At 45.3% G+C, this 288,358-nt stretch overlaps 1 protein-coding gene across 1 annotated transcript; it reads right to left on the bottom strand.

Annotated features, from left to right (window-relative positions):
• Nucleotides 1-72,913: 72,913 nt before the first annotated feature.
• Nucleotides 72,914-179,236, bottom strand: BAG3 (BAG cochaperone 3). Its single transcript, XM_086922938.1, has 4 exons — nt 178,583-179,236; nt 118,190-118,540; nt 85,645-86,022; nt 72,914-75,514 (listed from the first exon to the last, which is right to left on the bottom strand). Exons 1-4 carry the CDS (start codon nt 178,751-178,753, stop codon nt 74,804-74,806), a joined length of 1,611 nt encoding a protein of 536 aa, XP_086779064.1. The 5' UTR covers nt 178,754-179,236; the 3' UTR covers nt 72,914-74,803.
• Nucleotides 179,237-288,358: the final 109,122 nt, after the last annotated feature.

The following is a 288,358-nucleotide window of genomic DNA, read 5'->3' as shown; positions in this document are numbered from 1 at the left end:
ATCCCCCTGGCCGATGACAGCGGGCATGGTTGACGCAGAGGCCGATGTTCTCTGTTCCTGCTTTCCTGCCTCATCCCCCTGGCTCCAGAGGCCTATATTTAGACCATTCTCTGTGTTCTGACCCAGGCCTGGCCTGCTCCGACCGTCTCACATTTCAGAGTCAGCGAACAGGCTGTCCGCAGTTACACGTGGTCTCAGCTGGTATGCCTGGCAGGTGGGCACAGTGGGGCGCAGAGCTCCCAGGGAGAGTGGAGTGGGCCGGTGGGGAGACTGGAAACACTTCCCACACGCCCGTGCCTCTGCAAGGTAAAGAGGGCCGGGTCAGAGTCAACGCTACAAGATTGAAACAGCCAGGCGTGAATCAAAGTACGAAATGTAGGATGAGTTTATGTTTGTGTGCGTGTGTGGGGCGCTACCCGCACTGATGACAACTCCCTAAAAGAATGATACTAGTAGCTGGGTTCTCTCCTTGATAATTTATAGGGAATTGTTGTACAATATGTCGAAATCTTACAGCACAATGCATTTTGCTGTTTTCTTCATGTCAAACTTGTAGTAGAAGTAGTTCGAAAATGTGTGACAAATGACACCCATTCAGTCAATCAATTTGAGCTCAAAACGATAGAAATTAAAGTTAATTTATAAGGGGTACGGGGATGGAAAACGTCCATCTGGAATTCACAGGAAACGTTAGTGTCAAATTGTGTGCTTTAAGCACATTATACTGATAAAAACAGACTAGCAAACTTTCAGACTTTTCACACGACCCCACACCCACAAAAATGTGTAGGAAATATGAGTGGCAAATAGTGCAACGTGGAAGCTGCGGGTTTGTTCTAACCAGAAATTCTGGTGAAACAACTAGGTTAGACAACTAAGGTTATTTCAACTAGATTTAATCGAAATCATCATCCAAAACTGAATGGGTATAGAAGGCTCAGGCACAGACATTCTCCTCATAGTTACAGGCTGTCAGATGGCTCAGGGTTGTTGAGAGATTACCATCCCTACACTACAGGCCCACGTTTATCGGGTCTGCTGCGCACAGGAGGCTGGAGGGTTAATCCGGCCGAGGCCCTAGTGCCCAAGCCAGTAGCACACAGAGGTGTATTGTCAAAAGAACATGGTAGAGGGGCCACCACAACAAAAGGGATAGTGTCTCCAGCCGGAAGAGTAGGCGGGGAGTACCACAGAGCTCACCAATGGAGTCCTGCCAAAGCAATTAGCCCGCCTCCCTTGAATTGACCAACAGGGTCCAGCCAGGGGCCAATTAGGTATCCCCCTACATAGGTGAGCCACAGTTTCACAGCAACAGGGGACAGAGGTTTCATTTAGTTGTGTTAAGGTGTTGTGCCTGTAAGACACAATGTTGTTTCCACTCCACACTGATCCGTGCTGTTGTGTGGTGGGTATTATCTTACCAGGGTCCGCCTGCTGTGTATAGGGTTGTTAGTATTTTACCTATGCTCCTCTGATGTATGCTTCTTGAGTTGGTCACCATGGGCAAGTCCTGCCCTCCGCCGGACTCTAAAACATGTCCATAATGTCTAGGAAATCTGGAGCGGGAGGGGGGCAGGTGGGACATGTCTCTTAACAGAAAAAACGTAATAAATTGTCCTCATTGAGGTCAAGCACAAAATGAAATATTTTTTAATTGTAATCCAACTAATGTGGTGTACCGGATTTGATGTCCTTGTGGTTTTCTTTATGTAGGAGAGACGAAACAAAAGATAAAGGCTAGGATTAACCACGAGGGAAGTAAGACTACATGCAAGTGACGGCAGCACCCGCTATCCCTCACTCTTTGCCAATCGTTCTGACCATGGCATTCTTTTGAGGATCATTGAACGTGCTGAAAACCCCCAGGGCGACAGTCTGCAGTTCAGCCTCAATAAAACTGAATGTAAACGGATAATGTGATGTAACAGCATCGATGATAGCCAAAACATACTTCAGGAATGGAATAATGTTTTTTTTTTATAATCCTCCTTTTGTTATTTCTTACAGTGGCCTTCTTGACACACCCACAGCACCAGTAAGTGCTTTTAAACATATTATCAGATTGCTTTATGCCTAAGCGCCGTAATACATGTGACAATGAGCTTATTGCAATTATTTTTCCTTGTTGATTGTAATAATCCGTTTATCATGCTAACATGTTCACTAAAACTAGTTATTCATAATGAAAATGTTATACTATATATTTTGGAGAATTAGCTTACTCTATTGAACACACTAATTTAATTCCCTCAAGGTCCTTGGGCATGAGGGACGGTGTCCCATACCTGAGATGGTCTATCCATGATTTCCAGATGGTCTCAAATTTACCCGTTTCATCCAGAAGATCAATGCACTAGCGATTCAGTGAACCTCAATCACCCTAAACGACTCTACCAACCACAACATGTAGGTTGGGTGACATTTTACCAATGGGTAACTATTGACTGGTTAACCGATTGAAAATTATGCTGCTTTCCAAAACCCCCTTCATGTTCGTTGGCCTGAGTCCCAGAACGAAATCTGTGAAATCAGCTGGTAATGGGTAGTGCATAGTCATGTAGCTCAGAATTTCCTTTCAATATGTTTTTTATCCCTGTGCATTCCTACTACATATAATGTGCGGTCCCCTCTGGCCACTTTCTTACATACACATCAGATCAAACATATCAGGTCTGCCCTTTACGACCCAGAATGCTATGGCCAGGTGGAGTGTTCAAAAGTTACTTGAAACAAAACTACCATTTGATCATGATTGGGGATGTTCTATTCCTTTTAGTGGTACGAGTCAGACTATGGGCATATAGGATTACCCCAATTTCAGTCACAGATGTTTCACCATTTGTTTTGCTCAGGGGATGACATCCATCTACATACATTAATCCATGGTGGCTTAAAATTAAATTGAGGAATAATAACAGGGTCACTTCAAAGCCTAATTTCGACAACATGAGGTCCAAATAAAGAGAAAACAAACAAATGCTAAAAAAAAGGTATGATACTTTGCATAAGGTTATCTTGCCTGATGTCTCAGTGGGAGAATATGTCAGAATAAGATTGCCAAGGCGAGCAGAAAACTGAAAAAGTCAGTTCATCAAATAGACGAAGGTAGTGAAGATCAACAAAAATAGTGTCATTAGACAAGATGGGAAAGGTTGGAGTTTTAAAGAGTGACTAAAAGTATGTCTGATCATTGAGGGATGATACTACAACAGGTGTATGGTCGGCAGGACATTGATTGACTCAATCACGACAGTCAATGTGCATTTGATGTAATGAGTGATGTGACGGAGCATCTGAATGATAGCCCAAGTCCGGAGGAATTTATGAGTAAAAAGGCTGAGACAGGAGTTGAAGGACATGACGATAATAAAGTGTGCAACAAATCCATTGCTCACCGCATTTAAAGTATGCATAGAATGAGACTGCCTTATAGAAAAGCCTTATATGTTATATTCATGCTTGATTTCTAAGTTGCAAGGTAAACGTTTAATTTGTATTCCATTCCGTGTGTATCCCCTATTGGCCTCCCTAATGGTTGTGTCCACCTCGTGCCCATTATAGAATGTTGGGGGCTAGAGGATCCTAGTTTTGCGCGTTGGTGCTCAATTGAGCGCTGACCTCTGTTACCTGTAGATTACAGTATTTTGGCTCTTACCTCGACTTCGTCTCATTGATCTGCAACAGCAACCTTACGTTTGGCAGCACTGCCCTATCTATTTAATGGAAGGCAACAGGAGAGGGAGGTTTGGGGAAGTAAAAAGGGACTTGGAACTCCAGAAGATCCGTGTTTCTTAGTTGTTTAAACAACACTTGAAGGTGTCTTGGTGATGGTTGGAGAGGCAGGAAGAGGGAAAAGGGGACAGTTATAAATGACTAGTAGGACTCAGATCAGGCAGAGGTGTCTATTTCCAAGGAATTGGATTTGGCCACGGATCGGGACACTCAAAAGTAGCCAGAACAACCAGGGTACAGGAGCACTAGAAAAGCTATGTAGCAGGCACTGAGAAAAGAAAGACGCTAGGGACCGATTCACAGAACTAATCTGAGACAAAATCTTAAACTTACTACTTTTGGTATTCACAGAAGGCATTTAGTAGTAGTAAAGTTAGGATTTTGTCTTCAGTTAGGATTTTGTCTTAAGACCAAAACTTAAGACAAACTTAAGTTTAACTTAAGTTTAATTTAAAACAAAATCCTAGCTTAAAACAAAATCCTAATCTAATCTTTCTAGATGCCATACCTATACACATTAGGCAGCAAAGAGCTGATCAAGCAAATTGTTTATTGCCTTTTTCAAATGTATGTTTGGGAAAGTGTAGACAAGTTTCTTGGTTAGTTTGTCAGCCTTACTTTGCACTCTTGCAAGCTAGAGCAGTTACGTCTTCTAAGTAAAAATTGCCCCTAGGGCACATTTTCACGAACCGCACATGGACGTACTCTCTCAAAATGTAGTAAGTTGTTGGTATCAGTGAGTTTGTTATGTACCATATTCTTTATTATTTTCTCTTTTGCTTTAATAGATGGATATGGAAATGAGACTTTCTGATTGGTCATTGTCATTTCAAATAATGGTAAGGATTCTTCAAACATTGACGGAAAGAGTTAACTGAGCCTTTCCTGCCTTGCCAGATGACACAAATGTCATCAATGTACTGTCATCAGATGCATACGTTTTTGTGGTACTTGCTTATAAGAACTCCCTGCATTCCTCCTGGGTGCATATCCGTTCTATTGCACTTTTGGATTTCAACCACATATGATCCTCATTGCATCACTCCAGCTAAGGTTGCTTCAGTTGCTTATGTATTGTAAAATACTAAACACATAAGACTATATACATAGACATTTACTGGCTGCCAAGACAGCTACCAAGAAAAAGCAGACGGTCGTAACCAGACTCTCTATCTGTATCAAGTCGGAGATCAGGGGCGAAGCCTCATGGGGGTGTTTGGGGTGTTACACTCTCCTAATAAATGCATTATTTAAGAGATATTTGGGTTTCAGGAGCTTTCAGTCAGACATGCTATGGTGTCCTTCATCTGGGACTTTTAAATTCTCAGACAAAAATACACACAAAAGCACATCTCATCTCTGTTTTGAAGGTCTTAAAACATGGGGATAATTATCGCTATTGCTTGGTTAGAGACAAAAATTTACCGCAGCGATGCGGCGATTTTTACCGCAAATAAACCTTGGTATTACCAAGGTTTAAAGCAAATGCGGTAAAAATCGCCGCAAAGCATGAATATCGCTGAAAAGTCAGCGATATTCATGCATTAGCGAGCTAATGCTCTTAGCCATGTTATCCACCTCCCATTGGATAACATGGCTAAGAACTGCTCAGGGCAGGTGTTAGCTTTTGGAGATATTCCCGCTTAGCGCGAATATCTCCAAAAGTTGGTAATAGGAGATAGCGATGTTAGCGACTGTTTTCAGATGCTAACATCTTGGCACGCCCACTTTGCATCTCATTAGTGATAAATATCACTGACATGCAAAGTGGGGCCCAAGATGGTCGCTATCTCCTACTAGCTGTTGCTAACTGGTGTTAGCGGCAGCTAGTTAATAGGAGATAATTTTATCTCCGCTTTCTTGGCTTTTAAAGCCAAAAAAGCGGAGATAAACCCCCTTGATAATATGCCCCATGGTTATTTTACAAAATACTGTGTTTTGAGTGGCCCTCACAATCTGCACTGTTTTCCCTTTTTACTGGTCCTTAAGTCTCTTCATGCGCTGCTTCTCATATAATGATTAATATGATAAGCCAACATGATTGTCGGAAAATCAGAAGCTCACCCCGCCCCTCCCAGTATCACTGACCAAGCTAGGCCCCTGTCGAAGATAGAGTGTGAATGCCATTACATTTCTACCACTTCCAGACACTGATTCAAAATTCACTCTCAAATTTGTTAGCCATTTCAGGTTCTAGATTTGGTAGAAGTAGTGAAAAATTCACCAAATGGTTAAAGTATTAAAGATTAAATGGGAATCATTGCTGATAACCCACCCAGAGCTTAATTTGAGCTGGCGGTAGCGAGTGGGGCCAATTGTCACTTATTTTTTGGGGACTGACACTTATTTTTCTTCAACAGAATTTGATCCAAAGAAAGTGAGACAAAAACACAAAAGGGGAAAGAACCAGAAAAGGGCCTAAAAGGAGATGCGGCGAGCGCATGGTAAGTGGTTTTATTAATTTTTTAATTATGTTTTACCTACCTCGCCGTCTCTCGACTTATCCACCCCACCCAACACTATCACTGCCCCACCCCACCACTCTTACCTGTGCTGGCCGCCACTGTCGGCCTGCAACCTTCATCCTGATGTTATGAGGTAGACAAGTAGCATGTGCTGTGCCACTCTTTCGCTCCTCTCCCCCTTTTCCCCTTGTAGCTGGATGCTTGATCTTCGAATCCTTGTATTGATTGACAGAGAGGGAGAAGCAGGATCCTCATCAGAAATACAGTCTATCTTAAAAAGATTGCCACCATTCTTTTGATTTACCTTGGTGTGTCTCTGATTTTAAGCTATTTCTCTTGTGAGTACTGCTGCCACTTGCTGTCATATTTCACATTTTACAATATAAGCTGTGGTTTAATGGGTTTTCTTCAACAATCCACAGATTGTCAGTATCTATGCTTCATGTTTCAGTGTGTATTTCATCTCAAGTCTGCACATTTTCTGCGTGGCAGTTTTCATTAATTATACTTTTGTCATTTTTCCAACTTTTTTTTCTTCATTGTTTTTTTTAAAATTTCAAATTGTCTTTTATTGTTTTCTCAAACATATAACATAAAAATATAACCATCAGCTCATAGTCGTACAAGGTTGCAGCCACATTGGCTATGTTATCGGTGGTACAGTTTCATAGTACATACGTATGGCTTCCCCCTTATCCACGGTCCAATTTAAGAAGAAAGGAAAGGAAATGAAAGGGGAGGGATTCAGGTAGGAAGGAAACAGAGATAGCACACAGAAGGTTACATTGTTCACGTCGGAGTCTTGCGTCCTTTGGGAATGTGATGTAGAGCCATTTGTTAGTTTTGGTAGTGTCTGTTCAGGGCGGGTCATATGGGTCTAAGAGCTCGTCCAAAGTCGCCCACATTCCCTTTGTTGGCTTGTCTCTATGGGGAGTTTCGGAGGGCGGTGTTGTCAGCGCCTCGCAGGTACATCACCCAGTTAAGCCAGCCCTTGAAAGTTGCCTTGGATGTGTCTTTCCAGTTGGTGAGCACTATTTTGACTGCCGCTGTTAGTAGGAGATCCAGCAGGTCTCTGTCTTGCTGTGAGTGGATCTCGGCTGTCATGAATGCAGTGGCGAGAGTAGCAAAGTCCGCTTTTAGTGTGCATCCTAGTGTTTTATTTATAAAGGTGAATATTTTCTCCCAAAATGTTTTCTCTTTGGGACAGTGGTAGATGAGGTGTGCTAAGTCCCCCGTGTCCTTGCCACAATTCCAGCACTGGTCATTTTCCCTCAGCCCCAGAGTCGCCAGGCACGCTGTGGTCCAGTATATTTTGTGTAGGAACCAGAATTTAGTCTGCGCTAAGGCTGGGGATATTTTGTTTTGCATGGGGGATGCCCAGAGGAGGTGGCGTTCCTTTTCGCTGAGTATGGTTAAAGAATTATATTGGCCTGGGTTACTGCTGGGTAAATGACTCCATAGCCCTGATTAGGAGTGGGTGGACTTTTCCACCACTACCATACTCACTATTTGCATTAGGGTCTGTAAGTACCAAAACCTGCATCTTATTCTCCAAAATCGCCAAAAAGGTGGAATGTATTGCATCTGAATACATTCCAAACCCTGTTGACTTTAATTTTACCATGTTCAGTAAATAGCACCTTCCCTCTTGAGCACTCGTAAACAGGGCCCAAATCCTTATGTGAGTAACCAATGGCATGCTCCTGACCCTTTATTAATACGTCTTTTTATTTAACTTGTTTATAGCATAAGCTCCCTTTCTCACCCCTACTGATATTACGTGTTTCTTCTCGCTACCTTCTTGTCCTGATGGTAACCCATAAATCAAGTCTTTAACATCATGTCATATGCCGATGAAACGCAGCTTATTATTTCCCTGTCTCAGGATGAGGGAGCTTCCGCAGCTCAATTGCGCTCTTGCCTGCTTGATCTAGCGGAGTAGATGGACCAGAGGTGTCTAAAGCTAAATACAGAAAAAACTGGGGTTCTTTTAGTAAGGAAACAACTGTGTATCTGGTCCTCTGCTTGGTGGCCGGATGTACTTGGGCCAGTAGTGATTTCCAAGCCGAAAGTAAAGAATCTCGGCATCTGGTTTGATGCCAATCTATCATTTGACAGCGAGATCTCCTGCCTGGTGGGAAAGTGTTGTGGAATTTGGAAAATTCTCAGTAAAATCTTGGGCTTTTTCCCAGAGGTGACCATGCAATCAGTAGTCCAGGCACTGGTCTTTTCCAGGCAGGACGACTAAAATGTGTTATATCCAGGAGCCTCACAGGGTAGATTGGCAAAACTCCAGAGAGTGCAGAATGCGGCAGCACAGTTGGTGTTTAATATCCCCATGGAGTTGTCCATTGGGTCAGCCCTTGTCATATTACACTGGCTTCCTGTGAGGAAGAGAGTGTCCGTTAAAGCGATGGATCTCTGCTTACTTGATGTTGTAAGGGATTGATGCAAATCCAAAGCTCAGACCCGACTGCACTAGAGAGCCGGCCAGCCACAGGACCCACTCAGGACCCACTGATAAAGTACCTTGGATGGAACAAAGAGTTGTCTATCTTTTCCATGCAGTCGGGTCACTGCATCGTTGTCGAGCTTCGCTGAAGTCTAGGCGATGCATTGTCATCGAGCTGCACAGAGCATCGTTGTCAAGCCGTGCAGGCTATGAAACCACTGTTCTCAGGCAGTTGACGAAGAGAGATGTGGTGGAATTTCTCATGCAGTCAGTGCAATGCATTGATTTTTGATGAAAGCAGCTACAGAACTCACTTCGGAGGCGCAGAACTTGGAAGGTGCACCTCAGACAAGGTAGGACTCATAGAAGGCGGAGTCCAGCAGCACCAGCAGATTTGTATCCCTGAGGCTTCGGAAGAACAGGAGGCAAGCCAGCAAGCCCTTAAAGATTACTTGGAGGGAAGGCAGAGTCCAGCTCTCCTTCCAGCAGGGTTAGGGAGAAATAGGCAGTATGCAGCAGGGCAACAACCAGAAAATCAGTCCTTCTAGAAAAGCAGTCCAGTTGAGTCCTTTAAGCAGCTCAGCATTCCTTCGGACACAGGTTCATTTCAAGTTTTAGAAGTGCCTTATTTGAGGGGGGTCAGATACCCAGTACTTATAACCAAAAGTGCCTTTGGTGTAGGGGGCTACTTCGAATCTCTCTAAAGTGAACAAGGAACCCTTTCAGACCAGTCATGTCTGCCAGGCTCATCCTGGTGGCTAAATCAGTGCTTTATGTGAGGACAGGACATAGCCTACTCAGATGTAAGTGTTAGCCACCTCTCCTCCCTCCAGCCCAGGACAGTCAATTAGAATGCAGATGAGTGCACAGAATGCAGATCAGCCTCACCTTCCTGTGTTTGTGGCTGTCTAGAAGGAGCACACAAAGTGTAGCTGTTACTCAGATGTGTATTGGAGACAGGTTGTCAGGCACAAAGAGCATTAAGTACAGAGAAATTTTCCACTTTCCAAAAGTGGCATTTCTGAAACAGTAATGTTAAATCCAACTTCACCAGTAAGGAGGATTTATCATTACCATTTCCAACATATCAAACATGCAGAAGCCAATCCTCTCTGATTATGAACTACAGACTAAAAGTTTAGTAAGGAATTCCCAATGCTGGCCAATGAGAGGGGGTAGGCCTCACATGAGTGAAAAATAAAATAGGCTGTTTGTCACTAGCAGGACACAAAACATAAAGGTACATGTTCTACCTTTAACCTACATAGCACCCTGCCCTGAGGGTTACGTGGAGCCTACCTTAGGGGTGACTTATATGTAACAAAAGGGGAGTTTAAGGCTTGGCAAGTAGTTTTAAATGCCAAGTCGAAGTGGTAGTAAACTGCACACACAAGCTCTGCAGTAGCAGGCCTGAGACAAGTTTGAAAGCTACTTCTGTGGGTGGAACAATAAGGGCTGCAGCCCATTAGTAGTATTTGAAGTTCAGGCCCGGGGTATATGTTATACCACTTTACAAGGGACATTCCAGTACAACAAATATGCCAGTCATGTATACATCAATGTCACCATGTTTAGGGGAGCAGCACATGCACTTTAGCACTGGTTAGCTGTGAGTCCTACGGCCAACAAAAAGAATCAGCAAAAATGAGAGGCAAAAGACAAAAAGGTGCAGGAAAGAGCATCCTAAGAATGACAGGTCTAACAGATGTCATAACCCCCAGCTCAACTGGGAGGGACATTGGGTCTCCTTCAATCTCCTGCACTGAACACTTTTTTTCAGTAACCCTCTGAAAGAAACATCCAGTATTTGTTTTGTTTTTGCCTTATAAAAACAATGCCTGTGCTAGCAGATATGGCCAAGGATGACAAACTTGCTATACCAACCTCTTTATAAGATTTTTCAGATGTGTTCAGGAAGAAATGAGCTGATTTGTTCCCTCCACATCAGGAGTATGTGTGCAGGATTGATCTGGTCCTTGGAGCACCAATTCCACAGGGAAGAATTTACTCAATCACTGTGAAAGAAGACAAAATCTTGCGGCAATATCCGTAGGAGAATCTGGAGAAGGCATTCATCCAACATTTCATGCCATCATCTGAAGCGCCCATCTTTTTTGTGACAAAAGCTAATGGTGAATACAGACTTTGTGTAGATTATAGGCACATGTATGCAATCATTATTCAAAAGTGATACCTTTGCTCCCTCATTTCCATTCTTTTGAAATCAAATCAAGAAGGTCAAGATATTTACAAAATTACAACTCTGAGAAACATACTACCTAGTGTTAACAGTGAGGGGAATAGGTGAAAGATTATATTAAGTACCTGTTACGACCATGGGGGGTGGAGCTAGCCATGCTTGGAAATGGCTGCGCCCTAGGTGAGCTCTCCCGACCACGCCACGATTCTTTCATTTATCCTGGCATCTAACGGCGACTTTGCACTGGAGACGGAGGGGCTGAGCGGCTGACTTTATCAGCTGGCGGTCCGTGCGCTCGGAATTAATCCACGGTGCCTCAGATTGTAGCGGACTGAGGCTGGAGTCCCAAACCGGGCGGAGTCTGGGAGCTGGTGGCCGCCTGCCTGATGGCGTCCTTGGTACGCAAGCCCAGGGCGTTGTTGCACGGCGCAGGCCTATGAGTGCGCCTGGCGCTGTACCCGGCTTGAGAAGTGCACAAGACATTGCGCTGCGGTGTCCGAGGGTCGCAGATGGTGGACTGCTGCCTCGCACAATCGCTATGACCCCAGGACACTCTATTGGGTGCTGATGCCGTGCTGGAATTAGACTGCAGCCTGGGGGCGAGGTCCGTGAGGTGACGACACAAAGACACCCGGTAGAGGCGGCTGGTGGGTCAGAGCACCCCACATCTCCCAGTGGCACTCTACCTATATTAACCATCGAGCAGGAAGGGTGATGGTCCGGACAGGCTGATAACCACCTGGGGCAGCATACTCATGACGCAGAGACATTGGCAGGGAATGCGGGGTGACTGCCTATAACAGTGCGGTGGGAGCACCAGGAAGTGGGGACAGGGTGTGCTGAATGAGAGGTCCCAGCTGGAACAATTGTCCTTAATAGCATAGCCCCCACACGAGGAGTGGTGACAAATGGGGGTGCATAACGCTGATGCTGCATGATCACAAGGTATGCTGGTTCTGCTTCATGCCCATACTGCTGGCGCTCTTTGGGACAAATAATCACAAGGCACTATATGAGTGACTCTGCGCCCTTCTCCAGTGTGCAGGACAGTCCATGCCCCAGTCATTGTTCTCTATGAGGGCTTGTGGTGGAACATTGTGGAGAGGCCATTGCTGGTGAGCACCTGATTGACATTTACAACGCTATGTTCACCTCTGGTATTTTTCCATCAATCTGGAAAAAAACAGTAATTAAACCTCTAATTAAAAAAAACACTTTAGATCCGTCCATTGTCACGAGCTATAGGCCAATAGCATGTCTTCCATTTCCACCAAAAATTATAGAAAAAATCATGAATAGCCAGATCTCTGAATTCATAGATAATAACAACTATCTCGATGACACACAGTTTGGATTCAGAAAGGGTCATGGCACGGAGACTGCTCTAATAAAAGCTTCTGATGAAATCATAATGATCTTGGACGGAGGAGGTGCAGTGGTGCTCATAATGCTCCACCTTTCCGCAGCATTCGACACGATCCATCATACCATCCTGATCGACCGTGTCAAAGATACCGGAATCTCTATGAGCGCCATCTCCCTTCTCTCTTCCTTTCTAGCCAATCGGGAACAATCTGTGGCCATGGGCGGATACTCATCCTGCTCCTTCTCTCTTCCCTGTGGTGTCCCCCAGGGATCCTCGCTAAGTCCAACACTTTTTAACATCTATGTGGCGGACTTAGCAAGGATCATTAAAGCCCATCGCCTAGCAGTTACATCTTACGCTGACGATACTCAGCTTGTCCTGGCTATCAACAACAATGGTCGTAATAACAAAATGAGAGAGAGGGTCAAGGGCACTCTCGGTCCCCCTGGTCAGTATTGTTAAACAACTAAAGAGTGTCGTAAAGAATATGTTTAGTGCGCACTAGACTTAGAGAAAAAGGAAAAAACACCCAGAATGAGCCACAATGGACATCAGAGGGGATTTTTCAGGAAGCCCTCACTCACCACGCTGGGTGGTGACATGCTTCATCATCGGGCCCACCAGGAGAAGCCGAATGCCTCCCTGGTGTGCTACAATGCCAGTTTACTGCGGAGCTGGTTCTTCGTGGCAAGAGTGTCAAAAAGAAATGTGAATTAAAAATGTCAGTGAATGTACCATACAAAAACTTTATTCAATGGTCAGTTTGGCATAGATAAAATATGTGTGGGAAAACTACCAGTTTATGACTTGGTTGTTTCCACTTAAAGTGGGGTCAACATGTTTCTGCCCATATATGTGTCATTTACTGGGCTTTCGTCAGGACCGTCAGTTTGTGTACCTCGGTGGTATGGGCACGCTGAGGCCCACCCTTAGCAGAGGACGTGAAAGTTAAAAGCAGGTGTAGAAAATAAGTGCAAAAAACAAACCATAAGTGATGGGATACCTTCAAGTTAGAGGTATCTGTATAGCCTGAAAGGCAAAAGGACATACAGACACAAAAGACAAACAACACATAGTTAGTGCAATCTATCTCAAGGGTTTTCTGCAGACAGAGAACTCTGTGTGGAAGTGCTAGGAATTAAAAAACAGGTGATTACTGTGCCATAAATGCTATTTTAGTGTTGGGAAACGCTGTTCTCAAGGTAGTGCAGCGTATAGACATGCACTATGTCATAAGAAATGGCCGTTGGACAGATCGGCTCATAATACATCACTCGTGCCGTAGCGATCAAGGCGCCCAAATGGAGGGCAAATGGTGATGTCAGGGATCGTCAGGAGAAATTATTACTGACGAATACTTTGTGTAATTCTCACTTGTGATTTACAAGATCCACACCCCATGGGTCTCGGGAGGGGGTGGGGGCGACAATGGCACACCCTGTATGGAAACATTAAAAATGGCGAGATCGGAGTTAGGCTCAAAGGGTAGGGGAGGTTCACAGATTACTTATCTGGTTCATGGTGAAAGTAGTCTGAGGATCTTACGCCCGCAACGCCTGTCACCCATGCAGCACCTAGCGTCTCCTGCTACCGAACCCCGTGGATGTGGGGCCGGGAGCTGAGAACGCTGAAGAACGGAGCTGACGGGGGCGTGGTCGGCAGGGGCCGGTGACGGTAGCCAATCGGAGTCAAGCCCGAGAACGAGGCTTGAAGGTGTCAGCCAATCAGACCCGGGCCTCAGAAAGAGGCTGAAGTTCGAAGCAGGTGGCTGATTTGGCCCAATTGATGAGCGTGTCCAAAGCGAGGCTTGGAACACAGCTCCATGGGAACCTCTTCGTGGGAATATACTGGGATAGTATTGTCCCGGAGGAGTAAAATGCTGTAAAAGCAAAGTGGATGGAAACGAATCTTTGTAAATTATAAATTCAAAATGTCAATTGTGAATTAATGAAACAGAGTTTTGTTAGGAGCAGAAAGGATCGTGTAACAGAACAGAGGTGCTTATTTATGTGCCATAGACACAGCTGTAGGATAATCTTTTCAGACGCATTAGCGTTTGAGTACTGAACTCCAAGGAATTTGATCATTGAGGCCATTAATATGGGACCCCAACCTATATACCCAACGTTGCTCCTTCTCAAAAAGGATGTTGGTCGTGTTTCTTTCGGTTGTGATCTGTTCTATTATGGTCCATTGTAAATCGTTTGGAGTGTGGTTATGTTGAAGAAAATGTTCGCTCATCTTTGTTGTGATTTTCCGGCATCTGATGTTGCTGCGATGTTCGCAGATTCGTTGTTTAACCTTGCGGGTAGTCATTCCCACATATCTTTTGCTGCATGGAGACGTGATCAGGTAGACCACATTGGTCGAGTTACAGCTTTTGTTTCTCTGGGGAAAGACTTGTGGGAAGGGTAAACTTGTTAACTGTTACGGGGTCATGCCTTTGCCATGTTTGGGATGGTGGAGTGGATGGGAGGGAGGCTTGGGGTTGGGTTTTTTGTTACACTGCCAGTCATATACATACTAGGACGTCACATATATGCACACCATCGACTCGCGTATTCCCAAGGAAAACACACAAGCGCTGATCATGTTCAAAGCTCGCATTTCTAGCACCAAAAGAAACCAATGGTAATGTCAAGTGCGTGTTTGAAGGCTAAAAACACACACTTACAACCTTTAACGTGGAATGCAAGGGGCCTTAACAATCCCAAAAAGATTAGGCAAGTTTTGCAGACATCACATTGACATTGCGCTTCTTCAGAAAACGTACTTACTCAAGCACAAGTCAGATAAACTAGGCAACAGATGGGCAGAATTAGCATTCTCTGCTACATATTCCTCCTATGCTCGGGGGGTCACTACAATTATACGCAAGGGCACAGGCTTTCTTTTACATCAAACATTTCTTGATCCTCAGGGCAGATATGTCATCGTCACAGGCATCTTAAGAGGTACAAAAATAGGCATTATTAATGTATATGGCCCGAATAATGACGATCCTGACTTCGTCACTCACATCTGGACGCAGATACGTGCACTACCAGACATGAAATTGATATGGGGGGGACATAAATGTAGCGCTGGATGATACACTAGACAGAATCCAGAACACTACAGAACGACACACGCATGCAGCCTCCATTATTCTTAATGTCATGTCGGAACTTCACATGCTTGATGTATGGCGTATGCGCAACCCAACCTCTCAGGAGAGCACACACTCCTCAACTGCAAATAACAGCTGGTCGAGACTGGTATCACACACCTCCCCAAGACACTCTCTGACCATAATCCAGTCCTTCTGGGGTTAATGATTCCGACACACATACCCCCACCATTTCTGTGGTGATTTAATGCTGCTGCGCTACTAGACCCCATCTATAAAGACACAATACAAACGGCAATAGAAGATTACTTTGTTAACAGTGCCAAATCGGTTGACAGTGCAGGCACCTTATGGGAAGCTTTTAAAGCCCCGCTTAGGGGTGTTTGCATAAGCACGAATGCGGGTATCTGGAAAGATATCAGAACTCAACTGAAGACATGAGAGGATCGCATACGGTGCCTAGAAGCAAAATATGACATGTCCCACAGTGCACTTACCCGTAGTGAACTGCGGGAAGAGCTGAACAGATATAATGCGCTAGCAGATGATGAAATAAAATACATCTCTCGACATCACGTAGCGCGCAGACTCGGTGAGGGGGGTAGCCGGGTAGAGCACTGGCTCAAAAGGTACGCATAGAACATAAACAGCACACGGTGACTCAGATAGAGGACAAAAGTGGGCAACTCCATTATGACACCCCGGGTTTACTTAAGGCTTTGGTAGAAACATACAGTGCGTTCTATAGGTCGCAGCATACAGCACATGAGACTGAAATTTTAGAATACATAAAAGATATAGCCTTGGTGTGGCTCTCTGACAAACACCGCAAATATCTTGCTCAACCTGTATCAGAGAAAGAGGTGCTAACAGCAATAAAATCGTTGCCTAATGGCAAATCGCCTGGTCCTGACGGATACACTGCAGAATTTTATAAAGCATATCCAGATTTCCTTATCCCACCATTGTTGGAGATGTACGATGAAACCTATAATAAAAAAATCCTTCCCCCAACGCTCTGCGAAGCCCTTATAGTGGCTCTCTTGAAGCCAGACAAGAGACCAGACAAGGCAGAATCTTTTATTTTATTTTTTATTTTTTGAAAACCTTTATTTGTGTAGATGGTTGCATACAAATATGGGCCTACAACCCAGAGGCCGGCCACAAAACAAACTGGAAAGCACCAATATCAATAAGAAGTACGGAGTGGTTACGCAATACTACACAATGCTGCGAGTCCATAATGCTAACTGAGTGTAACCCCCCGGCACAGGATCACAGAAGGTTAATTTTATGTTAAAGAATAAAGGATCGGTTGTACAATAAGACTCCTGGTGCACATGGTGGGGAACAGAACCAACAACATTATAATAGGGAACCCATAGATCTGTCATCAGAATAGTCCAAAGAGTTCAAGCCATAGATGCCATTGCAATTCTTCTTCGGCCAGTGTCCACCCGCAACCTCATGTGCCCAAAGACAAGCAGAACATCACTCTCATGACAATCAAATTATCAATGAGACGGATAAAGTTGCAATCATTATACAGCCTGTTGGACAGGCCACATGAAGGGCCGCTCCCCCCTCGGCCCGACCAGGCCCGAGCCCGGACACACAAGGGCCACACACCACCACTGCCCGTCTTCCGTCCCCTCCGGGACCCCGGCCCCTGAACATATCGACCTCGTGGGCCCGACCCACTACTGGCCCGCGCGCCCAGCCTGGGCGCCATCTTGGACACTCCGCCACGAGGCCGCCTGGCCCCCGGCCGACCTCAACCCTGGGCCTAGCCAGGCCTCAGACATCCCGGCACCACCATCCACCCAGGAGGTGAGCGGGCTACTTGGCAAGTCAATGGGAGAAAGAGGCGTCGATGGTTCTCCCCCGCCAAGTGCCGCTCGCCCATCGCCTCCCCGGGCGCTGGCTCCACCCCCCTGCTGGGTGTCTGGACTCCCTCATCCCGGACCACCCGACCTCCAAGTGCGAGGGTCCGGACATCAAAGGGCACCAGCCCTATAACTGGGGCAGCTCCAGAGCAGGAAGGCAGTTGTATCCTGGAGTCGAGAGACGCAGAGAAGAACTCATCCTTGACGGACTACTGGCGCTGCCGTAGCTCTGCCTTGCGCATCATCGTCCTGCCTGCTGGCGCTGCCGCAACCTTCGTAACCTTCGGAAACCCTCATCGTCGTCGGGACCTGCTGGCGTGGCCGCGGACCGTTTGTAACTACCATCTTCATCGGGACCTGCTGGCTCCGCCGCGGACCGTCGCTTCCTTCGTCCATCTCGGGACCTGCTGGCTCCGCCGCGGCCCGATCATCTAGAACGCCGAGCTCGAGGATTGAGAGCTATTTCCATCTTTTGATAACAAGACTGTCCCGCTACCCTTCTCCCAAACCAGAGACCAGAATCGAGGGGACCCCTGAGTCCAGACCTCCTTGTACCATTCATCGTACCTAAAGAATTGCCTATAAAGTATCGTTGAACTTTGCCCTTGTGTGGTGTCCGTCTGTGGGGGGGAAGTTACTTGTCTGTACGATCGTCGGAGACGGCTCTCCCCGGAGACCTCTCCCCTTATCCTCGGCCGACCCTCCCGGTCCGTCTAACATTGGTGGCCAGCGGCGCGATCCGAATCACCGCATAATCGTACAGAGAGTAGCTCACCCCACGACCAAATCACGATGTCAAACAAAGAAAGCGGATCCACCGAGAAATTTCAGATGGAGAAATTGGACGAGTACAGCCATCGTGAATTAAAACAATTCTGCATCGAACTAGGTAGCGCTACCACCGGTCTAAGTACCAAAGACGATTTCAAGCATGCCCTAGAGTCTTGGGCAGAAACCGGGGCTGCCGGAACCCCCGATCAAAACATCGCAGCAATAGAAAAAAACACCACGGCCCCTGAGGAGCGAAGAACGGGTCTCTCGCAAGACGAGATCCAGGAACGAGAAAAAACCCGACTACACGAGCTGGAAATGGCCCGGCTCAAAATGGATGTTGAACTTAAGTTGGCCGAACAAAAAATAAACTTAGAGCACCTGCGTCTCCGAGAAGAAAGAGAGGAAAAACAGAGACAAAGGGAGCTCGAGGAGAAGAAATTGGCATATGAACACGAGCGAAAATTAGCTGAGATCGACCTACGCAAGCAGAATAAAGAAGGAGGGGTGCCCGAGCAACCCCACACCCCAGGGGCAACAGAGAAAAAGGTACACATCCCCAAGGATGTCGTTCGAGAATACTTCCGAGAGGACGACATCCAGCAATGGTTTAAGGCCTACGAAATCGCTATGACCGCCCACCGGATCGATAGAAGCGACTGGGGAGCCGGTCTATGGGGGAGATTCCTCAATGAGGGCCGCAACGCCCTGCTACAGCTCCCGGACCACCAGATGACCTCCTATGACCATATGAAAGCTGCACTCCTCACCCGCTATGGCCTCACACCCGAGATGTACCGTCAGAGGTTCCGAGACTGCACCCGCATCCCGGGTACAACTTGGGTGGACTATGTAAACTATTTTAGCCGAGCCTTCGAGGGCTGGATCAAAGGAAGCAAGGTCACAACTTACGAACAACTCTTCAATCTCATGGTATGGGAGCATCTATCGAACAATTGCTTCATTGAGCTCCGCCAGCACCTCCTCGACAGCAAATTGACCGATCCCCGGCAGCTCGCAGCCGAAGCTAACCGGTGGGAAATCACCAGAGTGGGCCGGAATGGGTCCTATGAACAGAGCCGGAACAACAACGGTCAGCACCGTCCCCGAGGAGGAGGAGGAGGCCAAGGACGCGGAAGAGACAACGCTCCGGTCGCCCCCGCTACCAGCACCACCCCCCCGGCCAACCGGGGCAGCACCCCGGCGCGACCGGGATATCGAGCCAATGTTACGTGCCATCGATGCCAACGAGTCGGCCACTATGCAAACGACCCAAACTGCCCCCAGTATCAGAGCCCAAGACCCCGCCAAGTAGCCGCTGCTGCTCTGGGGGAGGAACAGATCTCAGAGGAACAAGAAGAATATGAGCAAGAGCATCAAGAATGGGAGCCAGCCGCCATGGCTCTAGCCTGCTTAGGGGGGAAAGACATGGTCCCGCGGGTCCCCCTACCCGCTAACACCCAGAAGTACAGCCAATGGGTGAGCATCAATGGACGCCGGGCCGAAGCCCTCCGTGACACCGGGGCCAGTGTGACAGCCGTCCGCTGTCACCTGGTGGCCCCAGAACAGTTCCTACCAAACATTCTCTGCCCTGTCCGTTCAGCCGATAACTCAGAGAGTCTGTGTCGGATGGCCTGCGTCCCTTTCGAATGGGGAGGGGTCTCCGGCATGTTGAAAGTAACGGTCCGAGACGATGCCCCCGTAGACTGCCTCCTGGGGAATGACCTTGAAAGCTCTCCGTGGGCAGCCGTAGAACGACGAGAACACCTGGGGATGTTAGGCATCCCGGACTGGGCATGCGTCACCACCCGGTCCATGGCCGCCCGTGCCAAACCCCGACCCGAGGAACCCAATTGGCCGGCGCCTCCGCCTCCGGTCGCCCCAGCCGAAACCACCGACCGTGACGTCCCCCCAGAACCAGCTCAACCTCCAGACCTCGCTAACCTCGACCAGTGGCCTCAAGAGGGGGGGCCCACGCAAGAACAGTTTCGCCAAGAACAGAAGACCTGTCCCTCCCTCGAGGGACTCCGCCAACAAGCCCTCGCCCAAAGCGCAGGGGATACCTCCGGAACACATTGGATCTACTGGGACAATGATCTGCTATACAGTGAACAAAGAATCGCGGAGTTGGGGGCCAGCCGAGTGCTAGTGGTGCCCCTCCGTTTTAGAGACTTTCTGCTAAACCTGGCCCACGATGTCCCCCTGGCTGGACACCTGGGTCAAGATAAAACCTACAGCCGCCTGGTGACCCACTTCTTCTGGCCCAAAATGAGGGACGATGTACACCAGCATTGCCGATCTTGCCCCACGTGCCAAGCCAGTGGAAAGAGCGGCCGCAAACTAAAAGCCCCCCTGCAACCTTTTCCCGTGGTCACCACCCCGTTCGAGAGGGTCGGGATAGACATTGTGGGGCCCCTGGACCCGCGTACAAAACAAGGCCATCGGTTCATCCTGGTGCTAGTGGACCACGCCACCCGCTACCCCGAGGCTGTTCCCCTGCGGACTGTGACAGCCCCGGTAGTCGGCCGGGCTCTGATGGGAATCTTCTCCCGTGTGGGCTTCCCCCGAGAAGTCGTCAGCGACAGAGGCACGAACTTTATTTCCAAATATATGAAGTCCCTCTGGCAACAGTGTGGGGTTACCTACCGATTCACGACCCCCTATCACCCTCAAGGAAACGGACTCGTTGAGCGGTTCAACCGCATGCTCAAAGGGATGATTGGGGGGTTGGAAGAGCCCCTCCGTCGCCAGTGGGATGTGCTGCTGCCGTGCCTCCTCTTCGCATATCGGGAGGTCCCCCAGAAGTCCCTCGGCTTCAGCCCGTTTGAACTGCTGTATGGACATCCAGTACGGGGGCCGCTCAGCCTAGTCAAGGAAGGCTGGGAGATGCCCCCTCTAAAGAACCCCCCAGATGTCTTCCGATACCTCCTAACCCTCCGCAACCAGACCCGGCGGTTCCGAGAGCTGGCAAAAGCCAACCTAGAGGCCAGTCAAGAGGACATGAAAAAGTGGTATGACCGGAATGCCTCCTCCATCGAATTTGAACCTGGGCAACAGGTATGGGTGATGTCCCCCACCGAACCCTGCGCCCTGCAAGACAAATGGACGGGGCCCTTCAAAGTAGTCGAGCGCAAGGGCCCTGCCACCTATCTCATCGACATGGAATCTGCCCGGAACCCCCTCCGGGTCCTCCACGCTAATAGACTGAAACCCCACTTTGTGCGTTCAGAACTCAGCCTCCTGATGGCCACAGACAATGGGGCCGAAGAAGACTCCGAGCCCCTCCCTGACCTCCTACGGACTCGGGAGAAAGACGGCTCCGTGGATGGGGTCCGACTCTCGGAGGCCCTCACCCGGGAACAACGCCAGGAGTGTCGAGACCTTCTGTTGCAGTTCGCCAGCCTGTTTTCCCTCACCCAGGTGTCACTTCCTGGTGTGTGCACGACGTGGACACGGGGGACAACCCCCCTATCCGCCACCGGGCCTACAGCGTGCCAGATCGGGTACGGGCCTGCATCCAGGAAGAAGTAACCAAAATGCTCACGCTCGGGGTCATCGAGCCCTCAGACAGCCCCTGGGCCAGCCCTGTAGTACTGGTCCCCAAAGCAGCCGCTCCCGGCACCACACCAGAACTCCGGTTCTGCGTCGACTACCGGGGCTTGAATGCGGTCACCCGAACAGACGCACATCCCATCCCCCGGGCAGACGAACTAATCGACCGCATGGGAGCTGCCCGCTACCTCAGTATTTTCGACCTGACGGCGGGCTACTGGCAGATAGGCCTCACACCCCGGGCCCAAGAACGTTCTGCCTTTTCCACCCCTGATGGCCATTACCATTTCAAGGTCATGCCCTTTGGCATGAAGAATGCTCCAGCAACATTTCAGCGGCTCGTCAACCAGGTCCTGGCAGGGCTCGAAGGATTCAGCGCCGCCTACCTAGACGACATCGCTGTATACAGCCACCATTGGCCCGAGCACCTCCACCACCTCCGAGCGGTGCTACAGGCCCTCCAGCGGGCTGGCCTCACGATTAAGGCCAGCAAATGCCAAATTGGTCAGGGGTCCGTAACCTACCTCGGACACCAGGTGGGAAGCGGTCTGGTGGCCCCTCTGCAGCTCAAGATTGCCGCCATCCAGTCCTGGCAGCCCCCCATCACCCAGACCGAGGTACGCGCCTTCCTGGGCCTCACGGGCTATTACCGAAGGTTCGTGAAAGACTATGGTACCATAGTGGGGCCCCTCACAGAACTCACGTCCAAAAATCAACCCAAGAAAGTCAACTGGACCCCGGATTGTCAAACAGCCTTCGAACAATTGAAGGCCGCCATGTGCTCCGCCCCTGTGCTCCAGGCCCCCGACTACAGCCGGGAGTTTGTCGTCCAGACGGATGCCTCCGACCATGGCATTGGGGCAGTCCTGTCTCAAGTGAACACCGAAGGCCTTGATCAGCCAGTGGCCTTCATCAGCAGGCGACTCCTACCCCGAGAACAACGCTGGAGCACCATAGAGAGGGAGGCCTTCGCTGTGGTATGGGCCCTCAAAAAGCTCCGGCCCTACCTCTTTGGCACACACTTCCGGGTGCAGACCGACCATCGACCCCTGCAGTGGCTGATGCAGATGCGGGGGGAAAACCCGAAACTACTACGTTGGTCCATCTCCCTACAAGGGATGGACTTCACTGTTGAGCACCGGCCTGGGCCAGATCACGCCAACGCGGATGGCCTGTCCCGGTTTTTCCGCCTCGACGAGGAGAGTCCCCAAGAGGATGGGTGACTCTCCCCGCCTTCAGCTGGGGGGGACGCATGTTGGACAGGCCACATGAAGGGCCGCTCCCCCCTCGGCCCGACCAGGCCCGAGCCCGGACACACAAGGGCCACACACCACCACTGCCCGTCTTCCGTCCCCTCCGGGACCCCGGCCCCTGAACATATCGACCTCGTGGGCCCGACCCACTACTGGCCCGCGCGCCCAGCCTGGGCGCCATCTTGGACACTCCGCCACGAGGCCGCCTGGCCCCCGGCCGACCTCAACCCTGGGCCTAGCCAGGCCTCAGACATCCCGGCACCACCATCCACCCAGGAGGTGAGCGGGCTACTTGGCAAGTCAATGGGAGAAAGAGGCGTCGATGGTTCTCCCCCGCCAAGTGCCGCTCGCCCATCGCCTCCCCGGGCGCTGGCTCCACCCCCCTGCTGGGTGTCTGGACTCCCTCATCCCGGACCTCCCGACCTCCAAGTGCGAGGGTCCGGACATCAAAGGGCACCAGCCCTATAACTGGGGCAGCTCCAGAGCAGGAAGGCAGTTGTATCCTGGAGTCGAGAGACGCAGAGAAGAACTCATCCTTGACGGACTACTGGCGCTGCCGTAGCTCTGCCTTGCGCATCATCGTCCTGCCTGCTGGTGCTGCCGCAACCTTCGTAACCTTCGGAAACCCTCATCGTCGTCGGGACCTGCTGGCGTGGCCGCGGACCGTTTGTAACTACCATCTTCATCGGGACCTGCTGGCTCCGCCGCGGACCGTCGCTTCCTTCGTCCATCTCGGGACCTGCTGGCTCCGCCGCGGCCCGATCATCTAGAACGCCGAGCTCGAGGATTGAGAGCTATTTCCATCTTTTGATAACAAGACTGTCCCGCTACCCTTCTCCCAAACCAGAGACCAGAATCGAGGGGACCCCTGAGTCCAGACCTCCTTGTACCATTCATCGTACCTAAAGAATTGCCTATAAAGTATCGTTGAACTTTGCCCTTGTGTGGTGTCCGTCTGTGGGGGGGAAGTTACTTGTCTGTACGATCGTCGGAGACGGCTCTCCCCGGAGACCTCTCCCCTTATCCTCGGCCGACCCTCCCGGTCCGTCTAACACAGCCCAACCCGGAGAGTAAAAGAAAACGAAAAAACTAGAAAAAAGGAAAAGGGGACTCCACGGTACTGTACCCGCCCCACGGCAATAATGGCGATCAACAATCCAGACAGTAAACATTCTTAGGGGCGGGGCGGCTAAGTCAGGATAAGCAGAACCTGAAAGTACCATATTACATAGGAATACCCAATCCTCCCCCCCCAGGCACTCACCCCGCTGTAATCATGCACAGTCATGGAGACCCAAGAAAAGGACACAAAAGAGCCATAGAAACGAGTAACTATCTAATAGACCCCAACCCACCCGCCCCACCCTGCACCCCTGCAGAAGGCTATGGCCTACCCCTCCCAGCAGCGTGCCTGTCGCCCTAAACATGAACCCGAAATATAGAAAGAGATAGCGTAGGGAAAAAGAAAGAAAACAGATAAAAAGGGAAAAAGGAAAGCCAGGGGGGAGGATACCATGTAACAAGGCGCACGGCCCCCACCCCCCGCCCATACAAACAATTAATACAGCCCAAAACGAAACTGGCATGTTTTCAGGTAGCCATACATATTAAGGATTCGACAAATTATCACAATTTGGGGCAGTCCATAACTCCGTACACCGAGCAGCAGTCCTCCGGATTAAGGACCGGGCTCACCTGAGGTTCCGTGACAATTGTAAGTGGTGTTTTCGACTCGCCCGAATATGGTCGAGTCTGGTATCTGTGAACCGCAAATAACGAGTTTAGTGGGTGTACGCGTTTTCGCTGTGCTAGCCTAAACCATTCGTCTGTTTCATGAGTTTCTTTATCTGAACCCACGGGTTCCATTTTAGATACGGCATCCATTTTGTTTCTTGCCCTCAAGTAGCCAGCGAACGGACACTGTCCGCTTCGTGACCCTGGGATTCCCAAACTCTTGCGGAAGACACGTGTTCCTTTGAGGGTGTCTTTATGATGAGGGGGATGACACTGTAAGGCAGATGGCCCGGCTCGAGGCTCATCTTGCCGTGCCGGTCTATTGTCTCAGTTGTGCATTCATTAGGCACGTCTCCTTTGAACCCTGCAATCGTGTTCCTGATACCACCCCCTTTACACTCTTTTCAATCTGTTCGCTATCCTTGTCTTCCTCTGCACCTGTTTCTGACTCTTCCTTGATTCGTTTACAGTCGAACGGAATGCACTAATGGTGGGAAGATGTACTTTTACAGTTGGGAACCGGCAATGCTACTGTAATTATGTTCCGGGCCCTGAATACATGAAAGCGACCCCCTGTGAAATTTACTGTGGGAACCGGGTTGTAACCTTTTGTTTGCCATGTTATCTTATGACGGAAAACTGTATAAAAGAAGCGATCCACAGATACAATGCGAAGCAGTCTCCTTGAACATACATGCTATGTACTTCTTGTGACTTCTGTGTTCCCTGCAGTAAATAAACCTCGAATCTTTGACGCCGAAGGAAGTGTCCCGTGTCTCTGTCATTTGTACGCCGGAACAGATAACCCACGAAGGTTTCAGGTGTTATCCCTGGCACCGCTGGGTCTTAGAAAAACCCAGTCCTTCAGTTGGCGCCCAACGTGGGGCTGCATCAGCGGTACCGGTCCAAAGCCCGACGATCGTGAGGAACTTAGTGTGAAATCTCAGAGGGAAGGTGCACCCCGCTTCATCGATCCTGTTGTCGAAACAAGTGGCCCGAAGACTTTTCCCGCGAAGATCCCCGCCTCCTGACGGCTGCGACGGACTGCTGCCCTGACTGTAGACCTGTTTTGGCGCCTGGCGTAGACCTTGGTACAGCGAGACGATTGACGGGCCTTCCTGGTGACGCCATTGTTCTTTGAGTTAAGTATTTGTGGGTCGCTCCCAAGAATCCTTAGTTGTTGTGGGTGCTTAGTTGTTGCATGGTTCCATTGCATTTGTGGTTCTTTGTATTTTGCTCTTAGTTGTTCTATTTGACGTCTGCAGTCGCCAAAAACCGAGGGTTTTTGCACTTTTGCGGGGACATTGTAATCCAATAACCCTTGACGTTTGTGAAACTCGGTTAGTGTACACGATGCCTGGCCGTAGTACTTTGTTCAGTTGTTTTAGAGGTTGTGGTGCGGATTCCCGATTGGAGGACTCATGTCCGATACCTCCAGTTGGAACTCCAATTTATGAATTATATAGTCGCCATGGTGTGGGTCCTATCACATTCAATGATTGCTGGGTTCGTTACACTAAAGATGACGGTGTCCTTAGTTGGCCACCTCATGGTAGTTTTGAGACCCCGATTTTAGATAATCTTGAAGCCAAATTGTTTCAAAAGAAAGCAAGGCCGGCCATGTTTGATTCCTTTCGGTTATGGCGCAAAGAAGCCAAGCAAAAAGAAATCAAACAGCTTAAACGTAATAAGAGAGAGGGTATCGTTACAACGATGAGAAATGCAGAACAGTTTCAGCGAGACAAAGAAGAGAAGGAGAAGGAAGTCTTTGATAGATTACAACGTATGACTGTGGATAAATGTTATCCCGCTTTGCCAACAGGTACTGATAAGAAGGGAGAGGAAGCAGTAGAGGACCCTTTGTTGTCCTATCTACTGAAGTCGCCACCTCCATATGCACAGGATACCACAGTTCCCGTGGTTCCCCCTGTTCCTCAACCTGCTGTTGCGGTAGCTGTTAATCAGCTTGTCGCTGGTCCGGCCATTGCGAATCCTCTTGTTCCTATTCCTCTACCTGCTCCTGTCCCTACTGCTCCCCCGTCTATACCTTCTCAAGCTATTGTTCCCGCTACTTCCACTCTTGTGGCTACTCCTGCTGCTCCTGCTTCCTCTGTTTTTGGTCCTCCTGTTGTTGCCCCTTTACTTCTCTCTTCTTCCCCGTCTGTTCGGCGACGTATCCCTAATATTGTTGCTAACTTTTACTCTCCTCTTGGACCAATTCTTGGGTCTGCTGATTCTGATGCTCCCCAAAGACGGAGTCAGCTTCCTGGTGGTAGGGAACGTGATACGCTATTTAAAATGGCGAAAAATTGGATTAGGTATCCCCTTAAGAATCCTCCACGCATAGTTGTTGATACCTTCTCCCAATTTAATGAGCCAACACAGAGATTCGTGTTTGAAGAGATGTGCAAACTCTTACGTGACGAGATATCAGTTGATGCGGCAGATGATGTACTGGCCGCTGTAACTGAACTTCAGCTTCAGTTTTCGAGTGGTATGATTGTGGGTAGCAATGTTCGACGTGCTATCAAGCATCTACTATCTTTTCGTCCCACTATAATGCCCCGTGCATTGTTTAAAGACGAACATGAGGAATGGATGTCGACGCCTGGTCAGTATCCCATGCGAGAAGTTCCACCAGTGTGGATGTCAGGTAATCCTGCTGCTAATCCTGCTATTCTGCCGCACTTCCAGAGAGTATGGATACACCTTCCATGGAAACGATCGGAAGGTTTGCAGGTTAAGCAAACTTTGCCTGACCCTCGCAAAAATCCTGCAGGGTATTATAAAGAATTGTCGCAGCTAGTGGGTGCTACGATAATGAATCTTGCCGACAATTACATGTTGTTCGGCAATGTCGTACCACAACCGGTTTGGGCGAAAATTCGTCAAGAAAACCATGCAGCCGAGTTAGGCGGTGATTGGGCTGCTCTTGTGGCGGCTGATGGACTACAAGTTGGAGAGGCTAAGCCTGAACAGCTCATTACTGATCTTCCCCAGAGAATAATTACATTGATGAAGACACTTATGCCAGCAATGAAAGTTAACTGGGACAAATTGTCTGCTTGTAAGCAGAAAAAGGACGAGAGTGTCTCCGATTTCTTTACGAGATTTTAGGAGGCATTCATCGATCATAGTGGTCAGGATATGGGTACTGAGGGAGGTCAGAGATTGTTTGTGGATAAATTTGTGTCGAATTTGTTGCCCGAACTTAGCAACAAATTAAAAAATTCAGAAAGTGCATGGGCTGTTTCCACCTCTGCTCAGATATTGGCCACGGCTCAATATTATGAAAATAGAGAGAAGGAGGAAAATGATTGTGCGGATAAAAAGACGAAAGAGCTCAAAACGAAAGTTTAGTTACAACAAGCGTATCCTCCGCGCTCAAATCAAAACGATTCTCAACAGCGGAATAGATCGCAATCGCAGCCCGCTAGGTCGCAGTCGCGGAATGACTCTCCTTCGCAGAGATCTATGTTTGGGTACAATCAGTGTGCCTATTGTAGAGGTGAGGGTCATTTGAAATTTGATTGTCCGGTTTTGCGCGATCGAAATAATGGCAATTCATCTAGAGGAGGTCGTAGTGGTCCTCAGCAGGCTTCACGAGGTAGAGGTCGTGGTGTTACTCAGAATCAAAATGAGCGTTCTAATAATTCCTCTGATTCCAATAACTGTTTTGATCAGCGTGGTTCATCATCAGGTAGATCCGCACAGTACAAAGTGGACGATTATTACGTCGATCAGGGTGCTGACGACGGTAATTACTAGGACAGCCTTAGACAAGGAGAGGGAGTAGTATCAGTTCCGGTTGATCAGAGAGGGCCTTACGTCGCAGTTGCCACCTCGGGCGTAGTTGAGCCTTTTCTGTTGGACACTGGTGCAGCGAAAAGTTCCATCATGCATTCGAAACTCCCTGGCGCACCTTTGTCTGGCTTAACAAATGTCTCTGTTGGATTCTCCGGTGCCCCTGTTAGCAATCCGGTTTCTCGCCCTTTGCCCCTTACAATTGGGCCTCGTGAGCTGAAAGCTCCTTTGATTTTGACTACTGGATGTGGTGAAAATCTTTTGGGCCTGGATTTGCTGAAACGTTTGTATGCGACTTTGTATTGTTCTCCTGCGGGAGTAAAGCTTACATTGGGTGAGAGAGTAATCTCTCCTATGTACTTGTCCATTGATAAGCTCCCACCGGAATTGAGTTCTCTTCCTGCATCTTTGTGGGCAACGGGTCCCAATGACGTGGGCCTGCTTGACATCTCCCCTTATGTTGTCCAATTGAAATCAAATGTGCGATTACCACGTATTCCCCAGTATCGTATCTCCCTTGATGGTGAGCGAGCGTTGTTGGCGATCATCTATGACTTGATCGAGAAAGATGTTATCGAAGAGACTCGGGGAAACGTGTGTAATAGCCCTGTGCTACCCATTCTGAAACGCACTGATCCATCTAAGCCTCCTGTTTATCGATTTGTCATTGATTTACGGGAGGTGAACAAAATTGTAGTTCCTCAGTTCCCTGTGGTGCCTGACATTACGGCTTTACTGACTCTGATTCCAGCATCTGCTTCCTGGTTCTCAGTGATCGACCTGAAGAATGCTTTCTTTAGCATTCCGATTGCTGAGGAAAGCAGGGACCTGTTCGGTTTCTCGTTAGGTGGCCGCAGCTTTAGGTTTAAACGCGCTCCTCAGGGCTATTGTGAGAGTCCATTGATATACAGCCAAGCCCTGAAGAGTCAACTTGATGCGTTTGTGTTACCGACTGGTGCAGCCTTGATCCAATATGTCGATGACTTATTGGTGGCTGCGGATACACGAGACATTTGCAAAACTGCTACGGTGTCTTTGTTGCAACATCTCTGTGACTTACATCACAAGGTGTCACCTTCTAAACTGCAATATTGTTGCCAAGAAGTAACCTATCTAGGTCACTTATTGTCAAAGGAGGGAAGAAGGTTGACCCCAGAGAGAATTGCAGAGATCGCTCGGATGACTGTGCCAACAACTCAGAGAGATGTGCGTGCCTTTTTAGGTATCACGTCATACTGCAGGCAATGGATTCCAAATTTTTCATTGCTAGCGAAACCATTGGTAGCTCTTACGTGCAAGGATGTTCCAACTCCTTTGCCATGGACGGAAGAATGTCAGAAAAGTTTTTCTGAACTGCGTGATGCGTTGTGTTTGGCCCCTGTGTTAGGTACTCCTGACTACAGTAAGCCGTTTACACTATACGTTCACGAGAGGGAAGGTTGTGCGTTGAGTGTTTTGACGCAGCAATTTGGCGGTAAGCAGCGTCCATGCGCATATTTTTCCTCGACCTTGGACCCAGTAGCTAGAGCATTGCCGAGTTGTTTAAGAGCGACAGCGGCAGCTGCGGTGTCAATCCGACAATCTGCGGGATTGGTCATGGATAATATGCTTACGGTGATGGTTCCGCATGCAGTTGACACTCTCTTGAATCGTACGAAAACCCAACACTTGACGAGCGCAAGGTTGTCTGGTTATGAGTTGACGCTTTTGGCAAGTCACATTCAAATAAAGCGCTGCAATGTCCTAAACCCGGCGACTTTGTTGCCAACCAATATGGAATCAGACGAGGTATCACCACACGATTGTTATTTGCGAACTGAGGAAGAAACGAAGGGTCGTGTTGACTTAAAAAACACTCCATTGGAAGAACCGAATGGTACTTTGTATGTGGATGGTTCGTGTTTTAAGTTGCCGAATGGTGATGTGACGACTGCGTATGCTGTGGTAACGTTGAGTACGGTTGTGGAAACTGCGAGATTGAATCAGAATTCTGCCCAGGCGGCGGAATTAATTGCATTGACGAGAGCGTGTGTTTAGTCGAAAGGGAAGCGGGTGAATGTGTTTACCGACAGCCAGTATGCTTTTGGCGTCGCTCATAGCTTTGGACGATTGTGGCGAGAGAGAGGTTTTATGACATCGCATGGTACAAAGATCCAGCATGGACAGCTTGTGAATGATCTTTTAGACGCACTTACATTGCCCAAGCAGGTGGCGATTATTAAATGTAGTGCGCACCGTAAGGTGACGGATGATGTTGGTCGTGGCAATGCGTTTGCTGATGAGATTGCTAAGGAGACTGCGAGAAATCTTACAACTAGAATGTATGTGACGAGTTCGGTAAGGTGGCCTGCAGAAACTGGTATGTGTGAGGATACTGTCGAAAGTGTGAAAGCGATTCAGAATGAGGCCACCGAAACTGAAAAGACCAAGTGGAAGGAGAGCACAGGAAAATTGGATGCGAATGGATGTTGGATTGATTTGTCGGAGAATCAAAGATGGATGTTGCCGGATGCATATGTGCTAGCTGTTGTGACCATGGCACACGGTTTGTCACATATTAGCGCGAAAGGTATTTGCAAGTTGTTGTCCCCCGTATGGAAGAATGATGGTATCGCTAAGTGTGCTGAGAGATTGGTTAAGAATTGCATGATATGTATGATGTACAATCCTGGAAAGGGCACTCCTACACCCCCTGGCCACTTTGCTCCTCCTACATGTCCCTTTGAGATAATTCAGTTGGACTTCATCCATATGGAGCGATGTAATAAGCTGAAATATGTTTTAGTTGTGGTTTGTGCATTCTCCCGATGGATCGAAGCTTACCCTCTCAAAGACAATACTGCCTTGTCCACAGCGAAAGTCCTACTGAAGGAATACTTTCCTCGGTATGGAATGCCACGGATTGTATGGTCTGATAACGGAAGTGAGTTTGTGGGAAGTGTGATGAAGAGTGTGTGTAAGGGCCTTGGAATTACACAAAAATTCCACAGCGCCAATCATCCTCAGTCAGCAGGTTTGGTTGAGGGGTACAACGGTACTCTAAAACTAAAACTCGCAAAGATTCAGGCTACGACTGGTCTCTCGTGGCCTGACGCTTTGCCCCTGGCTCTTCTGTAAACTAGGGCGACTGTACACTCTCGAGTAGGGCTTAGCCCATATGAGATTGTGTTCGGCCGTCCTGCAAATATTTGGGGGGTTCCTAGACCCAGTGCATTCACAAATCTTGAACATCCAATGCTAATTGATTACCTTCATGATCTGACTGCTAAACTGAGGTTAATTCATCAACAGGTCTTTGAAGCACTGCCGGCGCAGACGGAGGGTCCAGGCCACCAGCTCCAACCCGGAGACTGGGTGGTTACCAGGAATTTTGGCCGAAAGCGAAACCTCGAGCCGAGGTTTATTGGACCCTTCCAAATGCTCCTTGCCACGAGAACTGCTGTTCGTTTGGAGGGCCGCAAGCATTGGGTACACGCCACCCACACCAAAAAGGTACCGATACCTTTACCAGCGGACTCGTGGGTGAGGACTGGCATCGCCGCATCTGAAACGGAAGCTTTGCCGAACTTTGTGCCGTTCAGTGACGCTCAGCCTGTGGGAGATACTTCAGCGCAGCCAGATAACACCGTTGAACCTTTGTCATTGGAGAATTCAAGATCTGAACTATCATCTGACCGACAGGACTCTGCTCCACAATCCGATCAATTGTTTGAAGAGCAGACTCGTCCCGGAAGAACTAGATATTTTCTTCGATCCAATACCAGAGACAAATAAATGATTTTTTTCCTTTTTGAAATCCACGTTAACCCCATTATCATCTTGAACATTTTGAATAATCGTGGTTTCTGTTTGTATTCTTTTCCACACATGTGTGTTTTTTTTCCACAGCTAGGAGATTTTGTATATATTGTTTAATTAAAAGAACCTTACATCCGGGTGGACCGTAGGGCCGTGCGGGTACTTCCTTCTGTTTAGTAGGTCCTGACACTAGGTCGGAGGCCGTCAATTCCTAGGAACTCCTGGGGATTGACCATTGCTACACAGAACGAAGTGCATCAAGAACGTTGCGGATGGTTTTAGAGGATGGCATTCTCAAAGTTGTCGGAAGTGGAGAAGACTCAAGCGCAAAGATCCGAACTGCATAGGGTTGTACGTACCAAATGCTTTATGTTTCAGGTGTTCCTACTGTTTCTAACTGTTTCCTCATTACTGGTGGGTGGAGTGTATTATGCGATACAATCACTATTGCCTTCTGCTTCACCTACCCCTTCCTCTGAACCAAAACCTGCTTCCACTGTTTCTCCTCATTCTTTTCACATCTTACCCCAACACGAGCAGGTCAGACGTGCGGAATTCATGAACAATTCCTTCGTTCAGCTCCTTCATCAGCATCAGTTGGTGATGAACACTACCAACTGTTGGGTGTGTGGGTTAATGCCACATACCACCGATAGGGGAATTCCGTATTTGGTTCTTCCTTACAGTTCCCAGGGTTCAGCTCGAGCATTCCAAACAATGTTTCGCAGCGCACTAGATTCCTACCCCCATCGAGAGCCACGCACTGCATATCATGGTCCTGGCCCGTACCACAAGCCTTTGGCAAGAGCGATTGCCGATTTAGATAGGGATATCTTCGACGCAACGCTTATCCCAGAGGAAGAGGTGCGAGCATACAGAGATCTGAGTGAGGCTGAGTACAGCATGTCAGTGGGTGATCGGCAGCTTAAAAGCTCGTCTCCGATCTGGATCGTACCCCATCTCGGTAATTTCTGTCTGAAAGGCCTTGGCCGAAGCCCGCGAGCTCAGCTCGGGAGGAGTGCCTGTACCGAAACGTATGTTTTACCGATGCTCTCTTCCCCTGTTCTTCTGACTGCCGCATATACATGGTTGCCTCGTGACTTCTCAGGCACATGTTATATTGCGAATTTGTTGCCGCCGACCTTTACTGTTGGGTCGGTTTATCACAAGACTAGAGTTGTGAGAGGTGTGATTAGCGAAGAGGACACTGCCGGTCAAGAAGCAGGAGACTTCTTTAAGGGTTTCTTGCCGTTTTGGGGGCCTATGATCAATAGTAGGAACCTGAGACAGTTGACTCGAGTGGTGGAATCGACCGCTAATATCACTGCAAGCGCCCTTGGCAACATTACAGCTGAGTTTCAGGCTGACAGGCTTATGACGTTACAAAATCGTATGGTTTTAGACGTTGTCCTTGCAGATAGAGGTGGAGTATGTAAGGTGATCCATTCGAGTTGTTGCATTTTCATTCCTGACAACGCTCCAACTGTCTATCAAGCCATCTCGAAGTTGCATAAGATCTCCGAGTCCATACACGTGGACGTAGGGGATTGGACGCTACTAGGGTGGTTTTGGGGCCTGATGTCGACGTGGGGTTGGAAGATTCTGATGATCATTGGGGTTGTTGTAGCATTCCTGTTCACATGTTATCTTTGTGTGCAGTGTGGTCCCACCTTATGTGGCCTCAGTGCTACAACGTGTATAAGACGGCCACCTGTTAGCAAGGAAGCATTGATGGATAGAACGATGTTGCAGCAACATCTGGATGGCCTGATGAATATTGAGATCGATTCCGATTACGACTAGTGCTTGCCTACATGAGGGCAAAAGGGGCGTCTGAGGTTCCGTGACAATTGTAAGTGGTGTTTTCGACTCGCCCGAATATGGTCGAGTCTGGTATCTGTGAACCGCAAATAACGAGTTTAGTGGGTGTACGTGTTTTCGCTGTGCTAGCCTAAACCATTTGTCTGTTTCGTGGGTTTAGGGTTCCATTTTAGATACGGCATCCATTTTGTTTCTTGCCCTCAAGTAGCCAGCGAACGGACACTGTCCGCTTCGTGACCCTGGGATTCCCAAACTCTTGCGGAAGACACGTGTTCCTTTGAGGGTGTCTTTATGATGAGGGGGATGACACTGTAAGGCAGATGGCCCCGCTCGAGGCTCATCTTGCCGTGCCAGTCTATTGTCTCAGTTGTGCATTCATTAGGCACGTCTCCTTTGAACCCTGCAATCGTGTTCCTGATACCACCCCCTTTACACTCTTTTCAATCTGTTCGCTATCCTTGTCTTCCTCTGCACCTGTTTCTGACTCTTCATTGATTCGTTTACAGTCGAACGGAATGCACTAATGGTGGGAAGATGTACTTTTACAGTTGGGAACCGGCAATGCTACTGTAATTATGTTCCGGGCCCTGAATACATGAAAGCCACCCCCTATGAAATTTACTGTGGGAACCGGGTTGTAACCTTTTGTTTGCCATGTTATCTTATGACGGAAAACTGTATAAAAGGAGCGATCCACAGATACAATGCAAAGCAGTCTCCTTGAACATACATGCTATGTACTTCTTGTGACTTCTGTGTTCCCTGCAGTAAATAAACCTCGAATCTTTGACGCCGAAGGAAATGTCCCGTGTCTCTGTCATTTGTACGCCGGAACAGGTAACCCACGAAGGTTTCAGGTGTTATCCCTGGCACCGCTGGGTCTTAGAAAAACCCAGTCCTTCACACCCCAGTCCTTTCTTAGCTATCGCCACGATGTATGTCGAAGTAGCGGGCATAAAACAAAGCGGAGAGAAAAGGCCGTGGAGCAGCCGCTGAGCGGCCAATGGAAGCAATCCATGGGATCTCCTCCGCCGACGGTAATGCAAAAGCTGTTTATGGCAGTCATGTACATCAGTGTCAATGGTCACCAGCAAATCTTCCCGCATGCGAACCAGGACATTGTTACCCCCACCAAAATGTGGGAAACAAACAGCAACCACCTCGGGCCCATCCGCATCTCTGAGGGACGGCCCAGGAGCAATGGCGGTCACCACATTGTCTTGCACATAAGAATCCCGAACAAGGTCACTTGCCAAATCTTCAGCGCTCGTAGGACTTCGCCAATCGTGAGTTCACGCTCCCCAGTGCAGGCCCCATCACAGTACAGAGGCACAGCATCGACATCCCGGGGCGTTCCACAGCATACGGCATCAGCCGCCATTTTGCGAGTACAGCGCCGTCTTTTCGGAACCAACTCCTGGGGCGGGCTCACAAGCAGGGCCCCCGCGGGATCCCCCTCAAGCATCCAAACTGCAACCTCGATGCAGGAATGAGGGCCACCAAAAGATGGGGACCCGCCGGCGCCACCGCTCCGCTGGAGCCACTTTCCGCCACCGAGCGATGAAGTTCGGAATGGCCGGGCAAGGCAACAAGGGGGGGAGCCACCAACACGGTGTCCCCCACACACAACTTGCCGCACCTCACCTCTGGACCACCGGACGGTAGTCCCAGGCGCGTTCAGTTGCCTCCGGCTTTTTCGCACAACGGCCTCTTCCGGCCGGCCTCCATCCTCCACCCGAGGCCGCCACCGACACCGTCTCGCCGGCTACTCGCTGAAGGCAAGGCCCCGGTCTCCACCCCCCCGGAGGCCGCACTTCCTGGGAGGACGCCGCTGCGGACCCACTGAACGCCGGAGCCACCAGGACGGGTGGTAAGTATCAGCAGACCTTCATCTATGAAATGTTATCGTTTTTGGGCAGGATGGGCGGCAGGATAAATGAGTTTGGGCAGGGAGGCCGGCGGAGCCGAGCTACCGTGCGGCCATCACGCTGTCGAGCTTGGCTCCTCCCCAAGACAGAATCTTATAGACCTTTATCGCTGATAAACACTGACACCAAGATATTTGCCACAATACTGGCTACAAGACTGCAGCCGCTCATGCCCACAATGATTCTGCCTGACAAATCCGGCTTCATTCCGGCTCGATCGACAGCGCACAACCTACGCACCATTTTTGCTCTGCTACATCAGCTAAATCCAGAGTTGCAGGCTGTGGCGGTGCTGCTCGATGCTGCGAAAGCCTTCAACTCTGTTGAATGGCCTTATCTGTTTGCAATACTACAATTGATGGGCTTACCACCCATGGTAAATTGGATTGGCCTATTATATAACAAACCCACTGCCCGTATCAAGGTTAATAGGCACATATCGAACACAATTGTTATACAGCGTGGTACCAGACAGGGCTGCCCGCTGTCCAATACTATTTGCCATCGCTCTGGAGCCGCTGGCCTGTAAAATCCGGCAGAACTACGCACACGCAGCACTGGTGTGCAGCCTGAGACCTATCATCATATCAATGTATGCGGATGATATGGTTCTATACCTCCGAGACCCGGAAGAGACACTCTATCCACTGCTGCCAGAGTATATAAAGTATGAGCGCATCTCGGGACTACACATCAACTGGAGCAAATCGGCTGTCATACCACTAACAGCACACACTAAAGCACCACATATGGAATTTCCACTTGTCTGGCATGAAGAGACAGTTAAATACCTCGGTATTTGGGTGCATCAAGATGCGGAATTAGTACTGAGATGTAATTATCAAACCACAATAGACCGCATAGAAATGCAAATATCCAGATGGATTACATTGCCTTTGTCACTAGCTGATAGAGTATAACTAATCAAGATGGTGCTGTTGCCTAAACTGCTATATCTTTTTATTGATATACCAATAAAACCACCAGCTCCAATTTTTAAACGGATATGCTCGAATTTCATCAGGTTGATATGGGCTGGGAAACAGGACCGTATAAGCCTCCAAACCATGTCACTTCCATATGACTCGGGAGGTTTCACAGTCCCGGATATTCGCTTATATTATTTATGCGCCCAGGCACAATATGCATACTATTGGTACCACCCAGTGAGATATCTGCCACATTTAGCAGTGGAAGATGGTGTTGCAGCTCCCATACCGTTGTTAAGTGTACTTACACATACTCTAAATCACTTAACGCCACGAGAAATAAACACGATACGGACGACATCAGAAGCCTGGCATAGCATTAGTCAGAAGGTGGGCAAAACCCTGATGTATGCCCCAAATCTGCCACTGTATCATCATCCCGCGCTGTCCGTCACGCAAGAAGTAAATAACATAAGGATCCTAGAACAAATAGAACACAAAAATGGGGGATCTATATCCAGAGGCACCTTTATCACATTAGACGATCTGTCTTACATCAGCAACCAAACATTGCTAATTAGATTTATCTATCGCAGACTACGGGCGGCAATTAAAGAACTATACCCCACTTTCCCAACAGAGCCCCCAATGCTACAGCCATTGCAGACGTTAATAAAAACTCCTACTCATACTAATATAATCTCGAGACTTTACAAACTGGTTCAAGCTGAAATTGGGACACATACACATAAGGCCCATGACAATTGGAACAAACTTTTAGACACCCCCCTGACAGATGACGACTGGGAGTCATGTTGTGCACTTATTACTCTCCTTACACCTACTGGCAACCTCCGCATCATTCATTACAAGTATATCCACCAAGCCAATCACACTCCAGCCAAATTACATAAATATAGTCTACGGGACACTGCGCGCTGTAGGAGATGCGGTGCTGCCCAGGCAGACTTTGCACATCTAGCGTGGAACTATGCCAAGATAAAACAATATTGGGAAAAAGTGACACACCATTTGGGTATATTGATCTCGTGTACATTGGTCTGCACACCACAATTATGTTTGTTTGGATTGCATATACCTCTGAAATCGATAAAAAAGAAATTAATTGCCATACTGTTGCTCTTGGCAAAACGCAGGGTGGCGATGCACTGGGGCAGCAAGCAAACACCCATCCTGACAAACTGGATACGAGACGCTGAATACTACAGAGACAACTTTTTGTTATATGCTGAGAAACTGCCGAATGCATCTAAACCATGTAAATGTAAATGTACATGTATTTATATAGCGCAAATCACTGACCGAGGTCGGTATCTAAGCGCTTGCTTAGGGAACCCGTCCTGGTATTCCCCTGTGAGATAACCCCGGCAGGGTATCCACAAGGTGAAAGCCAGGCATCCTGCCGCGAGGGGCCGTTGTGGAGATTAAGCAAGCTATTGCCCAGAGACGCAGAGTGTGAACCCGTCAGTCGAGAAGGCACCGGAGCGAGAATTATCGAGTCCGTGGAATTTTTTAGCCCAAGACCCGCCGAGGCGGGGAATTGAACCCTGGTCCAGGGCCGATCTCAGCTTCTGGTTCTGCCGCCTCTAACACCTGAGCCACACTTCTCCACCATCAGATATTTGGGGACCACTTACAGCATACCTGCAAGACCACCCTGACTTACTCCAAGACAGCCGTTGACTTAACTCTTGCTTTTACATATGATATTACAGTGATGTAGAATGCTCAATTGTGTGTTATTGGGAAATGTGATTGGAAGAATGTTGTGTTGCATTGTCCCTGCTGGGACTGTCCTTGAAATGAAGAGTGTTGTGTAAGTCTTTCAGAAAACTCTATAAAAAAAAAAACAATTTTTAAAAGTACCTGTTACGACCACTTTGAATGCGTTGTTTTGCCACCTTCCAACACTTCTTAAACGACCTCCTTTGAGATTTATGAGATGTGTCCATGTGATGTATCTTGATGACATTTTAATTTACTCCAGCACCATTGAAAAATACCTACGGCCAGTATGAGAAGATCTCATAAGGCTTAGAAAGCACTCTCTATATGCTAAAGTGGAGCAATATCTATTTGAGTACCCAGAATACCCTTTTTAGGGTTTGAGATTTATGGAAAAGACATTAGCATACATCCGGCAAAAATAAAAGCAGTGCTGGAATGGCCGTCCCCATCGTCTGTGGAGGAGGTGAAAAGGTTCATAGAATACACCAATTTCTACAAACAGTTCATTCAAAGCTTGTCTGACTTCCTACTGCCCATTGTACAGCTAAGAGTCTGTCTTCTGGTGAAGTGAGCAAGAACAAGTCCTTCAAAACTTCAAGGTCCACTTCCCTTCTGCCAGAGACATCCCAATGACCTGCTTCATTTCGATGTGTATTCTTCTGCAATTGGAGCTGAATTATCCCAAAAGGATTTCAAGACCAATGAACTGCACCAGTAACTTACTTATGAACCTTGACCAGCACTGTAAATAACTATTTCATTTATGACAAAGAGCTTTTTTTCAGTCAAGGAAGCCTTGTGCATTCGCACCATCACTTAAAGTTATGGCGCAGACTGACCATAAAAGCGTCATCTAGCTAACATCTATGAAATGTGCAAATGTAAAATGTGCTAGATGGACATTATTCTTTTCCAAATGTAACTACAGGATAACATGCTGATCGTGTAATTGGCATGGGAATGCAGATGCCCTTTCTTGATGACTCAGCAGACTCAGAAGTAACAGATTCCACTCCATGCTGTCAAGCTTCTGGTGCTGAGACAGGTTTCCTTTCTTTAACTTTGTTTGCCAGACGTAAGGGCAACCCCTTCCAGTAGCAACACAGCCAGTGTAAGGTATATCACCAGGCAAAGCATGTCTTCCAGAAAGAGTCTCAGGGAGGAAAAGCAAGGCTGCAAAAAACCTACAAGTTAATGAAGGATACTCTGAAGAGGAAAAGATTCAGGTGGAAGCAAAATCTGAAGCTGATGAAGGTTCAACTTTACTAAGTTCTGGAAGGATGTATGACGTTACAACGCATACTTTTACAACGCCTATCTTTACAACGCAATTTTTACACTTTAACATCCATTACAACGCATACCATTACAACGCATGCCATTACAACAAATTCTTTGAAACTACCTTTACAACGCATTCCACTACAACGCATACTACCTTTACAACGCATACCATTACAACGCATAACATTACATTGCATGTAAGGTAAGTGTTGGATAGTGTAGGGGTTAAAATTACTATTCTAACTCCAGGGGGTGCAACAGTAGGGTAAGTTTTGGATAGTGTAGGGGTAAAAATTACTATTCTAACTCCAGGGGGTGCAACAGTAGGGGAAGTGTTGGATTGTGTAAGGGTACTATGTGTTGTAATGCTATGCGTTGTAATGGTATGCGTTGTAATGACTGTGTTGTAATGGCATGCGTTGTAGTGGTGTGCGTTGTAGTGTCATGCGTTGTAATGGTTGCGTTGTAAATGCATGCGTTGTAATGGATGTTGCGTTGTAAAAGTTTCGTTGTAATGGTAGTGCTGTGTAAAAGTTGCGTTGTAAAGGTTGTTTCCCGTTCTGGAATTGTCTGTCAAGCTGAAAAAAAGACCTGGGGCAAATATAAACCCAGAGGAGAAGAACGTGATGAAAAACACTTTCTTCATATGTTGGGGCACATGGAAGTATTCAAAAGCTCCTTCTTTTATAGAGGGCAGACAGGAAGCTACCTCAGAATTTCACACCTCCATCTTGCATTGCATATAGGTATGGAATCCATGGAGACCACCGCCATCTAGAAATGAGACTAAGTCCTCAAGCTAGTCCCATTGCCTTCTGGACTTTCTGTAGGTGTTGCTGGAAGAAGGAAAATATACCCGAAATAGACATCTCCAAGAAGGCCAAGTGTCTCTCATGCTGAGCATCCAGTGACAAGGAGGGCATTGGCGGAGCAGTCCTCAGCTAAATGCCAATTGCCACCATATGAGTGTAGCCTGCCTGCTAGCACCATACCACCAAGCTCCGATACTCCCCTCCACTGAGACAGCCCATGTGCAAGATATTTAATGACCAAGAATGAAGCTCCCTGGCAGGGCAGGTAGGATGCCAAAGTGCATGACTTGGATTTGGAAATTTCCTCTTCCCAACCTAAAGACTTCATGGAAGCAATGAAATGAACTAACCAATAAATTCTGAATCAGCAATGGATCCCAAAAAAACGAGTAAAATATTTCTCCGAAATTGATTACTAACCCATGGTGAGGCATTTTTTCTTCCTTCCTGACAAACCCAATACATACTATTAAATGGTTTCATGATTCACCAGTTACAGGTCATGCCAGGCAGAAGAAGATGTTAGAAGTAATCAGTAGGAATGTTTGGTAGTCCACTATCAGAACACCCACCAAGAAATACATTGAGAAATGTCTTGTATGCACACAAGTTAAGCCTCGCTAACACATGTTGCTTTGAAACCACTCCCAACTCAAAATCAACCATACAGCATGATCTTGATGGACATTTTAGTGGAGTTAACCCCGTCAAATTGATGCACTACCCTGCTAGTTGTCATAAATTACTTCACTAAAAAAGATCACTCTGCCAATTTCAAGAACTTTCTACCACCATTGAATTAGCAGGCATTTTCATTGTTCATGGTTCCGTTTCCAAGACCTTCCAGAAATCATCAAAGACAAAGGAATTCAATTTGCACCTCCTTTTTGGGAGGAATTAAAGCATCAGGAATAAAGAATCAAGGGTTAAGGTATCAAGAATTGTAAGAACTTCAACTCTCACTACCCTCTTATTTGCACATTGACCAGGTATTTCAACAATCTAGAGTCAAACTGCAGTGTCTGATACAGCTATGAAACCAGGACTCGAGTCGAGGTACCACTTGGGTGGACAACGTACCCCCACTTATTTTACCGGGTGGACGCCGTCCCCCCTGCTAAACAGCTGGACTTCACTTTTTGGCCTCTCTGGGGCGAGATCCGAGCTCACTGCACGCTGCTCACCTTCGCTTTTGAGCGGGGAGGGGGTGTCAGACAGATGCAGCTCAGTCTGACGCTGCATGGTGTCATCAGTAGATGCCTCCCTGCAAGGAACCCGTGACCCCCCGCCTGCTCCTCCTCTTAGCTTGTCACCCCATTCCATAGCTCGCTTGTACATGCCCCCCTCACTGTATCCCAGAACAGCGCCCTCTCCTCGTTGGAGCTCCTCGTCGACTCCTGCACAGACCCCCCCTCACCCCTTTGCTTGCTTCTACAAGCCCCCTCACTGTATCCCAGCCCAGGGCATATGTGCCAATCACCCCGGCTCCCGCCCCTTGCACCTTTCGTGACCTCACTTCCTGTCATGACCTCACTTCCGGTGACAACGTCCCCACACTTCTTTTTTAGGGCTTGTGCCCTGTATGAAACCTCCACCAGTCTTAAAAGATGGATCACCTTAGTATGGATATGAAGTAGAGATCACTAATTCCATACTCACTGAGGCCAGTTACAATATGTAGTGCACTCAAAGGGGTATAATGAGTCAGAGGTTATGGGAAGCTGCAGAGTTTCTCCATGTGCCCAAACTTGTGTAGAAGTAAAGAATTTTCACAGACATCACCCCCTGAATCCAGGGCCTAGCATTACTTCCTATCAGCGGGGGCATTCTTCTAGGAGTTAAGGGGAGCTGTCAGAATTCAGGATAAAGGCAGGATTAAGACCACATGTAAGATATTCGGGGTTGGAAACAGCGGAAGATAGGGCGGTGTAAACTACAAATATTCAGTAAACTACACGGTTAAGTGCCATATAGCTTGCTATTAACCTGGATGTGGGTTCTCTCTGTCAGATCCATATTTAGGAAGGCACATTGACCACAGACTTGGCCTGTCAATGAGTCATTAGTTGCACTGTTTTTTTGCATTTGCATTAGTTCGCTCCAGACATGTGTCCCTCTCTTCTGCTTTTTTATTTCCTCTCCGTTCGCTCGGTTTTGATTTAGGCCTCCTCCTTCTCCTTTCTATCCTGTATTTGTGTGAATGTTATGCTACTTACTTCCTTGACTGTAGCCGGTGTATTGTTGGCAGCCTTCTGCACCTGTCAACTGGACTTCAGGTGGAGTTATGCTTGTCAAAGCACCACCCACGAAGAAACATGCAATCTTCTCAAATGAACTTCATCAGCTATACCAACCGACTTTTAAAACCTACTTACCTATTGTTTATCTCTCTCAGACGGTTAACATCAGGATAGTGGGGTGTCATCCCTTGATAAAGACACTGCAGTGTAAAAGAGTGAGCTCCATTTCGCAGGGCGTAATGTAAAATGATGGGGCCCCTCTGCAGAATGTGAAGGGAGCCCCCTGAGTCTCCAATATAATACAGATAATCATTGGCCTTGAGAAGAATTGAGCCCCTTTGAAGGGATTGGCGGCTTGTGGAGGGTTGTGCCCCTCCTGTGCCACAGGGGCTGCAGGGTCTGCAGGGGCCTGTGTCATGCTCATGCCAGTCCGGTATTTCTTTCTCTCACTCCTGTTTCCTGTTTTTCCCTAAATTTCTAACGTAGGTAGCACATTCATTATTTCTACATGCATAGGTATTCAGGGATGACATGGGCTTATTGGCTCTGCAAACTTAGAACATGATATCTTCTTAAATTGGGATGATCACCCAGTGTTTATCACTGTTTTGAAGCACCTACTCACCCTTCAAACATTGCAAGATTGGTAACATTGTTATCAAGCAAACGCTTTCCAAACTGGTGTGGCTAAACAATACCGTTTCTTTTGTCTGTTGCTTTGCACTGCCATAAAAGTGCTTATAAGTGGGCCTGCATTACCTCTCCAGCCCTTCCAAATCAGGCACCCCTACAGACCTACCTAAATCCTGAGATGTAGTGTTGACACAATCCCTCACTAGGCCAAGCCGCCACATGTGCCCCCATAAAGGACCATCTCACAACCATATGCCTGCATTATTCCAAGCATCACTCAGTGTCGCGGATAAACTACTTTCTGGAGGCTGGGGACAACTGCACTGGGACAAGGAGGGGTAATGAGAGTACTGAAGATTACCAGTAAATAATCCCACAATTAAACAACGTATTAAGATTTGAATCTATATATGCACTTGCACACACAAATTAGTGTAGGTTGCAGTATTCCATAACCCATACTAACAGATAAAGCAGTTCCGTGGGTTTGTGCATAGGTGTGGTTAGCTTTGTTTTTATCCTCCTGAGGTCGATAAAAATTTAGATCAGTCAGTTGAGTAAGGATTGTTTATTAGAGTATATCATGTTGCAAAACTGTTTCAGCAAGTGCTTTTTTTTAGCAAATATTTCTTCCTGTCAGTGTAGTTGCATAATAGAAAAGTAGATTAGAGTTCTTAGGTGCCCCACAGCCAGAAAGCCGTGGGAGATCACTGATGTTTCTAGTTAGGCAGCGTGATCTCAGCATGTAACACAGGTTCTGATGTTTCCTGTTAGCACTGAGCAGTGTGGTATCAAGTCCTATTTTTAAATTTCTCTAGTTGTAATAATTTTTTACATGGCTGGACTGGCCATAGCGGGCCCCGGGCATTTCCCCGGTGTGCCTTCAGGGTGGAGGGCGGTTTTTGGCCCATGAGGGGCTGTTTTTGTTAACAGGGGTCAGCAATATCGGGCCCTTGTAACAAAATTGGCCGAAACCAGCCCTAGCAAAGAGCTCGGCTGCACCCCCTCTCCCCTCCCAGGGGGGCCGGCAGAGCAGTTTGCCATGGCCGTTTTCTGTTCCCAGGACGGCCCAGATTTTATAATTCATGGGTACCTGCAATCCCTGTGTAAAAAGCCCTTCTCTAAAATTTCCTTATTACAACTTCTGACTAACTGTTCAAATGTAATGACTTATTTCAGTTGAGTTGGACCTCACAATACCAGTTGCTAGAGCCAGCAGCCAAGGAAAAAGAAAGGTCTCGGAGCATAATTCATAATCAAAGCTGCGCTTTTAAAAAACGAAACAAAATGTGCTTTGCCGGACTGGCCATACCTTGGCCGGTTTTGTTACTGGGGGGGCATTTTTGCAGCAGTGAGGCAGTTTTGAAAGCACTTGCTGCAGAGCTCCTTGTATATCCAGTAGTTTCGAGGCAACAATAAATGTGTCAAGATAACTCTATTGATTAATGTACCTACTGGAGAGAGATTGGAGTTTTGTCTACTGGCAGTTTTGACTCATTGAAGGTAGCGCAGACAGTTAATATGCCTGTTGCAAAAGATGTGTGCCATGCAGATCACAGAACAGTACTTTATGTGCATAGCTTAGTGGGTTAATGCTTTTGTCACAGAGACCCTTTTGTTACTGTACAGTTCATAAGTGACAATCATAATCTAGCCGAGTGAGCTATGAAGTGTCATAAAAAATCTGCATGCAAACTACGTGGTACAGGTTACAAAGTTTTCTCCCCACCCCCGATTCTTTCACTATCCCAACATTGCTAAAAAGAATTTGGGTAGAAATAATTTCTTACTAGTAAAGCCAAACTTAACTACTGTTAGGTTCTGAATCCTGAGTTTGTTATTCTTCAGATAAAGTGCGCCCCAAAAAAAATGCTCACCATTATGGATGACATGAATCCTACACCTTGGAGTCTTCTTTATCTTATGTAACATTTTAGATACACTGATTCACACAAGTAGGATCCATTGGCTTTATATTTGTGTGTGATGTAAAGTGCTCTAACATCCTACACTGGCACGAGAGGCATATGTGAGAGAGAGGCTATGAAGAGAGGAGGGGCTCTGCTGGAGGGTGATAGTGAGGGATTCATTGAAGGGCCTCAGCAAAGATTGGTGTATCCAGGTGCACTGTAAGGTCATCATTCACTATGCTTTACAAGCTGATACGATTGAATATATAATTAAATTTGTGCAGAACCCCCCCCCCCCCCCCAAACCTCCCTTGTAGTAGTCAGGCTCGCTTTCTGTACTCACTATGCACTGTATGGGGGCTGGTCTGACAACATTTGCTAGGGCTGCTTTGGGTTCCAAGTCTGGCACTGGAAATGTGGTATTTTGTTCTGCTGTTTTTCTAGATGAACAGTGATAAGCAGAAAGGAGATATTTATGTCAACGTGTTAATTTTTTCACACTTCAAGTAATTATAGGAAAGAAAGTATCTTGGTGTATTTAATTTTGCCCCATAGGTTCTAATTTCTTTATTCATGTTTGCAAGGATCATATCTCTTTTTATGAAAGAATACCACACCAAGGATTTAAATGGTTTTGTGAGAATGGGGATGGTGTGACCATGTATTATAAGGAATAAAGAACCCTTGCCGCACATTATAAGGACAAATCATGTCACCTCTGCATTCCACGACCTTATAAAGGAACTCAACCTTTCACCTTGTTGCTCGTTAAGGTTGCAAAACTCTTAGGTGACTTGCAATTGCCTTATAACATGTGTAGGTTTTTTTTTATCCCATATATAAATTGAAAATCCGAACTACAGGTATCAGACTGCAAAGTGCGAGTTAATATAACATGACTACCTCCTGATACCAGAGTGCCCTAAACAAATGTCTGAGCAGGGTTACTGTGGTCCTCTGCTCTCTTTAGTAGAGATGGGAAGAAAATGCAGTGACCTGATCGTTCACCGCTGACAAAGTTAGTGAATGTATGGTCAGTGTTTGAACCATGGCAAGGAAGAATCAGCATTCTATTCTATCCTATTCACTTTTTGAGGTGACCCATCGACATAACGTCTTATATAAAGGATACAGGCGCCATGATATCCAAAGTAGAAAATCTACCTTTTGACCCAAACAACGACCTTCTGGTTATTATGGATATCGAAGCGTTGTACAGTAACATCCCCCAAAAAGAGGCAATGCTTGCAACAAATTGGTTTATTGATACCTTCAACATTGACTGCCCGAAAAAACTCATATTAGATCTCCTACACATTGTTCTCACTGAGAACATTGTAGAATTTGGGAACAACCTCTATCGCCAAATTCAGGGCGTTAGTATGGGGGCTTCTGTTGCCCCATCTATCGCGAACATTTATATGGCAGCATTTGAAACAAAAGCCATCTACAATGAAATAGCACCATTCTTCGAGTCAATTTCCCATTGGTCCAGATATATTGACGACATCTTTTTTATCTGGACCAATGGGGAACAAACACTCTGTGAATTTTTAGAATGGATCAACCTGGTGGATAGGAACCTTAAGTTCACAGCCCAATACAACAACAACCAGCTTGAATTTCTTGATATCATAATAAAACACAGCAATAATAAATTAGTCGTCGATCTTTTTGTCAAACCCACAGCGAGGAACACTCTCCTCCATTTTAAAAGTTTCCACCCGCGGTGTCAAAGAGAGAGTATACCTTTCTCACAGTTCCTTCGTGTCAGAAGGAACTGTTCCAGTTTAGCTGACTTTGACACACAAGCAGATATCATGCGGCATACATTTCTGAACAGAGGCTACCCTCATAGGTTAGTTAGAGATTCATATAAGCGAGCAAGATTTTACGACAGAGACTCACTACTCCGATCTAAGCCATCTACGATGAACAAACAATTAGTGTGTATTACAAAACACTCCACACTTGACAATACGGTTCGACATATTATAAACTCAAATTGGCATATTTTGAACGCCAATCCAACGAATTGTAAATTGGATAAACATATGTTTGCTCACAAAAGAAACAAGAATCTCAAAGATCTGATTGTGCACTCTCGCTTCAATACGAACAAGAAGTGTTCAGAATTTGTTCAAAGATCCATTTCAGACAATTTTCCAGTCAGAGGCACTGTTAGATGCTCATCCTGTAAATCTTGTAAAAATTTAATCACAGGTGAGTCCTTTGAACATAATGGTTGCCATATTAATGCCAACGACACGTGGAACTGCAAAACGGCTAATTGTTTATTTTATCATGTGCCCTTGCCTGTTGGGCTATGTAGGTGAAACTTCTAGACCCATACAGACTAGACTCACAGAACATCGGTCAGCGATCCGTACAAACAAGACCCTAGCGCCCTTAGTGAAGCATTTTTCAGAAAAACAACATGGCCCAGATGATTTTAAATGGCGGATACTTGAAAAGATTAGACTCCCAGACAACAAAGGGGGAGATAAAGTCAGAAGGAAAAGGGAAGTCTTCTGGATTTTTGCCCTTGGAACCTTTAAGAAAGGACTTAATGCGGAAATCCCGTGGGAAAACGCTCTAATGTAAATATATGTTTCATTGCCACCAATCCATGTGTTTTTCGTACACGTACACCTTCAGTCGGAGCGGTTTATTCTAAGTTTCCCTCAGCTTACACCTGCTCCTCTCCTCATGGATATAGCTTTAGTAACATAGTCACCTTTGTTTGAGCTATCTACATATCCTCCCTACTAAGGACTCTTTTATCCTTAAGCTGATTATAAGACTAATAGTCCGTCTATATGTATCCTGTTGAACTGTACGGGGATACTGACCTGATCATATAATATATTCATTATATCTATGATGTCATAGATGCATATCTTTTCTGGTGTATACATGTATCGATTAGATATATTTTTTATCACTGTATCTATCCATTTCAAATAAATAATTATTTTTATATTCACCATTCCTTTGTTCATCAGAGTAATTATATACATACTTTATCTCTCTGAGTGGTATCTTATCTCGGTGATATATGGAACAGCATGATGCACTTTGATGCATTATTTAAATACACCACATACTTCTGCATTTTGTACTATTTGGAATAGCCATCTTTGAATGAGTATATCTCCCCTATATCGTATGGCAATATCTACTTTGAAGTCTTCACATTAGTTGTAAATAGCCATTTCTTTAAGAATCATACGGTATTTTCACGCATCTATCTTGATCATTAAGATAGCTCGTGAACAACAACAATCCCCGAAATATTCGCGCTGTTTAAAACATATAGCGCCATTTTGGAACAGGTAGCCTCTACAGTACGTGGCCCCTAGTCCGTTATTTGTTTTTATCATTTTGCTTACTAATCAAGTAGCATTCCGTCATTTGTTTCCTTTACCTCGTTTGCCTAATTAGACAACTTTTTTGGCGCCACTACCGGGGCTTTAAATACCAGCCGGCAACAGTGGAACCTGATGTTCCCGACCGCATTTATCCGCTAGGCACGTTGTCCCGGGATCTTTGGAGCAGCACCATCCTGCTGTCCGTACTACCGGCCTCACATTTTGGTAAGTCCCGTTTTGAACAACTTGAGCCCCGAGAGACTAGCGGACCCACGCGTTCCGCTCTCTGCTCTCTCTACACTTCACATTCCCTTGTTTAGTAATTGCCTTTAAACGATGTACGCATCCATACATCCTTTTTCTATTACTTTCTATTTCTACAGTTTTATCGATTTTGACACCACTGTGGATCTCTTGCTTCGGCTAAATATGGATTAAGAAAGACCATCCACGAATACTAATGAACGGACGAGGTATATGTCCTTGTTGTTACATTTCTAAAACGTGATGCCAGGAACGATTCAATAATGTTTAGTTCACAAATCTAATCACCACCTTTCTTTTGAGCAAGGGTTATTTCTTTATATTTTTGTGTCTTTTATCTATAGCCACGTATTGATTGGCCTTCTGTGGACTTTAACATATCCTGTTTAATAACCTATACGCCTTCACCAGAACCCTTAAGGTACTCTTCACTTTCTATTTGCTACGTTTTATTTAGCTGTAATAAGTTTATTTCACTAAAGCAAGGTTAAATGCCCAACATCATCCCCTAATGTCCATCTTCTGTTTTCTGTTTTTTAGCATTCCTTTATTTTTAGCCATATGGTGTTTAGAATCGTCCGTCAGCCTTGGTTTTATCTTTCCTGGTGCTGTTCGTGAATACTGTTTTTTTGGATATAAAAAAACGATGTGTTGCTATTCCAGGTACTCTCGCCAACCACAGATGGTATTTTTATATATATTACTTATCCCCACCCTGCAGTTAGGCGTCTGTTAGACACGAGTAGTATCCACACGGTAAAACATCAGTTATGTCTGATAGGATTTTTCGGCTGACTTATAAGATCATTTACTGATTCCAATTGTTCCTTGTCTGACTACAGTATTGACAATGTGTCATCTGAAGGAACGGATCCTCCCAACAGGGGATGACACGAAGAAGGGTAGCATTTCTCTACGTTCCCTATAATTAAATGGTTTTCTCTCTCTTGTTAGACATCACCACCTAGATAGAAGGATAGCGAATAACGGGTCAACTGCTGCATCTATATGGCGCTGAGTGTTCAATATGAACCATTTATGTTCTTTTTAATTACCTCAGCTATCTATTCCTCTCTCCCCTTTAGTTATTTTTATATTATTATTTTTTACCAGGCATTAGCCTCTATCAAGTGGCTCTGACTACCCACATGTATGAAGACGTTGTTTCAGCTTCCATGAATTGTATCAATGTAAGTGTCTATCGATATCAAAGGGGTTTTCTATGGTCCACGTAGAAATTAGACCATGTGTCTCTACTTTTAATGTTCTATAGGTTCTGTAACCCATATCCAAAGGGAGTATTACCTCTATACAGAAAAGTTGTTTGTATGATTAAGTACTGTACAATGGATTTATGAATATCTGTCAATCATATGACAAGAAATGACCAAATTTAATGTCCTTTGTTGGTAGTCTGTAGAGAATGACACTGTTTTTAAATATAAGATGAATTTTTTGTTTATATTGATACATATGCCATTTGAGAACTCATAGGTGCTATTTGAAAATGATGTATGTTAAACTAAACTAACAAAACTCCATCTTTATATGTATTCTCTTTTTTGTATATTTTCTTTTAGAATATCAGCAGAGACTCCTGAAGAAGGCGGTTTTCAGCCGAAACGCGCGTCGAGTGTTTTATGATTACTGATTTCAAATTCCTTGTGTAATCTAATATTGTGATTAGGTTGTGCCTTGTGATATATTTGTATGATTTATAGGAACCACATGAATTTGAAGTCTGTGTATTTACATTTTTATGATCTATATTTTTAGCTCATCATATAGTCTATGTTACTATATGATTTTTATTTATACTAATTAAATATATATATGTATACAGTTTATTTTTTGTCATTTCTTTACACTACTGATTAAGGTATAATTGGTCATTTACTCAGTTGACGTCCTAGGTTTGTTTCTCTACATAGGCATTCCATGACAGCCAGTGTAGTGATGTTACATTGCCCTGAAATATCTTGTAAGAGCCGCCCTGACATTGAAGGAGCCTTTATTCACAAAGGCAACTAGTAATCTTTGAAAGTGGTGGTCCGTAATACTTTACTACTTGCAAGGAGCAACCAAGCTTGACTTCCTCTCGGATATATGTGAGGGGGACCCCCCCCCCCCGGAATATGTTTTGAAAAATGGGGAAGGTAGTAAATGTTATAGCTAAAATACAGTTTTCACGTGCATTTGCTAAGGTGTCATAGTGTCTGAGAATCTAAAAGGACATTCATGAAATATTCCAGTATTTTCGTGGCAACCACCACTTACTATAAAAATACCAACTCACACCCAGTGCTTAATTTAAGCTGGTGTTTTCCACTGCTTAGCATCGGCACCGCCACTTCATTGTCAACACTGCACTTATGCCAGTCTGCTACATGGTGGCGCTCCTCATCTAATGTAGAGATGAGCAGAACAGCGGTTGTTTATGAATACAATATACCTAACAAATTACTAATACCTACCTCCTAGCTATTCCTTTAGCTTTGGGGACCTTGAATAACCTGTACTATCAAACTTGCAGGTGAGAATGATGGATAGTAGTTATTTTGGCAGCGATGACTGGGGCGATGGGTGATGCAGGCTGCAGCTTATTATTTTACAAATTAAGCACTGCTCACACCTGCCATAGCAGGGCTATCCTTCTGCCTGCGTGTTACAGTGAGTATGCAGTACAACAGTCCCTCAGATTAAAAGAGGTTCAGTGTCCGGTGATCGGACAGCTGCTTTTCCATATATTATGCATTTCTTTCTGACTTACAGATGACGCTTACAATATACCAACAGTTCCTGCATCAGAGTGCGCAAGCGCATCCTTGGGGTATTCCACGCTATACAAAAGCATGAATGCCAATAGAACCGATTCAGGCAGGAGACTCCCAATTTTCTTAAGAAAAAACAGCTTTATTTTGTTTGTCTCTCGCATTACGTTGCCTCTTCTTCAATTGAAGTCAATGGAGGAAATACATTCTCCCAATTACTATTTTTTTAATCTCTCACTTTCTTCTTTTAACCTCTTTGACGCTCATGACGAGCTGAGCTCGTCATAACGGCCGTGGAACGCCCACGCGGGGCTAATTCCCCTCGTGTGCGGGGCGTTCCATTGAGTGAGCGGAGTCATGACGAGCTGAGCTCGTCACGAGCAACGCGGCGCCGCGCGCGGCTTTCCTCCCCCCCGCACCGCGGGGGAATTAGCCCCGCAGCGAAGGGGCTAAAATATTAGCATTTATGCAAAAGCAGCTACAAAACAATGGTCTAAGAGTAAACAGTTCAGGTGGTAGAAAGCAGGGTACAAATCGAGGATACACACGGGTAGAGGGTGCCCACACACTATTTTCACAGGGTGGACGCCATCCAACCTGGTAAAAAGATGGGCCCCACAGAAATATGCTGAACTCGTCCCTGTGTAATTTTCAGACACCGGACACAGTGCCTGCGCATTGTCTGATTTCGTCCCAGAAACCACCTGCAGGGGAGGGGGCTTTGTTATTTTCAATGCCAGCTGGGTGCAAAACATAGGTCAAATTTAAGGGGCCATAAGGCCTCATTTTGCTTGAGCATCATGGCTGGCAGCTTAGCTATCTGGAGCCTCAAACCTATGCAAATGGAATTGAGGGGAAACAAAGGCACACAGCTTGTTATCACAGTGCAGGTACTTAAGAGAGGCAAGCCTTTGACATTTTCCAGTTTCTGTATATAGGAGATATGCATGCACTGTAAGAATGTCAGATGTGTTGGTCAGTCTCAGTATTTACAGAAATAAAAATGTAAATACCACAAATAGGTTTTATTTCTTTTATAGCGTTACTCACCCCAATGCAATGCAGGTGTCAGGGTGCTTTACATCACATGTACACATTAAAGATTGACAATTAATCATATGTTATTAAATCCATGTAAAGGATGTGTTACATAAGACAGCGAGGGTTACAAGGCGTAAGAGACCTTCACAGCTCACTGTCAAGTCAAGTCAAGTCAAGTCATAAAATTTGTATAGCGCACTACATACCCAGAGGGTTTCAAGGCGCTTAGGAGGAGGAGGAGGATTATTTGTCAAATATCCACGTTTTAAGCTGCTTTCTGAACGCTAGGTGGTTCTGGGTGAGGCGGAGGTAAGCGGGGAGTGAGTTCCATGTTTTAGCAGCCAGGTAAGAAAAGGATCTGCCTCCCATGGTGGTCTTGTTGATGCGAGGTATAGTGGCGAGGGCTTGGTCGGAAGAGCGTAGTTGGCGGGAGGGGGTGTAGAAGGACAGTCGAGAGTTGAGGCAGTCTGGTCCGATGTCGTAAAGTGATTTGTGTGCGTGGGTGAGCAGTTGGAAAGTGATCCTCTTATTGACGGGTAGCCAGTGGAGGTCTTTAAGGTGGCCAGAGATGTGTTCGTTGCGTGGGATGTCTAGTATGAGCCTGGCTGAGGCGTTTTGGATTCGTTGGAGTTTCTTCTGGAGTTTGGTGGCGGTACCTGCGTAGAGGGTGTTTCCGTAGTCCAGTCGGCTCGTGACCAGGGCGTGGGTGACTGTTTTCCTAGTTTCGGAGGGGATCCAGCGAAATGTTTTTCTGAGCATGCGAAGAATGTTGAAGCAGGAAGAGGATACGGCGTTGACTTGTTTGTTCATTGAGAGTGAAGAGTCCAGAATGACGCCAAGGTTCCGTGTGTGGTCTGTCGGGATGGGTGCTTTTCCGAGGGCTTCCGGCCACCAGGAGTCGTCCCAAGCAGAGGGGGATGTGCCTAGGATGAGGACTTCTGTTTTGTCTGAGTTCAGTTTCAGACGGCTTTGTTTCATCCATTCGGCGACTTCTTTCATTCCTTCGTGCAGGTTAGCTTTGGCGGCGCCGGGGTCATTGGTGAGTGAAAGGATCAGTTGAGTGTCGTCCGCATAAGAGATGATGTTGAGGTTGTGTTGGCGTGCGATGGCCGCGAGGGGGCTCATGTATACGTTGAAGAGGGTGGGACTGAGTGAGGATCCTTGAGGTACGCCGCAGATGACTTCAGTGGCCTCTGATTTGAATGGTGGGAGGCGGACTCTCTGGGTTCTACCGGTGAGGAACGAGGTGATCCATTCCAGTGCTTTTCCTTGGATTCCGATGTTATTGAGGCGTTGTAGAAGGGTGCTGTGGCAGACTGTATCGAATGCTGCAGAGAGGTCGAGGAGGATGAGGGCGACTGTGTCTCCATTGTCCAGTAGAGTTCGAATGTCATCTGTTGCTGCGATGAGGGCGGTCTCGGTACTATGTTTTGCTCGGAAGCCAGATTGTGAGGGGTCGAGGGATTTGTTGGCTTCGAGGAAGGCGGCGAGCTGGTTGTTGACGGCTTTCTCGATGACTTTGGCCGGGAATGGAAGAAGCTAGATGGGGCGGTAATTTTTGAGTTCGGTGGGGTCCGCTGTTGGTTTTTTCAGAAGGGCGGTGAGTTCAGCGTGTTTCCAGTCTTCAGGGAAGGTAGCGGAGTTGAAGGAGCAGTTGATGACGTCTCGGAGGTGCGGTGCTATGACGGAGTCTGCTTTGTTGAAGATGTGGTGAGGGCATGGGTCTGTGGGGGATCCTGAGTGGATGGAGTTCATCAGGCGGATGGTGTCCTCAGTGGGGATTGGCTTCCAGTCGTTAAGGGTGTTCACGGGGGGAGGATGGACAGCAGACGGTAGGGTGGGTTGGTTTCCGGGTTGGTTGTCAAAGCTGTTGTGGATGTCTGCAATCTTGTTGTGGAAAAAAGAGGCTAGGGAGTCGCAGAGGGTTTGAGAGGGGGTGATGTCGTTGGAGTTGGCCGAGGGATTGGAAAATTCCTTGACGATGTTGAAAAGTTCCTTGCTGTTGTGAGCGTTGTTGTCGAGTCGATCCTTGAATGCTGCTTTCTTGGCTTTTCGGATTAGTTGGTGGTGAGTGCGGGTGGCGTTTTTGAAGGCGTCCTTGGTGCTGGTGGTTGGGTCTTTTTTCCAGGCCTTTTCAAGGGAGCGGCAGAGTTTCTTGGACTTCTTGAGATCATCGTTGAACCATGAGGCCTTCTTGCTGCCAGGTTTGTTTTGATGTTTTTTCAGAGGTGCTAAGGTGTCAGCGGTGTTGGATAACCATAGGGTGAGATTAGCGGCGGCTTCGTTAGCGTTGGAGGAGGGGGCTGGGGTGTGTTGAAGGAGCGATGCGGAGATTTGGTCCGTGGTGATTTTGTTCCAGTTCCTTTTCAAGGTAGGTTGGAGGTGGATGCTGGGTTTTGGTTTGTTGTAGGTGAAGTGAACGCATCTGTGGTCAGTCCAGATGAGGTCCGTAGTGTGGCTGAAGGAGACATGGTTGCTGGAGGTGAAGATGGGGTCGAGTGTGTGACCTGCGATGTGGGTCGGGGAAGTGACCAGTTGTTTAAGTCCGAGGTTGGTGAGGTTGTCCACGAGGGTGGCGGTGTTGCGGTCGTTGATCTTATCGAAGTGAAAGTTGAGGTCTCCCAGAAGGATGTATTCTTTGGAGGGGAGCGCGTGTGGAGTGATGAAGTCCGTGATGTCTTCACTGAATTTTGCGCGGGGTCCTGGTGGCCTGTAAAGGAGGGTGCCTCTGAGTGTGGTCTTGGGGTCGATGTGGACCTGGAAGTGAAGGTGTTCGGAATTGGCGAGGTTGGCGTCAGAGCTGGTTGAGATGCGGATAGATTTCTTATGGACTATAGCGATTCCTCCTCCTGTGTGGCTGGTGCGGTCCTTGCGTGTGATCTTATATTCATCAGGGATGGCAATGGTGATGTCTGGTGCTGAGGAAGCATTCATCCATGTTTCCGTAAGGAAGGCGATGTCCGGAGAGATGGTGTCTAGTAGGTTCCATAGGTCGATGGCGTGCCTGTGGACTGATCGGGTGTTGAGAAGGATGCATTGTAGGTGGTTGGGGTCGTGAATCTGTGGTGTGGTCTTAGCGGAGATGTTGTCGGTGCCGCTGAATTTGCAGGAGTAGCAGGAGAAAGGTCCATGGGTGCGTCCAGGAGCAGCTTGGACGCAGTTGGGGGCGCGACCGGGGTTAAGGGCTAGGAGGGTGGCGGCATCGTAGGTAAAGCGGGAGGGCTGGGTAGCGCGAGGGGCAGGGGGTCTGGCGCTGGGCGCGGTCCAGGCGCGGACGGGCGTAGACGGGCTTACCTTTGGCGCACCTTCGGCGTGGCCGTAGCGCGTGGACGCTGCGCGTGGAGGCATTGGCCATAAATGGATGGTGGAGGGGGCGGAGCGTGGGAGGGGCAGCAGCTGGGAGGAGGCGGTGGCGGGAGGAGGGGCGGACCAGGGGAAATAAACCTAAACACAAAATGGAGGGTCAAAGGCCAGGGGCAGCAAATGCACAGCGTGAAAACGCACAAAATCAGCAGGAAAGTTTGAGAAGCAGCCTCAGAGACGACGCGCTGCAATTAACTAAATAGGGCGACAGTGCGGCACAAATAAATAATTAAAGCGACAGTGCAGCGCTAATCAGCGAGTACAGTTCGGCGCTATGAGGCGACAGTGCAGCGCTAGCGGTTAAGTAAATAAAGGACAATGCAGCGTTACTGAAAAGGAATGCAGAATGCAGACGATACCAGTGTGTGGTTCAGCTGTGGCGTGGGGGAGCAACCGGACTCAAGTAAAAAAAGGATCTTTGTGTTTAAAGCAATTAACCACTTACCATCTACCCAAATAAAAATCTGTCATCTGTGTGTTATATGATGTGCTTTGCAGGAGACATATTAACCCTCTATGCTACTTTGATTCAAAACTGGGACTAGGCAAAAGACAGATCTCTACAGCAAATACGTTAATTTGCAGAGCTTTCTTACCATTATTATTATTATTCCCCGAGATTTACTGGGCACACAAAGATCTCTGCAGCAGGGACCTTAACCCCAAAAGATATTTTTGAATGAAGACTTTGGAACCAATTAAGCAGAACAGATATACTGCCACGTTTCTCCTTGTTGTCAATTTCTTTGTAGCAGAGTTTTAAAAAATACATCTATAAGTTGAGGCCCAGAATTTGTGTCAGGGTTGAATCACTTTTTTGGCACAATCTAGATGCAAAATATAATTTGGTAAATATTGTAGTGCGCTCAAATGTACTCATGATACACCTACTAAACACGTGTGAGGTTTTAAGATGTGATGTAACTTCTTGTGACGTCACCTCTTGTGAGGTCATGGGTTGTGAGGTCATGGGTTGTGATGCCACTACCTGTGATGCAATGTGCGATGTCACGTGCTGTGATGCCAAGCGCTGTGATGTCACAAGCCATGTCAGTTGCATACTGCCTAGTTTGTTTAGTCCCCCCACTTCTTTATTTAGGACTTATGCCCTGCAAATAAGTATTATCTAGGTAGAAACTGTAAAAGAAGTATATGTACGCAAATATTGTTTAAAGAAAGTATTAACTGCACATAATTTTGAGTAGAGAAACAGTGACGCACATATCGACGGGCACTGCTTCATGGTTTATACAGGTCATCAAAGGGTCCGATTACCGCCTGTGAAGCCCTTATGGAGTGTGGAGTTACCTCGCAGGGTGATTGTTTGTTGAAGAACTGGGCACTCTGTTTGCCCCTCAGTATTCCAGTCTCATGATTTCAGCAGCGCCACTGTGCCAAGCAGAAATGTAATATGCCTGCAGGAATGTGCCACTGGGGTGAGCAGATTCCTCCCCATGACTCATCGCACCTCATGCCCAGGCAAGGATGGCAGCGCCTTGGTGCTTAGACTGATAAAAGCAGCTTGTGAACAGGCCCACATAACAGAGGTGGATCAATGTCTGTGTTTTACGAGACATTTTTATATGGAGCAGGGTGAATGCCACAGAGTAACATTGAAAACCACTGGAAACCAGCCTTTCCAAAACCACAGCTCGATGGTTTGATCTCAGCTTTTGTACACTCTGTGATCACATAGAGAACATGTAGAGAATAAGTTCACCTCAAAAGCAGATAGTATGTTAAGAGTTTACAGGAATACACAGATCTGTCTGCTATCACCCGACTTCCACCAGCAAGGGTCTATCCCCAACATTCATCTACAGACTTAAGAATGTTCAAATTACATGACATAACATTTTAGAATGCTAGAGAGAGGGTCAAGTTACATAATTAAGTACATTCAAAACCTTTACAAAATGAACAAAAGCCTAAGAATACAACATATCCTCCTTTACAACAAACACATTAAAATGACTGTAGAAAACAAAAAACTCAAATAAAGATAACAAAACTTTTAAATGTTATAATCCCGGAAGAATTCTGAAGGTCAGCTAAATCAACTACTTCTGGTCATCACTGACCAGAAGTTATGATCTAACATCATTGACCTCTGGTCTAACATCATTGATGTTGATGTGAATAAGAGATAAAGAGGACTCATCCAAACTTGTTCACAAGGATCATTGGTGAATCTCAAATTACCTTCATAAATTTGAACCATATCATTCCCCATGCTAGTTGACTCATTACTGTGCTTAACTCCACTTAACTCATCAACAAACACATGAGAAAGAAAATCAAAAGGAGTTTTTTCATTTGTTGGTCTCGCCCTCAGTTTCATAGATTTGCGCTGTGAATCACTCAAGATCTCTAAGTTGCGAATAGATCAGCATCTACCATCACACAATCTCACGGAACTCAGTCCCTCTTTGTCCGTGACAAAAGGTTCATTAAATGTAAACTCAGACTCGTGTGCATGACCGCCCATGTTCCTTTACATAACATAAAATACATTTTTCACCTCTTTATGTCCTAAATTATGTTTCATATCAAAATATGATTTCATTTTCTGTTGTTTGCCATACACTCTTCTCACTGTATGCTCATTTACTACATGTTGCTCTTATAAATGTGAGAACTTTTCATCCGTCAAAGCTGGTAACCATAATGATCGAATCTCTCTACCCCACAACAACTTCAAAGGTATCGCACAATTTCTTCCTCGAAAAAGACATCTAAACCACATATTGTAGCTGTTAGAATGCCTTGCGTAAGTGTGCCATTGACTCACTCCACAGCACTATTAGTTTCAGGGCTATACAAAGCTGTAGTAAAATGCTGAAAATCCCACTCTCCCAAAAAAATACAGCCATATTTTCTGGAACTAATTGACTACCATTATCTGTTATAATTTCTTTAGGCAGTACACCCATTTTAAATAATAGTCTATGATAGCTATTAACAATCTTATGTCAATATTCGTGTCATTAAGTTGACCTTCAATATGTGATGCATCCTTATCCCATACTTTCTCTGGAAATTGAACGGGACTCAAAGGGGTATCCTTCATTTTCCAATACTTATTAGAAAAGAAGCACTGTACAATTATTCACAAATTTCTCAACTTGCCTATCTATTCCTGGTCACCAAAAGGATTTTCTTAATATATTCTTTTTGGCTGTCCAACCCATATGCTCAACATGAACCAAGGCAAAAAGTCTTTCTCATAAATCACCTGGTGGAAAACAAATTCCATTCCTAAGCAACGCATTCGATTTCATATATATTTCAGGAGCAATAGGCTATAGCTATGCATTTTACCTTTGAGAACACGTTCTCTAGGCTATCCAGGTTTGTAAAGACTTCACCACCATCCGTAATACTTCATCCTTCTCAAATGTACCTCTCCACTGTCTTTCATTTATTACCTTTTCACAATCCTCTTCAAAGTCCACTGCCTCAACCATACATTCCTCCTCCATAATATTATCATCTGGTCTAGACAAATAATATGCTCTAACATTCACTCCTCCAGCAGTATACCTTATTTCAAAATTATATTCTTGAAGTTTAGACAAAATGTGTACTAATCTTGGGGATGCATTACATATACTTCTCAACCACTAAATAAGCTAATGGTTAATGATCTGTACCTAGTATACATGTTGTGCTTTAAGCTTATCTATTGCCCATGCACCAACAAGTGCTTCTCGTTCTATGGTACTATACTTGTTTTTCTTCCTCTTTCAGCATTCTGGATGCAAATGCAATAGTATTTTCTGCATTATCAATGTGTTGACATAAAACGGCACCCAACCTTATTACACGTTCATCTACAGTAATAATGCATTAAGTTCCTGATTGATATGTTTTGAGTGCAGACACTGTCACTAATAGTCCTTTAATATTTTCAAATACGTTTGTTCCTTTTCAGTCCACTCACATTTTACTTTCTTTTTCAACATATAATTCAAAGCTTCCAAGAGAGTGGCATAGCCATCAATAATTCCAGAATAATAGTAATGTAACCCAGTGAATGCTCTCAACATATTGTCATCAGTGGGAGAAGCTACGTATTTTATCTTCTCTAGGATAAATTCCTTCACTTATAATCCTGTGTCCTAAATAATTAACTTATGTTTTGTTGAAAAGCTTGAATTACTGACACATGTTTAGACACCCTATGAGTTTTTTTAAACACACTTGCTTCATTAACAAGGCAAAGGGCAATTGCAGACAATGCAATGAACTGAAAGGGGGTGTGTCCAAGATGATTGGAGCACTGTGATCACGCTCTTTCCACCTCCTACTGACTCATCCTGCTGCTGGGGACCCTGACCGCAGTCTAAGGGTCTAGATGGACAACCCGGTGGTGACTGACAAAGCAGGGGTTGTCCCCTCTGTCCTGTGAGAATCCAGCAAGTGGCTCTAGTTTGGGGTGGAGAGCCGCGTGGATTGCCCACGTCACGCTGGGTGAGAGAGCCATGACTGTGTCTGTGCCCAGGGGCCCCAGCTCACTGTGGTGTGGCGAGAAGGGGGGAGACCCCGGGTGGAGAATTGCTACATGGCCCGGCCTGCCAAACGGTGTGGTGGCCGAGCCTTCTCATCTGGAGAAGCAGTCCTGACAGTGTGGCCTGGAAGATTCTAGGTGAAGAGGCCCTCATTCAAAGCTTTGGCTGGTGGCTCTGTCTTGGAGCAGTACTCGAAATTGCAAATGCTTTAAAGGCTGTTGGCGGACCTGATTATGTCTATGCTGGAGGTCACTTGCTCATTATGGCGCTGAGGGCGGAAGATAACAACCATTGTAGGCCAAATGGTGAAGGAAAATGCTACTTACCAGTATGCATCTGTTCTTGGCATATGAGCTGCAGATCGTACACTATGCATTAGATCGCCACCTGGTGTTGGGCTCGGATGATTGCAGGTTGTTGTCTTCTTGGAAAAGTCTTTGTAGTCACGATATAGGTGACTCCTCCCTTGGACAATAATGCGCATGGGCATCGGCTCCATCCTTAGATTGTTTTTTTCCGCACTGGGTTCGGATGAAAGTTTCTCCGCTCTGGCTAGAAAAACTTTTCCAGCAACTTCGAAGCGCAAAATTTCCACAAACTTCAAGAAACTACCTTCGACATCGAAGATAAGGCTTTTCGGCGACATAACTTCCATTCCGGTCATCGAAGTGGGCCATTAGGCGGCAACAACTGCTGGTCATGTCATGGTAGACCAGTACACAATATACCCTGTGATGAAAGTCATTGCATTAACTGCTTTTGAACATGTAAACCCTAAGCTAGAGAAAATACTAACAGTTCACGTGCTACCTGACTCAATCAAGACTAACAATAGACCTCTGTTTTAAAGCAATTGCTTCCGTGTGTATTCCGTACAACTCAGTTGTTGGTTGAGTGGGGTGTCAGCCCTGATCAAGCAGCAACCACAATCCTTGTCAGCGTGAGGCACAAGCCAATCCTAAATTAACCTGTGCTCAACCCTCTGGTAGCTTGGCACACAGCAGACAGGCTTAACCTAGAGGCAATGTGTATTTGTGCAGCACTTCAACCAGTAATAATGTGGAAAGACCACACAAAAACATCCCACTCCAATTTTAATGAATAAAACAAGGCTAAAATGACAAAAATCCTATCAGCAGAACCGGAGATAAACAATTAAAAAGATTTAGGTGAAAATAGTGCCAAAAAAACACAAAGATTGGATTATCTGATAGCGCTGGACCAGGACGAAGTCACAAGTTCAGGCTGATCACAATGGAGTGCAGGCCGGATGAACAGAGTACCTTGAATCCTGGTTTGCAGAGCGTTGCGAGGATTCACGTCGAAAATGCGTGTCACAAGCAAAGCGATGCGTCGGTTCCAAGTTGCGGCGCAGCAGCAATGCGAGGGCCTACATTGTCATCAAGGATCACGTTGACTGAGCTTGCAATCCCAAATCGGTTCAGAGGAGCTGTGATACAGAGTCCAGAGTTGTTGTCGATGCTGCCGTTGATGAGGAATGCAAGGGCCTGCATCGAGAATGCTCGCACAGTGGCGGTTTCTGATGGGGTTGGGAAGGCGATGAGAGTCTTTGCGACAGGTCCAATCCACACATCATCGGCCATGCAGCGGTTCGCTTGGGTTTTCGTCATGAAACAGAGAAGATGTAGTGGTTCTGCTGGATCCACAAAGGCTCACCGAGCACCTTAAGCCCACTTCCAAGGGTCCAGGACTGGGATGGCACCATTTAAACCTCCTGTTTAATGGCACCCCTGAACAGTTATTCAGAAACTTGTGAGGAATTGGGCTGCAATATAAGATTTATTAAAAAAAAACAATAGAAGGGCTGCCTTGCCAAGTTTTATGTAGCTCTAATCCATGTATATATAAGAGCAGCTTAAAAACATTGTGCAGACACCCATGTGGCAGCTTTGCAAATCTCTTCTCATGCAATAAGCTTGATGGAATTCACTGAAGTAACTTGAACTGTACTACTCTTTCTCTGACATTGTCAGATTTATTTTTCTTTTCATTTCCCTTAAGAGCTAAAAACAGCTTAGAGATCTTTAAGGTAACTTTGAGGCTACCTAACTAAATTAGACCCTGAGTTCATCCTCACATGTAGTGCTAGCATCACAAATCATGTGTCCGTTGGCAGCTGCAATACACATATCCTCTTAATTATGTATTTTATGTGCAACAATCTCCACAATAGAATAGGTGACCTACTACATATATTGAGCACTTCAACCATGCTCACTTAATTTCATCTTAGTTTTTTGTTAGTTGTGTACTTACACACCGACACCGTACGGTTTTCAGTATTCAATAAGGTGGGGTGTGCTGCTAATATTGGAATAGTATTCATACCTACAGTTCTATTGTATTATCTTTCATTTCACCTTCTTTGTGTTTAAATTGTCTCATGTGTGACTTATAGCCTTGAAAACGTTTAGGGCTCACAGCCAAAGGGTGAAACGAGTTGGCTTGTTTAAAGAAAAACCACAATATCCATAAGGAAATAATTTCTTGAATTTGTTGAAAGATTAATGAAGATTTTTTTTTAATGATGTGTTACAGCACTTCTAATAATAAGAAATAATGTTCATTTCATTGGGTTTAGGTTACATCAGTAGGTCACAATTATAGTAACTTGGCTTTAAGTTAGCATAACTAGGCCTTCGCCTGCTGACACTCACATCCATTTTAAAGCTGCTAAAGTTGAATGCAGAATTCATTGTTTGTGAAATCTTTCCTACATGCATGTTATGTCTATCCTGAGTTTTCCATTGCAGAAAGGAAGCTAAATAGAGTTCAGTTTCATGGTGATGTTTTCTTAGTGCTGCTTGAAATGCTTTAATTTGGTTCCTCAAGAAGAAAGCTGTGTGCTGAGAATTCCTGTAGTTGCAACTTATTAAAGTTCCTTTGTCCCGGCCTGCTCTAAGCAGTGCCCTAAGCATTGTTGTCATTTCTTACACGAAGTTCACATAATCATGTCTCATTTAATACATCAATTATACATGCAAAGTAGGTGCTCCTAAATGCTTCTTGTTTCATGTACATTGTTTATATGAAAGATGATTCCTGTAAGCCCTATGCTCTACTTCATTCTTTGTCGAGAGTGTTCCTTCACTGTCTGAAAACCTATAAAAAGTTCCCTTTTGGCATGTGTGCCAGACATTTCTTGCTCTCTAGATTATTCATGCTCCACGTTAGTCTGTCTATTTGACTTTATACTTAAAGTTATGTTGCCTGTTAGACCTTGGCGTGAGTCTCCCTTCCATTTTCTTGCTGTTGTCTCCTCTGTTTTTAATATGTTTTGCTGGTTTAGATGCTTTGGGCACTGTGCCACTGCTATTCAGTGCCACAGTGCAAGTGCTCCCTATGGTAAATTACTGTAATGGCTTAGTGACACCACGATTGGCTTATTTGATTTACTTGTCAGACCCTAGTAAAATGTAAATTGTAAATTGATACTTGTATAGCGCACTACTCACCCGCAAGGGTCTCAAGGCTCTTGTACGAATACCGCTGTGGAACCCATCCTGGCTTTCCCTGTGAGGCGTCCACTCCTGGGCACCCCCAAGGTGGAGGCCAGGCATCCTTAGCGTTGTGGGGGCCGTTGTGGAGATTAAGCAAGCTATTGCCCAGAGTTGCAGAGTGGGACTCCATGATTGGAATAGACACCGAGGCGAGTATTATCAGGTCCGTGTAATTTTGAGCCCAAGACCCGCCGAGGCAGGGAATTGAACCCTGATACCGGGCTAGACCTCTGCATCAGGGTCTGCCGCTCTAATCATTGAGCCACACTTCTCCACAGTACAGTGCAGCATGTGTGCCCAGGGCCTGTAGATCAAATGCTGCTAGTGGGCTTGCAGCACTGATTGTGCCATCCACAGAAGCAGCTTGTAAAGTGTGTCTCAGGCCTGCCATTGCAGAGCCTGTGTGCAGTCTAGTCCTGCCATGTCGACTTGGTAAGTGCACCCACTTACCAGTCCCTAAACCTTCCCTTTTCTACATGTTAGCTACCCCTAAGGTAAGCCCTAGGGCAAGGTGCATTGCATGTGAAAGGTAGGACATGCCCTGATGTGTGTGGTATGTCCTGATAGTGATTTACAGCCAATTTCGTTTTTCACTATTGCAAGGCTACCTGTCCCCATAGGCCAGTAAGGGCAGTTTGATTAGAACATCTTATAATCCCAACTGACCGAGGAAACATGGTGGAAAAAAACAAATTTAGTACGCCTGAACTCAGAATGATAAAATACATCTTTTAGAGAAGTTGGTTTTAACATTCTGTGTTTGAAAATACCACTTTTAGAAAGTAGGTATTTTCTTGCCTAACCATCCAACCTGCCTCTTCTAGGTTGTGTATTGCATGTCTGGTTTGGGAGTGACAGGGGCTGGGGTGGCTCCAGGAGACAGGGTGAGTCAGCACTAGGCTGAATAGGCCTATCTGCATTGGGAGTCTTGAAGAAGAATCTCCAAGGGCTTGAACTGTGCTTCCCTCCTGCTGAAGTCTCAGGGATACAAGACTTCACCACCAGCTCCCCCCTGAATTTCCTTGCTGGGAATTATGTCTGCAGAAGCCTGCGTGTTGTTGGGAGCTGGAAGTGCGACTCAACAAGAAGAAGCGGGTTGCATCCGCAGCTGTTGCTGTAGCATCATCGGAGAAACATGTTGCCACTGCAAGGGTCGCATCACCGGAGAAGCGTGTCTCCATTGCAGCTGTTGGTTGTTGCATCCCTGGAGAAGTGTGTCGCCACCGCAAGGGTTGCTGTCACATCCACGGAGAAGCGTGTCGCAGGACCTGTCGCGGTTCAAAAGTTAGAGTCGCCGCACAGCTGTCGGCGTGCACGCAACGTCTTCACGTCGTCTCATCGCATCAAGGGCGCCATCTTCTTGGATTGCAGCAGATCGTCGCATCGGGACGCTATCTTGTCACAACGCAACCGGGATGCACCACGAGATCGTCGGATCACCTCCTCTCCGGTAAGGAACAGAAGCATCGTTTACTTTGCACAAGCACTGAGGAACAGAAGCATCGCCTCCCCCGAAGCAAGGAACCGACGCATCGTTCTCCCTGCGAACCTGTTGTTTATCTTGCGTGATGCATCCTAAGGTACTTTGTGAGAAACGTGTTGCATTTACCATCTAAAGTGAACTGAGTTACTTCTACCATCTTAAAGTCATTTTCTTAATATTGTATTGTGGATTATTGTAGTTTGGGTCTTGTGTTAATTCTATATTGAGAATACTTATTTTGATAAAACCTGTGTTGTGTCCATCTGTAGAGTTTTCACTGTATTACTGTATGTGTTTACAAATGCTTTACACACGGCCTCGGAGATAAGCCTTCGCGCTCGTGCCAAGTATCCACAGGGTTGAGCAGGGGTTATTTAGGAGTGTAGCCCCCTTACTCTGACTAGAAGCAAGGGGCCCTATTTGGACAAAGGCGCAAGTCATTGCCAACTAGCGACCCCCAGTTCTAACATTGGTGGTCAGCGGTGAGGATTTGGACTTGCATTTGTGACTCAAATACAGTGATTAGTGTACACTACTAGTGAGTGCAGACCAAACGCAACCACATACATTTTATGGGTAGAATGTTTTTCCTTGGAACTGTTATTTTTGCTAAAGACTGCCAGTTCTTATTGCCATAAGTAAAGCAGCATCCAACACATCTATGTATCGAGATTTTGAGGAAGAAAGGTTGGAGGCCTACAATGTGAAACAGCTGAAAGCCTTCTGTAGAAAATTTAAAGTTGCTACTCCAGGCCTCACCAAGAAGGATGAGTTCCGAAAGGCGCTGAGGGTCTGGGTGGAAGCAAGAAAGAGCCTGCAGAAGAGGCTGAGAATGCAGAAGGACAGCTAGATGGGCTATTGGGTCCAGCCAGGGAGAGAGTGTCTTCCCCCATAGGTAGCAGTGTTTCTTCCAAGGGCCTATCCCCAGGAGAGCTAGAGGACAGGGAGAGAAATAGATTGCATAGAATGGAGATGACCAAGCTCAAGTTGGAGGGTCAACAGCACCTAGAGAGTAAGAAGCTGGAGTTTGAGATTAGCAGATTAGCTATTAAAAGGGAAAAAGGGAAATTATCACATGAGAGATTTTTGAGGGAATTGGATATTAAGGCTAAGAACATAGGAATTAGTCCCTCTGGTGGCAGCGCACCATCTGTGCCTGCAGAAGGCAGGGTTTATTTCTCCAAGGATGTCATCAAAGATTTTCATATGAATGAAGATATTGGGCAGTGATTTGCAGCCTATGAAATGGCAATGTTGGCCCACCGGGTCCCTGAGAAAGACTGGGGAGCGGGGTTGTGAGGCCGCTTTGTTAGTGATGGGAGTGATACATTTTTAGACCTGCCCAGTGAGAGTAGGATGCTTTATGCCCACATGAAGGAAACACTGATGACCAGGTATGGTTTGAGCCCATAACTCTTTAGACATAGGTTTAGGAATTGTAAAAAGCTGGAGACAGCCACCTGGGTAGAATGTGTCTTTCTTTTACAGAGCTATGCATGGTTGGGTGAAGGGTAGCAAAGTGAATACTTTTAAGGAGCTCTATGTTTTGATAGCATGGGAGCACTGGTCTGGTAATTGTTTTCCAGAGCTATGCCAGCACCTTATTGATAGCAATCTAACTAACCCTAGGAAGCTTGAGAGGAGGTGGACCGCTGTGTGAGTACCTGGGTCCACAAGGGTCACTTAGGAGACTGTGCCAAGGGTGGGCAGGGTCCCCAGCAGAAGAGTGTGGGGGGGGGGGGACAAGGGTAAACAGCGGGAGTTCCAGAAAGGGCCCTTAAGTAATTCCCAAGGGATCCATGGTAAGGCTTCCCAGCCTCCCCCTGAGAAGAAGTCAGAGCCCCCAACAGGTAAACCTGTTCACAGGGGGCCACCTACATGCTTTCAGTGTGAGCGAGTGGGATTCCATTGGTATGATCCTCAGAAGGACCGCAATGCACCACCCCATCAGATGGCAAGTGTAGCCCTAGGAGGGGAGGAAAAAGGTGCCCAAGATGGGTGGGGTCCCGCAGAAATGTCCCTTGTCTCTTTAGGAGATTGTGAGATGGTCCGTAGGACCCAGCTGCCTGATAACACTAAAAATAACAGGCAGTGGGTGACCATCAATGGCCATAGGGTGGAGGCTCTGAGAGACACCAGGGCCAGTGTGATAGCTGTCAGTTGTTAGCTGGTGTCTCAGGAGCAGGTGATCCCATGCATTCTTTCCTTTCCTTTAGTTGCTGCGGACAACTCAGAGAGCCACTGTGAGGTGGCCCAGGTTCCCTTTGAGTGGGGGGCTTTCAGGTTCTCTTCAAGTAGCTGTGAGGCCAGCCATGCCTGTGGTTTGTCTGTTGGGCAAGGATTTATAGAGCTCTCCTTGGGCCAAGGTGGAGAGAAGGTCAAATTTAGAGATGTTGGTTTTGCCTGAGTGGGCGTGTGTGACCACTCGGTCTATGTCAGGCAGCGAGTAGGGGTGTTCAAGAGGTCCTGGAGCCTGAAAGTATGGCCCAGGTACCTGCCTTAAAGAGAAGAGGTAGGGGACGTGGGAAACCAGCCCCCATAGTTCCCACGGTCTGGGAGGAGGCAGACCTTGAGGGGATGCCCTGGATCCCACAGGGGAGCAAATTGCCGAACTGGGGGACCTGCCTGAGCTGACCCATTGGCAGCAAGGTGGACCCTCCAGGAAGGAATTCTGTGCAGAGAAGAAGTGCCCTTCTCTTGTGGGTTTGTAGCAAAAGGCCACAAATCAGGCAGCAGGTGATCAGTCTGGATCACATTGGATCTACTGGGAGAATGACCTCCTGTGTAGCGAGCCTAAGGTTGCTGAGCCTGGGTCAGGCCGTGTACTGGTGGTACCCCTGCTCTTCAGAGCCTTCCTACTGGGTTTGGCTCATGATGTACCTTTAGCTGGACATTTGGGGCAGGACAAGACCTTTTAAAGGCTTGTCATCCTCTTTTATTGGCCCGGATGCGCAAGAGGTCAGATACTCATTGTAGAACTTGTCAGGCAAGTGGGAAGAGTGGGTGGAAGCACACGGCTCCTCTCCAGCCCTTCCCTGTGGTCAGCCCCCCCTTTGAATGGGTGGGTATTGACATTGTGGGGCCTATGGACCCCAAGACAGCCATGGGCAACAGGTTTATCCTAGCCTTGGTGGACCATGCTACCCGGTACCTGAAAACCATCCCTCTCAGGACAGTGACAGCCCTGTGGTGGGACGTGCACTGATGGGGATTTTCTCCTATGTGGAGTTCCCCAGAGAGGTGGTGTCAGACCGTGGTACAAACTTCATTTCTAAGTATATGAAGTCCCTTTGGCAGGAGTAAGGAGTAACTTATAAGTTCACCACTCCTTACCACCCCCCAAGGTAATGGGCTGGTTGAGAGATTCATCCGAACCCTCAAAGGCATGATTATGGGTCTTGAGGAACCTATGAAGAGTAAGTTGGACGTCCTCTTGCCATGCCTTCTATTTGCTTACCGTGAGGTGCCATAGAAGTCCTTAGGGTTCAGTTCCTTTGAACTGCTGTATGGACACCCAGTAAGAGTCTGGTCAAGGAAGGCTGGGAAAAAGCTCCCATGAAATCTTCCCAGGATGTATATAGCTACATGCAGACCTTCGGGCACCAGACTAGGCAGGCGAATTTGGAAGTCAGCCAGGAAGAGATGAAGTGGTGGTACGATCAGAATGCCACTCTGATTGAACTTCAGCCTGGTCAGAAAGTTTGGGTCATGGCCCCAGTGGAGCCCTGTGCACTCCAGGATAAGTGGACCGGACCATTTGAGGTGGTGGAGCGCAAAAGGGATGTCCCCTACTTGATGGACTTGCTATCTCCCAGGTACCCTTTGTCGGTCCTTAATGTCAACTGCCTAAAGCCCCACTTAGAAAGGTCCGAAGTGGGCATGCTCCTAGTGACAGATGCTGGAATGGAGGAGGAGACTGAGCCTCTTCCTGACCTCCTATCTGCAACAGAGCAGGATGGGTCAGTGGGTGAAGTAAACCTCTCTTCCACTCTGACCGCTGAACATCAGCATGATTGTCGCCAACTGTTGGGACAATTCTCTGATTTGTTCTCCCTCGTTCCTGGTGTCACTGACTGGTGCATCCATGATGTAGACACTGGATACAGTCTTCCTGTTAAGCACAAGGCTCACAGAGTGACTGACAGGGTCAGAGCTTACATCAAGGAGGTCTCCAAGATGTTTGCCTTAGGGGTGATTGAGTCCTCTAACAGTCTTTGAGCCAGCCCAGTGGTCTTGGTCCCAAAGGCTGCCGCACCTGGTGCCATACCTGAATTCCGGTTCTGTGTGGCCTACCGAGGACTCAATTCAGTCACCAAGACTGACGCGCACCCCATCCCCAGACCTGACAAGCTCATTGGTCGGCTAGGGGCTGCACAGTACCTCAGCACATTTGATTTGACGTCTGGGTACTGGCAGATCACCTTGACTGATGGGGCCAAAGAGAGGGCAGCATTCTCCACACCAGATGGGCACTACCAATTCAGTGTTATGCCCTTTGGGGTGAAGAATGCCCCTGCCACCTTTCAGAGGTTGGTCAATCAGATGTTGGCTGGCAGGAAGATTTTATTGCCGCCTACCTGGATGACATTGCAGTGTTCAGCGCTAGTTGGGAAGAACATCTGCGCCACCTCTGGGAAGTGTTCATGGCGCTGCGCAGAGCAAGCCTCACGATCAAGGCGAGTAAGTGCCAGACCGGCCAGGGTTCCGTAGTGTACTTGGGGCACCAGGTAGGAAGCAGCCAGGTGGCGCCCAAGTGTCGATCATCTCTTGCTCCCATCCTGACAGACCTACCAGGACAGTGAGACATTTTCAAAGCGACTGGGGCCTCTGGCGCCGCTTGTAGGACTGGATGCGTAGTTCCTTCCAGCTCTGAAAGCAGCGTAGAACGCGAAGCCAGCCCGACCTGCACACCACAGTACAAATTATTCTATGAAGACATGGTCCGCTGCAGGGCATGATATTGCACAGCAGCACTACTACGTGATCTCACTAGTGCACCGTAAGCTAGCATGAGATTTGCAACGAATAACCATGCACAGGAGCTGCGCCCTTTTGGGTTCTGTAAGGCATTCATCTTGTGCTTAAATTTGTACATGCCCTTATTTCTAGGAACTGAATTTGTAGGATTTGCAATGGGTTACAAGGTGGGAGGTGGAATGTGACAGTCATTCCTGTTCCATCACACAGGATCACTTGTACAGTCTTCGGAAGGCTGCTGCGCCTTGCAGTGCTGGCCTTCCCAGATCCGCCTCCGGCTGGCTGATACTTTTAGCTGGGTGGATCATCAGTACACATGCGCACTTTCTTCCCCGTCTACCTGTGCAACCATACAGCCCAGGTCAAATCTCGGTGGACCCCGCTCGCCTATCCCCCCCCCAAAACTGCTGCTGCTGACATCCAGCGTAGCTGCTAAGGTGGAGGCCCTACATTTGAGAGACATTGAGAACAGGTCACAACTGCCCACTTATAAACTGTTTCCGTCTAATGTATGAGAAACACTAATTTATGTATTCAGACTGAAGTCTGTATATTTTTGCTGGTACGCAAATGCAACAATAATCTTGTCAGACATTACAGAGAGATAGCTACAAAGTGCCCTCTGTCATGTCTGACAGTTTTAACCAGTCCTGACTTTTGAACCAAATACTACTCAGCAATATTATGTTTAAGCCTAATGTTGTGTATTAATCGCCTTAACAGTTCACACACAAATTACACAAATTGTGAGAACAACTTTTCACATTGTGATCTAAAATCCAGTGAGGGAGATTAACGAGATGCTTAATTTATTTTTCCCAGGAGCAGGATATGAATTCCCTGGCTTTAAATTGCTCGAGGAAGACCTTTGGATTTCAAAGGGAGATGGTACTGGTCACCTGAGCACCCTGTCAAAGAACACTGAACACAAAATTGATAAACGCTGCACTCAGTGCTGCTGATCCAAGGAGAGATAATGGATGAACCAAATGACGGTTATTTCTCTGAGATCGGCAGAAATCCAAATGTAGACTCTTCTGAGCTCTAACTAAAAGGTTAGGTATTTTCTATTTGTTTGTTTTTGTTAATATTTGGTTGTGCTAATCTGTTTCTAAAGTGCACAATAATTACCTTGCATCTCTTATGGGTTAGATTAATGTTACATAAATAATTGTAAATTATAAATACATTTGTGATTTTTTTTGACTACTAACTGAGAGCAGATTTCTACTTTTGAGTCTCCAGCAGAGATGTGAGGGAGTCTCCATACAGGCCGATCTTTGTGAGGTATGCCAACAGGACCCCTGTTTTTTCCAACTATGTGCAGTCACAGGCTAGTGACAGTGAGGGCCAGGACACATTAAACCATTGGGCCTAACCGTGTTTTGGCTTGCTTCAAAACATCAAACCCTTACCCTGTAAGTGATGTTCCAACTTCATGTCTCGCTGTTAGGATATTTCAAAGAGTTTGGAGGACAGACATCATCATCTACATGGTAATGATGTCCCATTCCACTTAAGGTCAGTGAGGGATATGTCTAATATTGGTCCTCGAGGGAGGTAAATAGCAAGGACAGCAGAAATGTCCAAGTTTGGTCCTCGGGGAGCCGCAACACAGCTGACTTCAAGATAAGCAATGGTGATTTAAATGATTTGCATATAGATTTAATGTATTCAAATGGGGAGACAGCGTTTACAACACTGTCAGTACCACGCGCGTTGGTAACAACGTGTACGTTACATTGTCTGCGTTTTTACCATGCATGCATTAAATTGCGCTAGATGGCGTGCAACACCAGGGAATGTGTTGCATTTTAAGTCCAACACATTCCCTGCTGTTGCGCTAATTGGAGTAGGAATAGTAATTTATACTATTCCTAAATCCAGCTCACCATCTAGTGCAAGTCGTAGAAACGACTTGCTTTGTAATGACATGCTTGGTGACAACGCGGACAATGTAACGTGTTGTTACCTACCGCAATGTAATATGTGGCATTGTAACGTCACATATTCATATAAATATATTCCATGTGGCTAGACTGACAATCTAGCATGGCTAAGGCCTTCGTAGACCATTGATGGACATCCTTTAGGTAAGACATCATGAATCAAAACATCTGTATAAAAGCTAGTCTCAAGTCAGTGTTTCATTAACAAACCATTATTAAAAACAACCATGACAATGCAGGTTCTCAATTAATTTTATTCTTTGCAAATATAACAATACATTTCTCTGCACACATATAAATAAACCTACAGTTTTGTACACACACTTTATCTGGGTTCTTACGTAAAGTGCCTAGTTGTGGAAGGAGAAGCAGTGCCTTGTTAAAGCAGTCGGATTTACATAATGGTGTGGCATGTGGCAGTGAGCCAGGTCAGGTTCATTAAAATAAATGCCTGCAGACCTCTATATAACAAGTGGAAGCCCTCTCTCGTACCCCTGGTATGGGATGCAACATTCAGGTTGTTTGAGATTGTGAACCCCACGAGTATCGTGCTAATCAGTCAGTATTAGCAATGGCCAAAAGTAGGTACATTCATATGGCTTCAGAAGTAGTTATAATCATATGGCTTTAAAGGTTCATTACAATCATATGGCTTTTCAGTGGTCCGTGTTTAGTAGCTGGTGGCCTCAGTTAATAGTACTCAGTGAGAATAGGCCCTTTTGAAAACTCCCTGTAACAACTTTGCCCAGTTGGGATCTGGCTTATATCATCAACAATTGGGCCAATGTCAGAATTAGAAGGCAATATGAACCCCCTCATATTCTCTAGGCAAAATATTGAGAAGACACCAAGGACTGAACTTACACAGACTACACTCCAATAACAAAAAAGGCCAAGCATAGAACAGCTATAGAAAGAACCCCAACTGAGGTCTTCTTGCAAGGAGGGGTGGGGGAAGAGTCTGGGCGATCCTCGTTCAAAGAATAAGTCAAGGATCAAATGACCATGGAGACCCACCCATCTTTATTTTTAGGGGGCACTCTTAAAGAGAGATAAGGGACGGCAAATTCTTGAAGATTGGGTTCTGTAAACACAACCCTTAAAATGGCTCTTTCTTAAGGGGTCCACGGCTGACAAATGACAGAGTAGAAACTCCTTGACTCCCCTAATCTAAGAAGTGAAAGATCTCTCTAGAGAAGGGCTGAGGCACATTGGTAGGAAAAGGCAAAGGGGAGGAAGCTGGGCCTTTGAAGTACAGTATCTGCTTCAAAGAGGATAGAGAACACTATCCAATGGCTCCATTCTGAGAGTGGCTTGATAACATGGCTTTGCAGATGCTCCAGAAATAATCAAATGCAGGAAGAACAACATAAATGCGCAACACTGCCAAAAAGGCAACTCCTTAACATGCCCATTGGTACTAAAGTATTGCAGGGAAGGCTGCTCAGAGAATTGAGAAATGGTTGCCTTTGCTTAAAATTATTCAACTGGAAGCTGGTTGTGATCTGTTCTGCTCACTCCAAGAGGGAGATATTGGCACATATCAAATCTCCCATAGGAGCTCAAAACAGGATATAGTATAAGGTAAGATTCTGTATCAAAGAGCATTAAGAATAGTATCTTCACAATCTGCAATGTCTTCTTTAAGAGTCAAGTTCAATATCCTGTACACATTGGGCTATAACAATGTTAAATGCTACAAAACTTCCCAGGAATATTCGGATGAAACACGTTTCTCCTTAAATACACCAAATACTAATGTGGAAAACAAGGCACTGTGGAAGAAAATGGCTGCATCTCTTGCTCTGGATTCAGGAGTCATTCCGATTTTATCATTGAATAGACAGATTAAATAATCTGATTTCAATTTTCTTGCAGTTTATATTCCAGAGTTAAAACAATTGTTGATTAAAGCAGTTCTTGTTTGTACATCAGAGCAGATAGATATGTTCAAAAGATTTAACCATAAGTTTTTTCTTAATTGCTTTTTTCGCCCCGCCCACCAACATGTTCTCAAAGCCATAATTTGTGCAATGCTCTGGAAAACACATGCAACATAAATGACACAGAAAAAGCACAATTAAGGTATTAAATTGTGAAAGCATATAGCTGGTGTATAACCCCCTATGATGCAGTTGCATCACTAGGTGTCTGGGATGAACTGGTGGGGTTGGTGAATCCCTCTTCCTTTGATCCCGATTGGCGAGTTCCTCTGCCACTTTTGTCTGCCCCAGAGTCAACCTCCATGCTTTCCTGCACACATGGTGGGGCATAGCAAGTTTTTGCATTCTCCTGTGCCTTCTTCTCCAGTCTATCCAGAATGCTCTGGACCTTACGGACACCATCTCGCCTGACTTGACGTACATCTGCCCGGCCTTCAGGATCCACAGAATCCAATGCCAGCAGCTCTTTAGTGAGGTACTCTTCCAGCATCAGATATGGCTTCTCATTCTTCTTGCCCTTATATTCCTCCACAGCTTGCTCAAGTGTCTGTACTCTGTCTAGAATCCACTCCACCTGCAGTATGCCAGGGTGCTTCGCAGACATCTCTGGTTCCGCGGACTGCTGAGGTTCAGGCTTTTGAGGGGTGGGTTCCTCAGGTGGGGGAGGACTTATACCAGGGCTGGGCATACTTTTCTCCATGCTCTCCAGCTCAGAGACCGGAGGAGGCGGAGGCGGAAACTCTGGTTCAACCTCTTGGTGAGCAATGTGAAAGGGGACATTACTAGGAGGAGAATCGGGCTCAGAAGGACTTGCCTTGCTCTCGGACACTGGTTGTGGAGAGGATTCTTTCTGGTATGGCATTTGCTGAGAAGATGTTTCTTGTGGAAAAGCCTTCAGAAAGATAAAAAAAAGATATTGGTAAGGTTGGTAGTGTATGTAGTCTGACATGTTTACAGTCCATCTTATTTTTTTGTACTGAATACTGAAGTTATGCATGAAAAATAATACGATGATCTGCCTTTAAATCAGTGACTCATAAAAAGAAAGAAAAGCAAAGCTTAGGTTTGTACATGGACGTCACTAAGGGGTCTCAGCTGCGACCCCTGGCCTCAGAGGTAGGAAACATAGTGACAGGAACACAGAGGCAGCTCGCCCTTATGAACATAGGTTGGTGCTCCAAACTGCTTGTTTTGCATATTTTTTTTACTACACTAATGGTGTATAATAATATATTATTCACCATCAGTGAAATAAAAATGGGGTTCAATTAGCTGGAATTTGACCCTCCTTAGCACCTGAGGTAAGTAAAACAAATGTTTTAATGTATGTTGTGTGCATGTGAGAAGGTGTGTGTATGTGCAATTCTGTGTATATGTGTATGCATGTGTGACAGAACATAAAGGTCAAATGGCGTGCAATGTCACTTCCGCTACCTCATGGCTTTTGGCGATTTGACATTTATGAGTTTGTTGGGAGTATACCAGATTCTGCACTTGATCTGTGATTTTGCAAAGGAAAACGTCCACCCATGCCAAATTTACACTTTGTTAGTAAGTTCAAACATGGCATACTTACAAGTCTACAAGGAGAAATGGCCACCCTATATTCCCTAAGGGAACCTGGGTATGTAGTATAAAAGGACAATGTTTCCTATGAAAATATGATCATTAAGTTTTCTATTTATGTATTGGCCTATTACTATGTGCAATCCTTATTATCACTAAAGAAAAATCAAAAGATGGCTTAAATGAAATCAATTTTCAAAGCTAATTTAATCAGTTTGAGGGCAGTTTATACCGATTCAATCAAAATGGTGGCAAAAAAAGTGTAGACAAGGGAGTGTGGGCAGTGCATTTTAAAATGACTCAATTAGATCAAATGAAAGAAAGAAACAACAATTGTATTAAGGTAATACACTTTGTCAGTATGTCAGTCTGGTGGTATGGTACGTTAATTGGGTCATCCTCCGGACAGGCATCATTAAAACGTCTGCTTTGCCACCATTTGGTGTTATTGTTGCAAGCGTTAACAACAATGACAAGGAGAGCTTCTGGGAGGTGGTGTTTGGCCTTGCGGAAAATAACAATTCTCTAGAAGAGTTGTATCAGGAAGCGTTTTCACTGGGAACTAGCCAGCGGCGGTTTCTTCACTTGGGCAGGGGAGCGTTGCCCCCTTGCCGCTGAGAGCCTTGCAGGAAAAATAAAATGGCAATGAAAAGATTTCACTGCCATTTTCTTTTTCCGATGTGCGCACTCACCACACTGCAGCATTCAGCCTTCAGCCTTACTCCAGCCCAGAGACATGCAGGCGTGTCCCTTGCTTTCAATTGGCAACAGAGGACAGGAGACGTGGCTGGCTGGATGCTCCAAAGTGCGCATGTCACTTTGGGCGGCTGTCTTGCTTCAGAAACTACTTGCCCCATAAAAAAAATCCATGTGTCCCTTTTGGGTGTCATGCTGTGAGATTAGAAATTATGGGAGTTTTCTCCTTATATAAGAGCTCTGATACAACACTCTAATTAGGCGAGGGTTTGTATTCTAGCAAGGCTCTGATTTTGTAACCTTTTTGCAAATATACATACAGGGGCTGGAAGTAAGAAGGATGAGGACGTTTTGGGGTTTGAATGACTATGGAGTGGGTGCACACCCATACATTAAAATGTTTAAGGATATTCACGAAATCATCTCCAACCTCTTCATACACTGTAAAGGTTTGGAAATTTACTTGTGACATGGCCAGGATTAAAACATTTTCCAGCGTGGGTAGAAAGAAGATGTAGGGGATACAAATTTGCAATCGCTCAGCAGATTTTCACATGAGCAAATATACATATCTGTTCATGCGAAAATGGAATTCAAAAGTTAGGGATATGATTTCCAGGCGTACATCTGTAAACTCTTGTGAATCCCTGAGAGCTGTAAATCTGCACCAATTCAAGTACATATAACTGTGGTGCACTTCTGTGACTTTCATTAAGAATTGGGCCCCCTATTTATTTTCATGTTGCCTATAATGGTTTTAAATGTTTTCTCCAGTATTAGTCTTTCTTTAGAATATTGCCATCTATCAAACATGTTACTAAATTATGGCTCAGAAATTTTTTATTTAAAGTTTAAAAATAAATGCATTTAATTGGGTATTTATAGAGCTCATGGCTACCCGGAGGCCTCCCAGCGCTAGGCTGAATCTACTGGTCCGGATGGCAGGACGAGGGAGAGCATATTTAGGGAAATAGGAAAGTTTTTAACTGTTTCCTAAAGGAGAGGTGGTTGGACAATAGTACAACTAAACTTTTTACTCTGTACATTTGTTTTGTTTACATTTTATTTTGAAGCAAACTATGACCAATCTTGCTTTTATACTAATGCATTTGTATTTAATCAGGGAGCACTCACTGAGCATCATAAATAGCCCTGAATTGTTAAATTTTGAAAATATGAACACTGTTTATTTTATATTTATACTGGAATCAATGTCACTAATACGAGCTGAGCTCACAGCATTATCTAAGAACACTTACCCTATCTGTAAAGTCTTTGCTTTAAGGAATCATATATATACGTTTGAACAACTTAAATATATATGGATACAAATGTTGCCTTATCAGCAGGCACTCTTCTTTCACATGCCCACACTGTGGTACTATAAACTAGCATTTAAAAGGGTTTTGCTGCAAAGAATTGGACCTCATAGGACAAAATAAACAATAAAACATGTTGGCTTTGACCATAAACAATATGTCGTGTGTGTGGTCCAATACGAATTCCACACCCTGGTTGTTTCAAATCTATTTTCGGCTTTTTGAATAGGGCTTTCATTACAAAGGTACAGAAGAGTATCGCCCACTAGTTTTTGTCTAATTTCGTCCAATCTTTCATCTACTTTCAGACTGGTAACTCAAACTTCTCTATTCAAGCCTCTTAACAATATGACACTGAATATAAATGGTATGTTCCAATACCTTAAATGGGAAACTGGAGTCTACACAGGGAACCTAGTCCTTCCGCAGAGAAGCCACATCATCCATACTGTTATAGAAAACTCTACCTACAATGCCCGCCTCTGTGTCCCTAATGACAAACTGTTCCTTCTCTCATCCCTATCCAGAATGTTTAAGGAATTTGTAAAGACACCGGTTGTCTTTGGTAGAGATTGGAACGTAACTTTGGACTCTATATTCAACAGGTCAAAGAACCATGGCAAGTGAAATGGTAATAATGGAGCCCTCATGCCAGATGTCATGTAAGACCATGGACTGACTGACTAATGGCTACTGCTTCACCCGATGGATATCGATTACAGGTTCTACTCATGTGTACAGGGTACATCTTCCAGGATTGATTTCTTTCTACTACAAGGCTATACTCTTTCTATTAGAAGTAACTGTGATATATCGGTGGGTGAATTTACAAACCAATGGGACTTGTGGAGGTTCCTAATAAGGAGGAACTCTGCCATTGTCGGGCGTAACACCAAAACTGAACAAAATTGATGAGAAACGTAATTTGAGACTGGGCAGACCATTATAACCATCAAGCCAATAAAACAATCACTGTGACATTAAATAGAATTGCAGAAATGTTTTTTTTCTTGTTTACATCATCAGTGTAGGAAACTGTAATGAAGTTAAATATTAGAAATTATGAAAGTAGTGAGAAATTTAATTTGTATTTAATTTATTTATAGAGCGCTAACAATCATCCTGAGTAGGATATCACGGCGCTAAGGTTGGATGCTGAGAGGTACGATAGCCACACTGAGTAATGATTTATTCTGATTTAGGGAAGAGTAGTGTCTTTAGTTGTTTCCTAAAAGACAGAAGGTCGTCTGTCAGTCTAAGACTGGGAGGTAGTTCATTCCACTTAGTAGCCGCCAGATGCGAGAAGGCCCGCTCTCCCATCCTGACAGTCTTCACCCGGGTGGTGGTGGCTCTTCCTAAAGTACTGGATCGAAGGTTGCTCGGTGGTCTGTGGAATTCAACTTTATTATGTAAAATGGTAGGGCCTGCGTTGTATAGCACCTTGTGTGTGATACATAGTAATTTAAAATTGGCCCTTTGTCGCATCGGGAGCCAATGAAGCTCTCGCATGCAGCTTTTAGCCGAATCAAATCTCTTTTTATTACAGACAGCCTTTGCCGCTGCATTTTGTACTATCTGCAGTTTAGAAAAGAGATAGTCTGCCATTCCGACAAACAGTGAGTTGCCATAGTCCAATCTGCTCATCAGCAATGACTGAACCAGGGTTTTCCTACATTCAGTCGGGATCCAGGGGAAAACTTGTCTGAGCATTTTCAGCAATGCAAAGCTTCTGCCGCAGACAATGGAGACATGTGATTTCATGGACAGAGCACTGTCCAATACCACCAGAAAGCCTGCAGATTAGAGTCACACAAGTACTTCAGAGGGAAGCACAACTTTCCATAACCACATTATGTGATTCCAGTGGTCAACTCATTTTAAAACCCACTGACATAGCTAAATTACATGGAAACGATATCATTGAAACTATACAGCAGGACAAATAGGAATGTGTTAAACATTTACATCTACCCTCTTTAGACAAGGTATGTATCTTCAAACCATGAGATTGAGGTTATTTCTTACCTGGCAACTTTTAATTCCCTGGGTGAGGATGACTACCATAATGAATTCTACAAAGTTAACAGATCACCTGCCCATGCTCTGCACTGTTTTTAAGAATGGTGAAGGAGCAGAAGCATTCGCCCCAATCTCAAAAATAGTGTTATTCCTCCACAAAAAGGGTAAAGATCCATTGAATTGTGCCAGCTATAAACTAATCTCTTTATAAATATTGATGTCAACAATATTAGCCTTAATCTTGGCAAATAGACTATGCAAAGTGATCTTGACTGTAATCCACTCCTCTTAAGTGGGGTTTGTAGAAGGACACATATCTAGAAATCATTTACGAACACTAGTACACCTCAGATGGCAAAGCTGAGACTCACAAAGCTGACCTTCCTGTTGGAAGCAGAGAAGGTGTTTGATTGAATAGAATGAGGATATCTTTTCCAAACACTGGAGCGGGTCAGCCTAGGAGATCATTCCCTCTCTAACGCACTACATATTCTCCCGCTGAACAGAACAACTACGGCCGATTTATATTATGACCTGTAGTGATAAACAGAGGGACACAATAGGAATGTCCATTGACCCCATCAATTTTTCTACCTGCCGTAGAAGTATTGTCAGCAGCTATATGCAAATTGAAGGATATAATAGAAATTAAGATCTCTGCTACCAATATTAAGTCGTTCTTGTATGCTGATGCTATTTTTCTTACATTTAATGAGCCCAAATCATCAATCACTGCAATGGTGTTTTTCTGGTTATAGAATTAAGTGCTTGTGTGAGACCTTACCTATGTCACATACCACTACCAAAGCAAGCCTACAAGATTATAATACAACATGGGCCTCAAAGGATAGATAAGATGGGTGAAGACAATTTACTCACTCTAGTTGCCAAATAACTTTACCCGATGGTCACAACTTAATCTGTGGGGCAGGGAACAAATAAAAACAAGCATTGGAAAAGTCAACAGGTTTTGCCTTGTCTATCTATTGGCTTTGCCAATCCGTTTTGCTGATGCGATTTACCGCTGGACAAAAAGAAAAGGTACAATGACACGCTTCCTGCAGCTAGTCACATCATTTTGTAGGCGTATGCATGCATGTTCCTACAGAATGGTAAGGGACCCAATTTTTTTCTATTGACCGATCTAACATGGAAGACGTCACATAGATAAGTAAATTTAAAAATCAATGTTTTAGTGTAAGAAAGTTCCTTTGAGATAACAGAAAGATCCAGCAGCAAATGGAGGCTGCCAGGCTATCAAAACCTTTTAAATTAAAAGGGATAGGTGAACAATGGAGGAGAGTTTGAGGGGTTGTGAGGAAGCAACAGGGAGTGTCCAAAAGTGTCATTTAAAATGTGGAGAGGCCTAACAACAAAAGGTAGCTGCTGGGCCCTCCCCAAAAGGTTTAAAAAAATTTTTGAATGACTGCGAAGGGTGGGGGAGGAGTAGGTGAAGATTGGGTGAAAAGTAAGCAATAGGAGGTACAGGGGAAGAAGCAGCAAAGAGGAGAGAGAAAGACAACTTATTTCACTCTCCTGAGGTGTTTAATGAAAAATAAAATAAAAATTATATAAAAGAAAGTAGTGGAACGAAAGAAGACAGGCATTACAAAGGCTGGAAATGAGGCTGTGCTCAAGGAGAGAGACATACACAAGAGGGGGAAGGAAAGCCATTGAATAACAAGCATTGGAAATGCAATAGGTCTCGCATTAGGAAAGTTTGAGCGATTGGTATTGTAAATGACACTTTTTTATTTATGTGTTGGTTTTGAAAATAGTAAAATTAATAGCTTTGTCAGTTACAATGTCAATAGTTTTAACTTTCGCAAATGTGACACCTATAGCATTTGTAATGCAATGTGTGTTGTATTCACGTGACTTAGATGTATTGATATTACAAATAACAATGGCTTTTATTTTTGTGGATGTGGCGGTGGATGTGGCGGTGGATGTGGTGGTGGATGTGGTGGTGGATGTGGTGGTGGATGTGGTGGTGATGGTGGATGTGGTGGTGGTGGATGCGGTGGTGGTGGTGGTGGTGGATGGGGTGATGGATGTAGTGGTGGTGGGTGTGGTGATGGATGTAGTGGTGGTGGGTGTGGTGGATCTGGTGGCGGTGGATGTGGCGGTGGATGTGGTGGTGATGGTGGTGGTGGTGGATGTGGTGGTGGTGGTGGTGGTGGTGGATGGATGTAGTGGTGGGGGGTGTGGTGATGGATGTAGTGGTGGTGGGTGTGGTGGATCTGGTGGCGGTGGATGTGGCGGTGGATGTGGCTGTGGATGTGGATGTGGCAGTGGATGTGATGGTGGATGTGGTGGTGGATGTGGTGGTGGATGTGGAGGTGGATTTGGAGTTGATGGTGGATGTGGTGGTAGTGGATGTGGTGGTGGATGTGGTGATGGTGGATGCGGTGGTGGTGGTGGATATGGTGGTGGTGGTGGATGGGGTGGTCGTGGTGGATGCGGTGGTGGTGGTGGTGGATGGGGTGGTGGATGTAGTGGTGGTGGGTGTGGTGGATCTGGTGGCGGTGGATGTGGCTGTGGATGTGGCGGTGGATGTGGCAGTGGATGTGATGGTGGATGTGATGGTGGATGTGGTGGTGCATTTGGAGTTGATGGTGGATGTGGTGGTGGTGGATGTGGTGATGGTGGATGCGGTGGTGGTGGTGGATGCGGTGGTGGTGGTGGATGGGGTGGTGGATGTAGTGGTGGTGGGTGTGGTGGTGGATGTGTTGGATGTGGTGGTGGATGTGGTGGTGGGTGTGGTGGTGGATGTGGTGGTGGATGTGGTGGTGGATGTGGTGGGGATGGTGGATGTGGTGGTGGATGTGGTGGTGGTGGATGGGGTGGTGGATGTTATGTGACAGTAGCGGGGGTGGGGGGTGAACGCTGTGGTAGAGATGCTACTGCCTCCGGGAGTTGTGATAAGGCTGCCAGCTGCAAGGCCGTGGTACAGGCTCCAACCTGGCAGTGACAAGGCGCCCCATAAGTGGCACACAGATAGCCTTGTAATCATGACTTCTAGACTTAGCGTATCCAGATTACTTTCACCTCTAAGAAATTCGATCAGCTTAAACATAAAGGTGGATTTAACAAAGAACAACCCTTTTTACACGATTAACTTGCGCACAGAAAGCAAAGTATTCAGTTTGCGACAGCTCCTCCGTTTCCGATAAAGCAAGACCTGCAAATTAAAAGGAAGCTTTCTAAAGAATTATTTACAGCGTGGAAGGCGCCTGGCGTGAACCCTCGACAGATGCTAGGTGTGACCTTTCACTAATTGTACTGCCTGTTTGCTCGGTGAAGCGGCACGCTGTAGACACTGTAACACGCGTTGGATAAAGTGCCAGTTCTTTTGAAGTTAATGGATTTCATTGTGCAGCATGAGGGGGGCAATATGGGCCCAGTTGGGCTGTTTGCACCCACATAATCTTGGCGGGGAACTTTGTGAGCACTGACAGTTGCCTCAAAAAATGCAGGCTGCTATGTAGTAAGATTTGAGGGTCTGTAAATATAGACTTAAAAAAACAGTAAATAGGCTCTTGGTGTGTTGACATTTTAAAACTGATGACTTCTCACTTTCTGTAGTTAACATCTCATCTGCTGGGCAAAGCGTCTGCACCCTTTCTGGTTGTTTATGCTGTCTCACATACTTAAAGTTGCGGCAAGGTTGTGCTGGGAGAGAGAGAGTGGGGAGGAGAGTAGGAGGAGGAGGGGGGAGGAGAGTAGGAGGAGGAGGGGGGAGGAGAGTAGGGGAGGCACGGCCTAGCGGCCGTGCAACCAAGATGTGAGGGGGCGGAGCTGGGGGAGATAAAGCAAGACCCGCAAATTAAAAGGAAGCTTTCTAAAGAATTATTTACAGCGTGGTGGAGGCTGTGAGAGAGAGAGTGGGGAGGAGAGTAGGAGGAGGAGGGGGGGGGGGGAGGAGAGCAGGGGCCTGGAGTGCGGCTGAGGGAAGTGACGAAATGCGACACGGCAGGCAGGGGAGGGGGCGGAGCGGGGGTGTGGGAGGAGTGCGCCTGAGGGAAAATCCATGCAAGGCAGGCGGCTGGGGGCATGTGCACGCGCTTTCAAGCTCAATGCGCATGCGCATTGAGCTTGAATTTCACGGGCACTGCAAGGAATCGCCACGATTCCTTGCAAGTTAGTTAAAGAGTGTTTAAGCCCCCATAGTCTCGCAAGCTCGATGCGCATGCGCATCGACAGGCGAGACCTAAAAAGCATGCAAACAGGGGCCGCTCCACCGCTAAGGCAGAGGAGCGTGGCCTCACTGAGAAGTTCAAAAAAGGAAAATATATGGGACCCATGGAACTAGTATTGAGGGAATATATCTATCTTGCCCGCTGCATAGACTGCGATGATATCCGTACTCCATAGCACCCAGCGGAACACTATGCTGTATTTGTGATCATAGTCTGTCCACTGTACTGTATTCCCACACGTCAAATCCATGATACTGTATGTTTATGTATGTTAATAAAAAGAATTTTAAAAAAAGTTTTAAAAAAAAATAACTCATTGTTATCATTTTATGTTTCCATCCTTGCTCAGCCGGGTAGGGGTGGGCAGGGCTACTATGCTCACAGAGCAGGGCAGGGCAGGTAAGGAGTTGTTTGCCCACTTCAAGTTACATGACACTTTGGCCGGCCGTCTCGGGCTGGCCAAACAACCATGCGCACTTTGCATGTTCTCCACCCAGGCTGCATTACAGCCTTTGTGGAGAATATTCCCAGGCTCCCATTCCCTGGCTGAGGACCAAACCATGGCTCCCCATAGCCAATCACAATGCTGCTTTCTGCCTCGGAGTCCTGGAAGCGGGCGAAGAGGACCGAGAGGCAGCAGCATCAGTACACAGGTAAATATTTCATTTTTCTTTTTTCATTCCCCTGTGACTTGCTCCCCACCACCGCCATTAAATATCAGATGCCACTGCATTCAAATGAGAGTCACAATTAAGCCAACCAATGGTAAAGAATGAGCAGGCTGTAAGCCCAGTGTACGTTTTTGATAAGGTACACAAAAGGTTTTAAGCTGTCTAGACGAGCACCACCGAAACAAGGCAATTGGTCTGGTCACCAGTAAGGATATGCTCGAGGAATTGGGTTACTGAAAGGTGGTTCGTCGGGTGATTAATAATAAGTTCCCAGGGGTGTAGTCCCCAGGGTGCAGGGTTGTGGTCACTCTTGTCATATGACCATTAATCAGAAGGAGCATCCTTTGTTTAGTGTTTGGTGTCCCTGTGCTTAAGTGACTGTGTAGTTTGTGAGAGGGCAACATCAATGGAAGTGGAATGGAAATTAACACTCAATCCCCTCTTTTGTTAGTTTTTTTCCATTCTGCACGTTCACCTTGGAGTAATTAGTGTAAGTGCTCTGCACCAGTGTTAGTTTTTGAGAAGTGGAGTACGGCATAAATAAAATACCTGAGTTCTGTCCACAGTGGTCTGTAGCCGAATTGGAGATGGTATCTGGTTGTTGCTTCGGACTGGCGACCCTTCACGGCTTGAACCCTTCTGGGCGGCTCTGAACAGACCCTGTTGTGGTTCCTGCCTGGGCTCCCAGTCGTCATGAACTTTATGATACACAGGCTGGTGCTGCTGGTACTCGTTTGACTGGGCTGGGAAGTATGTCTTCTGTGCCTGGTGATAGGGCTGTGAAGGCTGCCTTGGAACATTGGGAACATTGCTCTCATGGATCACCGGGATAGGAATATACCCTCGCGGGAGCTGGTGACTTGTTGAACCTGGTCTGCCTGGCAGCTGAGGGGAACCAGTGTGTGATTCCACAGGAGACTGAGACGTCTAGGGAGAAAAATGAAATTTGATAAATATCAAGAGTAAAACAATATTGTGTCAATAATGGTTACCTCCATTGCATCGGCTGTATCACAACAGGGGGAGCAAGTAGATAAGACAGACAGCAATACATCATTAAAGGGGAAGAAAAGAGAAATTGCTCAGGAGACATTCAGTCATCACAAACCTTGCAAAATTTAAATTGTGCTTCAACTACTGCAAAGATTATTTAAAAAAAGAGACTTAATTCACATTCGTTCATGGTCACATCCCTGGGAGAAACTAGGACAAAAGGGCTTAAGGAAATATTGTCAATGTGACCCGACTTGCGGAAGACAACAGGACAGAGTGTAACTAAGCAGCCTGGCCATGGCTGAGGGTTGAAAATGCCTGCACTTTCGTCTCAGATCATTATTTTCTAAACCGTATTATCCAGTAGTATGAACACTGTCACAGTGCAACAGAAACCCTTCTTTGCAGCTGAAATGAATAAACTTTGCTTCCAATTTAAAATGAAATCAGCTAATGGACACACACACACGTTCCTCTAGAGCATATTCCTTAATCACTCTAGTTTTGTAACCTGCTGTTGGCGGAGTAAGAGACCAGAAAAGTAGGTAGAATTTTGGTAATGTGAAGGATATGGACTGGACATACCAGAGGTTGTACAACGGTACACTGCATGACTTTTACACGCATTTTTTAGCATGCATGTTTTACAGCGAAAATGCATTTAAAACTCATGCTAATATCACGCATTGATTTCATATTTAAAAACTATGTATTTGTGGGGGAGACCCCCCCAACTTACCTTAAATGCATTGTATTGGCATGCTTTTTAAATTCATTTTTGCTGTAAAAATATTTGCGCAAAAAAATGCGTAGTAAAGGCTTAACAAGGTAAAAACCTAGTTGTAAAGGCTGTTTCCCATGCCAGAATGACTGATAAGAACAGAACAATGTTTCCCACACAACAAGGTCAAAAGCCTTCTCAGCGTCTAGTAGAAGGACTAACCCAGGTATCCTCTGGCTGTCGAAATAATCCTACGCCTCAGATAAATAATGAGTGTTGGAGGCTAGCTGCCTACCAGCGATAAAACCGTTCAGGTCTGAATGTATCAATTGAACCGCGTGATGGTTAAACCGAAGTGACAACAGTTTAGTGACGATTTTATAGTCAGAGTTTAACAAAGTTATTGGGCGATAAGAGTTCGGATCCTCACTGTTCTTGCTTTTTTTCAAAAAGCTGAATATGTTACCTTGTCTGAAGGACTCTGGTATTTCCCCGCCCTCGAGTATAGAGTATACCAAAAGAAGGAAAAAGTCCACCACTGAACTGAAAAAAGCTTAAAAAAATTCAAGGGAAACCCATTTACACCACAGGCCTTGCCGTTTGGCAGCTTCTTTATGACCCCTTTCAGCTCTTCCATAGTGATGGGTCTTACCATAGAGAGTTCTGCGGGCCATTATTCTGCAAAAATCCTTCTAGCAAGGTCATATCCACAGTCTGATGTTGGCCATAGATGAACTCATAATGCTGTAGCATTATTTCCCCAATTTTAACTGGGTCCTCTATACGTGCGGTGGTTGAAGGGCATTTCAACGTATAAATCCGATTTGCAACAGCTTGTTCCCTGGCCTGCCAAGCTAAAAACCTGCCCCTAAAATTGCTTTCCTCATATGTTTTTTGGCGATATTGTCGATAGAATGCTTCACTCTGAGTGTAATAATTGGAGCTGAGTGCACACTTAGCCTGCTCCAGTTGACGATGATTAAACACAGAGGGGTTACTAAGATAAACCGAGTAAGACACTTGGATCTTCTGCTCCAACATTCTCTTATCTTCCCTAACTTTTTTAGCAATTTCAGCGTCTTTTCCAATAATTAACCCCTGGACGAAGACCTTAAGAGTGTCCCAGACCACGCTCAGAGGTGCAGACTCATTATTTTGTGATAAAAACTCCTTAATCTCTATCCCAATAAAGCCCACCCAGTCCTCTTCATTAAAATATTGTCTGTTCAGCGACCACCGTTTAGGGGCCCTAGCGCAGTTTCCTAAGAGTAACTGAAGCACCAACAAGGCATGATCGGAGAATCCGTTATATAGAAATCTTTGCTGGTTAAAACTCAACTTCCGTGAAACCAAAAAGAAAACAATTTGTGATGAAGAACGAAATCTACCTGATCAACAAGTATGCGCTATTTTGGTAGGAAAGGCCGCAAGCCATGGATCCTGTAGATCCAAGGTTACTCCATAGTGTAGCAAGGTTCTTAAGGAATTAGGTTTCAACTGCTTTTTATCCTGAACTGACAAATCTAGTTAAGGATTCATTACAACATTAAAATCGCTCCCCAAAATCAGCTCCCCAGGTACCTGAATTCGGGACTGAAACAGATCCTCATAAGCCTTAAAGTTGTTTTCAACCGGGGCATATAAACTAACAAAAGTTATCGGTCTCTGCCTTTGTCTAGGAGAGCAGGTAACCCAACACCAACGGCCAAGCAGATCTTTATCAAAGTTGACGACCTCCGCCTCAAGTTTTTTGCTTAAAAATATTGCTGTCCCTCTATGGGAAGCGGAAGATGATTTAAATCCCCTATAAGCTGCCCAAGACCTGAACATTGAAAAGTCTGGGAGCTTTGCAGCTGGCATATGGGTCTCTTGTAACAAAATCAATGCCGGGTTTTCTGTTTTAATCCATGATTCGATTGCCCGCATTTTCTTTTTATTATTTAGACGGTTAACATTAAAAGAAACCACTTTCAGCAGTTCTTTCCTAGCCATAGTTAAAGCCCAACCAAGGCTTAGGCCCCTTAGGCGTCTTACCCAGAGTCAAGCTAACAAACGTAAGTATAAGACCTGAATGGATTCAAAGGGAAAAAAAAGGACTTCATTTTTTCCCCCTCATGCTTCCAACCCCAGAAATGTGGAAAACCCCTCCCCGACCCCAGCAACCACATTCCCCCCCTTAAAGCTGGGTGTCATGTAATTACACCAGAGTGATCTCACCCCTGGGCCCCCAGCAAAGCTAAAATTACTATCGAAAATACAAAAAACAAGTGAGCATGCACAGTAAAGACACATCCCCTGCTATAATCAATTTGCAGCTAAACAACTAAACACACAACATGACCTTGACTGGGCCTTCCAATGAAAGAAGCAATTGGTAAGCATCGCGTAATCCACCTAACCCCCCAATGTCCCTGTCAGTGAGGTTATAATAGTAAACAGCACCTCCCTCTAAGCCCCAAGCTCCTGCGAGATCTCTTTTAATAATTCCTGGGCTTCATCCAGATCGGAACACACAAAAAATGTGCCCATAACCAAGACCCTCAGTTTAGACTGCTGGGCAATAGATGCTTGTGCCCCATTATCTTTCAATAGATGGAGGATCTTCACAAATTCTTTCCTCCTCCGCGCTGACGGCTGTCATATCGGAAAAAATGCGGCATTTAACAGTCTTGTTCACTGCAAATTGTCTCTGCTGGATGGCCTTAGACAATATCCTCTCTTTAATGCGATAGTCTGCAAAGTTTAAAAGTATTGTACGTGGCAAAGTGGAATTCTGTGCTCTCAAGAGTTGAATCAAGGTCAAGCAGATTTGGGGAATTTTCTTTACAGACCAACCGCGCTGCCTCTCCCACCTCCTTAGCCTGGACTCGGCGAGTTTTAACCTTGAGGCGGGCACTGAGCAGTTTTTCCATTCTGACCACAGTTCCGCCGGAGCTCCTCCACTCACTCCTTGCCGCACCTTTACAACTCCTCGAGATAGTGTAGAAAGTGCTTATAAAATAAGCCTCTTTTATTTACCGTATTTTCCGGCGTATAGGACGACCCGGCGTATAAGACGACCCCCTACTTTCATTGACAGACTGTAGGTTTAATGCTATATTCGCCGTATAAGACGACCCCCACTTCCTAACGTCCTACAGTCCACTTTCTATCTCCATGGACTGAGATCATGTGGTACTGACGCTCCTCTCCTTCCGATGAGCGTAAGAATTACGGAAGGAGAGAGAGATCAGCACACGTGGAGGAGCGCCTCGTCTGCCTGGGGGATGTGCAGCTGCAGTCTAGGTAGGGCTCACGGCGCCATTTGTTCATTTGTTTTAGTTTAAAAGTTGGGGGGATGTGCAGCTGCAGTCTAGGTAGGGCTCACGGCGCCATTTGTTTTACCGCACTTTAAACCTTGCGCAGCGTTTGAGTTGCCTCTGGCTGGCAACGGGCTGTAACTGTACAAGTACGGTACCGGTAATTTATTTTCAAGACCGCCGACGGGCTGATTTTGTGTTGTTGCACAGTGCAACCATCGCCTACGTTCTTTGTTGTTGTCCTGGAGTTCCCTAAGCGCCACCATTTTCAACTGAGGAGCGGTCTGACACCTTCGGGTGAAGTCCGCGCTAGTGAAATAAACCGCCAATTTTTGTATCCGGCGTATAAGACGACCCCCGACTTCCCAGAAAATTTTAAGGGGTTAAAAGGTCGTCTTATACGCCGGAAAATACGGTACACAGTTTCTTCTAATGAGGCATGAAGCTAAAAAAAAAAGAAAACAGCCACCACACACAGCTTCTCACAGGGTGCAGCATGATGTTGAACCCAGCATGAATCCAACGAGTAGCAGCCTGCGAGGATCCTATTGCTGGTTATAACTGGCTTACAGGATACGGAGAATACAGAGGTATTTATTACTGTGAACAGTCAGCATGGGTTCATTTTTTTTCCGCCTCAGACAAAGTGAAGCCAGCGTGTTGTAGATTGAAAAAGTGCGGAGGGGGAGGCACCTACGAGGCAAAGGGACAGTGGCCAGAGTCTATCCTATGTCCTGTTATGACAGGGCATGCAGGGCATACAGGACGTAAAGGTCAGATAACCGCCTATGCCCAGACCTCGGCGTAACACAGCTGCAGTTAGAGGGAAAGCAGCACTCAAATATCAAGGTGGCCGCCACCGCTGTGGCCTCTCTTGCCTCCCTCTCCTTACCTCCAGCGGGCTCCATCAACACCTGGCGGGTGTTGACTTGACTGGGCCTTCCAATGAAAGAAGCAATTAGTAAGCATTGCTTAATCCACCTAACCCCTCAATGTCCCTGTCAGTGAGATTATAATAGTAAACAGCTCCTCCCTCTAAGCCCCAGACCCCTGTGAGATCTCTTTTAATAATTCCTGGGCATCATCCAGATTGGAACACATAAAAAATGTGCCCTTAACCAAGACCCCAGTTTAGACTGCTGGGCAATAGATGCTTGTGCCCCATTAGCTTTCAATAGATGGAGGATCTTCACAAATTCTTTCCTCCAGCGCGCTGACGGCTGTCATATCGGAAAAAACACGGCATTTAACAGTCTTGTTCACTGCAAATTGTCTCTGCTGGATGGCATTAGACAATATCCTCTCTTTAATGCGATAGTCTGCAAAGTTTAAAAGTATTGTACGTGGCAAAGTGGAATTCGGGAACAGGCGGGCAGGAACATAATGAGCCCTGGTGATGGTGAGATCGCCTTCAAACTCTGGGATGACATGTTGTTTGATAAATGAGTTGACCCACTGCAGGGTTTAGGAGCCCTCGATTCCTTCCGGAACTCCCACTATCCGGTGATTGGCCCTCTGGGAATGGTTTTCCAACTCCTCCAGTTTGCTCTCCAGGGCATGCTTGTTTTTAGCCCCTTCTAGGCTATTGACGGAACGGTTCCGTCACGGCTCGCGGGTGAGCTGTGCTCACGACGGAACGGTTCCGTCACGGCCCGGCCGCCGCGCCTGCGCAGCGCGTTTAATTGAGCGGGCGGGGCCGTTACGGAACGGTTCCGTCATGAGCACAGCTCACCCACGAGCCGTGACGGAACGGTTCTGTCACCCGCGGAGCTCACCCGCGCGCCCCCCCCCCGCGACCGTTAGCACTGCGGCGGAATAGCCGCCGCAGCGAAAGCGTTAACTACCGCTTTAGCCTCACCCATTACAATGGTCATCGAATCCTCTAAGGCTTAGATCCTGGCTTCTGTCTCCTGCAGTTTAACTGGAAGGGTTAACTTGTGCCTTTGATTTTCTCCAAACGTTGTTGATGAGAGGCAAGTTCAGCTTTCTGCGTTCTTTTCAGCTCACGGACTTCGTCCAGAATTAAGTTTAGCATGTCTTTGACACTCATCTGAAATTCTCCCACTGATTTCATATTAGGGCTAGCAATACCATGGGGAGGGTCCATAGCAGAGGTAGAGCTCTTTTCCAAAATCCCCGCAGGAGACATCAAGCAAGTTGATGGAGTAAGCTCATGTAAGGGGGCCTGAACCTGAGGCTGAGTTGGTAGCCTTTCTTGAGGAATTGATGTTGTGCTGGGGGCACCGGAGGTAATGACGGCCTGTCCCGGTACATCAGGACTTTCCGAGGATTCCAAGGTTCCTGAATGTCCCCCTTTCTGAGTGGTCAGCAATGTTAGAGATGTTGTCACTTCCTGATTGGATGTTTGGCCCAGGGATGTCTCCGTAATTGCAATAAAACCAGACTCCAGATTTACTTGCAGGATTACCAGACTCGCAGTGGTTAAGTCTACTACTGCTGGTATTAGAACTGATAGAATTAGAGCTGATGGAGATATAACACCATAAGATTCCTTTGAAAGCTTGAGGGCAGAGCTAGAGCCAGGAGAGGGGGGCTGCAGTGTTGCTTTTTTCAAGAATAGTGCAAATTGTTATGCTTCTTTTGTCACTTTCGCCTTTTTGAGACCTTCGGACCCTGAGACCTCCTGTGGAGTTATTCCAGGCATGACTGTAGGTATGTTCTTATCAGCCACATCCACTGAACCTGCCTGAACAGAAGATGCAACAGAGGATGGTTCCTCTTCCTCTGTGCTCTCAAGAGTTGAATCAAGGTCAAGCAGATTTGGGGAATTTTCTTTACAGACCAACCGCGCTGCCTCTCTCACCTCCTTAACCTGGACTCGGCGAGTTTTAACCTTGAGGCGGGCACTGAGCAGTTTTTCCATTTTGACCACAGTTTCGCCGGAGCGCCTCCTACCCACTCCTTGCCGCCCCTTTAGAACTCCTCGAGATAGTGTAGAAAGTGCTTATAAAATACGCCTCTTTTATTTACACAGCTTCTTCCAATGAGGCAAGAAGCTAAAAAAAAAAAGAAAACAGCCACCACACACAGCTTCTCGGAGGGTGCAGCATGATGTTGAACCCAGCATGAATCCAACGAGTAGCAGCCTGTGAGGATCCTTATATGGCTGGTTATAACTGGCTTACAGGATACAGAGAATACAGAGGTATTTATTACTGTGAACAGTCAGCAGGGGTTCATTTTTTTTCCGCCGCAGACAACGTGAAGCCAGCGTGTTGCAGATTGAAAAAGTGCAGAGGGGAGGCACCTGCGAGGCAAAGGGACAAGGGCCAGAGTCTTTCCTATGTCCTGTTATGACAGGGCATGCAGGGCATACAGGACGTAAAGGTCAGATACCCGCCTATGCCCAGACCTCGGCGTAAACAGCTGCAGTTAGAAGGAAAGCAGCACTCAAATATCAAGGCGGCCGCCACCGCTGTGGCCTCTCTTGCCTCCCTCTCCTTACCTCCAGCAGGCTCCATCAACACTTGGCGGGGAAAGCGTAACGCTGTTGTCCATTGAGCGCCTCTGAATTGCAGACGAGTCTCAAATGGGAAACAAATGCCGCAGGATGAATAAGGAATGCTCCGTTTTGCTCTGCTTTGCTTACTGCTCGGTCCAGGCTCGGCGGCGAAAACCTTCAGCAGGGTCAGAGGATCAGAGGAGCGAGGACGCCAGCCTCCTGCTGACACACAAGGCACATTCCACCATCGCTGGGGGGCGGGGCGCAGATCACCTGTGGCTACGCGGCGTGGAACTCCGCAGCCATTCCAATAATAATATTTCATTTGTATTTTGACTATCACACCCTTCTACTGCATGATATTAAGAATTAGGTTCAAATGACATCATATTTGTTGCTTTGACCCGGCAAAAATAACACATTGCCTTGAAATGCAGTTACAACCGTTATACCTTTGAACATATGGTATATAATACTTTGAAAAATGAAGCTAATCTGAAAGGCTAATACTGATATGTTCCAATGGAGGAGATGAATGCCATAAAATATCTGGACTTTGGCTCTAACACCATCTAATGATATGCAGAAGCCAGATCTAGCTTACTAAACCACTTTACTCCACTAACTATGGCCAACAAGACTGAAATATTTGGAAGGGGATGTGAGTCTACCTAAATAGCCTCATTAAGACTCGTAAGGTCAATGCAGAGTCTAAGATTGCCATTCCGCTTATGTGCCACAACAGGGGGTGATAACCGTGTGAAGATTCTATAGGCTCAATTATGCCATTGTCACTTGATCCATTAAGCTCTTTCTCCAAATCTTCCCTAATGGAGAAAGGTACATTACGAAATGTATGATTAATGGGAATACTTCCTTTCTTAACTTGATTTTGTGTTGGAATCCTATAACGGTACCAAGACCTTAACCAAAAAGAATAGGAAAGTTTTAACTACATCCCCACCATACTGTCACTGACCACAACACTTGGACTTTAGTTCCTGGTCTTAATACCATATGGAATAGACCCTGATGTAACCATCCTAATACACACAATCCTTTGACTGCCATATTCATTTTGTCAAACATGTTCCTACCTCTAAACACAAAGATATATTAAAAAAAATACAGATAATTGGATTCTCCTTCCTACATATGACTCTGGAGCACGATCAGGTGGTTCTGACACCCTTCCAGGCCAAAGTTAATCAAACAACGCATTGCAAAAAACCTACTCAGTGAATATAATCTGGAAAGGAACAAGTGTTCTGTTCAGTTAGAAAGTGAATGAGCAAAAAATATGCCTTTAAATCTTGTTTTTATCTTGACATATTTGCTGTCTGTTTAAGGTAAGAGGTCAAATGTCAGTTTGCCTGTTTACTAATTACTGCTTGGAAAATGTAGTTTATTTTTTCTTCTCTTACTATAGTTAGAGGGTTTTGTCAAGTAGCTGTCTGACAGTCATTCTGAAACAAAAGGCTGTATGATGTCAGTTTTTTCATTTACATAGCTTATACATAAGGCTCCCGGTTTCCAGTTTTTACAGATTTTTGCAGATAATTACAGACAGAAAACAAAGTGTTTCCTGTCAGTATTTATTTTTAGAAGCAGAAAATATAGAAAATTGTGCTTCTTGTGGGTGACTTACCATGCTGTTTTTCAGACAACAGCTGAGCAGACAAGCAGCTTGGGAAGTCAAAAATAGGTTGAGATATCCTTGACCCCTTCACTGCGGCAGCAATTCCGCCGCAGTGCTAGGGGGTGGGGGGGCGCACAGCTCACCTACGCTTGTGACGGAACCGCTCCGTCACGCGCCTCGGGTGAGCTGTGCTAGTGGCGGAACGGTTCCGTCACAAACGCGCCCGCTCAATAGAACGTGCCGCGCAGGCGCGAAATCAGCGCCGCGCAGGCGCCTCGAGCGGGCTGTGACGGAACCGTTCCGTCACTAGCACAGCTCACCAGAGGCGCGTGACGGAACCGTTCCACCACAAGCACCGAAGGGGTTAAATGCAGGTGTATGGTAACATATATTTGCATTATAATGCTCATATTTACCTGCAGGTCCAGTGTTTTTCTATACCCGGCTGTTTTATTAGCTAAAACGCGACAGGGAGCAAAGTATGAGTGTATCTTTATCAGTTAAATAAATGTGGAAACATAATTTTATGACTCCATATATTCGCAAAACAAAAAATAAATATGTATAAATACCAATAAGATTGGCAAAAAATAAATATTGATATAAATACAGCTGGAAATATTTTTTAAAAATACTATAAAACCCAGGGCCTTACTTATGAATGACTGTTCAGGAAAGGTTAGAAAACTGGGCTGAGGACAATAACATCTTGACCGAGGCCCAGTATGGATTCAGAAAGCGTATTGGGACGGTGGAACAATGCATCAATTTAGAGCTATTAATAGGGAAGTACACCTTAGCTAAGGATTGGGCCAAGCATCTTTGTTTTGTTGAACATACTAGCGCCTACGATCTTGTAAATCATGCTAAACTATGGCTGACACTGAAGGCGCTAGGTGCCCCTATCGATATAATAACATACTTAGCTCAGATTTACTCTCTTTTAACTTCCAGAGTGCGGTTCGGCACCATGGGGGAATGCACTCTGGATTTTAGACTAACACATGGAATCCGGCAAGGTTGTGTTTTAGCCCCTCTTTTATTTTCTTTAAATATTAATAATGTAGATCCTTTTTAACAAAATCTAGTCGTAGGCGTACCAAAAGTTAGGGCGCGCCCGACCACTGTTCTTTTTAATGCAGATGATGCTGTCTTGTTATCAAGAACAGCTAACGGTCTGCAACATTTAATAGATAATTTTGCCCTGTTCATGTCTGAAAAAGACCTCCAGATGCTCTAAATTAAAGAACAGACAACATCACGTGGGAGGGGTAGCCATCAATAGACTCTCAATGTTTCCATATCTCGGTTTGACTTTTAATAAGAATCGTACATGGAACACACATATGGAAATGTGTGAATTGAAATTTTGAATAAACACTGAGGGCATTTTAAGGTTTTCTTCCAAAATAGGAAACAAACCCATACGGGAAATTCTTACCTTGTACCGTAGTAAGTGTGTTATAGGTGTTTGCAATGGGGCTGCACTATGGGGGAGAGCCAACACCGCCCGCTACAAATTTATGAAAACAAGTTTCTAAAAAGACTGTTAGCAGTCCCTAGTTCCTCTCTAAACTATATAATACATAAAGAACTATTTGTACTATTCTTAACTGACTTAATAGACATGGCTGGTCTCACTCTTTGGCAAGGAATATGGGCCAAAAAAAAAAAAAGAATTTACAAAGGACCTAATTTTAGACTGTTTATCCCTTGATTACAGTAGCAAAATTCCCTGGCTTGAGCATATACACACCCTCCTGGCACGCTGTAAGGTGCAAATAGATAAGCAGAATCCAGCAGCAATTTTAGATCTTAGTAAAAGAGACCTGAAGACAAGGTATATGAATGCTATGGAAAGTGCTAGAGAGACTGAAGCCAGACAAAAATATAGTGTAAAAATCCTACTGTGAAATTCCCTTTGTTAGGGGCACACAAACCTACCTAATACATGTGCGAAATATAAAACATAGATTTTATTTGACAAGTCTCAGGTTTGGCACCCTTCATTATTTAATAGCATTCCCCAAACAGGAAAAGTGGTGCCATAAACTCGCGAATTGACCGTGTGATGGAAAGGTTCCCCAATCTACGCTGCACTTTTTACTATTTTGTAGTTTCTATACAGACATTCAGATATCCATTTTAAAACCTTTGTTTTTATCTAAAATGCTTTTTATTATAAACATGCTTTTAACTTTATATGTAGTTAGGAAAATCAGATAATCACAAATGCAGTTATTTTGTATATACAACTGGCAATAAGGAGAAGAAAGGTGTATGTACACTTGGATGCACTATTGTATGAAAAACCAGATGACTATACGTAATTGTGATACATACATTGGCACTAAGCACTTTATATTGTATGACAAAGGCTATCTTTGTTCATTGCTCATTGTCCATTACGTATGAACGTAGCTGTGGTATACACAATGGTATTATGAATTTGTATATACTTGTATGGTATAGGTTATTGTGTTTTGGTGACAGAATTGTTTTTATACACCTGAACACTTTGCAATGTATGTACTTGAATGTCTAAGAATCGCACATTGTTCCCTCTGATTGTATAACTTTTTCCAACTCTCTACCTAAAGAATCGAGCTGTGTTCTGTTATATCGTACGTCAATGAAATGTTGTTTTTATCTTTTGATTGTGTATTTTTAGGTATTTTTTCAGCCTGCAATTGTAACTGTTTTCTCCGAATAGTATGCTTTTAGGGTGGTATTATTTATACAGAATAAAGCTGACTTGACTTGAATAACTTACAAATATTTCTAAAAATTTCAGGAATTACGAAAACATCTTTTTTTGTAAGTAAGAAGTGTGATGCAAACAAAGATTTAAGTAAGAGCAAAACAAATCAGAGCACTTTACTTGGTGATGTGCAAATGACAAATATTTACAAAAACTAGATTTCCAAAAATGATTGTTTGCACAATATATAGTTTTATCAGTAAGACCGCATACCAGTGGGAAGTAATTATGTGGCCATTTCAATGTAAAATCTGTTGATTACAAATGCCAGTGTGCTACCACTTCATGCTTAAGTTATGTATTTATTAAGAGTGATAGGTTTTAAACATGATTTGAAAAACATGTCTGCCCAACACGAATGACAATCCTGTCAATGAATTAAGGGGCAAATCGAGGGTCATATGTATCCTATATGTGGCTAGATTTGTATTATCTATGGAGCAAAAGTGTAGTCTTTTAAATCAAACACAAGAGTTTTTTGTACAGCAGACATGCAGAACCTGCATATTTGAAGGTGCTCTCATGTGTGATAATGAAGAAAATGGCGGCTCATAAAAATATTTGCCCAGAATCGCATCATTTGAAACCAGTTATGGGTCGAGAGCATAACAATTAAGTTGAGTAGAATATTTAAGTCACTAGACCTGCAGGTCTAGTAACATTTTTATGAACCTTCGAGGCCTGGTAACATGGTTATTCTTACTCCTGTATCCACTAAGAGTCTCAACATTTTGTTCCCAACTAACACTTCAAAATAATGGTCAATGCAGTCAGCATGGTCCATGTCGACAGTCATCCTCTCTGAACACTGAAAACATGTCTTGAGATACTCTTGAATCTTATCAAAACAATGATCTGTCTCAGCTGAATTATAAGTAACTACATTGATCACCCCTTCACCTTGTTTTTTCTGTACCTGGCACACTCTGGCAAAGTGTTCCACCTTATTACAACTACCGGTTACAAATTTGGCTGGACACCCCTTTTCTCCTTTACCATGACCTCAATTACCACACCTAAAAACAAAAGTTGGTTTGGGTAAAAAAAAATCCTGCTCGATTTAGTGGTGTCCTTAGTACTTTTATTATCCTTATTATTTATAACTTCTTTAGGCCGTGTTAAATTAACCACATTAGAATGCTTTCCTCTAGCTCCTTCACATAATTCTGTGATGCCTCAATACTTTTAGCAATTCAAAGCATTTCCTTTAAAGTAGGTTTCCGAAATGACAAACGTTTTTGCTGAATGGTCTTAATGGTTCAGTGACCTATAAATTGGTCACACACTAATTGGTCTGTAAAGTTGTTGAATTGACAGTCACAGATGAGTATTCTCAGCACAGAGACACACATATCCACATTTTCTCAATTCAGTTGTCTCCTCATAAAAAACTGATGTTGCATCACTACCAAACTGGGTTGAACATAAAACCTTTTTTTAAAGTTTCTTAGTGTTTATCCAGCTCTTCTTCTTTAACAACTTCAACACCATATAAGTGTTTATATACAGATCGTTCCTCAAAACCAAAAGTATGAAGTAATACGAATATTTTTCCTTCAGCCTTATACCTGAATGATCCTATTGCTCTTAGGTAAGTTTGAAAAGCATTGTATCAACGCGTCCATCTTATTTGTGGTTCTCCTGGAGATTTCGAAAAGGATCGACAGACTCCATGGTGATGGATAAAATATTCTATAAATAGAAACCTTAGAAAAATGTAAGAACATTAACTTATACAAATCAATAATATTCAATATTTGGGTGTATGTCAGAAGGTAGTTAGCCACAAGGAATGTACATGTGATTTCCTCCAGTTAGTTGACCAAATAACAGTCACTAGATCAGTGTTGTAGTGTGTGTATCACTGATTGTGCACTGTATAAAGTCAGTAGTGCACAGGATGAAAGAGGGTGTGTATCCCTGTTCATGGACGTGCTCCCTGTTGCTTTTGGAGATCCACACCAATATGTATTACTGGAAAAACATAGAGGTTTCCACTATTCGCATGTCTATAAAATCAGTACTTTATATGCTTAAGTGAATGTATCACTGGTCTTAAGTGAGTATTCTATTATCTAGACAACGATACGCTTGATATTACAGTGTGCGTATCACTGACTGCGAATGTATTACAGTACACGCACAGTCTGTTGGTTAGTAATGCTCTGAAGTCCGAAGTGTGTGCATGACAGATTATAAACCTGGTCTCCTTATTAACATGTAAGTAACTGTATTATTATATTTCCCTTATCTACCAACGCCAAAATGGTAGACCAAAATGTTTAACATTCAGCGTACATAGACTTAATGCTGACATGTAGATCCTCTGTGCTCCCAATCCAAAATGGCATAACTGTGTTTGTGATCTTTACTTGGTTACATAAGGTCTCTAGTGGACCGCGCACTGGCTAAGTGAAACTGACCTTGGTACACCACCCCGTTGAGGTCGAGGAACACCCCGTTCCTCGACCAACACAATGTATGGACTCTACACAATCATGTAGAAAACTTAAGTGAAAAACTAATGAGTACATACTACACACCCTCCCTCAGGAACTACCCGAGTTTCATTTAGTTCATTCCAAAACCGGGGTGGGAGTGAGAACGTCACCCTGTAGTCAAACATTCATCAAGGATCTGACATTGACCTATCTCCACATAGTCAGTGAATGGAAGGGCAACTGTGAGTGAAAAAAGAAAAGGAATATTTATCCTGATGAAGGGCGTTAACCCGCAGGGGCCGGTGGAAGGCCGAAACATGTTCATAACGGTAAGTAGTGGTACAAGGACCTCATTTTCCAGGTATACCCCGATTTAGATTTTTAACCTTACCAAGATAGACCAGAATAAAGCAACCAAGGAACCCTCTTAGGTAATTTTAAAGTGTTGTGTGGCACAGAGGATCCCTTGTTGGTGGGGGCATGTGCCACTTAATGAAAATGTTTTTTGCCTCTCTCTGAGTGTTGGGCTGTGCCAGACTGTGTTAGAGTACCCTATAATGAAGCATGCCACTATCTAGTGGGTGAGGGAAATTTTAAAAATCACTGAGGGTTTCCAAAAGGGAATTTAGGCTGTTACCAGTACGGCTTAACTCCAATATATGTTTGCTAATGTGCCTCTCTGTTCAATTATCATGACTTGTATACTGAGTATTATGTAATGTACATCTACCCGCTGGAGCTATATATTCATATATCATAAGCTCGGAGAAACATCTCACCAGTACACCCCATGATCTGCTAATGAGACCAGTATTCTGCTGGTTCACTTTTGTGTCGTGAGGCTTTGGGTTTTACACTTTTTGCACACATCAGCCATCTATGTACAAACCCTCTGAGTTCTTCTATTAGCCCAAATTCAAGGAGAAACAAGATAGTTAATTCAACTGTAGCATTCTGTCTAAGACCTTTATTCATTGCAATGGTCAAGAATTGAGAACTTAAAGGGGAGTCCCAAAGACCTCTGCCTCAGAGATTAAAATTATCACCTGTAGTTCCACGTTACCCTGAATTATAGAGCCTTACTGTGTACATACTATACCTTATATATGTTTGGGTGTCGTCTGCTAGAACATTTCCGTACGTTTTGAAGATTTTCATTTTAAATGCCCTTCATTTTCAATTATTATTTTTAAATATACAGCTCTGCCTCTGCATCAAGTTCACTGACAGTCACTAATGTGAAAAAATGTATCGGAGCTCCAAATCTACCCCAGCATTAACTGTGCCGTCACCGCTTGACATATTTACCACCGGAGGCCAAACTGTTGAAAGAGTGTTACACATTTGGAGAGCGATAGTATCTGAGACCTTGGGATAGCAGGGATAAATGACAGGACCCACATCAGATACTGCACAATGACCACTGACTGCCCAGGACCCTGAGAGAAAATGCATCATTGTGAGGCACATGCTGTGGGGAAACATAAATACATCTCTCTGCTCGGTGCAGGGTTATTTAATATACTTCAAATAATGGGGGGTCAACACGAGACCCAGGACTTCTTCAAGTCCACCTACTGAACAGGATGGCCCTATGTTTGGCGGACAATAAACAGAGCTAATACAAATGTACCTGAATTTTAGTTCCTTGCCATAGATTCCACACCTAAACTGACCATCCTCAGACACAAAACACACTTTACAAAAAAAAAAAAGTGTATTTGATCAGCGCTACGGAAACAAAGGGGTAGGTAGTTGTTGATTCTTTGCTGAACACTAAGAGCCGGACCAGCAGTCAGCACTGCATTTCAGCACAAAAGCAATGTGAAGGCCAGGCTTGTCTGCGTCATTATCACAAGCATAGATCTGACAGACAGGCCCACGGTTGTCTAGACAACCAAACGTCTTTAATTGTTGGTACTGAGTGTGAGGCCAACCATATAAGGACTAAACAGGAGCGACGAAGGCACACTTCGTCAAAGGCACTGCACAGTTTCTGGCCAAAAAAAGAAAGTTAGCAATTCATGCCCGGTAAATGACCCCGGCATCAACCAAGGGACATTCCACCTAAGGAGATGCCAAGGTATGTTCTGGTAAACCTTTCTGCCCGAGTCCTTTAAAACTGAAGTGGGACCCTCGTTGTATGTCCCACTGTGAGGTGCACGGAGACGTGCAAACCTTGAGTGAGGGAAATACGCAGCCAGTAAGTCATCCCAATCACCTGGTACTTAGTCCACCACTTCATTCAACACATGAATAGAATAAAAGGGGCCTCAAAGTCAATCACTTCCTTAAGGCTATTTTTTGGACTCAAAACAAGAGCGGTGTCCAAAAATATAAAGATCTAGGTCAGTTCCCTGCCTCGAAATGGATGGAAGGAAAGTGACAGCAGCACCAGCCAACAAAGCAGCTCCTCAGTGAAAATCCAAAAGGTGGAAGCTTAAGAGGAAAGATGCCCGAAGTCCAAGATGGACTCTCACTGACGACATCCCACGCAGGCCCAGAGTGAAGACGGGAAAATAACATCCTAAAAACCTCGGCAGTGCCGATGTGGAGTGATTGGGAGAAGGCTGCCTCAGAGAGGGCAGCAAAGTCCAAGATTGTGGTGGATGGCCAGGCAACCCAGGACCCCAAAAAATGGGGTACAAGTGTTACTGTCGTGCAAACTAAGCACCAGCCACACAAGAGGAACTAGTAATATGCTTGCATGACAGGAGAAACTTTGTTCCGCCACAAAAAAGGGATGAAGAACTCATGACTTCTTTAGAGAAGCAGACAGATGGAGCAAGGGGATCTGAAAATGGTTAACCCGGGAAGGGACTCGCCTTCTGCAGAGAAATCCAACTCGTAGTGGCCCTCCATTGATGTAGAGTTCTCACAATAATCACCTACGTAGTCCATGAAAGCAACAAACACTGAATAACTAAATAACCCAACATTTGTTGCCATTTTATTTACGGAGTTGGATGCAAGGTAAGAAATTCCGATTATGAGAGAAAACCCCATGGTGGCTTCTGAGAAAATGCCCCTGGCGGCACTTGGAAGACAAGCCGAAGACAGAAGAGCAGTCAGAAGGACAAAGATGGGCATACAGCCCTCCTAAAAGGTGTTTTCAAGAATTGCGTTAAACTGTGTTGAGGGGAGAACCCGGAAAGACTGAGTAGGACCCCTAGTGTGAAAGAGACTCTTCGTGCAAGAGACAGCATAAAGCCTCAATAGCTTCCATGGGGCCCAAGCAAGATCCTCAACTGTGAACTTGCAGGGTATATATACTTCTGGCACACAGCTGGCTGAAGACACCTTTGAGAGCACAATGTCAAAAAATTAAGAACAACCACAGAGAGCACTCTGGTCAGAGCCTGTATCAGAGACGTAAGCCACAAGATGAAGGAACCGGTAGGGGTCTTCAAGAGGAGCTTTTGTTGAGGCTTCTAATATCATGCCCTGGAGACACTTCAGACGAAACCTGGATAAGCAACCATGTGGGGATTTGGGACAAAACAAACATAGGTTATCTGCAGTAAAGCTCTTACACATGGCCGTTAAGGGAGCCCCAAAGGAAGCCAGGTGTAGCTACTCATCGGAGGCCTGAGTTGAAGAACTGATGAAGAAGTACAGATGAGTATTCTTGGACAGGCCTGGCATTAGGCCAATCCATAAAGGAGAAAACCTGGCACATAACCCTGAGGTATAAGAGACTTTTTCTTTATGTTATTAATTGAAGGGAGTGGGGCAATTACAGTTAAAAGAAAACCCTCAATTTGCAGGTGTGTTATAAGGACACTGTTTCCTTTATGTGAATTAATGTCCATATCTGTCATTATGTACCCAGACTTAGGACCAGGGACAGAGGGAGTCTCTATAAGGGGAAAGGAAAAAGTTTGATTTGGAGCACATGTTGCATAACTGGCACTTTCATGTGCATAGCTAATCCTTCTTCAGTACTGATTGGAAATTCTTCACGAGGCAGGTATAATAAACCTCACAGGGTTCAGCCATAAAATAGCCTCTGCATGGCTTGGTCAAATATAGCATCAACTCTGAAGCCAATACCTAATGCAGAGTGTTTGGGACAAGTGTGCAGCCATCTCAAAGTGGCTGATATGCAAAGAAATTACAAACTCTAGAACCCAGCAGCAGTTGAGATCTAGCGAGCCTCATTCTCCACTCTAAATACAATGTAGCCGCCAAAATTGTAGAGATTGGTCTCAGTCAATTATCAACTTTAAGCACTTTATTGGCAACTCTGCAGTCAGGGAAAAACAACATCCACTTCTTCAAATCCCCGACTCCTCAACCGTCTCCCAGCCTCCCCGTACATTCCACCCTCAACACTCCAAATCCCTATGACGCCCCCAGTATTCCAACACAGAATACTCCGACATCACATACAACAATATGCATTTTTCTGAATCTGAAACATGAGGCCCCAAGCCATATGTCTTCGTGGCAGCCAGGGAACCTACAAAGTATGAGTGCCTGCAATTGCCCGGTCCATGCAACACCTGTGCTTTTCAGGCTCTGCTAGACCCAATTCCACCATGAACCTTAGTTGAGCTGCTAAGTAATATTGAGTGACATTGGTGACCCCGAGTCCTCTTTCTGCTGTGTCTCTGTATATCAACTTATGGTGCATAAAGGGTATTTTCCTTTCCCGCACAAATGTGTTGATCTCGGGTTGCAGTGCCTTTAAGGTGTTGGTGGGGGGCATAGGACGAGGCTTAAACCACAACAGTATCTTGAGCAGGGCATTCGTTTCCAGGGCAGCAACTGAGGTCTGTACATTGCTACCTCCCCAGTGTCATTATCTTGCATATAGGTCAGCTCACCCCAGTATATGGACAATGGTTGTTTCTGGAACCTTCTGGCTTCCTCGCGCTTGAGGGCCGAGCTGTCAGATTCAGACAGAGGAGGACGCATCACCAGTGAACACCTACCATCGCCAAAGAGGCCCTGGGCCCAAAGAAAGGACACATGCCAGGTCCGCCTTTTGTTCCTCTATAGGCCGGCTGCAGCTTGCCTTGTCTGAATGTGTGTTTGTTTTTGAAGCGGCCCATGCTCTTTTGAATCACAAACAAAACACACATTCAGGCTGGCACTCTGATCCTGAGGTACACCAGCGCCGAACGGAGGCCCGTGGCTTCACACAACACACATAGGATTAAACAGCTTGTGAGAGAATGTATGAGCAGTGAAAGCTGTGGGCAGTAGGCCAACAGGGGACATTAGCAAATGGGAAACACTGAGCCATATAGGAGACAGAGCAAGAGGGGACGACACCCAAAACCCAGTTAATGTGCCAACATAACACACTGCGTGTATCTGGGAATATCGTAACACAGAGGAACACTGTGTTAACCTGGGCCATTCTGTCTAAATCAGGGGCACGAGTCCTTGTTTTAACATGGGGGTGACTCGTCAACCACAACAGAGGTCCACAGATTCACACACATTATTAAAAGTATTAAGGATTTAACGGAAACGAGGCGCATAGTAGGTCGGAGCTGGGGAGGGAGTGCGCATGCGTGTATATTTCATTTTTAAACATGGGCGCGTTGACACGGAAAAGCGCAGAGCTTATGAAGTTATGTCACACAATCCAATCCAGTGAATCATTCAGTCATCCACCATAGTTTTTTACCTAAGCTGGCTAGTGCTGAGTGTTATTATTAGCTTTGCATTCAAGGGGGGATGGGGAACAGGCCCGAGCTGAGGTCTACACACACTGTAGAATAAAGCGTGTGCCATCATTTTTAGATTATAATTATCACTCACTTATTCTAGCAAAAACATGGCCGGTATGGATCGGTGGTGGCGGGGCAAGGGACGTGGGGTGATGGGAGTAAGAGGGGTGTAAAAAAAAAGAAGAAAAAAAATATAGCGCCTGCCGCGCTTCTCCACCATCGTCTCACCGTCATCTCTACCGGACGGTGTTCCAAGAACAGGAAGCACCCATGCTGAGGATCCCTAGAGCCAATCACAATGCTGCAATGCAATGCTGAATGAAAGGGAACCGAGATAGATAAGAAACTACGATGCTGGCATGATGTTGTCATTGGGGTTGCTATGACAACTTCTCCTTGGGCCCAGCAATGACATTTAAGCAAGATGCACTCTTCACTAGTCATCAGGTTTCAATAATGCAGCAGAACAGGTGCAGCAGATATACAGTTTTCGTGCTCAAGGGACACCTAACGTCACTTTGAGAATGTGCCTATCACGGCCACTTAACACGTGTTCACTGCGTGCCACAGTCCCTACTCGGAGGTAATTTGTGTTACTGATGCTTGTCGCTCCTAGCTATTACTACTCACCTGCCTTTCTGCCCTCCTGAAGTGCTAGCCTTTTGCATGTTGCCTAATTGATATGGCCAGAACTGATTGCTATCAGCTTGCCCTTTAGCCTGCTGTTGAGGCCTTGAGCAAGTCCAACCACTGCCATCCCACTGGCTGCTGACTCTTAGTTCCAAAAACATGCCTTAAAAGATGTGCATGCTAATGGATGGGGTTATTAAAAAATAAAGTGGTGCTGTACGCTAGGGGACAAGCATGTGGATTAAATTATGGCATTATCTGCAAAACCCTACAGCCCTATTATCATGAAGACTATCTTTAATTTTGGGATTTCTTTATGTTTTTAATCCAAAATAAACTTTGTATGCAAATTGGATTGTAAGTATTGGCATCAGTTCAACTCCAACTAAATTCATTGCACTGTGCTTAATTAAGCACTCGTGATGTATTGAAAATGTAATTCTCAAAAATCAGCTCATTGAAAACTAGGAACACACCAGGATGGGAAAAGAAGTATCAATGAGAGAACTCAAAGGGCAAGAGCTGCTGAAGAAATCCCGAAATGGAGAATAAATGCACTGAAAAGCTGACACTAGGCAGTGAATTTCTCAAAGGCACTTCATGGCACATTGTCCAAAAAGGACGGATTGGGAGGACAATATTCCTTCCTGAGTCTCTGAAGCACATAATAAGAACACAAAACAATCCTGTGGAAGAAAGCTAAGGATGTTTGTTAAAAATAGCGCACATAAATATTAAAATATCCAACCTGGGAATTTCCTAGTGTTCACGGTTGGCACCTTTTTAGGGCTCGCCTGCTGATGCGCTTCTGCGCATCGCTGGCGAAGCTCTATTACGGCTTATCCAGTGTTGAACCACCACTGGCGATTCCACTGGCGATTCCTTCAAGTGCATGTGCTTTTTAGGTCATTGCGCAAGCGCAAGCCCTAAAAAGTGCGTGCACAATGCCACCAGCCGCCTGCCTGCCTGCCTGGCATTACCAGATCAAAGGCAGCCCAGCCCCCCTCCCACAAGCTTCTCAGCGTGTGCTCTGCCTCAGGCCGGCATTTCTCCTCCCCTCGGGCAAACAGATAGCCGCAATAACACCCTCCCTGCTCAGCTTTTTTCTTAATTTCTCCCCGACTACACTTCCCATTAGGAGCCCTTCCTCCCCCCAGATAATCTATCTCCATAAGAGATAAGCAGCTCTTCCACCATCTATAAACCATTCCGTTTCGACTCACTCACACGAAGAAGCAGTCTCTCATTGGCTGACTCAGTCAGTCACTTGTCCAGTCACTCAGGTGATGACTTACTCACTAATCTGCACACTCATGTACAGTCATATGTGCAGTCACTCAGTTACACTGTGCCATACACAGTACAGCACTGGATAGAGTCGCGCCCTTGACAACACCTTCCGTGTTTCATTATGTTACATAACCTGGTTCTCCGCAGCCTTTGCACTACACTCGGTGTAACACGCCCTCTGCACCACTCCCTGCTTCACAGGCCTTTCCACCCCACCCTGGATCACATTCCCTACGCATTCAGAACCGTCATGCACTTCAGTGACAGAGCGCACTGGGTGATTTCTGGGCCGTGTTCGAATGTGTACATTTACATGTCGGTAGATTTATATAGCGCCGGCCAAGTAAAATGCATCGGAGCGCTGTACCGAGGTGCGGGTAGAGATTATCCCAAGTCACCTGTGAGAGTAACACGATTAAAACATTGTCCTCTGCTTATTATACCTAATGAAAACGTGTGAACTTCTCTGCCAGAAGAACTTTCTGAACGACTACAACTTAAGGCGCTACCTTCAACCAGAGCCGGACTGGCCGTAGCGGACACCGGGCGTTAAAACTGTATCGTTTGTGACTGAAAATTATTACAAATACACCATCTGAGTGGCGCTGTCCCTCCCCTCTGCCCAACGTAGAGCTGAAAGTACACACTGCCGAGACACGGCACACGGGTTAGGTACAGGCGGCATATTATACACACAGACACACACAATGGTACACGGAAGCACGCGCACGTACACAGTGATACAGTTAAGCCTACCCGTGCACAATTTACAGAGGAGTGTGATGTATTCTGACTACCCAACTCCCACATATAGAACGTAGAAGCAGGAATATACAATAACAATTCTATTGGAACAGTAAGGTAAGAATACTACAGAGTGCACACATATACATTATATATATATTTATTTATTTATACACACACTGATAAAAGGAAGGGCAAAAACACACAGGTACAGTTAGGCACACACACAGATACAGGGAAGCACAATCAATAACACACAATTTACACTTACGTATACAAAGAAGCACACAAACGCAGAAACACACAAAGTCATTCAAACTAGATTACGTTGAAGCACACATACGAACGCACATGCAAATGCACATGGTCAGGGCCAGAAGTAAATACTCGTACACAAAAGCACACATGCATAAAACACACACAATACGAACGCACACAGTACACATATGGAACACACCCAGGGGGAAGCACACATTTCTGTGATATAAAAAAGACACGGACCAGTTCATTACAAAAATGAAAAGTACATTGCGTTCACCTAGTATCAAAAGGACATATGACTCAAAATTAATTTAGCTATTTTAAAAAAAAACACATAAATAAAAAAAATTCATTTATAAGACCAATAGCTCAAACTTTCCTAATGCGCGCCCTATTGCATTTCCAATGCTTGTTTACCTCAGGGTATGAAAAGTGAAATGGAGGGAGAGCGAAACTGTGGAAAGCTGAGAAAGTTCATGACTGCGTTTATTGTAATAGTTGTGTACAACCATTAGTAACCGGAGAAGGAATCCCTGTGCCCAGCGCTCCTAGAGTCTGTGCTGTTGGTACACATGATTACCTGCCAGTAGCCCCCTGATTAAAACATGCCACAACCTTATTCACCAAAACCACTGCCAAACGTTCCCCTCGAGGCTTCCATGCTATTCAACTATCTACTTCTCGTGCGAGCCCTGCTCTCCTAAACCGGGCGTGATCTCTAGGGGCAGATTCCTCTGCGTGTTTCATTTTAAGTGCCTCAGAACAATCATCGTGCAGACAGCAAAGCATCAGTAACATGTTTGTATATTACAGGGCAAGGTTGACCTAAAATCATTTCAGGACTATAAATGCTTCTTTCACCCATGGGGGGATTGGGGGAGGGCAGCCGACCCCCGGGAGGTCTCCTCCCCCGGGCGGTTTGGGAGATCTGGGTGGGGGTATTTCTTCTAGCAGATTCTATTTGGGCGTTTTTTGGGCTGGTTTTTAGTTGTATTGTGCGCCCCCCTATAAATGGGCGGGGCCCCTTTTTCCGGGCACCATTTTGGGCTTGGTGACCTGGTGGCCGGTTGAGCTTAGAATTTTTGTCAGTATTTTGGTATTTCGTTAATTTTCCTTGTAGCTATTCTGCTTCGATATTATGGCTGGTGAAGATTATCGAGTGTTGGAGGCTATTCGCCTGCTTAGCGAGGCGGGGCGTTTGGACCTGGTCATTGGCGACCGGGGTCAGACCGAGCCCCCGCGCCCCCAGCGGGAGGCCTCTGCGAGGGTGTCGGCTGTGGTGGCAGCATGCTACTCTCCGAAACGCCGGAGGCAGGACGGGGTAAGTGAACGGGGTCGTTCCAGGACTCGGCGGGCGGGTTCTAGGGCCCGTCGAGGGAGTGATTCTGGTTCTTCAGATCCTTCTGTTTCTTTGGATGCATCGTTGGTGGAAGTGGTTGGGGAAGGTGGTTTTCCTCCTGTGGTGGGGGAGGTTTCTAATGTTGGTTTGCGTGAAAGGGCGGCCTCTGCTCCCGTTTTGCGGGGCCGTCGTGCTTCCAGGCAACGTGGTTGCACGCGGCGTTCGGCTTCGGCCTCCGCGGGTGCGGGTGCTGACATCACCGAGTTGGGGGGGGCGGAGGCCATTTTGAATGTGGTTCCTGTGGCGCGGCAGCCGTTACGGGGTGCTACGGGTCAGGACGTACAGGAGGTGGTCGCTCCCTTGAGCGTTATTCGCCACCATGTGGTTCAGGTCCCAGTAACGGTTGACAGTGGTTCGGTTGGTGTGTCCATCGCGCGGCCTTTGGTATCGGGTCCTGGGGGGGTCAGGTCTGAGGGCCCTGGTGTGCTTGTACGGTCTGTGGGGAGGGATCTGAGTAGTCCGTTATTGTTTTCTCCCACGGGGTCTGTCAGAGGGGAGGCTGTGTCTGTAGGTAGCGGTTCTTTGGGGGAGGGGGAATGGGCCCAGATGGGTCTGGGGGAGGGTTCTGGGCGGACTGACGTTCCTTTACTTGGAGGGGATTTGTATGGGGCGGGCGCTTCAGTGGAGAGTTGCCGCCCGTTGGAAGTGGTAGAAGGCCTTCCCCTCGGGGGGGACGGGAGTGGAGATGGTTTTGTTCAGCAACATGAGGTTGGAGAAGGTTCTTTTTATAGGTTGGCCGGGGATTTTCAGTGTCCTGGTATGCAAGGGGTTTCGGGGCCTGCATCTAGGGGTTCTTTTGATGATTCGGGGGTTCAGGATTTTGCTGCTCAGGGGCCTGCGTCGCGGATTATTCAGGCTATGTTGGATGTTAGTTCAGATGAAGAGGTTTGTCCTCCGTCTCCTCGGCTTTGCGATGCTCTAAAAAGAAAAAGTGCTGTTGGTTCGGGGAGTTTCGAGGTGTCTGGCAGGGGTGGTGGGTTTACTGTTGGCGGTTTGTCTTCTGCACGTAGAGTTGGTTTTAGTAAGGGACCCGGCACACCAGTCCGGCCTTTTTCTTTACAGGAGGGAGCTCGACCTGCGGCAGCAGACTTGGCAGGGCGGCAGGCAGCCCAGGTACGCCGAGGAGAAGTGCGGGTGGAGCCTGGCGCGGCACGTCCCATACCATCGAGGGATCCCGCCGCGGCCATCACACGCAGGTTTCCTACGACCTCGATGGCCCCAACGAGGGATTTCAACATGGGCGGTGCATCCAGGTCCAGCGCGACCTTCACGGCCTCGGCGGTGGAATCCAGCGTTGTACATGGGAGCGGGTTACGCACGACCTCTCTTGTGCCACGTGGTGGTTATAATGCTGGCTTATCTTTTACAGGACATCAACAGGTTGTCAGTGGAACTGGCGGGGGGATGTATAGACGAGTTCAGTCGTCATCCCCGCCAAGGTCAAGCGTGAGGGCTGGTAAGGCCCATGGTCGATCGAACACGGTGGAGCCAAGACAGACTTCGGTGGTTGTCACTGCCCCTCCTCAGTTAGAGGAATCGCTCATTTTAGATTATGATGAGGACAGCCCTGAAGAGGGTGAAGTTCGTGAGATTGTGTCTGGGGGGGGGCATGTTAATGTTTCTCATAGTATGTTACAGGAACAGGTGGTTCGGAGTCGTGCGGAATCGTCAAGGCCACGAGTGCTCGGCCCCTCGGTGAGGGCTCCTCGGAGGGCGGACGACGGTGCACAGACAGAGTGGAGGACGGAAGCCAGTCAACCGCCTCTTTTACGCCCAGGTGAGACTGTGGTTCAGGCCGTGCGGCCAAATATGGTTTCTATTGGTGTTGGTGTAGATTTAATATCTACTGAAAAGGATGGTAAATTATACAAAGGACGTGTTGTCAGGGATCAAGGTGTGGGTACAAACGGGGATGAACTCAATACAGGTGAAAAAGTGGATAGCGGCACGTCCACTGTTGGTTTGGGCACTACTAAAAATGTACTTCACAGTAAGGAACTAAAAATCAAAAAGTTGCCGTATATGGGTGTTACGAAGCCTTTGGGGGCTCATTTGATGCTGAGTACAAAGGAAAGGATATGGAACGGTGAGTATGTGGAACTGTTAAAATTGCTACACAGGGAGGTTCGTGCTAAAGAGGGTTCCAAGGAGGAGGAGTTTGAATTGGCAAAACGCCCTAAAGTACCTCTGACTATCGAAAACTGGACGGCGGCCTTTTTAATTTATGCCAGCGTCTACTGCGAAAAGTTCCCTGAGCGCTGCGTGTCATTATTTAAGTACATGGATGTTATCCGTAAGGCTCAGCTGACTAGGAATGATTACGCTTGGGCTCAATATGATGAGGAGTTTAGGGCGCGTATGGCTTGGGATCCCGAGGCGAAATGGGGTGAGTTGGACTCTGACCTTTGGCAGCACACGATGGGTTCGTCTGCCTCTGGTAAAACAATTTTTACAGCCAGTGGTCTTCCTTTAGTCTATCGTCCCTTTCAGTCCCGTCCCACCCGGGGAGGGGTGGGGGCCAACTCTACCACCCAGTCGCCTACCGGCACGTGTTGGGATTTTAACAGCGGGACTTGTACTAGACAGTTCTGTAAATTCCGTCACGAATGTTCACAATGTGGTAGGAAGAACCATCTGTTATCCCGTTGCTGGGGTCCTAGGACTTCCGGGGGTCCCCAGGTTTCCCAACAGAGTTCAGGAACTTTCGTGCCACCACAGCAACCTTCAGCTCCCAGGGGAGGGAAGTCTTCATCCGGTGCTGGGCCCAAAGGCTCGTACACCGGTTAATGTTGATCAATTGGCTGCTGCTTTGCGGGATTACGAGCCTGCCGAGCTGCGGTCAGTCTTGTTGTTGGGTTTCCAAGTTGGTTTTCGTTTGGGGTATGAGGGACCTCGTTTGAGACGTTGGTCCAAGAATTTGAGGTCGGCAAGTGAACACCCTGCCATTATACAGTCAAAATTGGACAAGGAAGTGAGTGAGGGAAGAATGGTGGGCCCGTTTGATGATTGGCCTCTGGTGAACTTAATTGTATCCCCTATTGGTGTGGTCCCCAAGAAAGAGCCTGGTCAGTTCCGGCTCATTCAACATCTATCATGGCCTGAAGGTGGGTCGGTAAATGATTTCATTGACAACGAAGCTGCATCGGTATCTTATTCTTCAGTGGATGTGGCTATGCAACTGGTTGTCACGGCGGGCCCTGATGCTCTGATGGCAAAATGCGACATCAAATCCGCATTTCGGCTCCTTCCAGTCCATCCTGAAGACTGGTGTCTTCTGGGCATCCATTTTCTTGAAAAATGGTACGTGGACAAGGCGTTGCCAATGGGTTGTTCCATGTCTTGTGCGTTGTTTGAAACTTTCAGTACGTTTCTACAATGGTGGTTTACTAAACAGAGTGGCCATGAACTAGTCACTCATTACTTGGACGATTTCTTCTTTGTGGGTACTGCCAATTCGTTGGTTTGCCAAGCGGCTCTCACATCGTTTCAGTCCTTGATGAGTTATTTAGGTGTACCTTTGGCCCCTGAGAAGACCATGGGTCCTTGCGCGACCATGTCTTTTTTGGGGATCGAGCTTGACTCACATTTGATGCAAGCTCGTCTTCCATTGGACAAGAAACAGAAAATGCTTGAATTGGTTGGAATCATGTTGGGAAAAGAGAAAGTGTTTGTGAAAGAGATACAAGTTTTGCTGGGACACCTTAACTTTGCCTGCAGAGTGGTCAGGGCGGGTAGGACTTTCTGTAGGAGGTTGGGCAAAGCTTTGTCTGGTCATTCCCTTCCACATCATCGGGTGAGGCTGTCCGCGGGGGTGAAAGAGGACTTACGCATGTGGGTCTTCTTCTTACATTCCTTCAATGGTGTGCCTTTGTGTCGGGAGGTGGATTGGTGTTGGGATGTACAGATCTTCTCTGATGCTGCTGGAAGTGAGGGTTTTGGTCTATACTGGCAAGGAAGGTGGTGTGCCCAACAGTGGCCCGTGCAATGGATGAATGGTGGTAGGAGTATTGCCTTTCTTGAACTTTTTCCTGTGGTTGTTGCTGTCACTCTGTGGGGTGGGGATCTGGCCCACAAAAAGGTTCTTTTCCGGATTGATAATATGGCTGTGGTCCAGGTAATTAACAAACAGTCGGCCAGAGATCCCCAGATTTTGAAGCTCCTTCGAGTGTTTGTGTTGGGTTGTCTGAAGCATGATATCTGTTTTCGGGCCCTGCACGTTCCTGGCGTGGACAATGACATTGCAGATGCTTTGTCTCGTTCACAGTGGGAGAGATTCCGTGGGCTTGCTTTGGAGGCAGACGAGGAGCCGACTCCCATGCCGGACCACCTGTGGACGGTAGGCAACACCGGGTCTTTCAACTGGTTTTAGGTTCCTTGGCCCCTTCCACGAGGACAGCGTATGAGTTAGCCTGGACAGAGTTTTTGGAGTCGGGTGCGTGTTGGAGGGAGCAGGATTGGCGACGGTCTGAGGATGTGGTTCAGTTCATCTTGTGTATGATGGATAAGAATTTGTCTAGAATTACTATTTCTGGCAAACTGGCGGGTATTTCTTTCATGGGTAAGCTTTTGTGGGGTTACTCTCCGTCGGCTGGGGAGTTGGGTAGGAGAATGTTGGAAGGGTGGTCTAGAGAGAGAGGTGCTGTTCGTACTTTGCGATCTCCTTTGTCGTGGCAGAAGCTGTTTCAGGTGATTTCTGTACTCCCGGCTGTGTGTTCTGATCGAGTGGAAGCGTGTTTGTTCGCCACGTTGATGGTGTGGATGTTTTTTGGAGCTTTTCGTGTGTCTGAATTGCTTGGCAACAAGACCTCTCCTGGCCTTCTGTGGGGGAATGTTCAACTGTCGAAAAGGGGGGTCCACATTTGGCTCTCCCACTCAAAAACGGATCAAAGGAGTATGGGTAAAGGCGTCTGGTTGGAGGCGGTGTCCCCTCCGGAAACGTGCCCTTTACGATGGGCTCTTTGTTGGAAGAAAATGTCGGGTGGGTCATTAGACCTCCAAGTTTTTCGACATTTAAATGGTTCATGTGTGTCGAATTATCAACTGCGCATGGTTCTGCGGAAAGCGCTGCGACATATTGGTTTAGATGGGTCATTATACGGTACTCACTCCTTCAGGATTGGGGCGGCCACGGAGGCCTTCCACAGGGGCTGGTCGAGGGAGGAAATCATGGGCCTGGGGCGCTGGACTTCTGATTGCTTTCGGCGCTATGTTCGAAATGAGGCTGCTGGAGCGCTGGCGTCTTCATCTGTTTTGCCTGTCTGATTCTGTTTTCTTTTTCAGGTTCTGTGGCTGGTCCTCGGGCTGCTTTCATTACAGTGTGGATCGTGGGCCATTCCTTCGTTAAGAGAGCTCAAGTGCAAGCTCGTCAAAGTTATTTTGGTTCATCCTTGGGTTTCAATGATCGTTTGTTTAATGTGGTTTGGAAGGGTAGGGGGGGTATGTTATGGAAGGAAATGATCCCTGCTTTGAATTCTTGGTTGGTAGGGGGGGTTTGCCCGGATGTGTTGGTTCTTCACTTAGGAGAAAATGACTTGGGTTCAATAAAAGGGGTTGTCCTGCTTCGGGCGATCAAAAAAGACTTGGCCTTATTGCATAAACAGTGGTCGGGTTGTCATGTTCTGTGGACTGAAATGGTGCCAAGGAGGGTTTGGAGGAATGCGGTGAAACCGAAGGCGGTGGATAAATCTCGGAGGAAAGTGAATCTGGAGGTTTCCCGTTTCTGCAGGGATTTGGGTTTCGGTCGTATCGTCCATAGTGACATCAAATATGATGCGGTGGAATTTTTTAGGGGGGACGGTGTCCATTTGTCCCGGATGGGTATGGACTTATATCTGCTGGAGCTGCGGGAAGTTTTATCTCGCTGTCTGACTGTGCAACAGGTTGTTGGTGAATAAGTGGTCGTTTGCGTTTAGGCTTTGGTCTTACCTTCTCTTTTTGGTTACCCCCCCCCCCCTCCCCTGTTTTTAGGTCTGTGGGGGGGGCAGAAAGGTGGGGCTCTCTCCGAATCAGTCTTTCACCCCACGGCTTTCTGGATGGCGGTTTTGCTATGTGATTGTCAGTTTTGGGCCAGGTTTGGACCCGTTAGTTGTAATCGGATCTTGTTGGGGGATGTTTCATACTGATTGAGGTGGGGTTCGGAGAATATGGGTCGGGGGATATGATCAGTTGGTTTATAATCGGTGATGTGATATTTTGTATTTGATAGGTGATGTTATAATGTTATGGGGGTTTGTATGGTTTTGTGTTGGGTATGTACGGGTGGGGGCGGGTGTGATGGAGGGTGTGGGGTGGAGGCGGGGTTTGGGGTTTGAAATAAAAACGAACAAAACTTTGGTTGTGGTTTAGATTGTGAGGCGGTTGCCGAGTTTGTGTATTTGTAAATGTGCACCTGTTCCAATAAAGCGGCCTTTTTCACACTTCAATGGTTTTTGGGTCTGCTCACTCTCCCCCACCCCTCTCTCCCAAGGGGGGCTTGGGGGAGGGCAGCCGACCCCCGGGAGGTCTCCTCCCCCGGGCGGTTTGGGAGATCTGGGTGGGGGTATTTCTTCTAGCAGATTCTATTTGGGCGTTTTTTGGGCTGGTTTTTAGTTGTATTGTGCGCCCCCCTATAAATGGGCGGGGCCCCTTTTTCTGGGCACCATTTTGGGCTTGGTGACCTGGTGGCCGGTTGAGCTTAGAATTTTTGTCCCTCCCTCCCTCCCTCTTTTGGGGGTTGTTTCGTGTATTTATTTCTATTTTGGCTGCTGTTTGGGACATGTGTGCATGGGGTTTGACGTTGTTCTTTTGTCGCTTGGGACAGGTGCGTGGCGGTTTTGCTATGTGATTGTCAGTTTTGGGCCAGGTTTGGACCCGTTAGTTGTAATCGGATCTTGTTGGGGGATGTTTCATACTGATTGAGGTGGGGTTCGGAGAATATGGGTCGGGGGATATGATCAGTTGGTTTATAATCGGTGATGTGATATTTTGTATTTGATAGGTGATGTTATAATGTTATAATGTTATTGGGGTTTGTATGGTTTTGTGTTGGGTATGTACGGGTGGGGGCGGGTGTGATGGAGGGTGTGGGGTGGGGGCGGGGTTTGGGGTTTGAAATAAAAACGAACAAAACTTTGGTTGTGGTTTAGATTGTGAGGCGGTTGCCGAGTTTGTGTATTTGTAAATGTGCACCTGTTCCAATAAAGCGGCCTTTTTCACACTTCAATGGTTTTTGGGTCTGCTCACTCTCCCCCACCCCTCTCTCCCAATAAACTAGAACACTCTTAAAAAAAATCCAGGACGGGGTGGGAAATAGTTATCCATTCTGGAAACAATACTCGTTTAGCCGAAAATGGCCACAATGATGTTTGGAAAAATGTAAGTGCATTAAAACCCAGTAAAACATCAACTTTTGCAAAGAAGCCGCTCATTTTGAGCAGATTTACAATCAAAAGAATACTTCAATTAACCCTAAATGGAAATCTGTCTAAAGTTTCAAGCATAATGGTCCTAGGCTCATATAAATATAAAGACAGATTTCACAACCTCAGCAACGTGCCCAAGAGTTTGAAATAAAATTCCCATTATTCAAAAATAAAATAATGTCCAAAAATGGGGAAAGAAAAGTTTCAAACCCTTAACAGGTTCTCCCTATCCTGTTGCATTATGACCAATGTCAAGCTATAACGTCAGGTTACATGAAGATAACTTACATTCAGAACTTAAAAGATCCTGGAACACACACAGTAAATACCATTAGGAAAGAGCTAGGCACATTCCTGCAGGCAGCTTACCTCCGGCCGCTGATGAGAGACGGGGCTCTGTCCCATTGAAGCCGTCTGTCCACTTGCCTTTTCCATTTGGGGCGCATCACCAATGCCTCGTGCTGGCGATTGAGACCGCCCGCTGCTCCATAGAGGTGACTGTGAGCGCATCGGTGACTGTGAGCGCAGGGGTGACGTGCCTGGTTCCACCATAACTCTTTCCATGCCAGGCCGGTGCTGGCCATAGTATGGGTGGCGCTGGCAGTTACTTAAGCCATCGTGTAGGACCTGAATCGGGATGTAGCCAGGCCTTAGCTGGGGGTAGGTACCGCCTTCTTTAGTTCCATCCCGAAATTGGCCATTCGGCAAAGGTTGATTCTCCTAAAAAAGAAGAAAAAATCAATAAGAAGACTGGGTCTGGCAAAGCAACTAAAATGAATAGACAAAAACAGATTACATTTACATCTCACTAAGTTAACATACGTTTTTCACATTTCAACAGAATCATTTTTTAAGGGCAATGTCGATATGTTATATTTTAATTGTTGAATAGAAAAAACTGATTTCTGAACAGTCCTGGAGGAAGTCCTCTTTGGCATAGTGTCTCCAAGTTACTTCACGAGTACCTCGAATTCCCAGGAGAAAATCTGAGCCCCAAGTCGTTCTGGTTCCATAATTTTGCTCTTACGACCAGACAGCGACACCAGCATACTATATTAGCAACACACTGTGTTTTCTTGTTGTATTTGTTTGTTGATAAACAGTTTAGCAAAAATGAATCAAAATAATAGATTCTTTTTGGGCCAGCGTCATAACTGACCCGCCTTTTGGCTGCTGGGTATTCCTTTCGCAAGTGTTCAAGTCCTTTTATATCCTGGCTTTGAATAAGATAAAATATTCATAGAGATTGACAGACACCATTCGCAACAAGCTAAATTAAGCAAATGATCCAATTTATGGCACACCAACTCCATGCATATTACAAATAGTGTCCGTACAAAATGAATGCTTTTAGAGACAATAGTTATGTGCTGTCAAAGTAAACTTGATATCTTGGTGGTATTTCTTCGACAGTCTTAATGCTGGAAGATGTTGTATAGAGTTCTAATATAAAAAATTACACATCAAACACAAAGTAAAAAAAAAAAATATTACATCAGTGACGTTTATGTATAGAAAAAGCCATAAACAACCATGCATGAGATATTTAGAAAGAATGAAGCACAGAAGACAGCTAGGCTAGACCTGACAGCTAAGGAGCCAGATATGGTCCTGAAAGGGGGAGTGAGAGGTTTACTCCCCATCTTTGGAAGTACCAAGTAAAATGATTTTTATTGAGTGAATAATTTATAACCATTTCCAGTGTGTGTATTTTTAGCAGATAAATAATCTGGAAACAAGTTCTTCAATGAATACACGTATTTTCTAAACTATAAGAAATAAATGTAATCCTTAATGTAACCATTGTTTTCGTTGTAGCTTAGCTTCCAGCTCCAAGAAAATATGTATTTTCTCTTAAATTCACACCTTAGATCAGACAGTAATGGAACTAGAGCAGTTTCTTGTGCCAGGTCTCGGCAGATGACACTAATTTGGACATATTCCTAAGGCAGCGGGCGGAGAACTATTTATCTGATACTCCCCATTTTATTTGCTTGCAGGTGGTATCTGCCACATTACAATTAGTAAAATTAATCTGGTTGGCTATTGGCAGGACTATAACCGTTCCAAGTTTAAATTATGTATTAGTTACTTAATTTTTTTATATTCCAGTATAACTTAATCTTTTTATATTCCAGCATAACTCTCAACACCAGTCATGCGCTCCACCTGCATCTTTTATTGGTCTGCACTGGAGGGTGCTTAATAAATGCCGCCTCGGAGACATACTGAGTGCGCTTCGCACTCAAACAGTCCAAATAATGGTAGGGCAAAGGTTAAGCCCGTCTAGGGGCTGGCAGTGATTCGGAAGGAGAGTCAAGTCCTGGAATGTTTGTGGCCGTGCGTGGAGACAGGAGTACTGGAGTAAGGGTCTGTGTACGCTGTTGCTTTAACAGGAGCATTGTGGGGGAGCATGAAAAGTTTGACAGGAGTTTGCCGGAGTTGCTAGTTAGGGATCCAGTTCAGGGAGAGGGTAGGGTAGGCAGGTTGTTAAAGGTTCACTTTAGGACATATGAAGGCACATGCATCAAAGGGAAAACCGGTCGCAAACGGGCAGATTCTCAGAATCTGCCCCTTTGCGACCATTATTTTTGCATTTGGGATGCATCATCCCAAATACAAAAATTGCAATTTAAGAAATCTCTAAATTGCAATTCTTTAAATTGCGATTGCATTTAAGGAATCCCAAATTGAGATTCCTTAAATGCAATGCATAAAAAAATTACCATGAAGTTGAACTTCATGGTAATTTGCAAATACTTTGAAAAATGCACCTTTGTGCATTTTTCAAAGTTTCATGTTGCGCGCACACACATGTGCACAGATCAATTTCAAGGGTGCAACATAGTGTCATTTTGACACCCTTGAATTTGCATGAGCAATTTGCGAGTACCTACTGGTACTCTCAAATTGCTCATGCAATCTCCAATTCTGGAGGCCCATAGGAATGAATGGGACAGCATTCCTTAATTGCGACTAGCAATTTGCGAGTAGCAATTAAGGAATGTGCAGGAATCGCTATTTTATAGCGATTCCTACATGCATAGGTTTTTGCGATTCCTTAATAATCACAATGAAGGAATCGCAAAAGCCTACGTTGATGCATGTGCCAGTTGGTTATTTACAGGTTCATATAGATGCTCATAGGATGCTGAGGGAATTCAATTGGGAAATGATGAAATGCAATAAAGTTAATGAGTTATCTGCAGGCTGGGCATGTTTGGGGGGATGGTAGGGGTGTGAGTGGGATAGGGGATAGATCTCTCGATGTATGGCAAGCTTTTAGTTTTGCAAGGCAGTGGCCAAGGAATTTTGTAATGTGCACCTGTTTTAATAAAGCAGCCTTTTTCACACACACAAGTGGTCAGTGTTTGTCTGCACCCCAACCCCGCCAAATACAGGTTAGACTGCTGCAGATGGGAAACCACACTCGAAGGCACCAAACATTGTACTCAGTCACCTCTTTCGAGATTCTGACATTGCAGGTATGAGTTTTGCGCTTTTAGTCCCTACATACCATTATCAGATGTACAGACCAAGCCTCCCTCGCGTTGAGATTTCTAGCCTTAACCCCTTGCGTGCGGCTGCGATTCTGCGCCTGTGCGGCACTTCTAAAGAGTAGGCAGGTTTATGACGGCCCCCAGACGTCATCAGCACACGCCCACCGTGCATTCAAGGGGTTAATTAGAACTGTTTCATGAACAGGCAATAAAATAGAACTAGAATTACAAGCTTCATCGTAGGGAACACAATGCAACAATTGTATGTCGCATCACTTCCTTCCAGCAGCGACGGTGACTCATTAAAGGCAGAAAAAACGTGAGCTGGAAAATAAAAAACAAGAGAGCAACGCTCAGGATGAATGGGAGGTTGTCCAGCCCATGTCGTGTATTTTCACACTGATTAGTCAGATTAATTTTAGGTTGATGCACGATCTGGATACTGAACGAAAACAGGATGCTCCGTTAGCATGTGGGTGGTAGGGTGGGAACTATGCCGCTCTGTTTTACTCTTGCTAGCTTGATTAGGGAATTAAGAAAAACACATTTAAGGGTACATTTTGCAAAATGTTTTTCTATTCTTTATTGATCATCCTAAAAAAAGTATATCAGTGCTGCCTTCATGCATAAAAGACCCTTGGTGGTACGCCCAATTGGTCGAACTGGCACACACACTTGGGGGGGTTCCATGTCTGAGATCGGTGGTGACAGAATGCACAGGAATCTGATTGGATGAGCACCTTCTTTCCTTCCTTTGTGTATTTAAAAACAAAATGTTTAAGTCACCTTGTAAGAGTTAGGGGTAGAAAGTACCTGCGAAAAACATTGAGGGGGTCTGTCAATGTGGCAGTTCCGCTTGTTGCTCTCTGCCCTACAAAGATGGCGGCATGAGTCAGAGAGGTCTTAAGGTTCTAAATAAGTAACAGGTCCTCACAACTCAAATGGAATAAAATAATTGAACAGGTCAGCGACAGGCTGGCCCTGAACCAGCAGAACGCAGTTTTCCCAGGGTCATAATTTCCTCAACCTGCCCCAAAAAGCATCAGCTTGCAATGAAAAGCGGTGGGGTGGCAACAGAAACGCATATTCACCGGCCTCCTAGCAGAGCACTAAGTGGGTAACACAGATCACATCACCACTAGGCCTACTGCCCTGTGGATAACATTGCCACAATAGCCCTCATTCTCACCAGCTCACAGCCAGGTACAGAACCACAGGCCAGTCTTCAGGGAGTTGGAACTTGCTCATCTAACCGGTCTATCCACGTAGGACATTGGAGGGCTCATCCTTCACACTGGCAAAACCAGAGTTTGTTTCATCATCTAATCTGCTCTCCTATGAACAGGTTAACACACACACTACTAGGACTGCAGCTGTGGGGAGGATGTTCCCCTTTGCAGGTAGGAGATTTGCATTTTGGTGATATAGTATTCCCAGCTGGGAATACGCGGATTCTATTAGGACTGGTTGAGTTAAATGAGGTAGGACATTCAAGCTACAGAAAGAGCCTCAGTTACCTGGCTATCCAAATGATTACAGCATCATCTCTCATACTCTTATCTGTTCCAGCAAGGTTGATGAATTAAGACACCGAACACGAATATAGCACAGAGACTCCACAGAATGTGTATTTTGTTTGGGGACAATCTTGTCTTTGTCCAGGCAGTGCAGGTGGAAGCTCAAGGTTAGATGTTGGGACCATCTTTTGGTAGTCACTGCTTCTCTGCCATGCACATTCAACAGGTCCCGCATTACAAATATGCAAAACTCTACGATGTGCACTGGCAGCCCTAAGATGTGCACTGGAAGCACGCTGTAAATGTATGTAAATGTATTTGAGCTTATATAGCGCACAGCTACCCGCAGTGGGTTTCCCGGCGCTTGCTTAGGGAACCCGTCCTGGTATTCCCCTGTGAGATAGCCCCAGCAGGGTATCCACAAGGTGAAAGCCAGGCATCCCGCCGCGAGGGGCCGTTGTGGAGATTAAGCAAGCTATTGCCCAGAGTCGCAGAGTGTGAACCCGAGAGTCGAGAAGGCACCGGAGCGAGAATTATCGAGTCCGTGGAATTTTTAGCCCAAGACCCGCCGAGGCGGGGAATTGAACCCTGGTCCAGGACCGATCTCAGCTTCCGGGTCTGCCGCCTCTAACCCCTGAGCCAGTGCATTCACACACGCTGTGAATGCACTGGCATCCCTAGGATGTGCACTGGAAGCACGCTGTCAATGCACTGGCAGTCCTAGTTTGTGGGAACGAACAACTACAAACTTAGGGGTCTCCAAAGGGATCCAGAAGTGATCCGCTACTCAAAGTAACCTTATCAACAGTACAAGGGTACGATGACAGTGACACTCACAGACCAGATCACAAGATGTGAAGAACCAATAACGTGAGTCACCCCTGGTTTAGGATTCCCATCAACGGTCTTGTGATGATCAATATTATCATTTGGTAATCCTTATCGGGTATTGTGTCTCTAGATCATTGAGACCGGCATACCCAGATAACCAGATACGGGGTAGCGACCCACAATCACTCGGTACTACCACATGATGTTGAAGTGATGGGAAGTGCAGTGTAAAAATATATGTAAGTGGTGGTCTAAAAAAGGATAGGGAGCTCAACCAAGGTAAATTTAATAGTTGTTGGCCCCTTCCCTAATAAAAACAAGAACAGTATAGTATCATCAACGCAGTCCACACAAATAGCTGCGAGGAGACCAACATGTTTCAGCCACTAAAGGTTCACTCCTCTGGCTTTCGTCAGGGTCTCTGTTCAAATAATCTACTACTGCTTACAAGTGAATAAAGTGTGAAAAAAATAAAAAAACACACAAGTGAAAACCAGTAAAGGATATAATGTTCCATAAACTGTGTCAACTCCTCTCTTCGGCACCTGGTTGCAATTATACTGTGTAAGGAGGACAAACGTAAAGGAAGGTCACAATCAGCTCCTCTGGTCTGTGATAAACATAATATTGTTTACAAAAATAAAATCTATTCGCTTACTCACCCAGGGTGTCCGGGGAGTGGACCTCACCTCTTCCTGGACCTGGCTCAGGATATGTGAGACCCCGCTCTACAATAACACAAACCGGCTGTGTAAATTACAAAGACCAGGAGGTCAAACATTAATTTACTCTGGCGGTCAAAATACTGTGTATGGAGCTCATTAACAGCCATCTAAAGATACTCCTAACTACCCTCTCTCCATTCCACCATCAACTACAGGCTGAACAAGCTGTTAAATTCAATCAACCCTTGGTCCAGCAATTAATCTGACAAGGTGATGAATAGCCTGATACAAAGATACAAAGGAAAACAAACTGTTAGACCAGGTGGCCCAATACTCCTACCTGTCCGTCGTTGTCTCTGGCCGTGACTGAGTCAGGGGGAGGCACTGTCTCTCCTGTGCACTGACTACTTCACTGTGCTGGTAGGTGTCGTCCAGTCTATCAGCCCATGCAGGGGAGTGGCCTAGTCGCCGCCTACACAGGCAGACCTTTCTACAACATTGCCAGGATGGTTGATCTGGCACTTAGACTGGTACCTATGCCCATCGCTATAGTCAGGACTTAACCACACCACCCGGTGCTCAGTAAACCCACTTCCTCGATCGCCAGCTCATTCCCGGCATCCCGCTCGAATTCTCGCGAGACTCGCCTGAGTCAAACTACCGGATGACGTCACGTCGGCCATTTTGGTAGTTTAGTAGTCCCGCTTTGCGGACTTTCTCAAGTTTGACCATCGAGAACTATGGCATAAGAACGCATCCACCCAAGATAGTATCGGGGTAGATACAGTCTGTCCACTGGAGGCATCCATGCCCCGCGACCTGGCCTCGCGCTCAAGCTCTCACTAGATTACTGGGGACTACAGAATGACCTCACAGTTTAGGAGTCTGTAGTTCTTAATGATCTAGAGACACAATACCCAATAAGGATTACCAAATGATAATATTGATCATCACAAGACCGTTGATGGGAATCCTAAACCAGGGGTGACTCACGTTATTGGTTCTTCACATCTTGTGATCTGGTCTGTGAGTGTCACTGTCATCGTACCCTTGTACTGTTGATAAGGTTACTTTGAGTAGCGGATCACTTCTGGATCCCTTTGGAGACCCCTAAGTTTGTAGTTGTTCGTTGATTTCTACGGGGGATAATACTTAGGCATGGTCTATAAACATCCCTCTAGCCCTGCAAGATAGTGTGTTTTTCCAGTCCTAGTTTGTGCACTGGTAGTATGCTGTGTTGCACTGGCAGCTCTAGGATGCCCACGGGCAGCCCTAGTATCTTTTGTGGCTAATAGCGATCCCTTTACAACTCCACAGGGACACCTAGTAACAGCCTGTGGTACTACACCCTTTCCTTGCGGAGTGTAGTTTTTTGTTTACATATGCTACTGCTGGAATATTTTTCTTTATTTTTTCTTCTTCAAACAAACCAAAAAAATATTGTTTTTTCATATAGTCTGCAGCCACATAGTTGAGCATACCCTCAACCACCCTCATAGTTGGACATGTGATAGTTTGGTGAGCCCACCATGGTCACTGTACATACTATTTCAGGCCCAACTGGAGTAATTGGTTTAATACATTAACAGTGACACTTAGTTAGCTATGTCATGACAGTTGCAGATTCAAATAAAGAAATATTCTTTAAAAAACTGCTAGAGCTGTACTGATAGAACCGCACAGCTTCATGGCTAGACATTTACAGCTGTATCTGTAAAAGTTGGAAAATTTAACGAAATATTTAAATTTCAGTTTCTTCCTTAAAAAGCGTGCTGTGAAGACTTGCCTCTGAATTGTGCCTTGTGGTTTTACATACTTTCCAGAATGCATCCCTGTCAGAACCCTATTTTAAAGTCCCAATTTTTAAGTTTCCTTGCTGGAACGCAAAACACACCAGAGAATGTAACCACATGAACTAAATGATCTCAGTTTGTGCCCCATTATGTCCATACCTATGAAGACCAGTACAATAAAATAGGTAAACGTATCCAATACCCAGCGTCCGATACACGTCTGCTGCCAAGATGGTGAGTCACTGACAGAGCCTGTGAAAGCTGTGCTCGTGAGTAGCCCTCTCTAGAGCTTGCACATTCTCTCAGGGATCCTTGTGGCTCCACAAGACACCAACGATGTGGCAAGAGTTCTGGTCTTTAAAAATCCGACAAAGTGTCCCACGTGGCGGCTCTGCGGCCCTTGGAATATAGCAGTAGACACAGCAGGAAGCATTCATTGAGCAGCGCCCTCTGAGGTGTGGGAAGCTATGAACACGCCTACGGCTTGAGGTGCACGCCTGGTCCACTCTGAGGTCCACGACTGTCAGTTGTTCAAAAATTGTGAGGTGCACTAACTGCCCTGTACCTGCATGTCACTGCACATCCCACGTACTTCCAGGCACAGTGCTGGGAAGAATTCAGTCTACAACAAGTTGGTTTCTCATTTATTAAAACGAAAATACATACTGTTTGGTTGGCATACATCCGGAAGAACCAGTCTAATCATTTGAAAAATAAAGTAGCCCAACATGCAGTTGCAGCCGGCATGACTAGTGAGTGTGGGGCGAGTGTGGGGCGAGTGTGGGGCCGGTGTGGGGGTAACGCGCGGGTTCGCGGGGCCGAGGGTAATATTATATATATTTTTTTATGCCTACATAGAGAAAAGGCAAAGTGCGCATCACTGGTTTGGTTGGCCCCAGAGGGCCGACCAAACAGTCAGGACCCACAGCATTAGGCAAGCCACTCCTCCCCAACCCGCCCACCGGCCCGCCCCCAACCAGGCATACCTTACTGCTTTCTAGCAGTGCGAGAAGCAGCAACATAAAATGGTATTTAAAATACCATTTTATGTTTCTGCATCTCGCACTGCGAGAAAGCAGTGGGGGGGACGTTCCTCCGTCCTAATGGAGCAGCCGCCCCTGCCAATGTACCGGAAAAAGACCTAGTGTGCACTTGAATGACGTAATTAGGTCCAATTTACCAAACACAAGTGCTGTTTACATCCAAGACGACTAATCAGTTCATTACAAAATCTTTATTTGGTACAAACAAGTTGCCCATGAAAGAACAAAAATGCAACATTAATAGTTTAAAAAACCTTAAATAAGAGATCAAATCAATTCTGGGGAGATAAAACTGTCTTGGAACAATGGCTATTAAGGGATTTCTGCTCCACCGTTTTGTAGTGAGGAGATACAATACATACCCTAGTCCTACCACAATCCTAAATAAATATAACAATACAAAGACTTAAAAACACTCAATTACGTATGCATCAAGCTTAGGGAGCAACAGTAAACTCTGCTTTATGGTCCCGCAAAGATAATTCTAGGTGGTTTGTCAACTCATCTATACTTCTAAAATACAATAAAAGTGCATAAAATGTATATAATCCAAATTAAACTAAAAAGTAATGCTTTTCCTAAAAAGAACTACTCCCCATACAAATAAGGGGAATACTAAAACATAGTAAAGGGACCGCCAAGGCACACAGGACTGTTAAGGCAGCCTTATGATCCCTGACATTATTTGTAATAAAAAGTGATTTCAGGTAAAATCTCCCCAACCCATCTTGAATTCTACAAAATAGAATAAAGTGCTTAGTGCTCTGCTTTGAAGTGCCATCACATGGGCATGGGATCATATCACTGGGTTGTTGCTTCATTACTAGAAAGACGACTAAAAACTGCAATATACCCAGCCGCAGTCTGCTTAAAACAAATCGGTGCTAGGAGCACGAGACCATAGACAAATACGATTGGAAGCCTTCCCCAGATGATATTGACATATATAAAGTGACCATAGGTTTCCTACAATCATTAAGGGCCCTGTTTTCAGAGCTGGAACCTAAGTAAAGAGCTTTCATCTCACTTTTATGCAGGGACACCACACTATGTGGGAATCAAATCACAAGAGAGCTCTGCAGCTTTTTAAGGGTATCATTAATATGGGAAAGCCAAGGAATATTAAAAACATGATCAAGTGCTAAACAGTTTATGATAATAGATCTTTTGAAGGGTGTTTCAGGCTTGCCCAGATTGATCGCTAAAGCAGGATTGGCTGAAGTAAAAGTAGATCCTCCAGAGGTAGGGATACTCAACAGATGCTTGAAGAAGGCACTCTCCTCAACCTGTAGAGGGCCACACGGCACACAGCCCAAATGCCCCCTCCATAAATAGCCGATGACAATGCTTTGCATATATTAATAATTTCTCTGACAGGGCGCCTACCAAGCTTGCTCAAAAATTTAAAGACACCCTCACACACCCTACTGATTTTTAATCCAGCATTTTGTACATGATTGACTCATGAGCCATTATGGTCAAATAATATATACCCAAATAATGTAATGTGATAAGCCTCTCAAATGGGGAAACTTTAATAAAAAAACACTTCTGCCCCCCCCCCCCCATAGCATCGTAAACGTTTTTGTAATGCTAATCTTCAATTTTCTCCCCTCCATAAAATCATCAAAAGTGTCCATCAGTCTCTGCAGTCCGACTGCAGTTCTTGAGATCAGTACTGCCTCGTTGGCATAAAGTAACAAGGACCGAATGGCCGGCAACAGTGGGCGAGTCAGCCTGCCCTAAGAACATAATCAATCCCGTTAATATAAAGGGCAAAAAAAAGGAACACGGCTAAGACACAACCCTGTTTTATTCCCTTCTAGACTTTAAAGGAATGAGTACATTCCCCGCTTGGGCCAAAGTGTACTTTCGCAGTCAGACATCCGTACAATTTAACAAGAAAGCTGACAATATTCTCAGGTGACCCAAGTGAAAGTAGGGTATGCCATAGAATCAAATGATCCACTAAATTAAAGGCACTGCTGAGGTCAGCAAAACACAGATATAATGAGCCATGCTGAGCCTTTGTGTATTTCCCAATAAGCAGGTCCACACAGGTAAAAATAGGACCCCAAAGTTCCCCTGCAGCCTTGAAGGCATCGACCGGGACACCATTTGGCCCGCATGCTTTGCCCCCGGCACTATGATCTAGGGCAAACAATACGTCCTTTGGGTCACTTCCAGGGGTCTGCTACAGATTGGAATACCTATCAGGCCTGTATCACCCACTAAGGAGCCAAAAAGGTCAGAATAATGCTCAACCCATTCCTGGGGGACACATGTGCAAGATAAGTTCTGGGGCTGAGTCATTTTTAAGAAGGGGGCACTAACAGTGTTCCAGAATAGAGTGGCATCATTGGTCTAAGCTGCTTGGGCCAGGTTGGACCAAGCCTCATCTCTGATTACCTTCTTACTATTAGCTAGTTATAAATTGTAGTTATTCCTAAGTAACTTAATGGCAGTGTGGTCCCTTGGTGGACTATGCAGTGAAAGCTGAAGCAATTTAGCAGCCTGACTGCATGAGTGATCAAACCAACCACGTTTCATTGAGGACCTGGGGTCTAGGTCTTCGGGTCAAGAATACGTTAAGTGACCTAGTGATTGCTTAAAATGGATAAACCAGCATTGCATTATCTACCTTATTACCCAGGCAGTATTTAAACTCTGCTTCTTAGTTTTGCAGCACTGCTGAAGTATAAACCCCTGTCCACTTATTCCGAACACCACTGGGCCTAATGCATCCATAGGAGCAATATTGGTGCTTACCCTCAGCCTCTCAGTATCTAATAACGGAGATACAACTATAGGGCTATGATCACCTACTGCTGTTGCATTTATTCTATGGTCAAGAACAAGGTTTCAAGCTGAAAAGGAGAATAAAATATGACCAATAGTCTTGCTAGCTCCTCTACCAATAAAAGAGGGGATCTGGGCTTTATTTGCTTCAGTACTGATCTCCAATAATGATAAATCTATCTTTAAAAATTGAGAGACTCAAAATAGGTGTAATGTAGAAAATGAGAGGCTCCATCACCTGTTAGATCAGTTATGCCATACACTGGTTTAGCCGAAAAGAAGATTTCTGAAAATTTAAATCCCCAGCCCATAAAATAAGACTTTTTGAAGGGCTGGCTTGCAAAAATATGTCTAGGTCAGCCTCTAAGGCAGTAATAACCACACTGCGGATGGAGTCAAAGATATTATTATAAAAGTTCATTACCCATTGAAGACAGTCGCACAAGCCGGTAATAGGGCGATACAGTGAAGGACCTCCTAATAACCATAGGCAACAAATTTGAGATTAAAATTTAAAGACCACTTTTCAGTCGACCTGATAATGACAGGACAGCAGGCATAAAAATAGTAGAGAACCCCTCCCCATGGAAGGGGACTACATCCCAGGTTTCCTGGAGGCAGATCACGTGAGATGTGGAGGTGATTAGACCCAACTGGGGTGTATAATTTGTTTTGAAACCAAATATATTCCATACTCTTTTATATCCCACTGTAGATGGTAGAGGGTTTACAGCGGTTTGACTAGGCACTCTTGGTACTACTGGCCCAATTAGCGGAGGGATAAGATTAGGAGTGATGGCAATAAGCCCAACTACCAGCCCATGACTAGGACATAAAGGGTCATTAGTCTGGTCACCCACTTCCTCCGGTTGGGGTGAGTCTCCAAGGGTATTATGTCAATCTGTCTCCTGTAAATCACTTAAAGCCTTACAACTGTTGGATGTAGGGATGGGAATTTGATACTCAGCCATTGAGAATTGGGAAGAGAGAGGGGCAACTGGCGTCCTGGGAGATGGGTGCAAGTGACAACAAAATACTCCAGGGGAAGAAGTGTGATTAGGAAGACAAACGTAGCCTGTAACCAACGGAGGACCTTGTTCCTCAACAGATCAGATGACTCAACTGTATCTGTGGGCAAACCGGGATAATTAGTCATTATTGCCACATAAGAACAACAGGCAGGGAGTAAATTGATGGTAACATTATTTATTTGCTCCCCCTCTCTCTCGGAGCTGCTAATATTCCCCAATTGCTGTGGAACACTTCTTGATGGAGTGCCAGGTGGACATATACTGCCAGGGAAAGTTTTTAAGTTGTTAATTCTAGACTCATCTGGCCCTGGAGCCATAACCCGAGATACAGCCCTCGCCTGCCTATGAGTCCCTTTCCCCTCCCGCTTTCTAGACCTATCGGCAGATTGTAACTGATTATTATATGTGAGACTATTGAACAGTGCAGAGTCATGTGCAGGTATGTTGCAGTTAGTTAGATGGCCATCCTGGCCATGACCGATGACCTTTGTGTCAGGTGAATCGTCTTGGCCAAAGTACCATCAACCACACTATGCGTTGTCTAAATAAATATAGCCTAAAAGTCCTTCAATGGCCCTCAATCGCGCATAAATGAGAGAAAGCAAACTTTCCACCACCCCCCTCAAACAGGCCAGAAAATTCTCTTGGGGTGACTCCCCCTCTGCAGGGAAAAAGTGCAGTGGGAATCTCTATACTGGGGGCAGATACACTGTTTTTAGTGGCAGGAAAGGTCTTTTTATTTATTTTGAAGGTTTTATATAGCGCGAACAAGACTCTTGAGAGTATCAGAGCGCTTTACAAGTGAAGTAGAAGGAGGGCTATAGTCTACCATGAATAATGAGAGTAAGTTATAATAGTACTAAATCTAGAGAACACATTCATTGCTTGCTCTCTTTTACATTTGGCTGGAGGAGCGCTATTACTTGACAAGGGCAGAAAGGTGCTTATGTTCCGTCCTCCATCCCCTGAGGGAGATGGCCTTACTGAGAACGTCTTCGGGCTGGCAACGGGTCATGAACCACCACGGGTATGGTATCCGTAGCGAATTGTGCCGTTGACTCTAGAGTTAATAATACCACTGGGGCTGAAGCCTTAGTGGCTGATAGACGGCGCTCTGCCTGTTGGATCTCTGTATTTAAGGCCCCCACAGGATGCTTAATGTATCCATCCAGAGATGTAGAGTTTGGGTCAGTTTTGGCTGAAATGGATGCTTTATGTTTGGTCATGGTAAACAACGGCAGGGACACTCAATATAAGCTCATCACTTGAACAGCTACACGAAAAAAAATATTATTAAAAAGGCATTGGTTCAAACGTTAGCCCTTCAACCAGCCACCCTTAGCTGTGAGCCAAGGACCTCTGAGGGACCCAAGATAAATACCTATATGGAAATCTGCAGCCAGAAATATAATTACCAGAGTGCAGGGCTAAAGAGCACAGCCTCTTCTGGTCTATGATGGGCACAGACAGGCCTGCTCTTGGCCGAGTCTTAAGTTCCAGGCTTTGGTGCGATCCAGCAGTTAACCACGCGTCGGCTGCTGCAAGGTCCCTCCTTGTGCAAGGGAAGGATGGGGGACGTAGTCCCACACCAGCCAGGGCCTCCGTTAACACTTGCAGCAAATGTGGGCGGGGAAACCGCTTCAATGAAGAAATCAACAGCTTGACATTTCATTTAGTCATTCATTTCTATGCTGTCCCATTGATCTTGCCTGTGTCATGTTGTCTTTTTAGTTTCCCTACCCACTGAGGCACTCAACAGGGCAGAGCAGAGCTGGTCAAATCAAATTGAGGGGAGGATGTGGCGTACGGACAGAGCTGCCATCTTGAGAACCAGAAACAAGTCTCGACGTTGGTTCAGAATCCTGTGATTCTGGGCTAATCACGAAATATCCCCCAGTTGCGTAACAAAACCTCAGAGGGTCCCCCTGCAAGGCAAGGTAAGGCAGTGGGGGCCCTGTTACCCATTCCCTGACTGACTTGCTGCTTCGGAGTGTTTTATTTGTTAGCAGTTGACCAGTCGAAGGGGACTCCCCTTTGAGGTGAATGATGTGGGCTCCCCCTGCACCAAGGGGGCTGCAGGTGCCTCTGTTATGCCGCCGATCTCCCAGTGCCTACCAAAAATGAATGTGTCCTTGTGTAATGTAACTGGTGCTCATGTAAAGTATGGACTTACAATGTGTGACACCCGTCTGTGAGTGACCCGGGACAGCTAGTTCTCTGATATTTGGTTACCAACTTGTCAGGGTGGATTCTGACTAAGCGTCACAACTAGCAGAGATGCAGATCCTAGTAGGTGGCTACCTCCACTAGACTGCACGCCCTGCCTTCATCCAGCTATTCCGCAATGTTCATCTACCATGCAGCTTATTTGTCTCTTTGAGCTTAATTTCCGTGAACTAGTCTACTTCTTACCAAGATTTTTTTTTCTTCATATTATTGTATACAGTGGTCTTAGTCAATGCTATTGAACCTTCCAGTCATTCCAAAGACCACCCAGGACTGGTCTGCAGTGTAGGTGGGCTCAGGGCGTTTTAGTTTGTTTTTCCTCCGACTAGAGAAGAGCAGGACTTTTCCCATATGGTCTTGTTTTTGGTGATGCCATTTCCAACCTCCTTTAGTGATTTAAAAGGCTCCAAGCATTTGCAAAGTCAATAGGTTTCACCTACACACACTCTAGTGTCCTTGTTAATATTTTTTTACATGTTGCACAGCAGCACGAGCTGCTGTGCAATATGGCTTAAAGTAAAGAAAAAGGGCCAATACGGGGCTAGCATTGTCCGTGTCATAACGATTTTTAACTGCTATTTTAACTGCTATTTGCTTAATTGCAATATATATATGTTTTTTAAACATCACGGGAGGTGTAGAACAACAGACGGCGGGAGGAGGGCGGGGGTAGGGGAAAATGGATGGGGAGTGGAGGACAACGAATAACAAACAGCGGGAGGAGGGTCGGATGGGGAAACTATGGACAGTGGGAGGAGGGCAGGGAGGTCATTAAACAATGGACAGCGGGAGATGGTCAGGGGGCGGTGAAACAACGGACAGAAGGAGGGGGGCAGGTCTGAGGGAGAGGAACTCCAGACATGCGCTCCAAAAAAGAATAGCCTGCAGGAGCTTATGGCCAGTGGAAGGACACTGACAGCAGACAGGAAGCTGTACTTGGTCCAACCTCCAAGGCACAGACACACAGAGAAGCTCCAGGAGGAAGCTGAGGCGAGGAGGATGGGGTGACCAATAAGAAGAAAGGAAACAAGTGTGACTCAGAGCCAACCAATGCTAAGTAATAGTAAGGGTTAGACTCTAAGACAGTTTTAAGCTTTTTTTTTTGCAACAGTTTTCGCAAGAACAGTGCAAGCGCTGTGTAGGTGAAATCTAAAAATGCTGTAAAGTCGTTCAATAATGAGTATGTCCTTTATACTGAGATGAACCCAATGTAATCATAATGATTATACCGGAAACATACAAGTGCTCCATGTGACTATATAGAAACCCCAAAATATTTAGAAGTACTGTTTCTTGGCATTTCATTCATATTTCAAAAAACAACGCAAAGTGTTCCTTATCTAATCAAGCAAGAGAAGAAAAGCAAACAAATTTCTAATTCATAGGCTACTCTACAAACCAGAGGACAACGCTGAAGCAACGCAATGCTGGCAACTTTTAAACCTATCCATATAGGTATAGGCAAGGCTCCATGGTTGTGTGGTAATTTTATTTATTTATTTATAAAGTTTTAAATAGCGCGAACTTGATCCCGAAGGATAAGAGAACACAACGGAGTCATTGGCACTCGGTGAATCAGGCGCAGGAACAGTATTCCTTTGTTGGGACCGTCCCAAACAGGTCAACTGGTGCTATTCTAACAGAGTACAAAGGCTAGACACATCAAGGAGGCCTTTGGAATATAGCCAGCAGGGTGCGGCTCACCAGAAGTACAAAGTGCTCCCAGAGATGGGTTTGCCGCACCCATGATTCAAGCGCGTCTTTGAACACCTCCTGGGGTTGAAATCCATTTGGCATTGACTTAACAGGTACAAGTATAGTCAGAGGCGTGGCTTAAGAGGGCGGTGTGTTGGGGTGTTTCATATTCTCTAATAAATAGTTGGGTACATGTGCTTTCAGTAGGGTATGGTGAGGTGTCTGTCGGATTTAACCTTGGATTTTTACGTACATACAGACAAAAGTACACACACTCTTGTGACTGTTTTGCAGATCTTAAACATTTTTATTTTACAGAATGAGTTTCAAGTACCCCTAGAAACTTACACTCCTCTGCCTTTCCTTTGCCCTTTAAGCAGCCCTCATTCCGTGCTTGTCATAAAACGCCAGAGTGATTGTTAGGAAATCTGAGGCTCACACCACTCCCAACTTTCCTGGCCAAATTACGCCCCTGAGTACAGTACTAAAGCTCTCCAAGGAAGATGACAGCAAGCTATTAAAATCAGGATGATTGTTCCAACGACTAACCACTTGATGCCAATGAGAGTGCTGAAAACAGGTAACGCTAACAACATGGTACCTATTTTAATATCCTCAGATGAATGGATGGGTGAGGTGGCCCTGCCAGCATTCAGACCTGTGGCCTACATACCTCTTCAGCAGGAGAAATAAGCCCTTTGTGAAATTTGACAGACTTCACTCTCTGCCTTTGAATGTCAATTGTTGGGTTTTTAAGGGTGTTCGGAGTAGTGAGTAGCAGAGGAGCAGCTTCTCTTCTGTTCTGTTGTTAAAGGCAGTGATAGCAGTAAGCAGAATCATAAATGCAAGAGCCTTTCAATATATGTCGCAAAGGCATGTGTCTGGGCAAAGTGAAAATGGTTACTGAAATACTCTTGCTCAGCTCTGAGGGCCACAAAGTTCCCTTACCAGCCTGTTTTCATAATTCACTGTAGATGACTCAACATTTCTTTGAAGACGGCGAGCCCTGGGGATATTCAGAACCATCAACATACCCCTGAAAAGAGCCTAGAAACTGTTCAGAGCTAACAACTATCCAAGTCAAGTGCTCAAGTAATGTTCAAAACTATCAACTGTTCAGCTGCTTGGGGCTATTGACTTTCTGACCCTGGACAGCAAACGTTTTAAGAGATAGACACTTTCTAAATCTAAGAAGCTGACAGGAATATATGGATACCATTCCTTCAAGATAAAGAGTCTATCGAGGAAGCAGGGCTGCCATCTTTAGACGGCCAGGAAATTGGCCAATGACTACCCAAGGATTATAGAGGGGTTTTAATTCGCCTCCACAGACAGACACGTTGAATGAGAGGACACATTTTATGTCCCACATTCAGCCAAGGAGGATTCATTTTTTGAAGACTTTTGTGGTACCTACACTAGGCCAGATCAGTTGCTGCAGTACTGAACTATAGAAGCATTCAGTCATGGTAATACAAAAAGATGCAGAAAGCAAGCATAGTTTGTGAGGGGGAAGTACGTGAAAGAAAGAGAAACTATCAATAATACAATAACTGTGGCACTATGCAATAACTGTAATTTAGATCTTCTGGACGAAGATGACATGATGAGGTAACTTCTATAATAGGAAGGCACACAAGAGTAGACTTTAGTCTATGTACAAATAGGATCTATGATCATAAATTTGAATCCAGGCCAGATAGAGGTGAGTGGTGGCTGAGGAAGAGCTAACTCGACATATCCAGTTTAAGGAAAAAGTGTTGCCTTGGACAGACATTACTACAATGGAGCCTTTCATAAAATAGAAGTTCTAGCCATGAGTAAAATGAATTTAGTAGATCGGGTCCAAATTGCGTGATAAAGTGAAATTAAAGTGGTAAAGTACATGCTTAGTTCCTAGCCTAGGTATAGTCTGTGCCCTTTTTCTTCCATTAATCATGCTTCCAGATTGATGTTTTTCAAAGTCCTGCACACCTTTTACAGAGTTTTAGGTTTATGCTCAAACATGTTAAATACCCTTAGACAGTTGAATTATAACTCTCTGTTTTAACCACTACCCTTAGGAGGCAAGAATAAATACTTAACGTAGGTCCACCAAAAGGAAGTTTGTAACTGTTTCTCTTATCTACTGCATCCCCAACCACAATCAGTGCCGGACTGGGAATCCAAAGCAGCCCAGGCAATTTTGTCAGACCGGGGAGAACAAGCATGAAGCACGGCTGCTTAACAAAACCCGCACCACTAACTATCTGGGTAGCGACATGAGGAAGGGCCCTTTGAAGCATGTCACCTCAGGTTGGGTGAGGGCCTTCATCCTTTAATTTGAACAAGTCTATTTCCAGGCACAAGAATAAAATTAATTCCCTTGCCTTACCCATGTATGACGGTAGTCCACAATCACTTCTTGAGTGTTTTTTACATTTGTGGGGGTTTGTGCTTTTTGCCCCCCTATTTCCCTGTAGTGACAACAGGCACATGGTAGCATCCAAGAGTCTCACAAAGTTGCTGGTGATCACTCTTCTCAGAAGGTTGTGGAGTTACTTATAACGGATAACAGATTAATTATACCTGCAGTAGGCCTGTACTAAACTTGCAGTACGCTTCTGACCTGTACTAAATGACAAATTGAAGACAGGAATGCTGGAATGAATCCCAGCAACTGACAATCGCCAGTCATCTTTTTTGCCCACAGTTTCACTCTAGACAGGAGACCAGCCATATGCAAACAAGTCTTGGTTCAGAACCTAAAAATCAGATCAGTCCAAACTACCAGACCTGGTCCCCTCCATACAGGAACACAAAGAACCCTAGACTGGTCCGTACTCCTTAGGCCTCATCAATAAGGTATAGCTTGAGTCTTGTGGTGCAATGAGCACGAGGCCCACATCTGGGCACACCACTCACACTTAGGGTATCTACTTCAACAAACAACAAAATGATAGAAGGGATTCATTAATTAATGTCAGACACAGGTGATAACTCGGGTCACATTCCAAACCAATGTTATGTCACCTGCTATTCCAGTCATACAGAGACCAGTCATATGCTAATCAATCTTCTTCTGTGCCCCTAGAGAAAAGAAAATGCCCCATCTCCTTGCCTGTACACTTTTTTTCAGTCCCCCTTAACTAGAGCCCTTACTGCCCCCTACAGTGTTTGGCAGGTTCCATGTCGAATATGTGTCAACAGTGGACCTGCAGGGTTGCATGTCAGGATACTGTGTGAACAAAATAACATAACCACAATATCAACTACTATAATTTTGTAAAAGTAAATTTATGTAAGAATTGACTTACTACTATTAGTGTGTGTGTGTGTGTGTGTATATATATAAAATCAAGAAATATTTGAGTGATACAATATATATGATGCATTTATTCTAGCTGAAAAACCACCTGGGGACAATGGGGTAAATGGAGGACACACCACATGACTGCACAAAAAGTTGCACCCTGTTCACCTGTTCAGGTTGTCTTCCTAATCGTCTGGACATAACAGTCTGCATATTTATTGTTCCGAAGATCCCTGCCAAGGAAATCTAAATCTGTTCCCTGCCAAACCAGTTTATTCCTACAATGTGCCGGACTCCTTCTCATCCCCCTCTCTGGTGCTGACCATTGCCTTGTAACTAGACTGATTTAAATGAGCCGATCTGGATACAGTGCACATTTGACAGCGACCAACCCGCTGCAAGGGTTCTTCTTTCTCCAGAAAAGACTGGGGGTGCACTCAATTCCAATTGTAGGGTTATTTAAAGTGCTAAAGAAAGCACAATTTCAGATGACTTTGGCTTCAGATCCCCCACTTTTGATAAAAACTGGACCACTGGGATCATAATTTTGGACTGTACCTGGACCAACCTAGACTGATGTTCACCAGGGACAGGGTCCTGCACAGGCATCATTCTTGAAGTGATGGACCACTTCCTGGATTGTCCAAGAGCCCTGCTGCTGTGACCTAAAGAAGCAGGCCCAGTGCTCACTGGTGAACGGAGATGAGTTTACCCTGTAATTAAGAAGAACAGAACTAAGCATAGTTGAAGGAAGCCTGAAAGGAGGATGACTAGCAGAACAATAAAGACCTAGCAGACGATCTGCCAGAATACACACAAGAAGCTATTGCACCATCAGAGGTCCTGGACCTGCAATGGGGCAGTTCAGACTGTGACTAGGATGGGCCTGCATTGTCTCCGACTCAACCGATACCATCTCTGGCCTCAGGGGTGTCTTCCTGATTCCAACCCCTGAGGTACTGGAAGGTAGCAGGGGTTGGGGGGATTCCTTGCGTAGCACTTCTGATGTTGACAATCCATGAGACCGCACAGGAGCACCTGTTTAGAAGATGTACCGCTACTGCACTGTCTCTAGTTTCATTCAATCTGGACAGCGCTCACAGTGAGATTTGTTATTGGCTGTCTGAGAGCACGTTGTACCTGGGTTTGATTGTGTGTTTGTATTTACAGCATGTATATGTTTATCTCTCTTTGTACAGAGTATTCCAGTGCATTGATGCTATTAATGCAATGTTGGGGCGGGTGCTGAGAAGAGGAGAATTCATGTCAGAGAGTTGAGAGTTGGGAGAAGGAAGCAAAGATGTAGATTTGTGCCTGCCAACACAAAGGAGTGAAGGCTAGGAGCACGAGCCCTTTCAACGTCCCTGAGGAATCCTTCACACGTGTAACTCCTCAGGCAGCTTTTCATTTTGCGAGCTATGAGGAGCCTTGGAGTGGGAACAGGCTCCCACCAGTAGAAACGGTAAGAGCGGCAAGGCTGAGAGGTTGACTCTGTGATAACTAATACCAGCTGAGCCACCAGAGATTCACATATTGGCAGCACTGAGGTATGTAGTCGATTCCCTGACTGAACCTGGGCTCATGCAGGTAGGACTATGAAGAAAATATGACTGAATGGATTGAAGAGGATTGGCTGTAGACGGTCAGGAAGAGCAAGCAGAGAAATGTACAGAACCTTGAGGAAAGGATATTCCGAATTTCTGAGGTGATTCAGTCTCAGTACAAATGTTCAATAAAGTTCAAAGGGGAATGAGCACATTAAACTTGTAAGGGATTCTTACATAGAAGTAATCGAGATTCATATATTTGTTCTATATAGTAATGCACTGATCCTTCATTGGAGGATCCATGTTTGGGTAGGTGAATGGATGGGAGTTATACCCGAATGGGTACTGTGGAGCATCAAGAAGGAAAGTGATGGAAAACGGAGTACAGGTATACTCAAAGATGAAGTGTTTTAATCACAATAATGATGACCAGCACACAAGTCTAACGTCGAACAGGCCAAGCAGAGTCAATATGTGCCAGACAGTTGTGTGTTTTTCGAAGGAGATCAATACCGCTTTACATGATGCTCTGCAAAGTGGAGGAGCCTGAACACATACAAGAGCTTCACACCATGGAATATATATTTGCAGCCCAAATTACACTTTATCCAATTGATTACCAAGGGACCAGGCTGACTTAGCCACAGGTAACTTGCGGATTGTGTAACCCCATCTCCTGTTTTACCACACAGTGCCATAGGTTTAAAACTTGGCTACCATTTCTGTCACTTTGTACTAGTCTTCGGTGGGTTGGAATCCTTTAGTGCAATGTTTTGACAGGAATCAAGTGATGCACTTGCCAGCCAGTCCAAACTTTGAGGTACTGTCCTTTTGGCTGTGGTTGGTCACTCTGATTTCATAAGAAGTTAAATAGTCTATCTCAGCCCTACCAATTTGGATTTACATTCCTTTAAAATTCTGGTTGGCTCATGACCCTAAACAGACTCTAATGGTTGATTTGGCGTGTGCCTCCGCCAGCTGAAGGTCTAAACCACAACTGGTAGGCTTTGTGATAAGTACCATTGAAGTTTGCTCTTCCCAGGCTACATTGATTTTAGAGCTCCTATTATCCAGTGGCCAATCTCTCTGCATTGACTAAGAAACAAGTTGGATCCTTAACGGGTCTTGCCTTGTGACTTGTGCTCAGAGCAGCTCATTTCTCATCTACTGCTGTTCCCCAACAGCCCCATTACCTAGAAAGTGATATATTGCAGAACTGGCCTTTGGCAGTCAAACTAATGTTTTGGACTTGAACAGGACCCGTTCCACACTGAATGGTGGATTTTGGAGCTTAACTGGTTTTGCAAAACTGTTTAGTGAAAATTGAGCCACACTGTTTCAAATCCACGTACTTGTGCAATTTTGCACCGCTGCCTGGGAGAAACTAGTGAAGAGTACAGACTTATCATATCCAGTTGGATACATTGAGTGTCTTTGTTGGTTCCTCTGTCTCACTGACAGTAGCTTGTAAACTAAAAATAGTATAGCTGCAAGACAACTTTGAGCCACTACATATTCAGGGGCAGATTTAAAATAACTGGCGCTTCCCCAGGGATGCGCCAGTTATTGTGCGCTGCAGCTCCGCCACCCATGGTGCGCCGCATTTACAATGAGGCGCACAATGGGGCAAAAATGGCACAGATGCGTGACGCATCTGAGCTGTAAAAGCGGCGCATTGCTGGAGTTGCGTCGCAAGTGTGACGCAGCTCCAGCAATGCTCTGGGGGGCCCTATCTGTCCAATGCTGCGTCAAGCCTTACGCCTGCTTCAAGCAGGCGCAGGGTTTTGACGCAGCATGGGCCTAAAAGTGACTACGTGAAATCTTGTCGATTTCACTCAGCCACTTTTAGGAGGCGTTCCTGCGCAGGAGCGACCCCCCCCCTGTACCGTAACGCCTGCATATGGCGCAGGGCTTTACAACAACGCATCTCCCAGATGCTTCACGTTGTAAATACCCCGCACCATGGCGCATCTTTTGCGCCGCCGCTGCGTCACAAAAGTGACACAACTGCGGCGTAAAAGAGGCGCATTGGGCTTGTAAATCTGCCCCTCAATGTTTAAGGCTAATTTGAAAAAATATTGTCCATATGACCACATGCTGTTTCTTTCTACAGCGCTAGGTGCCTGAACACTATCATAATGGTTGGGGACATATCTCAGTCCAAAATTATAATAGGACCAGCTGTTGTTTTGTGCCTATAATTATTAACAGCAACATTTCACCTACTGGTACATAAAAGTGATAATTATTACTAGACTTTTAGTTTATTGTGTTTTATTTAATATGTGATGTGTCTGAGTTTCTAACATACACAATCTAGACAGAGACTTGGCATTGACGATTCAACTTCACTATCCCTTGAGATTCACTTGCCCAGAACGAGTACCGTAGCTATCTTTCTGGAGCACAACAGTTGATGTGGCTCTGGGACACCAAAGGTAACAAGCATTAGTAATGCATCGGTTTTGCCTATGTGATTAATATAGGGCTTTTATTTAGCAATCATCGCCCAGGACGAAGGAAAGAGCTCCCCGACAAATAGCACAGGAGTGGGAAGAATGTGGCACAGCAGCCAGAGCTGCTAACTCGAGAGCTGGGGATCCCAGTTCGAGTTTCAGCGGAGCAACATTGTGTGACTCTATACAAATCACTGAATCTCTCCGGGTGATAAATTGCTACATAACTATGCTGCAAGTGTAAAAAGAAAAAAGAGGCAACACTTTACGAGAAAATAGTTCCAAAGCGGATGTTGATAGTATTTCGACTATGGGAAGCTATAAGAGAAGCAGACGAGGAACAAACATTGGTAAATGCAGGAAAATATGCTACCTCCAATATAAATGGAGAAAAATTAATTGCCACGCACAGGAACCAATGAGAAGCCAGGAAAGAGACGAGGCCCCTTTTAATTTTATATTAAAAACAATAGATTTCTTTAAGCACAGCGCAAGTGCTGTGCAAGCGAAACCTAAAAAACAATAGACTCCACAGTTACTCACAATAACCACTTGGGATACATTTGTTCCAGGATCTGTGCAGATGGCAGTACCAAGAGCCTCCCCTGAGACCACCCTGGTTCAGAAATAGAAGAAGCATTCTGCATGTTCTTCATCATCGCATGTCAGAGGCCACAGTCAGGATTTTCACAATTCTGTGTGGTGTGCAGGATGTCAAATGTGAGCTTCTTCATGGTTGAGCGAACACCATGAGGTGGTGGGAAGTGGTGGAAAAAAACCTTATAAAAAGCCCTTTCCAATATGGAGGTCTGTCCAATGGAGGGTGTCTGAGGATTTCTATCCAAAATGTTAGAGTGACTTTTTTCTGTGATCTTAGTTTCCTTTTTAAAGAATATATTAAGGAGGCTTTTAGGAGAGGCTGATAAGTTGCAATGCATTTCGTTCTCTGATTTTTAGTTGCGATTTTCACCCTTTTCCAGTGCTTAATTTGAGCCGGTGGTTTTTGGTGGTCAGCACTGGCACTTAACTGTCACCAGCAGCACTTATGTCAGCCTGTCACATGATGGCGCTCTGGGTGTAATTTGGAGATGAGAACGACAACAGGTGTTTGTTTATTAATTCAATATACATTAAAAATGACTAATACGTGCCGCTCAATCTGTTCTTATAGCTTTGGAAGCCTGGAATAGTTTAAATTGTCACGCCTGAAGAAGTGTTATGGTTAATAAATGGGTTGTGACTGGCTCTGGCGGGGCAATGAGTGGTGCAAGCTGCAATGCCTGGAATAGTTTGCATTGTCACACCTGTAGAAGTGTTATGGTTAATTGCTGTGTTGTTACTGGCACTGGCGGGGCAGTGAGTGGTGCAAGCTGCAACAGCCTCCTGATGAGGAAACTCACACTTTTTTTTAAAAAAAATTGAGAATTGCCCCTTGCTACAATTCCACCCCCAACCCCCACAATATTTCTTCAAGCAAGTTGGATCTGTTTCCGGAATCTTCTCTTGGCATACTCTAGCTACTTTGTCCTTCCTGCTGTCAGAAAGGGGGTGGTGCCTTGGATTACAAGTGCTTTCTCCATCTTCAACCAAGGATTACAAGATTTGCAAAATAGTTTTTATCCTTTATGGGTTTTATCTCCTGGGACCGTCTAACGGAGATACATGACACTTTTCATGTATATTATTCTGTGCAGTTTGACGCAAAAGGTGCCCTTCCCTCGTGCAATCTAAAAGGATACTCCACAGACCTTGTCCACATCCAATACTGGACATCTCATCGTTGGTCTGCATTTTATAAATGTAATATACAAAACATATACGTTACTGTCACTCCGAAATACCTTTTAAAACCTGACTGTAAACATAATAGCCTTTAATTCTGCTCTTTGTAGTAGGCTCAGTATTTTATTCTACTAACCATGTCTTACTTGTGCTCACTGTTTACAGGTAAAAATCAGCGATGTGATATAACAGCCCTGCTTATTTATCAGACGTACTTAGTCCTCGTGTCCTTGATTATGCCTAAGTGACATCTTTCTACACCGGATTGTTCATTGTATTTCTTTTTTAGCAAATGGCCTTTTATTGCACTGTGAATTGGTTCTACCCGTTCGTCTGGTCCTCATATTTGCACACGTTGTGAACGGCGTTGTAAAACTGTGTCACCCCTTGTTCCGTATCCTGCTGTCATGACACCGTTGCTATGTGCAGCCGGGCAATTATAACGCCTTAAATACTAATCTTATCTTCTGGCACAGTTCAATGGTTTATTTTAAACTATGCACAGAGTTCTAGAACCAGCACGCAAAACAATAAATAACCCTTGGAAAATGTCCACTCCTGCATCAGAATGCTCGTCGTCTATTGGTCGTTTGTGAGCGCCTGCGTCACAGCGCTGTGAACGTGGCTGTAGAATGTCGCACCCACGTGCTGCGGTGGAGCAGTGCAGTAAAGTGCCTGGCCAGCCTGAATGTGCCACGGTAGTGTAGCATTTCATGGGCTCCAAGGAGACAGACCGTCGTCACAACGCCCCCTCCCTATCTCCCCAGCTGACAGCTGAGGGAGGCAGCTGCTGCCAGGGAAGCGTCGGGGGGCTGTCACGGAGAGCCGAGGCCTGCTGGCCTTTCAGACCATGGAACACGTGTTCACTGTCGGACGCCATGTCGCACCGCTGCGACAGCCCGGGTCCTCCTGCAAGGGCGCGCGGAGAGAGAAACGTCGCGATCCCACGCACTTTGGTTTTAATTGTGATGGTCTTTCCATTCCAGCAGTGCCTGACCATCTGTCAAACTCGGATTGTTCACTTCTCAACTTCGGGCTCTTCCAAACAAAAGCTACAAGCTAACACACGCACACACCTACACTTGTACATTTGCAATTTTTTTCTGTTTGTATCTCTTATGTAACTATTATGTAATTGTCGTGGCACTCGCTTTATCGCGCTGCGCTCCGCGAATATTAGATACAGACGCGTTCTGGTATACTGCCTCTCTAGAAATACTGGGCTTCCCCGATAGTACTTACCCGCATTCTAATTGTTGGTCACCCGCACTTGCGGGATAGAGGGACATTCAGGGTGGGCTGGGTCTACTTAGCGCCGTCTTTTTCGCCGCCATATTGGGTGGGGGTTCCAGGAGGAGACACAGTTTACGCGCCATCTTGGTGGAGGGGCCAGCGGCTTGCCCTCACGGGACTTCCGCGTTTGAAGGTGGAGTCTATAAAAGGTGGAATTTGCCTCGAGAAAGGTAGACTTGCTGACCTGCGCGATCGCGCTGTTTTATTTTATTTTATCCTTCTGATTTGCACCGGTTTGTTTTCAAAATAATTCAAATAGTTTAATTGTCGTGGCACTCGCTTTATCGCGATGCGCTCCGCGAATATTAGATACAGACGCGTTCTGGTATACTGCCTCTCTGGAAATACTGGACTTCCCCGATAGTACTTACCCGCATTCTAATTGTTGGTCACCCGCACTTGCGGGACAGAGGGACATTCAGCGTGGGCTGGGTCTGCTTAGCGCCGTCTTTTTCGCCGCCATATTTGGTGGGGGTTCCAGGAGGCGACACAGTGGCGCCATCTTGGTGGAGGGGCCAGCGGCTTGCCCTCACGGGACTTCCGCGGTCCACGGTATAAAGGATGGTGGCCTCCCAGACGCGCAGCGGACGCGACATAGGCGTGCCGGAGGTGCGCCAGAAGTAAGCCCGTTTGCGCCCGTTCGCGCCGGGCGCCGGGAATGCTGCCTCTCAGCTATCTACCCTTATTACCTACTCGAGAGATGAGCTCATAAGTATGGACCCTTATCCGATACCGAGCTGTCAGTCTCACACTACCGATATTCGTCAAGAGAGTTTGTCCTGTGGTAACGTTAGATCCCTTAGCAAACACCACGATGAAATCGTATTACTTATAGAGTCACACAAGCTAGACATGCTTTGCATGACAGAGACATGGACTAGAGCAGACAGCACGGCAGAACTGGGTCTTGCTTGCCCCCCGGGCTACAAAATTAAACCTCGGGTAGGGAGTAGGGGTGGGGGCATAGGCCTTATTTACTGAGAAACTTTGGATATTTCCCAACTAGAGATAAGAGAAGTCCCGGGGTGTGAAACAATGGGTTTTACCTTAAAGGGACAAGGAGGTGTTCTGTATTCTGGGTTGCTGTGTTATAGACCCCCGGCTAATGCCTTGTCTGCCATACCTGAGTTGGTAGATCTGATTTACGAGCTCTCCAACTCTCACACTAGACTCCTGGTCCTGGGAGATTTTAATTTGTGGCCGGAAGGGTCTATGGATTTTGCTTACAAAGAGCTGGTTCAGTCATGTTGTAACATCCAGCTGCAGCAACTGGTACTTACCCCGACTCACTCAAAGGGTCATGTTTTGGACATGATCCTGGCAGATGTTAGTCGGGTGTCGGTACGGAACATCATCCCCCAATGTTGGACGGACCATGCTCTTGTCCATTTTTTTCTGTTAGTACCAGCTGATTCTCTGAAGAGTGGCAGGATAGGAGCCACCTCAAAGTTGGGTAGGCAATGGTCAAGGCTCCTGAAACAGTCGAGCCTGCCAACCCTGTTAGCGGAAGGTTTTTCTCTGGGAGACAGTGCGGAGGAGAGCTATGTGACCCTCAGTCAGAAAATCTCCAATTCACTGGATGTATTGGTTCCGCTGCGGAAAATTAGAGACAGGGCTAGACCGGCTATGCCTTGGTTCTCTAAGGAGCTTCTCCAGCTGAAGCTCCAGTGTAGACGCACGGAAAGTACCTGGAGGAGACAGTATCGTGAATCTGATAAGGTTCTCTTCAAGCAGGCACTACTGGCCTATAAAACCCAGATTAAGTGCGCCAAAGCTAGTTTTCTTGAGGAAACTTTACTGACAGCGGCAAATAAATCTCAGGCCCTGTTTAAGATAGTCAGGGATTTATCCCGCCCCGCATGTGCCTCCAAGGACATACCGGCCTCTCAACTGCTCTGCGACTCTCTGGCAAAGGCTTTCGAGGACAAGATCACTCTTATTCTGAGCAATCTCGAGCCCCCGGCCTCTTCGGCTCCCCAAGCTGTGCCTAACCTTGCACGGGGGACCACCCCTGAGATCTTGGAGTCGGATGCTAGGCAAGCTCGGTTGAACAGCTTTCCCCTTCCGTCATTTGAGGATTTTTTCTCCGTGGCGGACGGGATTTCGTCGGGCTCTCCCCTCGACCCGTTGCCATATAAATACTGGAAACTGTTCCAAGAGGAGCTTTTCCTTTCAGCACGGCTCGGGTTCCGGATTGTTGGAAGTTGGCCCTGGTATCGCCACTTCTGAAAAAGGACACACTGGACCCTACTTGCTCAGCAAACTATAGGCCTATTTTATTGCTTCCTCTGCCAATTAAGATCCAGGAGAAATTGGCGACAAAACATCTGTCCAGCTTTTTAGAGATTAACATCTGCTTGGACGAGGCTCAGTTTGGTTTCAGACCAGCCCATGGTACTGAGTCTGCATTGGTGACCGCTTTGGATGACCTTCGTTCGCGTGTCGACTTTGGTCGAGCAGCCTTTTTAGTGCTGCTTGACATGCCCGCCGCGTTCGATACGGTCAGCCATGCCAATCTGATCAGGAGACTAGAGGAGATTGGGATATCTGGCCTGGCCCTTGACTGGTTGGTCTCCTACCTTGGTAATAGACGCCAGGTGGTAGCCTTGCCGCCCTAACGTTCGGACATCAGGAAGGTGGGGCACGGCGTACCTCAAGGGTCGGCCATCAGCCCTATTCTATTCAATCTATACCTCCGTCCCCTGGTCAGTCTAATTAAGACCTTTGGCATTGCGGTCATCAATTATGCTGACGACACGCAACTTACTTAGGGTAGGGATGCTGTGTCTCAGGAGACCTACCACTGTTGCATGTCAGCTACTGCAGAATGGCTGAGTCTGAACTCATTGCAATTTAATAGTTCAAAAACCGAGGTATTGCACTGCTCCTAGGATCGCATTCCTTGGCCTCTGCCACCGGATTTTTGGCCTCCCTCCTTCCAGGGCACGGGGGCAGCGGCAGTGTTCACTAGAAACCTGGGAGTGTTGTTTGAATCTAATCTACAGCTAGACGCGTTGGTCAATAAAACCGTGGCAAAGTGCATGCTGCTGCTCCGAACATTGCGGATGATTCTCTCTCTCCTTCCGGCTCACGCCCGCCCAGAGGTAGTGCGTAGTATCATCTTAAGCAGGTTTGATTACTGCAACGCGCTACTTCTGGGTGCACCAGTTGCCCTAGTGGGTAAACTGCAGCGAGTGCAGAATATGGCTGCTAAGTTGGCTCTTTCCAGACGGCGTCTTGACTCATCTTCCTTGGCGCTCATGGATCTCCACTGGCTGCCAATCGCCCAGCGCATTGATTTTAAAGCATTATGTCTTGTCTTCAGGACCCTTCATGGCCAGGGACCATCCTCGCTGCAAACAATGTTTTCCTGGTATGTCCCCACCAGACCTCTCCGTTCCTCTTCTGCTTGCCTGGTGGTAATCCCTAAAATTCTGAGGATGCGGATGGGCGGGCGCTCCTTTAGGTTCACTGCAGCCAAGCTGTGGAATGCTCTACCTTTGCACTTGAGAAGTAAGGAGGATCTCTCCTCCTTTAACACCTTGGCTGCTGTGACTTTTCCCTTCCTGTGCTGAAATTGCTTGAATACTATAGTTTCATGACAAGCTCAGCTCGTCATAAGCACAGCTCAACTGTGCCTCATGACGAGCTGAGCTCGTCATGAGCAATGCAAGGGTTAAAAAAGGATTAAAAGCACACCTTTTTCCCAGGATGGTGTAAAGTTTTTTAAGGCAGCATAAAGTTGCGTATGGCTGATCAAGTCAAGCGCCAGGATACCCTTTGGGTGACAGTTTAGCGCTATATAAATATGCCATACAATACAATACAACTCATGTAATCCAAAGTCCTTATGTATCGCAACTGGTTATTTTGTAAAGCGCTCTGACACCTTCGGCTAATGTTCACGCTATATAAAATCGCATTAAATAAAATAAATATAAATAAATAAGACACACTCCAACACACACAGCCCCTCTCACCAATTTAAAGCAACAGTCTGCAGCACCGGCTACCTCTCCAAAACTGGCTCATGTACAGAGATTATGCTGCAGCACAGCATCTCTTCCTGCCCTTCCACTACAAAAGTTTGCTTCTTCGCCATCTCAGGGTCTTACTCTTACCTATTCCACAGAAGCATCTCCCACCATCCACAACAGAGCCAGCCTCTCCCACAGAGCCCCCAGATCCGCACAACGACACACTCTACTCACAACAGAGGCCTCTCCCACAACAGGCCCCGTCCCCATCTGCAAAATACACAGTGGCAGACTTCTCAAGTTGTCCTCGTCAGGTATGAGTATCCCAGCCAGCTGTTTTCTGGAGCGTAGTCCTTCAGTGTTTACATGCACAAACAGGCAAACAAAACAACAAGAACGGGACGAATACACCGGATAAGGAACACATTATGAGTTACCAAAATTCCAGAAAGCCTAGTCACTGAAATTGGAGTTGTGAGGCATCAGGCACGGACAGACACTCGTCTGCGCCCACTACCTCGGCTGGCGCTGCTGTGCTACTGCCCAAGATAAGCCCAAGCACTCAGCCCCCTCCCATGCTGATGTTCCAAGATTCCATCAGGGTCGGATGCTGACGGAAAGTAGAGCTTTCAGCTTTGGGAATACAGGCCGATAACTTCTGCACTCTTACCAATCCAGAATCACACCCAAATCGGGGAGGGGGTGGGGGGGGGGGAGGATCGTGTGCATACAAACCACCCAGGACATGCCATAAGCAAATAGGAGATAAATACTGCAAGACAGCGTAATTATGGTGAGAACGTCCCCGGACCTTGACCACAACTACATGGCCAACATAGCATGGACATTGAAAGAACAGCAAAAGTAATAGACACATTCTGAGAATAACTGAAAACCCATTGTGTAGAAAAACGAATTATAAGCAGTACATTTTGACCAAAATAATAGAAAGCCCCTGACGACGAAACTTTTTCGAAGAAAAAAGCTGGGGAACTTCATAATGAATTCTAGATATGAAACCATGCTCAATTTCAAAGCACAAACAAGAGGTGAACAGACAAAAGTAGAAGGCGGTAGGAACGGTTTAACTGGAGGAAGGAAGGTCCTGAACATAACTCCCCCTCTGCCCCCCGACCCCCCACACACACACACACAAAGGCGGAAAAAAGGAGGAGTATAAAGGAGGAAGAACATAAATTAATTTTAACAAGCATTTGCAATGCACACGGTGTGGTATTTGTGAAAGTTAGAGCTATTGGCGTTGTAAATGACAATGTTTTTAATTGTGTTTTTTTGTTTGCAGTTGAGTGATTATATTTTCATAGCACTATTGCCATTCGTATGACCTTGCAGCGCTGGAGAACCAGGAAATGGGAAATTGGTTACGATGGAGGGGAGGTGGAAAATAAATGACACAATTGGAAAAAGGAATTAAAAAATGGGAAGAAGTTGCTGTAAAGGGTAGGGGATAATGCATGAAAGGAGAGAGCGTAATACTGGAACAGGATATGTGTGTGAGAGACAGAGTGAAAGGGGGTTTAGAAATAAGTGTGATGAGTGACAGGGAGAAAGGGATGGGTAGAGAAGAATGGAGTAGGGGGAAGAGATATGAGAGGGAGTGGGAAACAGGGCAGTTGTGAGTTTGTGAGAAAGTGTAGAGCAGAATGGGTGAAAGAGAGAGCTGGAGGGATTGTCATTGGCAAGAACCTTGGTAGGAAAGAGGACGCTGATCTTGCAAAAACAATCTTTGTCCAGGAGCCAGAGACAAAAAAATATATGTGATTTGTGTATATATGTTTAGCACTGTTAAACTGACCCTGAAGCAACGTTACATGTGCACAAATACTTTTAACTTCATGATCTGGAGCAAATTGAGCAAGGCTTAAACAACTTAAAGTTCATGTTTTGACATTTAATAATATAACTTTTTTGAAGTACCTAGCTTTTAGGCTTGGCATGTATATCCTATGCTATTTATGCGGAGCATATTGTGTGTAAAGCTTGGCTTATGTACACACTGCAGACACTTTTTGCATGGCCTGGTGGTACCCCACCTCTCCATCAGACCACAAGGGGCACAGTGGACTTGTGCATGGACGAAATACAGAACATGCTTTGAAGTGAATAAAAATACAAATATAAAAGACTGCTCATGCGGACATGACTGCAGTTTTATGCGTCGGTTTCCGAAACCTATAACTTTAACCCCTTCCAGGCTCATGACGAGCTGGGCTCGTCATGGTGTAGCCTCCTCGCACGCTGATGACGAGCCCAGCTCGTCATGTAACATGGGTTTTTTAACATCTCAGCATAGGTGCAGAATTCCACTAGCGCGCATGTGGTTAAGCTATGTACTTGCCCAAAGTTCACTATAACTATTAGTATTTGTAGTGTCAGCGCTCTAGCCGTGCCAGCGTGCGTGTGACACGCACAGGGCTAGAGCGCGCATGCGTGCGCATGCGCGAACGGCGGTTCGCTCTTTGGCAGAGCGAGTCGGAGCGCGATTGCAGTAGACGCCCGGCGCTCTTCCCATAGTTTAACTAATTAATAAATATATCTTGCCACCTATACCCCGCAGTCCGAGTGGTTATCGGGGGAAGCCTGGGACACCACAGTGGCGACGAGGAGTGGGATCTTTCCCGACAAAGAAAAAAAGAACAGTGGAGAGAAGGAAGAACCAGGACGCGCCAACCGATATCACCCACCTGCAGAAGAAGGGGGAAGGCACAAAGCCGCCGCAGGATGCACAGGAAGAGCGCGGCAGAGGCGCAGAGACCCAGACAAGCACACCACATGTCCAGGAGTCAAGTGACGCAGCAACCTACACAGATGCACGGTAGGAAGACGGCAGTGTCCCCACCAACGCCCTGGCGGAAAAGGGAGAACACGTGGAAGGGGGAAGAGGAGAACCCAGTCCCAACACGTCGCAAGCAGAGAGTGCAAGCGCACGGGGCAGCCCCAGGAATCGGGGAGGAAACAACAGCGCGCCCGGCAGCCCCAGGAATCAGGAGGGCGAGCCAGAAAGACAAGCAAGAATGAGTAACCGGGCGTCCTCACTCACGGCGCCGATCCCGTTTCTACCCAAGCCGGGTGAACCCCAGATGAAATGGGAAGACTGGAGGAAATACTTCAAGAACTACCTTGAAGCCCTAGAAGACGAATCCGGAGATGAATTTACCGGCGCGAGAAGGAAACAAATACTTCTGCACAACCTGGGCCCAGAAGGAATAAGGGTGTTCACGAACATAGGGACAACGCCTCGACAAGCAGCCGATGCAGACGTCTTCAAGCAAGCTCTAGAAGACCTAGACGCTCACTACGGCCCAGCGGTATGCGTCTCCATTGATCGTTTCAACTTTCAACAGAGGAAACAAGGGGAAGGAGAATCGATTGACGACTACGTAGCAGCTCTGAAAAGACTAGCAGTCACGTGCAAGTACGGGGCGCTGTAAGAAGACTTTATCAAAACCAAATTGTGATGCACACCACCAATAAGAATGTACAAGACAAGCTGTGGGCTCACGGTGAAGCAACGCTAAAGGAAGTAATTGCGATGGTGAAGAAAGCCGAACTCTCAAAGCGATGTGCTGAAGCCGCAAAAAGAGAGAATGCGCAAAGAATCATGGTCAACAAAGTAGATGACGCTGAGCCATCAGGAAGACACAAGATGGCGCCCGGAGACAGCAGAGGAACTAACAAATGGGCGGGAAGACCTGGACAAGCGGGGAAGCAGTCCTCGTACACCAAGTCCACGTGCTACAGATGTGGGAGCGTGAACCACGCAGCCCAAGACAAACGCTGCCCAGCTTTTCGCGCAAAGTGCATGTTCTGCGGACTGATGGGCCATTACGAGAAAGTGTGTCGAAGGAAAGAGAAGAGATCAGTAGTAAAATACATAGCGCAGCCGCAACCTGAAGAAGGAGCTGACGAGGAATCAGACGAAGATGACAGAGTGCTGTGTATTGAGGAGCAAGTGCTAGGCATAGACACCAAGGGCTCCGACAAACCGCGAGCAGACATGCTAATAGAGGGAGTGAAGATCAGAATCGCGATTGACTCAGGATCCCCGTACACCATAGTTCAGAGGTCAGTATGGGAAGAGGAATTCAAACCCAGCCTGGGTCCCAAGCTAGAACCACCCGATATACGACCAGTGTCATACACGAGCAACCCGATCCCTATGGTAGGGTACCGGAGCCTGAAGTTTGAATTCAGAGGGAGGACAGCAACATGCAAGTTGTACGTGGCTGAGAAAGGCCCCTCAGTTCTAGAATGGAGAGACCAAGGAGACCTCGGAATTAAACTGGACCCAGGGGGCAAAGAACAAGTACTGCTGACGGATATAGAAAGCTGGCCAGTCCTGGAGAGAGTGAGAAGAGAATTCCCCAAGGTCTTCGGAGGCAAAGTAGGGAAGCTGGAGAAATTCATGCACAAGATCATACTCAAAGAAGACTCCCAGCCAGTGTCCCACAAACTCCGAAATGTGCCCATAGCAGTGAGGGAAGCGGTGCAACGAGAACTGCGCCGGCTGGAGGAACAAGGAATCAGTGAGCTCATAGATAGATCGGAGTGGTTGGCCCCCTTGGTGGTCGCCAGGAAACCCAGTGGCAAAGTGCGCCTGTGTGTGGACCTGCGCGAGTTGAACAAATGCTTGGTAGTAGAGAAATTTCCGCTCCCCAGAATCAAAGAAATGTAGGCAAAAACCAGAGGTGTGAAATGGTTCTCCACGGTAGACCTCATGTCAGCATACCATCAAATTGACCTACACCCGTCAAGCAGGAAACTGACGTCCTTCATCCACCATATGGATGCTATCAGTTCCGCAGGATGCCCTTCGGGCTGGCGTCCGCCGCAGCGGTGTTCCAAAACCTCATGCACCGCCTGTTCAAAGACGTCCAAGGCATCCAGTACTTTCAGGATGACATCCTAATAATGGGGAAGGACCGTAAGGACCACGACAACAAATTGAACAAGGTGCTAGGTGTAGTGCAGGAGAAAGGACTGACGGCAGAGTGGGAGAAGTGCAGATTTGGGATGACATCCGTCACCTATCTCAGGCACGAGATAAGCGGACAAGGGATCACTCCCAAAAAGGAGAATGTGAAAGCAATCTGCGAGGCCAGAGCCCCAACCAACAAGGACGAGGTATGGTCATTCCTTGGAATGGCCGAGTACTACAGCAAATTCGCCCAACACTTTGCCTCGAAAACGCACAAGTTGAGGCCACTTATAAGAGACAAAACAACACTCCAGTGGGACGACGAGGCTCAGAGAGAGTTTGAGGAACTGAAAGGAAACATCAGCCAGGCCGTGCCCTTACACGGACATGATCTCGCAGGAAATACTATTCTCACCACTGATGCCAGTGAAAAGGGCTTGGGTGCGGTCCTTGCACAAGAGAGAGATGACAACACCGTGGAAACACTCAGCTTTGCGTCCAGAGCGTTGACTCACACCGAACAGAAGTTCAGCGTGATAGAGAAAGAGATGCTGGCTGTCACGTGGGCCATGGGGAAGTTCCGGCAGTTCCTATGGGGTACGAGGTTTCGCTTACAGACTGACCACAAGCCTTTAGTTAAAGTGCTCACCTCAAGTGGACATGCCACGGCTACCCCGCGGATAGCAAAGATGACTCTCAAACTCCTAGAATACACGTACGACGTGGAGTACATCCCGGGGACACGCAAAAAAGTGGCAGACTACCTTAGCAGGGCCTCAGCCATGGAGAAAGCGCCCACACGTGTAGCGGAGAACGAGGAAATGGTAGCGGTGATGAAAGACATGGAAAGAGCCATCAGCATACAAGAGTGGGAACAAGCATACGAGGAGGATGAGAACTTGGAAGAGGTTAAGAAGAACCTCGTCAAAGGATGGCCGGAAAAGAAAAGATTAAAAGAGGTGCCTAGGAAACTGTATGAAGTGCGGGAGGAATTATCCATGAGTGATTCAGGAATCTTCCTGTATCGCGGTGACAAGGTGGTGCCGCCAGAAAAGCTGGTCCCGAACCCTGCTGAACCTACTACATGAAGGTCACCTTGGCATTGTGAAGACCAAGTCAAGGGTGAAACAGATGTACTGGTGGCCAGGAATGGACATTCAAATTGAGAGACATGTAAGGGACTGCGACCAGTGCCAGGGGGCAGACAAAGTACTCAAACCATTGAGACCAGCGTTGGGGAGATTTGAACAACCCCGTAATCCCTGGGAGGAAATTGCGGTTGACATCCTAGGACTGATATTAGACGGCCAAGGGACAGCTAAATACTTGAGTGTTTTAGTTGACAAGTACTCCAAATGGCCGGAAGTGCATGTGCAGGAGGAGATGGACTCGGAAGTGGTAATCAAATTTCTCACCTTAGTCTTCCTAAGGGAAGGCATCCCGAGGACGATATTGACAGACAATGGCCCGCAATTTACATCAGATAAGTGGCACGATACACGGAGAGGAACGGGATCAAATCCAAACACACCTCGGTGTACCATCCAGCAAGCAATGGACAGGTGGAGAGATTTAACAGAGTCCTCATGGGGTCCATAAGCGGCCATCATGCAAGGCAAGGACTGGGAAGCAGAAATTCAAAGGATGATGTGGGTGTACAGGATCACCCCCACCTCAACAGGGTATAGTCCCTTCCAGATCCTAAGGGGCAGACATCCGTTCACGAAAGACAATGTGGTATGGAGAGAAAAGACCATCACCAGTAAATGGTCGCCGGCCGTGGTCCAGCACAATTTGGAGAAGGCCCAGAAGGTGTACACGGAACATTACAACAAGAGAAGAAAGGTAAAAGATTCGGTTCTGGAGAAGGGGGAGTGGGTGAGAGTCAAGCAGGCAGTACTGAGGAAGATAGGAGAGAGCAAGTACAGCCCACCCCTACAAGTGGAAGAAGTGTACAGCAGAGCAGCACTTCTCAGCGATGGAAAAGTGTGGTCCCAAGATCGCATGGCGAAGATTAATAAAATCGTGCAGTGGCCGGATGAGGAAGGAAATAGCACTCCTGTTCAGAGACAGGAAAGAGAAGCAGAAGAAAGAGCGTCAGACGGCGAAAGCCATGGAGAAGAAGATGCGTGCATAGAGAGCGAAGTTCTAGTTAGACCGAGTGTGAGGGAGACACCAGCAAACAAAGAAGCGACGCCCAGGAGAAATTAACATGGTCAGGGGAGAGAAAAGGTGGGGAGCCCGGTGACCGAGGGTGTCCACGAAGCCTCCACTCCGGTAAGGCGCACGCGTGCTGGTAGAGTGATAGTCAGGCCTGCACACCTTAGAGACGTTGAGTGAGAGAACATTGGGCATTGAACTGTAATATATCCGTTGTGTAAAAGGAGTAGATATGTAGTGTCAGCGCTCTAGCCGCGCCAGCGTGCGTGTGACGTAACACGCACAGGGCTAGAGCGCGCATGTTTGCGCATGCGCGAACGGCGGTTCGTGCTTCGGCAGAGCGAGTCGTAGCGCGATTGCAGTAGATGCCCGCCGCTCTTCCCATAGTGTAACTAATTAATAAATATATCTTGCCACCTATACCCCGCAGTCCGAGTGGTTATTGGGGGAAGCCTGGGACACAACAGTATTTTCCACAATAAATCTTTGTCAACACATAAATCACTTTTGTAGATGTATTCTTAAATTGAATTGTGAACGTGTTTTCTCTCACCTCCTTGCGCTAATTTTGTCTCTATTATGACAATGCTCGCATCAAGCCCGTTAAATAGACAGACGTCGGCTTTTCAAAGAAAGCTTATCTTTTCATTTATACACATCTCCCCAGCCCAGTGCACAGAGAAGCTTATCGTACCCACATCATCCGCTAAGAGTTAAGGCAATTTCACAAAACATAGCCAGGTCTTTGAAAACGATCCTCTTGTTTGAAAACCGAATGGGGATGCATGGTAAAATTAAATTAATAAGGTGTCTGAGGGAAAAGGTGGATCCTCTCTGAGGTCTACTCTGCCCTAAAACAATCTTTAAACTGTTACATATGAAGAAACAGCCTGAATTAAAGAAGTACTTTAGATACACTATAGATTTTATTATGTGAAATTATGATGCAAGGCACCCCGGTAAACACAGTCCTGGGCCCCTTCAAAGACGTAGTGGTCGAGACTTTTGTGCTCTGACCAGAGAAGAAGGGGGTGACGAAGGTGGAGCTAACTGTATAGGTTCAAATAGAATCTAGTGGGCTCAACTTGATGTCTGTACCATGAGATTGTCTCATACCAATGGAAGTATGGTTTTCACAAATAAAAAATAAAAAAAAAGAATTTGCATAAGCAGAGTGACTTCTGATTTTGGTTCTGACGAATGCCAAGAACCTGTTGGTCGATGTAGGCAGGTGCATGTTGACCAGGTTAGAATAGGGAAATACCCATATCCCTATTTCACTAAGCTTCTTTTTTTATCCTATCCATTGGGGTACCAGAATAAAATTATTTCAACCCACCTAGAGGTAGTTTTAACTCACTGACAATTTTTTGTTGTTTGCACTCTGCCCCTCCCTCCCCTATACCTGAGATAGGTTTTTTAGGGTGCTTGTTAAAAAAAAACTGCTCCTCTCCTATGGGAGAGTAGTAGCCCACACTGGGGACCTTGCGGTCCCAGGGTGAAGAGCGGACCCAATGATGAAGCATGTTACCCATGGGTGAGTGAGGGTTCTCGTCTTAAACACACCAGTGCTTCCTAATTTTCCTTTCGAGCCCCCATGAATTGTAAATTATTTATCATCCCCGTACATTTTGTGAGATACAAACACAATCCTGGCCCAGTACATGAATTATTGCAGAAATGTACTACGTCTATCTTGCATTGAAGTACATTTTCATACCTGTCGCGGATCCGTTGCCTGCTGCCGGGAGGTTTCTTCGCTATCTAAGTCAAGCATGGAAACAGGGTCTGTTCGCGCATGCGATTCTCTAAGGCCTCTGATTCATAATGTCATGTTTGTGCTCAGGACACCTCTTGCATCATGTAACAGTACCAAGGATCATGGCCAAGATCATACAGTGCCGCGAGAAGCTGGTGGGTGGTAGAGATTTCCCTGCCTAAGCGTTAGAGGGAAGCTGGTGGGTCATGGTAATCTGCCAAAGCTCGTATTAGCTCCAAGTGGGATAATGAGGGGCTGCAGTACCATATTGCCCCCGCCTGCAAGAGAGGAGCTGTAACTCCCACGGTGAGATGGGGGTGACGGGCTTTGTCTTACATGGCTCCGTATGCCACAGAGGCAGTGGGACTCCAGCAGAGAGCTGAGGCAAGGAGCACTGCCGTATATTGCACAGTCTACCGGGGCGGTGCCAGGTTTTAGTCTAGTTTTTGTCCTGGAGTCTATGATAGGGAAGGAGCAGGGGGATGGGGGAATGGCCTGAAGTAACAACACAGGAGTCAGGAGAGAGATGGAGCAACAAACAACAATAGGGTAACAACGTGGAAGGGGGGCCGGGCGAGCAACGGCAGAGTGGGGGGAGAGGTAGACCGGTCAAACAACAAAGCGGTAGGGGGATAGTGCAAGCAGCGACACACAACAACGAGTAGTTACAGACATATTTAAATTGTGCAGGAACAGCAAATCAGAATAAAGGAGGAACTGTAAATTAAACATGAGCTGCTAAGAAAGAACAAGCCTGGAGTGCTGCAGGGATGAGTGAGCACGGTAGTGCCTGGATGCCGAACTTGCGTTACATTTTAATGTGAGTGTCTGTGTCACCATTCTGAAGCTGAAAACAAGCCAAACCGAGAAAAGAAATAGTACGCTGATAAACACATACATTAAGAATACAGTAAGCATACATCTAGAGGGGCAGTCTGCTTGGGAGGAAACCAAGCAACGAAAGGAGGGACAAATACAACTAAGTGACCAGTGAAAAGCACGCATTTATGAAAGGCACTACAGAGAACCAATGGCAGCAATGGGTGTCCACCTGGGCGTGCAATTTACCCCACAGAGTAGATACAGCAGTCTTGAAGAGACAGCACATGCGCTGCCTAGGCGGTATCTAAAAAAGCATTTGCAATGCAATAGGTATCGCAGCATTAAAGTTTGAGTTATTGGCATTGCATATGACAATGTGTTGCTTTACATTTTTAGCGAAGTCTGTATTGGTGTATAAAGATGATTTGCAAGATGCTAGCTGTCGCAAAACATTAAGCAATGTTGGCAATAATATTATACTATAATAATATTGTAAGTTACTGTTGTACTTATATGCATTTTGTGATGGTGTGAGAGCGCAGGTTTTGTGATGGTGTGAGAGTGCACGTTTTGGGATGGTGTGAGAGCGCAGGCTTTGGGACAGTCTGGGATTGCTGGCTCTTGCACAGGCTTTGGGATGGTCTGGGATGCTGGCTCTTGTGATAGTGTGAGAGCGCAGGCTTTGGGACAGTCTGTGATACTGCCTCTTGGGATGGTGTAAAAGCAATGTCTTTGGGACAGTCTGGGATTGCTGGGCCTTGTGATGGCGTAGGTTCCCTGGCAGCATGGATGCTTTAGGAGCTTTGGCTTGGAGGGTGGTACAGGAGTGTTTGCTTTTGGCCTGGTGTATAAACTCTGGCCTTGAAGATTACATGGGGCTTATTTTGTGGGGTGGCAAGGCTGTTAGTGGATAGGAACTACAATCCTTGGCTTTGAGTGTTGTGAAAAGCACTGTGGATGGTATAAGAGGAGTGTAGTGTCTCTGGGATGGTGTAGGTGGCTGACTCCGGGTGTGGCATGAGAGGGCTGGCTCTCGGAATGGTGCGAGTGCAAGTTCTTGGGGTGTGCCAAAAGCATGGGCGTGACGAAAGACCCATGGTTCCAAAACGTCCGATGCTGAGGATGTGAGAGGATGTGGCCTAAGGGATAGGGCGGTCACCACAAATCTGGGGAACCTGGAGTCTTAGCAAGGACTCTCAACATCCTGTGATTCTGGGTACATCACTTAATCTCTCCGTGCCTACCAAAAATGAATGTGTTCTTGTGACAACTGGTGCTCTCCTCGTCAGGGTCATTATGAGGCGCTATATAAATATTACACTATTGGAACGCTTCTGCATCCCTTTCGTTTGTTATGTGGCTTTTATAGCAATATCAATCCCACACAGTACGTGCACCCGCAGGTTACCTCACTGTAATTATGTGAACCACATTTCAAAAAGTCAGCATGCGCTCCAATGATACTCTGCAATGGCCCCGCCCCCCACGGCGCGCAGGTGACCCCAGAATCCACCTTTTCTGCCGCGCGCTGTAAAAGGTGGTTCTCCTCCGCTCCAAGGGTCTGTTTACTAATTCACCTAAACAAAGGTAGGCGCCGGGCCTATTGTTTGCGTTTCAACACTGTCTGCACCGCGCCGAACACGCACAAATCCTTGGGGTCTGCGGCCTGGCGGTTGCATAGCTGGTGGCGACGAGGCTGACCCGACCCTGCTCAGGAGAGACTTAGGGGGAACGGTCATTTATTTCTTTGTCCTGGGGGTTTGGGGAGGCGTTGATGTGCTGCGTTTTTTACAGGTTTTTTAGAACACTACGACGGCCCGGATGCACTGGTGTTTCTGCCTTATGATTTGAAGCTTGCATAGCGCCCTCCTCAGGGTCATGCGCTTCAAAGTACTTATCCAGCCAGTTGCCAGAAATATCAAGATATTAGTGTTCATGAGCCTGGTCCGTCTTTGTCTGCTTCTTGCTGGAAGGCTCCTAGAAGAACAAGCCGTGAGCGAAACCGAAACCTTCTGTGGGGCGGGACTTCCGTCTTCAGAAGCCCGCACACGCGCCCACGGAGAGAAGCAGTGCTGGTGACGCGGGGCTCCCATGCCTGAGGGAGAGCCCCCGCTGGCAGCTGAAGTCCGGAGTGGCGGTAAGTGGGCCTTATGTGTGTGTCTCTATGCGCATGCGAAAGCAAAGGGAGGTGTGGCTGTGTGGTACAGCTTTCCAGGAGAGGAGACAGGAGCTGGCCACAGCGAGCGCGTTCACGTGCGCGTGGCTCGCTCAATTCCGAGCGCGCCGACAGCTGGAAAGAAGAATCCATAACAATAGGTCTCTGGCGAGACCGCGCTTCATGCGGTTCAATGCCACGAGACCTAAAAAGGTGAGGAAAGAGATTGAAACCCCCACCCTATTAAAACATGGGAGGGAAAAAGGAAGAGGAAGATGGAAGAGAGAAACAACGTGCAAGGATAAAAAACGCAGTGGGAAGAGGAGTTCAGGGCGTAAACTATTTTAACAGCAATTTAGAACTAGCATTGCCCAAGACAAAAGATCTGGCCATAACAACCTGGTGAGATGATTGTTATTATTTTTAATCACAAGCATATGTCACAAAATTAAAAAGGAAACCATTCTGCCACCTATTATGGCCACCATATGCTTGTAATAGAAAAATTTACATTTAAAAAACCTTAACTTTTGCAGCAGTTTTATTAATTATGTTTTTAAATAACACATCTTTCAGTTGTGACGTTATTTGTGAAGGAGTGCAAGAAGTAGTCACCAACTAACCAAGCACTAGAATACAGGCAGCTACAATGTCACTTAAAACGTGTTTTAAGAACATTTTTAAAAGGAGCCAAGAGATAAGTCAACATCAAACTGGGCACCCAAAGTACAGGCAAAATAAATAGGAAAAATAAATAGTTGTTATTTAAATAAAATCTGAATCCGTTTGGCACTAAAGAGAGAAATTGTTTTTAGGCAAAGGTCAAGAAGGATTATGGGCTTTATGCAGTCACTCAAAGTGAAGAAAGCCAACGGGCAAAATGGGTTGACCCTTTGTACCATGCTGTATGCTGTGGTCAGTGGAAGCAAAATGTGAACAACAATTTAACAGACCTACCCGTAAAGCCAAATGAGCAAAAATTCCTTTATGAATTTATATTATATGTGATTTTTTTTTAGGGATAAAAATAGTCTGGGGAAACAGCTAAACGTAAAAAAGTGAAACGTCTCCGAGGGTCAGGACATGGAGAAGTAAGGGTAGTGAAGGTGGAAAAAGCATCTTTGCAAAACTTGTAGAACGACCAACTAAGAAAACATATTTTCAAGATTAATAAAATATACACTTTGAAAAATGTAATAAGTAAGTTCGAAAAAAAGGCACTATATGAATTCAATTACTATCAAATGGTAAATGCCATTCATCTTGAAAATGTGAACTTAAGAGGCTATAGAAATAGTTTTAAGGAACTGGTATTCTATTAAGTAGCTTTTCTATTAAATCACATACAATTGAATGTGTAGTGTAAGGTCCAAACTTTTGATCTCATGGTAATTTAAAAATAGACCTTGCTAACAGCAAAGTCAATGGGTCTGAGTAGCAGCCAATATTGGCTTTTTGTCAGAATTAATCACTTACCAGAGAAATAGATATGAAAATGTCCTTCAAAGGGACAACTTTAGGATCATGTAAAAGGATGATGTTTCCCAATTATTATTCATAGTTTTAGGTCTGGCCTAGAAGCCACCTTAGTTATCTCACCAGGCTCGTGTAATCAAAGACATATATTAATACAAAATATGTACGTATGTAGAGGGTTTTTGGTCAGCCCTCTTCATCAACTGCTGTGTTCAGCTTTAATTCGTATTTTGCTGCGGCTCACTACATCATACAGAGTGAAGTGGTCAGCCTACTTCAGCCACTGACTCTCTTGCACTGTAAGTGACTGCATTTCGTTGGAACATAGGTGCACACTTGCCTAAAAAAAAGTGCACTTTATTGTGAGGGCTGGGCGGACACGACTTTACTTTGCCAATGCTTTTTGCTGCATAAATTCAAAGCTAGCTGTACCTGTTCTTTGTGCAAATAAGAATCATGTTTTGATATGACGTTCATTAAAACCAGAAAGTATTTTCCAGACCAGTTCTACCTGCCTGCTGGGTTAATTATTGTTTTTTACTGCAATCCCGTGGTCGCAGGTTTAGACAGATAGATGTTTTTCGTTTTATTGTTTTTCTTTTTGTGGCATTTGCCTGCATGATTTTTGTTTTTAATTTACCATCACGTCAGCTTGCTATGGTCAGACCTATGCGCTTTGGCTATGCATTTTATTTATGGCTTCCCTCTTAGCAGATCTAATTAATTCGTGCATGAGGAATGGTACAAGACTGTAAATCTAACTCTGTTATTGTGCAGCATGTTGATACCAAAGTTTTATGGAAGGAACACAGTGCACACAGCATAGATTCCTCTCTAAGGAACAGAACACAGTAGGTTGTAGACGCATGCATGAGGGTGCTTTCAGCCTCGGGATGGTAAGGCGTGGCACGAGAGAATACCGCGCTCCAGACATTTTTAATGCCTGAAAAGCTGTCTACTGGGCATGAAGTCAGGCCAAGTGTGACCTGTGCTCCCAGGTGATTCTCAGCTGTCAACTTCCACAAAACGATTCTTTTTCTCTCATTTCGGCACTCCTATCTGTGTACCCATCCACTTTATAATAATGCATAGGGGGTGCAGGGGGTGTCTGTCACATTTGAGACTGAGTACCCGTCAAGTCTGACCCTGAGTCAAGTGATTTGCCAATCAATGTCCCACACTCACACACTAGACCCCTACATAAGCGCTTGTTACATCAGGCGAGGGCAAATGCTGATGAAACATTCATGTTTGGTAGGTAGGAAGCATTATTGGATCTAAAGGGGATCGGCCCTGCTCTTGCAGTTTTATGTTTTATCTTTTTGAGTGGTTACAAATCACAAACTTAACTAGGGGGGGCAGATTAGATTCACACAACATATCTCATGTTTCAGGAGGATTTCAAAATAACAGGGAGACCTGAAGGCACATCTCTTCTACTGGACCTTCTGGCGGATCTCACCTATTCCTTGTAATTCGAGGGTGGGGGAGGTAAGATTCATGCAGGTCTCCTTTCTTCTGAGGTGTTATGTTATGTTATGTTATTTGGTTTTTGTATAGCGCACGGATGCCGCAGCAAAGTGGCGTCCCGGCGCTTGGAGAATAACAACACAACACGACAGAAAAAATAAGAGGAGTTAAAAGGAGGGCCTAAATTGTAGCAAAAAGGAAGGATCTGAACTTGCAAAGCACAGTTTCAACTTGCCATGTTACTGAACACCACCTTGTTTAATGCTACATTCTATGGCTTTTCTCCATCCCCAGTGCTCTAGGATGGCTCAACTGCGGCTGCGTGCAATGCTTTACAAGGACCCCAAACATAAATACATCCAACAGTATTAATGTTGGTTTTGTTTACAGGGTGGTACAAATGGCTAAGATGGGAGTTTGGAGGCAGACTGTGCCATACACTAAGCTCGGTGGCATCTCAGGTAGAGTGCCCAGGAGACTGCGAGTTTCAGCAGCTATGGTTTCGGCATGAACAGACCGTTTGGTGAAAGTCTCTGTTCTCACCACATTCCATGGATCCGTATTTTTCTCACTTTTAGCAGTGGGGTTTTGATATACTACACTTTGTGCAACAGTTCAGTCCAACTATAAAATCCGTGAACTCTGCATTAAGTTTGCACTTTCGCTTAGGTAAAGAGAGTCTAGTGACTTTATGGAGCAACAAGAAGCCTAGTGATATCCACGTACTTCATCTACGGAACTGGAACGAGAGGCTGAAGGCTGCATTCGTCAGGTGTGTGAGTAGTGGGCTTGATATTGCCATTTTCAGTGAATTGTTGGGAACAGGGGTAAAAGATGTGTCAAATAATTCCTAGCATGCAGTACCTAAGATGTGCTCATGCAGAATGCTCGTCTGGTGACAATATTGGGAGGAGCACCCGATGCCCAGGCCTGTACTTTACTATACAGACACTGAAATTTTTTAAATACCCATTGATGCGGCCAACGCTAATGCACTTAAAACATTTTCTATTAGCACTGAACTCTTTTTAAAATTACTTTTAGCCATACTGCACAGCAGCCGCACTGCTTTGCAGCATGACTACAAAACATTGCCAAGACCAATAGCTTGCATAGGCAAGATCTATTGGCTTAGCCAATGCTTCTTTTAAGTTCCTAGGTCAAACCCCGGATTTGAGGTTATGTTCTTGCCGAGAGTGCTGTCTCTGTATCAGCAGAGCAATTCTGGGAAAAATTCCCTACCAGACCAGCTGCGAGCTCTGCATTTGGATGATGGTTGGCAGCAAGGCTGGTGTCGGCAGCTGCCCTACCAGTATAGGGGGCCGACCACCAAACTGTAAATAGGCCACTCCGTTTCTTTGCTAACTTCCAGTTCTTCAGAATAGCACTCTTTGCCGCCACCTCCAGCCTTACAGCGAAAATCGAATCCAGCCTAGAGAGGGAACTAGCGGCCTGGTATGATGTTTCAAAGAACGAACTCCTTCCTTTCAAAGACACGTGACCAAAAAGCAGCAAAACTGGTTCAAGCCCAATGTAGATGCTTACATCTGCCTCCATTTCTTTTATATATCTGCAGTAACTACTATACCACACCCCATCCTTGCAGTTTTTGTCTGGTGCTAAGTAGGATAAGGCACCAGATACAGACTAATTTGTACAACCTGAAAGTTACATAATCCTAGCCCAGTTAGAAAGGTCACCGGGCTATTGCATCTGTTGCAGGTAACAGTGTAACACGGAGGTCAGAGGTCCCATTTCCAACAGGATAGCTCAAAGGGTCTAAGCAGATGCTGCAGAGATAAGCTTATTATCGTGGCGTAGGTAAACACATCTACTGCAGGGCTTTGTGATCAACTGTAAGTATTTTGTTTCAAATCTGGCGATCTATTGCAGTAATCTACGTTGAACCTGTAGTTCACAGATTTGGATCGGAAACTGTTACTCAGTTTAGTATGCCGAACTGTGTAGACTTTGTCAAATCACAAACTAAAAAAAAACAGAACCCTATCTTCTTAAACAAGCAAGTGCTCATAAACAGACCCAGTGTAGCTGCCAAAAGCATGCCGAGGACCCACAAAATTGCTGGATCTTACACTGGAGTGGGCAGGCACTTCACTCACCGCTCACCCCACCCCTCAGATGTGCTGTAGGTGGATCAAGGGGTATTTGGTTGAAATGCTCTTTTCCCATCTGACAACACTACGTGATCATTAGCAACTCACTTCATCTCACTATGGTTCTGATCCCAATTTGCAAAAATACTTTTCCTATTGATAAACCTTTCCCTGGTCAGTATGTGGTTGTTCCCATCTGCAGGAGAAAAAGCCCTGTTCAGATCATCGCAGGTTTAGTTGCTCCGTAGAGTTGCTCTAGAGAGTTTGCAGAACTTAGTCCTCTCTACTCGGTTTGTAATGCATGCTTGTGACCTTACTTGAGCGATTAGTAGGCAATGAGAACCAACCACTGGATGCAGAACAGTACATTTGAATTCTGCTAAAATGGAGGTGTTGGTGGTACACCAGTATACCAATCTATGGCCTCCAGCATGGGCCTTACACCAGGCCAGCTCATCGTGTACTGAAATCCTGGTGTGCTCCTCTAAAAGCAATTGTCGAGGTAACACACATTTTCAATGATTGATAAAACTGGTAATTTCAAACTTTGCTTCCTATGCAAGCTCATCAGATGACTCATACCTATGACCTGGTGCTCCAGTCTAGGGTTTTCGTTTGACTATTTAATTGTTTCCCTAATTCACTCAGTTGATCAAATTAAAGTAACACACCTGAAAACAATACATTGAAAAAAAAAAGTACTATACCAGGACTGGAGCATTGCGTCCTTGTTTACACTGAGTCATAAAGTAACTTTATCCTTATGATGACTATTTCTATAACTGACATTTCCACAAAGAACCTCAGAGTAACAGCCCTAGTTCTTTTTTTTATTTCAAAGTATTTTAATAATTTTATAAGCAGATACATTAGCATTTCTGTTACAAGGTTAGCCAAACGTAGTTTGTAGAGGAGTAATTACAGGTACTTTGAAATATATTAAACCAAAGTATACAAACAAAGTTTACAATGGTCTTCACCAGCACTATCCTTTTTGGCTCCAGCGGGCGCAGGGAGTATCAGAATGCAATCTGCTGTAAGGTAAACGGCCGAGCACACAAGTCCAGCCCATCAAACACTCTATTGGCTGGTAGGGATTAGACAACTGATTTAAAATGTTATGCCATGCATGGAATAGGTCAAACTTAAAATGATATTCGTTCGATATATTCCACCTGAAGGCCGAGATCATGTTGAAAAAGCACTTATTTTCAGTAATTGACGTCTGAATAATATCCTTGATATGTTATTTGATCTTAGCAGAGTTAACAACCTTGAGGTTGCAAGAGTGCTACAGAAGACATTTTAACAAAACATAGTAGTACATTTTTTTGCGTGTCACATCTAAAAAGCGCATATCTTATAAACATCTCTCAGCTTCCAACCACAAATCTATACCATACTTAATTTTAGAACTAAAATACAACAGCAGAGCCCCTCATTTCCTTTTATTAACTGCCTGGTCTCAGCATGTACATAAAATAACAATTCTAGCTTTACAAAATAGCATGTCTCATCTCCGGAATAGTGAAAAAGGTAATATAACGATTCATGCAATCCTCTATCCAAGTGGGGCAGCCAGATCATGAGGGTTAAAGTTGACATAACTCTCAATGACGTCAAATTGCTTACTTACTTCTCAGCCCAATTAAGTTTTCTACATACTATTTCATGGAGATGTAGTTTAGCTATATTTCAAATGGTCTCCAGAAGCTGAAAACAAAGGATTTATTAAACTTTAGTACACTTCCAAGCCGTTTTGTTTGTTTCTTAGACCACTGCCAACCTATGTAAACTTAACAAATATTTCTAACATTTACCTTCTATACTATCCCACAAAAGTTTTCAACTGAGGCTGAAAATGTCAACACCATATTAACTCTAGGGTTGCAGCCTTACTTTGAAGGTACTCAATACGGGGGTTAAAGATGGCCCACCAAAATCATTTCTAAATTTCCTATGGCCAACTATCCAACAACTCTTGATAAAGATCGAGACTTCTGAATCTCTATATTGGCTTATTCTTTTCACCATGTTTATTAATTGCATCTAATTTCCTTATTAACCCTATCCAAGTGACATTCATTATTACTAAACTGTCTGCATAGAGAAGACATGGTACACAGACACTTCCTATCTTTATGGAATAAGGAGATGTTTGTGATAAGGTGTCCAATAAGTCTGCCAAAAGTACAGGAAATAAAGTAGAGGCGTGTATGCACCCTTGTCGTAATCCTTTTTTACGAGAATTTACATGGACACAATACTCCAGATCAGTCCCAACTTTTACCCAGAAATTCTTGTGAAGTTCTTATAACATTAGAAATAACATCTAGGGGAGTTTCCCTTGTCTTAATTTCTCCCATACCAACTCACAACAGGCAGAATTCAAGGCAGCATGGAGGTAGCTTGGTCAGTATGATTGGGGGGTGTGAGTTTCAGATTTCCCAACAATCACACCTGGACATTGTTAAAAACACATTATATGAGAAGCAAGACATGAGGTGGCTTAAGAGATAGTGCAAAGAGAGAGGAGTGCAGACTTTTAGGTGTCCTTGAACACAATATTTTACAAACGAATCAACATTTTGAAGGCCTTCAATCCATAGAAGAGAGTGTGTATGTTGTTGTCAGTATGCCCATGTAAAAATCCCAGGTAAAATCTGACATACACTTCACATTATCCGAATGAAAGCAGTTGTACCCAACTATTTACTACAGAATACATTTTTAGACGGGTGTAAACCCCAAACGCCTCTGACCCCCGCCCGGAGCTATGCTATTGCTTGGAAGTCAACTAAACAACAGATTAAGATTCCCATTGTTTCTATTGACCTTTAAGCCAAACACCACGGGCTAAAACAATTGTTGGTTCTTGAATGCCCTTCATTAAAACTCTTAAAACTTGCTTGCTCCACTGAAATTAGTTCCTCCTGATCAGTTTGATTTTGGAAAGCAGAGCGCAAGATTTTAGTGTACTTTCAAAACCACATCAATTCAAATAATAAACAATCATTTTTGGAATGGGAAGAATCTCACTTGCTAAAGGGGGGGAAGAGGGATTTAACACTGCATGCTTTCATGCATCAGAGAATAAACCTTAATTGTAAAACATTTAAAGGCACTGGTAAACATATTTGTCCACTAATCGATTTTGGATATAATAATAACAGCAGAGAGATTATCAGGCCCAGCAGCATGTGATCAATTAGTTTAAGAAATTGTGTTCACATATATTTCTGAAAATATGGACAATGTCTCTTCATCACAAATATAATGCACAATTAGCGGCTCTGAATATCTATTGCTATACCATTATTCCATATGAATTATCCAGAATATTTTTTCTGAAACTATACATACATCTGAAACTTTTCTAACTAGCCAATGTTGCACTAATTACCAATACTTCCCAGTATATTTGGACATAACAGCTGCCAACATTTCATTCCACCATGATGGTGGATGAAATGATGAGAATTTTTACAAAAATTATTTATATTCTTTCTTCTGAAGTCAATTTATTAAGTGAACTCTAGAATAACTTGTGGAAGATCGCCTGGGCGAAGAAGAGTAAAAAACATTCCTTTGCATCTTCTAGATAAATATGACAGGCACTGCCTGATGTGCAGCTCTCTCAATGGACATAAGTACTGATAAGCTTAACAAGATTTGTTATATACCTAAATTCAAAGCAAGCCCAGATAGACTTTTACCCCAAGATTTTATAGAAATATTTATACATTTATTCTGAGTTTTCTTAAGCATGAACCAAGACTCCAAAATCTCAGAGCATTATACCAACATATACAAATAGGTAGCCGGGAAATATACATATGTTTTCTAAAGTAAAAATATGTAGGAATAATTACACAGCACTAGAAATAAAAAGCCATACAAAAAGCACCAGGGGAAAGGGAGGGAGAAAGTTCAGTGATCAGTTAGAAACAGACCAGTATTCACGCAACAGACAAATAATTTCCAGTGTGTATACAGTATATGTAGAATACACAGTGTCAAAGAGTTTGTAAACTAATACCAAAATACCTAGATCTAGTCAGCGAGGGGCGGAGAATTACAGGCACCTGTCGCCAGAATATAAAGCCTGGGATTCGCTGGATCCCTCATTCAGATATTTCAATAATATTAGTCTCTTTTTATAGCTGTCACGGGGTAGGGGGAGTGAAAATAGTATGCTGCTGTAACTTCAGTGACTTCACAAATGTATCTTGGTTCAAATTCAGCTCTAGCCACTTTTTATGCCTGTGAATCCTGGGATCATTTAAAAACTGAGTGCCATGCTTGTCCTTTGAATATCAAGGGGGTTTCATCTTCCACAACCAACAGGTATGCAGCCCGACAGGGTCCCTCTCGGCCATAGTTACTTTTCTAAACTTTCTCGGGTGTAGGGTCCATACTTGCTCAAAACTCGCTTTTCCACTTAGCGTGACTAAAGATGTGTTGGGGAGGGACTGCTTTTGTTGCAAGCACAATAACACAATTTCATTGATCTTTATCATTGATGGGGTCTTGGATTTTATAATCAGTCGCTGGGGTCCTGAACCCCTTCGCCTTCACGAGAAGACTAGAGGTGAATGACTTTAGTGACTGCTTTCTCAAGGGGTGTTTCCTTCAATTTTCTTTTGTTAACAAGAGACTTGGGTGCTTTGATCAGGCTCAATATAGAATGACATATTGCGACTGTTTACTGAATATCGTAGTAGTTGTGTACTAGTTGTTGGCATTTCAGGTGTATTTCCTTTCCTTTACTGAAGTTTAGCTTTCTTTGATTCTTCAAAGCTGCTACTTAAAATTATGCAGCTCCTTTTTGCCCTTATATTTATTGAGAATATTTTCGTCCCAGAGCATTTCACTTTTTGAAATATCCAACCCTCCTGACATTTCCTGTGCTTTACTCAAGCCTCTCTTCAGTGGCTTTCTCCCAGGAAACATGACTGCAGACTGCCACGTCACATCCTGCTTGGCATCAACCAGCCGTCATCAATTTTAATAGGAAGAACTTTCCTCGTGAACTGAGACTCTTTCACTGAAAATTGTTGTTATCAGGGGCGACTTTGCCAAAGCCTTCCTTAAACCAGCCTGAAGAAACCTTCCTCGCAGCTGCCTCTCGTCAGACAAGCATTACAACAGCCCACCTATTCTCCAGTGACGTAGAGCTGATACTTTCTCAGTTCTACCAAGTATTATCCATTTATTGGCACCACCCCTGGCACCAACGTCTTTAGAGACAGCCTACCTCTGTTCTCCTCCCTGGCCTGACAATGAATTCTTCCACAAACAGCCACCCACACCTGCTGAACAGCTGCTTCCTTTCTCTGGATGACAGGAAGTGGGTGTTTGTTTTGCACATAGTCTGAGCTGCACCCAAAGGTGAATAAACAGCATGTCGCGGGTTATTTGGGAGCCTGGCTCAACACGACATGGGATGACTATCTGCAGATCTTACTCTGACTGCGGGGGGAGCCTGGCCCTGCTTTCCAGAGCCACCCAAAACCAAAGCACGTCAAATACTGCCGGGGTCGGACTGGGGCAAAAAAAAAAGAACGAAAATAAAAGTGGCCCCGTTTCTAGATAGTAAAAAAAAAAAAGTGGCGCACATCTGCAAACCCGGCCAGTTTTGAACTTGCAGGTTAACGCTGTATCAGTATTTAGCTAGGTATGGGCGAATGCATGCGTTTGTGCTTGCTGCAGGCTAGTACTTAATTTATAAAGAAACAAGTGTCAGGACCCATGTCAGGAAACAAGTGCAGCTTGCACCATCCATTGCTCTACTAAGGACAATACAGACATGTCAGGAAACAAGTGCAGCTTGCACCATCCATTGCTCTACTAAGGACAATACAGACTCGTTACACACTAAAAATGACTAATATCTGCCACCCAAGCTATTTTTATAGCTTTGGGTGGCAGTGATTAGTGATTTTTAATGTACAAGAATCATTAAACAATTGTTGTTGTGTACAGCACAAAATAAAACAAAATTCGCCACCATGTGGCTGGCTTTCATAATTCCCGGTGTTGACAATTAAGTGCAGGTGGGGAGCACTTGAAACCACCGGCTCAAATTAAGCACTGCTGCAGAAAATGTTTGGAGTGATATCAAGGAAATCACCTATAAAAACAGGACTAGCAGACGATAAACAGACCCACAAACTGTTAAAAACCAGCCCAAACGCTGGTCTGTGATACCAGCACATCGAGCCCTGTCTGATTGCCTGAACTGTATATAGCTATGAACAAGCGTCATTTTCATGCGTGTGCTGCACCCCTGATCTGGAGGCTGCTCTGTCAGCACAAGATTATTCAAGAAGGCCAGGCCGGGGGGATTAATAGGGTTCAGCTAGTGGTACCAGTCCCTTCTTTGCTTTTAAAACCCTTAGACTAAATTGAACCTGGAACATAGTTTGGAAAAGTACATTTTAGCTATTTTGAGGCTGAATGGTGGTCTCTCTTTTTAGCTTCACTGCATTAAGAGACAGCGACTACAGACCTGTCCTTAAATGCTGTTTTATGGTTCGCTGGCCTATCAGTGGCTCCAGTCCTGTAATATCACACTGTTGACAGCATGTCATACTGTCTCAGCATCTACAAAGAAGTTCGTTGTCAACTTGCAGGCTTCTCTACTCTGGAAAATACCCTCTTCTATATCGATACTCAGAGATGGCCCATTCAGACGACTGCCAAATAATTTACTCTGGGCTCCCTGTGAATGGCTTTGACGGGCTACAGTTACTTCGAACCCGAGCGGGTAAAATGTAAGTGAACCAGAGAAAGTGTGCCCACTTAAAATCAACCCCGAAACCGCCCATTGGCTCCCACTGTTTGCAAGGATCAAATGCAAAGTTATGAGGCCTACCAGGGCAAAGGCTAACTGCAGAAGCTAGCACTTGCATAACAGAAAACTGCATCCACCCACCATACACCTGATCATGCAGCAAAGCTTCAAATGGATAAAACAGAAAGGCAGACACTGCGAGCCTAGAGGCCCAGGTTGTGCAGTGCACTGAATGCAAACCAGAACTACATGCACACTAGTACATGCTTGAAAACTGCACTAGCCAGGCTGCCTTCAGGTTTCCTCCATGCAAGCAGGGATTGCCTCTATAGAACACTGGTCTAGGGTCCTCCCTGCTCCATCTGGGCTCTTAATGCCTCCCTGCTTACAATGTACCTCCTCTGGGAGAACTATTGAGCTCTGACTCGCCAAGAGGCTTTGTGCTATACTCCAAATACTAAATAAATAAAGGTGAATTTCAGAATTACAGACTGTGGGGCATATCTTATTAGGGAGAAAGCCCAGGGATTGAAATGAATGGGTTAAAAAGCTGGGCTGGTTCAAGGGTTGTGAACTGAGTGCTTCCTGACACAACACTATCTTGCGAGCTTCAGTGACTTCTCTCAAGCCAACTATGCTGACAATGTTACTTCAACTACATTTGTTTATGTCTTCTGTGTTTGCCGGTCTTGAATAAATTCCAATTCCAGGCTCTGGTAAGCTTTGACATTGTCTTAGAAGCACCAACTATTTTTTCTCGCCTCAGGCCCTCCCAGTAAATAAATGTCCCCAGTCTGCCTTGAATATGTGTATGAACTAAAGTTCTATCCAGCTTGTTGCAGTATTCTTCGGCCTAGTTTCTCAAGTATTGGTGTTAAGGTATCTAATCCTTCAGTATCCCCAGTAAGAGTTTCAGCTTCTTCCACATTAATATTCAGTCATATAGCCTCATCAGTGTGTTTGCTTGGTGCCAGGGGAATACCAGTCCGGGAGAATAATTTCGGAGTTATCCACTTTGTGTACAGCAGTCACATCTTTCACTGGAATTATTTTCCAACTGCAGTAGCAACACATTAGGAGGTCTCTGATGACACACTGCATTATGTTCCATCAAATGTTTGTCAGCTTTATAAGCCTCGTATTATGGGGAAATGGACATTTCTAAGTCCCCTTTGCCGCACTAACAAAGTAGAGTGAGTACCGCTTTTGCTTTGGCTCTCTCTAGGTTCTGGTAGCAGTAGCACAATGTTTTCCCATTCAGATGCAGAGCGCATTAAAGAAAATATGACAATGTTCTATTTTAAGGCTGGAGTCAATCCTTGTTCCAAAGGGACAGAGACATTTGCAGACCACAGTGTACTCTGCCAACCACCAGCCCTTCTCCCACACCCACTCAGCACAGCACCACACACGTCCAGCTGCTCCAGTTATTTGAGAGCACAGGCACAATCTTCTGTTTACAAGCCTTGATAGCCACAGTGCTGTTTGTCTGCTTTATGGCTGTTCATTTTATGGTTTTTATACAGCAACATGGCATTTTGTTGTGCTTCTGGGCAGTCTGGCAACTTCGGCATGCCTAGCTAGTGAGTAATCAATGTCACTATCACCCAACTCAAAGGCACCCATGACTCGTGGGTTACGCACGGATCCCTTGGTACACACTCATCTGTAACGACGTACAGTGTAATATTTTGACACATTTGAGGTGTGATCTTGGCGTATTCCTGTCAGCTCATCAATACCTAAGGAGGGAGGTCACAAGCTGTCTTGGTAGCAGGAACAAAACGGTCACTCATCATACGCAGGAATTCTTGTGGGAGTGGGGGGGGCTATTAACCAGTGTGGAGTGATGGGTTCACCTGGAGACGGGAGTCCCAACACGCAAGTTCAGTTCCAGGTCCTTCAGTGCGGATGTATGACGTTACAACACATACTTTTACAACGCATACCTTTACAACACATTTTTTACAACGCAACATCCATTACAACGCATGCCATTACAACGATTTTTTAAAAACTACCTTTACAATGCATTCCATTACATCGCATACTACCTTTACAACGCATACCATTACCACGCATAACATTACATTGCACGTAAGGTAAGTATTGGATAGTGTAGGGGTAAAAATTACGATTCTAACTCCAGGGGGGGTGCAACAGTAGGGTAAGTGTTGGATAGTGTAGGGGTAAAAATTACTATTCTAACTCCAGGGGGTGCAACAGTAGGGTAAGTGTTGGATAGTATAAGGGTACTATGTGTTGTAATGCTATGCGTTGTAATGGTATGCGTTGTAATGACTGCGTTGTAATGACATGCGTTGTAGTGGTATGAGTTGTAGTGTCATGCGTTGTAATGGTTGTGTTGTAATGGCATGCGTAGTACTGGAAGTTGCGTTGTAAAAGTTTCGTTTTAATGGTAGTGCGCTGTAAAAGTTGCGTTGTAAAAGTTGTTTCCCTTCAGTGCCAGGTCCACTTGCCCCATCTTCCGTCCTAGAAAGAGTGCCCCATTTCGCTCTATCTTTGCAAAGCCCGGGTGTCTAACCATGCAGCCCCCATAACATGAATCCTTTCTGGTATGTGCCTGCGCTGACTGGCCCCTCCAAAACAATAAATACACCTAAATACTCTACCTAAATCTGTACAGTACAGTGGGTCAAAAACTTAGCTAAGATTAGACTCCCAACTTGAATCCAAGATAACCTTCTTATCGCATCTTAAGTTTGAAATATAGGAGGATCATGCCCCCCACCCCCCCTTCTCAGACCCCCAACCCCTTTTAAGCCAAGCAAAAGCCCACAAGTTCAGTTGCATCCAGACACATCTCCGATACAGGACAGTCGGAAACCTCAGGCTCCGACTCCTTTTAACCCCTCCAGAACAGGACAGCCAGATTACCCCCCCTGCCCCCCCCTCCCCCAGTGCATCACACGGGACACCCGTCCACTAGCCACGCATAATTCCCTGGTGGTAGCGAGACAGAATCGAACTATCTCCAGTTCAGAAAATCCGTTAAGACCTCACTTTTCCCCCAAACATAAACACACCAGACGGCAGAAACCCCGGAAGAAGCAGGTCAGCGCTGGGATGCTCTCTTGAGTTACTACGCGCTTAACAAAATCATTAAATAAATAAATAAATAAATAACATGTCCCAAGCAGGGTCGGATTGGGATCACAATTCGGCCCGGGCACTGACGAAAAAAGTGGCCCACATTCAAGAGGCGTGGCCCAAATTCAAGGGGCGTGGCCCACATTCAAGGGGCGTGCCCTTTCATGAAACACCATTTGCACAGACAAGGAATGAAAGTGGGAGGATACTGTTCTTGCACACGACACAGGGCCAAGGTGACAATGGCCTACATGCTGAGCAACTAAAAAAAATAGCAAGGCCCCTTTTTGTCACAAAATTATTCCAGCCCTCCAGCACAGGAGCACCTGAAAAGCAGCAAAGCCCCTGCTATTACTAACCTACTCAGCCCTCCCCAGACCTTCAGCTCAGGAGCACATGAACAGAGGTAAGGCCCCTGCAATTAGTAAATTAATCAACCCTCCAGGCCTTGGGAAAATGTCCTGGCAGGGGAGCACAAAACACAGCTTTCTGGGTCATCCAAGGTAGCCAGGTAGCCAGGGGGGAGGCTGAGCTGAAGCTGGTGCATGGGAAGTGCCTTCCCAGTGTGTTCTGGCAGTTTGAGTATTTAACATTTACTGTAGTATTACCCTTGTACCTGTGTATGGTACCCTTTTGTAACTTGCACAAGTCACTTTTCTCTTGTAACACACTGTTTACTACCTCTCACTTTTGTTTGCTTTAGATACTTGCACAAGTGCCACCATTGCCTACGTAACGTTTGTTCTTGTGCTGGAGTGTCTGCCATTAATTGCAGCATTATACCTCTACTTGTATTTTGTACGCTTTTGTAACCTGCACACATATCTCTTTTTCCTCCTGTAATGCACCGTTTGCTCCTCTTGTATTTTGGTTGCTCACTATTGTCACTTTTGATTCATGTAACTTAACGTTTGCTTTTGTAATTTGTCCACTTATAATTTTTCTCCTCATGTATTATTGCTGTTCCTAGTCTGAAGCGCTCTGACACCTTCGGGTAAAGTCCGCGCTATATAAAATCTCATAAAGAAATAAATAAAACAAAAAAATTCCAAACATCACCAGGCCCCCACAGCAAGACCCATTCTTCCTCGCCCACTATGCCCTTAATGTGAAGGGCTGTGGGCGAGGTGTTAAGACTAACACCGTTTCTGGGCTGCATGGGCGCCAGGGGGCCCGAGGTGCAAATGGCTCAAAGGCCTGAGAAACACCTGGCTCCCAGGGAGACCGATTCTTACAAACAATCACCCCTCCCCAGCCCAGCCTCAGCTTGATTGCTTGGCAGGGCAGGGGTGAAGGAGAGGCCACAGCTGACAATCGCTGTCTGGCCGCACAGCGAGGCTGCTTTCATTTTAAGTCTCTGTCTCCGTGCACTCTGTGGGCCGGTTTTTTTTCTCCCCTTTCCTAGTCCACTCTCTGTGGACTGGGACAGGGGAGAAAAAAAACGGCCCACAGAGGGCACTGAGGCACCGGCCCTTCGGCCCGTTCCCGAATGCCCGCCTTGCCAATCCGACCCTGGTCCCAAGTGATGGACCCAAACGAATTGTGACCCTCCTTGGACACTGCTGGCAGCTACACAAATACACAGAGCCTGATATAGCCGCCAATAGCCCTCCCCCACCTAAAAAAAGTACATTAAATTATTACTTTCTCCAAAGACATAGCGCTGCGAAACGAAACAAGGGGCATGGATAGTTTACCATAGCCTGAAAAATCAGCTGTGACAGTAAGAGACCCAGAGAAGCCAAGGGGAAACCCGAGGGAGAGACTCGAGCGCGAAATGTCACCTAATTCTTCTTATTCGAATATTAGCGCTCACTGGGTGTATCTCTGAAATAAAGCAAATCTAGTCTGAGCTATCGGAAAGGCACAGCAGCCGTCCCTGCTCGCAGCGTGGGGCCGCTCAGTCGAGAACTTGAGAGGAAGCCGTCTGTCCGGACACGAGAGAGAGGGCACCCTGTACAGAGCGTCCTGGACGGACACCGAGAGCGCTGGGAGCGAGTGCAGCGCCTGCGAGGGGCACAGGAGTGAGTCGCGGCAGGACAAGGAGGGGCCCTGAGGTAACCGCCCGTGACGCAGTATTAGGGGGCACCGCGAGGGGAGTACGGGCATGGGCTCAATCACGAATACTGCTCCAAGGGGGCTACGCCTGCTCGTGGCCCCTGAAGTTCCACACGTGTCTGACTCTATTTACTGTAAAATATCGGAAGTATTTCCCAAATGTGGGCACAGACTGCTGCAGTCGGAGCCTGGGTCCAGCTGTCTGTCCAGCAATGATTCCGATGCTCGTAGCCGCCGCGTGCCCTCCAGCGGCTCCGCTCCGAGCTCCGCCCTTGGGCCCTCACTGTGGCTGCTAGGGTAGGGTGGGCCCCCTTTCGGCCCGGGAGCCTCGCTTCTCTTTACTACACTGCAGGCGGCTAATGGAATTCCACCTGTCTCCTTTTGCCCCCTACCCTGGCATGTTTCCGGGGTAGTACCCCACCCGTGCCCCCGGTACCACCTCACCCCTCCATTACCTTGGACGGCTCCCCGCGAGGGTCGCTCCAGGTGGTCGTCCGGTTGTTGTGATCTACGAAGAAGGGCCATCCAGTGTGAGGATCCAGCTTGATCTCCCAGCCGGGGGGCAGGGGCTCTCCTCCGGGGACTTGCAGTGGGCTCCGCATCCTCCTTGGTTGAGGGTGCTCCATGGGCCGCCGCGCTCCCTAAATATCACCCCGGGCCCGGCTAGAAGGCTCTGGAAGAGCCCGGAGGAGAAGGGGGAGCTTCCGAGAGAGGTAGGAAAGAGAGGGAGGGCAGGAGAAGAGGAAAAGGGAGGAGGGAAGAGACATATAGGGAGGAGAGGACTCATAGGAGGGGAATAGCGGAGCCAAGGGGCGAGGGGAGGAGAGACAGGGCGGTGGGCGAGGTAACAGGAGCGAGGAAGGAAAGGAAGGCGAGGAACAGGGGAGGGGGAAAGAGGGACAGGAGGAGGAGCAAGGGAGCTGGAAACGAGGATAGGGGAGGAGAAAGCGGTTGGGAGGAGATTAGGGGGAAGGAAAGAGTGCGAAAAGGAATATGGGCTAAGAAGATGCAGAAGAATTGGAAGAGATACGGACGGATTGAAGAACAAGCGAAAACGGCAGCAGCGGGTTAGAGGAGGGTGAGGGAAGGAAAAAGACGAGGAGAAGAATGGTGAAAGGGAGGAGGGTGGGGGTTGGAGAAAAGGGATCGGGGAGGAGATTGCCAGTCATCTTTATTTTAATTTGTGCCCTTGTTTAGCCTCTGAACCCAGTGCCAGAGAGGAGTACACAGAGTACAGACTCCTCTCTATTTGGACAGAAGCCACAGACTGCAGACTTCCTGCAGAACCAGAGGAACACTCAGAACGGACAGAACAAGGACAGTGCGCGCACACAGCGAGGGACGCAGACTACAGGCGCTGCCAGGCAATGGTGCCAGGGTACAAGAACTCCTCAGAAAAACTTCCTTGTTTACTGGATGAGGCGCGCTCCGGCAGCAAACTTATATTTGCCTCGAGCTCTAACAATTCTTACTTCGTTTTTAGGTCTCGCCTGTCGATGCGCATGCGCATCGAGCAAGCGAGACTATGGGGGCTTATCCACTCTTTATCCACTGCAAGGAATCGTGGCGATTCCTTGCAGTGCCCGTGACTTTTAAGCTCAATGCGCATGCGCATTGAGCTTAAAAGCGCGTGCACGTCCGTCTTGTTTTACCCGCTCCGCCCCCTCCCCTTCCCGCCGTGTCGCATTTCTCCTCCCCCCTCCCCTCTCTTCCCTCCCCCCTCCCCTCTCTTCCATCCAGTATCCTCACACCGCCTACTGCAGCTCCCAAACAACATCCAGCACCACCCGCTCCGCCCCCTCCCCTTCCCGCCGTGTCGCATTTCTCCTCCCCCTCCCCTCTCTTCCCTCCCCCCTCCCCTCTCTTCCCTCCCCTCTCTTCCATCCAGTATCCTCACACCGCCTACTGCAGCTCCCAAACAACATCCAGTACCACCCGATAAGACGGCTGGCCCCATAATACCAGCATTCAGCTTGTTTTGGGACCCGGGAGATCGTCCCGCGCTAACCCCAGGAAAGCTGATACACGGCATTGATTGTTGTGAATTATAAATAATTATGAGAATGTTTTACACAAATGTAACCGGCACATGAAATTGTATGTAGGGGCATGATACTGCCATAACTGCACATTTAAGGACTGTTTTCTAACAGAAGGATTATGTTATTTAAAGAGTAAGCATTGTGATGCAATGAAAAGTACCATGCTAAGATGGCCGCCATTATCGATGCATTGTGAGAGTGTTCCCTACCGTCATCGAGTTTGTTACTCGGGTGACATCAATTAGTTTAAATAGCTTCCTCGCAGTGATCATAGTTGACACTGACGAAGGATTTTCCGAAACGCGTCTGTTTGGTGGAGTTGTTTGCTAAATAAAGATCCACTACGCTACCCCCTTGGAGTGCTTGACTCTTTTGCAAAAAACGAAGGAAGTCGTGGCAGTATATAAATATATTTTACACACATCTAATTGGCACATGTACTCCTAATAGTCACATTTTCTCTTCCATCTCCAAAACAGCTGAAAAAGAATTAATTGCATCAAAAAGAGGCATTGGATGACGAAAAGACTGCTGTGCCATTAGAATTTGGCGTATTTCTGTTCAATGGTTTCAGGGATGAGTGCAGAGAATGTTTCCTTTGGGAAAACCAATGTCAGTTACAAATTTCACCCTCACTCACCCTCACTCACCCTCACTCACCCTCAACCCCTCACCCTCACTCACCCTCAACCCCTCACCCTCACTCACCCTCAACCCCTCACCCTCACTCACACTCACCCTCACTCACACTCACTCACCCTCACCCTCACTCACCCTCACCCACCCTCAACACCTCATCCTCACTCACCCTCACTCACCCTCAACCCCTCACCCTCACTCACCCTCACTCACCCTCACTCACCCTCAACCCCTCACCCTCAATCCCTCACTCACCCTCAACCCCTCACCCTCACTCACCCTCAACAACTCACCCACCCTCTCCCTCACTCACCCTCAACCCCTCACCCTCACTCACCCTCACTCACCCTCACTCACCCTCACTCACCCTCACTCACCCTCAACACCTCACTCACCCTCACTCACCCTCAACACCTCACTCACCCTCACTCACACTCAACACCTCACTCACCCTCACCCTCACTCACCCTCAACACCTCACTCACCCTCACTCACCCTCAACACCTCACCCTCAACCTCAACCCCTCACCCTCACTCACCCTCACCCTCACTCACCCTCACCCTCACTCACCCTCACTCTCACTCACCCTCAACCCCTCACCCTCACTCACCCTCACTCACCCTCAACCCCTCACCCTCACCCACCCTCACCCTCACTCACCCTCAACCCCTCACCCTCACACAGTGCAATAGGTCTCAGACCATTTCAGTTAGAGCTTTAAGAAATGTTTATGGCTTTTTTTTATTTGTAATTCTTTAGCATTGGCTACAGGAAACAAAAATGCTAAACATTTACAAAAAAAAGCCATAAACAATTCTAAAAGCACTAACTCTAATGGTGCGAGACCTATTGCATTTCCAATGCTTGTTTAAAGATGAGGGACATCATCTTATAGAGAAACGTCAATGTCCGCCCTGGCCTGAACCTCACCCAAACCAGGAGGCAGACAAACATTCCGAGGACATACAGCTTTTCAGGCACCCCACTACATCCGATGAAAAAAACCTTAAGGCTCCACAACGTTGATAACATCTGACACTATATTCTATGCAACTCAGGGCCGCAGCATGGCTGACCAGACCAAGCTATTACTTAAGCAATCTCAGAGAGAAATGGTTAAATTGTCAAAGAGTAGTCACCACTTTCATTCTACTGCCTGATAAGTAAGCATATTAAACAGCACAACACAATTTCAAAAAAATACCCCTTGCAAAAAATATTTACAGGTTTATTTTTCCTTTGGCAGCACAGTTAACATTCCAGGCCAATACTTAGCAGCATCACCAGGGCCAGTGTGGGGCCCGTCAGTGCCAGAGTGGGCCCACCCTGCCCACTCCCATGTCTAGTGCATCGGCTAGGAAACAGCGCTGCTAACTGCCCCTCCCCTCTGTGCCTCTGGAATCAGGCCTGCCGCCCAGCAAACTGATGATGACAGCGTAATTTCGTTCCGTTTATTTATTATTTTTTATTTTTTATTTTGGCACAAACAAAGCAGCAAGCGGAAGGTGTCAGAGCGCATCATAGTTATTTAATACAGTCAATAAATATATATATATTAGGGAAAGGGGGAAGAGAATTGGCCCGCGCTATTTAGTACGGTATAATAAGCCAGAGTGTTACTGTTAGACCTGGCACCTTGGCGTGAGTCTCCCTTCCACTTTTTGCTGATGTGCCTCCGATGTTTTGCTGGTTTTCCGATACTCAGGGCACTGCGCCACGGCTGACCCGGGCCGCAGTGCAAGTGCTCCCTACTGTAAATTGTACATACGATTGGTATCCATGATTGGTTCTTTGGATTTACTGTTAGTCCCTAGTAAAGTGCACTAGAGAGTGCCGGGGCTTGTAGATGCCAATACTGCTGGTGGGCCTGCAGCGCTGGTTGCGCCACCCACCGAAGCAGCCGTAAAGATGTGTCTGGGAACTGCGACCGCAGAACCCGCGTGCGGGCAAGTGCACCCACTTGCCAGCCCCGACCCTTCCCTTGACTACATATTAGTCACCCCTATGGTAGGCCTGCGGGCAGGGTGCGTTGTAGGTGTAAGGTAGGACAAGCCCTGATGTGCGTGGCATGTCCTAGTAGTGACTTACAACCAAGACCGTATTTCACTATTGAAGGCTACCTGCTCCACTAGGCCAGATTGAGCTGCGAGAATTGTAACACCCTATAATCCCCGCAGGCTCAAGGAGCATGGTAGCAAGTCATGTTTAGTATGCCTGAACTCAGGATGATAAAATATTTCTTGTAGTCAAGTTTATTTTAGTATCCTGGGTTTGCAAATGCTACTTTTAGAAAGTTAGCATTTGCTTGCTTAACCATTTCAGCCCGCCTCTGCTGGTATGTGTATCTGACTGTCTGGGATGTGTGAGTGACAGGGCTGGAGGGATGACAGGTGGTGAATGCGCAGATTACACCTTAGTGGGAGGTAGGAGTGCCTCTTGACTCGAACTGTAGCTGTGCTCGGCCACCACAATGCTGGCTCCACCCTCCTGGGGAGCGGCGGATGACTCTGCCGGCACCTGGCCCAGGAAGGGCGAAGCCCCCATCAACAAGGTACTCTGGCCACCCCTGTCCGCACAATGCTGGCTCCACCTCCTGTGGGGGTCTGATGCGCCTGCCCCTCACACTGAAAGCAGAAGCCGGAGTACACCCACCGGGGTACTCAAGGACTGAGAGTGGCTATGCAAAGGCCCCCCTGGCCTGCGAGAACAAAAGAATTGGCCTATAAAAGAAGGAGCCCTGCTCCTTGAAAATTAGATCCGGTTTGGGCCACAGAAGGACTCTGCCCTACGAGAAGGACCGTGAGAGACAAGGAAGGGTGCTGACTCTTGCCTGTGTCTGGTGCCTTGCTGCTGAAGGAGAGGAAGAAGAAAAGACTACGAGAAGACTTTTGCTTTACTTTGTGCCAAACTCTGCTAAAGAGATCTCCAAGGGCTTGCAACTGAACTTGCCCCCTGACCAGCGTCCCAGGACCAGTGGACGCTACCCCCTTGGAAGAAAGCGACTGCGGGTGCTGACCATCGCCGCAGCACCGACGGAGGAATCTCCTCCAAGGCAACGACATCCACCTGACCACCGTGACCGGGGCCCAAAGCAACAGCGAGAGCAAAGTAAGGACCAGCCGCCGCTGGCCCGAACACTGTGACCGCAACTGCACCGGGAGCCCGAGAGCAAAGCGAAGGAGGACCCGTCCGGTCCGAGCTCTCGAGGTGACTGCATAACGAGCAGCCACTCACCTGCAAAGACGGACAGTTGCCCTGTGAGAATCCGCAAGGTCGGTAGTCTGCCCGACAGCCCAGCTGTGAGTCCACAGCTGCACCGGCACTTGGCTGGGTACGTCCTGCACTTGGGGACCGTACTGCCACTTGCCACCGCCGCACAGCCGCCGCCTCCAGGGTCGGAGCGGACGACGAGGAGAGGACCCTGCCGCCACAGAACACCGCTGCCCCGGATGACCAGTGACCTGCTCGGCTGAAGAGCCGCAACGATCAGCGACCCGGGGAAGGCAACGCGACGTGGGACAGATCCCCTGGAAGCCGCCGGCTCCACAAGAACTTTGGTTAACACCGGCCTACGGGCCCTCAGAGAACTGCTATAAGAACTGTGGTAACCTGAACTGAGTAATTTGCAACCGTTATCGTAAAGTACGTTGACTGTATTCACAAGCCTGCTTAAAATCTATATAAAGATATATATTTTTACAGAATACAGTCTGGTCTCGTTGTGTGGTGGGTTGGTTGTAAAGGTGTACTATTGCAAGTGTTTAACCCTATGTGCCCCAAAGATTAGCCTACGACTGCTTAAGCCACACTACCTAGAGGGTAAGCAGAGGTTGTCTGGAAGGTAACCCTCAGCCCTGACGAGGAAGAGAGAGTCCCTGCTTGTCGCTAGTGTTGCACTGCGCCAACTAGAGCCTCCCCCTTCCTACATTGGACGCAGCGGTGAGGATTTCGAATTTACACTTGCGATATCTATACCTGAGCTTCTGACCACTACACAAGGATTACGGTCCAGTTACTTAGCCACAGACTTTGCTTTTTGAATTTTGCCGAAAGAAGATTCCGAGTGCGAAAACCATGCCGGGCACGAAGAGCCTGGATGGAGCGGAGTCCACGACCTCGGAAGTGTTTGAGATCGAGTGGGACACCGCGAAGCTGGATAAATACTCGAAGAACGAGCTGAAGTTTTTTTGTAAGAAACTCAAGGTTCCGCACGCTGGTTGCAAGAATAAGCCAGAATTCTACAAGGCCCTGAAAGCCTGGGTAGAGTCCAGAAAGACCCCGGAGGATCAAGACGCCCTCGCCGAGCAGAATGCGACGGAGGAGCAGAATGCACTTGGGGATCTGATTGACCTCGAAAGGCAAGACAGCGTGCACAGCTTTGGTAAAGGCCTGTCGCCAGAGGAGCTGGCGGACAGGAAGGAAACGAGGAATCACGAAAGGAAGCTGGCAGAATTGAAAATCCAGCTGGAGCTTGAAACGAAAAGAATGGCGCTGGAAGAGCGAAAGCACCAAATGGATTATGAAGTAAAAATGAGGGAGATAAGTCTCAAGGAGAGAGACTTGGATCGTCCTCCCTCTGGTGGCAGCGCATCGCCAGTGCAGGTAGAGTCAAGAGTGCACATCCCGAAGGACGTAGTTAAAGAGTTCTTTAAGGGGGATGACATAGGACAGTGGTTTAGGGCATACGAGGTAGCCATGTCCTCCCACCGGGTCCCTGACAAGGATTGGGGAGCGGGGTTGTGGGGAAGGTTCCTTAGCGAAGGGAGAGATACCTTGCTAGATTTGCCCGTTGAAAATCAGAGATCCTATGCCCACATGAAAGAAGCTTTAATGAACAGGTACGGGCTTACCCCTGAAATGTATAGACAGAAGTTTAGGGGATGTACTAAGCGGCCTGGGAATACGTATGTGGAGTATGTGACTTACTTTTGCAGAGCACTGGATGGTTGGGTGAAAGGTAACAAAGTTAATGATTTTCAAGGTCTCTTTGATTTAATTGCATGGGAGCACTTGTCTGATCACTGTTTTCCTGAGTTACGCCAACATCTGATCGATAGCAAGCTGTCCAACCCGAGGAAGCTTGCTGAGGAGGCGGACCGCTGGCTCAGCACCAGGGTCCACAAGGGTCCCGTGGGAGACTCCGCCAAGAGTGGGCAGGGTCCCCAGCAGAAGAGTGGGGGGGACAAAGGGGGAAAACAGAAAGGGTTCCAAAAAGGCCCCCAAAGTAGTTCCCAAGGGAGCCCGCAGCAGGGTTCTCAGCCTCCCCCACCTCCGAAGCAGAATGGGGCCCCAACAGGTAAACCTGTTCCAAAAGGGCCCTTCAATTGTTTCAAATGTGGCGAGCCTGGGCACATATCCAGTGACCCCAAGTGTCGCCTGTTTGGAAAACCCGCACCCACTGGTGCTCCGCCCCGACAAGTGACTAGCGTTCACCTGGGAGAAGAAATGATGGTCCCGGGGGGTGGAGATCCCGTTCACATGACCCTAGTCTCGCTAGGAGACAGTGAGATGATCCCTACGAACTACCTGCCCTCTAACACTAAGAAATATGGGCAGGTGGTGATCATCAATGGCAAGGAAGCTGAGGCTTTTCGAGACACAGGAGCCAGTGTGACTGCAGTGAGGCAGCACCTGGTGTCTCAAGAGCAGGTTGTACCCCATGCCTACTGTAGGGTTATCAACGCTGATAATTCAGAGAGTCAGTGTCCGATGGCTCAAGTTCCCTTCGAGTGGGGGGGGTCTCTGGTACTCTGCAGGTCTGTGTAAGAAAAACCATGCCTGTTGACTGTTTGCTAGGGAATGACTTGGAGCACTCCCCTTGGGAAAAGGTGGAGAAGACGACTCACCTGCGGATGGTGGGTCTGCCTGACTGGGCGTGCGTGACCACCCGGTCAATGGCAGCCAGTAGGGGTGATCAAGAGGTCCTGGGGCCTGAAGGAGAGGCCCAGGAACCGGCCTTAGGGAGAAGGCGCAGGGGGCGCGGGAAACCGGCTCCTGAAGTTCCCACGGTCCAGGAGGAAGCAGACCTTGAGGGGGATGCCCTGGAGCCTACAGGGGAACAGATCGCCGAACTGGGGGACCTGCCTGAGCTGACCCATTGGCAGCAAGAAGGAGGACCCTCCAGGGAGGAATTCTGCAGGGAGCAGAAGGAATGCCCTTCTCTCGTGGGTATGCGGCAGCAGGCTGCAGACCAGGCCAATGGTGTTCAGGCCAAAACACATCACGTGTACTGAGAGAACGACCTCCTGTACTCAGAGCCTAAGGCTGCTGAACCTGGGTCAGCCCGTGTGCTGGTGGTACCCCAGAAGTTCAGAGCCTTCCTACTGGGTCTGGCTCACGATGTGCCTTTAGCAGGACATTTGGGGATGGACAAGACCTATGACAGGCTTGTCACCCACTTTTACTGGCCCCAAATGCATAAGAGTTCAGACGCTCATTGCAGAACCTGTCCGACTTGCCAGGCAAGTGGGAAGACCGGAGGGAAGAACAAGGCTCCCCTCCAACCCTTCCCTGTGGTCGGTACGCCATTCCAGCGAGTGGGTATTGACATCGTTGGGCCTCTGGACCCCAAGACAGCCATGGGCAACAGGTTCATCCTGGTCTTGGTGGATCATGCCACCCGGTACCCTGAAGCCATCCCTCTGAGGACAGTGACGGCCCCCGCGGTGGGACGTGCACTGATGGGAATTTTCTCACGAGTGGGATTCCCTCTAGAGGTGGTGAGCGACAGGGGTACCAATTTCATATCCAAGTATATGAAGTCCCTTTGGCAAGAGTGTGGCGTAATGTATAAGTTCACAACGCCTTACCATCCCCAAGGTAACGGGTTGGTTGAGAGATTCAACCGAACCCTAAAAGGCATGATCATGGGCCTGGAAGGTCCGATGAGGCGTAAGTGGGACGTCCTCTTACCATGCCTACTCTTTGCATATCGCGAGGTGCCACAGAAGTCCCTAGGGTTCAGCCCCTTTGAACTACTGTACGGCCACCCCGTGAGAGGACCACTGAGTTTGGTAAAGGAAGGCTGGGAGCAATCTCCCAGGAAACCTCCCCAGAATGTATATAGCTACATGCTGGCCTTCAGAAACCAAACCAGACGCTTCAGACAACTTGCCGAGGCAAATCTGGAAGCGAGCCAGGAAGAAATGAAGCGGTGGTACGATCAGAATGCCACTCTGGTCGAGCTTCAGCCTGGACAAGAGGTGTATGTCCTGGCCCCAGTGGAGCCCTGTGCCCTTCAAGATAAGTGGACAGGCCCATTTGAGGTTGTGGAGCGCAAGAGCCCCGTGACATACTTGGTGGACATGAAGACGCCCAGGAACCCTTTGCGGGTCCTACATGTCAACCGCCTCAAGCCCCACTTGCGAAGGTCCGAAGTGGGCATGTTGTTGGCAACCGATGACGGAATGGAGGAGGAGTCGGAGCCTCTTCCTGACCTCTTGGTGGCCTGTGAGAAAGATGGGTCAGTGGATGGAGTTAACCTCTCACCCACCCTGACCGCCGAACAACAGGAGGACTGCCGCCAGTTGCTGGGGCAGTTTCCAGATTTGTTCTCCCTGGTTCCGAGTGTCACAGATTGGTGCGTCCATGATGTGGACACTGGAGACAGCTTACCTGTGAAGCATAAGGCTTACAGGGTGACTGACAGGGTCCGGGCCTGCATCAAGGAGGAGGTCTCCAAGATGCTTGCCCTCGGGGTGGTTGAGTCTTCCAGCAGTCCTTGGTCCAGCCCCGTGGTCTTGGTTCCGAAGGCTGCTGCGCCGGGAGCCACACCCGAACTCCGGTTCTGTGTGGACTACAGAGGACTCAATTCAGTCACGAAGACTGACGCGCACCCCATCCCCAGAGCTGATGAGCTCATTGATCGGCTGGGGGCTGCTAAGTTCCTTAGTACGTTTGATTTGACGTCTGGGTACTGGCAGATCGCCTTGACCGATGCGGCAAAGGAGAGGTCGGCATTCTCTACACCAGATGGGCATTTCCAGTTCCGGGTTATGCCATTTGGAATGAAGAATGCCCCTGCCACCTTTCAGAGATTGGTCAACCAGGTGTTGGCTGGACTGGACGAGTTCAGTGCCGCCTACCTGGATGACATCGCGGTGTTCAGTGGCACCTGGCCAGAACACCTGCGACACCTCTGGGAAGTGTTGATGGCCCTGCGCAGAGCAGGCCTCACAATCAAGGCAAGTAAGTGCCAGATTGGGCAGGGTTCAGTGGTGTACTTGGGACACCAAGTTGGGAGTGGCAAGGTAGCACCCTTGCAGCCCAAAATTGAGACCATCCTGGCTTGGGAACCCCCCAAGACCCAGACTGCAGTGAGAGCCTTCCTGGGGCTCACTGGGTATTACAGGAGGTTTGTCAAGGGTTATGGCACGATCGTGACCCCCTTGACAGAGCTGACTTCGAAGAAGCAGCCCAGGAACGTGATTTGGACTGACACCTGTCAGAAGGCTTTTGACACCCTGAAGACTGCCATGTGCACGGCGCCCGTGCTCCTGGCTCCGGATTTCTCCAAAGAATTCATAGTGCAAACAGACGCTTCAGAGCATGGTGTAGGGGCTGTTCTTTCACAGATGACTGAGGAGGGCTTTGACCAACCCGTAGCCTTCATAAGTAGGAGGTTACTTCCACGGGAAAGTAGGTGGAGTGCAATAGAGCGTGAAGCATTTGCTGTGGTCTGGGCGCTGAAGAAGCTAAGACCCTACTTGTTTGGATCTCACTTCCGAGTTCAGACGGACCACAGGCCCCTCAGATGGTTGATGCAAATGAGGGGTGAGAACCCGAAACTGTTGAGGTGGTCCATTTCTCTACAGAGTATGGACTTTACGGTGGAACACCGCCCTGGCACCGATCACGCCAACGCTGACGGTCTGTCCAGATTTTTCCGCCTTAGTGATGTGGAACTCCCTGGGGAAGGGTAGTTCCCCCCACATTTCAGCTGGAGGGGACACATGTTAGACCTGGCACCTTGGCGTGAGTCTCCCTTCCACTTTTTGCTGATGTGCCTCCGATGTTTTGCTGGTTTTCCGATACTCAGGGCACTGCGCCACGGCTGACCCGGGCCGCAGTGCAAGTGCTCCCTACTGTAAATTGTACATACGATTGGTATCCATGATTGGTTCTTTGGATTTACTGTTAGTCCCTAGTAAAGTGCACTAGAGAGTGCCGGGGCTTGTAGATGCCAATACTGCTGGTGGGCCTGCAGCGCTGGTTGCGCCACCCACCGAAGCAGCCGTAAAGATGTGTCTGGGAACTGCGACCGCAGAACCCGCGTGCGGGCAAGTGCACCCACTTGCCAGCCCCGACCCTTCCCTTGACTACATATTAGTCACCCCTATGGTAGGCCTGCGGGCAGGGTGCGTTGTAGGTGTAAGGTAGGACAAGCCCTGATGTGCGTGGCATGTCCTAGTAGTGACTTACAACCAAGACCGTATTTCACTATTGAAGGCTACCTGCTCCATTAGGCCAGATTGAGCTGCGAGAATTGTAACACCCTATAATCCCCGCAGGCTCAAGGAGCATGGTAGCAAGTCATGTTTAGTATGCCTGAACTCAGGATGATAAAATATTTCTTGTAGTCAAGTTTATTTTAGTATCCTGGGTTTGCAAATGCTACTTTTAGAAAGTTAGCATTTGCTTGTTTAACCATTTCAGCCCGCCTCTGCTGGTATGTGTATCTGACTGTCTGGGATGTGTGAGTGACAGGGCTGGAGGGATGACAGGTGGTGAATGCGCAGATTACACCTTAGTGGGAGGTAGGAGTGCCTCTTGACTCGAACTGTAGCTGTGCTCGGCCACCACAATGCTGGCTCCACCCTCCTGGGGAGCGGCGGAAGACTCTGCCGGCACCTGGCCCAGGAAGGGCGAAGCCCCCATCAACAAGGTACTCTGGCCACCCCTGTCCGCACAATGCTGGCTCCACCTCCTGTGGGGCGTCTGATGCGCCTGCCCCTCACACTGAAAGCAGAAGCCGGAGTACACCCACCGGGGTACTCAAGGACTGAGAGTGGCTATGCAAAGGCCCCCCTGGCCTGCGAGAACAAAAGAATTGGCCTATAAAAGAAGGAGCCCTGCTCCTTGAAAATTAGATCCGGTTTGGGCCACAGAAGGACTCTGCCCTACGAGAAGGACCGTGAGAGACAAGGAAGGGTGCTGACTCTTGCCTGTGTCTGGTGCCTTGCTGCTGAAGGAGAGGAAGAAGAAAAGACTACGAGAAGACTTTTGCTTTACTTTGTGCCAAACTCTGCTAAAGAGATCTCCAAGGGCTTGCAACTGAACTTGCCCCCTGACCAGCGTCCCAGGACCAGTGGACGCTACCCCCTTGGAAGAAAGCGACTGCGGGTGCTGACCATCGCCGCAGCACCGACGGAGGAATCTCCTCCAAGGCAACGACATCCACCTGACCACCGTGACCGGGGCCCAAAGCAACAGCGAGAGCAAAGTAAGGACCAGCCGCCGCTGGCCCGAACACCGTGACCGCAACTGCACCGGGAGCCCGAGAGCAAAGCGAAGGAGGACCCGTCCGGTCCGAGCTCTCGAGGTGACTGCATAACGAGCAGCCACTCACCTGCAAAGACGGACAGTTGCCCTGTGAGAATCCGCAAGGTCGGTAGTCTGCCCGACAGCCCAGCTGTGAGTCCACAGCTGCACCGGCACTTGGCTGGGTACGTCCTGCACTTGGGGACCGTACTGCCACTTGCCACCGCCGCACAGCCGCCGCCTCCAGGGTCGGAGCGGACGACGAGGAGAGGACCCTGCCGCCACAGAACACCGCTGCCCCGGATGACCAGTGACCTGCTCGGCTGAAGAGCCGCAACGATCAGCGACCCCGGGAAGGCAACGCGACGTGGGACAGATCCCCTGGAAGCCGCCGGCTCCACAAGAACTTTGGTTAACACCGGCCTACGGGCCCTCAGAGAACTGCTATAAGAACTGTGGTAACCTGAACTGAGTAATTTGCAACCGTTATCGTAAAGTACGTTGACTGTATTCACAAGCCTGCTTAAAATCTATATAAAGATATATATTTTTACAGAATACAGTCTGGTCTCGTTGTGTGGTGGGTTGCTTGTAAAGGTGTACTATTGCAAGTGTTTAACCCTATGTGCCCCAAAGATTAGCCTACGACTGCTTAAGCCACACTACCTAGAGGGTAAGCAGAGGTTGTCTGGAAGGTAACCCTCAGCCCTGACGAGGAAGAGAGAGTCCCTGCTTGTCGCTAGTGTTGCACTGCGCCAACTAGAGCCTCCCCCTTCCTACATTACCCCCAAAGGTACAAATCAAAAAGTTGAGGAGGCACCAAGTTGATAATTAAAAATAATTTTGAGAGCCCTAGCCCCAGATCTGGAGGGCTCGACGTCCCTTCCTGAGTTTAGCCCACTGGAGGCCTGAGTATTTATGGGGAATATAGACACAAAGAAAATCTCACGCATTTACCAGTCCCTGATCATACACTGCTCCTCAGATTTGCAGGCGCTTAAGGAAACCTGGGAGGCTGAGGTGGGGCCGCTGGAGGAGGAGGACTGGAATGAGGCGATGGGGGGTCCCAGAGGGACGGCCATAACGGTCTGTCTTCGATTGATACAATTCAAATACCTTCACAGGGTGTACTATACCAGACAGAGGCTTTGGAGGGCGGGCTTGATTGGTTCCCCGGACTGTACTAGGTGTGGACAAGAGGAGGGCACCTTCTTCCATACGGTATGGAGTTGAGAACGGTTGAGTAGATTCTGGAATGGCGTCTGGAATGGTTTGGATGAGGCACTGGGTTGGGTGCTCCCGCGCACGCCGCGGTTGGCACTTGCTTTTACTAGGTCTCACTGTGGCCAAGAGAGACATTGCGAGGGCCTGGAAGGACCCGCAGGCCCCATCGCTCATAGCATGGAAAAGGGGCCTAGATTTCTGTATGGGGATGGAGAAACCCATATTTCTGGCTCGGGGCTGCCCCAGCAAGCACTTCAAGATTTGGAAGAGATGGGCCGATTACATGGGTATTTGGTTGGAGCCACCAGTGGAACCAGACCCTGATCTGGAGGCTTGAGTCCGCTCTGGTGTGGACTGTGTGTGTGTGTGTATGACCGGACATGTTGAGAACCGTGCAGGGGGGGGAGGGATCCGGGTGGGATGGAGTTTGGGATAGTTGGGAGGGATAGGAGTTGGGAAGGGGGAAGCTGAGTTATGAACATTGATCCCGATGTATTGATTATAAAAGTATTGATGGATTTCATTATTGTTTATGTATGCTGGTGTCCTGCAGATACCTCTGGCGTACAGGGGTCTGCGACTTTCTATCTGATCTATCAATAAAAATGCGTTAAAAATTTTTTTTCGAGAGTTATCGCATGATTGTTCTTAATTCAATTCTCTCATTCAGCACTGTTTTACTACTGAATTATACAACATTGACTGTAATCCAATCAAATTAATCAAAACAGAACAGTTCCTTCAATGACATTTACTTTGCCACAGTAACCTAAATACAATTTTATCAAAAATTGGATAGTGCTTCCAACGCAGTTTCCTCACTCATCAGGTTTAGCAACAGAGTCGCATCCATAGGGCTCATTCATGAATACATAGCTGCTTTCTTTTGTGTCTTTTTTCTGCTATAAATTACACAGAGGTCAGCAAATCATACTGGCTCCAACAGCTAAAATTGTCATCCTTATGTTATAAAAGATTAAACACTTTAACGATGAGCCATGTTCCACATTTAGGAAACAGTGTCTCATTCTGCATCACACCAAGCCCATGACCCAGGCCTTACTAATACATTATTTAGGAATATGCCATTTTAATTAGATGTAATGAAGCGATCAAGAAACAAATCCATTGAAAACACTGCTTTTTCGGGTCAGAGAGAAGGGCAATTGAGTGGCGCTCTGAAGCCTGTCAGATGTATTGAGTAGTCTTTCAGTATGGCGACGAGGCCCTATAATTGGATCAAGAAGAAGTTTTATTTGGTTTAGGTTTCTCAGAATCGGTTCATCTAGTTCAATTCTGAAGTGTGCTCGAGATTTGGTTTCCCTCATATGGTATTATGGTGGTTAGAACTTGAGGTATTACATATGGTAGGTGAGGGTTTAAGCACAGAATGAATTCTTCCTGGGAGATGAATTCTGAAACAGCAAGATCTGAATTAAACATCATTTTACTTGGTTTGGATTATTGCTTTGGCGTTACTGTAGAGGTATATATATCGTTTTTTTAAGTTAAAAGAACAACGGTTACAGTCACATTATAGTTAGGTGAAATGTTCAGTAACGTAAAGTTTTAAACAAAAAAAAACTCAAAAAAACGCATGAATACACCAGCTAAAGTTATAGTTATCTAAAGTAACTATAACACATGCCCTCAGGTAACTTTAATTTGCCCCCACAATGCACAGTTTTTGCAGCAATAATTTAATTGCAAATGATGCAGTGATATTATCAATGATGTCATAGAAGATGTCACACAAGTGATGTAACGTGGGGAAATTAGCAGTGCATGGAGAGGGTGTAGGATTGTGGCCAACTCCCCCACGCCACCCCACAGGCAGTCAACCCCATCTTGCGTACAGCCTTCAGCCATAGGCCAGGCACTGTGGCAAACACAGGCAAAGGCAGCCATCCCCCCTGCAGGCTGCCAGCCCCACACCACGAGAGCCTTTGGAGAGCAGAGTAGGATTGACCCTGGGACCCCATGCACTCCATCCCCCGGGGCCAAACGTATATATCAAAGGGAGGGGGCATGCAGCTCACCTCTCTAAGCCTCAATAAGCCCTGCAGACCCCATCTCCTGGCATTAAATTCAACTAAAAACTGGGGGGCGAGCCGCGCACCCTGTCCCTGAGCCTTAATTGGCCACAGGGTCCCCCCCAAGGCCAAATTCTAAGGGGATGCGGCCTCCCTCCTGAGCCTTTTTAGACTTCAGGGACTCGGTCCCCCAGGACTGAATTGCAGAAAAATGGTTAAAGGAATGGTGCTGCCAAGCTCCCCAATCATTATCAGTCCCGGGACCCAATCCCCGGGTCCTAAGCCAATTAAAAGGGTAGGGGGACTGGGAAGCCCCCTCCTCAAGCCTTGTTAGGCCTAGGGCCCCATCCCCATGGATGGTATGGTATTTAAAAGAGGAGGAGGGCCGTGTGGCCTCCCCATCCCGAGACTCCATAGGCACCAGTGATATCCTCCCCAAGGGCTTTGGCTTATTAAAAAGGGGGTTGCGCTCACCCCAATCACGAGTCTAATTTGGCCTAGGGGACCTCATCCTCCGCGGCCTGAATTAACCATATGTGAGTGCCCCAGTGCCCTACCTGGGTCCCCCACGAAGTACCAGGTTGGGGTAGCAGGGGGAGCCCCAGCCGGCTCCCCGCATAGTCCGGAGGGAGTAGCTGATTTCTGCTTGTTCCATCAGGGTGGAGGCAACATGGGCAGGGATCAGAACAGAAGACTGCTCTCAGTCGACAGGAGCATGTTTAAATCTCCACTGGCTAAGAGCAGACTTGCCTTCCCTGCTCGCACTACTGCAGGCAGGGTAGGCAGGTTTGTACCCGCCTGGCAGGAGATTTAAAAATGCGTGCACCCGTCGGGAGCAAACATGTTTCCTAACCTGCGGTAGTGCGGGTAAGGAAACTACTGTGTGCCAGAGGTGGGCTCCCAGGACAAAAAACTGAGCCGGCTCAGGAAGGGGGGTAGTCCGGCTCCCTCCCTTTTAATTAGTATCACTGCCTTGGGGGATGGGCTCCCCAGGGTCTGTTTAAAGCTTGGGGAGGGTGGCAGCGCATCCCCCTCACATTTTTTAAATTACCCAGCCCCAGGGGAATGGATCCCTGGGGCCTTTTTAGGCTCGGAAATTGGGGCTGCACACCTCTCCCTTCTTTTTCACCTCGGCCTTGGAGATGCTGTCCCCAGGGCCTCTCAGAGGCTTGGGTCAACCCTGGAGGGGAGAGTTTAGAGGGGTTATTGAGACAAGAGCAGAGCCTGCCCCTGTTGATTTTTTTTTGCCATAGATTCGCAGGTCCTCTTCAAATTTGTGGCTAAAAAAATCATTTTTAGCCCAGGGCGGCTCCCTCGGGGACCCTCCGCAAAGCGCGGAGATACCCTTACTGGATTGATTCCTGGGCTATAGAAGAAATTAAAATTAAATTACATTACCATCAGGCGGTCCGGGTATCCCTATCCTGCCTCTTATTTCTTTTTTGTGCAATTTCTTAAGACTCAGGACTGAGTCCCGAGTCCTAAGATGGCTGCCACTACTTTTTTGGTTTACCTTGTGGCAGCTAATCAGATCTCAGCAGGAGATCTGAGGGATACAGGGAGGCTCAGGGTCCCGAGATATACAACGTTTTGGACCATTAATTGCTACTGAACGGATTTCCCCCAAATCACTAAAAGCACCACTTCTGGGCCAAGATCTAGCTTTCTGCCCAGTTTGGTGTAAATCTGCTCAGTGGTTTGGGCTACATCTGTGTCTAAAGTTCCTATGGAAAAATAAATGGGGGAAATGTGTTTTAGGAACCCCTTTATTCTCAGGCCCTGCTTGACAGAGCACCCTGAAATTTTCCGTGCGCAAACTAGTCAAAAAGTAGCACTTTTTGGGAAAGTTTTGTGGGGATTTGTCAAACGGCGCAAAGTTTTTAGCAACACAAAAAAGTGATTTCTTATGGAAACACAATTCTAACTATAACTACCCAGTGGCAACCGCTATTGGGTAAAATGTAAACATATATATGTATCTATATATATCTATAGATATAGATATATATATATGGCTCAACAACCCGCCCACAGTCACAAAACAGGTCCCAACACGCTCTGGTGCCTATGGTCTTCTTCACAACAAAATTAAAAAAAGATTTTTGTAATCAGTCAAACAAAACCTAGAGAAATACAGAAAATCAAGGACAAGGCACAGAAAATAATCTAGTGATAGACAATTTAAATTTACTGAGTGATTTGGAGGATTTGGGGAGATGTCGGAACTAGTGCCTGTACTTTGCCTCTACAGGAGCAGAAGGGCTGAAGAACTGTAAGGACGAAAGTTTCCCAACTCCCCAACCCCACTGCGCACTAGATTTTACTCTGTCCACAGAAAGGAGGGGGAAAGGGGTATGGGGAGATAGAGAGACTGCCACAGCGATGCCACCTGGAGTTCTTCCTCTATTGGTCTCCAAGCACCTGTAAATACAAGCACACTATTTCTCTATTCATTCTCTTGCGAATACATTACACAATAGAATTCACTCATAAATGTGGCTCCAATACCTGTGTTACTCTGTGGACTAGCTTCTCTCTTGATATTGTAATGGTCACTTAAAATGTTGGTATATATCTGCCAAGTGACTAACAATAAATGTCTTTCTTTTTCATTAGGGGAATGCTGATGAGGAACTGATCCAGAAGATGGTTGGTAAGTATAAATATATATATGTTTACATACTTGTAGACCAGAAGAAGGAACTTATAGCAGGTTAGTGAAAGTTGAATAGTGACCTGAAGGTGAGTCTTTAGCGCAAGTTTTGAACTGTCAGTGAATGTTCTGCGCTAACTGCTATTAACCATGTCTCCGTGATACATATATATGGCTCAACAACCCGCCCACAGTCACAAAACAGGTCCCAACACGCTCTGGTTCATAGTTAATGGTTTATTGCGGCTTAAGGTAACGCCTTTCGACAGTGCCTATGGTCTTCTTCACAACAAAATTAAAAAAAGATTTTTGTAATCAGTCAAACCAAACCTAGAGAAATACAGAAAATCAAGGACAAGGCACAGAAAATAATCTAGTGATAGACAATTTAAATTTACTGAGTGATTTGGAGGATTTGGGGAGATGTTGGAACTAGTGCCTGTACTTGGCCTCTACAGGAGCAGAAGGGCTGAAGAACTGTAAGGACGAAAGTTTCCCAACTCCCCAACCCAACTGCGCACTAGATTTTACTCTGTCCACAGAAAGGAGGGGGAAAGGGGTATGGGGAGATAGAGAGACTGCCACAGCGATGCCACCTGGAGTTCTTCCTCTATTGGTCTCCAAGCACCTGTAAATACAAGCACACTATTTCTCTATTCATTCTCTTGCGAATACATTACACAATAGAATTCACTCATAAATTTGGCTCCAATACCTGTGTTACTCTGTGGACTAGCTTCTCTCTTGATATTGTAATGGTCACTTAAAATGTTGGTATATATCTGCACAGTCACTAACAATAAATGTCTTTCTTTTTCACTAGGGGAATGCTGATGAGGAACTGATCCAGAAGATGGTTGGTAAGTATAAATATATATATGTTTACATACTTGTAGACCAGAAGAAGGAACTTACAGCAGGTTAGTGAAAGTTGAATAGTGACCTGAAGGTGAGTCTTTAGCGCAAGTTTTGAACTGTCAGTGAATGTTCTGCGCTAACTGCTATTAACCATGTCTCCGTGATACTGCTCCAAAAGAGAAGTTATTCAACAATGTCTCCTCTTAGCAGAAACTACAAAACAAATATTTCTCATGGAGCAATAAAGAAAATGTCTCTCAAAAAGGTTCACAGTCTGTAGCCTGAATTTCCAAAATAAACACGAGTTATCCTGACTAGCGAGTCAGTACAAGAGCCTCAATCAGGGAATTCACTCTCAAATATCTGGAAAAAAATATACCTGAGAGTCTCCCTCGAAGGTGGCTATGAAACGCTACTGACCTCTGACCTCTGAATAATGTAGATAACAGGAAATGTAAGTGAATTAATCTCGCCAAAATCTGTCAGAAAACGCTGCTCGGGAAAAAGCTGCTGCCTCCGAGAAACGACGGTTGAAGTGCATCAGCTGCGCGAGCACTAATAATCAACACAGGCATTCAGAATGCGGAACACTAGAATGCGAACTGAGCTAGTGTTATCCGCCATGTTATCGATTTAGCTGCTTCTTCAAGCGGAACCAATGCTGTGGAAAGTTTTTGATAAGAGCTATCTCCAGCTCAAAGAATTTGCCTGATAAATAGAGAAAACCTTTTTACAGGAACATCTATCAAGCGATTCTGCCCTACTTGATATCGGCCAGCCTTGAAAGTACCCCCCACCAAGAACCCTCCTCCTCCCCTCTTGGGTTTCTATGGATGAGTTTTATGGAATTCTCTAATCAACCTAGGAGCATGAACATCTGAACTGGGTTCCCAGGACCTCTTCTCTGGGCCATAACCTTTCATGTCAATCAGTAAAACAAATTTCCCCTTCTGATCTTGGAATCTATTCTTCTTTGCACCTCAAACTCCTCTTCAGAGTTCACTAAAACTGGAGCTGGAGGCAAAACTTTCCTTAGATTGGGAGGGTTTCTTTTATTCAGAGAGACATGGAAAACTGGGTGAATCTTCATTCTTTTGGGAAGTTTGAACTTCACACAAACTTGGTTTACCATTCTTTCAACCACAAATGGACCCACAAATCTAGGTTGAAACTTTCTGTTCCCCTTAAGCCGCATGTTTTGAGTAGAGACCCACACCTGATCTCCAGGATCAAAACTTGGACCTTCCCATCTACTCTTGTCTGCCTGTTCTTTCTGTGTAATTTTTGCTGTTACTAAATTCTCAGTAGCGGCTTGATGGGACCGTTGTAACTCTTGTATTACCTTCTCAACTGCTGGTACATTGCTCTCGACCTTATCAATTAACATGTTTGGATTCCTACCAGAATTAAAAAAGAAAGGAGTAAAACCAGTGGAAGAGTGCACAGAAATATTATAAGCAAATTCGGCGGACCAGAGTAAAGAGGGCCAATCTCCCTCCTGATCCATGAGGTACAGTCGCAGGTATTGCTCCAGATCCTGATCCACTCTTTCCGTCTGTCCATCAGTCTCCGGATGGGAACTGGTAGACAAACGGGAGTCGACTCCTAAACACTTCAGAAATGATCTTCAAAAGTGAGACACAAATTGTGACTCTCGATCGGAAATCACCACCTTTGGAATTCCATGCAATTTTACTATGTGCTGAGTGAACAAGTTTACTAACTGGGTAGCGCTTGGGAGAGCTGCTAAAGGAATATAATGGCTCATCTTAGTGAAATGATCAACCACTACCCAAATGGTGGAATAACTGGAATAACCTTGACTTGAGGGAAGATCTACAATGAAGTCCATTGATATGGTATGCCAAGGGTATGGAGCTACAGGAAGGGGCATTAAAAATCCCTGTGGTACCTGTCTACTAGCCTTTCCCTTAACACACTGCTCACAAGAGGCAACATACTGCCTCACCTGAGTTTCCATGCCAGGCCACCAAAATGATCGTTTCAACAGTTCCAAGGTCTTCTTCATTCCCTTGTGACCAGCTAATGGGTTGTCATGAGACATTTGGATGACTTCTTTCTGCAAATTATCGTCTGGTACTTAAAGCTTCCCTTGAAAATATGGCTTCCCTTCTTTGATCTCGCTCTCTGGACCTTCCAAGAGCCATCTCTGGATTTCAGCTTGTTAAGTACTTGCTCTTATTTTGTCTTCCAACTTTGGATACAAAACTGTTCCTACAATCTTTTCCTCTGGAATTATAGGACCTTTAAATGAGCTCTCCGTTTCTTCTCCAGCATGTAAACGTGATAGAGCATCAGCCTTACCATTTACTGAGCCAGGCTTATAGGTCAGAACAAAGTCAAAGTCTGCAAAAAAGAGGGACCATCTGAGTTGTCGTGGGGTGAGAGTCCCAGCCGATATGAGAAATTGTAAATTTCGATGATCCGTAAAAACTGTGATCACATGTCTTGCGCCTAACAGATACTGTCTCCCTTCTTGGAACACAACCTTGACTGCTAACAATTCTTTAACTGCAATGGAGTAATTGATCTCTGCAGCAGAGAGTTTACGGGAGCTATAGGGTGGATGCAGTTGACCGGTATCCTTATGCCTTTGCGAGAGGATTCCTCCAATGGCAAAATTGGAATAATCAGCCTCAACAAAAAAGTTTCTCAAGATTTGGATGAGCCAAAATCGGAGCTGTCATGAACATCTTCTTCAGAAGTTGAAAGGCATTCTCAGTTTCATCATTCCAGATAAAAACTTTTCCTTCTTTTTGAGTAAACAGGTGATTGGACTGACCTTCTCAGAGAAATTTGGAAGGAATCACCTGTAAAAATTGGCAAACCCTAGGAAGCTTTGTATCTCCTTGACTGTTCGGGGAGCTGGCCAATCCTTAATTGCTCTTACCTTCAAGTCATCCATTGATACTCCCTCAGCCGAGAGAATAAAGCCCAAAAACTACACTCGACGAGAATGAAAAACACATTTCTCCAGTTTCACAAATAATTGATTCTGCAATAATCGTTCCAAAATTGATCAAACATGTTGTCATGTTGCGGCATTTTGCCGTTCCTTTGGGGGCCGCTAGACACATGCAGGAGATCGAGATACTCACTTCCGGGTGGAAGTCAAGTCCCGGTCCTGTCTTTTTGCTGACCTGTCATCACCGAAGCGCTTCCGGGGGAAACGCATAAACACCGCGTTTCCCGCCGCCTCTACGCTTCGGATTCTTTCCGAATCCCCAGATACGAGACTTTGGCATTCAGAGCCCGGAGATGTACTCCTGACGTCCTCCCCGCGCAGGAGCGCTAGTCCGCTTCCTTTGCCCTCGCCGCACCGGAACACTGCTCCGACACTGGTGTCGGTAACCCTCGCTGCGCAGGAGCGCTGTACGGGAATAAGTTGTACCGCGCTGGAGCGTTAGTCTGTTTTTCCTTGGCTTTTGCCATGCAGGAGCGCTGTACTGGGTCAAGCCTCACCGCGCTGGAGCGCTAGTTTGTTTTTCCTTTGCTTTTGCAGCGCAGGAGCGCTATTCTTGCTTTTACGTTTGCCATACAGGAACTCCACATTTATTGAGCCCTGAACTTTGGTTTATGCATAAGCGCGCAGGAGCGCTGTGTTTGGTTTCCTCTTTTTCTTGGAGCATCGCTGTCTTCCTGGGTACAGAAGTCTGCATGAGCACTGGTGAGTTCGTGGGTGAAAAGACCCTTCTGTATGTGTTTAGAGGTCTGCTTTGGAAGTGGGAGGTGTGGTCTTTTCCTGATCAGGTTTCTTTATCTCCCTAGTTGGTACCAAGACCCTACCCAAGCTCCACACACGCCAAGCCTCTTCGTTCCTTTTCTGGCTCCCTTCCCTGCGTCCATCTCATCCCTGCTGGGTACTACAGTCCGCACGGGTCAGGTGGGTACAGGGGCGGTGGCTCTTATCGTCTCTGCGGAATTGCTTCACAAGCGGAGGTGAGTCTTGTGGGGCATCTGACACATGTCTAACATGTTCCTCCAAATTGGAAGAAAATATTAGAATGTCATTGATGTACACGACAGCAAAACGATCCAGATACTCATGTAAAATATAATTAACAAAATTCTGAAAGGCGGCTGGTGTATTACACAGGCCAAAAGACATGACCTGGTATTCGAACAGACCCAATGGAGTTCGAAATGCAGTCTTCCACTTATCACCTTCAGCCACACGGACTAGATGGTAAGCCCCCCTCAGATCCAACTTAGTGTAAATCTGGGCGTCCTTGACTTGATTCAAACGCTCCGAAATTAAAGGTAATGGGTAGCGGTTCTTCTTAGTGACTTGGTTCAGAGCACGATAGTCTATGCAAGATCTCAAACTGCCCTCCTTCTTGGGAATGAAGAACAAAGGAGAGGAGACAGGGGGCTGTGAAGGTTGAATGAACCCATTGGCTAAATATCGGTCCAAATAGTCTTTCAAATGTTGGTTTTCTTTTTCGGATAGAGCATATGTACTACTGCAGGGCAAAGATGCTCTTGGTCCTATTTCAATTCGGCAATCATATACTCTATGTGGGGGTCATTTCTCAGCCTTCTTCTCATCAAAAACGGGTGACAGATCTTGATATTCCTCAGGAATGTTAGGAATCTCAACTGCACAAATCATCCAGGCCTGGTTTGCCAAAATAACTGCTGGAGACTGCTGTAAAACTGCAATTTGGGAATTGACACAGTGTTCCTGACAATACTTCGAATCCAATTCAATGGTTCTCTTTGCCCAATTCCTCTTCGGATTGTGTTCCGTCAACCAAGGTAACCCCAAGATCAGTTGAAATTGAGGGGCGTCTATGAGGCTAAACCTTAAAATACTCAGATGTCTTCTGGGCCCGATTAAGGTTAACTCTTCAGTGTCATGGATGATGGGACCTGAGGATAGATTGGTACCATCCACTGCACGAACCGGCTCCGGCATTTCTTTCCTTACAAACAGAATCCCTAACATCTTTGCAAACTTGATGTCACAAAAGTTACCGGTAGCCCCGGAATCCACCATAACTGATACTCCATCCACTTCGACATCTCGAAATCTTATCAAACTGGAAAGTATTAAGTGAGGTGCGGCTGATTGCATCGTATTAGCTAAAGACTGAGCAATCGGAGTTGGCTCTTCATCTGCTCCCACCAGAGCAACTCCATCTACTGGTGGGGCCTATCTTTTACCCAAGTATTTATCTTTGGCCTCCTGGGACATTCTTAGACAAAATGAACTGCATTTCCACAGTACATGCATAATTTCCATCTCTCCTCTTCTCTCTCTCTTCTTTTGTTAAAGGACCCCGCACTGATCCAATCTGATTAGGCTCCTCTCCAGTACCCACCTCAACTGACCTTGAAACTTCAGTCTTGACCCGTTCAAAAAGGGTTGGAAAATGTCGTATTTCTTTTTGTTGCTCATTTCTTCTCTCAAATTGTCGCTGAGCTATTTGGAGAACCAAGTAAATTAATTCGGACAACTCAGTAGGTCTCTTTGAAAATTGAGCTAAGCCATCTTTTAACTCATCTTTTAGACCTCTGTAAAATATGGCAGCTCTCTAAGCTCTGGCCAATTTGTTTCCACTATTAACTTGTTGAAATGCGACAAGTAAGCTACCAGCTCACGATTTCCCTGTTTTAGATCTAACAGTTCATTTTCAGTGGTCTGTGATATTGCTCTTTGGTCGAAGATGCGCATCAACTCCAACTTGAACTCCTCCAAATTAAAAAGAATGGTGTTCACTAATGTCATTGGTGTTCACTAATGGCATGGACCAAGCAGCGGCATCTCCACTCAGGTAGGACAGTATGAAAGCCACCTTGGACTGTTCTTCTTTAAAAATTATGGGCCTACAAAAAAATGCAACAAACATTGTGTGAAGAAAATTTGAGCCTTGTGGGGGTCCCCATGAAACCTCTCTGGCGGAGCTAGAGGGGATCGAAGGGGAAATGGCATGGATAACTTGAGCAGTTAGCTCAGCAGCCATAGGAGATGGAGAAAATGACTGAGATTTTTGTTCCCTGGTGCTAGAACCTGTACCTGCAGAAAACTCCTTAAACCTTTGTCATAGAAAACTAGCTTCCTGAATAGATTTCGTAACCTCCTCTCTAGTTTCACTCAACTGTTTCTGTAACCCTTCTAGAAATGACGCCAAGGGCTTAACGTCTATCCCATCAGCCATTCTGCCTAGGAAAAGGAATCCTTTTAGGCACTTAATCTGTCGGAACTAGTACCTGTACTTGGCCTCAACAGGAGCAGAAGGGCTGAAGAACTGTAAGGACGAAATATTCCCACCTCCCCAACCTCACTGCGCACTAGATTTTACTCTGTCCACAGAAAGGAGGGAGAAAGGGGAATGTGGAGATAAAGAGACTGCCACAGCAATGCCACCTGGAGTTCTTCCTCTATTGGTCTCCAAGCACCTGTAAATACAAGCACACCATTACTCTATTCATTCTCTTGTGAATACATTACACAATAGAATTCACTCATAAATTTGGCTCCACTACCTGTGTTACTCTGTGGACTAGCTTCTCTCTTGATATTGTAATGGTCACTTAAAATGTTGGTATATATCTGCACAGTCACTAACAATAAATGTCTTTCCTTTTCACTAGGTGAATGCTGATGAGGAACTGCTCCAGAAGATGGTTGGTAAGTATAAATATATATATTTTTACATACTTGTAGACCAGCAGAAGGAACTTACAGCAGGTTATTGAAAGTTGAATAGTGACCTGAAGGTGAGACTTTAGAGCAAGTTTTGAACTGTCAGCGAATGTTCTGCGTTAACTGCTATTAACAATGTCTCCGTGATACTGCTCTAAAAGAGAAGTTATTCAACATTGTCTCCTCTTAGCAGTAACTACAAAACAAATATTTTTCATGGAGCAATAAAGAAAATGTATCTCAAAAAGGTTCTGTAGCCTGAATTCCCAAAACGAACACGAGTGATCCTCACTAGCGACTCAGTACAAGAGCCTCAATCAGGGAATTCACTCTTAAATATCCAGAAAAGGAAAAAATACCTGAGAGTCTCCCACGAAGGCTGCTATGAAACGCTACTGACCTCTGACCTCAGAATAATGTAGATAACAGGAAATGCGAGTTAATTAATCTTGCCAAAACCTGTCAAAAAACACCGCTCGGAAAAAGGCTGCTGCCTCCGAGAAACGACGGTTGAAGTGCAACGCACATCAGCTGCAAGAGCACAAATAATCAACACAGGCATTCAGAATGCGGAACACTAGAATGCGAACTGAGCTAGTGTTGTCCACCATGTTACTGATTCAGCTGCTTCTTCAAACGGAATCAATGCTGTGGAAAGTTTTTGATAAGAGCTGCCTCCAGCTCAAAGGAGTCTACCTGATAAATAGAGAAAAACTTTTTACAGGAACAGGTATCAAGCGCTTCTGCCCTACTTGATATCAGCCAGCCTTGACAGGACAACACATGAAAGTCTTACTACAGACAGAATGGGTCTCAACATCTATGGAACACACACAACGGGCTTCAGAAAAAAATCCAACTTCATACCTCCATTACCCAAGGAATCGATTGATCTCTTTTCTGAAAGAGTTGTTCAAGACCTAAAGAAGATCGCGTCAGAATTTTGCAGAAATTTCAATAAAGAGACAAAAGACAAAGAAAGAATATATGAAAAAACGATGGCCAAGATTAAAGCAAGAGCAGACATAGTGGTGAGGCAACCGGACAAAGGGGGCAACGTTGTCCTCTGGCCCTTGAAACAATACAATGCAGAAGCTAAAAAACAGCTAAATGGCAAGAACTGCTATCAGCAAGTTCCATTAACTAATCTTTTGGAGGTTCAAACAAAGTTTTTTAAGGAATTGGTAAGGTGGAGATGGATTGGGGTTACTCACGGAAGTTGAATACCACTACCTGAAAGTTAAAAACCCTATCACCCCGATTCTTTATTTAATCCCAAAGATACATAAGAGCATGACGGTGCCCACAGGAAGGCCAATATTTTGGCTATTGGGAGCTTATTTGAGACCACATTTACTGGGGAAGAAACCATTGAAGTTGTACCAGCATACAGAAATGCTAATGCAGATGGCAAAACTGTGCCAAGAAAATATTTTTTTTCTTTTTGGCACTGATACCTATAGGCAGTTGAGAGGAACGGAGATGGGCACCTGCTTCGTCCCCAACTATGCAAACTTGCATATGGGCTGGTGGGAAGAGCAGGTGCTCAGGGTTATTTTCGAAGTAGAATAGAGGGACAACACCAAAGCCTGGTATTGATTAATCGATTATCTTTTTATTGTTTGGAGGGGCTCTATGGAGAGCGCCAATGCTTTTATAACTGCTATAAATGTTAATGTACTCAACCTGTCATTCACCAAAACTATCAGCAACAACAGTTTACATTTTTTAGATCTAGAAGTGTTTATCCAGAACGACACACTACATACACAAAGTTTTAGAAAGGAAACAGCAGGAAACGCCATTTTACACCCTGAAAGCTTCCATCCAACAAATCTCAAGTTGAGTCCCATATGCAGAGCAATTGCGCATGAAAAGAAATTTTAGCGAAGGAGACTCATTAGCTCTAGCGCAGGCAAAATTAACAGGAAGATTCAGGGAAAGAGGGTATAGCGACGCAGTTTCAAATCAGGAATTGGCAAAAGTTGAGAAAAATCCCGAAATCAGATTTTAACAGTGAAACATGAACAAAATGGAGATTCAAAGGCCCAAGCTCAGGATGTCCGAATGATAACTAGGTACAGTGCCTATCATGCAAGGGTGAGAGATTGCATGAGTAGGCACTGGCACCTGGTTAAACGAGATCCCACTTTGGATAACATAATCTACCGAAACTCATGCTCACATACAGAAGGGCTTGCTCTATGAGACAAGAATTGGTAAATAGCAGACCTGAGATAGTGGAGAGTGGGAGTTGGCTTGAAACCAATTCAGGCTTCACCAGATGCCTAAAATGTAAAGCTTGCAGGCATGGGAGAAATATGAAGGAAGTAAAACTGCCCCTTATGGAAAAACCATGGAGGATTCCACGTTTTCTAAAATGTAAGAGTGACCATGTGGTTTATGTTTCAGTGTACTTGCCCTCTAACATATGTGGGAAGCAAAATCTACATGTCACATATCAGAATGTTGTAATACCTAAGGGCAGTAAAGAACAAAGATCAATCATACCCTGTTGAAAGGCACATTAATGAAATCCATGGGGGCCAAATGGAAGATATGATATTTTATCTAGTAGACTCGGTCCCAAGACGAAGAAGAGGAGGGGATAGAGAAGAGAATTTAAGGAAACTAGAATCAAAATACATCTTGATGTTTGACTGCAAAACCCCAAATGGGCTGAACAGTGATGAAGAAATGCATGTTCACTTAACTTAAAAGTACTGTAAACAATAAGGCGCCCAGTTATGTAAATCCCCCTTTTTTAATCAATTCACCAAGAAAGTTTCAACAACATAGGATAGAAGATTAGGATGTAGAATGGCTCCAGGTAGGCTAGTTGACACCCTGGTGGCGGCAGGGATTCACACGGCCAACGCATAACCAAGCATCTCTGTGAAACAGAAAGAGATCCATCCCCGATACATGTTAAGAAACAAATTGGTACAATAAAGTTATCTGAATGGTATGTTTAAAATTTGTCAACAGCAGTTCTGACGCAAGTAAAGAAACAAAAAGAAAAAATTGAAAAAAATAAAATTAAAAAATATGTGTGTAAAAAACTACAAGAGTAGTCGTTAACTAAGAATAATGCAAATAATATAATGTGCTAAAAAACTAAAAAAAAAAGCATGAGAAAAAAAGACACACATATAGTCAATTGTTGGTTTCTATGAACATATGATGTCGAAAAAAGAGTTTAAATTGTGGCAATGAAATGGTGTTCGATGTGTGAGCAAGGCAGGGGATCCTGCCGAAATGCGTAGCAGCCTTTCTAACTAAATTAATGTTTGGAACCTTACCTTCGATTTGCGGTGTTGTCTTTCTGGTGAAGCAGTGGTAACCGAAAGTGGTAAAGGACATATATATATGTATATATATATATATATATATATATATATATATACATATATATATATATATATATATATATATATATATATTTTGGCGCCAATTAGATTGAGAAAACACGTCTCTCTGAGCTCGGGTTCGAGGGAGACCTATGCAAATAAATGAGCCATATCCTGACAGATTTGTGTGCGTGCCTTCGTCTTTGGGAGCAGGATTGGGTATATATATATATATATATATATATATATATATATATATATATATATAGGGGTCCGCCTCTTCATTTCCCCGTCCTGGATGTTTTGAAGACTGTTGCTTATATATATATATATATATTCCTCACAAATGTTCCCGTAGCAGAGGGAACTCCGTCGGTTGGTGCTCGCGTTTGGAGACCGGGAGCGTGTCTCCTTCGTAATTATGAACAAAGGCAAGGACGCAGCACTCTTCTTGAACACAAATATTTATTTCAGGTCTCTTAGCAAAAACTCCTACGCGTTTCGAACTAACGTTCTTGGTCACGGCAGGTAGAACACTGCCGTGACCAAGAACGTTAGTTCGAAACGCGTAGGAGTTTTTGCTAAGAGACCTGAAATAAATATTCGTGTTCAAGAAGAGTGCTGCGTCCTTGCCTTTGTTCAAAATATATATATATATATATATATATATATATATATATATATATATATACACACACACACATATATATATATATATATGTATATATGTATATATATATATATATATGTATATATATATATATATATATATATATATATATATATATATATATATATATATATATATATATATATATATATATATATATATATATATGCAACAGTCTTCAAAACATCCAGGACGGCGAAATGAAGAGGCGGACCCCACGGCTTCAGGCAAGGCAATGATTTTATTATTGCAACCTTTCAAAGATGACGCGTTTCAAGCATCAAGTACTCTTGATCACACAATGATCTACTTTTTAAAGTTTTCAAATGCCACCTCCTTCTGTGAGTCACATGACCACATCCATAGACATTAAGAAAATACTATGCAGAGCATTCTTAAAAACATTAAGCAATATATCCATGTTGTTACTTAAATCAAATTCTTTTATCTGTGTCAATACATTGTGTAAATAGAGCATATTTCCTGATAATAAAAATAGAAATATAGAAAATTCATTTTAAACCGCATAAATGCTGAAACCGGTATAGATGTACTTGATTAAAGTGACTGATGCAATAAATATTTATAATAAACCATAAATATATATATACACTATATACATCTAAAAATGCATTTAAAACCAAAGGTAGCAATTAATGATATCTGCTTAATGTATCACATTCGATTTGTCATGGAATTGTAAAACAAATATTCTAGCATTGTATAATGTAATTTCTTACCGTAAATATACATAAAGTCATTACAAAGTATATAACATCCTTCATTAAATGCCAATACTATATGCAATGCCTATCTCTGTCCAGACATTGCTCGGGTTATTACTACCACCTTAAATTTCAATTAGGACCGTCCATTTACTAAATTCATTATCTATACTTTGGTTTATCTTTACCATATATACACAATTGACTCTATTATTGCTATAATACATTGTTGACTCCCTTGTTGACCTGCTCTTCCTCTTTTTCTTTCCATGAGTTTATGTGGCATGTGCTTATACTATACGTCTAATAACCTGTGATACCCTCTAAATGTATATTTACAAGGTCTTTCTTATACAAAAAATAAACAGAGCTTTAAACATTGAACCTCACAAAGAAATAGTGTTTGTACATTATTTTACAAGTGATACCTTAAAAGTATTTGTGTATATATACAAAGTCTGGTTTTATCGGGAATTATTCTTACTGGCTCTATGTCCATATTTATGAATTTCCTCTATATTATATCCACATAGAATTGAATCAAGTTTAAACATCTAATTTTTCATTTCATAGTAGAAAATCAGTATCAGTTAAAGTTAGCAGAAATTGATGATAATACTTTAAAAGACATATACAATCTATAAAAAGTTTTGCAAATCTTCCGTCGTATTTAACCCATTGGGATATTTACTATCCAATTCTACTATGTATCTTGTCTCCTTTCTCTTAACATTTTTTCCATGTTTCCCCCTCTTCTAAGGGGGGCCACTGCATCAATCACAAAATACGAAAGGCATGCTAAGTTGTTATTATGTGTAGATTTAAAATGTCGTGCAACCGGATAAGTATTATCGTTATTCAGGATTGCCCTGAGATGCTGCAAAATCCTGGCATGCACCTGCAGCTTTGTACTGCCCACATATCCTAAGCCGCAGGTGCACGCCAGGACATACACAGCATACTCAGTCCGACAACTAAAATTGCCTTTGATTGCATTTTGCACATTGGAAAAGGAGTTTCAAAATGGGTTGTATTCGTCCCAAATTTGCATGCCAGACAGGTTGAGCATTTAAAAAACCCATCTTTCATTTTTAACCAGGTACTGCCACTACCTAGTTCTGGGTTGGCTCTCACTATTCTGTTGCGCATGCTGCTTACCCTCCTGTAAGTGATAGTAGGGGTATCGGGTAATCTGCTACCTAGGATTCCATCCATCATAATGATGGGCCAATTTTTTTTGATGATAGATTTGATCTTTCTCTCCTGCTTGCTGAATGACATTATCAAGCGCGGAGCCTCATCCTCATCCACCCCAGTAGGATTTTTTTTGCCAATAAAGACTCCCTAGATCGTTCCCGGGTCTTAGACAGAGCCTTTGCCGAAGTTGAATCACCGTACCCCCTTGCTTTTAAACACCCTACCATTTCTTGAGCTCCTTTCTCAAAACTTTCAGGAGTGCTGCAAATTCTCTTAAGACGCAGAAGTTCTCCATAAGGGATACTTTCAATTACGTGTCGCGGATGTCCGCTGCTGGCATGCAAAATACTGTTGCCAGCAGTCCTGTCAGGACCTTAAGACCCACTCATGGACTTTGCTGTGTAAACTCGGCCAAAACGTGCCCAGGGACATATGATGTTGATACTTGGTCCAAATTGGTGAATCTGAGGAGAACTAAGATGGCTGCCAAGGTGCCCATGTCCCAGAATGGGATAGCGGTCTAGTCTTTTGAGCGCAGCTGTTGAGAAGGTGAGGTGAGCCGCGAGCGCACTGTCATCTGCACACTTCACCTGAGTTTTACCACCAGAAAAGACGTCCTTGGTAAAAGTCCCAGTAATTCAAGAAAAACCCTAGTGTTTCCCGGTAATTTCAATTTCATTTTGACAAGAAACGAAATTCGACGTTCAAGTCAGAGACTCGGCGCGTTATCCAAGCGCGAGTCTGAAGCGGCAGAGTTTCAGATGCAGTGACGGCTTCATGAAAAGACGTGCACGTTTCCTGTCAGCAGAAGAGTAACACAGCCAACTGTTTGCCCGAGGAGAGAGAGAGAGTCGCCCTGAAAGAATATGTTTGGTTGCAGAGTTTAATAACTCGGAAGGGAGATTCCGCTCGTGCTGAGAAGCAGATTCCATAGAAGACAGAGCTAAGTGAAAAAACGTCATTGATAATTGTGACAAGTCAATAAGAACTTACCTATTATAAATATAACGTTTTTCGAATTCTTGCAAGCTGAAAGACAAAAGAAAATAAAAATAGGAAGGTGTTAAGAACCTGGTGAAGTTAACCAGAGAGATGAGTTAAGAACATTGCATATGTAAATAACTGTTAATTCTCACTCTTGGAAACGTCTTGCTTCCCCATATTCTTCAAGAACCTGAAAAGTAATAACAGAACAGATTCAGGAGAATTGGTTGCAGATACATTAGCAGCTTTACAAAGACAAGAGTGAGATAGCAGAACCCCACTTAAAGACAACTCTTCTAGTTAGTAAAGTGAGTGCACTACATTATTAGGCTATTTTGAGAGAGTGTAGGTAATAGCGAAAATAAGCACTAACTTATTCTTATTTTTCAAAATAGTAACAACTAACTGAGGAGGATAATTGTATACACTAGAACAGAAGAGAAGCAGAGTCCAGCGTAGCCAGGGTGGGTGAGATCTGAATATCCATAGTAGATAGAACCAAGTTAGAATAGAATTGTTGGTTATAATGATGTGTTAAATTGCAGGTTCCTAAAAACGGAAGAGTGAATGTTTGGCAAGAAGCTGACGAAGGAGCCAAGTCTGGACCTGTCTCTTCTTTGTTTATTATTTTATCCAATTCCCCCGTCCCTTAAAGTAATGACTGGGAGGTTCTAAAAAATGACCCCCGGCCATTGCTAAGAGGGATTAGGGACCTAGCATCTCTGTTCCCGCGCAAGAACCGGTAAGCCAACGAGATTTTATGCTTTGAGTTCTGACAGAGTGAAGTGCCCAAGTGGCCTTCGCACCTGAACAGAGATGGCGGAGGGAATTGATGTACAATCCTTAGGAACCATTCTTGATGCAATACAAAAGGAATTAGGAGCAGTCAGAGAAGAAAATCGTAATCTTAGACAAGAGGTAGTCAGCGCGAGGAAAGAGACTGCAGAATTAGCGATAAGATTGAGGCAGTCTAGTAGCTTAGAGAGAGAGGCGATGAACCCAGTATTAGAAGCCACAAATAGAACAACCACGCAAGTCATACATTCTCTATCCCCAGTTATTCCATTAGCGCCTCCAGAAAGATTTAACGGAGACCCGCAGAAGGCACAAATATTCTCTCATATCTGAGTGGGGATGCAGCTTCATGGTCTATGCCCCTAGTTACCCGAGATGTTCCTTTACTGAGAAACTTCGAGGAATTTACACAAGAATTTCTTCGAATATTTGACCGACGAAGAATATCTCAAGTAGTGGATAACGAGCTACTCAACCTGCGGCAAGGGAATCGAGATCTAATTGCGTATCTTGCCCAGTTCAATAAGCTGGTCGTGGAAACTAACTGGCCAGAAAGTAAGAGAGCGGCAGTGTTTTATCGGGGTTTAAGAGATGAATTAAAAGACATCTTTGCCCAAATTCCGAACCGACCCACTGAAGTTTCAGCTCTAATAGACTTGGTCTTAGAAATAGATTTCCGCCAGGGAGAAAGAAGAGGAGAAAAGAAAAAAGACATTAGGACAATAACCCATAGGTTTGATAGAGTTCGACCCGAAAGCGCAAGAAATTCAGACACCCAATCTGGAACAGAACCAATGCAGATTGGAACAATAAGAGGGCCTCTATCCAAAGAAGAGAAGGATAAGAGAAGAGCTAGTAATTTGTGTATGTATTACGGATCCAGTGGGCATTTTGTTCGAAATTGCCCGAAGAAACCCAAAAGCACCTTCAAGCCGAAGGAAAACTAATAGCACCACCTGTGGATGGAGTTGAACAGGTGGGTGCGATCTCAGAAAAGACTCCGCAGGAACATCAGATAGTGAATACGCTGCAATAGGCGGCTCCACATTTGAATCTGTCCATGGAAGCGAGATTCAGACAAACAACTCTGATGGATGTATCGGTCATGATTGACTCAGGAGCCACTGGAAACTTTTGCGATTTGAGATTTGCGGCCAAGGTGGGCCTTCAGGCCATCCAGAAGGTAAGAAGTGAGCCAGTCCGGGCAGTGGACGGAACCAATCTTTCGTCAGGACCAATTGTAAGCCACACGGAGCCCATCCAATTGATTTCAAGTGATTGACATAAAGAAAAGATCCAGTTCACATTAATAGATGCTCCACAGTTTCAACTAATTATTGGTCTCCCGTGGCTTACTGAACACAACCCTACGATCGACTGGAGTTCTAGGACCATTGTAATGGACTCACATTATTGTCATGAAAATTGTTTTGGTATCGGGGAGAAACCTTTGGAGCCTTATCTCTGTGTTCGAATGGGCACTCCATGTGTGTGATAAACGTCCAAGAAATTTCTGAGGAGTACAAGGAGTTTAAAGAAGTGTTCAATGAAGTGGAAGCTGAACAACTACCTCCACACCGGGCCTATGACTGCAAGATAGAATTGGAGCCAGAAGCGAATCTACCCTGTAGCCGAGTTTCTGCATTGACGGAGAAGGAACATCATCACTTGAAAGAGTATTTGGACAAATATTTAGCCAACGGGTTTATCCGGCCGTCGCAGTCCCCGGTCTCATCTCCGCTATTTTTTGTGCCAAAGAAAGAGGGAGACTTGCGGACGTGTATCGACTACAGGGCCATCAACAAGATCACCAAAAAGAACCGATATCCCTTACCATTGATCTCAGTTCTCCTAGATCAAGTAAAAGGCGCCCAAGTCTACACTAAATTGGATTTGAGGGGTGCATACCATCTAGTTCGAATGCATGAAGGCGATGAGTGGAAGACGGCATTTCGGACAAGATTTGGCCTTTTCGAATACCAGGTAATGCCTTATGGATTATGCAATGCGCTAACCGCCTTTCAGCACTTCATCAATGACGTCTTAAAAGAGTTTATTGATCAGTGCGCTATTGTCTATATTGATGACATCTTGAGCTATTCACCTGACGTCGCAAGACACCACGAACAAGTGAAGGGTTTTTGAGAAAGCAGCAAGAAAATAAGTTGTTTGTCAAATTGGAAAAATGTGCCTTCGATGTTTCACAAGTGGAGTTCTTAGGTTTTGTTATTTCACCTACTGGAATACTGATGGACCAGCGAAAAGTGGAAGCTGTTACGAACTGGGAATCTCCAACGAGTGTAAAAGAAGTCCAAGGCTTCATCGGATTTGCTAATTTTTATCGGAGATTTATTAAGGAATTCTCCCGAAAGATCCTTCCACTTACTAAACTGCTGAAAAAAGGAACCAAGTTTGAATGGCTAAAGGAGTCGGAGGAAGCCTTTCAGTCTTTGAAAAAGGATTTCACCACAGCACCTGCCCTGCTACACGCGGATCCTACTGAACCCTTCTATGTGGAGACGGATGCGTCGGACCAAGCCGTGGGTGGAGTACTATCTCAACGACACAAAAACCAAAGGCCAGTTACATCCAGTTGCTTACCGATCCAGAAAACTGACTCAGGCAGAAATCAACTACACCATCACTGAGAAGGAGTTGTTGGCCATTAAAGATGCCTTTAAAGAATGGCGACATTATCTGATGGGAGCCCAACATCAAGTAACAGTGTTTACTGATCATCGCAACTTGAAATTCTTAAAAACTGCCAGAACCCTTACACCCAGACAATTGAGGTGGGCCTTGTATTTTGCAGACTACGAATTCGTGATGACGTATCGTCCTGGAGCCCAGAATGGAAAGGCAGATGCATTATCTCGAATAGGCACAGAGGCTCAGAAAGCTTTCACAGAGAACCAACCAATCATTCCTAGCGAAAAGATAATTGGAGTCACGACCTCAATCATTGTGGAAAGAGATATCGCTGACAGCATGAGTCCAGAGGTTATGCAGGAGTGGGCAAAAGAGGATTTGAACAGGAAGATCATTCGGCAATTGCCCTATTACCATGATGCCTTGTATATCCCCACTACGGAGTTACAACTACAAGTGATGCGCGAGTGCCATGATGATAAAATGGCTGGGCATAAAGGAGAATCCAAGACAGAGGAATTAATTAAGAGACACTATTAGTGGCCCAAGAGGACTTCGGATATTGAGAGGTATGTTAAGTTATGTGAGGTCTGCGCTCAGGGAAAATCGGAACGACAGGCCCCAAAAGGCCTATTGCAACCCTTACCCACACCACCTTAACTATGGCACACAGTAACCCTCGATCTTATCACGGAATTACCCAATAGTCAAGGCTTCGATACCATCCTTGTAGTAGTAGATGCCTTTTCCAAGATGGCCCATTTTACAGAATTAAAGGGGGTTCCTTCTGCCAAGCAGTTAGCTACTCATTTCAGTTCCCAGATAGTCAGGATACATGGGATAACCAAGATTGTAATATCAGACAGAGGTACTCAGTTTGTGTCTGTTGGAACTGGGGTCACCAGTCCCCTAGGGTAGCATGGCACGAGCGGGTAAGCATCAGAAAGCTTATGTGTTAAGCAACCATGCAGCACAAGCAACCACTGAGTCAGAAACATGAGCACACAATTAGGGACGCCACTCCAGTGAGCTTGTGTAAAAACTCAAGTTAACTTTATTAAGATAGAGCAGGATCAGGGTATTAGGAATTCATCATAAAATTAGCTTATCCGCTTTCCACTAAAATACATGTGTGAGAACACTTGGCAATAAATACTGGATGAATAAATAATAAATATTAGATGTTCCATAAATATTAAATATTGATTAAATACATTTTTAGAATAACACAGGCCTGACCTACGCCTTGCTCCTGGTCAGCACCTGCATCAAATACATTAAGAAGTTATAACAGAACGCATTACCATAACAGGTAAACCTTTCATAAGGCCTAGGCTGAACAGGACACTAGGCGGAATATGGATAATCCCTGGGTTTGGGTCTAGCAGTTGCTATCACTCTTCGTCAGGGAACGGTAGGCTTTCATTTACAGCCCCTAAACAGGGGGTTCCCCTATTAGGAATTGAGGCCTAAAAACTATGGACCTTGGGACCTCTAAAACAGTCCAATACCAGGGTAAACATTTCCTGCCATAAAGATAAGCAGTTCAACAACACATTTCCTTGGGGTAGAGAAAAGGGAGCAATTCACTAATGTAACACATACAATGAAGGCATAGTCTTCCATTACTTCTTAATAACTTTTCATTGCGTCAGAAGTTTGCATGTCACTAAACCAGAGTAGGACATTTCATTATACACTGGTAGGCAATGCATCAACATTTCTCTAGGTAAGAATAACCCTAGCAGTAGACTTGAACCAACATCCCATCGCCCACGAGTAAACAGGTCATTACAATCAGGCGGGAAGATACACTTCCTAAGCATAAGTGAAACATCTCCTTAGTCAGGAATAACATTACAATAATCTCATTCGCTGGTAATGAACCTTTACTAAATCAGGGCTAACCAGATCATTAAATGTAGTGCATTTAACTAGTACAAGGAAAACCTTCCATTAAGTATGCATCAACATTACCCAGCTATGGACCTTTCATTGTAACCCAGTAGGCATTTAGACAACCTTTCTTTCAGCAGGTTAAATACATGTAGGCCTAAATAAGCCTGGAACCTTACCCCAGGCAGGCAGTGAGTATTTCCTCCCCTAACCCAGGCGTAGAAGTGGCTCATTGAGGCATCTGACCCCCTGCTCGTATGTCACAACAACAGGAATCAGGCTTCCTGCTCGGGGGCAGGCCAACAGAACAACCCCCTACCAGAGGGTTAACTCGGTTCCCAAGCAGTCACCCAATGCTTACTTCGGGCTCCTGCCCAGTCCAGGGAACTTCTTTCATACAACTGGGGGCCTACGGGGCCCAATGGCAGTTTCCCGAGGGGAGGGGCGGTCGCGGGGCTTCCTTTCTGCACCTAGGAGGCCCCGCGTGCTCTCCGGCAGGCCGCCCTCCTCCTCTGGGGATTACCTGTCTGTCTTCAGCCCGCTCGGGGCCCGGGTGACGTCTAGGGGAGGACTCTGGCTTCTTCGTGAGCCCTCCGGTGTGTATGTAAGCCGGTCAGGGCCCGGCAGGTGGGGGCTAGACCCCTGCAGCCAATCGCGTAGCGATCTGCGGGGGCTGAGGCAGAAAACCAATGAGGACGTGGGTGCTCCCGCAGCCGCCAATGGCTGCGCGGCCTGCGGGGGCACGGCGCCAGCGGCCAATCAAAGTGTGGCGGGGGCGGATTCACTTCCGACGCCCCCGTCACGTGAGGCCGGCAGGCTGGCTTCGTCGGGCCTACCACGGTCTGAGGTAATTTTCACGGCGGCCCTCTCCAGGCACTGAGGGCCGCCGAGGGGAGAATGAAAGCGGCACCGGCGCCAACGAGAGAGCGCCGGGCCGCGTCAGCAAGCACAAGGCCCGAGAGCCCCCCGGGGTGCGGCGGTGTTCTCCTCGTGCAGCGATGCGGTCGCGGCCCTCTCCTGGCACCGAGGGCCGCCGATGGGGGCAGAAGACGATGCAGATGCTCCCGCGACACAGGGGCACAGCGGGCAGCGCCTTTGGGAACACAGCGCTTCAGAGCCTCCACTCCAGGACACAAGGCGGTGCAGCGCTCGGCCACTTCAGAGCCTCTAAGGCACAGCAGGTGAGCGCTTAACACTTGTAGCGCCTCGGGGATACTGCTGCCAGCGCTTCTCACAGGTACAACAGTCTCCGGGCCCCAGTAGATCAAAGGATCACAGCGCATTACAGGGGGGCAACTTCCACAGCCCTGCAGGCTATTCCCAGCGCTCCCACAGGACACAGCAATTCTTCACCAGTTAAGCGCTTGGAGGGCAATGTTGCGCTTAGGCAGTTTCTAGGTTGACACTTCATCAGCAGTTGCTTTAAGATAGAGGCAGCTCACAGGACATGCCACACAGCAGCGGTAGGTTAGCACCGGGACCCCAGGTGGCGTCAGGGGCACAGGGAGCAACACAGCGCCAATACCTGGGTGGTTCTTCAGGTGTCCTGTGGTGATTCAGTCTCTTCTTGGCGCCTTATGTCCTTGCGTCTTTGTAAGTTTCTTGGTTACCGGTTCCTTGATTTCTTCTTGGCGCAGCTGTTTCTTGCGCCCTTGTAAATAGCAGTTGGTTTCTTGTTTCCTTTGGTTTCTTATTCCTTGAAGGGGGTTAAGTTGGTGGCTGGTGTTAGATCTCCTCAGCCAATCCCCTCAAGTGGTCCCTGGGGGTTCCCTGCCGCGGGGCTAGGTCAGTGGGGGGGGAACAGGATACCTCAACACTTGTAAAGCAGCACACTAGGCCCTGTCATTCCAGCATCATAAGACCCTTCCCTGACCCCCACTGCCTATCCTCCTGCGTAGGTACTACCCCAGGTCTTCCCCTCAGCTTCTCTACCCAGGAAAGTTCCCTCCCTTTCCTTTTATAGTGCCAGTTGACAGTTGGTAGTGTCAGTTGGTGTCAGTTGGTGTCACCTCACCTCTCCCAGAAGGTTCCAGAGGCTTCCAGGAGGTTCCACCATTCTACCTGTGGACAGGCTGGCAGGCTAAGATGGATACATTGCCTGAGGGTTCCAGCCAGCCCCTGGCTACTAGAATGCGCCCACTAAACCACGCTGCTACAGCAGTGGTCTGTGGCAGCCATGTTAGGGGTAGGAAGTACCTGTACTTTAACACTAGTTTTAAACTACACAGGGCATTCTCCACCTCCCAAAGCCTATACAGTGTTGTTTCAATAGGGGCATTCTAAATTAACAGGGGATAAAAAGCGAAAAATTTCTGGGGAAAGGGCCAAGTCTCACACATCTCCCCCCCAGCCAAAAGCCAGGGTAGACTGATCATTCCCTTGACGGGCTTCCCTGCTTGGGGCGGAAAAAGGTGGACGCAGGCCCAATACCACCATGACATCCTCGCTAATCCAACCACCCCACTGGTGTTCCTAGTGGGATGCGGCCAGGACAGACCTCCAATCCAGATGTCTCTGGCCCTTACTCTCTCTCAGAGTGGGGGGCAGTCGCCCCAGGCCCGTGGTACCTTTTTCCACTCTCCTCCTCAACCTAGGGTCTAAACCCTTAAGTTGAATTGGTGACAGGGGCGAGACTTACCTCTCCCTGCACCCCCTCCCAGGGTTCCGCACCCTCCCTCCTGGATGACACATCGGGACAGCCTAGTCTCCCAACCTGGGGTTCTCTTAAAGAACACTCCAGGCCCAGTGACCACAGCTGGGGCACCTCGGGACACCCCTGGGAGTCACAACCGGGGGAACTCTGAATACAGAGATTCCTCCCGCCAGGTCAGGCAACCCCTGAACCTGGCCACCCAACCCAGGATCTTAACCCTGTGGCTGGACCGGTGCCAGAGGAGAGTCCTTCCTCCCTCTGCACCCCCTTCCAGGGTTCCGCACCCTCCTCCCCGGATAGGTACCCCTGGAAGTCACAACCGGAGGAACTCTGAATACAGAGATTCCTCCCGCCAGGTCAGGCAACCCCTGAACCTGGCCACCCAACCCAGGATCTTCGCCCTGTGGCTGGACCGGTGCCAGAGGAGAGTCCTTCCTCCCTCTGCACCCCCTCCCAGAGTTCCGCACACCCTCCTACCCGGAGAGGTACCCCTGGGAGTCACACCGGTAGGGTCCTTAGTTACCGGTACCCCACCCTCCAGGTCAGGCAATTCCTGATCCTGAAACCCCAGTCCAGGTCCTACACTCTGTGACTGGTCTAAACTCCGAACCTCGGGTACGCTGCCACCATTGGAAGCACCTGGTACACATAATTCCAAGGCCTTCAGCTCTAACTCTTCTAGCTGAAGCCTGTGCACCAGCTTCCTCTCATCCATTGCAAGGCTCTCACTCTCCCTCTCATGCTCTATCATCTTAGACGACGCACACCCCCAGTTACTCTACTCCCTGCCCCAGAACATCCTCCCGGTAGCACATTGTCAGACACAACAATTTTGAGTAGGCCTGGGTCTTCTGGTGTGCCCGCCTCCCTGGGTGTGACCTGCCCCTCCTGTTCCCATCCCCTCTGGGTGGGCTCCTACCCGTGCCCCCAAAGTGGTACGGAGTTCCTTCTTCCCTCCGCCCAACAGACACCCCCATCCCCTGACAAAACTCCATTATGCCAGGTGGGGACTCAGATAAATCTGGGAAAAGATACCAGGACGTGGGTGACAGGATTAGGTCTAACAGATCTTGATACACTCACAGGCTAGACAGTGGAGGGGTCAATTACTTTGGCTTACACACACAATAATTGTGCAGCCCAATTGCTGTGCACCCTGTCCCAATGGAGGGTGCTGCATGGTCACAAGTCCTGGATCCCACCGCTCGACACCAATATGTTGGAACTGGGGTCACCAGTCCCCTAGGGTAGCATGGCATGAGCGGGTAGGCATCAGAAAGCTTATGTGTTAAGCAACCATGCAGCACAAGCAACCACTGAGTCAGAAACATGAGCACGCAATTAGGGACGCCACTCCAGTGAGCTTGTGTAAAAACTCAAGTTAACTTTATTAAGATAGAGCAGGATCAGGGTATTAGGAATTCATCATAAAATTAGCTTATCCGCTTTCCACTAAAATACATGTGTGAGAACACTTGGCAATAAATACTGGATGAATAAATAATAAATATTAGATGTTCCATAAATATTAAATATTGATTAAATACATTTTTAGAATAACACAGGCCTGACCTACGCCTTGCTCCTGGTCAGCACCTGCATCAAATACATTAAGAAGTTATAACAGAACGCATTACCATAACAGGTAAACCTTTCATAAGGCCTAGGCTGAACAGGACACTAGGCGGAATATGGATAATCCCTGGGTTTGGGTCTAGCAGTTGCTATCACTCTTCGTCAGGGAACGGTAGGCTTTCATTTACAGCCCCTAAACAGGGGGTTCCCCTATTAGGAATTGAGGCCTAAAAACTATGGACCTTGGGACCTCTAAAACAGTCCAATACCAGGGTAAACATTTCCTGCCATAAAGATAAGCAGTTCAACAACACATTTCCTTGGGGTAGAGAAAAGGGAGCAATTCACTAATGTAACACATACAATGAAGGCATAGTCTTCCATTACTTCTTAATAACTTTTCATTGCGTCAGAAGTTTGCATGTCACTAAACCAGAGTAGGACATTTCATTATACACTGGTAGGCAATGCATCAACATTTCTCTAGGTAAGAATAACCCTAGCAGTAGACATGAACCAACATCCCATCGCCCACGAGTAAACAGGTCATTACAATCAGGCGGGAAGATACACTTCCTAAGCATAAGTGAAACATCTCCTTAGTCAGGAATAACATTACAATAATCTCATTCGCTGGTAATGAACCTTTACTAAATCAGGGCTAACCAGATCATTAAATGTAGTGCATTTAACTAGTACAAGGAAAACCTTCCATTAAGTATGCATCAACATTACCGAGCTATGGACCTTTCATTGTAACCCAGTAGGCATTTAGACAACCTTTCTTTCAGCAGGTTAAATACATGTAGGCCTAAATAAGCCTGGAACCTTACCCCAGGCAGGCAGTGAGTATTTCCTCCCCTAACCCAGGCGTAGAAGTGGCTCATTGAGGCATCTGACCCCCTGCTCGTATGTCACAACAACAGGAATCAGGCTTCCTGCTCGGGGGCAGGCCAACAGAACAACCCCCTACCAGAGGGTTAACTCGGTTCCCAAGCAGTCACCCAATGCTTACTTCGGGCTCCTGCCCAGTCCAGGGAACTTCTTTCATACAACTGGGAGCCTACGGGGCCCAATTTGAGTTTCCCGAGGGGAGGGGCGGTCGCGGGGCTTCCTTTCTGCACCTAGGAGGCCCCGCGTGCTCTCCGGCAGGCCGCCCTCCTCCTCTGGGGATTACCTGTCTGTCTTCAGCCCGCTCGGGGCCCGGGTGACGTCTAGGGGAGGACTCTGGCTTCTTCGTGAGCCCTCCGGTGTGTATGTAAGCCGGTCAGGGCCCGGGGGAAGTTGCGCCGGCAGGTGGGGGCTAGACCCCTGCAGCCAATCGCGTAGCGATCTGCGGGGGCTGAGGCAGAAAACCAATGAGGACGTGGGTGCTCCCGCAGCCGCCAATGGCTGCGCGGCCTGCGGGGGCACGGCGCCAGCGGCCAATCAAAGTGTGGCGGGGGCGGAGTCACTTCCGACGCCCCCGTCACGTGAGGCCGGCAGGCTGGCTTCGTCGGGCCTACCACGGTCTGAGGTAATTTTCACGGCGGCCCTCTCCAGGCACTGAGGGCCGCCGAGGGGAGAATGAAAGCGGCACCGGCGCCAACGAGAGAGCGCCGGGCCGCGTCAGCAAGCACAAGGCCCCGAGAGCCCCCCGGGGTGCGGGGTGCGGGGTGCGGCGGTATTCTCCTCGTGCAGCGATGCGGTCGCGGCCCTCTCCTGGCACCGAGGGCCGCCGATGGGGGCAGAAGACGATGCAGATGCTCCCGCGACACAGGGGCACAGCGGGCAGCGCCTTTGGGAACACAGCGCTTCAGAGCCTCCACTCCAGGACACAAGGCGGTGCAGCGCTCGGCCACTTCAGAGCCTCTAAGGCACAGCAGGTGAGCGCTTAACACTTGTAGCGCCTCGGGGATACTGCTGCCAGCGCTTCTCACAGGTACAACAGTCTCCGGGCCCCAGTAGATCAAAGGATCACAGCGCTTTACAGGGGGGCAACTTCCACAGCCCTGCAGGCTATTCCCAGCGCTCCCACAGGACACAGCACCAGTTAAGCGCTTGGAGGGCAATGTAGCGCTTAGGCAGTTTCTAGGTTGACACTTCATCAGCAGTTGCTTTAAGATAGAGGCAGCTCACAGGACATGCCACACAGCAGCGGTAGGTTAGCACAGGGACCCCAGGTGGCGTCAGGGGCACAGTGAGCAACACAGCGCCAATACCTGGGTGGTTCTTCAGGTGTCCTGTGGTGATTCAGTCTCTTCTTGGCGCCTTATGTCCTTGCGTCTTTGTAAGTTTCTTGGTTACCGGTTCCTTGATTTCTTCTTGGCGCAGCTGTTTCTTGCGCCCTTGTAAATAGCAGTTGGTTTCTTGTTTCCTTTGGTTTCTTATTCCTTGAAGGGGGTTAAGTTGGTGGCTGGTGTTAGATCTCCTCAGCCAATCCCCTCAAGTGGTCCCTGGGGGTTCCCTGCCGCGGGGCTAGGTCAGTGGGGGGGGGGAACAGGATACCTCAACACTTGTAAAGCAGCACACTAGGCCCTGTCATTCCAGCATCATAAGACCCTGCCCTGACCCCCACTGCCTATCCTCCTGCGTAGGTACTACCCCAGGTCTTCCCCTCAGCTTCTCTACCCAGGAAAGTTCCCTCCCTTTCCTTTTATAGTGCCAGTTGACAGTTGGTAGTGTCAGTTGGTGTCAATTTTTTGTCACCTCAACTCTCCCAGAAGGTTCCAGAGGCTTCCAGGAGGTTCCACCATTCTACCTGTGGACAGGCTGGCAGGCTAAGATGGATACATTGCCTGAGGGTTCCAGCCAGCCCCTGGCTACTAGAATGCGCCCACTAAACCACGCTGCTACAGCAGTGGTCTGTGGCAGCCATGTTAGGGGTAGGAAGTACCTGTACTTTAACACTAGTTTTAAACTACACAGGGCATTCTCCACCTCCCAAAGCCTATACAGTGTTGTTTCAATAGGGGCATTCTAAATTAACAGGGGATAAAAAGCGAAACATTTCTGGGGAAAGGGCCAAGTCTCACAGTGTCACATTTTTGGAGGGCTTTTATGGAAGGATTAGGTACTGAGGTTAGATTCTCCACCAGCTATCACCCTGAGACCGATGGGCAGACAGAGAGGGTAAACCAAGAATTAAAACAATTACTGCGACTGATTCTTTTGAAAGAGGAGGGTAATTGGTCGGATTATCTGTGGGCTGCGGAATTTTCCCACAATAATGCAAAGAATAGTTCAACAGGTTACTCCCCCTTTTACTTAAATTATGGCAGACATCCAAATGCTACCATTCGACAAACGGATATATCAGTCCCAGCAGTGAAAGAGGTAGTTTCACACTTACGTCAAATACAGCAAAAGGCGGGAGACAATCTCAAGATAGCTAAAGAAAAGTACAAGAGTTACGCAGATCTAAAAAGAAGAGAAGGGCCTTTTTTGACTACAGGAGATCGAGTTTGGCTAAGCAAAAAGAACTTAAGATTAAAAGGGAACCGAAAGTTTCAACCTCGTTTTATCGGCCCATATCCAGTGGAAGAAAAGGTTAATCAGGTCACCTATCGATTGAAGCTACCCAATAAGTTGAGAATCCATTCAGTTTTTCATGTTTCCTTGTTAAAAAAGGTTTCCACGGATTTGAGAATTCAATCACCCCCAAAGCCAATTCAGTTAGAGACAGGAACTGAGTTTGAAGTAAAAGAAATTTTAGATGCAAAGAGATCCAGAGGAAGATTATATTATCTAATCGACTGGAAGGGTTATGGTCCAGAGGAGCGATCTTGGGAGCTGAAGGAGGATGTTCATGCTCCTAGATTAATCAAGTCATTTCATCAGCGATTTCCCATGAAACCCAGGGAGAGAGAACCTGCCTTGTTGGGGGGGTACTGTCAGGACCTTAAGACCCACTCATGGACTTTGCTGTGTAAACTCGACCAAAACGTGCCCAGGTACATATGGTGTTGATACTTGGTCCAAATTGGTGAATCTGAGGAGAACTAAGATGGCTGCCAAGGTGCCCATGTCCCAGAATGGGATAGCGGTCTAGTCTTTTGAGCGCAGCTGTTGAGAAGGTGAGGTGAGCCGCGAGCGCACTGTCATCTGCGCACTTCGCCTGAGTTTTACCGCCAGAGAAGACGTCCTTGGTAAAAGTCCCAGTAATTCAAGAAAAACCCTAGTGTTTCCCAGTAATTCCAATTTTGTTTTGACAAGAAACAAAATTCGATGTTCAAGTCAGAGACTCGGCGCTTTATCCAAGCGCGAGTCTGAAGCGGCAGAGTTTCAGATGCAGTGACGGCTTCAGGAAAAGACGTGCGCGTTTCCTGTCAGCAGAAGAGTAACGCAGCCAACTGTTTGCCCGAGGAGAGAGAGAGAGACAGTCGTCCTGAAAGAATACGTTCGGTTGCAGAGTTTAATAACTCGGAAGGGAGATTCCGCTCGTGCTGAGGAGCAGATTCCATAGAAGACAGAGCTAAGTGAAAAAACGTCATTGATAATTGTGACAAGTCAATAAGAACTTACCTATTATAAATATAACGTTTTTCGAATTCTAGCAAGCCGAAAGACAAAAGAAAATAAAAATAAGAAGGTGTTAAAAACCTGGTGAAGTTAACCAGAGAGATGAGTTAAGAACATTGCATATGTAAATAACTGTTAATTCTCACCCTTGGAAATGTCTTGCTTCCCCCTATTCTTCAAGAACCTGAAAAGTAATAACAGAACAGATTCAGGAGAATTAGTCACAGATACATAAGCAGCTTTACAAAGACAAGAGTGAGATAGCAGAACCCCACTTAAAGACAACTCTTCTAGTTAGTGAAGTGAGTGCACTACATTATTAGGCTATATTGAGAGAGTGTAGGTAATAGAGAAAATAAGCACTAACTTATTCTTATTTTTCAAAATAGTAACAACTAACTGAGGAGGATAACTGTATACACTAGAACAGAAGAGAAGCAGAGTCCAGCGTAGCCAGGGTGGGTGAGATCTGAATACCCATAGTAGAAAACCAAGTTAGAATAGAATTGTTGGTTATAATGATGTGTTAAATTGCAGGTTCCTAAAAACGGAAGAGTGAACGTTTGGCAAGAAGCTGACGAAGGAGCCAAGTCTGGACCTGTCTCTTCTTTGTTTATTATTTTATCCAATTCCCCAATCCCTTAAGGTAATGACTTGGAGGTTCTAAAGAATGACCCCCGGCCATTGCTAAGAGGGATTAGGGACCTAGCATCTCTGTTCCCGTGCAAGAACCGGTAAGCCAACGAGATTTTATTCTTTGAGTTCTGACAAGTCTGTTTACGGAATGAGGATGTTGTGATGGTGTGGTCTTCTATTATAACCTGTACATCTAAAAACTCAGATTTGATTGTGCTTACATTAGATGTAAAAAAGAGGTTATACTTGTTGTTATTCAATGAATTCACAATAGTTCGGGCACTAGATTCATCCCCCTCCCACACACAAAAGACATCATCTATAAATCGTATCCAATGCTGTACATGATTAAACCTGGGGGGACGATGAGATCCCGCTCCTCCCTGCAGCCTACATGTAAACATGCATAGCTGGGGGAGAAGCAGGATCCCATCGCCACACCCCTAATCTGTCTCCAAATATCTTTACCGAACATAAAAAAATTATTATGCAAACACCAGCTCACCAATTCACATAACATTTTGTTGTGACTGTAATATTCGCATGATCTGTGTCCCAAATAATATTCTATGGCTTCTACTCCTTCATCGTGATCAATGTGGGTGTATAGTGATTCTATGTCTAACGTTAGCATACACCAGTCATCTTGCCATTTGATTGAGTTCAATTTGTTTTATAGAATCCCCAGTATCCTTGATGTAACTGGGTAGACTTTTCACATGATCCTGCAAATAAATATCAATATACCGCAAGATATTTTCACTCATACTGCTGATTGCCGAAATGATCGGTTTTCCGGGTGTTGGAGATTTCATCTTATGTATTTTAGGTATTAAATACATGCTTGGCATCACAGGGTTTTCAGTATGGAGAAAGCCAAACTCTGTAGATGGTATCAGACCTTCCCTTTTATATGATGTCAGGCGCTTTTTCAATCCATCCCTTGTTTTTTTATTTTCCAGCCATTCGTTTTAACATAGCAATCGACATTTTCCAACTGTCTCATGGCCTCATTGATGTAGTCATTTTTTTGCCAGAGAACAATGTTTCCTCCTTTGTCTGATTTATTGATTACAATTTCATGATTTTTGCTGAGTTTGTCACTTAGGTTCGTATATTGGACTTCATTGTAGGTTTGCACGCGCTTGTTACTCTTGACTTTCCGATTCAATTGTTTTAGTTCCTCGACCACACATTCATGAAATATATCTACCGTGTCTTTAGGCAACATAGGGACAAACTTGTCACTTTAAAAGGGCTTTCTCCAGCTCCTTTTTGTGCAATGTCAATTCCTTGTAACTCACTCTGAGTACTTGATATTTCTATCGCCTCTGGTTGTACCACTGTACTGGTTGTTTTTCCCAAATCACATAGAGTTAACAACAATTTTGCATCTGCAGCCGCGGCTAAAGGTGGTTTGCGTTTAGTTTTTGCGCAAACATTGCTGCTATCCTCTTCTGCAGCATTGGTTACTTTCAATGCAAAAAACGTTTTTAATTTGAGCTTTCTTATAAAGCAAAAAATATCTGCTCTTGTGCTGGTATAGTTGAAAGTACTCCCAGGGCAGAAATTTAGCCCCAAGGCTAGATGTTGTTCTTCAGCTACAGTTAAGGTTTCATTGGACAAGTTTGTAATTGTACAATTATTAATTGCTTTTTTTTGTAGTTGAACCACAGTTTCTTTTTTTGTTGTTGTGGTGGCTTTGCGGCATTTTCTCCTTGCTCTCCGCCTCACGTTGCACCTTTTCCTGTTTGGTTGTTCTGCATTCTTCGATGGAGAGTTTGCAAACGATCCTCCACTAAATAATCTATTTCCTCACCCAGATCTAGTATTTTGTTTAATGTGACCCTTCCTCTGTGCTTGATTCCGAGCCCGATGTGCTTGACACAGATATTGCGTCAACATCTGAATCCACTGTATTGCCCCCTTGGCTGCGTTGTCCTTGTTGTTGTGGTTTGTTTGCATTGTTAGTATTGAACCTTAATCTTTTTGCCTGGTCAAATTTGCGGGAAAAAGTATAAATCAGTCCAAGTTCATAGTCTTTCTGATCTGGCAAAAATGTATGAACCTTGCGTATTTTAATTCTTTCCTTGTGTTTGCTCAACCTTTCACTTATTTATTTGCGTGTTTTCATAATTAAGTCTTTCTGCTCTGCCTGAACCACTTTATCTAAATCATCATTGATCTTTGCAATTTCCTCCAATAAAGTTTGACGGTCCAGTAAATCATACTTAATTAAAATCTTAACCAAGTTCATCGAGGCCAACAAATTACTTTCTCCCCACTCCTTCAACATCGCGGGGTTTGGGTCTTCAAAACTGGGCGCTAATAGTATCCTTAAGCCTCTGGGCACACGTCCTCCCTCTTCATTCTTGGTAATCGACTTGTGTTCCCACCACTTAGTTATTTCTTATTTGTTTTTTTTCCCCAGGGCTTTTAACAATTGCTTTATATCCTGATTCGCATTGGATATTTCACTAGTTGACGCTTTAGTGCTAGTGCACTAGTGAAATATCCAATGCGAATCAGGATATAAAGCAATTGTTAAAAGCCCTGGAGGAAAAAAACCAAATAAGAAATAACTAAGTGGTGGGAACACAAGTCGATTGCCTCGGGAGTCTTTGGTACACTCAGGAGCTGGAAGTTACGTGTACCGGGGCACCGCAAAGCACAGTCAGAGAGGATCCACGCAACACGGGTTGCGACGAGAGCGACTGATAAAACGTGAGTCTCCTTACTTTATATCAGCATTTGCAAACTGACTGACAGCCAAGCAGGGCGAGGGGGTTATGTTAACTAAAACGCGGTGAGGTTTCCCGCGTCGGCACAAAGCTACTGACAAGATGTGTGATGAAACGGACCGCCGTGAGGCGGCATTGGACATTTTCAAGAAGAGAATACCCAATGTACGGGTTACACCGGCTCAGGGGGGTGAAGGGACGAAGTCTCATAACACCCTCATAACGCTATGTAACAAGTTGGAGCGATGTAGTGAAAAAGAGATCAGAAAATGGTGGGAGGCCACCTCGCTACAGAATTACATGGATGTCGATAAAGTCCCTAGAGGGCTCAGAATATACACCGTTCCGGCCTATGAAAACCCGGATCCCATGTTACTGGAGCAATGGGCAGAGTTGACAGCAGCATCCTGCAAAGCGATGTTGAACCTACTTGTTAATTTGCCTGGAGCGATCGAACAAAAGCCCTTGAAGAAATTGCCTCCCTGGAGAGAGAGCTTTTGAAGGAAGAGGATCAAACTAAGGTACAACAATTAAGAGATGATATGAAAAAGAGGCTGATGAAGTACGAGTTGAAAATAAGATCGAGGAAACAGGAGAAATTTGAGCGGGACGAACGTGATTACGCTCAGGGAAGAATATTAACATTCTCCAAAAAATATGATGGCATAAGAGCGGCCATGAAAAACAAGAACAAAAAACAGGCCACAGAGAAAATAAGATTGAGGAAACAGGAGAAATTTGAGCGGGACGAACGTGATTACGCTCAGGGAAGAATATTAACATTCTCCCAAAAATATGATGGCATAAGAGCGGCCATGAAAAACAAGAACAAAAAACAGGCCACAGAGCCACCAGTCGAAGCAGCAACCTCAGAATCAAGTGTCACAGATGAGGAACCCTCTGGAGATGAGGAACTAGGAACCGCAAGTCAATTACGGAAGAACCCTTTTCACTTGGAGTTCAACGTCATTCAAAAGACGTGGTTGAGAGGGGGAAAGACCAAACCCCCAGAAGACGACGACAAACCCGGAGGGGCAGTTGGCAGAGGAAGAGGAAGAGGCAAGGTGGCGAATTACAACACCCGCAAGAAGGGCAACAGGTGGTAGATCGCAGTGAAAATCTGACTATCATTAATTTAACCAACCAAGATCTAACAGAGGTTGAGAAAAACACCTTGCAATTGGGCCTCAGCTTCTGCCCGAGTGACCGACTGGAATTCACACAAACAAGGATTGACCTGTTTAAATTAGTTAGGAAAATGAAACTGCACAAATTTCACAAAATCAAACCTAGTGTCGTGGATTCTTGGAAATCGAAAAAAAGAGCAACTGTACAACTTACTGATGTGTTAACTGTGAAGGACTTAAATTCAGTTCAAGTATTGGAAAAACTTAGGGAAGAACAAACCCAAACAACGGGGATTCAAACTAGTGTTGAACAACAATCACCCCAAACGAACTTTCGAGCTCCCTCACAGTTTAACCCTCAAATGCCATACGACGCCATAGACACCTTCTCAGAGGCCGTGATACAGGATTTAGTCAAATTTAGAGCAAACGCCAACAAAAGAGTGAACTGGAAAAGCAAAAATAATTTGACTAAGGAACAAGTGTCCGCCTTAGATAACATTCAGAAGAATGATAAGATTGTTCTAAAGCCATCCGACAAAGGGGGGAACATTGTTCTGCTATCTAGAGACCAATATTGTCAAGAATCTCTCGGACAATTGGAAAATCTGGAAAATTATCTTGTTACCAATGAAGAAGAATACGAATGTAGCAGAAAATTATATCATGATCTTCTGACTAAATGGCGGAATAAATCCATGTTGGTTATGAACGAATTCCTGTTTCTACGTAACCCTGAGCCAATAACTCCTACTTTTTATCAGCTTCCCAAAGTTCATAAAGACTTGGTAAATCCTCCGGGACGACCTATCGTGTCATCCAAGGGTGGATTGACGGAGAACTTATCGATTTACATTGACTCTTTTCTGGCAAAATTTGTAGTGGACTTAAAATCGTATGTTAGAGATACGAAACATTTCATTGAACAGATTGCACACATCACATGGGACAATTCTTTTTTGCTCATTACTCTAGACATCACTAGCTTGTACACCTGCATAAAGCACGATAAGGGGGTCGAGGCTGTTAAATATTTTCTCGATATGAGATCTGGCAAATATCGAGAGCATGGTACAATGTTGATTGAGATGCTAGAGTTCTGTTTACAAAACAACATCTTTTTGTTCCAAAGTACTTTCTTTAAACAAACCTCAGGGACGGCGATGGGAACCTGCTTCGCCCCCAGCTACGCGAATCTCTTTGTGGGCTGGTGGGAGGAGCAGGTGGCCTTTGCCGGTGAAAACAGCAAATGGGCAGAGAATATTGTGATGTGGCGTCGTTATATCGACGACCTGTTTGTGGTGTGGAGGGGCTCCTCCACAGATGCCAATGATTTCATCATGGACCTAAATAGAAACGATCTACATCTGAAATTTACTGCTGACATCAGCAGTGAAGAAGTACACTACTTGGATTTAAGAGTTTTTGTGAGCGAAGACAAACGACAGACTGCCCTTTACAGAAAACCAACGGCAGGGAACAGCATACTTCATGCTGAAAGTAGCCATCCACCTAGCCTAGTAAAAAGTATACCATGTGGTGAATTACTGAGGCTTAAAAGGAATTGCTCCCGTGACATTGATTTCATGATAGCGGCAAATGAGAGCGTGCAGAGGTTCCATATGAGAGGGTATGATCAAGACATGCTAGATCGAACCCTCAAAAAAGTGATAAGGATTCCCAGACAACAACTGCTCGTATGTAATCCAAAAAAGAACAGAAGATTCTGAAAATGTGAATAAATTTAGGATGATCACAACATTTTCAGATGGGGCTAATGCCCTGAGAGGTATGCTCTTGAAAAGCTGGCACATACTGCGCACGGATCCAGTGATCGGATGTGATGTCCCCCATAGACCGCTTATCACCTTCCGAAAATCACGATCCATAAAAGATATGGTAGTCCATAGTCACCTTGCACCAACTAAAACAACCGGACAGGGCAAGCTGAAAAACATGGCGGGGTTTTTCCCTTGTGGTAAATGCTGTGCATGTGAAAACAGCCGGAGGGTGCTTTCCTATTCATTTCCAGGCCTAGTCCGACCCAAAAAGATCAAGCATTTCATTACCTGCTCAACACCATATGTGGTGTACTGTCTCATATGTCCCTGTGGTCTCAAATATATAGGGAGTACGATCAATGGTGTGAAGATGCGAGTGTTGGAACACCAACGGGCCATAATGAATAAGGATGTGTCCTATCCTGTGGCCAGGCATTTTGCCAAGGCACACCATAGTAATCGAGAGTTACTCCAATACTTTGGATTGGACCACGTACCATCAAATCCTAGAGGGGGGGACAGATTAACACGCCTACGTAGACTAGAGTCGCGTCATATAATTGACATGCAGACAAAACAGCCGGGTGGGCTTAACATTGGAGAGGAACTTGGTGTACACCTGGGAAAATAACTAGACTGCAGGTGGAGGCTATTTGAATTGATGTCTGCAAGTAGAAATTTATGAAATAAGAACTATATTCCTTGCAGATGTTTTGTCCTGATAATCGATCTATTCTCCTTTTCCTTTTCTCTTTTCTTTCTGTTGTAGTTTATCTCTACCTCTCCTCTTTCCTTTCTTCTTCTTTTCTCTCTCCCCCACACATATATATCTTTCTACATATATATCTCTTTTTTGTATATATATTTCTCTTTATATATATTGCTATATATTTTTCTGTTTTTTCTGTTCGCTCTTCTCTCCTTCTCGTTATATGAATTTTCTGCCAATCGGATATGTGTATAAGTTTTGCTTGGCTCTCTTTTATTTCATATCGATCCACATGACTTAAAATCTGAGACTGTTTGGTTTATGATTATCCGATCATTGGATATAATCAGGCTCTGGTGTTGATACACCAAAGTTTTTTTGAATGTGGAATTGGGGTTGATTATGAATTTATGAATTTGTGAAAGCCGATTCACGGCTAAATTATGAGAGTGTAATTGGGTATATCCTTGGTATATTCTTTTGATATATTCTATTGGAAGAATCATTGAGTTGAATTTGTAAATCATGAAAAAATTGTAAATTACAAAAAACCATGTTACAAAGGTGTTGGCTTTTTTAGACTGCGATCTTGCCAAAGTTGCACTAGTCGGTGATGGGCCGATACACGGCGAGATCACATCGAATTTCACCGACTTGGGATTAATTCATATGTTCATAAACAATGATAGGAATCACTATATTCCCTGTGCAACTAGGCGATGATCGCACTGTCTAAAATGGTGTTCGAATCTTCTGTAATATATTGTAAATATCTGTAAATAGGGCTATTGAGTTGCCATGACATGCTGATACCCAGCGAGATCAAATTCATTCTAATCTAGTGAAATCGGCATCAGTATAACACAGGGGTAATAACACATTGCGAATAAGTTATTGTGTGAAGAATTTAACCCACTTAGTAATGGCTGCCCTTTTGGATTTAAATGATTTGTCCTTCATTCCTTTTCATCTAACAGGAAGTGAATTGTATATATTGTGTTGGAAAATGCGGCGCATGCAAACACTAACGAAGGACTTGAGGTCAGAAACGCGTCTGTTTTTCTTGTCTGAAAGCCGAAATAAAGAACTGTTGTAAACATAACCCCTGATCTGTTCACCTCAAATGTCTGCTTTTCTATCAAAGTCTTTAAGCATAGGATTAGCACAGTGCATGCCATGCCGAGATAGAAATGGACAAAGTCTTTTGCCATTTCTAAAGCAAAGTTTTTAAGCATAGGACTAGCACAGTGCTGTCTATCAAAGTCTTTAAGCATAGGATTAGCACAGTTCTATCCACGCCGAGATAGAAATGGACCAAGTCTTTTGCCAGTTCTACAGCAAAGTTTTTAAGCATAGGAATAGCACAGTGCTGTCCTTGCCGACCTGTAAAATGACAAAAGCACTTTATAACTCCAGGCAAAGTATTCCAGCTTTGATTTGGTAAAATATCAACCAAGCCAACCTGAAATGAATAAAAGCAAACCCTGACACAGTGTTTCACTCTAATTAGAGCTCTTCAGAGAGGTATAGCTTTGTCCAGACACAAGGGAGCACCCAGTATAAGTAAAAAAAATACCCTTTCAGGCATAGAGTGACGAATAAATAATGCAAAAAAAAAGCTGTGAATTCTGGGAAGTTCTCAAGTTTAGGTGAAAAGCAGCTCCTCTATAGAGCATTCTCAACACCAGCGACACTCTAGATCTGCTCACCTTAAATGTCTGCTTTTCTATCAAAGTCTTTAAGCATAGGATTAGCACAGTGCTATCCATGCAGAGATAGAAATGGACAAAGTATTTTGCCATTTCTACAGCAAAGTTTTTAAGCATAGGACTTGCACAGTGCTGACCTTGCCGAACTGTAAAATGACGAAAGCCATTTATCACTCCAGGCACAGTATTACAGCTTTGAATTGGTAAAATACCAACCAAGCCAACCTGAAATGAATAAAAGCAACCCCTGAGCCGTATCCTGACAGCTTCGTGTGTGTGCCTTCTTCTTTGGGAACAGGATTGGGTATATATATATATATATATATATATATATATATATATATATATATATATATATATATATATATATATATATATATATATATATATATATATATATATTAATTTTATTTATTGAACTTCCGATTCAGCGAAATTAGAGAGACGGACCCAAACAGCTCAGGCAGGAAAATATTTATTGCTCTTTCCCTCTGCGACGCGTTTCAAGCACACTGAAAATTAAGCGTCCGCCATTGTTTTTATGTTTGCTAGGTGTCCAACCCTTTCGTGAGTCACATGAACACTCACGTAAACATAGAGAAAATACTCCGTACACAGGCAAAGCAGTTGCATCAACCATGCGACAAAATGCTGAAATAGCACAACAGTTTAAGCTTTGTAAACAGCATAAATGCAAAAATATAAAGTGACCAATACAATTAATAAATATACAAATATATAGATATATAAATATATAAAAAACATTCAATATTAAACATGTTCTGGTGCCATTGTGGAATATATACCTGACCGAATACATAAATAAAATCCATTAGATCTATACACTAATAAATATGTAAACAATCATTGTGCAAAACTTCGCATTTTTTGCAAATTCTGTGTCAATATGGGTCTTCAGTATAGCAGTCACAATATCAAAGTATAATTCTTTACTGATCCACTTGAGAACATGAATATACATCCATATGAATGAAATCATGAAAACACTCTTTTATATATAGATAGATAGATAGATAGATAGATAGATAGATAGATAGATAGATAGATAGATAGATAGATAGATAGATAGATAGATAGATAGATAGATAGAAAGATAGATATAGATATGGCTCAACAACCCGCTCACAGTCACAAAACAGGTCCCAAAACGCTCTGGTTAATAGTTAATGGTTTATTGTGGCTTAAGGTAATGCCTTCGACCGTGCCTACTGCCTTCTTCACAACAATGCCGTATCACCATTTTCCCTGTTAGATAACCCCATACATTTAAAGTGACAGTGCAAGTTTCCTGCTCGCCCTGTGCAAAACAAAAAAGTTTTTTGACAATTTACACTCAAGTAACAACTCCTTGTTGTCTTACAAATCTGTTAATTTCAACTCACACTGCGTTGTTTTGAAGCCCTGAGCCTGAATAAATGCACAAATTAAAAAATATAATTTCATCAATAAAAAACGTGGTTCAATCCCTCTCACACCCTGTGTATCTACTTCATCTGGAACAGGGTCGGATACTACACAGGAGTAGTCCATGCTGTGATTCAATTTCTTATGATAACCCCAAATAACTCTGATATACCTCACAGGGTTAGGACTTCAAGTTGGTCACATGGCATCTTTAGGATAATGTAACCCGATATGGTCCTCTATAAAAAGTGCACAGTGCATTCAAAATCCTCCCCCATTGGTCACTGCTGTTCAATATTTAAAATGATTTACATTGAGAGGAAGTGCTCTAACTCGCCAAAAGTCCTTGACATCAAGTATAGCAACCCCTCGTAAGATTAAATATCGGACAACAATAAATACCAAGGACGAGAGGCCAGAGGGGACGGGGATGAGGCAGAGGAAGAGGAAACGCAGAAACCAGCGGACAAGAATCCGGCAATGATGGCAGAAGAGGCCGGGAACATGGTGTCATGGGAAACAACAAGACACGCGCCTGAAGAGCCTACTGATGGATAACGCAACAGTTAATAAAACCATTATTAATCTGTCCACAAGTCCTATGAGTAATGTAGAGAAAAGGACCCTATGTCTTGGTTTTTCTTTCTGTCCCTCTTACTCCTCTAACTATGCCAATCCCAGAACAGATCTTTTTAAATACGTGAGAAAACTCAAGCTCAAAAAATGGCATAAAATCAAAGGCAATGATAGGGAGAGAGGGGCTAGCAGAGAGATCGATAACACTAACTGTAATATTAATATTTGTGACATTGATGTTTTGAGTTCCATGCTTGCACTAGGCCAGAGTGACACCATCACTGATCAAGACATCTCCACCACACAGTTGTTTGCTGAACTTGACATTACCACTGACACATCCTCTGTCACCAACTTCAAACCCAAGTCTAGCTTCATTCCCATTTTACCACACAACAACATTGAGACATTCCACGAGTGTGTCAGCAAAGCCCTGAATGAGTTCAGACATAAGAACAAAGGACACTGCACCAACAGAGACACTAATCTCACGCACAAGCAAAGACAGGCACTTAAATCCCTCATGGAGGATGACAATATTTGCATCCGTCCTGCGGACAAGGGTGGCAATGTTGTTATCCTCGATCGAGAACGGTATATAGAGGAAGCAATCAGACAACTTGACGATTACAAATTCTATGAACTAGTCACCACAGACACATACAATACCATTATCACGACCATTTGGGACCTTATGACCATGTGGAAAGACAAAGGCATACTCACAGGGGAAGAATACTGTTACCTCAGGATAGATTATCCTATCCTCCCAGTGCTTTACCTTCTCCCGAAGGTACACAAAGACCCCATTAGACCTCCAGGATGACCCTTAGTGTCATCCAGAGGCAGTGCAGCTGAACATATTTCAAAATATATTGATCATTTCTTGAGGGAATATGTGGCGAACCTTCCCAGCTTCATCAAAGACACTAAGGACTTTCTTAATAAGATCAAAGATCTCACTTGGGTTGATGACTTACTGTTCATCACTCTTGACGTCCACAGCCTCTACACCATCATTGATCATCAACAGGGGCTTGAGGCATGTAGTCATTACTTGAGTGCCAGACCGGTTAGATTCCGTTAACACACCTGCATGCTGTTGGACATGACAGAGTACTATTTGACTAACAACATCTTCATGTTCAATGACAGTTTGTTCATCAGGTGACTGGTACGGCCATGGGATCTTTTTTTGCTCCCAGCTTCACCAGTCTCTTCATGGGACGCTGGTAGAAAGACATTAGATCCCATCCTGATCTTCAATCTGACTTTGACCAGGTTTTGATGTGGCTCCGTTACATCGATGATTTGTTCATCGTTTGGAGAGGGACAGAAGATCAGGCATTGAATTTTACCCAGAAACTCAACGTGAATGATCACAATATCACGCTGAGTGGTAACATCAGCAGCACCGAGGCAGAATATCTGGATGTCAAACTCAAAGTCTTAAACAATAGAGTGCACACATACCTTTTCAGAAAATCCATTGCGGGCAACAGTGTCCTACACATCCTCAGCAGTCATCCTGATACCCTCAAATGGAGTATTCCATATGGGGAACTGCTGAGGGCGAAGAGGAATTGCAACACAGAAGAAGCCTACCAGTTAGAGAGCAACAACATCATAGAGCACTTCAAAGAACGTGAATCCCCAAATGTGCATTGAAGAGGGCCTACGACAGAGCTAGTTTGGTAGAGAGATCAGTGACCATCACAGACAAACCTGACAAGGACACTGACATCAAAGACAACAAATCCAGAATGATCATGACATTCTGTTCTGATGCCAATAACAGCAGTAGGATAGTGACCAAGAATTGGGAGATCCTCAAAAACGACAATGTCATAGGATGAAGGATCCCTGACAGACCGAGTATCACATACAGAAGAGGCAGGAACATCAGAGACATGTTGGTACACAGTGACATTACCATCTACCCACAAAGAAACCAACATAGCCTCAAAGGATTTTATCCGTTTGGACATTGCAAGGCCTGAAACAACAGCATATCTCGGAAACAGGTGATATACAATGGTGTCAGTAAAGAGTTGACCCAATTCCTCACATGCAGCACCACCTTTGTCATATATGCCATAGAGTGCACTTGCAACCTATGGTATATTGGCAGCACCACTTGCTTGGTGAAAAAACGCATCTTAGAACATAGTAGGGCTATCACCAACTTTGATCCCAAATACCCTGTGGCACAACACTTAAGGGAAGAACATTTCTCCAACACCAAAGAGGTGAGTTTTCTCATTTTGGAACATATTGACAAACATCCCAGAGGGGGTAACAGGGTTCTCACTCTACGACAGAAGGAGTCTAGGTACATTATAAACTTCCAAACCAAGATCCCAGGAGGTCTGAATCAGGAAGAAGAACTGTCAATACATCTGAAAGAATAACTTTCATTTACAGAGATGTCTTACCTCTCTTTGCCTGGCCTTCTTCACATGAACGTCTGTGGATGTTATCTTTTCTCTGATTTTTCTCTCTACATCTCATCTCTACCTCATTTCTGGTTTGCGTATACTCATTTGATGTCTATTCCATTTAGTGACTTACATCTTATTCACTGTGCTAATATTAATGAATTGATTTATCATTCACAGTAACATGTGTACAGGTACAGAATCAGGTGATCCTGTTTTTAGTCACTTTTTTCTTTTTTCTTGTTTCACAGGAGGAAAGGAAGGGGCCCACTCACCAGTCTTCACCAGCACGGGCCAAATACTGTTTTTTCTCCTTCATGTTTGCAAGAGCACATCGTCACATCACTACATGTCGGTAACTTGTTTTGTGCATTTTGTCATGGTTTGTAGTACTTGGACTCTTTAGACCTGCTGAACTACTATTAGGCACTTGCCGATGATACACCTGGCTTTTACCTGGACTGTAAACTTACTGTGCAATTAATTCAAATGCATTGAGCTGTGTCAGGCTACTACATATACTGTCTACAGTGTGCGTTTTCCACTCCAAAATGCAGCCCAACTTTTAGGATACAGGTAACGTTGCACCCTGCACCAGCCCCCATTTTTTGCTGCCACAGTGATCATTAGTGGTCGTGCAATACAACTTTATTGACAACCTGCACAGGTACACGCACACGCTTAGGGAAGCGCTATTACATTGACACGCACACCGCAGTCAGCCTTCATATATATAGAAAGTTTCGGGGGATTCGTCAAGCGGGGGCCGAGATAAAAGGGGGGTCCCAAAACGTGTTTTCCCCATGTTCATTTCCATAGGGTGGTCGACCTTTTAGCCCGAACGGCTGAATGGATTTCCACCAAACTTGGCAAAAGTGTAGGGACTGGTAGCCCGATGTGCCTTTGCTATGTCTCAAGATATGTGCTCCAGTGGTTTTTACGAAAATTAACTTTGAAAAAATATATATTGGGCTACATTGGGCTATATATATGTTAGAGCCCAAATGTAGCCCAATGTAGCCCAATGTAGCCCAAAGATGGCCACCAGAGACAAAAAAACAAATGTAGCCCAAATATCAGCCAGATGTAGCCCAACTATAGCCCAATGACAGAATGTCCCAGAGTGTTCTAAAGAACAACTAGAGCGCTAACGGTCTTACTTATGACAAAAGTATGGCACACCTGAAGTCATCTTGATTGGAATAAAGTGTTAACACTTAAAACATTTAATTTGCAAAGGAACAAAATGAGGGGGTTCATTTTGCCGTAGAAATTATGATTAGTTCTGAAGAAAGAAAAATTAGGGCACATTTTGAGTGACTTCTCAAATCCTCCTATATTTCGTTAAAAAAAGTCTGATATGCAGTCTCCTAAGATGGCAACCAGAGACAAAAGAGCCCAAATGTAGCCCAAATATCAGCCAGATGTAGCCCAACTATAGCCCAATGACAGAATGTCCCAGAGTGTTCTAAAGAACAACTAGAACGCTAACAGTCTTACTTATGACAAAAGTATGGCACACCTGAAGTCATCTTGATTGGAATAAAGTGGTAACACTTAATACATTTAATTTGAAAAGGAACAAAATGAGGGGTTTCTATGGTTTTGCCATAGAAATTTTATATATATATATATATATAGACACAGTTCACTTCCTTTGAAAAACCGGGACACTCGGACTGCGGTGCACACCAGGGTCAAAGGCACCCTGTCTGTATTGCGTTTCACCACACGCTCAGGTCAAGCGTGAAATGCACTTGAAATCCAGTAAATATTCACCATTCACCATTCAATTATACCATCCAACAGGGTTCGTGGGTATTCATTTTATTCCAGCATGGAAAACAGTTCATGGAACTAAACCCCCAACGCGTTTCAGCGACAACTCGCCTTGGTCACGGGTGAGTAGTGTTAGAAAGTAAAACATTAAATAAAGTTTTCAAACCTTCTTGTATAAACATAAAAAAAAAAGGACAATGTGCACAAAATAAACACAGCGGCCATCTTGACATGGTAAAGTACTAGTAATGATGTGCCAAAGTGAAAGACATTACCATCCGAATGTCTAGCTCTCGCAAAAATACATGCTGTCACCTATTGCATACTATCAACAGTATTAACATATAGAACAATGCGACTCAGCTCCTCTCAGAATTCGTGGAAACAAGACACTCTTTCGCTTAGACACTCATACCTGTTCACAATGTGAGTAACCAGAGACTTTGTATAGTTTGAAATGTTTATTTCAACTAACGAGCTCTGTAATGTAGTATACGTGCTTAGGTGAGCAAAGAAATGCATGTAAACAATACAATCAGCATAGTTACAATTGCATAAAGTACGAATCAGGAAAGGATGTTATAATGTCAGTGGATTTAAGCCAAATAGTGCTTAAAACCCTCCCCATGCTACGAGCTATGTTTATTATATCAGTGGAAGACCTCTGCTCATTCCTTTCTCCATACTACAGCGGATGCACTGCTGATGACGTCACATATTACATCACTCATGACATGGTCAGTGACATCACTCATGACATCACTGATGACATCTCAAATGACATCACTGATGACAACATATCCTTGAACAATGCGACTCCTCTCAGAATTCGTGGGAACAAGACACTCTTTCGCTTAGACACTCATACCTGTTCACAATGTGAGTAACCAGAGACTTTGTTTAGTTTAAAATGTTTAATTCAACTAACGAGCTCTATAATGTAGATAAGTGCTAAGGTGAGGAAAGAAATGCATGTAAACAATACAATTAGCATAGTTACAATTGCAGAAAGTACGAATGGGGAAAGTATATTATAATATCAGTAGATTAAGCGATATAGAGGTTACTACCCACCCAATGCTACAAGCTATATTTATTATATTAGTGGAAGACCTCTGGGCTTCGACAGCAGAACCCCCTACCTCAAGTCTTATATGATAGGATTTACATCTCCGGACAAGCACAGCTCTTCGTCGGTAAAGTAGTTCTCCAAGTGTGTGTGTGATGTGCATCCTGTGCAATATTAAAAACACTGGAAATTTCAGAAGCGGAGACCTGTTCCATGTTATGTCTATATGCGCATATGGAATGGGTCAAAGCTGAATAACCAGCTATGTTGTTTTCTGCTCTTGAACACAGCATACAGACGAATACTCAGTGCACAGCTGAAATAGTGAAAGACAGACAGTTCCCATGCAAAGCAGCGAAAACAGAAGTGTTTATGAGAACCAGTGCATTTAGAGTTGTGTGGAAAAAGCGGCTAAAATGGCTGTGATGCAAGGTACGAACTCATGCTAACTTAGCAACGTTCGTTGGCACCTCCTAACCCCCACGACACCATCTCCTTTGGGCGGTTCAACGCACAGTGAGCAAAGTAGAACACAGTCCAAAAAGTCTGAGCCAAGAAGAGCAGATATCCAATATAAAAAAAAATCAGTAGGCGAAGAATGTCAACAGTGATGAAAACAGACAAATGTAATAATACCACGGTGAGAGAGAAAAAAAAACCATGTGGCACAGTCAAATTAATCCATCAGTGTGTAAGAGCAGTAAGTTGCAACAGCTTCCAATAGGAAATCATTATTTTTGTCTGAAAAAGTAGACGCCATCCAATTGAGCAATTCGAAGGAGCAAACATGCTCATTGATTATTGGTGCTTGCAGCACCATAGCAGGGCAACTTGTGTGGTACTCGATGTAACTCCGTTGCAGGAATTCATGTTCAGCCGTACAACCATCCCACTGAGCTAGCACGCCAAGTGCAGCAGCATATGCCATTAAACCAATACCAGAACATTCACCAAAGGGTTCATCAGTATAGGCGACAATGTGTTTGTGAGGCATAGATCCAATGCCCATTGGAAGGGACAGGACATGCATGAGAATATTGGCTGGATGCAAGTATACCAGGGATAGCGGAACGACAAATTGTAAGTTACGCTGAAAGTGGCCAGATAGTCAAGCATTCGGTTGCAAAGTAGCTGTAGTAGGGCTGGGTTGTGAACGAGCACAAGTAGAGCAGCCATTTCTGAGCATGCAGATCAAGAGGAAAAGTCCGGCAGCCAAAGCTAGTCGAAGTGGCAACCCACCGAAAACACTCAAGAAAATAAAATGAATGAAAGCAGGGATCACACCAAAAATACTTTGAAAAAACGTTAAAAGGCCGGATCTCACAAGCTAAAAAAAATCTGCCAGCCCTGTTGTATGCGAAGCATTGACAATAGAATGAATTAGTTCACCAAAATGTTGGTGGAACCTTTAAGCGAAACTATATTGGCGCTGCCTGCCCCGCCGTGCTCATTTCCAAACAAGAGTGCGATTGGGAGCATGACAAGAACAGCCCTAGCAACTGCCAACCAAGTGAGAGGAGGAAGCCAATGCCGTGTTGCGGAATGTTTGGGGACATTGACTCGGAGGACCCGAGTCTGACTAACAGACTGCAGCGGTAAGTGCCTTTTTGACTCTAACTGGCTGGTATTGTACAAGCACGACAACAGCGAGGAGTTCTATTGCAATTCAAGGAATACGTGTAAGAATCTAGCAACAATAGGAGTAAGAGTATGTTCAGTGATGCGGAGCACCTGGAAGCGGCAGCAGGCATATTTGGCAACATTTTCCAGGGCACTAAAATGGGTCTGGTGGCGGAAGAAGTAACAAAATCCCCCTCAAGTAGTCTCAAAGGGCTACTTCAGTCTTTGTAAAGGGCATATGTTGAACAGAATAGGAAGTGGTGGGAGGCAACTTCCCTCCAAATACATCTAGAGGTGGACAGAATACTGCATGGCCTGCGAATATATACTATTCCATCTTATGAAAATCCTGATCACCTCCTCTTACAGGAGTAGGCTAAGTTTACTGCAGCTTCAGCGTAGGGTATGGTTCAAATACTCATCAAATACGCCTTCAGCGGTAGAGTGAAATTATTGGATTAAATTAAAGGAATTGAGGAAGTAATTGCACAGGATAAGGAGACGTCCATTGCAGATGAACTGCGCCAACAGATGAAAACACGGCTAGTGGCATATGTGAACGTAATCAAACAACACAAAGAGAGTAAATTTGCGACGGACCAGTGGAACTATGAGTCAGGCCGAATTCTAACCTGTACCAAGAAATTTGATATCCCAAGAAGGCAATTCAATCACACAAAGAACCTGAAAGTAATCAGTGCCAGAGACATCTCTGAATCGGAAGTAGATACAGATCAGTCTGAGGGGGAAGTCGTCAGTCGAACTCCAGGGCCTAGTATCAGTGGGAGCACAATTTTTTTCTAGGAGTATCAGCTTATGAGAGAGCTGTGGCAAAGAACCGCCCAGCGCACATGCCCGTTGGATCACACATGAGAAAAGCAGGAAAGGGGGCAATAAAACCTGCACCCCAAAAAGTTACCAGGCGCAAGAGAGAGGTGTATCAGAAATGAGGGCAGCAGAGTTAACAGTGGTGAACCTGACAGAAAGATTCTTAACAAACAAGGAGATAGAGGTTCTCCGATTAGGTCTCACCTTCTGTCCCACATCACACATCACACTTCAATTACACACAAACAAGGATTGATCTATATTAGTGTATTGGATAATTTAAGCTAATGAACGTTCTTATTATACACCCCAAAGAAATTCAAAATACTGTTATGGATACAATCAGGCCTATGGACATATTAACAGGCAATGACTTGCAAGCATTGGTGACAGTTTAAGAGTTGGAGGAAGTGGCACCAGAGAAGGCGGAGAATTCCATGGATGAAATTTGTATATTTTTTGGCTACATTGCGAGTAGGACACATCGAGAGATGTTGCGGTGGCTGACTCTAAAACAACGTGGCACTGACACAACTATCCTTGCTGTATGTCTGAGATGAACTGAACTACAGGCAAAATTAAACAAAGCGTCCTGCAAGTAAACCTTTACGCATGCAGGCTGTACAATTACACGAGGCACTACAAATGCGCGCCAAGTGCCTATCAAGTGTATTGCTTTTAATGTCCAGGAGAGGAAATATCAGGAAAGGGCATTTTCCTTGGTGTCACCTTATTACAAAGAAGGCAAGGATATGCCATTCATGTCTTAAATGGGACATTCACCTTTGACCTCTTACATGACAGGGATAGCCGTACTAATCAAGCTGTTACTTATTGCTGTGTGGTGAAGTATTGTTGCTTTTTGAAAACACACCAGCAGGCACTGCCATAGATATGCAAAGCCGTGCTTTACAAACCTGTGTACTCCTTTGGTATTCAACAGACTCTAAGACCCTCTAAATTTCTAAAAGAGAGTAAAATGTCCGTAAAAAAAATAGCAACCATCCTATAAGCAGGGAGAGTGGATGCCCACAGGGTCGGACTGGCCCATAGGGCAGTCTGGCAGTGTCAGAGGGGCTGGTCTGGGTGGTCAAGGTGCAGGCCCGTTTCTTCGCTGATTGTGGGCCTGTTTCATGGTCTGGTGGGACAATTTTTACTTTTGATTTCCCTGATATTACAGCAAACATGGCCTGCAGGTAGCACAGATGCGTGTACACTCCTAACTACTTGTAAAACAGCTATACAGTGTCTTTGAATGTTCAAAACTGCTCTTTTTGTAAACGGTGTACACTTTTATTTTGGTGCCCAGGCCTAGTTTCTGCCACAGCCCGACAATGGCCACTTTCACTCTGTCTCCCGAATCCATTCTCCTACTAAAACCATTCTCCCATCCGCCATGTCACCTCCACACCGAGCAGGATTCCCCTTCCCCATCCGTACACGCCACTCTGGGGTCAGGGGCACCCCTATCCCCCACCACATATCTCGGTCTCAATGAATCTTGCATCGCCATGTCTCTCCCTACACCCGACAGCGAGCCAGATCCCCCACTGCCCTTCTCTCATCCCCACACACCCCACAGGTAGCAGAGTGCACCCCGTCTCCCCACCACCAACCTCGATCTTAATCCCGCCGAATCCCCACACACCCTGATGAGAGCAGGGATCACTCTTTCTCACCATGCAAGTCAATGCCTAATGCTCAATTATGTACACAAACCCCAGCGGATATGGCGTAACAACCAGAGCTGCAGACTTTGGACCTGGAGAAGGGGTTTGAGTCTCTGCGTTGGTTCAACATCTTGTGATTCGTATGGTAAATCACTAATTGTCCCGTCTTTCAAAAAAGTGAATTTGTTTTTTGTGCAATTTAACTGGTGCTCATGTAAAACGCTGCAATACATTCTGTCGAATTTGTGCTATATAAAAGTGCAAGAAAAAACCCTTTAGGTTGCAGCTGACAAATGCCCTTGTGCAAGTAATTGTTTCTTTGCTAAGTTACATCCCGCAAGTGACTTATGTTACAGAGAAGAAATACTTATGATGCGTTTTCGAAATGTTTTTCCAGTTCTGACTAATGTATTAACGCACTCGGAAGCTGCTTTAGTCCCCCCTTTTTGCTTTTTTCAAACAGTGTTTGTGCCACAGCCAAGCTGCCTTTGCACGTTGCACCAGAATGGTACACAGAGTGTGCGGCTTTGAGGAACGCTTTTAGGTATGCGTGTCTGTGTGTAAAGAATAAAAAGAGTGAACTTTTCCCAGAGAAAACATACGGGCACGTGCGCGAACGTTATAGGTGAACAAATGTCGACTAAATATTGGTCAGGCCCAAGAACCATTGTACTCGTAACTTAGCCGTATTGCTTCTACAGATTATTCTAGGACCTTTAGCAGTAGCTCCACTCATCTCAATGTACACAATCGAACAGCCTGACTCCGGTGTTTGCCACGCGTCGAGGCAACACGTAGCCACTCAATACCTATTTTTGCTTTGACTTCCTATGTGGAAGAGGAAATCCTTAGGCCAATTTGTTTACGAAATATCCCTCTCATGTGGGAGCTACACAATGAACCTCCAAAATACAGGTAGACAGCATCAATCACAGGCTAAACAACATATTAATGATTGGCTTCAAGCTCTGTGTTTGCCCTGTATTAAACACAACAAATAATTAGACAATCATAGATGATAAACGTAGCAAGAACAGCCCCACAGCTGGTCTTTTGATAAATACATTGTATCAAAGCATTCCCCCTCCTTAGATTGTTAGAATAAGTCAGGCGGTACTTTTAAATCGCTGCGGATTATTCACAGGAGTGTCTGTGCCTCTGCGTAGCGCCTTCCCAAAACCAGATGTAGAAACTACCTTGATGTTATAGTTCCACAGAAGCTTAATGGAACCCAGCAAACACAGATGACAAAGCAGACCCGTTCACATGTAACATCAAACACTTCACGATGAGCTTCTCTTACAGTGCATACCACAATCGTGCAGCCGGGTAGGGCCCTGAATGCTGTGATTAGAGCGACGTAGCAATGGTGCTATGGGTTCCAAAGCAAGCATGAACAAGCATTGGCATAGCCAATAGGTCTCACCTTTGGGACCTTATAAGTGTTTAGCCATGCAACAGTTGATGTTGTTGCAACAAGGATATTGTGCGGGATAACTAAACACATAAGGTCCCGAGGGTGAGACCTTTTGGCTATGCCAATGCTTGTTCCTTTTGTCAAGGACTCAAGTTCTTATATCAAAAGACACTACAGATTTTATTAGAACAATTGAAGGCATTCAATGGGAAGATAATTGTCTTCTCATAACTTTTTATATAACAAAACTCTATACATGTATATCACATGACAAGGGGCTAAAGACAGTTGAATCTTTTTGAAGGACAGACCCCTAAAATTTCAGGAACATAATGTTATGATTTTACAGCTTTTTTTTTTTTTAATCGTACTATTTTCCTCTTCGCAGGAAAACTATATCACCAAAAGCAAGGGAATGCTATGGGCACGTACTTCGCTTCCAGCTACGCACATTTATTTGTGGGTTGGTCGGAGAAGCACGAGGCCTGTGCAGAAGAAAATGCTAACTTGGTCGACTGTGTGGCCCACTGGCATGCTATATTGACAATGTATTCATTGTGTGAAGGGGAACACAGCAGGTAGTTGAAGAATATATTGCCTAGCTTAATAACAACTCCCTAATTCTTAAATCCACTAGTCGGATCAGTGCCACATCAGTACCTTTCTTGGATTTAACAGTTTATGTTCAAGATGACCGATTGCACATGACACTTTATATAAAGCCCACAGGCAGCAATTCTCTGCTGCACGTCAAGAGTCAAAACCAGCATAGAATTATTAACAGTATACCTTATCGGGAACTATTCCGTATTAAGCACAACTGTTCTGTACCTAATAGTACGTACCTGCAGAGAGGGAAACTCTAAAGAGGTTTGTCATGAGAGGTTTCTCTGAGAAGGTGCTAAACCAAGAATCAGTAAAGATTCAGTCCAATCAATGTCAACAATTGTTGATTGAGAATCAGCGAGGGACAGAAGAGAGACAGGGGGATAATGTGGTGAAGTTAATTACAATTATTTTTGCTGCCAATGCATTATAACTCTATCAAATATTGAAGAAAAATTGGACAATTTTACATATTGACCAGATAATTGGTCCTAAATTGACATCAGCTCCATGGGTCAGACATAGAAACAGTACATCCCTCATGGACCTTATTTTCCACAACCATTTCACAGAAACTGTTGTAGAGAAACCCAAGATTACAGGATGTTTTCCTTGCACACATTGCAAGGCATGTAGACAGAGTCACAAAATGAGGGTCTATGAGGTTCCGGGAAGTAGAAAGAGAAGGGCGATCATCAAACTTTTAAAGTGTAACTCAGGTTATGTTTTCTATTGATTAGTTTGGTCTGTCCATGTGATAGGAAGTATGTGGGTAGCACTGTGCACCCAGCAAGAAACGGATGCTAGGGCCCATGTGTGCTATTACTAATCGGGATATTTCATATCCAGTGGCTAGACATTTTCAGACCGAGAACAAAAGCAATTGGAACCTATTGAGGTACTTTTGCTTAGATCAGGTCCATAGAGATGAACGAGAAGGAGACAGAATCAGGAAGCTGAGGCCACTGGAATCCAAATATATTATTGAGATGCACACCAGAACACCAGTGGGATTGAATAGTTATGAAGAACTGTGGACACGTACTGGATCGATTTTATAATAGTTGGGCAGTCTGAGGGCTAGTAAGCCATTTGTGTGAACAGTAAGCGATCATTGGTGACAATGCCATGTCCGGCTACAGGTACGATCCAATGCAAGCTAACTTTGGGCAGAGTGGTTAGATAATTATTCACCTAGTCACATGAGGGATAGGCCCATCCAGGGCGAGATAGCAACTCACTGAAGTTCACTTGCTGGTCACATCTATAGTATCTGATAATGTCTAAAACAGCAGACAAATTGTTTTTAATACTTTGTAGAAACATATGTGTCAGTAGGTGCTTCAATGGAGTAAAATATAATGTATGTGGTACGATATTATGTACTACCTCCTATGGTAACCTAAAGAAGCAAGATGGTACTAAATAACAGGGGTGAATAATATATGTAGAATCTCACAGAAAAGATTTTGTACAATGTCTAATCATCTGAGATTCAGCAAGCTTGAGCAATGGAGGCAGACTTACATAGTAGGCGTGTGTCTACCCTATGAATATTGAGTGAATTGTGATGAATTTCGATGAATTAAATTAATATTGGTTATCTTGATTATACTCAGCCCCTTTTTATACGCATGCACTGTGAAGTATACCATATAATGAAGTATGTACGTAGTGCTCTTTAAGATGGCTTTAAGATGGCCACCAGAGAATCCATTTTTGATTTTTTGTCAATCATGCTGCCCAGTCACAAGCCAAATGCATTTAAATGGTATAATGGTGCAGGCATCTTCGAAATTGACAAAGGGCGAGTGCCAAAAATGAAAACATTTCTCCGTGAGTGCGCGACTTGGTTCTGAAAAGGGAGCAGGCGAAATATATATATATATATATATATATATATATATATATATATATATATATATATATATATATATATATATATATATATATATATATATATATATATATATATCGACGTGCTTTTCTTGTGAAAGAAAATAGAAGCCACCATGGGGAGGTTCCAGGGAACAGCCTTTATTCTCACAGCAACAGGCAACAGGCAAATGCATTTCGGCCGCGAGGCCTTTCTCAATGCCCCCAGTTGCAGAAAATGAGCACGCCTCCTACCCTCGGTCTACTATCACTGTCCTGCTCAGTCTTGATTGGCTGTTGTCTCCATTCCTCCCACTCCAGCCGGAGTGGGCTGCCCCACATGCAGCTCTCACCAGATTGCTGAACTGCATGTCCCAGAATGCCACATTCCAGCAAAGGGATTTCCAGGTTCGAGAAGTCCGCCTGTTCAAATGTGTGACTGGCAGGTGAGTTCAAGAGTAGAGCGTGCCTCCATTTCCATCATAATCGAGTTAAGTGTTCCCTCGAGTCCCCAAGCCGCAGCTACCCTAAACACCCAGGTTGCGTCTTCACGAGGCTTCGAATGACACCGCATCCGATCCACAGAGAGGCGGAATTGCCTCTACATCGTGTCTCTTCCTTCTGGGGTCACCAGGTGTGCACCGGACAATCTGCTACCGCAGAAAACAATCACGCATCAGCCGGAGCTGCCGCTGCCAATGGATCCGGTGTAGCTTGCGCTGCGGGTTGCTTCCAAACCGTGTCACTGGCGAACCACGGTAATTGATCTCGACGTGCTTTTCTTGTGAAAGAAAATAGAAGCCACCATGGGGAGGTTCCAGGGAACAGCCTTTATTCTCACAGCAACAGGCAACAGGCAAATGCATTTCGGCCGCGAGGCCTTTCTCAATGCCCCCAGTTGCAGAAAATGAGCACGCCTCCTACCCTCGGTCTACTATCACTGTCCTGCTCAGTCTTGATTGGCTGTTGTCTCCATTCCTCCCACTCCAGCCGGAGTGGGCTGCCCCACATGCAGCTCTCACCAGATTGCTGAACTGCATGTCCCAGAATGCCACATTCCAGCAAAGGGATTTCCAGGTTCGAGAAGTCCGCCTGTTCAAATGTGTGACTGGCAGGTGAGTTCAAGAGTAGAGCGTGCCTCCATTTCCATCATAATCGAGTTAAGTGTTCCCTCGAGTCCCCAAGCCGCAGCTACCCTAAACACCCAGGTTGCGTCTTCACGAGGCTTCGAATGACACCGCATCCGATCCACAGAGAGGCGGAATTGCCTCTACATCGTGTCTCTTCCTTCTGGGGTCACCAGGTGTGCACCGGACAATCTGCTACCGCAGAAAACAATCACGCATCAGCCGGAGCTGCCGCTGCCAATGGATCCGGTGTAGCTTGCGCTGCGGGTTGCTTCCAAACCGTGTCACTGGCGAACCACGGTAATTGATCTCGACGTGCTTTTCTTGTGAAAGAAAATAGAAGCCACCATGGGGAGGTTCCAGGGAACAGCCTTTATTCTCACAGCAACAGGCAACAGGCAAATGCATTTCGGCCGCGAGGCCTTTCTCAATGCCCCCAGTTGCAGAAAATGAGCACGCCTCCTACCCTCGGTCTACTATCACTGTCCTGCTCAGTCTTGATTGGCTGTTGTCTCCATTCCTCCCACTCCAGCCGGAGTGGGCTGCCCCACATGCAGCTCTCACCAGATTGCTGAACTGCATGTCCCAGAATGCCACATTCCAGCAAAGGGATTTCCAGGTTCGAGAAGTCCGCCTGTTCAAATGTGTGACTGGCAGGTGAGTTCAAGAGTAGATATATGAGGTATGTCCAGTTCCTAGAGCAGGTAGCACAGCGCATTCAGCCACACCAACAAACAGGAACCGGCGAGACCCAAGATGGTGCAAATTTTTCTTTTTATTTAGATGTTAGCCCAGCACCAGTCCGCCATGACGCGTTTCGGCTAGAGATAGCCTTGATCACATGACAACGTCACGAGGGATGACCACACTTTTAAAGTGCAAGAAGTGCCATCACATGGTATAGAAAGCAAGAAAATACTAAACTTTCCAATAAACTACCACTGTAGTATTACAGCATAAATGCGATTATTGCACAGAATACATTGTACCATTCTATGGTCACTCTGTTCACAATTGCAGTCAAATAACTTATTAGCAGTATTTACTCATAAAACCTCAGTAATATATTTACACTGTATAAATTCATGGCAACGGCTAAATGAACTTCATTAAAAAGTACAAAAGTTAAAAGCCAATAAATAATTATAAATAATTATATTGCCATTAAAATTCATTCAAAATAGTACTCATAGCGTTAGATAAATCAAACACAGGTTAAGTTGAGAGTACAAGTAAATAACTTAAGAGCCCTGTTGTCATGGATTCTAATGAAATGAAAGGATATACTGCCCAAGTGGGCTGTCCATCACTGAGGTAACCAGTACTGGTATTGCTGTGCAAATATGCAGTATTTAGTGCAAAACATGTTAGATGGCTTTAAAGTGCTACGACAAAAGTGAAATAGTGCAAAAGAAATGTTAAATCATTATATCTTCATATATTATATACAAACAGGTCAAAGAAGAGGATCCAGGGTTCATATTACACTTTTAAACTCTTAAAGTTGCTAGTTATGAGTTGATGTTTACAGGACAGTAACAGTTTTTGAGGATGAAAGTGCAAAGTGCAAATAGCAAGGTAGGCTAGTTCCTATAGATAGGTGTGGCAATCCTCCCCCATGTTGAGCCCTTGCGGTGCCTTAGTATCGAGTGATATGATGTAACGAGTCTCCAATTTTCTAAGTAGGGACTCTCTATCACCTCCTCTCCTCTGGGGGGGAACACAGTCTATCACAAAATATTTCAGAACGGAGGCATCCTTCCCATGTGATTTCTCGAAATGCCTGGCCACAGGATATGCGGTATCAGCATTGGTGATAGCACACAGGTGCTGCAAGATCCGCTTATGGACTTGTGGCCTGGTGCTGCCCACATATCTGAGCCCACATGGGCATTCCAACACATAGACTGCAAATTCTGATTTACAATTTATTTTTCGTTTGATTTTGATAGGGGAAGGAGACAATGGTGTATACACCTCCGACTTGCTTACACCATGCTTGCAGGCTTTGCAAGTGGAACATCGCAAAAATCCCTTGCTGTCATCTAACCATGAGCCTGTGATCACCTCTGGGCTACTGGATACCAGACTGTCTTTCATAGAGCGTGCCTTACGGTACGTAATGCTAGGGTATTTGGGCATTGCAGGGCCAATAACAGGGTCACTAGATATCAGGGACCAATTGTCCTTGATTATTTTGTGGATGATCCTGTGCTGATTACTGTAGCCAATAATCAATCTGGTTTCCTCACCTGATCTATTGGCGGAAGGAACTGGTTGGCATGCAACTCCTAGGCCTAGGAGTGCCGACCTCTCTATTCTGTTTGCCCTGTGTATAGCATTGTCTATTGTCTCTGGTTTGTAGCCTCTTTGAAGGAACCGAGCCCTGCAATGGGACTGTGCCAATCTGCATTCCTCCTCACTACTGCAAATTCTCCTGACACGAAGCATCTCCCCATAGGGGATGCTCCGTATCAGGTGTGCTGGGTGATGACTGCCAGCGTGCAGTAGAGTGTTCCCTGCCGTGGGCTTGCGGTACAATTTGGTTTGGAGATTGCCTTCCTGGACAAAGATTTCTACATCCAGGAAAACAATGGACTGGCTGCTTATATTGCTGGTGAATTGGATGTTATGATTATTCATGTTCAGTTCTTCTATGAAATCTCTCACCTCACTCTCAGTCCCGTCCCAAACAAAAAACAGATCGTCAATATACCTAGACCAGAGTTTCACCTTTGTATTCATAGTGACAGAGTGTGCCACCATCAGGACCTGCTCCTCCCAGTACCCCATGTGCAGACATGCGTAACTGGGAGAGAAACAGGCCCCCATTGCTACACCCCTGGTCTGAAGAAAAAGCTGTTTGGCAAATAGAAAGACATTATTTTCTAAACAAATGGAGATCATCTCTATCAACATTTTCAAGTGTTCATTGAAGCAAGCTTCCCTCTTCCCTAGAAAATGCTGGATGGCTTTCAGTCCGTCTTGATGGAATATGCTGGTGTATAGCGAGGTGACATCCATAGACACCAGAATGTAGTTGGAATTCCATCTAAAATCAATAAGTCTCCTGAGTAGATCACTCGTATCTAGGATTAACGAGGGCATGTTTTTTACGTGGTCCTGTTGAAAGAAGTCAATGTACTTGCTCATGTTTTCCAACAGGCTGTTACATGCAGAGATAATGGGCCTGCCTGGAGGCTGCTGATAGTTCTTATGGACCTTAGGGATGAAATATATTACCGGAGTCACCGGGTGGTCCTTCTTTAAAAATTTGTATTCATCCATAGTCAGCAGGCCTTTGCTCCGCCAGGCAGACAATTTGGAATAGATTTCATTCCTTGCTGCAATGGCATCATGCATGGTGATTCGTTTGTAACAGTCCTTGTCATTGAGCTGTTTGTGAGCGTCTTCCAAGTACATTTTACGTGGCCACAAGACCACGTTGCCACCCTTATCCGATTGTCTTATGACCAAGTGTGTATTTGCTTTGAGCTTCTTCATTAGTTTGTGGTATTCGCTGTCTCTGTAATTGTATCGTTTGGATGCATGTGAGTTCTTAATTTGCAGCTCCTTCAATTGTGAGGTTACACGCTCATGAAATATATCAACATTGTCTTTGACCATAAGGGGACAGAATTTAGATTTCGGTTTGAAAGGAGTCTGGCAGAGATTAGGAAGAGGCTCACCACCCAATGCAGTTTGGCTCTCTGTATGACTTGGAAACTCCTCTTCTTGGAGTGCCATGAGTTCCTGCGTTAGGGCTGCTCCCAGAATAACTGTTTCGTTGGCTCCGACAGTAGAAGTATGACCAGAGACCGACCCCTGGGTCCCAATGTTGGTATGGGGAACATCCTCTGTGCGTGTTGCATGATGTTTGCGCAGCTTTAATTTACGCACATACTTAAACATGTCGATTTTGGTTGTGGCATAGTCGAAGTCACCCCGTGGGCTATATGACAGTCCTAAGGATAGAATCGATAATTCCTTCGCGGTCAAAACAGTATCGGTCAGATTTATAACCGAATGTATACTGGAGATAGAGGCAGGGTTCAAATTTACTGCTGTGGTTGAGATGTCGGGGCCTTGTTCCACTGCCATCTGGAGCGCGGTTTCCTTTGCTTGCCTCCCGCGGTTGCGGCGTTTGTTGCTTTTCCGCCTCTCAGCGCGTTTCCTCTTGGCGCGCTGGCGGCGGCAGTCGATGTTCCAGAGCGCAAAGTTGATTTGCGGTCCTGTTGGACCATTTCCATTTCTTGTGCGGGGGTAAACTTGCGAAACCCCGACCGTAGTTGACGTCTAGTTTCATTGTCAGGCTCACTTTCAGGCTGTGAACTGTCTCCCGAGATCGAAGACACCTCAGTCTGTCCTGTTGTTACCGTAGTGCCAGTGCTGGTGTTAGCGATAGTACTGTTGTTGTTACGCTGCTGTTTGATGTTGTCATACCTCTTTGCAAACGTAAATATCTGGCCATTCTCATAGTCCAGTCTATCGCGCTGAAACTTATACGCCTTTCTCTTTTTAATAATATCCTCTTCACGTTTGAGTCGTGTGTTCATTTCCTCTCTATATTTTGTGATTTCTGGAGAGGGAGGAAGTTTGTCAATTTCGGCATTCAGTTGAGCTATTTCATCCAAAAGTTTGACTCTATCACTTTCCGCATATTGGATGAGTATGCCCATGAGGCGTTTAGAGTTGTCAAGGTTGCATTGCGCCCAATCTGCAAGCATTTGTGGGTCGGGTTTTTCGTAGGAGGGTGCTAATAGGATACGCAGTCCACGCGGCACCCGTCCCACCTCTAAGTATCCTGTTAGAGAGGTGTGTTCCCACCACTTGGATTGTTCGCTTTTACTACATTTTTCTAACCTTTTAAACAGTTCCTTAACACCAGTGGTTTGTTCTGGCACACAGATGGAACTAGCAGTTGGTGCGGACTCCCCAGCCGGGGGGTCCGTAAACATTCCCCTGGACGCCTCCACACGCCCCCTCAACGTGTCCGCGGACATGGTGCGTAACAATGGGCGAAATACAGTCAGTGCACAACAGAGTCGAACTCCTACCCGGCAATGCTCCTCGGAGTCGATCCTGTATACTTCACACAGGGATTTCCGCTGTTAGTCTGGCTGCGCTCGCTGGTACTCGAACGTAGAGCTCCGGGTTCCCGACCAGCCGACGCTGATCCGGTGCTCCAAAGCTACTTCCGGTCTTTCCTCCGCAAACCGCCAAACAATTCCGCTGTCCCTGGGGCGTGGCGGCGTCTCCTCACAGAGAATTTAAAAATGTTTCGAAGAAACAGTGCTCCTTGCCGCAGCTTGCCCAAAAGCGTGAAGGGGTCTCGCCAAGTCCGGGGGAAGCAATCCCTGATGTAGAAATTAGGCATGAGCGAATTTTGCGGATCTCGCGTTCGCGAATTTTGCGGATTTGCGGATTCACAATCCGCAAAATCCGCGAATTCCCGCGAATTTGCGGATTTTTTTTTTTTGTGTTCGCCCGTGTTTCTGCCAGTTCGCGAGGGTTTTTACAATTTCGCAATTTGCGAACTTACCTGTCGGGTCGCAAGTTTTGCGAACTTGTTGTTTCTACGTGTCCAGCCTGTTTGGGACACTCTTCTTCATCACTGCCACTCTCTGTCACCACTGCCACTCTCTGACTACTCATGCCACCCTCTGGCCCACCCATGCCACCCTCTGTTTCATCACCACACCCTCTGGTTGTCCAGTGTACATTATTTTCGGCAAAGCAAAGCACACCTTCCCTGCCTCAAGTGACCTGAATTAATTTGGGGCTGATTAATGTGTCACAGAATATTTTTTTAGCTGGCACCTGCTTCCTTAGTGCGCCCTGATTAGTGATCTTTTGCACTTGCTAAGTGCTTTCATTGTTGCAAAATTAGTTACAACACCTGCCCTGCCCCAACTGACAATAATGAATTAGGGGCTGATTAATGGATTTTAACTTCCAGCCTGGCTCCTGCTTGTCTCCCTTAGCTGTAATTCAAGACCTTTGTGGCATATGTGTAACTATTCTGAGGTTCAGAGCAGGGTCACATAATAGTTTCAACTGGCAACTGAACTCTGGAGGGGCCCCTCAGGAAGCACTACAGGAAATGGCTACTAATGATGAGCCTGAACTTTTGAACCTGGTAAGTAGTTACTTTCAGTTTTGCTAAGATCGTATTTCTGCAATTTTGCACTTATTCGCGGGGCGCGAACTCACGCGAACAGTGCGAGCAGTGCGAGCAAAATCCGCTGCTCGCGGATTTGCGGATTTTGCGGGAGATTCGCAAATTTCGCGGATTGCGGATTTCCCGAAAATCCGCAAAATCCGCGAGCGGAACGGATTTTCCGCCCATGCCTAGTAGAAATGAGGTATGTCCAGTTCCTAGAGCAGGTAGCACAGCGCATTCAGCCACACCAACAAACAGGAACCGGCGAGACCCAAGATGGTGCGAATTTTTCTTTTTATTTAGATGTTAGCCCAGCACCAGTCCGCCATGACGCGTTTCGGCTAGAGATAGCCTTGATCACATGACAACGTCACGAGGGATGACCACCCTTTTAAAGTGCAAGAAGTGCCATCACATGGTATAGAAAGCAAGAAAATACTAAACTTTCCAATAAACTACCACTGTAGTATTACAGCATAAATGCGATTGGTACACAGACAAAATATCGATTTTTAAATATCGATATGCAAAAATATCCAAGTTTAAATATCGATATACAAAAATATCGAAGGTAAGTAATATCGACAGTTCTAAATATCGATATTGGTATGATATCAGTAATATCGAAGTTGTAAATATCGATGTTAATAATATCGAAATTAATAACTTTGATGTCACTAATATCAATTTTTAAATAAATTTAGTGTATATTATATTGTATTTATTATGTTTTATTATTTATTTTTAATGTTATTTTATTAAATATTGTCTATTACTACTGTAGCGGGTTGTGGGTTTATAGGGGAATAGGGTGGGAAGTAATTTAATGATGTTAAATTAATTACTAATTAGTAGGAATTATTAATTAATTAATTGAGAATTAATTTTAAATAATTTTTAATTAATTTATTAATTGATAAATATGTTCTGTAGCGGGTTATGGGTTTATAGGGGAATAGGGTGGGAAGTAATTTAATAATAATTAATTAATTGATATATGTTTGTACATATTTTAAATAATTAATTGGTAATTAATTTCTATTAATTAGTTAATTAATTATTATAGTTTTTTTCATATTTATAATTATTAATTAGTTGGTAATTAATTATTATTAATTATTTAATTAAAATAATTAAAGTAATTTTTATATATATTATTTATTGTTATTAATTAATTAATTGTGCAAAATAATATTAATTATTAAATTAAATTAATTACAGCAAATGTGCTAATATATTTACTTTATTGTTATTGTTAATTAATAATTAATTGGTAATTAAATAATATTAATTAATTTTGGGTACAGGGGTATTTTTAGGGTTCAGGGTCAGTTTTCAGTTTTTGGGTAAAGGGTTATTTTTAGGGTTCAGGGTCAGTTTTCAGTTCATGGGTAAAGGGGTATTTTTAGGGTTCAGGGTCAGTTTTCAGTTCATGGGTACAGGGGTATTTTTAGGGTTCAGGGTCAGTTTTCAGTTCATGGGTAAAGGAGTATTTTTAGGGTTCAGGGTCAGTTTTCAGTTCATGGGTAAAGGGGTATTTTTAGGGTTCAGGGTCAGTTTTCAGTTCATGGGTAAAGGGGTATTTTTAGGGTTCAGGGTCAGTTTTCAGTTCATGGGTAAAGGAGTATTTTTAGGGTTCAGGGTCAGTTTTCAGTTCATGGGTAAAGGGGTATTTTTAGGGTTCTGGGTCAGTTTTCAGTTTATGGGTAAAGGGGTATTTTTAGGGTTCAGGGTCAGTTTTCAGTTTGTGGGTAAAGGGGTATTTTTAGGGTTCAGGGTCAGTTTTCAGTTTGTGGGTAAAGGGGTATTTTTAGGGTTCAGGGTCAGTTTTCAGTTTTTGGGTAAAGGGGTATTTTTAGGGTTCTGGGTCAGTTTTCAGTTCATGGGTAAAGGGGTATTTTTAGGGTTCAGGGTCAGTTTTCAGTTTGTGGGTAAAGGGGTATTTTTAGGGTTCAGGGTCAGTTTTCAGTTTGTGGGTAAAGGGGTATTTTCAGGGTTCAGGGTCAGTTTTCAGTTTGTGGGTAAAGGGGTATTTTTAGGGTTCAGTGTCAGTTTTCAGTATTTGGGTAAAGGGGTATTTTTAGGGTTCTGGGTCAGTTTTGGGTTTTTGGGGTACAGTCGTACAGGGTAAAAATTACATAAATTTAAATTAAATCAATTAAATGAAATTACAAAATATAAAATTACATTAAATTATTACGTTTTTAATTTATTTTAAATGTATATGTATTAGTTTTAATTTTTTAATTATGTTTTAATATTTTTATTTAATATTTGTAACATTATATGTATTTTATAATTATTTTAACATTATTATTAATACATTTAAAAAAACAATATTTTTAATTCCGATATTTTTGTACTACGATATTATTTTTTCGATATTTTTGTACTTACCTTGTTAGGGATAGGATTCCGATATTTTTGACTTCGATATTTTTGTCCCGATATTTTTGTATGTCGATATTTTTGATTTCGATATTTAGTCAGACATTCATGCGATTATTGCACAAACAGAATACATTGTACCATTCTATGGTCACTCTGTTCACAATTGCAGTCAAATAACTTATTAGCAGTATTTACTCATAAAACCTCAGTAATATATTTACACTGTATAAATTCATGGCAACGGCTAAATGAACTTCATTAAAAAGTACAAAAGTTAAAAGCCAATAAATAATTATAAATAATTATATTGCCATTAAAATTCATTCAAAATAGTACTCATAGCGTTAGATAAATCAAACACAGGTTAAGTTGAGAGTACAAGTAAATAACTTAAGAGCCCTGTTGTCATGGATTCTAATGAAATGAAAGGATATACTGCCCAAGTGGGCTGTCCATCACTGAGGTAACCAGTACTGGTATATATATATATATATATTATGATGGCGAGATACAGCCGAGCAGGTCTCTGGGCGGTTAATTACTCCACAGAATTTTTCTTCAAAGAAAATACTCGCGCTCAGGATATACCACAGTTTATTTATGCGATGTACTCTCCCTCCTTTGCATAAATAAACTGTGGTATATCCTGAGCGCGAGTATTTTCTTTGAAGAAAAATGCTGTGGAATATATATATATATATATATATATCCAAGAATGCTTTCCCACCAACTGTCGCTCCTCTCTACCTCGGGTGCCTCCTTACCGCACGGTGGAGTGCGTTACGATATGTACAACACACTGTTCCCATGCCCATGAACAGCTTCACAATTAAGGACACTCCAGTCAAAATTTTCGTAGTCTCTACGCCAGGTTTCTTCTCCCGCGTGCACACTTTAACAGTCAACAAACGCGTTTCGGCGTTGCCACCTTCATCAGTGTTGTCTGATTGAGACTCGTTTATTTAAATTTAAAAACAAGTCCATGGGCATGGGAACAGTGTGTTGTACATATATATACATATACATACATCAACGCTCCACTCACTTGTACCAACAATCTCGGGTCACTCGTAAGCGGGTGCTTGATGCGCGATGGTACTCGCATTAAAATCCAAGCTCGGACTCCGTTCCCTTTCTGTGAAACAAAAGTACAGCATTCCGGGGGTACAGGCAAAGTTTCTTTATTCCGCCATTATCAATATCGACAGACGCGTTTCGGACGCAAGTACTTCATCAGTGTTTATTCCAAATGCCGCGAAGCGGCTACTTTTTAAATGCGTCACTGCAACATGCCATCAACATAGATGACGGTGTTGAGATCGCATAGGCGCACTTGTAAATGTGGCGGCCATCTTTTAGTGTTCAATATTGAACGTATTCTCATCAATTCTATGATAATTGATAAATATTGCCGTGTATCGGCATATCTGCCGCTCTCGCTGGTGTAACACACTATTAAGCCGTGTATCGGCGTGTCACCAGCTGCATTAACTTTTTGCACATGGGATGAACAGTGGAGAAGAACTCATGGTACATTTAGGGAAATGAATAAAATATGAATGTACTGTTCTATATACTATTGTAATGTCGATTTTAACATCTTTAATACTGATCTAAGTGAATTTTCGATCCTGCTCCTCTTTTCCATAATGTGTCGACAAAGCTGTATTAAGATTGTGACCAATTTTGGATAAGTCATTTAGTACATGCCCATGATGAAAAATAGAAAAAATAGAAAAATACAAGAATGTGAACTATTATAAATCACGGTGATTGAAATCGCAATGTGCAAAAAGTAAATGCATCTGTTGACACGCCGATACATTTGGAGTGAACACTGATGAAGGACTTGTGTCCGAAACACGTCTGTCCATATTGCTAATGGCGGAATAAAGAAACTTTACCTGTACCCCCGTAGTGCTGTACTTTTGTTTCACGGAAAGGAAAGGGAGTCCGAGCTTGGATATATATAAAAATATATACACACACACATATATATATATATAGGGAATCCCTATATATAGTTCGCCTCAACACGAAGGTCCCGGGAGGTTTGAACATGGGGGAGGATCTGAGCACCTTTCTGTAATTGATGGCCTTCAGTTACCAAGTCTTAATACTCCTTGGGCAATCTGTCAACTTTTGTTGTCATCCAACATTTCCTGATCATGTCTCTATCAACATTATCTGTATGTCAGAGCATTTGCGTACGTTCCATAATCACCACAGGCACCATGTATAACCACTACGGTATTTGTCACTCTGTTTGACAAGTGGACAAAGATGTATCCTTATGTATTTACATATTTTAATTCACTGAAACAGTTTAAGTTTGGATTTTTTATTCCCTTCACATCCTGATGTCCTCCTTGTGATATATGTAGGACATCCCAGCACTCCCTCACCTCTTAGTTATAATTTTTTTTTTTTGAATTTTTTCTAGCGGTAGATCAATACATTGTGTGAATTGGATATACACTACACGCGCCTGAATATTGTTTACTCAACATAACAGTGGAAACCAATTCTTTTGAACTCATTATAGAGTCATTAAGTTTGTGCATTTGATAAAGTTTTGACATACAATTGAATCGTTCAACATTGCCCATATGTTGTGGAAAGTATGTGGTATGAAACATTTAAACGCAAGGACTTGATTTTAATATTGTGTATATATATGAGATGCTATCACTGATCAGTTAATGTATTCGCATAATCAAATTATTATATATTTGTACAGATGAATAGCTTTGCGTATTTGCACGTATAATATTTGCACAAGATTTGGCTGCTGAGCATTTGCACTTTATAATGTATATATAACCAATATTTTATCGTGTAAATGAATGTATTTGTACAGTCAATGCGCTGCGTATTTGCACAATTAATATTTTTGCGTATTTGCACGTGTAGTATGTTTACATCAATGGCTTCTATAATTTGCACTTTATATAAATAATTCCTTGCATTAGCTTTTAAAAACCATACCACAGTCCGTGAAATCATGGGAAGATTTTCAATTGTACTATTTTCCAAATGTCATGCATAAAAACTTTTAACGTGGCCACGCTGTAAAATGGCCGAACCATTAATCGCATATAATGTAAATAGGTTGTATCCTTAGTCCTCTGTTTAGTTCAATGCAACTGTAGGGGATTTTTGGCGCGTTTAATCAATCAACCAATGTATTTAAACCACTCATGTACCGCTTACCCGCTGACAGTGAGCAAGGGCGTTTACGCCCGAAACGCGTCTGTTTGGCAGTGTGTTGCACCTCTGCACGTTATATGAAATAAAGGACGAAGAAATACCCTGAGAAAGTCTGGCTGTGGATTTATCCATCTGTGTCTGCGCACTGGGTTTGTTGTGGAAGCGCCGCATCAACTACCGGTTGGAATTTATATATATATATATATATATATATATATATATATATATATATATATATATATATATATACACACACACATATACACCTATGTGAATATATTTATATATATATATATACATACATATATATATATTACCTACTGGCGGTCGCCAGTAGGTAGTTATAGTTACAACCTAGTTTCCATAGGAAAAGTATTTTTTGATTTGCTAATAACTTTGGCGTCGTTTGCCGAATCTTTGCGAAATTCTCAAAAATAAAAAGTCTATCCAGGTCAGCTCCTATCCAGAGATTTTGGGGGTATTTCGTCAAGCGGGGGCTGAGAAGAAGGGAGGGTCCCAAAACGCGTTTTCCCCATGTTTATTTCCATGTGAAATTTTGTGACGAGCTACAGGATGAACTGCTGAACGGAATTACCCCAAATTTGGCAGAAAGGTAGAGCTTGCTTCAGAAAGCAACTTGTTTTTTAAAATGGTGTAAATCCGTTCAGTAGTTTTTGAGAATTTGAATAAAATAAGAGTGAAAAAATTAGTTTCCCATAGGAAACTTTGTGCAAGGCTACAGGTCAAACTACTGAACGGAATTACACCAAATTTGGCAGGGAGAAAGGTCTTGGTCGATAAAGCGTGCTTCTGTAGAAATGGTGTAAATCAGTTCAGTAGTTTTTGAGATATTAAAGGAAAAAAATATATATATATATCTCGTCGGTGCCTAACTCCTGAGCACAAGCTTGCCTCTGATTGGCTGCTAACACTTCAAACCAGGAAGTGTTAGCACCCATCTTGTGCCTCGCATCGAGTGAAAATATAAACGAAAGGTCCTGGGGGCAATTTAATATACCGGAGCTCTGTGTAATGATGATATGGACGCAGTGAAGGTTTAAGATTTATTAACCATTAGCTTCAATTTAACATTAAAGCTCAAGAATGCCATTGAAGCAACAGCAACTGCAGGCAGGGTGAGAATCGTGGACAAGGGCAAAGGTGCCCCATGGTTCAACGAGGCTCTTAGGCTACTGCAACGATCTTTTCACAAGAGCGAGACAGCCTGGCGCAAAGAGTACAAACCTAGCGCTCGGGCCTCGTATGCGCTGGCATTTGCCACTTACAAACAGGCAATCATTTCAAGGAAAGCAGAATTCTATGAGGACAGAATCTCTGCGGCAAGTAACCCCCAGAAAGAAATCTTCATGGTCCTGACGAGCTAAGGAAAAACAAGGAGCAGAATATCTCCTTTACTCAAGAAGACTGTCACAAATTTCAGTCTTTCTTTACTAATAAAGTATCGGATCTCCTGACAGAAATCCATCACACCCTGAGCTTTAGCTGTCCCGGAAGCCCCTCACTGACACCTTGTCCTCAGATTGTCCACCCTCTTACCACGCTGCCCCCACTCACTAAGGAGACTCTGGCAGGCCTTATGGGGAGAGTGAAATCCGGGTCACCAGCGGACTCCTGCCCACACAGGATATTTAAGCTAGCCCTGCCAGGAATAGAGTACGATGTACTCTCCCTCCTTAACAGCTCCCTGGAAACAGGGCAGGTCCCCACTAATTTCAAGGAGGCTCGCCTGATCCCGCTTCTAAAGAAGCCTGGTGCAGACACCAAGATCTTGAAGAATTTTAGGTCTATATCACAGCTGCCTTTCCTAGCCAAAGTGATCGAACAGCACGCTCTCCCACACCTCTCTCGCCATCTTGAAAACAACCACCTTCTAGAACTGAACCAAGCTGGCTTCAGGGCCCATCACAGCACAGAACTGGTCATGCTTTCCGTGCTGGATGATTTGAGACTCAGGGCAGACAAAAAAAACCTGTGTGCTCTGGTGCTGTTAGACCTCTCCGCGGCATTCGACACGGTCAATCATGACCAGTTACTGTCGCGGCTGTGGGACCTCGGCATTCAGGCCACCGCGCACGCCTGGCTAACTTCATTTCTCGAAAACCGTTCCCAGAGAGTCCAACTGGCAAATTTTGTCTCCAACCCAGCAGGTCTCTCATGTGGAGTTCCCCAAGGCTCTGCACTTTCACCTCTCCTTTTTAACGCTTATCTTCAACCTTTGATCTCTGCATTAAATCAGATGGAGTGCCGGCTCTACAACTATGCTGATGACACTCAAATTATTATTCAAATTGACAACTCACCCTCGGCATATGTTAGATTGCAAAATATACTAAACTTTACGGTCAAATGGATGTCAGCCAATTCGTTAAAGATAAACACCGGACAAAACAGAGGTGCTGGCGATTACCACAGCGTCCAGCCCCTGGAATGACCTTCTCTGGCCAAAAGAACTGGGGCCTTCACCGGAACCAATGGCGGCTGTGAAAAGCCTGGGCATTCATATAGATGCCAAACTTTCCATGACAAAACAAGTCTCATCAGTGGTCGGCACTTGTGTGGGCCTACTAAGACATCTGCGGAATCTATCTCAACTCCTGACCTCGGCCACCCTCAGACGGGCGGTATCAGCTATGATCCTGTCGCAAAGTCCGTCCGCCGTCCTAATGGTGGCCTTAAGTGGGATTTTCACCAGAAACTACTTTAAACTTTGTTATTTCTTTTTCAAACTTCACATCAGTACTATCTTCCATCTCTTCTTCAACACGTACACTTATCAAACTCTTATTTTCTGTACATTCCTCTTGACTAGCAAAGAAACGTAACTCTATATCATCACAAACGTGTTTTACATCCAATACTGAACCATGCAAAAGAGCTGTACTCATTTCATTTAGACATAATGCAGGAGTTTTCACATAGTATAATCTTCTAACTAACTTTCGCATTTCGGAATGATGTACTACTAAAATTGTTAAATGATGAAAACGACTTTGACACACTTTCCTAAGAAGACAATCCAGAAAATGACCTTGCAACACTGTATTTGTTCTCACTTTGGAAGGAGCTAGTTCTTGCAATATCTTAATCTTCTGTTTCACAGTTTTTTCTATATTGTCTTAGTATTTGTAGTATAGGTCAACAATCTATTGATATTTTACTAAATTTCCTACTACAATCCCATGTAAACACTGGAGCCTGGGTACATCTTCCTTGAAGTTCTTCAGCTATTACTTGTTCAATATTTGTAGGAACTATCTTTTCTTTTCCAATTGGAAAGACATTTTTCACTTCATAAGAACGACCACAGGTACCAACTGCATGCAGTAATCTATTTTGTTGTAAATAACAAAATATTTTATTATAAAGGGTCCATGAGGTGTGCTGCACTGAGTTAGTGTTCCTGAAGCACTCAGTGTGTGTGCACCATGCGATGATGCTATAATTGATATAAAAAAAGTTCTTGAAGCAAGGATACTAAAAGGATATTATGTAGGTTTTAGGGACGTTGTAGTTAGTTGCCTACTCCACTCTGTAATTACTGACTGAAAATTAAATTTTAATTGTGAGCCCTGATGACCGCAGTGTAGACAGGAGGCAGCGGTGAGCAAGGGCGCACAGCCATGTGGCGTTGCGTAGAGCTGCACAGTATTGGCAATTCAGCGTGTGTGCTTCTGTGAATCTCCGACAATTGAGCTAGCTATGGCCCGAGCTGGACCCATAGGACGAAACTTATGCTAATTTATTTTCCTGCTTGATCTGTACCTTGATTCAATTGTGTTGTTTTAATTGTGACTGATTTATTGACTCTGCTTTTCCTTCCAATAAAATCTTATGTTGAAAAAAATAAAATAATTCAGCGTGTGTGCAACCAGCGATGATAAGTGGTGCACTGAGTTAGTGGCACCTAAAGCAACCAGCGTATGGGCACCCTGGGATGATGCGTGGTCCAGGATCGCTGCACTGGGAGCAATGTCTTTTGTCTATTGAATTCTGCCTTAATAAGGCCACGTGGCCTTGAGTTAGTAGTACCTTTGGCGCTGAGCGTGTACGTACCCTGCGATGATGCGTGGTCCGGGGGGGCCGCACTCAGAGCAGTGTCTTGTGTCTATTGAATTCTGCCTTAATAGGGCCATGTGGTGATGACTTATGGTGCACTGAGTTAGTAGTAACTTTGGTGCTCAGCGTGTACGTACCCTGCGATGAAGTGTGGTCCGGGGGGACCGCACTCGGAGCAATGTCTTTTGTCTATTGAATTCTGCCTTAATAAGGCCACGTGGCGATGACTTATGGTGCAGTGTGTTATTGGCACCTGAAGCACTCAGCGTGTGTGAACCCTGCGATGATGCGTTGTGCTGGGGGGGGGGGCGCACTGGGAGCAATGTGTCTTGCGTACTGGACTGCGTCATCTGCAATTGTGAGGCCTGCTATCCGCAGTGTAGATCTAAGGCAGTAGTCTGTAGAGGAATATGTTTGCGGGGCTGTGCCGCTGGGTCCGCAGGGGGCCTGTGTCGAGGAGGCCCTCGGTCATGGCAGCAGCCATGTGGCAGGGTGAGGCCCCCCGCTCTGGCAGACTCGTTGGCTTTCTCACAAGTGAACCACGCCAGAGCCCCATCTTATTTATTCATACTCCTATGCTGGAGTGGCGTACATTGGACCAGCCCACTGTGCTTCCGCTTCCAGGGGGGACAACACAGCTACATGACCGAGATCCTCCCCACTGCCTGAGGTAACATGGTTGCGTCTATTGTCCACAACACTACAAGCACCAGCAGTATATGTACACATGGAGAGTTCTGTGCTCTGCATAGTGAGGTCTGTCCAGCATATCACTGCTACACTTGGTATTGTGTGCATTATTATTATTGATGGGTGAGTTGCGTCCTTCACAATACTTGGTTGCCATATCTGCCAACATTTAAGTATTGTGTGGCTGAAAAACCATGCTGTTTTTGGAAGGTCCGCTGTCCTGTTCTGTGCTGCCTCAGTGGTAGTAGGGAGGGGGGTGGTCGGGGGGGGCGTCCTGAGGCTGGTGGCAGTGGGTGTTGTGGCCTTCATGGGTGTCTGAGCTGCATGATCAGTAACTCTATGACATATGTTGGTCTTCAGATGTGATTCTGGTCTGTGCTCCCTTTCACATTGTAGGTAGTCATCCTGGTTTACACCAGTAAAAGGCAAATGTTGGATTCCTACTGCTAATGCAGCTTATTGCCTGTTTTTAGATCGCAAGCCAGATTTGGCTGCTCGTTGAAAATATCGAGAAGTGGTGTTTTTGTGTTATTTTTGCACGGAAATGTCTACTCTGCATATTCTTACCGTTAGTTGTTGTTCTCATTTGTGGCAAAAAAAATTTGTGGAAGCTATTGCTGGAAAAATGGAGATATCGGCTGTTTTCACTAGGTTGAGAATGGAGTGATAATTTAAAATCACTGAAAAAACTATAGGTTTAAAGAAGATTATAATTAGAAATTAACATTTAAAAAACCATTGAAATTCACTGAAAAAACCATAGGTTTCAGGGACATTATAGTTACAAATTAGCATTTAAAAAACCTTTGAAATTCACTGAAAAAACCATAGGTTTCAGGGACGTTGTAGTTAATTGGACATTTCACTCATACAAAACCATTGAAATTCCGCCGTTATCCACCAAAAGCAAAAGACACACAGATGATGGACGGAATTTGGAGCAAATTAAACATTCACCCCCAGTCAATAGATCTGGGTTAATTCCATTGTTCTTTTGCTCACCTTGCCAGCCCAGTTTGGACCCAGCCATATGCAAATCAGTCTTGACCCAGTGCCTCATGGAAACTGTCCAGCCTAACTGCCAATCCAAGTCCTCCCTGGACCGGAAACAAGCATCCTGGGACCGGTTTCAGAGCATCGCCCATCATCAGCCAGGCTAGCTTCAATCCAGTTACAGAGTGAGCCCAGGACCCACATCTGGGCACACCCGGTGCACTTAGGCCAAGAAATCCACTGAAGGCTTTCTAGAACAGGTCCTTCAGTTCAGCAGTGCAACATTGGGGACCCAAACAAGAGAAAAGCAATGACGCCATAGTAAAAACGGGTGACAAAAGGATGAATAGCCTTACCCATGTAGGCAAGGAACTAATGGGAACTGATAGTTCTGAACCTGCCTAGCAAACTCTCTAGACAGCTGCTCCTTGAAAACTTCACCAAACTCAATAAATCACCCTCTAGTGCATGCCCTCTTGTGATGGCAGCACCTAGGATGATATGCTCAGTCTGTGCTGCTACTCTTCCATCCCTTTGCCCAGTATCCACCTACCATACCTGGTATCCATACCTGGTATCCATGCATGGTACACCAAGCTTGTCCTAGGCCATTCTTTTTATGCTTTTTCATCAACTTGCTTGGGGTCCAAATTTATATAACATATTATGAGCCATAAGTTTTACTATATATGTTGTATTATATATTTAAAGAGATATATCCTTTATAAAGTAAGTAATGGACTATTTTCATTTAATGAAGTTGGTAATGTCTTTTTTCCTTCTGTATCTGCTATCAACTATTTAAGAACCTGTTTAATTACTCAGTGGCTGAGGCCACCAGTGAGTCAAGGAAGCCAAGGAGTTCTTGCCTAACATCATCCTAAATAGTACTTAGCATCCAGGCCCCTAAAGAGCAACATAGAACCATCTATGGGCTTGCTGGGAAACCTTTCAACATCATAGTACAATAAGGGCTGTGTGCAGAAAAGTGGTCTGCAAGACTCAGTATTATGTCTTCAACTCCAACTTGAGAACATCCGGAATGCCGCAGCTAGACTCCTCCTGTACCTCTCACATCCTCCACACATCTCGCCAACCCTCAGAGAACTTCACTGGCTGCTGCTATACACAAAAGCTGTTAATTAAAACTCACCACACATGCTTACAAGGCACTGCACAACACAGCACCACCCCCCATATCTGCAGAAGCAGAACTGAGGGCCTAGTCATCTCCTACATCACACCCAAAACATGGAATGACCTCCCTCCACACAGCAGGGCCTCCTCCCCGCTTCTTGAATTCCGCAAGAAGCTGATGACCTGGCTTGTCAACTAACTCCCAAGTTCATAAACCGCGCTCTACAAATCTATATATTATAACATAACCCAAACAACTGTAGGGAAAAATATGTAAACACTAACATAGGCAAACCTTTCTACGATGTTATGGACACAAGAATATTGTAGTTTCAAATTGACAGCGACATTTTACATTCAAGCTAGACAAGTGATCTGCCCCCAAGTTAAAACCACTTATCACAGCAAAATTTCACAGACTCTGAACATAAAATATGTGAATACGAAAAATAGGGTAACGTATGTGACTGCATTACTGCCTTCTGAACACCCTTTGATTTAATCCGGTATTCATGACTAAACAATACACTATTGGAAGCTAGAATAGGCAAGAAGGTGAGAAGTACACACTGTAATACAATTTGTGGTAGTCTCAAAAGTCTTATGGTGGAAATAAACAACATGCAAAATTGGGAATTAAAACAGGAACAGGGAGTCAATGGGTGCAGTAATAAACCCAACCTTGTTCAACCTTTATACCAATGACATGCCATTACTGCTAGAGTAATAACAGACTACAGGTGTTATGCTGACAGACTCATAAATAACATACCTTTTACAAGTAGATGAGCTGCTCATAACAGCATCCAAAACAAGGACTCAAATACAGAGTATGTAGGAAGATAGGATCATTCTGCATGGTTACTCCAACTTTTTGCAATGTGCCATGCTGTTATTGACTAGTCTGACTGGGATACCGCTGTTTAGGACCCTAGTCTATTGGCTTTCTCCCTACATTGTTATATTCAGTACTGCGGTGCATCCCAGATTGGATACTGTGGTACCCTCATCAGTCCTTAGTATATGGTACTAAGGTACCCAGGGCATAGATACCCCAGATGTCCCCCATGGGCTGACACATGCATTATGCCACCCATGGGAGACCATGCAAAATGAAACTACAGGCCTGCCATTGCAGCCTATGTAAGATGGTGCTAGCACCTCTTACTAAAGATATAGGTTTACTATATCTATGATCACGGGCACTTAAAACCTATAAGTCACCCCATAGCAGGTCTTTGCAATCCTGAAGGCATGGTGCTTGGTTCTATGTGTGAGGGTGCCCCTGCATGAGCAGACACCCCTAAAGCCTACGGAGTCCATTCTCCTGGGTTGTAAATGAAGCAGCAATATACCATATTGAGGGGCATTGCATAATTACGCGATGACCATCTCGAAACTGGCTGCAACTAATCCTATCATGTGTGGTATCTAACATGTTGGAATGATACCCCCACACCATACACAGTGTGGGAGATATGATTCCAAGCACTGGAAGAGCCCTCCGTTAGGCTTCCTATGTCCCTGGCACCAGTCTTCCAGACCTGGACAACATAAAATGGTTGCTGCCGACCAGAGACACGATTATGGTGCTAAGCCAAGCTCGAGCAGGGGAAAGCAGAACAATAGGCATCCTGTCACAGGGAGGTGTGACCACCTCCCAGACATGATTTAGTATATGGGGACAGGGTGGGTGATCTTGTCAGTGCCACTCAGTCTGCATGAGAGGTACATTTGGTGTCCCCATGCATATTCCAGTTCAAACCAGTCCTGGGAGCCATTGGCTCCTGCTCTGGCACAAAACTGGACAAAGGACATGGGAGTAACCTCCCCACTGTCCAGACCCTCCCCTGGGAGTGTCTCCTGAATAACCCTAACCTTTTTCCTAGGGTACTTATGGGCTTACCCGGGTGTAGGTCCCAGGTACGTCGTGGGATAAGATTCAGATCAGACACCACTGCTTCTTCTACCGTCTGGGCACTCTGGACTTTGCTGTACTTCATTTGGGCTCCACTTCGTCTCTTATGCAGTCTGCTGCATTGTCTGTGCCTGTGCACCATACAGGAACCTTCCAAGGCCTGTGGGCATCAAAGACACCTGAAGGAATCTCCTTTGGAGTGAAGCAGTCACATCCCAGCATTCGCAGGCATCGCAACCGAGTCAACCAGTCTGCTGATCCTGAAGTTCTCCAGGCTCCAAAAGGTTCTGCAACACAGGTGGTGGTCTTTCACAGATCCTGAGGCCTGCCCTGCTTTCTCACCAAGTTTGAGTCCAGTCTCCCTTGTGGGGGCAGCAATAACCGAACCCCTGTGCACCGTGTCAACTTGCAGTTGCAAAGACTTGTTGGCTTATTTTCAAGAAGATCTTCGGGCTCCAAGTAGCCCCAACCTTGAGCATCTCCAATGACCAGGATCTTGGGCCATACCGCATTGTGTGCATCGTGGCCTCCATCTTTTGGTGAGCTGCTTGAGGTCCTCTCATGACTCCATTGCCTCAGGCCTGTGGGACCATTTGAGGGTCAACTTTGCTTCTCTTGGTCTCTCCTGATTGTTTGGGGCCTACTCTGACTCCACTGGTGGTGTTGAGTCCCCTGGACCTTGCTGGTCCTGACGTTGCTCCTTCTTCAGCTCCTATATTGGTTGCATTTGCCATGGCTTGTTGGTGCTCCCGCCAGACACCGACCCCTCATCACTCGACATCCTTTGTGGGACAGCTCGTGTCCAGCCCCCGGTCATCCTCAGCCTCGCCTGGTCCTCACAGCTGCAGAGTCAAGGTCCTTGTCAACTCTCCTGTAACACCCGACATCGGAGAGCATTCGTCTTCAAGTCTCCTGGTCACTCCTGAGTGAAATGGACTCTGCCCCCTCTGCTTGCAAGTACCTCTCAACTAGAATCCACCTTCGGATTCCACCGGGCACTTTCTCCTTCTTCAGCAGCAGCAGTTTTCTGAAGTCCTCCATTGGGTTCGAGGGGGGTTTCTGACACCACTTCACATGTATGCACCCGGCTTCCCTGGTGTAGGTAATGTGGGTACTAGGGTTTCCATGGGTGGGGTGGCACTCCAACCTCCTGTCTTCCACTGGGTTTCTTCAAGTTCTACTGGGAAGGGTCCTTAATGTTTAAAAAATTAAAGCGCGACTTGCATGTAAACTTGTACGGAGCACGCAGTTGTGTTTCCACACTGCACACACTCTCCATGTGGTTCCTAGTCACTCACCTTGGGTGGTTCCTTGAGTCCCCACCACTTCTACGTCCTCTCAACATCGTCTTGACCCGAGTCATGGTTCTAATACCACTTACTTAGTATATAGTTTAGTCCCCCCTTGGGGTCCACTGTTTATTACGTGCGATTTACTGTGTTTCTTTGGAAAGTATTGTGTGCAGTGTGCATATGTCCTGGTAGGAGATATTTGTATGCGTTAGAGTATTATATAATAAATACATATTTTTATAAATACCTTGTGTGGTTCTTTTGCACTTAATCTATACTATAAGATTGCATTCTGGTAAAACAAGCTGCTTTACACTCCTTCTGGATAAAGCCTGACGGCTGCTCTCCACAGATACCATTTAGAGAGCGTTTTAAGGTTGTCTAAGACCTCTTAAAACACCATAAGGGTTGTGTGGACTGGTGCAAGGTGTCCACTTACATAAGTGTCCATAATATACCAGGCCAGCTTCTCACAGAGTACATCTGCTAAAGATCTGCTACAAAATTTAGGATCTGGAGATAAAACTGAAAACTACCACAATTATGGTTTACAGTAAACAAAATCAAAGAACAGCAGAAGTTCATTTCTTAATAGTTATGAGTACAAGAGGCACTAAGTATACCTGGGAGTCAGAATACGCACATCGAATAGTATGATTGATAAAAGATTCCTAGGATTGGATCCTTAGACCCTATGAAGCGTGTTGCCCCTGCTGATGTGTTGCTGACTAAATTCGTGAGGTAGAGAATTACTTTTTCACTTTCTGCCGGATTTCTAAAGTTGAAGGTGACTCATAAAATGCAATTGACATTGGGTAATAAAGGAATAATAATCCGTAGCGAATGAAGTGCATCTCCTGGGCATGGAAAGAGTGGGTAATGCCTCTTTAGTCCACTACAAGACACTCCCTGCTCCTTTGTCTCTCTCTTGCTGGTTCCTGCTTTTCTGCTTTGTGACCGTTTTTCCGCTTTTCTCTTCCTCAGTCTGTCCACTTTGTCTTTTTTTCCTTCTCTTGCTCTCGATACATGTTTGATGCATAAAAATAAGTGCCAGTGGACCTCACAAGCAACTCCGAGCTTAAATTAAGCAATGAATATGTTCTCTGTACCCCAAACGATTTGTAAATTTATCAGACTCAGATTCTGGCGGGCATAACATATATTCGCTTGCGAAGGAGCTACCTGGCTAATTTCAGACAAAGAAAACCAGGAAATTCCTCCTACATAGCAACCTAAAAATATAATCTAACCATAATATCGTTTTCAAAATATTATGACTATAAAATATCTTGGCTCAAAATATTGAAGGTAAGTATATTGTTTTTAAATATTTTATTATTAAATCAAAGTTTAAAATATAGTTTAATTTGAGCTAGCAATTTAATTGTATTACTTTATGTTTTTATTTTATTATATATGCTATTGTAAGATTTTTTTTAAATATATCATTGTTATTTATATTGTTTTCTGGTTGTTTAATTTATTAGGGGTTTGGCTCGGTATTTTTTTATGTATGTTAATATCTGTTAATTAATTTGTTTATTATGTTACTTCTTTTTATTGTTATTTATTTAAAAGTTTAACACATTGTTAAATTATATAGTACATTTTAATTTGGATTTTGGATTCATTGGGAGCTTTGGTGGATTCAGTTTTGTTTATTAATTATATATTAATAAACAATTAATTTGTTGCATATGCTACATATTTTACATTTTTTTTGTTTATTTGTCTATTCATTTGTATTTATACAATAAAATAAGGTTTATTGGGGTATTGCCTGCATTCTTTACTAATTTATGTAAATTTGTTCCTGTGTTAATGTTTTAAAATGTTTAAAGCATTATTTTTGTGTTTAAATGTTTCATAGTGTGTTCTGTTATGTATAACATTTTAGATTCGTAGTGTGAGATTTTAAGTTGATAGTTTTTTAAATAAATATTTTTAAAAATAAGATTCATTGATTAATGTATCAATTATGTCAGCTTTTAAATTGGAAAGTAATTAATTGTATTTTTAAATTAATTATTTTTTCTTAGACAGTATTCTTTTGTAAACTAATTGTATTAATTTTAATGGGTTGTGTGGTATTTTGTGGATTTCGCTGTATTTGTGTTAACATTTATTTTGTGATTAAGTATTTTTATTTGTTAAATATAAAATGGAATAAAATGTCAATTATTTTATGACAAATAATTTTGAATGTCTATGTAGTTTATGGCCGACTGTGAGGTATACTTATTATTTCAATATATGTATAATATTATTTTATTTATTGTTAATAATCTGTGATTTTAACAAAAATAAATTACATTTTTGCTACAAAATATATATTTGAAATACTTTTTGCATTTTTGGAGGAGAAATTATATTATTTTGGTGTGGTGAATGTGAACCCTAAAGATATGCTCTTTCCCCAGTAATTGTTAGATGGGAGTTATAATAGTACATTTGACATCCCACCAATTTATGCCTTTTCCCCAATGTTTGATAGATTGGAGTTAGAATAGGAAATCTGACTTCAGAATATACACTCTTTCCCTAAATATTGGCATTGGAACCCCTATCACCAAATGCATGCACTTCTCTCAATGTATGTTGTACTGGAATTAGAATAGTACATCTAATCCCCCTCTTCCAATATATGCATGTTCTCAGATGTTTCTTAGACTGGAGTAAGAATAGTATATTTGACCCAACCCACCATGAATGGACTTTTTCCAATGTTTGGCATTTTGAAGTTTGAATAAGAAATACGTCTCCCCATTGTATTCATTCACTTGCCACAATGTTTGTTGAATTGAAATTACAATAGTTTATGCGAGCCCACAAATATATGCATTTTCCTCATGGTTTGTTATATTGGAGGTAGAGGAGTCAATTTTACCCTCCAATAGTCCCAAAAATGTACATTAAAGACATAATACAAATCAAACACAAACAGTAATACTCTCACATAAATACATGAAGAGATTCACTCACATGCACACACACACACATTTTCACCACATACATTCACATAGGCATAATCACAGAAATATATTGTTACATCTGTCCCAAGCGCTTACCAGAGATTGCAAGTTTTCAGAAGAAGTTGGTGTGCTCCTCACTCTGTTAAGCAGGATATTGATGGATGTCGTGCATGGTTAAGCATCCTCACCATAAGTAGGGGCACCCAAATCACTTTTATTCTAGGTGAATACAATTGTTAAGTTTAAAAAATCATAAGAGGAACTCCTAAAATGTCAATAGTCCTGAAGTTCAGAGGGTGGCACCATGGATACTGGAAGGAGCCACTCTTTCCTCAGGCAATCAAGAAGGAGATTCTACTGACCTTCTCAGCATCCAATCCTTGACAGATGAACAGTCGGACCCATATACTGAGCTAAACACCACAGACACAAGAGATGCATACATAGAATTTTAGGGTTCGAAATAGTGCAAATAATAAATAACATACAGAGATTTACAATCACACAACACAGATAGTTTGTTACTTGCAGCATTTGAAAACCTTCACCTCACATAAAGATTCATGACATCGACCCGGAATCCTGCAAGCACATTTATAACACGTATAGTCAAAGAGCTGCACAATTACACATGAACTAGCTACACACATTAGAATACACAGTGACATATGTGGCACGTAGTGACATTAGTCACACAGCAGAAATAAACGCACAATAGCAATCAGCAGGGTAAAGCACACAACTGTAGCACAGAGCTTAGAGAAACCAGCGCTCTTTCCCCAGTCACAGGCAGCCTCCTCCACTCCGACTCACAAGCTATTAACTGATATTCTGCAAGCTCACACAAAGGGAGTCCTGGCAAAATGTAGACTGTTGATGTCAACCCCTGATTGGTCAGCCTTTTACTGTAACTGCTGCCCTTTCTCGGGGCAGACACAGACACACAGAATGCGACAGCTGGGAAGGACCGCCTGGCCCATGCAAGCTGATCACCGCCTCTCTCATCACCATCCTTCCACCTTCTAAGGCCCAGAGGCTGGAGCTTGCTGACTCAGCATCTGAATCGTTCGACTTCCATCTTGGTGTTTTCTGTATTTATGCAGGGCCTTCATTCTCTAGAATGTTGTTGTTGCTATGTGGTACTGGGACATGCTCCTTGTTGGTGTACAATGTGTTCTACTTTAACTAGTTCATAAGGTATATATATCTCGTTATATAACTCTGAGTTGAATGCTCGCACACCAGCCTGTGTACTTGCAGCAGTGAAGTTAGAGCAGGATTGCCAAACGTAGCGTATCAAATAATATAGTTGAATTGTATTCCTTACTTACATAGCCATGGATGTTTTCTGCCAGTAATCAATCAGGGTCTTGGAGTTCTGGAATTGCTTCAGGGACGCCCAGGAAGCATGTGTGAGACTATGGTGGCCCTGCCTAGAGAGGCTGGGCCGTAACTAGCAGGCCAGCCAAGGTCAAGAGTTGAATTTACAGGTCACGATAGGAAGAGGCACCATTTAAACCCCCAAGAGACGAATGGAAGCTGCCTGGTAATTGTGGGGCATATGTACAAGGAAATGGCGCAGCGTGGCACTTCTGGAAATTTTGCAGTGCTGCGTCATTTAAAAAATGCAGGCATGCGCCGTATTTACAACAACACGCTCACCCCTGTGTTTTCCCTTGCGCTAAACATAGCAGCCTAGCACCAACACAGACACCATTGTGCCATAGTACAAGGGTGTCTGCATTGCAGGGAATTATTGTTTATGAGCAGGAATATGTCCCTTCCTGCACATAAACAATCAATAATGGCGACTTGCTAGTAGCAAATGCCATTATTTAATGATTGTTTATGTGGCCCAAATAAAAGCAAAGAAAATGGCCCTATATCGGCTGGTTGGTAGTAAAACAGCTATTTTGCCAGTGACGTGGGCACCTCAAATCTCAGGGCTCCAGTGTCACTGCTTGTGCTGCATTGTTGATAGTCACACCCTTGGGTATCAGCATTGTTATAATATGGGAAAGCATCGCAGTGGTTCAGATTGGATTGGCTTCATTGTGCCTTTTATGAAGTTTGGCTATGCCAATATAGTCAATGGAGTTCAGATCCCTGGCAGGTAATTACAAGGTATCTCAATGTGCCATTTTGAATATCTTCTTTGTCTTAGTTTCTTTGCATATATAAACAACAAAGGGAGACTGGGGGTGCTTATAGGTCCACCATACGAGCCCCTAGAACATATCAATTCTATCAGAAACAGTATGCAGTTCCAGAGGACAAGAAAATTACAAGGATTGGTCGGTATAACTTTATCTGTCAAAAGGTAGGAGCCAGAGTCTCCTCTTTTTGGAACTAGGGCCCTCACATACCCAGTTGGGTGTCATGCTTCATCATAGGGCTTGCTCCTCGTTGAGCCACTGCTGCAATGCTCGATGGGCACCCAATAAGGGGCTCTCTGTCGGAGATCATTTTGTTCCCAAGTCATAATGTGAAGTGCAAGTATAGGGCCTTGAAGTGTAGATGAGTATATAGAGTGTGTGAGTGGGGTAAAGGAAATTTAAAAGAAGACTAAGTAGTACTCTAAAACAATTTGTAATCGGTGAGTCTATTTGTCAGTTTAAAAACAGAATTTGTCCACCACCAACATAATGTTTTGGTGGTTGCTAATATAGAGAGGTCAACATGTTTCTTGCTGAGTTAGTCACGAAAGTGATCAATTAGCAATTCATCAGGAACAGCATTCAATATTCTATCTCCACATTGGTTGACGTCCTTGTTAGTATGAGGGGTAGACCAAGCACTAGAACAACCTAAATATGAAGTACCTGTGGAAATACCAACCCAGATAGGGTGGGTAAACAACTACATCAAATGCTGGCAGAGGGAACGCTAAATTGTAGCATTGGTGCTGTAGCAGCTCACTCGCCGGATGACCTCGCTCTACTAGGTAAACTAAACAAACATTCACTATGAAATGCAAAACAAGCCAATTTCCCAGGCCCTTCGGAACGTACCTTGATGAAACTGACTGGACACCATTAAGATGATGTCAATGATCCCACTTTCCTTCCATCCACCTTTTTTCAGGAAATCAGCAGAATTCAGAGCACCTACCATTGGAGCGAAAAAACCCTAATCTCAATCAGTGAGCTTCAATTCCCAAAGCAATTTGGAGGAGTGAACCTTCCACTATTCCGTCTTTATCAGATGTATTGAGACTCACCCAAACACTATGAATAGTCGATTGATTGCTCCCTGGGTCGCCCTTGAGGCATTCCTAACCACTCCAATGCCATTAAGAGATTACTCCACTAATGGAAATTTAAATATAAATCAGAAACCTCCATCCACCCATCAAATGTACCAATCTCCTGGTCACACCTAAATGGAAATGGCTCAACCAATCCATGGCAGGACAATAATCTTCAAATAACGTCATCTCGCCCATTTTTGATAAAGTTGCTTAGCAGCAGGATCTTAACTAACAAACAGTTCAGTAGTGCCCTCTCGCATTGAGAAGTGGTTGGACGCAGGAGGGAGAATACAAACATAAAACATCAAGGAAGACAAAATTAAAATAAATATACTTACGATCACCTGCTACTCCGACGGCCGCCCCTTGCTCCCTATCCTCTCCTCCCGGATGCAGTGGTGGTTTCTCGTACAGGGTGTCGGGGCTCCGTCCCCTTTACTTTTGTCCCCATCAGGTCATCACCATCTATACAATAAAAACAGCGTTTGCTGTTTATGTTATGAAAAATGCAGGCTGCTGCACTCACCTAAATTCGGTTGTATACATGCCATCCTTGTTTTCTGTGTTGGGGCCATAAGTAACGCTGAGTGACGCTGGGCAAACTATTTGCCGGGCTGAAAAGCTCTACGACCTGAGGCCTGTGAGGTCATCAGCTCGGCAAACACATAGCCCAAAGGATCAGTCTCCACCCCCTGATGACGTGGGGGTAAAGTTAGCCCCGGGCGCTTCAGGCTTAAGCCCTGCAGTGCCCGGGGCTTCACGTCAATCAGGGAGTGAAGAGCATGGCTACCCCACCGATTTCCAACTCGTCACGGGGGGTTGGTCCCACCCTGTGACAAGTTGGCAAAGGGTGGGTTAGAGGCTCCAGGCAGGCAGGCAGGAAGCATAGAAATTGAATCTGCGCAGTTTGTCCACAGGATTCCTGAAGACACACTGCGCAGACTCGAGTTTTCTGTTTCTGGTGCTGAATTGTAGGTGCATCACACGTGTATGCCACGACACAGTGATGGATTGTTTGGCAGCCAGCAGCAGACCCCTGGACCCGGTGGCGGCGTGGAGGCAAGGTTGCGCAGGTGTCCACTGCATGTCTGGGACTCGCGGCTGCGTCACTGCTTGCAGAGTCCAGATGGTGCACCCTGTCTCACGAGGTGACAGATTTGTATTTTACGGCTCCATCGGACTGTCGCGGACCCTGAAAATGATTAGATCAGCAAGTGACAAGTGTGTGTGCTTTTGTTTTTTACATCATCACAGTTTTAATTAGCAACTGTGTCCGTGATTTTACACATAGATGGCTAGATGCACAACTGATGCAGTGGTTCTACTGCCATATGCTATTTGTACATTTTAATTTTAAACGTAACTTGACACCCTTTAATTGTAAAGTGATGTAGTTTGCCACATTTGGTTGATTGGTGCTTTGCCCGCTGTATGTGTGTTTTTCTCGCCAGGCTCGTGTTTTGTTGGTTGCTTCTTTGTGTTTGGGTTGAGCGGGGAGAGTAGCAGAGCAGAGAAAGAGAGGCAGTAAGAGAACTGCAGGCAGAGAGGGGAGAGTAAGAGGAGGGAGAGCCTGGGATGCAGAGAGAGTAGTGGAGCAGAGACAGAGAGTGGCAGGAGGTAGGAGAGAGGCAGTTGGGCCAGAGACAGAGCTCTGACTGTAAAAGGGCAGGGACTGAGGGGCAGTCAGAGCGGCGAGAGACAGAGCGTGGAGCAGGGCAGGGACAGAGGAGCAGGGCAGAGACAGAGATGCAGTCAGAGGACAGGCAGAGCGGGGAGAGTAGGAGGGCAGAGAGGGACAGAGAAAGAGGGGCAGTAGGAGAACCGCAGGCAGAGAGGGGAGAAAAGAAGGGGGGAGAGCCTGGGAGGCAGAGAGAGTAGTGGAGCAGAGACAGAGAGTGGCAGGAGGTAGGAGAGAGGCAGTTGGGCCAGAGACAGAGCTCTGACTGTAAACGGGCAGGGGCTGAGGGGCAGTCAGAGCGGCGAGAGACAGAGCGTGGAGCAGGGCAGGGACAGAGGAGCAGGGCAGAGACAGAGATGCAGTCAGAGGACAGGCAGAGCGGGGAGAGTAGGAGGGCAGAGAAGGACAGAGAAAGAGGGGCAGTAGGAGAACCGCAGGCAGAGAGGGGAGAAAAGAAGGGGGGAGAGCCTGGGAGGCAGAGAGAGCAGTGGGGCAGAGAGTGGCAGGAGGCGGGAGAGGGAAGTCCGGCCAGAGACAGAGTGCTGAGTGTAAGAGGGCAGAGAAGGACAGAGACAGAGGGGCATTCAGAGCAGCGAGAGAAAGAGTGTGGAGCATGGCAGGACAGAGGAGCAGGGCAGAGACAGAGATGCAGTCAGAGGACAGGCAGAGCGGGGAGAGTAGGAGGGCAGAGAAGGACAGAGAAAGAGGGGCAGTAGGAGAACCGCAGGCAGAGAGTGGAGAAAAGAAGGGGGTAGAGCCTGGGAGGCAGAGAGAGCAGTGGGGCAGAGAGTGGCAGGAGGCGGGAGAGGGAAGTCCGGCCAGAGACAGAGTGCTGAGTGTAAGAGGGCAGAGAAGGACAGAGACAAAGGGGCATTCAGAGCAGCGAGAGAAAGAGCGTGGAGCATGGCAGGACAGAGGATGGGGCAGAGACAGAGGGGCAGTCAGAGAACAAGCAGAGTGGGGAGAGTAGGAGCGCAGAGAAGGAGAGGCAGTAAGAGAACCGCAGGCAGAGAGAGCAGAGTAAGACGGCTGAAAGGCAGAGTCAGAGAGGGGTAGAAGGAGGCAGATGGGCAATTAGAGAACCACTGGCAGAGCAGGGAAAGTAAGAGGACAGAAAGCACTTGGGGCTCTTTAAATTAAAGCAGAGTGCACTTTCATTCAGGTTCTTAAGATTAAAACTGGATCCACTTTCGGATTCAGGACCAAGTATCAGTGCTGCTCAATGGCAGGTACCACCACAACTTTCTGACATGGATACATACATGTGTGCCAAACTAAGCTGATATGCTCCTATTTATAGATTGGTGTCCAAGAGCACCCAAAGTACGTCAGAGAGAGCATGTTATTTCACTTTAGTGCTGTAAAGAGGTCTGCAAACCCAGACTACCTACTTAGAGTTTCACATTATTGTAAGTGTTAGAAACTGCATCAAAGGCTCCTTGCCGCCTAAGCTTAAGCTAGGTGGTTGGCACGCCATTTGATGCCTTTAACTTAGTAGCGTAAAATGCAGTGCAATGTGCGCAACAGATTCTGCTGACAAAAGGCGAGCGTAGAGGTGAAGTGGGAACCCTTCTCTCAGCAGACTCCTGAGGCCGAGTGAAGTCATCACTAACACAGTGAGGTAACGTTTAATAATGGAAAGAGTAGGCAGTTTTTTTATGTTTGTGCTCCTGTTTTATGGCCTGGAAGGCTGCTTTTACTGTTTATTTCTCTGGTACTACCACAAACATTGTCTGCAACAGGTAAGGTGCATGCAATCTCCCATATCTTGCAATACACCTATTTGATCTTGGACTTTGATGTTTCTGGGGGTACAGAGCTGACCTCGGGTGACTGTCCAATTTACAGGCAATTCTACCGATTATGCAGCAGTGATGCACTGTGTGCTTTGTTATGATTTTAAATATTTTTTCAGCAGTTTTTCAACCGTTAGCTTTTATATTTTATAGAGCGACAACATTGTACACTGATGCATGTGATCGATGTTTCGTTGTGAGAAATAGTTATGGAATGTATTTGGGAGATTATGTATTCCATTTAGTGTCCTTTTTTCAATAAAAGCCACAAAACTGAGGTAGGATAGGACTGTTGCTGTGTATGTCTTAGTTAATACAGAAGGAAGTGTGTTTTCACATTAAAGCTTTCATGGTGGGTATTGTGCCTTACACTGCCCACTTATATTTTTATTTTATGTTAGATTTGTGGCAAATAAAAATACAAGTCAGGTTTAGTCACAAAACTATGTCCCTAGACTGCTTACTTGAAAAATCACCAGCTGCCACTGCTTTACTTATTTTACAAGCTCAAACAGATAAGGTTAATGCTTGAAAAAAAGAGCATTTTGCTGGCAAATGTGCTATGTATGAATGGTACTCAGTCTGTTATGAAGTTCTGTGATTATACTAAATAAGCAACTACCTATGTCATTACATGACATTGACATCTCTTTATTAATGTAATAATTGAACCTTAATAATTGCTTTTTTAACCTTCTTGCTTTCTCAAATTTGCTTGAAAATGCACCATTTGCCCACTCTTTTTCAAAATTTTCTCAGGGGGAACCCTCCTTATGCCAATTCAATGCTCGCTCGCCATTGTGCGCTCCACCACACATTCACAGTCAGAAAGTTTTGGCGCTCCGTCCATCATCTCCTTGTGTTTGCTTTGTTTGCCCTAAGTTAGCAGGGTATACCCAGATGTGGATCCCTTGCTCACTTTGCCACTCGATTCAAGCTAGCCTGGCTGATGAAAGGTGTTACCCAGAAACCGGTCCCAGGATGCTTGTTTCCATTTCATGGAAGACCTGGCTTGGCAGTTCGGGCTTGACTGTTCCCATGAGGCACAGGGTCAAGACTGATTTGCATATAGCTGGGTCTGAACTGAGGTGGCAAAGGACGTGGGTCCTTTGCTCACTTTACCAATGGATTCAAGCTAGCCTGACTGATGAAGGGTCATACCCAGAAACCTGTCCCAGGATGCTTGTTTCCAGTTCAGGGAAGACCTGGCTTGGTAGTTCGGGATGGACTGTTCCCATGAGGCACAGGGTAAAGACTGATTTGCATATAGCTGGGTCTGAACTGAGGTGGTAAAGTGAGCTAAAGAATGATGATGGATTCAACCCAGATCTGTGACTGGGGGTGAGTGTCTGAAAAGTTTCAGCACTCCGTCCATCATCTCCTTGTGTTTGCTTTGCTCACCCTAAGTTGTCAGGGTATGCCCAGATGTGTGTCCCTTGCCCACTTTGCTACTGGATTCAAGCTAGCCTGGCTGATGAAGGGTGTTACCCAGAAATGGGTCCTAGGATGCTTCTTTCCAGTTCAGGGAAGACCTGGCTTGGCAGTCCGGGCTGAACTGTTCCCATGAGGCACAGGGTCAAGACTGATTTGCATATAGCTGGGTCTGAACTGAGATGGCGAAGTGAGCTAAAGAATGATGATGGATTCAACCCAGATCTGGGACTGGGGGTGAGTGTCTGAAAAGTTTCAGCACTCCGTCCATCATCTCCTTGTGTTTGCTTTGTTCATCCTAAGTTGGCAGGGTATGCTCAGACGTGGGTCTTTTGCTCACTTTGCCACTGGATTCAGGCTAGCCTGACTGATGAAGGGTGTTACTCAGAAACCGGTCCCAGGATGCTTGTTTCCAGTTCAGGGAAGACCTGGCTTGGTAGTTCGGGATGGGCTGTTCCCATGAGGCATAGGGTCAAGGCTGATTTGCATATAGCTGGGTCTGAACTGAGGTTGTGAAGTGAGCTAATGAATGATGATGTAGTCAACCCAGATCTGTGACTGGGGGTGAGTGTCTGAACAGTTTCAGTGCTCCGTACATCATCTGCTTTTGTTTGCATTAGTAAAACTGTATCATCTCTTAAGGGCCTATATGATAATGTCAGCAACCATGAAGGTTTTTATCGAACGATGTTCCTAGACAGCTGAATGTTCAGGTCTCCTTTTTATATTTTGCCTCCGGGCATGCAGTTAACAATGAAAAATGTGCGAAATGTCAATAAAGCTGCATTCCGTTTTTCACCTTTGAGCTAAGTGAGCAGAAATAGGCATGTGTATTAATATTGAATAATGTTAAAAGAAGCAAAGGATCCCAGGAGTGCCAGGGAGTTCTTTGGGGTGTTTCAGAATACTAACCAAATCCCTTTTAGAAGACCAGAAAAACACTACTAACCGGATTCTGGATGAGGCATCCCAGCAACCTTCTGACCAGTTTTCACCGGACTCGGAGTTGTGACATACAGCAGCCAAATGCATTCCAACAACTCCTACTTAGGGGTCGATTATGATGTTGGTCAGAAAGCATTCCGACCGAATCGGTCTCGGAATGGTTTCTGACCGAATCGGATCCGGGGAGTCCAGCCAACCGATTACGATGTACCCGGATGCTTCCGGATATGATTCGGTCGGACTGCAATGGACTTCAATGGGAGTTTGTGTTACGTACAAAAAAACATTCTCCCATTGAAGAAAGGGGTGGCTGGGGAAAATTGTGCACCCTGTGGCGGGCACTGCTTGGTGCCTGCCACACTGTGCATGGTTAAAAAGAGGGGTCCCTTGGGCCCCATTCGGAAGGCTCTGGGTGAAGGGGGGCCTGCAATTGGCTCCCAAAGTCAGCTTCCGACAGCCGATCTGAATCGGCACAACCGATTTGTAAAGGCTGTCCGAATCTGTCATCGTAATCGCTCGGTCGGAAAGTTTCTGAGTAGTTCAGAAACGTGGCTTTTAGACACACATGATTCGGCTCCAAATGACTCGGACTTTAGGAATGCCATCCGGTTCAGATTCAGAACCGATTTGGAAAGTCCGAACATTGGAATCACTCGTTCTGAAAGGTTTCCGATTCAGAAGACCTGGATCTGATTCAGAGCCTTTCTGAACAACATCGTAATCGACCCCTAACACCCCATTCATCTGGAACCAGAAAAAAACAAACGTGCAAGCAGGTGTTGGACTGCAGGAACAGGGCTCTCTAATGATCCAAAAAATATTCAATCAATGCTAAGTTTCCAACTGGAAATTTTTACTATGACCACTTCATATAAATTCCTACGCAGGGTTTAAATCTTACAAATGAGGAGAATACCGGAATATAGGGTATAAGCACCAGGCATACCCTTGCTAGTGTTTGTTAGGTAAAAGCATGCTCAGTGGTTAATGCAAGTAGGGGTATTATGGCTACACGATATGTCGTCAGTGTGATATTAAGGATTAATGGGTCCCCAGGCAAGACATATTTTAGGGGCCCCCTGTACTGAACAAATTGGAATTCTATTACCCATTATCTGCTAAAGTAAACCGGCACAATGCCAAACAATACTGAATTATATGTTAAACTTTAACAGGGCAACAAAAATCAGTTGAAATATGTTTTGCCCTGGACCCCAAAAATCCTTAAGATGACTCTGGGTAGAGAATGAGAGTCAAAGGTACATGTAGGCAGAGAGGGAGAGAGGTTTAGAGGAAGAAATAAAATAGAAATAAGTTTAATAGAGATAAAGATTACATTCCCAGGGGGCCCCTTGGAAGGTGGGAGCCCTGGGCAATTGTGCACTTTGCCCATCCTTTAAAAATGTTCAGCATGTCAGAAGTGCACAAGCTTCTGCATTGTTGATTATCATGATATAAGAAACCCATATCTGCAATATGGAAGTAGGGGCTGTGCAAATTATAAACATCACCTCTTTTCTCAGCAGCCGGAAATACCACCAGAATGTATTCACCTCTGTCAGTCATGGTGCTAGCGATCTGCATATATCAAGGAAGAGGATGTACCTGTACCGAGCTATTAAGCTAATTGGAACCAGTAAGTCGTTGTAAGCGTGTGGTGTGATGCTAGAGATGTTCTGCATACGGCCCTTTTTTTGGCACTTTTTTAAAAAGCTTTTGCAAAGCTGGTTTTCAGCACGCATGCGCACACATGCGTGGCCACACACACATATCATAGTGGCAGGGTATAGCTTCAGGGGGGGTGTTTGCAATGTGGCACCCCCCAAATAAATGAATTCTTGGCTTGGAAGTTGAGTCTGTCTGCCCTGATTCGCGTCAGCTATTTCTGGACAGGTTTTTTCATCATACTCCAAGAATAAAAGGCATATCAGTGACCTCTGATGTAATAAAGAGAAAGAGAGAGATACATCTTGTGAGTGAATTTCAAATTGTGAAACCAGATAACCTGGAATGGATACCGGCTTCCCTGCTTGTCCAAACTATTTAATGCTAGGCAAACCTTTTTTGTTCACAGATCCTACTTTTTCTTTATTATGACATATGAGAGCACTTTTAAATACTTGAGTTCAGGGTGTGTGCTGTACAAGCGCCTCTTATGCTTAATTTAAAAGACTTTAATGTTGCTCCATCTATAATAAGAATTTAGGCCACGTTTAGAGTTTACATGACTACTGTCCTGCCTCTAAATAGATTAATAGCATCATCCTTGGGCGAGCTATTAATGTTCGTAAGCTCATGTTTAGAAATTATTACTTTGACTAAATGTCTGTCTATGTAGTGATCTAATGTGCTGTACTTCTGTGAAACCCTTCCGCATGTTAAAGAAATACACTTTTTAGAATGCCGAAGAGACTGTATCATGTTATTAAGTTTGTAGCAGGATATACATGGCAAACGTTTTCATGGCTTGGCTTGTGCATGGACTCTCAGGCCTGGATTTACAAATATTTTCACTGGGTGTGGATCACACAAGTGACACAAACCACCACAAATGTTTTTTTAAAATTTACTTTCCATCCCAAAACGTATATATATACGACCCGCCCGATACTTGCAACATAGTCAGATGATTCTAGACTTTATATCGTTTTGCCTGAATAACAATATTTTTGTTTTTGAGAATCAACGATACAGGCAAGTAAGGGGGACTGCGATGGGAACCTGCTTCGCCCCCAGTTACGCGAATCTTTTCGTGGGCTGGTGGGAGAAGCAGGTGGCCTGGGCAGATGACAAAACCCCTTGGGTGGAGAAGGTGATATGCTGGAGGAGGTATATCGACGACCTCTTCCTTATTTGGAGGGGGTCGGAACACTCAGCTATGGATTACATTAGGATTCTGAATCAGAATGACCGTAACCTGCATTTCACCTGTACAATAAGCAAGAGTGAGGTTAACTATTTAGATCTCAAAGTTTTCGTTGACGCAGGCAAGATCCAGACCGCCCTCTTTAGAAAAGAGACGGCGGGTAACTCTGTCCTCCACGGGCGCAGCAGTCACCCGACCTCCCTGATTAAGAGTATCCCCTACGGGGAACTGTTAAGGATTAAGCGTAACAGTTCTCTGGAGAGAGATTACACAGAGGCCGCTCAACAAAGTGTTAAACGCTTTAAATCCCGCGGCTATTCCGTATCTACCCTCCTGCAAGCTGAGAAAAAGGCAGAGAAAGTCAACAGAAATACCCTCCTACAGGACAAGAAGATAGATAGCCCTAAAGAAGGGAGTGGCATTATTAGATTGATCACTAATTATTCAGTGGCAGCTAACAAGGTTAGAGCCATTATGGCCAAGAACTGGGGGATCTTGAAATCCGATAATGTAATCGGGAAAGATCTGCAACAACACCCCATGATTACCTTTAGAAGATTAAGATCTTTAAGAGATACACTAGTCACTAGCCATCTACCGAAGGGCAGATCCAAAGGAGAACTGAAGGCGATGCATGGCTCGTATCCATGCGGGAAATGCAAAGCCTGCAGTAACAGTCAGAGGGTACTGAGCTAC

Source organism: Lissotriton vulgaris, chromosome 5, assembly GCF_964263255.1.
Source record: "Lissotriton vulgaris chromosome 5, aLisVul1.2, whole genome shotgun sequence".
Classification (NCBI taxonomy): domain Eukaryota; kingdom Metazoa; phylum Chordata; class Amphibia; order Caudata; family Salamandridae; genus Lissotriton; species Lissotriton vulgaris.
The sequence above is the reverse complement of the archived record's forward strand: the minus strand, read 5'-3'. Positions and strand labels throughout refer to the sequence as shown.

Coding starts and splice junctions, on each gene's coding strand:
- BAG3 (XM_086922938.1), bottom strand. CDS start 178,753: ATGGAGCACCCTCAACCAAGGAGGATGCGGAGCCCACTGCAAGTCCCC. Junction 86,023..118,189: donor TCTCTCATCAGCGGCCGGAG/GTAAGCTGCCTG, acceptor TTTTCTCCCTAG/ACGTCTCAGTCTCCTGTGGA. Junction 75,515..85,644: donor CCACTGTGGACAGAACTCAG/GTATTTTATTTA, acceptor ATCTTTCTGAAG/GCTTTTCCACAAGAAACATC.